This window comes from Dipodomys spectabilis, unplaced genomic scaffold (assembly GCF_019054845.1).
Source record: "Dipodomys spectabilis isolate Male_0828 unplaced genomic scaffold, ASM1905484v1 ptg000096l, whole genome shotgun sequence".
NCBI classification, from domain to species: domain Eukaryota; kingdom Metazoa; phylum Chordata; class Mammalia; order Rodentia; family Heteromyidae; genus Dipodomys; species Dipodomys spectabilis.
The window spans coordinates 8,808,501-9,039,999 of record NW_024870773.1 but is presented as its reverse complement, the minus strand read 5'-3'; the positions used below and the strand labels follow the sequence as shown (position 1 = coordinate 9,039,999).

Genomic DNA, 231,499 nt, shown 5'->3' with positions numbered 1-231,499 from the left:
TTTCTCTATCTCAGAGAAGAATGTCATTGGGATTTCGGTGGGTGTGACATTGAATTTGTAGGTTGCCTTTGGCCGTAGATTATTTTTATGAATGCAGGAGGGCTTTCCATTTCCAGATGTCTTCTTTGACTTTTCTTTAGAGTTTTATAGTTTTCATTGTAAAGGTAGGTCTTTCACTTCTTTGGTTATATTTATTTCTAGATACATATTTTTGAGGCTATTGCAAATGGAATTGTTTTCCTGATTTTCCTCTGTCGGCTCATTGTTGGTATACAGACAAGTTGGTTTTTGTGGGTTAATTTTGTATCCTGTTACTTTACCAAAGTTATTGATCAGCTCTAGAAGCTTGGGAGTCAAGTCTTGAGGGTCCTTTAGATACAGGATCATAACATTTGCAAATAGGACTAGTTTGTGTGTGTCCCTTTTATGGCTCTCTTGCCATTTGCTCCAGTTAGGAATTCCAGTATTATATTGAAAAGGAGTGGAGAAAGTGGACATCTTTGTCTTGGTTTTAGAGGAAAAGGTTTTAGATGTTTCACCGTTTAGTATAATGTTGGCTGTGTTTGTCATAGATAGCTCTTATGTTGAGGTGTGTTCTCTCTATTCCTAGTTTCTCCAGAGCTTTTTAAAAAATCATAGATGACGCTGGATTTTGTTCAAGGCTTTTTCTGCATCTATTGAGACAATTATGTGAATCTTGTCACTGGCTCTGTTAATGTGGTGCATTACATTTGATTCATGAGCCTTGTATGTCTTGAATGAAAACAACTTGATTGTAGTGAATAATTTTTAAAAATATTTTTATTATCTTTATTATACAAAAAGTTGCCATTCAACAAAGCAGTTTATGAAAACAATGTCACTCTGCTGAAAGTTTTTTTAAATCAGTTATATTCTTTTTTTTTGGGGGGGGGGGTCCAGTCACGGGGCCTGAACTCTGGGCCTGGGCGCTGTCCCTCAGCTCTTCAGCTTAAGGCTAGCGCTCTACCACTTGAGCCACAGCGCCACTTCCGGCTTTTTTCTTTTTTGCTTATGTGGTGCTGAGGAATCGAACCCAGGGCATCATGCATGCAAGGCAAGCGCTCTACCACTGAGCCACCTTCCCAGCCCCATCAGTTGTATTCTGTGAGCAAGTATTAAGGAGCTTTGTGTCTATGCTCATTAGAGAATGGCCTATGTCTCCACCTGGTTTAGGGATGAGTACAATGCTGGCTTCAGAGGATGAGTTTGGTAGTGATCCTCTCCTTTCTATTTCATGGAAAAGTTTGAGTACTAGTGTTCTTCTTTAAAGGTCTTATGATTTCAACTGTGAATCTATCAGGACCTGGGCTTTTCCAAATTGGGAGACTCTCCATTACTTCCTCAATCTCATTGCCTGTTATGGGTCTGTTTAAGTGGCTTGTATCAGCTTGCGTTAGCTTTGGCAGCTCGTACGCCTCTGGAAATGTGTGCATTTGTTCTAGACTTTCCAACCTATCTTAGTTTTATTTAGAGTCCTTTATAATCTTTTCAATTTCTTGGATATGGTTGTGATGTTTCCTTTTTCACCTTTTGCTGATTTGGGTCTCTTCCTTCCTTTTTTTGCAAATTAGCTAGGGATTTTTCTGTCTTAATTTTTTCAAAGAACCAGCTTTGTGTTTCATTGATTCTATGAATAGTGTTTCTAAGTCTCTAATTCATTGATCTTTATCCTTATTTTTACTATCTCTCTCCAGCTAGTAGTTTTGGATTCTGTTTGTTCCTGTGTTTCTAGCAGTGCGACCTGCATCATGAGGTTATTTACTCGAGAAATTTCTGTTCTTTTTACGCAGGCACTTAGAACTTTCCTTTCAACACTGCTTTTGCTGCATCCCAGAGGTTCTGGGATGAACCTCATTTTCATTAGTTTGTAGGAACTTTTTTATTTCTCCCTTTATTTCTTCAATGTGCAGTCCAGTCTTTGTGTGCTTTCAGTTTTTTTTTCTATAGTATCTTTTGCTGTTGAGTTATAGCTTGATTCCACTGTGATCAGATAGACAGCAAATGTTTAGCAGTTGTTTAGCTTCTTTTATATCCTAGGACATAATCTGTTTTAGAGAAGGTTCCATGGGCTGCTGAGAGTAACATGTATTACCTGTTGCCAAATGAAATACTTGGCAGCTGCTGACCTTTTATTTGATTTGTCTTTTGTTGAGTCTGGGATGTTAACATCTCCTAGTTGATTGTGCTGGAGTCCATTAGTTTTCGTAAGTCTAAGTGTGATGCTTAATGTATTTAAGTAGTCCGCTATTTGGTGCATATATATTGACCAGTGTAATTGTTTCTTCATGGATCATTTCCTTTATGAATATGCAGTGACCTTTATCTTTCTTTCTGATTTTAGCATGAAGTTTATTTTATCAGATAGTGGTGTGGCTGCTCCTGTCTTCTTGCAAAATGCATTTGCTTAGAAGTTCTTTTCCATCCCTTGTATTTATCTTTGGCAGTGAGGTGTGTTTCTTGGAGACAACAAATTGTTGGATCTTGTTGTTTGATCCAGGCTGCTGCTCTCTATCTTTTGGCAAGTTGAGCTTCTTATCATTTTATACTATTTTCTATTGAAAAGCATGCCATGTTTCCTGCTATTTTGTTGATTTTGTGGTACTTGTTTCCTCTTCCTGTTTTACTGTTCTAGTTCTCTGGTAGTATTTATTCATTGCTGTATCACATTCATTTTTATCATCTTCTGAGGCTATGATTTCTTCTTGTATCCTCTATAATGCTTGTTTAGTGTTCATGAATTCCTTTAATTTTCATTTATCAGAGAAGGGTTTTATTTCTCCTCCATTTCTGGATACAATAATCTAGGTTGGCAGAGCTTTCCAGGCTCTCTGTGCATTTTCAAGTTTGCACTGAGAAATCTGCAGTTATTCTAAGCTTCTTTCCATTGTAAGAAGGTTCCCTCTTTGCTTTTGCTGCCTTCAATATTTCTTATTATGTAAGTCCAGCACTTTAACAACAATAGGTCTAGGAGTGTTTCTTCTCTGACCTTGTCTGTTTGGAGTTCTGTTTGCCTCCATCTGATAGGTGAGACTCTCTTTCTTAAGAGTGGGGAAGTTTTCTGTTATTTGTTGATTAGGTTCTCAATTACTTCAGTTTTTAATTCTTTTCATCTGTTCCCATTATACATAGATTTGATCTTCTGATCAAGTCCACAAGTTCTTGAATGTCCCTTTGGTATCTTCTGAGTGTTGTTTTTTTTCCATTGCCTTTGACTGTTCTAATTCCTCTGATTTATCTTCAACCCTGATAACCTGTTTTCAACTTCTTTGTTCTATTGTATAGACTTTCAGCTTGGAATTAAAGATTTTTGAGGATGGTAAATCACCACCATCTTGAGTTTCTATTAGATTCAAACCATGAGGGATCACTGGTTCCAGTTCTGAATTTAATGACCAAGGTGTGTGTGTGTTTTCTAGGAGGCCTTCCTTTACTAGAGTAGGAGTAGTTCAGAGATTGGGGATATAGGCCTGTTGGGATAGTCCTGGGTATTTTATTATATAGGGAGAGGAAGAATGGAGTTACGCTTTGTAGAGGAGATTGATGGGAACATAGAGTGAGGTGCTCAGGAGAGGGGAAAATGTATATAAATTTGTATGGAGCTGGGGTGCTGTGAAGGTGAGGTTGGGAGAAAAGTATAAGTGCCCACATGGCTTGAGTGTGGGACAGGAAACACTGAGAGTCTAGAAGGATAAGGGAATAAAAAGGAAGAAAGAAGGATCCGCAAAGATAAAGTGAGTAATAGGAGATTCAGAAGCAGGAAGCAAAACATGGAAATGCAAACAGCCCCCCCCCCAATAAAAAAAGACCAACTATTATAAATTTGAGTAGTCCGGTTAGTTGGGTATTAAGGAGGATTATAAAATGAAGGTTCAGTGGTGAGAGATAACGTGGGTAAGAGAGATTTCATTAGCATGTGGGGGGGAGATAAAAAGGAGAGGAGGGAAGGGATGGTAGGGGAAAAACAAAGGAGGAGGCAACAATGCTTGATAGGAAATGTACTCATTACCTTGCTCATGTAACTATAACCCCTCTGTACAGTATTTTCTCAATTAAAAAATGTATAAAAAAAGGAGAAATGGCTATGAGGAAAGGATGAAGATATAATTTAAAAGAGGACTGAGGGCTAGAGACAATAGTTCGGATAAGATGGTTTAAATTTAAAAAGGAAAAAATAAAATGGAAGGAGAACAAAAAGGGGAGTTGTAGAAAACGGAAGAATCAAAGAGGGTTGGTTGAGTTGGAAATAAAGTCACCTTTTTAATGCATTTTAATTGTTATAAAGGTGATACAGGGAAGGGTTACAGTCATATGTCAGAAAAAGAGTACATTTTTTTTTCAACACTGTCACCCCTTCCCTTGATCTCTCCAAGTTTTAATTGGAGGTAAACTCTTGGATTTGTCTGCCCAGGCAGGCTACAGACCTAAGATTCTCAGATTCCAGCCTCTTGAGTAGCTAGGATTTGAAATGAGAGTCACTGATACCTGGTTCTACTCTTAGTTTTTTGAGGAACCTCCACCCATGCTGATTTCCACAGTGGCTGTACTAATTCATATATTCCCACCCACAATATGTGTTCCTTTGCTCACCTTCATCCCTTGTTAGTATTTTTTTGTTGTTGTTGTTGCTGCTGGTCCTGGGGCTTGAACTCAGGGCCTGGGTGCTATCCTTGAACCTCTTTGTGCTCAAGGGTAGTGCTCAACCACTTGCCACGGTGCCACTTCTAGCTTTTTTGAATAGTTTATTGGAGATCAGTCTCTTGGGGACTTTTCTGTGCGGGATGGCTTCAAACTGTGATCCTCAGATCTCAGTCTCCTGAGTAGCTAGGATTACAGGCATGAGCCACCGGTGCCTAGCTAACATATTTTCTTGATGGCCACTCTGACTGAGGAGGACTGGAAAATCTCAATAATTTCCATCATATTTACTGACATGGAATATTTCTTTATATATTTATTGACTATTTGTGCTTCTTTTGAAAACGTTGCAGTTTGTTTGCTTCTTAGTTTTTTGCTCTTTAGATGTTTAATTTTTGAGCTTTCTATTAATATTGTGGGGATTAATCCATTGTCAAATGAATAGCTGACGAAGATTATCTCCCATTTTGTAGGTTTACCATCACTCTAAAAATAGTTTCTTTTGTTAATCAGATGCAATGTCCTTTGTCAATTTTGGTCTTATTTTCTGAACTTCTGCAGTCCTATCCAGGAGGTCATTACCTATGGCCATATCCTGAGATGTTTTCCCTATGTTTTCCTCTAGGAGGTTTGAAGTTTCTGTTCTTATATTGAGGTCTTCAATCTTTTTAGAATTGATCTTTATACAGGGTAAAAGATAGCACTCTAGTTTTTCTTGTACAGGTGGATATCCATTTTTTTCCAACATCATTTGATGAAGAGGCAATTATTTCCTTTGGTGGCTTTTTCAAGATTCAGAAGGCTTTAGCAATATAGATTTTTTTCTGGTCTAATGTTTGATGCCCATAACATGGTGTTTATGTTACTATGACTTTGTAGTAGAATTTGAAGTCTTGTATTATCATACTTCCAGCACTATGTCTTGTTCAAGATTGCTTTGACTATTTAGGGTCTTTTGTTATTTTCTTTTTTAATTTTTTTGGTTGGCCATGAGGCTTGAACTCTGAGCCTGGGCTCTGTCCCTCAGCTCTTCAGCTCAAGGTTAGCACTCTACCACTTGAGCCACAGCACCACTTCTGGCTTTTTCTGTTTATGTGGTGCTGAGGACTCAAACTCAGGGCTTCATGCATGCAAGGCAAGCACTCTACCATCAAGCCACCTTCCCAGCCCTCTTTTGTTATTTTCATATGAAGTTTGGGATTACTTCTATTTCTGCAAAGACTGACATAGTATTTTGATAACAGTTTTGATATTGATTATTTTGGTAGTAGACCATTTTTATAATCTTTTGCCAAGCTATGAACAGAAGTCTTTTCATCTTCTAGTGTTTTCCTCCTATTTTTTAGTGTTTTCCAGTTTTTACTGTAGAGGTTTTTTACTTTCTGTGTGTGTGTGTGTGTGTGTGTGTGTGTGTGTGTGTGTGTGTGTGTGTGTGCGTGTGTGCGTGTGTGCGTGTGTGCGTGTGTGCGTGTGTGCGTGTGTGCGTGTGTGTGTGAATGTGAGTGGGTACATGCATATGCCCACGCGCACACAACTTTCTGGTTAGTTCAGTGTTTTTAAACATATCTTCAGTTTTGTTAGATAGTGTGCAACAAGGTAAAATATCTGTAGCCATAAATTATATGTAGAGTTTGAAGAAAACATTGTTCAGACAATGTAATCATTGCGTTTATAACTCTACAAGGAAGAACCACAAATTAGATCCTAAATCTTTTTTTTTTTTTGGGTCCGGTCGTGGGGCCTGAACTCTGGGCCTGGGCGCTGTCCCTCAGCTCTTCAGTTCAAGGCTAGCACTCTACCACTTGAGCCACAGCTCCACTTCTGGCTTTTTTCTTTTTTGCTTATGTGGTGCTGAGGAATCGAACCCAGGGTCTCAGGCATGCAAGGCAAGCGCTCTACCACTGAGCCACCTTCCCAGCCCCTAGATCCTAAATCTAACTTCTCACTACACTTTATTTGTGGAAAGGGACAGATATAGGTTGTGCAGTTTAATATAAAATGGCTGAATGTCATCTTCCAGAAAACTAAACCTGACCTCTAAACATGTCAACATAAACATCAAAATAAAACACATTCTACCCACCCGCAGGAAATAGTATAGTATCAGGAAAACAACAAGAATGACACAACCTAGCACACAAAGGTTTAAAACAATTCTGAAAATAAAGTTGGCTGTCTTGAACCAAGGGAATTAAACACAAAAGGTCAATATGGACCATATGAGATCTCTGACCTTTCCACCTTTGGGTTTTGTTTTTGTTTTTATTTTGCTGGTCCTGGGGCCTGAACTGTGGGCCTGGGTGCTGTCCCTCAGCTCTTCAGCTCAAGACTAGCACTCTACCACTTGAAGCCACAGGGTCACTTCTGGCTTTTTCTGCTTATGAGGTTCTGAGGAATCAAACCCAGGGCCTCATGCATGCAAGGTAAACGCTCTACCACTGAGCCACCTTCCCAGCCCCTTTTCGACAGTAAAATTCTGCTGTAGAGTAGCTACATACTGTACAGTTTGGGCACTTTGTTTTGACCCTTGGGTTCAGATTGTGAATTTGTTGCTCTGAGAGAAAATATGGAGGTAAACGTTAGCTATCTATTGGATAGCTTTACTGAGGTGCTCTGAATCTTAATGTTGGATTTCTCGGCACTACCAGTTGTGGCTCCAGGGCCCATTCTCTTCATAATCTCAGCTGAAAACCTTTCTACAGTTGTCACATTCATTCTTTGCACTGTTTTTCAAAAATGGGATTCCAAGGAATCAGCAAATTCCTTTGTTGTTGTGTAATCTACTTTGGGGGTGGGTCAGAGCACATTGGTTCCCTATTCACAAGTTGTTGATATTTTCACTGGCATAAGGACCTATTTCCTATAATCACTGCTTAACATTGTTGAAAGGACTCCTATACATTCATATCCGGCACAGTTAGGCTACCACAGTCTCCTTTGCAATCGCTGGAGATGGTTGTTCAAAATTTTTCTTGGCCTGCTATGTATTCCTCTCACATTTGAAGCGTGATTGTTTTCCCATCTAACTCTATAGTTCTTATTCTAAGACCCACATCAGTTGTGCTGGTGTAGCTTTCTGTGTGTCTATCATCTGCAAACCTAAGAAGGTGAAACGTTTCCAACTCTAGAGTCTCCAATTAGAACAACTTACCAAAGTCAGCATTCATGCTGGACATGTCCCTATCGCTGCCACTGTCACCATCCGTGCCACATAGGTTCTCCCAGTCAAAAGTAATTGGGAAAAAAGGAACAAGACAGGCTGTTCCATAGAACAAATATCTTCCTCCTCTGACCCTCTTAAAACACAATCAGCAGCTACCATCACTCAGCTATCTCTTCCACCCGAGATCTGTTACTAAAGATCTTCTTTTTTTTTTTTGGAATATTTTTATTTTCTTTAAGTAGTTATACAAAGAAGTTGCCATTCAACAGATTAGCTTATGAATACAATGCCTGTGGATCAATGCCACCCCTCTCAACAGTCACCTACCCCCCACCCTACCTGTTCCCTAATTTTTAGGTAATGTATTGAACTTTTTGCCATTTAAAAAGCCAGTGGCTCACGCCTATAAGCTAGCTACTCAGGAAGCTGAGATCTGAGGATAGCGATTCAAAGCCAGCCTGGGCAGGAAAGTCCATGAAACTCTTATCTCCAATAAACCACCAGAAAACCGGAAGTGGTGCTGTAGCTCAAGGGGTAGAGTGCTAGCCTTGAGCTGAAGAGCTGAGGGACAGTTCTCAGATTCAAGCTCCACAAACGACAAAAAAAAAAAAAAAAAAGCAGTTTATGTGTATAATGCATCTTGTTCTATATTGTCTCTTCAACAGCCTCACCCAACTTTGACCCACCACTTCCCTTATTCTTCTCAATTGTGGTATATACAATGTATTCTTGCCTGCATTCGACTCCTTTCCCCCATTCATTTTCCATCCCTCTTCCTTTGTCTGCCCCTGGTCCACTATCTTGGAATTACTTATTTCCTGGTACTTATTTTGTTGGACTTTGATTTAGTCTTTCTAAAGAATTATACTATTTGCACTCTCCATAGAGTATTATACTTCAATTAATTCATTTATAACTGCTGAATACACAATGTGTTTACTTATAGATTTATAGGCACATTCTAGTTCCCACTACTGAGGAATCATGCAACTTGTGTTTCTCTGGGTCTGGCTCACTTCACTTAATATAATTTTTTCCCAAGTCTTTCATTTCCTTATAAATGGTACAGTATCATTCTTGCTGATGAGTAGAATTCCATTATCTATACCACATACCAATATACCACATTTTCTTGATCCACTGAGGGGCATCTGGGCTGATTCCATACCTTGGCTATGGTAAACAATGCCACAATAAACATGGTTGTGCTGATGGCTTTAGTATATCTTTCTTAGTGTTCTATTGGAGAAATGCCCAGGAATGGAATTGCTGGGTCATGGGGTAATTCTATATGAATGAGATTGTTTTACTTATTTTCCAAGCAAGTTCACATTTATTTTTGATATGCAGAAAAGCTACTGAGTTTTGTCTACTGATTTTATATCTTGTTACTTTGCTGAAAGTGTTGAACAGATCTAGAGTTTTCTGGTGGAGCCTTTTAACTATAGGATAATATCATCTGAAAATATGAATGCCTTTTTCCTTTATGTTTATATCCATTATATTTATTTTGCTTGACTTATTGGTCTTGCACTGTACCACACTGAATAAGACATGGAAAACCTTGCCTCATTCCTGATTATAGAAGAAATATTTTCAGTTTTAACTATTTAATAAACTGTTGAGTATGAGCTTGTTGAATGTAGCCTTGTTATGATGAAGAAGTTTCCTTCTACTTTTAGTTAGTTCAGGGCTTTTTATCATAAAATAGTGTTGAATTTTGTCAAATGCACTTTTCTGCATTTGAGATGATCATGTGATTTTTTTTGTTCCTGTTCTTATTCAAATCAATAAATGAATTACAGAACATATGTTGAGCCATCCTTGCATTCTGAAAATGAAACCAACTGAATTATGGTGTCTAATCTTCTAAATGTATTGTGTAATTTGGTTTGCAAGGATTTTTGTGCTTATTTTCATCAAGAAAATTGGTCTATGCTTTTCATTGTCTCTATATCTGGTTTTGATTCCAAATAATACTAGCATCATTGAATGAATTTGGTTCCTTCCTTTTCTATTTTATAGACTATTCTGAGCAGTATTTTTGTTCTTCCTTAAATGTCTACTAGAATTTAGTAGTAAATCCATCTTGTTCTAGGGTCTGTTTTGTTGAGAGACTATTACTGCTTCGATCTCATTGTTAATTACAGACTTGTTTGACTTGTCTATACCCTCTTGTTTAACTTTTGGTAGGTCAAAGCATTTCTTCTAGATTTTCCAATTTATTGGAATATAAGTTTTCAAAATATTTCCTGATGACCCTCTGAATTTCATTGCTATCTGTTGTGATATCTCTTTTCATCTCTAATTTTGTTAATTTGTATATTTGTCAATCTCATTCATTTTTTTAAAGAACCAACTTGTCATTGATTTCTGTATTTCTTTTTTTTTTTGTCGGTTGTGGGACTTGAACTCTGGGCCTGGGCGCTGTCCCTCAGCTCTTCAGCTCAAGGCGAGCGCTCTACCACTTGAGCTACAGCGCCACTTCTGGTTTTCTGGTGGTTTATTGGAGATAGGAGTCTCACGGTCTCTCCTGCCCAGGCTGACTTTGAACCGCTATCCTCAGATCTCAGCCTCCTGAGTAGCTAGGATTACAGGCGTGAGCCACCAGCGCCCGGCTTGTCATTGATTTCTTTATACTGTTCTTTTGGTTTCCATTTCATTCATTTCTTCCCTGATCTTTATTATTTCATTTTGGTCTATTTCTTTTGGGTTTTAATTGTTAGTGTCTTCTTAAGACCTTGAGATTTTATCATTAGGCTACTTGCATTCTCTGACCTTTTAAATTTGTTTCTTATTATGAAGGTGATATCCAGAGGGAATAAAATTACATGAATCGGGTAATGAGTGTATTTGTTTTGGATGTTACTCCTTCCCTCACTTTCTCACAGTTTTTCCTTCCTATGCGCCCACAAGTTTTTGTAGAGTTCATTTTTAACATAATGTCTAGCGAGAACCGCTACTACATTTATTCACCCAGTCTCCCTCCATTTCTTTGCCTCCCCCTTCCCAATTTATCCTACCAAAGTCAGATAAATGAGAAAACAAGACAAAAAACAAAAACAACAAAGAAAAAAATCTTGTTTCCATTTCCTGGAGTTCATTTCAATAAATATTATATAATCAGATGCACATAGGTGTTGAGCCTTTGTGTTCCTCTTCCAATAGTGTCCTCCTTTGGTCTCACTGCATGTGAATGCCAAATGATTTTTTTTTTTAATGTAGGCACTCATAGCTGTAAACTTGTATCTTAGAACTTTCTTTTTTATATCCCACAGGTTCAAGTATATTGTATTTTCTCCTTCCTTGTTTCTCTCTGTCCTTCTTTCTCTCCTTCCTTCCTCCCTCCTGTCTTCCCTCTCTCCCTTTCTTATCCTCTTCCTCATTCTTTCTTGCTTTTTCTCTCTCCCTTTCTTTTTATATTTTTCCTGACACTACTGTAGTTTGAACTCAAGGTCTTGTACTTGCTAGGCATGTGTTCTATTTGAGTTATGCCCCCAGCCCAGAGATTCTTTGGATGCACCAGTATTTAGTGCATATTACTTTATAATTGTTATATTCGGTTGATGGATTGTTCCTAGTGACCTTCATTATCTCTTCTGATTAAATTTGTCTTAATATTTACTTTGTACCTATGAGCATTAGCTACTGCTTGCTTTTGGATTCAATTTACTTGGCATATGATTTCCTATTCTTTCACTCTCAGTCAGTGTGCATCGCTTGTAAACAACAAATAGTAGTTTAAGAGTTGTTTAATTAGCCAATCTGTATATTTAAATTTGGGAATTAGGATAATTTACATTTAGGGTTATTGACAAATGTTTAATTTCTATAATTTCATTTTTTTCCTTATTGGCTTGAGCACTGTTTTCCTTCTCCTCCTCTTCCTCCTTCATCTTTCCCCTTTCTTATTTCTCTTAGGAATTTTATGGTTCACAGAGTTGAGCATGTTCATATCTTCTTTTTTTTTTTTTTTTTTTTTACAATACATCTCCTTCTTATAGGAGTTGATATTTTAAATATTTTTTTATTGTAAAGATACTATACAGAGGGTTACAGTTACATGAGTGAGGTAATGAGTACACTTCCTCTTGAACATTGTTACCCCCTCCAGTGTTTTCCCTCTACCATCCCCTCCCTCCTTACCTTCCCCGAGGTTTGTTTTTTTTTTTTTTATTGTGATTAAGTGATTACATAATTTCTGGAATTTCACAGTATTGTGGAATAATGATGCTCATTTAAAGTTACAAGTTCATTCTAACTTTCCTGGAGCAAATTGTCTATCACAGTCTGTAACATATAATGGTGTTCACATGTTATACACCATACATGTGATCAGCAGCATGGGGATATTTAGTAGTGGTTCGACCAGATGAGTGGGAGTTCTTTGTTTTTTAAGTCTGTTAGTTTTGTTGTATCACCTAACATTTTAGATTTAGCATCCACTTATCAGGGAGACCATGTACCATTTGTCTCTTCACTCTTGGCTTACCTCGCTCAACATGATTCCTTCTAGCTCCATGCATTTCCCTGCAAATGCCATTATTTTGTTATTTCTAATGGCTGCATAATATTCCATTGTGTATAGATACCACAATTTTTGGATCCATTCATCTGTGGTGGGGCATCTGGGTTTGTTTCCATATACTAGCTATAGTGAACAGTGCTGCAATAAACATGGAGGTGCACGTGTCCTTGTATACTGGTTCCTGTTGTTCAGGGTAGATGCCTAGAAGTGGTATGACTGGGTCATAAGGGAGGTCAATCTTTAGCTTTCTAAGGACCCTCCAGACTGCTTTCCAAAGTGGTTGTATAAGTGTACATTCCCACCAGCAGTGTAATAGGGTTCCTCTTTCTCCACATCCCCTCCAGCATTTGTCGTTGGCTGATTTGTGGATGTGGGACATTCTGATTGGGGTAAGGTGGTATCTCAGGGTTGTCTTTATTTGCATTTCCTTCACCACCAGGGATGATGAACATTTCCTCATGTGTTTCTTTGCCATTTTTATTTCTTCATTTGAGAAGTCCCTCTTTAGTTCCCTTGCCCATTTAGTAATTGGTTTGTTAGGTTTGGGAGGGATTAGTTTCTTGAGTTCCCCTGTATATACAGGATGTTAACCCCTTGTCTGATATATTGCTGGTAAATATTTTTTCCCAATTAGTTGGTTGTCTTTCTAGCTTGGTTGCGATATATTTAGCTGTGCAGAAGCTTTTTATTTTAAGGTAGTCCCATTTGTCGTCTCTCTCCAACTTGTGACCTTGGTACTCTGTTCAGGAAGTTCCTTCCTGTGCCTATTAGTTCAAGTGTTTCTCCTACTCTGTCCTGCAGTAGTTTCAGAGATTCAGGTTTAATGTTAAGGTCTTTAATCCATTTTGAGTTGATGTTGGTGCATGGTGATAGGCTGGGGTCCACTTTTAGTTTTCTGCATGTGGCTGCCCAGTTTTCCCAGCACCAGCGGTTGAAGAGGCTGTGTTTCTTCCATTGTATGTCTTTGGCTCCTTTGTCGAATATCAGCTGGCTGTAGGCCTGTGGATTTATTTCTGGATCTTCTATTCTGTTCCATTGGTCTTTGGGTCTGTTTTTGTGCCAGTACCATGCTGTCTTTGTTATTATAGCTCTGTAGTAGAGTTTGAAGTTCGGCATGGAGAGCCCTCCCATATTGTCTTTATTCCCTAGAATTGTTTTGGCTATTCTAGGTCTTTTGTTGTTCCATATGAATTTTTGGACTGTTTTCTGTATTTCAGTGATGTACATCATTTAGATTTTAATAGAAATTGCATTGAATTTGTATATTAGTTTTGGAAGTATTACCATCTTTATTAAGTCGGCCTATCCAAGAGCATGGGAGGTCTTTCCATTTCCTAGTGTCTTCTACAATTTCTTTAACTTTTTATAGTTTTCATTGAATAGTTCTTTTACGTCTTTGGTTAGGTTAGTTCCTAAATATTTTATTTTTTGGGAGGTTATTGTGAATGGGGTTGCTCCCTTTATTTCCCTCTCTTCTTGTACATTGTCAGTGTACAGGAAGGCAACTGATTTTTGTGGGTTTATTTTGTATCCTGCTATTTTGCCAAAGTGATTTATGATTTCTAAGAGTTTGGGGATGGAGTTTTTGGGATCGTGAAGGATTAGTATCATGTCGTCTGCAAAAAGGGATAGTTTAACTTCTTCTTTCCCAATGCGGATACCTTTAATGTCTTTTTCTTGCCTTATTGCCCTGGCTAAGGGTTCCAGGACTATATTGAAGAGGAGTGGAGACAGTGGGCATCCTTGCCTTGTTCCTGATTTTAGGAGAATTGGTTGTAGGTTTTCCCCATTAAGTATAATATTGGCTATTGGTCTGTCATAAATGGCCTTTATTGTTTTTAGAAATGTTCCTTCTCCAGAACTTTTAGCATGAATGAATGTTGAATTTTATCAAAGGCCTTTTCTGCATCTGTGGCGATAATCATGTGATTCTTGACCTTGGCTCTGTTGATGTGTTGGATTACATTTATTGACTTACGTATGTTAAACCATCCCTGCGTCTCTGGGATGAAGCCTACCTGGTCATAGTGTATAATTTTTTTTATGTGTTTCTGGATTCTGTTAGCTAGAATCTTGTTAAGGATCTTTGCATCTGTGTTCATCAAGGAAATTGGCCTGTAATTCTCCTTTTTGGTTGGATCTTTGCCTGGTTTGGGGATGAGTGTGATATTGGCTTCGTAGAATGAGTTTGGGATAGCTCCCTCCTTCTCTGTTTCTCTGAAGAGCTTGAGGAGTATGGGTATTAGTTCTTCTTTAAATGTCTTATAGAATTCTGCTGTGAATCCATCTGGTCCTGGGCTTTTTTTGTTGGAAGACTTTTGATAGCTTCCTGTATCTTGTTATAGGATATTGGCTTATTTAATTGGTTTACTTCTTCTTTGCTCATTTTGGGCAACTTGTATTTCTCTAAAAATGCATCCATTTCTGCCAGATTTTCTTCCTTTAGAGAGTATAACTTTTGAAAGTAGTCTGTTAGAATTGTTTGGATATCTTGGGTACGTGTTGTGATATTTCCCGTGGCATCCCTAATCCTGTTAATATGGGTTTCCTCTCTTCTTTTTTTAATTAATCTTGCCAACGGGCCATCAATTTTGTTTATTTTTTCAAAGAACCAGCTTTTTGTTTGGTTTATTTTGGTTATGGTTTTCTGATTTTCTAATTGGTTAATCTCTGCTCTTAATTTGGTTATCTGGCTTCGTCTAGTAGCTTTAGGTCCCATTTTTTCTTGTTTTTCTAGCTGTTTTAGTTGCAACATGAGATTATTTACTTGGTCTGTCTCCATTCTCTTGATGTGGGCACTGAGGGCAATAAATTTGCCCTTCAGGACTGCTTTTGCTGTGTCCCACAAGTTTCTTTGTGAGGTGTTTTCATTTTCATTGAGTTGTAGGAAATGCTTTATTTCTTCTCTGATCTCTTCCATTACCCAGGCATTGCTAAGGAGTGTGCTGTTCAATTTCCATGTATTAGAGAAATTTCTCCGGTATGCTTTGTTATTGAGAGCTAGCTTGATTCCACTGTGGTCAGATAGGATACAGGGGATTATGTTGATCCCTTTGTATTTGCTTAAGCTCCTTGCATGAACTATGATATGGTCTATTTTGGAGAAAGTTCCATGAGCTGCTGAGAAGAATGTGTACTGTGTTGTTTTAGGGTGAAATACTCGGTAGATGTCAGTTAACTCCGCTTGAATTATGGCCTCACTAATTCGGTAGCTTCTTTTCCAATCCTCTGGTTGGTAGACCTGTCCTTTGGTGAGAGTGGCGTGTTAAAGTCTCCTAGTATTATCGTATTGGGATCTATTTTATTCTGTAAGTTTGAGAGCGTTCGTTTAACATATCTGGGTGCACCAATATTTGGGCATATAAGTTGATGATGGTAATATCCTCCTCTTGGATTGTTCCCTGTATTAATATGTAGTGTCCGTCCTTGTCTTTCTGTACTGATTTTAATGAAAAGTTTATTTTGTCAGATATCAGGATAGCTACACCTGCTTTCTTACTGGGGGCATTTGATTGGTAGATCCTTTTCCAACCCTTCACTCTGAGTTTGTTTTGTCTGTTTGGCTGAGGGGTGGGTCTCCTGAAGGCAACAGATGGATGGGACTTGTTTTCTGATCCAGTCCTCAGTTTGTTTTCTTTTAATTGGCGAATTCAGCCCATTTATATTAAGAGAAAGTATAGAAAGATGCATTGTTGTCCCTGCCATTCTGTTTTCCTAAGTTTCTCTTCTTTCCTTTCCTCCTGTGCTTGCTCAGTTAGACTTTGAGTAATGCCTGTCTGGGGCAGGTCCCAGTTCCTGGTTGCTTTCTTCAGGTTGTGTCCTCCCTCTTAGAATTCTTTGTAATGCTGGCTTAATGTTTATGTATTCATTTAGTTTTTCTTTGCTATTAAAAGTTTTCAGTTCTCCATCAAATGTGAATGCTAGCTTTGCCGGGTATATCAGTCTGGGTTGGCAGTTATTGGCTTTCAGGGCTCGTATGGTGCTTTCCCAGGCTTTTCTTGCATTCATTGTTTGTGTGGAGAGATCTGCAGTGATTCTAATTTTTTTCCCGTTGTAGTATAGCTCCTCCTTCATTTTTGCTGCATGCAGGATTGTTTCCTTATTATTCAGGTCTATTATTTTTACTATAATGTGTCTAGAGGTGTTTCTCCTGGGATCTTGCTTGTTGGGTGTTCTATACGCTTCTGTTATGTAGGTAAGATGTTCCTTTTTGAGGTGGGGAAATTTTTCACTCATTATCTTGTTGAATAGGTGTTGCATTCCCTTGCTCTGGAATTCCTCACCTACGTCCACTCCGATTATACGAAGGTTAAATTTCTTGGCATTATCTGCTTGCTCTTGAATTTCCCTTTGGTTTAATTTGAGTGATTTTTCCATACCTGTCACTTTTTGGTCCAGTTGGTGTATTCTGTCTTCTGTATCTGACACTCTACCTTCCATTTCATTCACTCTGTTGACCATGGCTTCTATTGTGGTTTGCATGGAGGAAATGGATCCCTTTATGGATTCAATGTTGGTTCTCATAGTACTGATCTCAGTATGTATTACCTCTAATTTGGTGTTTATCTCACTTCTTACTGAGGTTTGTGCAGCTTCTATTTTTGCATGCATCTCTTGTTTGATATCCTGTATCTCTTTTGATAGTTCATCCTTGTGCTCTTTCAATTTCTGATCAATTTCTCACTTTATTTCTTGAGTCATTGCCTCCAGCAACCCTTGGATGTAGCTTTTGTCTTCCATTCCTGCTTTGCTCCCACTGGGGCTTTCCCCTGCGTGGCTGCTGGCTATTGAGGTTAGCTTGCTGTCCTGGGTGGTGGTAAACCTTGTATTTTTTCTCTGTGATTTTAGCATGGGGGTTCAGGAGACTGATCTGCAATTTTGTTTTGGTGTGTCTGTCTTTGCTTGGTTGCTGAGTCTGTATTGGTAGAGAGAGGCTGTGCCTGATCTGGGTTCTGTTGGGAGCCTATTTCCAGCTGCTGTTCTCACCTACTTAGGATTCTCGGCTCTCTGCTGTAGATTGCTGGCAATTCCCGCCTTTGGAAGAGTTGAGCAGCCTAGACTGCTTGTGTTTGTTCCTATGGGTGCTCTTGGGAAGATCAGATGCTCTGGATGCACTCTCCCAAATACTGGAGTCTGCTATGGGCTCCTGATGTTTTTTTTTTTTTTTTTTGTCGGTCGTGGGGCTTGAACTCTGGGCCTGAGCGCTGTCCCTCAGCTCTTTAGCTCAAGGCGAGTGCTCTACCACTTGAGCTACAGCGCCACTTCCGGTTTTCTGGTGGTTTATTGGAGATAGGAGTCTCACGGTCTTTCCTGCCCAGGCTGGCTTTGAACCGCGATCCTCAGATCTCAGCCTCCTGAGTAGCTAGGATTACAGGCGTGAGCCACCAGCGCCCGGCTCCTGATGTGTTTTTGTTTGTTTGTTTTGGGCTAGTTGTGGGCTTGAACTCTAGGTTTGGGTGCTGTCCCTCAGCTCTTCAGCTCAAGGCTGGCACTCTACCATTTGAGCCATAGCACCACTTCTGACCATTTTTGCTTTTGTGATGCTGAGGAATCAGATCCAGGGCCTCATACATCCAAGACTATCACTCTACTGCTGAGCCGCCTTATCAGCCTGAGCTCCTGCTTACTATCAGGTGCTGGCAGCCTGTGTTGCCCAATTCCCAGCCTAGAGTATATGGGTGGAGTTTTGGTGGGGTTTGGGCTTCTCTTGTCCTGAGCCTCCAGGTCTTTTGTTGTCACAGGCGTGCTTCCCGGGGAGTGCTGTTTCCTGATTTTCTCCCTTCTGTTGAGGCGTATGCTCAGCTTTTGACTTCAGTTGGGAGGAGTTGGTTGTGTTGTTCAGGCGCCGGATCCCCAGACCTGGTTCCAGCTCCCGCCTGGAGCGTACTCGTTAGGCCTGTGCTGATGTGTATACCACCTAGGTTATGCAGCCTGGGTACACAGTTCAAATTTCTTCTACTGTTGGTAGTCTTGACCCAGGGGTGCTGTTCCTGGCTTGGGCATTTAAGCTCCCTTCCAGGGGCGCTCTTGCTCTAGCCTGGCCAGTGGAGTGTGCTCCACGGGCTGGTGGAGCTCTCGAACAGTTCCCAGTTTTAGTGGGTCCTGTGGTCCGGGTGTTGGGGTAGGGAGTCTAAGTCAGGGTCTGGGGATTCCCTCCAGCTCGTCTCCCTTGAGGGATACACTGTCCCCTGTGGGGTACTCACCCTGGAGCTAGTTGTTTCTGTGTGGTGTAGGTCGTCAGTTGCTGTTGCAATCCGAGTTCAATTGGGGTGGTTGTGGGCTGGGCTGGGCGGTGGTGGCGGTGGTGGGTGATTCTTTTCTGGCTCTGCCTCTATTGAAGCTGTCTGGTCCACAGTGTCCACGCTCAGCCGGCTTCTGCGCGGGTGATCTGCAGGCAGCCCCCTGTGTCTCTGGGACGCCGGGTTGTAGAGATCCGGTGGGTCTGACACGGGTGCCTCAGGCGGCTTCTGCCAGGGTGATCTGCAGGCAGCCCCCTGTGCCTCTGGGACCCAGGCAGCCCCCGCCGGGTCGTTGTGATCTCGATCTGGTGGGTCTGGTGCCTCAGGCAGCTTCTGCGCGGGTTGTCTGCAGACAGCTCCCTTTGTCGGGCTGCTGGTGCTGGGCGGCTTTGGCGGGATGGAGCCTCTCTGCTCAGGTGGAGAGTGAGGGGTAGGGATGGGATCTTCGTGGAGACTCCCGGCTGGTAGGTTTCTCTGTTTGTGGTGATCAGTTGTTCTGCAAACCGGTACCTCAGGTGGCTTCTGCGCGGGTGATCTGCAGGCGGCCCCCTGTGTCTCTGGGGCTCCGGCAGCCCCCACCGGGCCGGCTGGCCGGCGGCTTGGCGCACTGCCGCGTGGCCAGTAAAGGTTGGGGGAGGGGTCTTCTCTCTTCTCTGTTCTGAAATTCTTTTCCTCTCTTTCTTTTTTGTTATTTTCCACCTCCTGTTTTTCTGAGTGTTCATCTTTTCATTGTTGTCGGTCTCTTGGGGAGATTAAGCGTTGGAACTCGAACTCTCTTTTTGGTTGGAGAGAGCTGTGGCGTTTCCCTACTGCCCCGTCGCCATCTTGGTCCCCCCTATGTTCATATCTTCTTATGTATTCCTCTTATGAAATTATTTTTAACTTCTCGTTACTTTATTTTTCATTTGTGTATGAGAGTCCTTTAAATATCTTTAGCAATGCTGGATTAATCTTAGCATATCTAGTTGGGATTTTATATGCATTCTATAGTTGCATGTTCATTCTTCATTCATCTGCTTGATGCACACTGAACCACCCAAAACTGGTTGGAACCATATGGGAAATTGCATTGAATCATGATGCTTTAGAGGTGGAAAATCTGGCTTGGTGCTGACATCGGGGTTTACCTTAACATTTTCCAAGTCAGCTTAGTCCATTTACGAATGGTTGGGATTGACTAGAATTCTCTGCAAAGGAAACAAAAATTCACCCTCTTAACCTGTCTTCCCACTCTCGCTCATTAAGCAGTTAAGAGTATTTTATATAAGGGAATATTCATGATATGTTAGAGATCCTTAACTATTTGCTGGCTCATTATGTAGAGAATCTGGATTGCTTCACTGCCCACTGATTTTTAACTCAAATGAAACTATTGAATTCCATTGCAGCATTATGTAAAGGAATGTCTATTTGCACAGTGCAGATAAGAGTACTATTACCTGTAAGGAAACACCAGTAGAACTGCACAGTGAAGAGACAGCAAGGAAAGGCATGAAAAGGGTTTATAGCTTAGAAAGTACTTGGTCCCTTTCCTTTTTTTTCCCCCCCAAGAAATATATAATGCTGACTAGTCTATGTGATATTAGACTATATGGCATATGATTACCCTGTGTTTTGTTGCTGTTGTTTGGCTTATTCTGTTGGGAGATTTTCAGGACCACTATCTGTATTCTAGTTTCAGACAGTACATGAGTTTCTTGACATCTTGTTTTGTCTGGAAGAAAACGTGCAGAACCTCATGGGCAACAAACGGCCACCAATTCACAATAATTTCCCTTTGAAACTGTTCTAAGACAGGAAAGTTAGAGCATATATTTCTCAATATTCTCCTTGGCTGGATAAAGCTAAGCTTTCCTTGTATGTACCTCTCTATGTTCTCATAAGATGCTGTTGAATGGTCATTTGAACTTTCCTAGTAGGGCCACAGGAGGACCATGTAATAGGTGTTCTTCTGTGATACCAACTCCCTTCTGTCCTTCAGTCCTGAGCAACTCACCGATGCCTGTACTACAATCAACTCCCACTGTTGCCACACACAGAAACACTGGTTCAAGATACCTGCTGTTTCTCCATATGATTGGGAGGTGGGCGATGCATGAACATGGAGATGCTTGGGAGGTGGGCGATGCATGAACATGGAGATAATTTTTTTCTTCCTAAAAGAAAACCTAGTAGAAGAATTGGATTCATACAAAAGAGAACAGGAAAACAAAGGATTAATATGAACTCGTAATTCTTTAATTGGGATTGTGCATATGTGTGCCTGCAGTCTGGAAAGGGGTGATGCCTTCAATCTCACAAATCTTTCTGGGTGTTCTGTCTCCTTACACAAGAGTATTTACCAAACAGATTGTGTGCTGGTGCTCTCCAAATCACACTTAATTTGTGCTTTCAGTGAGCATTACCATTTGCTTCTTTGTATTGTTTGATTCTTAATTTTATGTACCTTAAAGTTTTATTTTAGATACATACCACATATAAATGTACTTACACAAATATATTCATGTGAACTACACAAACACTAATATTCATATACCATTTTCTCAAAAAAGATGCCTGTTATATAACTTCTAAGTTCTGTACAGTGCAGTGGCAAGTAGAGACATTATGTTTTCACATATAAGAATTCACGGATCTATGGGTCTGAGAAGGTAGATCAGTGGTAGAGTGCTTGCCTTGCATGCATGAGGCCCTGGGTTTGATTCCTCAGCACCACATAAGCAGAAAAAGCTGGAAGTGGGACTGAGGCTCAAGTGGTAGAGCGCTAGCCTTGAGCTGAAGAGCTGAGGGACAGCGCCCAGGCCCAGAGTTCAGGCTCCACGACCAGGGGGAAAAAATAATTCACGGATCTAGGTCAGGTGCAATGGATCAGACCTGTAATCTCAGCTACTCAAGCGGCAGACAGAGGGAGCTTGAGGGCAGCCTTGTTTTCTTTTGAGACTATCTGAATAAACACATTGGGCATGGAGGGTCACAATTGTAATCAGCTTTATAGAAGGCATAAGTAGGAGGATCATAATTCAAGCCAGTCTGGGGAAAAAAAAAAAAAAAGAGATAGAAGGGATGCTGAAATGGTAGAGCATTTGCTAGCAAGTGTGAGGCCCTGAACTCAAACCCCAGTACTGTGTCCCCCCAAATAAAATCTTGGTTCTGAAATTTTGTAACTCCACAGTGTGTGTGTTGCTGGTCCAACTTATTCACAAAATAAATTCCAGATATGTGAAAGCCATGCCTCATGTTTACTAATAACATACAATTTATGCCTGTGGATACTGAAGTATTTCTGATACCGAAGTATTTCTAAGCGAGTCTAAAGATAATAAACTGCTTAAGGTAAAGGAACATCTATGCGAAGAATTAAAGGTGGAAAAAAAAAAACCCAGTGAAAGTATTTGAAATCTGGATTAGTATCTAGCTGGTGCAAAGAAAGATCTCTGAGGAAAAGTCAAAGTTAACATAATTGAATCAGGATGTTATGCTATGGGATGGCCCCTGAATACCTGAAAATGCTCTTACTTAGCAAAGGTAGTTAAGTGCACAGTGAGGAATCCATTAATCTTAAGAGAAAACACAAAGCATCAGGTCTCAGAGGCTGTAAAGAGGTGAGACTCCTTACACAGCAGTGTATGTCAGATGCTGGATTGTTACAACCATAAAGACTCATCTGGCATAACCTCATAAAGCTGTCAACATCCATCTCACAACCCAGCGACACTATGATATGCTGTGCGCCTGCACGGAGGTAACCGCAGAGATGCTGCGTCAGTATCTGTGCCTGTGAAAATGGGATCATAATAGTTATTACTTTGGCTAAGTATAAAAGAAAAGTAAAATGTGGACTGGAAAGATAGGTTCATGAGTGACTACTGGGAGACAAAGAATGTGCCTGGAGTGACCACATGATGATCTCACATGTTAAGTATTTAAAAGGATCTGATGCCAGCTATGACAAAATGGTTGCTTTTATTAAGGTTGGGTGATGAGTCTGGAGATTACTGTAGGTCTGACTATCCTAATAGACGGGTTTGCCATGTCACAGGACAGAATTTGAGGAGTCACATGAATGGGAGGTGGCCAGGTCAGAGCCATTATCTTCCCTATCTGGTGTGGCATTGCAGGAGACTCAGGGTCAGGACTGAAATGAACACGATCTTGCATAACCTAAGGAATGTCTTTTACACCAACTCCTTCCTTCCCAGGGCAGAAACTGCAGTTTAGCAAGCCTTTCAAAGACCCAAAGAACGAACCCTAGATACAAGCTGCCTCCCTTTCTCAGTAATGCTATATAGTATTATTACCTCTACAATGAAAGCAAAAAATATCATCAAAGCATTTGAGTTGAAAGGGCCATAACCCCCCTCCCCCATATTGCAGGTTCAGTTACTGAGGTCAAACATGATGCCGAACTATCATGAGAAAAATCCAGGTTTTGAGGTATGGCTCAAGTGGTAGAACACCGGCCTGGAAAGAGGCTGAGTTCAGACCTGTGATACTTTATATACATATATATATACATACATACTCGTGTGTGTGTGTATATATATATATATATATACACACCAGTGACATAATGATCTAGTGCTATGTACTGCACATAATTGTACATGCTATACTTTTACATCACTGGAAGTACAGGCCTGTTTATACCAGCACCATCACAAACACTAGGCAAGGGGAACTTCTGCATCAGTGATGACATTGTGAGTTTATGTACTTGTAACATTTAACTATGTCACCACATATCTGTAATGGGGTGCCTGAGCACTTATATATTACAGAATCTAGTATAAATTACTTTTCCTTTTTTTCCCTCTGTACCATATATCAAAAATAAAATTTATGTGTAGATTATGAATTCATGATGATAAAACTTTCAAAAACTTTTAAACATAAAAATAGCAGGTATGACTATTGAGAATGTCTAACTTCAATGATAAGCTTTCTCAAGCCTTAACATTCTGAGAGTTCATATGGATGTAGGCATTATTTCTTCTAAGGACAGCAGAGCTGCTTTATTTGGAAAAGTAGGGTCAGATAAGTTGATATTAGGTGAAATGAACCCCAAGATAAAGGATCCAAATGTTTTTTCTTTCTTGTGATTGTTTCTAACATATTTATAAGATGATTTCTGTGTTTCTTTGTATGTCCCTCCCCCACAGTATAACCCCTGCTTTCAGTGTATTTGACGTTGGTATAATTTGTGGAGGGGAAGGGAAAAAACCCATTGCAACAATGAGATGTACAAGATATGTCTAAAAACGAACTTTACAACTTTGGGGGGGGGGGGTTATGGGAAGGGATGGGAAGGGGAAACAAAGGAGCAGGCAACAATACTTGATAAGAAATGTACCTTGCCCATATAGTTGTAACCCCTCTGTACGGTATTTTCACAATAAAAAAAAATAACAAACCTAATAAGCACCTTAGACCAGGTAGTAATATTGTCACTGCTGGTAAGAGGAAATACTTTTTAAAAAGTTAAGTTTGCCCAAGTGAACTGATCTAGGAGAGAAAGTCCCAAAGACTCCCAACTCGGTGCTTTCCACTGCCCCTAAAGGTAAGCAATATGTACTACTTTAACTAGCAAAGTGACGCATACTCACCTGTGAGTTTAGCCTATTGTGTCTGTAAGAGATCCTTGCCAGCCACAGCACAGAGGAGATGGAGGCTAATTAGTGGTATGAATGGGTCACCTTAAACAGAATGAGCTTCAAGCCATGCAAAATTCACCAAAACAATTTTTATTTCCAGTGTTTAATTGCGTGTGCACACAGGCATGACACAGGTTTGATTCATTACGTCCTCATGCAGAATTATATTCTCGGTAAGAGGCCAGTTCCATCCAGGACCCACTATCTACACACCTATGTTACAACATTTATATCAAATCTGGTATCTGAAGAAAAGATACACATAGAATATGTTCATTAAGTTACGTATTTTACAGAAAGATTAAAAATTCAAGTCACACAAAACTCAAAAAACTGTATTAAAAGTTTGAATATAAAACTCAGATCCACCAGGAATGACTAGAGAATGAAAGTTCTGTATCCACCTGTGTTAAAACTGGTCAATGGCATGAAATTCGTTACCGAGAAAGATGCATTTCTTTAAAATTCCAGGTAAGTGATAGAAGTTGTTTTTGTTTTGTGTTTTAACAATATGGCACCCTAAAAAAAAAATCAAATGTACTTTTATGATGAGGCACTTTTGTTAGTGATGAAAACCAAAAGAACTAATAATGCCGGCGATCTTCTTCAGTAATTTGGGGCGGGGCGTAGACACTATGTAGTAAGTTGTAACAAATATACAACTATCCAATATATTTTTAAATACACATGTGTGTTCTTCTGGCTGTAGTAATGCACTGTAAAGCTATTTCACAGTGCAAGATGATGAAACGAGCCCAATTGAAGGCTGCAATAATAACAATTCTGGTACAAGAAAATATTTACAGAGTGACAGGAAACATGTAACAGTAGCTTTTTATTTGCTAGGATGGACTGGAACCCTCTCACCCCCCACCCCCAAGCTTAAAGACAGGGATGAATCTGTGCTTTAGTGCCGGGGGCGTCGGCCAGTTTATGAGGACAGACAGCAGCTTCAGAACTGGCATGGTGACTCACGTTCTGGACGCTTTCTCCGTTTATTTGGTCAGGTGACTGTGGTGCGGTGGAAAGAGAAGGCCTGGGCCCTGGAGGGGAGCCCGAGGCGTGGGGCTGGTTGGAGGAAGGCGGGTCGGGGGTGGACGTCTCTAAGAGGCCGGGGTTCTCCGGGTCGCCCCGACTCAGGTCACCCGTGCTGGTGCGGAGGCGCTGCCTGGCAAGCCAGTCTGAGATGGACAGGTCTTGGGCTGGACATTTTGGTTTTAACCGATTCACAGCTGAAAGTTCCGGTTCTCTCTGCTCCCCTCCGCTGGGATCGTGCGTTTTCCAGAAGTTCAGAACACTGATTTCCGCGGCGTCCCGGTGGCCCCCGAGGGTGTGGCGGCGCTTGATGTTTTTCCGCTTGCCAGTCTCGGACTTGGGGTTTCCCACGGCAAACATGTCATCGGCGGCGGGCGCTCGGGGCCGGAGTTTGAGGCGATCGGCGATCTTGGTTCTCCAGGTGGGCTCGGCCTCGCCCCGGCTCGGGGTGAGCAGGAGGCTGCCGGTGGACTTCCCTTTCTTCATGACATCAAACACTTTGGCGACCGAGGGCGCGTCCCGCTCGGCCTTGGGCTCCCCGAGGCCGCCGCTGTCCGACTTGAACCGCGCCGACTTCTTCCTGGAGAGGGTGTCGCACTCGATCAGCTTGTGCGAGCTGAAGAGCTGGCGCCGGCTGTCCAGGCTCGGGGTCCAGCTGCCCTCCGTGCAGCTCGCCTCGCTTCCCTCCGAGTTCCTCCGGCCGCCCTTGGCCGGCTCCGGGGCGCGGCCTCGGGGCAGCAGCCGGTCGGGGGCCAGGGCCGAGGGGAAGACGGGGAAGTCGCTCTCGCTGTCCGTCTCCACCGGCCGCCCCTCGCTGACCAGCTCGCTCCGCTCGTCGTCCGCCTCGTCCCCCTTGCTCTCGGCCACCGACTGCACCTCGGGGCTCAGCCGGCTGGAGTCGAGGCTGGTCACGCCGGCGGCCGACGCCGGGGTGGAGTGATCCGAGGGCAGGGTGCCCACGTTGGCCAAAAGCTCACCGCGTCTGGCGTCGGGACTGGTGGGTTTCTTGGTGGCCAGTCTGGCCAGGGAAGCCTGGGAAGCGGCGCGGGGCAAGGTGCCGGCGTCGGACCCCGCGTCCTCACACGGGGAGGCCTTGGGGGGCGGCGGCGGTCCGGGCGGGCCGCCGGGCCTGGGGGTGCGCTCCTCGGAGGGCGCGCGCTCGGGGCGCACGGCCACCCTCCCCTCCCTGGCTGCCGGCTCCCTCCTCGCGCTCTGCTCTTTGGTACCCACGATCCGCTGCTTTCTGCCTGGGGTCTCGCTTTCTCTCGGGGGCTCTTCTTTACTCTCCTGGTGGCACGGGTCTGCATTTTCTTTCTTAAAAAAGACATTGTCCAGCTCGTCCTCGGAGCTGCTAGGCTGGGCTTTTTCTTTGGGCTTTTTCCTCTTGCGACTAGCAGCTGCAAAGATGGAGGAGACAAGGAGCTCCCGGCTGTACTGATCCTTTCCGGATCCCCAAGAACCCTGGAAGGCAAGCAGGGAAAGAACATTACTGACAACAACTCACAAGGTTCTCAAAGAACATGTCTAGAGAAGCCCTCACCAAGTGTAATACCTCTTTTTAATTTGTACCAAAGATCTTTTTCTTCTTCTTTTGTCGGTCATGGGGCTTGAACTCGGGGCCGGGTGCTGTCCCTGAGCTCTTTTGCTCAAGGCAAGCACTCTACCACTTTGAGCTCCACTTCACCGGGTTTGTTTTTTTTCAAATGGAGGTAAGAATCTTGCACTTTTCTGCCTGAGCTGGCTTTGAACCGCGATCCTCAGATCTCAGCCTCCTAAGTAGCTAGGATTACAGGCCTGAGCCATGGATGGCCAGCAAAATAATACTGTCTTTCTCTATTGTTGGTCATGGGGCTTGAACTCAGGGCCTGATTGCTGTCCCTGACTTCTCTTTGCTCAAGGCGCTATAGCACTCTACCACTCTGAGCCACAGCTCTGCTTCTAAAGATAAATTTTTATTTGACCATACATCTCAATTCTTGCTGGTAATAGCTGCCAAATCATAACTCATGTATAAGCTATGTGCAGTGGCATCTAACTTTCCAGTACAGACATTGCCATTTCCAGAGTTAAACAACAATATTCTGGCATGGACTCTTAATTGCAGATATAGATACTAGATCAGATGAGCTCATTCAGGTAAGGCACTTTAGGCTGCTTCTAGTTCAGCCAGGCTGGATCTGCTGGAATTTGTCTTAGGTTAATCAGGTTAGTACTGGCTTTATTTCAAGGTAATAACCGAGTAACAAAGTCAATCATGGGACCTTAACTTTACTACAAGTATGTTTCAGGATTTTATTATGTTGAGTTTGTTCATTTATGATGTCAGCATTCTTAGTAAATAAGTGGGGGTGGAATCAACAGGTGTTTTAGGGTACACTAAGATGGAAGGTTCAAACAAGTAGAAGGTATGCTGCATAATGGCTTAGACAACATACACAGAATCTAAATTGCTATGCTGAGGTCTTTAAACACAATATTTACATTAGAGTGTTTTCCTTTTCCCCCACTTTTTGCTGAAGGCAACAGGGATGATGTTTGTGACTGGGCCCTGAATTAGGAAACCTTGGGTTCCTTCCCTAGCTTGTGATGTAAGTCTTGCAGCAACTGGATGATTTATTCATTTGTTTTTTCTATTTGGTGGCACTGGGGTCCTGCTATCACCTGAACCATACCATCAGCCCTGCTTGCTGCCATCCTTTAGATTGTAGCCTCCTGTGTAACTAGGATTATAGGTGTGAGCCATTGGCACTCAGCTTTTGAACATCTCATATTCACTGGTTGAAAAGTAGCTGCCTTATATTTTCTCTATGACTGGGGCTTAAACTAATGGCCTGGGTGCTGTCCTTGAACTTTTTTGTTTCAAGGCTAGCACTCTTTACTACTTGAGCCACTACTCCATCTCAGGCTTTTTTGGTGCTTAACTAGAAATAAGTCTCACAAACTTTCCTGCCTGAGCTGGATGCAATCGCAGTCTCGGACCTCAGCTTTCTGAGTAGCTAGGATTACTGGCCTGACACACTGTCACTCTCTGACTTCAACATTCTTTCTGTGACTCCATCCTGTATGTGCTGGGGAAAATGACTTTCCTAAGTTGAGAAACGCATCCACCATTTGGGGTCCAACATAGTTAGTACAGGTATGGTACAAAACTGTGATGGAGAGAGAAGGCAAGGATTTCTAACACATCTTAAGGTTTCATCTTCTGAAGTTGGTATGGCAACACATTCCTGCAATCCCAGCCCATAGGAGACTGAAGCTAGAGGATATTAAGTTCTAGGGCCACCTGGGCTACTTACTTAGCAAGATCCTATCTCAAAAACAACAAAAATATACTAAAAAGTCTAACAAAAAAAGGTTTGGAAACTATTGTAGGTTTAAAAGTTTAAAGAAACAGGATAGTAAATGCATCAGAAAGCAGAAAAGAACATTATTGGGAAAATGGATACATTTGTGTAAACACTGTAATTATATCCTGTGCTTCTGTTAATATCCTGACTATAATAAATCTATTATCTAAATCTAAGAGAATGTACTTGGGAGATATATGCTGAAATTCTAGGGTACTATTATCTTGTCTATTGGTAACTCTCAAATGACTCAAATTCTAACAAACAGGATTTGAGTACTACTGTAGCAACTTTTCTGTAAGTTTACAATTTTTCAAATTAAGTTAAACATATCTTGCTACTGCCTCTATAAAGCAGTCTAGACAGAATGACTTAGAAAACAGACATATGCAACTTCAAGTAGTTTGTAGAAAGTTTTCTAATTTGATATTGCTATTAATAGAACACTATTAAAACTACTGGTCATAAACACAAATTAGCAATTTTGCTGAAAAGTAGAAAATGTATTTTCCATAACACTATATATTATGTCTACCCTAGTACTGAATGTTCACAGGTAAAATAGCATACTGTTCGGGATCTGCTCCCACACTGTAACAAAGAAGAGGTATGCAGAAGCAGGCCTGACTGGAGCTGAGCACTGTGGGTGGATAATGATGGGTGCATGTTCACCCCACTTCTGCATGTGTCAGACATTTGCCTACTTGCTTAGTTTATGCTCAGCCACCCTGAAACACTGAACTCTCCAACTCCCCGTTCAGTTGGCTACCACATTCTACCTTTTTTGTATTTGTCAGACAGGGATGCACATGTGTGTTATTCATAACAATCACCCACAAGCCACAGAAACCAATTTACCTTAGATTTTGTTGAATCACTAGTAGCTGAATCTGTGGAAAGTGAAAATAAGACAGGGTCAGTATTAGCCAAGCTTTATTGCTTGCAACAAACAATGCAAAACTCATGGAAGAAGACAGGCACAGAACAAAATGGAAAGCAAAACTCAAAACAAGAGAACACAGTGGATAGTCAGAGCTCACAAAGATGCAAGCTGCACCACAGAAAGCCACCGCCATGAAAGGATGCTGTGAATTGTAGGCAGAACCAGCTCAATGATAGGAATGGCAAAGGAGCCCTGTACTAAACAAAAACAGAAACACTAGTGTTTATTTCTAAATGTTACAACTAGCAATAAGAAGCTTGAAGACCTTTTTAATAATTGTATTAGGTACCACATCCTGTATCTGAAACCGATACACAATGTAGAACTCTGAAGATGGTTGGCCGCCCTTGCTACCAATTGAGACACTCATACTGGTGTATTGACATTGATTTTTGTCAGACTTCAATTTTATAAGCATGTGCTGTTGGCACATGGATACAGAAGAAGCATTAGGATAACCCTGCTAGCAGGTCACTTTGGTTTCATAATAGATAATGTGGGCATTTCAGACCCCAGTTTTACATCTGAGCAGGCAGGGATCCTTTTGACTACTTTGGTTAAATTGCTACCAGTTTTGTAATTTATCTGTTAACATATGCTATTATGGAAATGGAAAAAATGGAGACCATAATTTTACTGTCTGGCAAAAACTCAGATTATACAATTATAAAGAGGGTAGGAAGGGGCTAGCACTATTCAGAATAACAGCAATTTGAAATTTTTATCATCCAACTTTCGGGAAACTTGATTTTCAAAATGAATGAGCTGAGCCCCGTGCCACGCCCCTTTTAACACATGGCTAAATGCTTTATGACTTTTAAGAACTGGTAGACCATACCATGCTATTTCTCCTCCCGGTCTGCTTCAGAAATAACAAGAAACAGCAGAAAAACTTTTAAGAAAGTAGTATTGATCTGTCTACAATATTCTTAAGAGAAACGTTACACCACAGATCAACGATGTTTTGCATTTACAAGAATCGGGGGTTTCTGCAGACAAGGCAGCTACAGTGTGGACAGCAGTCCTCCTTCTTCCTACAGTTCCAGCTGTCCATCAGGGACATCACCGAATCCACTAGTGACATTACCGTGTGATAGACTCCTCCCACTTCGCCTGTGCAACATCAGTATACATTTGCCTGTGTCAGTTAGTGCTGAAAAAAATCCTTTAGGACTAAAACAAGAACTAGAGACAAAGGGAGAACATGGCATGGAACAGCATGCTAGATTAGTGCAAACAACCTGGCAGGAGACAATTTTCATCAGAAAGAGCCGCCTAGGAAAACTAATACTTAACCAAGCATTAGGGTGGCAATAGGAAACAGAAGAAAATAAAGGTCATATAGTGACTTTTGACTGTGACATCTCATCCACTGTACTTAATGAGAATGGTGTTCGTTAGCATTTCAACATAGGCAATTTGCGGCTCCAGGAATAAAAACTACGTAAACAGTCTACATCAATACTTTCTGCCATCACAGCAACCACATATTCAGTAGCATAGATCTGTTTTACCTTGTGATGACTATTACATGGAAACTGTGAATTAAAAAAAAACAAAACAAGAACAAAACAGTGGTTTGCATGCTCATTGCCCTCATACTTCATTCTGACAAACATTACAAGTCCATGCACTGTCAATGGCATATACAGATATTGGAAGATAATTGAGATCGATCAGAAAAGATTTAAGTTTATTAGTAGAAAAGAAAACCAAAAAAGGAGAAAAAGAAATAATCATAGTGAGTTGTTATGATTGACTTGCTCTTTAGCATTCTAAGAAGGTAGCTTATAACCTAGAGGTCAATACTGCCTAGGCAGCAGTTACCTGATACATCTCCCGGGGAGGCGCCTGTCCTTCCAATGTTGGTGAGTAAATGATCTATGTTTGGCACTGGCTGCGAGTCTACTGTGCTTTCCTCCTGCACTGTGGTCTACGGTTAACAAACAAAGATCTCTTCGTCATCTCTTCAAAGATTCTTTCTTTACAATTCAAAAAGACACATTAGTGTACAGAGCGCTTGTGTATATGTACTTGGTTTACACGGTTCCACAAAATTAACTGCAAATTAAGCACTGTACTTGTATTTTCATTAGATCAGATTGAGAGGCTAGCACCCAGCTCCCGGGGTGCAAAGCAGGCAGTGTACAAAGCCGAAAGTTGACACTGCTGGAACATCCAGAGCTTTTGTCCCCAATGAAAACTGAGTGGAAATGCTGACACAAGATACTTACAAGAGGCTCTTCAGCACCTTCTTCTGTGAAAAACCAGTCATGCTAAAATTTAAAATGGAAAAAGGTGAAAAGGAAAATTAAATAACCTCTTAAATATATGTTTTTATCTTGGAGGATACTCTAGAGAAACAAGGAAATTTTCTAAAGACAAAGCAGAACCAAATTCTTTCCTACCAAGAATGAGCTTCCAGTGGAAAGGAGCTGTGGGAAGGAAGGAAGGAAAGAGTGAAGGAAGGAAGGAAGGGGCATGGGTGGACTTACGTGCTGGATGAGTGTCTCCACGATCTTGTACTGGTCGGGCATATGCGTGACCATGTGTGTCATGTTGTCTTCTGAGGTCCGAACAAGTGTTGGCCCAAAAACTATCGCTAGGTTTCTTGGTTCCATCTGGAAGAATGATATGGGGAAAAAAAAATTTTTTTCATAAAAAGAATTAAATTTTTTGTGTCAGTTGTGGGGCTTGAACTCAGGGCTTGGGCACTGTCACTGAGTTTTTCTGCTCAAGGTTAGTGCTCTACCACTTTGAGCCACAGCTCTACATCCAGTTTTCTGGTAGTTAATTGGAGATAAGAGTCTCATGGCCTTTTCTGCCTTTGAACCATGACCCTCATATCTCAGCTAGGATTAAGGTGTGTAAGCCACTGGAACCCAGCCAAAAAGTTTTTTTTTTTTAATGTCAAAAAAATACAAAGCAAAAACAATGTTCTCTACAGTTAGGATTTTCCCCAGAAAATCTACTTCCCCAGAAAATCTACTTATAAAACTTTTTCCTGATTTAATGACAACACTCCATATGTAATTGACATCCATTTTTGTTGAAAAGTCTTTGATTTTAAAAAACTGATTTGGCTTAGAACTAGTTACAAGGTGCCAAAGGCTCACACCTATAATAATTCCAGCTACTTAGGAGGTAGAGATGGGGAGGACTGAGATTCAAGGCCAGCCTAGGCAAAATATTTGCAAGACCCTACCTCAAAAAATAACCACAACGGGCTGGGAAGGTGGCTCAGTGGTAGAGCCTTGCCTTGCATGCATGAGGCCCTGGGTTCGATTCCTCAGCACCACATAAGCAGAAAAAAAAAGCCAGAAGTGGCGCTGTGGCTCAAGTGGTAGAGTGCTAGCCTTGAGCTGAAGAGCTGAGGAACAGTGCCCAGGCCCAGAGTTCAGGCCCCATGACCGGACCCCCCCCCCCCCCAAAAAAAATAACCACAGTAAAAAATGCTAGGGGTATGACTCAAGTGCTAGAGCACCTGTCTAGCAAGTACAAAGCCCTGAATTCAAACCCTAGCATTAAAAAGTTACCAGAGATGGATTAACTGACAAATGCTTTTAAAATCAAAATAGAGAACCCCTACCTCCTGAGAATTGAAAATGGGCTTAAAGATACATAAATAAGGATCCAAGTCATTATCTTTTAAAATCTATTTATATAATATACACATATCTGTAGATATATACATATATATACACACACATTTTCAGATTTTGGAAATTTTAGCTGTTAGCTCTGTTTACCCTCGTTAGAAATATTAAAACAATTTGTAAGGTCTTATATATAATGGTTTAATTACAAAACTCAATGAAAAAAATTGTTAAAAACTTGGCAGCAAAGAGACCTGTTAAACTGAACTCCACACTTTCTAAGCTAATTAGACATTCTGCCCAGTTAATCCTACTAAAATCCAGCAAAATTGGTGAATGATGAGATATACACTAGTTGATTAATTATTTCAGAATTTTCTGAGGTAATACATAATGTGATATAGGTTTTTGGTTCCTGTTTTTTTCTCTCACCGTGAAGGACACGGTGACCAGATAATTACATGTGCAGGCATGCAGACCATGGGTAGCCACTGAGTTGACTAAGCATATTACTCTGCTTCAGGCAAGATTCACACTTAAAGGGGAAAAGGCTCACAGCATTCCTTTCTCTCGTATTTTCTGCTCTAGAAACTGTTTCAATACTTCAAGAAGTAATATTTAGAGTTAGAAATGGATCATTTTGTAACTTCTAATGAAATAACAAAATACCAAGCATGAATCCTCTTGCTTTGAATAATCCTCAGTCTTTGAATAATCAAAGACTGACACTGTACTGTTAGATAATACTGAGAGGAGAGCAGCACTTGTGGCTGGGCTGGGGGAGGAATCACATCTGTATTGTTTTCACTGTGGACTGGTGGTACTCTCTGGCTCTTCTAGCATAAAATATCTATTCAAAACTGCATGTATAGCTAAACATTCAAACAAGATTTCTAGGAACATTTCTGACATGAAATACCCTTTAAAAATGGCGACAACCGCCTTATGTGGGCATTTTGTTTAAGAGTGATAGAAGGACTCAACCAGTGAGGTGCATTTTTAGAGATAAATCTACAAACTAGATCTCACTATTTGGCATAACAGTGGAGTCAACCTTTTAAATGTTTGTTTCTTCACTATGTATTTTATATACCTTATTTTTTTCTGAATTTTCTGCCACTGTCTTCAGATGAGCCGAAAGAAACTTGAGGGTCTCATAATGATGTTCAGGCAGATCGTGAATCTGAAACATATTATTTTCATAGTGGATTTATATGCAGCGTTTAAATCCTACCTCCAAAAAAAACCCCAAACAAACAAGTACTTACTAGTCTTTTTAATGTTTTTAGTCGTTCTAGAGGATCTTCTTTACGATTGGCTTCAATAAAATCTGCATATTTATCTGACAAAGAGATTAGGACATTTTACCTTCAATTGTCTGGGTGATTTGTAATCTAGTTTTCTTTCTAGGTTCAGTAGCAAATAAGAGAGGATTACCCAAATACCTTTGAAAAGTTAAACTCTTAAGATGTACTTTTTTTTAAAAACAAGCTGAAGAGAATTCTGTGAATGTGACTTTTTCACCCTGTACCTGCCCAGCCTGTCCACTCTTCTCATACCTTATCTTGTACAATGTCTTATAACTGTTGTGACATTCAAATATGTGGTGTCATTGAAACAAAATTCAATAACAAAAAGTAGTAACTAAAAAAGTAGTAACTACTTTTTCGCGTAAATGAGAACTAAAAATTTCCTGCTTCCTTTGATAATGATGCACACCTACTTATATTTATGCATATAAATATTTACGTACTTGTATTTTTATTTGACATCCTGGGATTTGAATCAGGCCTTACACTTATCAGGCAAATGCTCTACCACATGAGCCACTTTGCTTCTACCTGACGCTGGACTTGGACTTTAATCCTTCTGTCTCTGCCTCCCAAGTATCTGGGATTACAGAAATAAGGCACCATACCTAGTCGGCAACAATATGTTTCCCCCAGTTCAACTTAATCTTCTGAGTTTACTCTTCTAAGGTTCTCCCCTGTTGTAAAGTGAACATTTTCTTCTGGCAGCTCTTCCATGTATTAACTCACTCACCATTTGTGAAGAGTGGCTCCGGGAGTTTTCTGAAGAAGGATTTTAGTAAACTGCTTATCACATTCAAGTCTCTCCATTTCTATGAATGCAAAAGAGAAATTCAGTATTTCTAAAAGGAAAAAATCTGGGTCAGTTATTCCAATAGAAATCAACTTACATCATCCTGTATATCGATATCAGCCATTCCCTTGTTGAGCTCCTCTTGCATACTTGAAATGGCGGCATTATTCCCAGGAACTCTGTAAATACCTGTGTATTCAAGACCTCGCTCTTCAACTAATTTGCAACATATGTCAACTATTAATGGTATGAACTGCAAGACAAGAAACAAACATTGTATTTAATATAGTCTGCAGGCTTATATTCAGTAGCTGCACGCCCTTTTCACCCAAAAAGAAACCTATCAATTGCTGTTAAATATGAGAGAAAACAAATATAGACAGTGTAAAACTGGAGATAGATACAACCAGCAGGAGGTGTTGGTGAGTGGAAAAGGAATGAATAGGCTAAGACAACAGAGGCTATCAGCACAAGAAGACAGGAGCAAGACAGGGAGAAGTAACTACACGTGATTAACGTGAAGTCAGGGCAGAGCACTGTCAACTCTCAGTATGAAAGCTAACATGGGTGCTGGAAATACACACATTTATTTGCATTTTATACTTTCCTAATGAGGTCTCTGGTTTCCTCTTGAAGATGCTAAAAGCAGCAAAAACATGATTTGAAATGAATTTTTACTTCTTAATGACCAAATCATTCTATTTAAGAGCCAAGAGAATGTGGGAAGAAAAAGCATTGTAAATCACAGACAGGACAGAAACCCTTAGGGGAACAGAAGAAAGCACCCAGGAGGTGAGTGATATCTGAAAGGCAGAGGCCTTGGGTCCCACAGTATCGCGGGCTGGGTGGGTCTCCTACCCGGTTCGTATGCGCTGGTGGGCAGTCATCCAGCCTGACCCCGAATGTTCCTGTGGCGGTAGGTTTTTTCTCGAATGTTTTTCTCATGATGCTTGGAATGCCTTTCCTCCATGTACCTTTGTCTTTTGGGGGACTGGTATCATCTTTTTATTGTTGAAAATGACATAATAAAAGTGTTTAAGTCACAACTTTAAAAACTCATTTGCCAGTGTTTACATTAAAAGCATCCTACATTTATCAGAAATTCTCTTCCTACTACAATATATAATTTCTTTTTGTGTGCCAGGCCTGGGCACTGTCCCTGAGCTTTTTTGTTCAATGCTAGTACTCTACCACTTGAGCCACAACTCCAATTCTGGTTGTTCTGGTGCTTAACTGGAGATGGGAATCTCATGGACTTTCCTGCCTGGGCTGGCTTTGAGCCATGATCCTCAGATCTCAGACTCCTTAGTGGCTAGGATTACAGGCGTGAGCCATTGGTGCCTAGAATAAAAACATTTTACTATAAAAATATTCTCTTCCTTTAGTCTTTTACATAACTTAATAGGTATCCATTACATTTCTTCATTCTTTAATGTTTACTATGATTTCCAAAAGAAAAACTAGAATAGGGGCTGGGAATATATAATGCCCGCAATTCCAGTTCTGTGAAGGTAAAAGTCTGAGACTTTACATGAAAAAAATGAAACTAAAACAAAAGCTGGGGATGAGGCTCAATGGGCAGAATGCTTGCCTAAGTGCAAGGCTGAGTTCCAATGAACATATCATCTTTCTAGTAAGATTTAGGAAAAAACCAACAACCCTGGGTCCTAAAGCCATTTAAAACTTGTAAGGTGAAATACTGAGTCTTCCTTCTATTATGCAGAAATTTAAGGTGAGTTGGGGCTCACTTAAGAGAAAAGGACTCCCTAACCTAGACCAGATCTTTATAAACTCTGATTAAGCCGACCCTTGGGTGTACTACATATCCCAAGATCCCATTGTAAATGTTAATTAGATTTACCCAAGAAAGCTAATATCAGTACCTTTACTGAGAAGTTTCCTTTCTGATTCTTCCTTGGGAGAGTGTGGGCTTTGACTCTTTTGCTCTGATTTAGCACCAAGCAAGGTCTGCCTGATGCTGAGAGTCTGGCGAGGTGTTTTTGGCAACTGTTCTGCTTTGCTGCTGAAAGAAATGAACATTTCTCAACAAGTTCCTACTTTACATCCACACTAACTTTGTAAACACAGTGGGATTCTCACCTCATCAGGCTGTTATATTCTTTTATTCTTCGACTGATTAGATCCCTGTTAGTAACTCCAGTGTCCTACAGAATGAATAGAAGGTCATATTAGAAAATCAATTCTAAACATAAATGTGTGAGCCCTATTCTTTTAAGGCTAATCTATTACTTTGCTTAAACACTGATTTATTCTCAACCTCTAGTCAATATCACCCTGTGCTATTGCCATTGCCAAATGAGTTCTGATTATATTCTTTGTTCATGTGATACCTAGAATAGTTCTAGCAAGTAACAAGGGTTCAAAACTAATTGACTGGATGTCATTTTAAATAAATGACTGGGCAACAGGGAGCCAGTTTTTTCACTAACATTAGAATGATCAACATTTAATAGTAATACTGTAAGCTAACAGAAGGAAAAATGCTACCAGGATTTACCAAGATTAATCTGCAGGAACAGTAAGACACTGAGGGTTACTTAGTAAGCAGAAGTGGCAAGTTATCAAAATGTTATTATTTACTTTCATGTCTGTAGGTTAATGTTGTATGGCTTGGTGCCAGGGCTTACACTCAGAGCTTCACACTTGCTCTGCTTTCCTGCTCACAGCTGTCATTACCTCTTGAACCATCCTTCAGCCTGACTTTTTGCTGGTTAAATTGGAGATGGAGTCTCATAAACTTTTCTATCTGGTTTGGCAGATCTCAGTCTCTTGAGAAGCTAGGATTACAGGCATGAACTACCAGCACCCGGGTAATGTTTAAACTATGTGGTAAACCCAGAGTTGGGCATAAATACACATTTACAGTTTATGTGTCTCATTTTTTAGTACAGTTCAGGTAAAGATATACAAACAAGAATACAGGCTTTGAAGTAAAACAATTCTTTTTTTTTTTTGGGAGGGGGGTCTGGTCGTGGGACCTGAACTCTGGGCCTGGGCGCTGTCCCTCAGATCTTCAGCTCAAGGCTAGCACTCTACCCCTTGAGCCACAGCGCCACTTCTGGCTTTTTTCTTTTTGCTTATGTGGTGCTGAGGAATCGAACCCAGGGCCTCAGGCATGCAAGGCAAGCGCTCTACCACTGAGCCACCTTCCCAGCCCCAACCATTCTTGATTAAAGTTAATTCTTCCAGTGAGCCAGCAGATCATAATATTAACATCCAGCATAATATTGCATGGATTTGGATCGTCATCCTGACACTTACTACAGGACTTTGGGAAATCACATGATGGCCATTCCCTTGGCCGGGGGGGGGGGGGGGGGGGGGGTGGGGGGGGGGTGGGGGGGGGGGGAGGGGGGCACGGGGGGCCGGGGGGTGTAAAGTGGTGGTGATATTGAATGTGATGTATTCGCAGGGTTGCTCATAGTAAAATGTTTAAACAGCACCTGCCATCTGATATGTAAGCAAAGTGAGTTACCCTTCAAGATACGACTCGGGGAACAAAAGAGCTATGCGTCTCAAGATTCTATGATGATGACGGCTGATGTTATTAACTCTCAAGCCAGCTCTATACTTTACAGACAAAATCATTCAAAAGAATTTTTACAATGACTCTCTATTTTACATAATTCAGGACTGATGCTCCTCTGAGTGAGTGCTTCTGAACTAAGATTGTATCGGTAAGATCCAGTGTCAACTCTGAATTATAAACAAGGGAGCAGGTTGATGACCAGAGTGTAAGGTTTTTTACAAGTTACACCAAAATGGTTACAGAAAACAACTGATAAGGTTTTATAGTAAATGTATGTGTTCCTGAGAAATGTGAGCAAGAAAAAGATCACTATGGCCCAAACTGATGCAAAAGGTGAGGAAGAGGAAAAAGTTCAAAATAAACTATTTTAAAACCTATCTGAGGCTGTACTCTTACTTAGGAGACTGAGATCTAAGGATCACTATTTGAAGCCAGCCCAGGCAGTAAAGTTCTGAGACTCTTACCTTCAATAAACTACTCAAAAAAGCCAGAGTAGAGCTGTGGCTCAAGTGGTAGAGCATTAGTGACAGTGCTTAAGCCCCAGGACTGGCACCAAAACAAAACAAAAAACACTACTGAAATTCCTGCTGTAAAGTTTCTTGTGTCTAAAACATTCTAAGAAAACCTTGCGTTTATCATGATTTTTGCTAGTGTATATATTTCATAGAAAGTGTGTATTAGATAGAAAGCAAATATTATACCAGAAAAGACTATAGGAGACTTGTGTCCAGCTAAGCCTTTTACATACTAGTAATTTTTTATTTGTTCCAGTAATGGAGCTTGAACTCGTGAGGACCTTTTACTCATTTGTCTGGTGTTCTACCTCTTGAACTATGCCTCCAGCTTTCAGTAATTTGTTCAGATAAATATCTTTCTATAACCTAAGCCCACATATCCTGTTTTTGAGATGAGGAAACAGGTCTACCCTAGTAATACAGTTCAAAAGCTTTGGTTAGCTTTTTCTGTCCTCAGGTCTCAAATATGAGGATTCAACCAACTGTGGATGGAAAATAGAAAAAAAAAACTGCATCATTTCAAACATGGCTGGACTCTTACTTGTTATTGCTGTGCCAATAGCATTGTTTAAGGAATAACTATTACAAGTAATCTAGAGATCAGATGTACAATAGATTACATACAAACACAATGGCATTTCATGTAGGAAACTTGAGTACCACAGGTTTTGGTATCTATGGAATGATGGGGACACAAAGGGACAACTAGAATGGTCAGGACTGGGAGCATGAGGCCGTTTGTATTCACTGCTTTTGGGAAGGTAAGTAGAGTATGACTGGTACACATTTGTCTAGCTCTGGCATGGTAACATTTCAATAAGTGAAAATAATGTTAAGTAGCAAACTTGAGTTTTTCTACTGCTTGACTATTTTTAAATAAAAATAGCTTTCTAAATTTTTTTAAGTAACCTTAATGTATCAGGGCTGGAATTGTGGCTCAAGTGGTAGAACGCCTGCCTAGCAAGCATGAGACCCTGATTTCAATCCCTAATAGTGGAAAAAAATCATATATTAGATTTTTTTTTCAGTCTTCATAAGGAAAATATCGTAAAAGTATAGATTCCACCCATATCCTTTAATATCCATACCTCTTCATTTAGGTTGCTACTTTCCTGGATAGTCTTGATCCAAGCTAACATATCGTCTCTGTCTTCAGCTTGAAACAGGCATTCACAGTCAGATGTGGTGAGTCGAAAAACATTTTTCCTCTTGGTGTCACTGTATGAGATGTCTATGAGGCAAGCATTGACGCTGATGGGCTGTTCCTCCTCAGCCGGGGGTAACTGCTCCCTTTTGTCCTTGTACAAGTAAAGCGAATGGCCCCGAAGTACTACATACATCTGTTTCCATGGCCGGATACTTCCACCAACTCGCTGGAAAACATGAATTGGTTCATGAATATGCAACACATGGCTATTTTTTTTTGTGACAGAATGGGCATATTAAGCAATACTCTGAATATATAAACACACATATTGCATGTTGTAGCAGATGCCTGACTGACCTCAATGTATACACACAGAATATATTAAGCATGCACAATATATCCTATATAACATGAATATATAAACATGCATTATACAATATGAATTACATATTAGACCTAATATATACAATATATTCTGGCACAAAGGATAAAATTGTAGCTTATTATCCAAGTTAGGAAATATATTCACATCACACAGCCAAGGACTAGTGGAACCTCAACTTCAGTTGGGAGGATAAAATGAGTAAAGTAATTCAAATAAAGTACATATTGCAAAAGATATTAATTTAAAATGCCAAAGAAGGGCTGGGAAGGTGGCTCAGTGGTAGAGCGCTTGCCTTGCATGCATGAAGCCCTGGGTTCGATTCCTCAGCACCACATAAGCAAAAAGAAAAAAGCCGGAAGTGGCGTTGTGGCTCAAGTGGTAGAGTGCTAGCCTTGAGCTGAAGAGCTGAGGGACAGCGCCCAGGCCCAGAGTTCAGGCTCCACAACCGGACCCAAAACAGACGATTTCAAATGGGAGATCAATAATACCCGTATGTGTTTTACAAAGCCAAGGCATCTGGAAAATATTTTGGCATTATTAAAAGTCTTTTTAAGTTGTTACTATATTGTATCTGCTGTTACTATATTGTAGTCTACTTAATGAAGCATACAATGATAATGTTATATTCAAAACCAGTATTTATAATTTTGCTTTTATTTATTTTTTTTGCCAGTCATGGGGCCTGAACTCTGGGCCTGGGCACTGTCCCTCAGCTCTTCAGCTCAAGACTAGCACTCTACCACTTGAGCCACAGCGCCACTTCCAGCTTTTTCTGCTTATGTAGTGCCAAAGAACTGAACCCAGGGCCTCATACATGCAAAGCAAGCACTCTACCACTGAACCACCTTCCCAGCCCCTGCTTTTATTTTTTATAAAGACAATTTACCTAACCAATCAAAAATTACTTAGAGAATTGTACATTCATATAGTAAAGGCCTACTCTGTGGTAACCTATGACTAGGAAGCTAATAAGCAAAGCAGCTGCTTCTTCTGTAAGTAGCAGCCATTCAACAAAGCAGTTTATCACTACAATGCATCTTAGTCAATGTCATTCCTTGAAACTGTCTCATCCTCTACTCCCAACCTCCTCCTTCCCTTTCCTTAATTTTTCAGAGTATATATTGAAATTTGGACTGCATTTTCCCCATACTTCAATTGCTTTTCACAATGCAAAATATAAAACAATATAGTCTACATGTAGACGAAAAGGCATAAAATCAGTGACTGGAATTTTCTTTAAAATATATTCTTTTCCTTACTGCAGAATATATTTCCAGATGATTTCCCCACTTTTTCATGTGGTGAGCACCTCACCATTTCCCACCTATACACAGTACTTCGTTTGGGATTAAGGATATCTTCTACCTTGCCCTTGTCAGTGATGAGTGGTCGAAACTGGAGCCACCCTTCCTTGGCAGCATCTGTGAAGACTTCAGAGGAAGAATCCTTTCTGGATTCAGAGTCTTCTGATGACTTCTGGCTGTCTAGGATCTACAGGAAAGAGCAAGAAAACACAGTGAAATGTCAATGTTCTCCCTATGAATAAATATTTGCACATTAAGATTGCCAAAAAGAAAGTCATTAAGAGCTAGTTTTTGGGAAAAAAAATTCTACCTTTTTTTTTAAAAAAAAAATCCCCATCCTGTTGAATGTAAATTGACTACCATTATTTTTAAAGTGTTATCTGAAGAAACTTTTGTTTTTTTTGGCCATTCCTGGGACTTAAACTTGGGCCTGGGCTCTATCTCTGAGCTTTTTTGGTAATTTACTGGAGATAAGAGTCTCCTAACTTTCCTATTTAGGCTGGCTTTGAACCACAATCCTCAGGTCTCAGCCTCCTAAAGATTAAAGGCATGAGCTACCGGGCACCAGGAACTTTTAATTTGTTTTTTAAAAAACCCACAGGAATAGTATGATTTTCCTGTTCTTTATATGTCAATTAAAAGGAGAAACAAGAAGCTGAATATGATGGTGGTTGCCTTCAATCCAGCACTCAGGTGATCAGCTATATGAGACCTTGTAAAAAGAGACAGAGGAAAAGAAAAACAAACCAGTTGAGATAGTGACTTGAGAATAAAAATAGGGAGGTGACAGAATGACTGCGTAGCAACTATGAGCTGGTATCAAGGCAAGGCTCATTGAAGAGATGATCTAGTTAACATGGGCAAGAAAAACTAGGAGCTAGCCAAAAAACAGTAGAGGGAGAAAAATTTCAGGGAGAATTTGTAGCTAACAAATGTAGATTCATGGTTCTACATCAATGACACAGCTGACAAACACTGTTTAGGCCAGGACTTGAAGTCATTTAGTGATGAATCGTGGAGTATTATTACCTAACCTCACAGTTCAAAGATCACATTACAGTGTGGAACAGAGATTCTGAAAGGCCAAGTATGAAAAGACATTAGTATAGGAATAAAGGTGAGGAATAATGAAGGCTTAGACTAATGTACCATGAGTGGAAACAGAGAAGAGTGAGTGTAAAAAAACTCAGGGTTTTCAGCCAGCTGGTGGTAAATACCTGACATCCTTACTATTCAAGAGGCGGCAATCAGAAGACTGAGGATTGAAGCCAGACCAGGTAGAAAAATCCTTGAGACTCCATGGCTCAAGTGGCAGAGTGCCAGAGGAACAAGCCCAAACGAGAAGGTTCAAAGCCCTGAGTTCCAACTGTGGTACTACCACAAATAAATACATAAATATATGACTTGGGGTTTTAGATACAGAGTGAAATAACATGGCTATTTTGTACAATTTGGCTTGAACAAGAGATCAACTGGTCTGGAGTAATGAAGGCCTACTGGCCATATGAATCTTGAATGCTTATTCAATATTCAAATGAAGATATCACATAGGCAGCAGCTTATATGACCTGCCATTTAGGGAAGGGGCTAAGGCTAGCAATACAGATTTTGGAGGTCTTTGTATAAGCTACTGAGGAAATTGGGGTAGATAAGATAGACAAACATTACGAGGGTCAGAACAAGCTCAGAGTACTCCAAACTTTAGATAACAAGCAGCAGCAGAAGACCTAGAAAAGGCGACTGAGAAGTGATCTTAGAGGCAGAAGGAAAAGTGAAAGGGATTGGCAAAATGGAAGCCAGCATCCCAAAGTATTTCAGGAAGAAGACAGAAATTGTGTTGGCTATTGCTGAAAGGTCAATTGAGTTGAAAAGCAAAGTAGCCACTACTTTTGGAATCAATGCCACTGGAAACTGTATCATGAGCACTGTCATTTTGATAAGTGTGGACTGGAAAGGTGACACTGTAAGGCATTTTTGCAAGGAGTGTTGCTATACAAGTCAAACAGAAAGCCAGAGTAGGAACTAGAGAAGGTGTCTGTAAGATGAAGGGAATAGTAGGGCATGACTGACTACAATAGTGAATGGGCCACTGGAAAGACAATGATTTTGCAGGAGGTTAAGAGAAACGAAAATGTGGCCAGGGATAAAACGCAAAGAAGTGTGGGTCCTGGTCAACAGTACACTGTATCAAGTAAAAGGGAACTAAGGAAGGCAGGAAGTTTGGCTATAACTGCAGGTGACAACTATTTTTGAGATGGCTAATGAAATTCCTGTGTAGCCATTCCTAATTTTTTTTCAGTGAAGTATGAGGACAGGTGAAGGAGAGAAAGAAGAACTGAGGTGCAAAGAGAAGGTAGAGGGAAAACATGAAATAGTAATTTTTAAGGATGCAAAAACAAGCATCTAACAAATAATGAACTGATAAAAGTGAGAAAAATCATCACAATGCATGTATAGTAGTATGTACTTGATGAATGCACATAAAGTACACATATTCAATGAATACCAACCTTGATTCCCTTCAGGCTAGATACATGCTTGAAGGATCTGTTGGAAAAGCATACACATGTGTTAATAAGTGGAAAAGACAGGGATGTAAAAAAATTGAATATTAACAAGTAACTTTTCATTGAGCTAACATTTCATCATTGTCATGTGATATGTTCACTGTTCAATGTAAGAAAAACAGCTAATTTTATTGATACTGTAGCTTCTTAGTCGATACTGCATATGAAAGCTTTCTGCTTAAGATGCTAAGCACTGGGTCGCTGATGTCTAGTTATGCACAGATGTAAAGCTCTGAATAGGCTTTCCGCCATGCTGGTCCTGGTGTGTTAATGGCCACCAACAGCAGTCAGCTAGAGCTAGCAGAGTGCCCCTGATGGTCCAATGGTAAGTGCTGCCCAACACTGCCCTTCCCCATAGCGCAAGTGCTGTCATGAAAAGGCATAGGGCTTCAAGAGAAGCTGGATGTAGCAATACTATGTTCAATCATAAATATGTGCACATAGTCAATGACGCATTGAGGAAGCCAACAGAATACAGAATACTGGTAAAAATATAGTACAGTACAACTATTCAATGGAAAATTAAGCAACCATGAAAAAGAATGTGGCACAAATATGAACTGAAGGATCTCATCTGTACAGAATGCACACAAAAGCACAAGTGTGTATAAATGATTTTATATGTAGACCAGCTTTAGAATTACCCTCAAAAAATAGTAACACAGCTACATTTGAGTAGTGCTGAGCAGCTGCAGGTCCAGGATAGACATATGTAACTGTACGTACACATATGTACTATTTTATGTCATGTTCAAAAACTTTAACTTCAGTATTTATATGCCAAATTTGTCCCAAATACCCACCACATACCAATATTTACAGTAATACACTGAGACTTACAATTTGGCATCTTCTCTATAATCATCCAGACCCTCATCATATGATTTTGATCTTTCTGTCTTTGAGGTGGGCTGGGCATCCAGGCTTGGGGGTCCCACAGACTCTGTAATGAAAACCCAACATTGCTACTTTTCAAGTGGTTTCCAGATTCTTTTACTGGTGAAAAAGACCAGTTTGTTACATGATTGAAAGGTAGGATTTGCTAACTGCTCCTTAATGTACCTTGGTCATGCGAGAGCTGGCGTCGGATCAAAGGGGCTGAGGTGGTCAGGCTGGGAGGAACTGTTGCTATAGAGGGGACCTGAGAGGTGGAGGCCGAGATAACAGCAGAGGCAGAGATGTGTGCAATGTCGTGGTCGATGCTAGGGCTAGTCGGTTCATCTGGAAGAAAAAGGAAGTGGTAAGGAAACTAATTACAAGCCAGGCGTTGAAGGCTCACACAGTAATCCTTGCTACTCAGGAGGTTGAGATCTGAGGATAATGGTTCAAAGCCAGCCCAGGCAGGAAAGTCCATGAGACTCCTATCTTCAATAAACTATTGAAAAAAGCCAAAGTGTCTCTGTGGCTCAAGTGGTAGAGGGCACACCTTGAGCAATAGAAGCTCAGGAACAGCGCCCAGGTCTAGAGTTCAAGCCCAGGACCAGCAAAAGAAAGAAACTAATTACTATCAATAAGTAATAATCATGGCAAAAAAGGGCCAGACTTTTAACACTCAACTATCTGTTGGTCTTACTTAACAGATACTACTCTAGGACCTCCTTTTTAAGAGCATTGTCTAAAAATGTTGTAAGAAGTTAAATGTGTTGTTTCTTCTACCACCAATAACTGATAATAATGCAAGTTCCAAAAGTTTGCGTTATCTAGAATCTAAACCTATCAAAGCAGAATCATATACCTTTTCAAGTTTTAATTGTGTTATAACAATCAATTCAGAAAGCTAATTAAGCAAGGTAAATTGGCTAAGGCTCTATCTTTTGATGTATCAAGGCCTCAAATCACCCCCTCTTCCATTCCACCACATCTACCTTTAAATTTTGTAGACAGGGAACGAAGCTCTGTGTATAGCTGCCAGTCTCTTACCGGGACCACTGCTAGTCTATTTGGCATTTTTGTGTAAATCACACAAAAATGAACGAGACAGATAGGGATCTTGGAGTTCCCCTGAGGGAACAGATTCAAAGGGCAGATGGGGACTTTTTGCATTCTTGGAGAAATAAGGAATGTTTTACATGGTATGAATTTTAAGCTTTTTGAAAGCCAATCACTGTCATAGAACAGCTGTCATGAACAGCACTCACTATATCTAGCACGTACTACCTCTTATAAAACACAGGATAGGTATGGTGATACTTTACAGATGAAGATAGCAGCTGACAAGGGGGCACAGCTACAGGGTCCTGCATTCAGTCCTGTGAATGCAGTGTGACACCTGAGGTCCCCTGCTCTTGTTCTCTAATTGGTAAATACCAGTTCAGTCCCCCCCCCCAAAAAATCTCACTTTAAATTTTGTTTTTTAAACTGTTATCATAAAGGTGATATATCGATGGGGTGACAGTTTTTTAAGGCAAGTAATGAGTAAATTTCTCTTTGGACAATGCCATCACTTAAAATCTTTTTAAAAAATATTAGTGATTTAAGCCGGGCGCCAGTGGCTCACACCTATAATTCTAGCTACTCAGGAGGTTGAGATCTGAGGACTGTGGTTCAGCCCGGGCAAGAAAGTCCGTGAAACTCTTATCTCCAGTAAACCACCAGAAAACCGGAAGTGGCACTGTGGCTCAAGTGATAGAGCGCTTGCCTTGAGCTGAAGAGCTGAGGGACAGCGCCCAGGCCCAGAGTTCAGCCCCACAAACGACCAAAAAAAAAAAAAAAAAATTAATGATTTAATTTCTAGTATTTGAGAGAAGAAAACTTTTAGAGGCACAACTATAAAGCCAGAGCTACTAAAAGTCAAAGTGTTTCTTAATGAGATCCTTTAAAGATTATAATGATGAAATAGGCTTTTCATTCCTTAATCTGTAAAGTAAAAACTACAATAATGTTGGCTAAATCTGAAGAAACTTCATTGTATTTAATGGTTAATATTTTAATAGAGAGAACTAATGTTTGCAAAGTTATAAAATTTCTATTTTATGGCTAAAAACCAATGAAGCTTATTTTCTGGTCTTAAGATTTATGTTAAAGGAAATATTTTAGAAGAAAATATTCTCAAAATGTCTCTATGAGCCACTCTAAGTATGTGCTAATTTACTGTTATGATGGCAGAATCCAATAATCCCTTTGCAAAACTTCGGAGATGTGAGGCATTTAAAATTAATTCAGTGAAGACAAAAAAAAAATCTAATTTTACTGGTTTGTAGAGTATTTGAATTTAGCATTAGGGTTTAAATTACCCCAAACTTAACGAAGTTTCTTCAAATGATATGGACAAAAGTTGGTTGGTTTTATGGAATCCGCCTAGTTCACAGTTCTATAATGATTAACAAATATTCATATGAACAGTGAAAAAGAATTCTTTAGAAATTATCTGTAGTATTAATGATCTAAGGAGATTTTTGTAGCAAAACCAGTTACCAGATGGCTCATATGAAATAATTGCAGAAATGAACAATTAGAAAATACATACTGCTGTGACTCAATTGGTAGAGCGCTTGCCTTGAGCTGAAGAGCTGAGGGACAGCGCCCAGGCCCAGAGTTCAAGCCCCACGACTGACAAAAAAATAAAATAACAAAATAACTTTAAAAAGTGAGTTTCTAAAAGAGAATCTTTCTTAAAGCTAAGCAACTACCCTGGGGTAGATGACTGCCTGCAGATGGTGTGGAAGAAGTCTTGCAGGGGAATGATTTCGTGCTTTGCAAGGTAATTTGAAACACTGATTTATTTAAAATTCAAAAAAAAAATCACGGAGCCGGGTGCCATTGGCTCACACCTGTAATCCTAACTACTCAGCAGGCTGAGATATGAGGATCCCGGATGAAAGCCAGCCCCGGCACAAAAGTCTATGGGACTCTGATCTCCAATAAACCACTCATGAAACCAGAAGTGGCCCTGTGGCTCAAGTGGTAGAGTGCTAGCCTTGAGCTGAAGAGCTGAGGGACAGCGCCCAGGCCCAGAGTTCAAGCCCCATGACTGCAAAAGAAAGAAAGGAAGGAAGGAAGGAAGGAAGCAAGGAAGGAAGGAAGGAAGCAAGGAAGGAAGGAAGCAAGGAAGGAAGGAAGGAAAGGATCAAAATTTAAAATGTGTGTGTGTGTGCATTACACACTAGGTAACATTTCAAAGGTAGTTTTGTTGTTGTTGTTTTTTTTTTCCACAAGCCTAGATTTCCTAGTGGTCTTCACTCAACCTCTTTTGAATTTGTGCATGCATGCATATGTGTGTGTGGTGTTGAACATTGAATTCAAGGCCTCACACATGCTAGTAAGCAGCATTCTGCCACTGAACTACCCCTCCCCAAGCTCATTCAATCTCTTTTTGACTTAAACATAAGAAAATCATTTCTAATTGATACACAATTGTACATATTTATGGAGTACGTATGATGTTTCAACACATGTACACACTGTATAATGATCAAATTAGGGTGGTTAGTCTATCTCCTCATTTATCATTTCTTTGGGTTAGTGCATTCAAAAGCTTTACCCACTTGAACTATACATTGCTATTAAATATAATTACTGTGCATCAGAGTATGAGGACTTAGCCTTCCAATCTACTTGTAACTTTGTACCCACAGACCAGCCTCTCACTGCTTCCCCATCCTCCACTCCCATTCTTCAGCTGCCCATAACCAGGATTTTACTATTTCTATAAACACAAGTCTTTTAGATTTCACATATGACACAAACCAGGTGGTATTTGTCTTGTAGAGTGGCTATAATCAAAAAGACAAGAGTATCATGCTGGCAAGCTTGGAAAGAAAAGTGACTTAACACTGTTGGTGGGAATGTAAATGAATACAGCTTTTATGGAACAGTATGGATGCTATTTCAAAAACCTAAAAATAGAATTACCATATGATTCAGCAGTCCCACTAGTGGTATATAGCCAATGGATAAGAAATTACTGTGTCAGAGAGACATCTGCATTCCTGTGTTTCCTGGAGTACTTTTCACAATAGGTAGAATTTAAAATCAGTCCAAATGCCAATAATGATGAAAGGATAAAGCAAGCTTGAAAAACACTTACAATGGAATACTATTCAGGCAGCCACACTAAATAATACAATCCTGTCATTTGTGATAACATAGATGGTCCTGGATGACAAGGCATTCTTTTTTCCAAAACAAGGAGACACAGGAAAGCAAATATCCTATGAAGGAAAATGTTGAAACTCACTGGAGTAAAATCATCTACATTACAAGTAGTACTTCCAAAAAGGCGGGGGAGGGGGAGAGACATCTAGAGAATGAAACTGACTGGAGGGGACTCACTGGAGAAGAGAGTATTGTTGCTTACTCATGTCAGTACTGTTTGTGGCTTTCTAGTACATTCCTTTTACTACTAGTATGTTAAAGAGACTAAAGGAAGAAGCTATTGAAATACATGTAATTACATTACCTCATATTTATTAATTACTTATAAATCTAATTTTTCATTCCCGGGGAAAATATGAAAACTTTTCTGTTGTGCTAGAAATGGTATTATAGTTGCAATTAGTCCAAAATTTTAAACTTTGATAGTTACACTTGAATATCACCAATGTATAGATTATATGTAAACAATAATTCAGAATTTCTTTTTTTCCAGGGTATGAAAATAGACATGTTCTTGAGGAAAAGCCACAATTTTCATTCTCATAGATAAATATATTCAAAACCATGAGTTCTCACATTTCCAACTAATTTCTACATTTTTAAATAATTAAATATCCAGTCACATGAAAATTAAAAAAAAAAATCACCTTTATGCCAGTCAGGGAGTCATACACAACACTTACTTATGAACTATTAGGGCCAGAAAGTTGCAACCTTTTTGCAAGTAGCATAATCTTTCATGTTATGCTAAATCACATAAAGAATGTGACTTAAGAAACAAACCTTTAATTTACTTCTTTTTCACTAAAAATCCCATAGCATTGTGTAAGAAAGAGAACAGGAAAGACATTGAAAACTTATTAAAATTCCACATCATCACTGTTTCTTGTGAAAAAAAAAAAGCCTAAAGGTCATTATTCCCCATCTTCTTGCTCTGACTTCAGTGTCTAGATCTAGCCACACGTGACACCAGCCAACCAGGTCTATGAAAGAAGAAATTGTAAGCTAATATGACTTTTCAGCATGAGCTAGTATTTTCTTTTTAATGGTCTCAAGCCCTTGTGTTTGCAAGTCAGGCACTCTACCACCTGAACCACACCTACAGCCCTGGTATGAGCTGATTTGAAATAATTGTTTTATTTGTTCGAGCACAAGTGGGAGCACTATCAAAATGAAGCACATAAAGCAAGATAGATGTCCACTCTTACCAATACTGTACTAGGATTCTTATCCAGAAAAGTTAGGGAAGAAAAAGAAATGAAGCATCCAAATTGGAAAGAAGTTAAATTATTTTTGTTTGCAGATCATGTGTACAAAACCCTAAAAACTCTACCAGAACACATTAGAAGTCAATTCAGTAAAATAGCAAGACACGAAATCAACATTTTTAAAAAAAAGTAGTCTTTCTGTATACTTACATGAATGTAAGTCAAGAAAAAGAAAATCTCATAATAGCTATCAAAGACTACAATCTCTCCACCCTCAAATCTAGCAACAAATAAAAAGTTTGAAAGGTCTCTACATTGAAACCATAACACTGATAAAAGAAGCTCAACACAAACACAAAGATACTCGGTGCTGGTGGATGATTAGAATAGTTTAAAATGTCCATACTCCACCAAAGCACTCTGAAGCTTCAATGCAACCCTTACCAAAATACCAATGATATGCTTCACAGAAAAAAATTGATATATGGCAAAGGTACTGAGAACACATGATGAGGAAGGACAGTTTCTTCAATAAGTATCACTGGGAAAACTGAGTAACAACACTCAATGTGCCAGAGCCAACTGAAATGAATGAGAGTAAAATGTAAGACCTCAAACTATGAAATGACTAGCTGAAAACATATGGAGAGTTCCATGACATTAGTTTGGGGCAAGAGGCTTTTAGTCTAGATTCCCAAACACAGGCAACAAACACAAATGAGATCACATTAAACTTGAATGCTTCTAACAAACTTAAGTCCTTCTGCTTTGTCAAAAGAGACATCAAGGAAGTAAAAAGACAATGTTCAAAATAAGGTATTTACAAGCTACACAGCTTTGTCAGCTGTGGTAACAAATATCCAAAAAACATAAGGAGCTCAAGAGCAGAAACAAATCAAGCAACCTTCCAAATTCCCAACTGAGCAAAAGATCTGAACTATTTCTCAAAGTATATATGAATTGCCAGCAGGTATATGAAAAAAAATAGTCAAAACTACTCATCAAAGAAGTGGAAATCAAAATTTCGGTGAGACACCACCTCCCTCTAATTAGAATGACTATTACAAAAAAGACAAAAATGCTGGTGGGATATGGAGAACAGGGAACCCTTCAACTGTTTGGTGGGAGCATAAATTACTATAGGCACTATGCAAAACAGTATGGAGATTACTCAATAAGCAAAATATAAAGTACCATCTGAGCTTGCAACCTCACTACTGGGTACATATGTATCAGAGGAGATGACGTCAGTATGTTGAAGAGGCACTTGCACTATCACGCTTAATGTAGCACTATCCACAAGAGCCAACCTTGGGAATAAATATTAAGTGTCTATCATGGAACAAAATGTGGCATGTGCACACATCAGAATATTGCACAACCATGAACATGATGATTCTGACATTTGCAACAATACAGATGAGATTGGACACATTGTATGTTTCAGAATATTTGAAAAAGGCTTTGATAGTACTTAATAAAGAAATGATGTGAATGAGCAGATGATAAGCTACATACTTGGATCTTCTCCTTACATAATCTAGACATGTGATCAAGCATCACAATGTATCCTATATTTATAACTGTTATGTCAATTAAAAATTAATGAAAACCAAGGTTTAAGACAATGAATTTCTAGTTCTCTATGATAGCCATGCCTGTTTCTTCTCAATACAGTGTCCAACACTGCAGGTTACAATGAAGGGGAAATAACCCTTCTGCAAGGAGCTGACGTATGTGCACACTGTATCTCCAGATGACATGATGATGACTTCAGTCATCATGTTGGAAGAAAGTTGGAAGGGTTAATAATATGAAATAATATATGCAGTTCCAAAAGAGTAACAGCGTGCATATATATGTACATATGTATACATATACACACATGTATATATGTGTGTACATTTACATAAGTATATGTATATATGTACATGTATATATATGTATATATGTATGTATATATGTGGAAATTGAATATACTGCTTCTATTCCAACTCCACAAGATACAATCTTTGCTTCATATACTTAACATCTTTAAGATTTTTTCTTGTCCTTAAAGGAAAAGAAAAATAAATGCCACTAACAGATTCATCTTACAAAAGAAATTCCAACGTGACAATCACCTTTTTTTTATTTGCCTTGAGAGTTTAAATCAAAGGTAAACACAATGGGGTCTGCTGTGCTGTCCAGGCTGGGCTCCAGAGATCCTCCTGACTCAGCCTCCCAAGTAACAGGGCCTACAGGCTCCTCAAGTCAGATTACTTATGAACAATTAGTCCTTTTGTATTTTTTTTTTTTTTTACTTGAAGGAACTGGAGTTTATTTTTAAGATTTATCAGCTTATTAGTGTTAATAATACTCTTCATTTAAAAGCAAAATGTTTATTTAAAAACTTTTCTGTCTTTGTGGCACAAGAGAAATATTAGAATCTATGTGGCTAAAGAGATTTCTCTTTCTAAAAGTCATGTAATTAACTCTGTATTACACATAACTAAATAAATGAATTGACTCCATTTTCTAATATTTTGGGACTAAAGCCAAGCCATTTAATTATTCTTCAATGTTCTTAAGTAACAAAAATTATTATTAAAATAGCAGATTATGAGTTTCTGAATGTGAGATTATAAAAACAGGCCTTAGTTTCTTTTAATTTAAAAATTATGTAAAAACAACAGGCTATAGACCAAGGTTCTGCTAATATGTCTTTTGTGATCCACTAATCCCATTAGATAACCTAAACAAAAGGATTGCTGCCAAATATTTCTGAGAAAATTCTAGACAATTCCTAACATGTATTAAAATTGTGATTCTGAAAAGTCTTACAGTATTGTATTCATACACAGCTTGCTGAAGGGCAACTTCTTGTACAACTACTTTTAAAACAAGACAAAAAATGAAAACCTGTTTGAACTAGCATTTTTTACCCTATTTGGTCACTAAGAACTTTTTCTTAGTACTACTTAACATGCAATGGGAAACACTGAAGATAGCCTCTTTATTTTAATACAAGTACGTGTCCTACTATCTCAAAAACATACTTACTCTAACTAGATTGGAAAGACCAAGTAACAAACATTGGGCTTTTCTGAATGAATAAACAATATGAAACTGGAACTTCTACCTAACGAAATGGTGGAAGTCACTTATGGATGGAGTGTTTATAGAGTAATTACCAAGTCTTTAGATTTTAATAGGTCACTATTTTATATTTTGGCCAAACATAACATAATTAAACATAACATTTGATAACATAATTAAGTCATTGCTCTATTCTTGTACCTCATAGTACTAAGGGAAAATAGTAAAAGATAATAAATAGCACAGTTTTTACTACTCCAATACCATGGGATTATGTTGTAATATGACACTACTGTCTTGGGAAGATCAAGGACCTATGAAGTACAGCTACAGGTGGAGGAATTAGCAGAGAATAATCACCAATCTATTGTTGCTTTCTGTAAGATATCTGCTAGAGATGATGTGCCAAACTCCATCTATTGTATGATTCTACTATTCATTGAGCCTGACCTTAAAGATGTTTATTGGAGTAAGAGATTCTCTAACCATGTTTACAACTTGAATATATATCTATATGTAAATATAAAGATATATAAAAATTCTAAGCTGAGCAGAACTTTCTAATCTGATCAGTGTCACATGACTAGTCTAAAGTCACACTCTTCTGCAGTTTATATTTTAGTTCCGCAGAGAAAAATGTAATAAAAAGTATGAAGTAGCCTCTGTGGATGTGGTGGGGATAGGGGGGCTAGACAGGAAAGCCTGCTTGAAGGAAGTAATAACCTGAGCAGAACTCCCAACAGAGAGAGGGACAGTGGCTTATGATCATCTATGGAATGTGTCCCAGGGCTGAGAAAGAGCAGCACTGGGCCTGCTGGGCATACCAGGTATGAGTGACAGATAGAGGCACATGGCAGATCCAACTGGGAGAGGAGAGGGGTGGGATGGCGCAGTGGGGCTGAAATTGGAGGGCCTCACAGACCATGGTGGAATCTTGGTCTGATTCCATTCTGGGTGAGATAGAAAGCAAGCCAAGGATTCTGATTGGAAGAGAGGTATGACATGACTAGTACTTTGAAAACACTACACTCATTGCTGTATGATGACTACAGCTCAGATGGGAGAGAACAGATGAAGAGTCAGTCAACAGGGTAGATGTTACAGGCTGGAGCATACACTTGTAATTTCCCAAATCTATTCTGTGATTTTTTTCCCTAAGACAATTTCACAAAGAAGTAATTTAATCTTAAATCTACCAAAAACTCAACTTAGAAAGTATAGAACACTAGCTAGGCATGGTTGTACACATCTGTAGTCCCAGCACTCAGAGAAACAGACAGGAAGATTGCCAGCTCAAGGCTAGTCTGGGTTATGCACTGAAACCTTGTCTTGGAAGGACAAAAGAAAGTGAAAGGCACTGTTTTAAATGAAAGGTTGGTTACTAATTACCACAGCAGTTCTATTTTGTTCTTGAATCAGGTGTATCAACTAGGTAGGATTTGTTTGCTGAGTCTCTTAGCCCTACACAGTGGGAAAGTTTTATCAAAATTAAAACATAAAAAAATGGGTATTAGCTATACCAAGTTTTTTCTTTTAAAAAGGAAATTAGAAACCAAAAATAATTTTAAGGAGGATAAAAAGCTAATGGGTTTGGTTAAAGTTCGACATGTAAAATTGAGAATAAGTGTCTAAAAACGGCAATGTAAGATAGCTGAGCTTGCAGAACAAGACCTTCTACTTTTCTGAAAAGATTTCTTTTCTTTTGATAGGGTGTGGGGCTTAAACTCAGGGCCTGGGTGATGTCCCTGAGCTCTTTTTCTCAAGACTAGCACTCTGTCACTTTGAGCCACAGCTCCACTTCTGGTTTTCAAAGCCAGACTGTCTTTGAACCACAATCCTCAGATCTCAGCCTCCTGAGTAGCTAGGATTATAGGGGTAAGCCACTGGGGCCTGGCTTTCTGAAAGATTTTTCAGTTCACCTATTAGTCAAGGACTCTAAATGAGCTCACCTATAAATGGGATAGAAGCCAAGGAATCACCAGGAGGACTGGTACTTGAGGCCTTCCTCTCCTCCATCCTTTTTATATGGACCTCTCTGCGAGCATCATTTGGCAACCAACAGGTGGTGTCTGACCCGGTCTCCTGGTCATTTACTGCCAAGATGTAAGACTGATGTCTTAAAGGCTGTGGTGTTTGGCGACCGGAGGGAGGCTTTTCTCTTAGGATGACAGGCTCTTTATTATCTAAAGCATTTGAGGGCTGACCCTCAACCTCTTGTAAATTTAAATCGTCATTTCTTTGACTGACAGATAATTCTAAGTCTGAAGTACCCAAGTGCTCCTTCATCTGAGGACCAGGCTTTGCAGAAGCTCCAGACACACAGAGGGATTTCCCTGTCTCCACTTGGTGATTGGGGGTGCTTTCAGTTCTGAACCACGTCTGCTGACCCAGCACACTGTTCTGATGCAAGTGGTTTACTGGTCTTTGGTCTTTGATAGAAACCAGTGAGTTCTGGCTGAATGAAAGCTTGGAGACATGGGTAGAAGGCGCTTTCAGAGAATTACTTCGGACTTTCATGAGAGGTGATCTGTCTTGTGAAATACCCCGAGCGAGTGACATTCCACTGGTAGTTTGAAAATTCCTGTTGGATTGCAGTGGTTTTAGATCTGGTGGAATCTTTCTAAACTGTGACACGGAGCCGACTCCTCTACCACTCACTCTCCTATTGTCAGAATTAACAATGCTTGGAGCCACTGTCAAATTCGAACCTCGGAAAGATTTATGAATTTCTTGCTGCCTGGGTCTTTCATAAATACCCCGTCTATCGTCCTGTTCAGTAAACCCACTCCAATTGTAAGTCTGTTTCCGCTCTCCATTGGAATCAGGTGTTTGACTTTCTGAATTGACATTTTCTAAGGCTTCACCCTGGCCCTCAATGTAATCCCAGGAACGAGTTCTGTGGTTACTAAAACTAACAGATGAGGATGTCAGAGCGCCTTGAGATGCACTTCTTGGACAATACTTCATCAGCACCGAGTCCTCCAGTCTCTCCTGGGACACGCTGCGCTGCCTGATCTGAACAGACTGGGGCACTCGATCGTGAGAGGTGCTTCGACGTCGTACCTGCAAAGTAGTGCGGGTTGGGACCACCTGGTTGTAATCTGTCGTGCTCTGAGATGCTGCTCTTAAACTATCCAATCTTTCCTGAATTGTCCGACAGCCTATGTGCAATCGTCTGTTATCAATATACTCTTTGTAAGTCTTATAGTTTTTCCAGTCTATGTGCTGATGGGAGTTTGGGGAATAATGATTGACAGGTACAGAAGGAGAGTCCACCATTTGAGATCTACTGCCTGACAGTCCTTCCGAATGTCCAGATTTAAGTAACATCCCAGAAGGTTCCAATGCTCTGGAGCCTGAAGTCTGATGAATCAGATGGGCAGTAGGAATTGATGATGGTGATGTGGTCCTGGATGCTGATTTTAAGGAGGTCTGCTCAGTTACGCCATACCTCACTTCTTCAGTTCTATGGGAAGGACCTGTATGGTTGTTTCTATTGGATAACAAGTCTACAGCCTTCTCAGAAGGCACAATGACAGTCCTTATACTTTCGTTGCAAACACACACTGCTGTGTTTGATTTTGCAACATCTGTTGGTGATGGAGGCACTTGTATTTCCATTCTATAGGCCCTGCCAGGTTGTGTCAGGACTGGTGTATTGGTTTGCTGTTTGCTCACTGATGAGTCTGGAGGAGATACTTCAACTGGTTGTGCCATGGCTGGAGGGGCAGATGGCAGCCAGGGGTAGCAAACTGGTGGAGGCTCAGGTATGTTACGGGCATTGCCACTGTAGGCTTCATTGCCTTTTAGGTAGGCATCTTGAGAATATGCCTGTATGGAAATAAGAGAAAAGAGTCACTTGAAATTCACTAAATTTTCTGTGTTTGTAGTATAACATTTTATTACTAAGCCCTAGGTGTTCCTGAATGATTCTGCAGCATGCACTCAAACACAACAGAGTACTTCACAAAGAAAATTTAAAAATTAAAAAAACTAGTGTCATAGAAATCAAATAAATCAAATAGAATTTGCAACAAATATATAGATTTTAATCATTTACTTTTTCAAAAGGTGTAAGACATATCAACATTCCCCCAACCAATTAGATATAGCCATGTTGCTTCTAAAATTCTCCTCATTCAAGCTTCTCAATTTTTCAGGAGTCGACAGGTTAAATGGCTGCCTAATAAATCCCTGCAAAAGAAGACTCTTCTGCCAGAGAAGGTAAAAATCTTAACCAAATACATTTTGAAGTACTAATACTATAATAAAAATTTATTGAAGTATACTGTCCATTAATCATTACAGATCTCCCAATAATAATTCATTTTTCACAAATCAAACTCTTACTAGCCATGCTAAATGTTTTAATATTTAAAATAAAAGAACATGCTTTTAATTAAGCACATAAACATTAAAGGCACAAACAGATAAAAAGGGTAATCTGTCTTACAGAATGCAAAATATACTTTTTTTCTTTTAAGCTAATGCAACAACAATAATGTACAAATCTATCTGGTCTCTTATTAGATGAGATTTCTATTATTAACAGGCAGGCATGCAGCTCAATTTTTGTCAACTATTTATGAAATTATCTAATAATATTTCTTAAAATTTAAGAACAACTAATTAATTACAGAGACTGCACAAAACAGAGCTTATGGATGCAACACAAGACCACATTTAGCATCTCAGACAGTCAGGTGTGGAAACATATCTTCCCTATCAAAACAAGCTTAATTCAACACTCTCATCACATCCTGTCTTTGCATACACAGCTTGCAAAGCCCAAGTGCAGCCACAAACATAAGAGGAGCAAAGTTCTAGGGAAAGGGAGAGGAAAGCGTGATACTTTCAAAAAATTGCAGATGCAGATAAATACTATGCTTTGACACCCATCATTTATTTCCAGGAGACAAAAGAAAACCAAATGTAAAGGTTAAGAAACAACGTAAACAATATTATCACAAACATTCTCTGCAAATTAGTAAGATTAAGACTATGGAGGGATTTTTTTAAGCAAACTTACAATTTTAATAAATCAGCTCGTTAAAAATCTCTACAACACATGACTTAAAAAGCAAGGAAATGGCTACTAAGCGTTTCTTACCAGTGCTGTGACATCCTTTGTAAACTGTAGCTAGCAGAAAATAGGGAAACACAGTAGAAAGCTGCTTACTGATATAAAGACAGAATCATGTTGTCATATTGATGCTAGAAACAGCCAGCTAAAAATACATCTACACTGATTTCTCTGGAAGGTACCAAGAGAGGTAAAGGGCAGTGAAGCATAAAGAATAACTTCAGTATCCCTCTAAACCACTTTTCCCCAGGCTTTTTTATCTAGTTCTTACTTTATTTGCTTGTGACTCTTGAAAGCAAAAATACATGTGGTGACACGCATGCCTGACAGATTATTTTTTTTTGCAGCTCACTGCTGTCTGGTAACGCGTTACAAAGCTTCCCTTCCTCACAAGCAACACTGATGTCTCTCATTTCCCCTGAGCTGCTTCCATCTCTGCTTGCACATGACGACATGAGTGCTCTGTTATGCATTTAAAATAGTACAACCTCCTCCCTCCCCGGTAAATCAGAGCACAACCACAAGCTGTCAGCTGACGGCAGCCGCTTTTACTCTATGATTTGGGGCTTGGGGGTGGAAGGGAAAACCATTTTGTTAAATAGATTTCACGCACAAATTCTGATTTTGTAACACCGTCTTTTTTATACTGCTTTATTAGTTTATGAAATAACTACTGAATGTACATAAAATATGACTTCCTGGACTCTTAGAACCTGGACTAGAAGGCAGTCAGAAATTAGACGTGCATATAGTAATATTTTTACAGTATAAACAGTATAAATAAATAGTCAAGCAGAACATGTACTTTGCATGTTGGATATGTGCACGAACCTAACAAGCCTGGCTTTTTTGTGCTCATTAGAGCCACACGGCTGCTCTTCTGTTTCAGGAGCCTGTCTGCACTGCCTGTGCAGTATTTCCTGCAGGGGGTCGGGAGATCTTGTTATGCACCAACTGAAAAGGAGGGCAGATCCCTACAGCTGGTGAGAGAGGGAAAGCTGTCCAGCTTCTGGACTTCTGAAAAACCTCTGTTATATTTTTGAACACTGGGAAACCTGAAGACAAATACAAACATTTGCCATGAAGCCTATTTTTTCCTCCACACATTAAAAAAAAGTGTCTGGGAAATGCTATTCTAGAATGAACAATTTAAGAATAACTTCTTTGTTCAAATTTGGGGAAGACTTATCTCTTAACAATGGAAGTATGTGGCTGGAACTATTAATTGCTTAAAATTTTATTATATGCATCAGATTATCTCTAAGAATTCCTACATAGCAATTCTGAATATTATAGTCACAGATGCCCACTTCTGAGTTAAGTTTTGACAAGGGGCTTTAAAATTCATACACATGAGACTGTCTAAGTAGACATGCTAACACCTAGAACTACAGTCTCATTTGAACTATAATTGAGACAATAAAAAATGAATTCACTGACTGGTGGCTCACACCTATAATCCTCACTACCCAGGAGGCTGAGATATGAGGATCATTGTTAGAAGCCAGCCTGGGCAGAAAAGTCCATGAGACTCTTATCTTCAATTAATCACACAAAAAAGCTGGAAGTGGAGCTGTGGCTCAAGTAGTAGAGCACTAGCCTTGAAACATCCCCTAGGCTCTGAGTTCAAGCTCCAGAACCAGCAAAAAAGAAAAAAGAAAATCATTCAAGAGTATTACTGAGATCCTCACATATTTTTAGCACATTAACCACTAAACAAGATAACTTTATTTCTATCAATTTACTTTCTTATTAAAATGTGACTCATTCTTATAAAATTTGGAACCGATACTATGTCTATCTGCCAGCCAGAGTGAAATATCAGTGCCTCCACAGTCACTGTGATTTGTTATGTACCACTTGGAGGACACGGACACACCTGTGGGTAAGTCGGGAACATGTATATATGGGAGGTTTTGAGAGGTGTGGTTCAAGGCACATTCTGGGAGGTAAAGTCAGGAATCAATAGTAAGCACTTTAAGAAATGATTTTTCTTCTGATACTTAATGGTGTTTCCTAGGAAACCAGTTGTGCATTAAACTCCTACACCTTCAACGACATGACTTCACAGGGGCTTGGCTAGCATGGGGTGTATCCCCTGGAATGGGTCAGAATATGTAGCTCTCTCAGATGAATATCAAGTGCAGACAGATGATTTTATATTCTGTGAATGGAGCTGAAAGTTCTGTAACTCACTCTTGGCTGTGACTGTGTTGGTTTTCTCTACTACACTTGCTTACCAGGTACCAAATCTTCCACTGAGTTGTAATGGTCTGACATGCCAATGTTTTTGACTTTCTACTGGGGAATCTTTGACTGGTGAGTGGGCACCAATGAAGTGGCACAAAATACCTCTTACAGGGATTATATTCTCATTCTTATATAAACATGTCAAAACCATCCAGTATTAGTCAAGTTTATCTGAAATGGTCATGAACTAGAAATGTTTTAAACCAATGTCAATCCGAATTGCATAGTTAACTATTAATCATTTCTATTTTGGTTTTAGGATCAAATGAATGCTTTACAACCTACACAGGTGGTTTCTGACAGATACAGACAATACTGTTTTTCCAAAATAAAAAATGGCAAAAAAAATTGCAATTGTTTAATTGCTCTCATTTAGCTTTTTTCACATCACTCCACAGTATTTCTTAAACTCCTTTTAAAGTTTTATATCTTTTTTTTTCTTTTTTGTCAGTCGTGGGCCTGAACTCTGGGCCTGGGCACTGTCCCTCAGTTCTTCAGCTCAGGGTTAGCACTCTACCACTTGAGCCACAACGCCACTTCCAGCTTTTTCTGCTTATGTGGTGCTGAGGAATTGAACCTGGGGCCCTCAAGCATGCAAGGCAAGCACTCTACCACTGAGTCACCTTCCCAGCCCCTAAAGTTTTATATCTTACAACAGTTTAAAAGCTATCTTAATATTGGCATGAATCCTACTCTGCCTATTACAGCTAACAAGCTCTTAAGCAAAAACAAGAGGTAGGGGCTGGGAAGGTGGCTCAGTGGTAGAGCGCTTGCCTTGCATGCATGAGGCCCTGTGTTCAATTCCTCAGCACCACATAAGCAAAAAGAAAAAAGCCAGAAGTGGCACTGTGGCTCAAGTGGTAGAGTGCTAGCCTTGAGCTGAAGAGCTGAGGGACATCGCCCAGGCCCAGAGTTCAGGCCCCACGACTGGACCCCCCCCCCCCAAAAAAAAAAACAAAAAACAAAAACAAGAGGTAAAATAAAGAAAAATGGATTACAGAATTTTTCACCTTATAAAAGGCAAATCAAACAAGCTTTACTATTAATAGTCTGGATCTTAAGGATAGGTACGATGTCTTACAGTAAATAATGCTAATTAACCTTTCAGTTTGGTTTCTAGTAGTTAAGTCAAAGTCATAATTACCATTATCTATACTATTAGTGATTAAACAAGCAAACAAACAATGCAGAATAAAATGCCCCACAGAACAAAGAAGCTAGTTCATATTTAACAGGCTAACTTGTTAATTTAATGTCATTCCTCATACAAAAAGCAAAAATATCTACATACCTGAACAGTGGAATATGCACTGACCTTGCTGGTGGGAGAATGGGAAAAGGGGATGGGAGGCATGGGGAGAGACTGGCACTTTTTATATATTTGTCTATAGTATTTGAAAAATGTCAACAAACATGAAGTATTCTTTTTTTTTTTTTGGGGGGGGGGGTCCGGTTGTGGGCCTGAACTCTGAGCCTGGGCGTTGTCCCTTAGCTCTTCAGCTCAAGGCTAGAGCTCTACCACTTGAGCCACAGCGCCACTTCCGGCTTTTTTCTTTTTGCTTATGTGGTGCTGAGGAATCGAACCCAGGGCCTCAGGCATGCAAGGCAAGTGCTCTACCACTGAGCCAACTTCCCAGCCCCAACATGAACTATTCTTACAATTCATTCAAGTCATATTTTAGAAAAGAATAACTGCCACTAAATTGGAAAACATGGAAAAAAAAAAAAAAAACCTCTGGAATTCCTACCCTTGCTTCCTTAATTTGATAGGACCATTTTAATTTATACTTGATAAGTGTGTACTTCATTTTAAATGGATTATTGTTTAAGCACAAGGCCCTTAAGAGTTCAAACCAGTACTACCAAAATAATTTGTTTTAATTAATAAAGTAATCCTAACAGGCCTAAAGAATAACTTAAATTAAGCTACAGTTTTCAACATATCACACATCAAGATTGGCAAACAGAACATAACAAGTAAGAGCAATAGCAGTGATGTTAACTAGTCGTGAGAGACTCAAAAGTAAACCATTAATATTCATTTGCCCTCAATGGTAGGCTGGCATTTTGGTTTAGAGCTGGGGCTTTGGTCTCGGATCTGAGTTCAAGTACTAACACTCTTCCCTACTGTACTAGACAAGCTGTTTAAAGTTGCTATAGTTAACACGCAACTGCATAGGGCAGGCTCAAAATGCTGGGGCTCAACAAAATGCATACCCAGGAATCTCTAATTATTGGAACTGATTAACCAGAAATGTAACTGAATTAACTAGAAATTTAACTAAATCACAAGCTTAACAAAGCAGCTTTTATTACACACTGAGGAATAAAAAGCCTAACGTAAAAGCTTTCCTAGTACTCATTCAAGGAGGGCTTGGCTTTCAGGCAGTACTGTGGTCTGACTGTGTGCCTTCCCTTGGTCACTTTTGGAAACCTTATCACAAAAGCCTTAGTGCTAGGCCTGGGGCCTTTCAGAGGTAACAGGTCGTGAATGGGGTTAGTTTTCTTATGAAAGAGGCCCCTCACCAAATGCCCAGTGAAGACACAGTGGGAAGGCACCACCCCTGGGGAAACATGCCCTGACTAGCTTCCAAATCTCAGTATCTGAGCCTGGAATTCGTTTCCCAACCTTCAGAAAGAAATTCTTGTTGTTTATATGCTATCCAGTCTCAGGCATTTCATTAGAGCAACCTGAACCAACTAAGGCAGTGAGCAGCCGGGCTTATATGAGCGATAGGTGATGGCTACTTCATGTCCCGACAATACTCAACAGATAAACTGTTTTGCAACTGTGGACCTAAGACACCATAGTGTAAAATACTACAAAACACAGTCCGATGACTAGAATACAATAGTATTCATACTGCTAAGAGTAAATTATGTTGGCTAAAAAAAATTAAGCTAGCTGAGCAATGATGGTTCACACCTGTGATCCTTTTTACTCAGGAGACAGCTCTGAGGACTGCAGTAGGCATGAAAGTCTGTAAGACTCTTCATCTCCAATTAGGCAACACACACACACACACACACACACACACACACACACACACACACACACACACACACACACACACACACACACACACACACACACACACACACACACACACACACACACACACACACACACACACACACACACACACACACACACACACACACACACACACACTGCACCAAAGTGAAGCTAGTTCAAATGGTGGAATGATAACCTTGAGCAAAAGAGATCAGGGATAGTGCCAAGGCCCTGAGTTCAACCTCTTAGTACAGGCACAAAATAAATATAAAAATTAAGAATGAGGGTTGGGAAGGTGCCTTGCATGCATGAGGCCCTGGGTTCAATTCCTCAGCATCACATAAGCAAAAAGAAAAAAGTCGGAAGTGGTGCTGTGGCTCAAGTGGTAGAGCGCTAGCCTTGAGCTGAAGAGCTGAGGGACAGCGCCCAAGTCCAGAGTTTAGGCCCCACGACCAGATCCCCCCCCCCAAAAAATTATGAATGAGGCTGCTAAGCACAGGAGTTCTACAACTACCTCTAATTTAAAAATGTAATAAATAATTCTTAATCTTAATTTGTGCCTTTCAACATTGTTATCGCTGTCATCCATAAATTTTTTCATTAAAGACCTGCCTTTATGACAAGTTTTAAGACAAGTTAAAATGTCTACCCTTTAAAGATGAGCTGAGCACTTCCTAACAATTTGGTCCAAGCATGGCTTCAGGAGATGAAGCCTCTACACACACATGGCCCAGTCCTGCCTTTCCACAGGGACATGATTTTTGGAGTGGTGACAAGAGTGTACTTCTTGTTTCTCTTTATACTGAATATCCAACTTCACAGACACACATTTATCTTTAAAAGCATGAGTAATAACTTACATAAACAAGACCAGTATAAGCACTTAAGTAACTTCTGAAGTACTCTTCAAGGACACTTTAGCTCTAGAATCTGTGCTAGAGACACAGGATTTCTATTTGTGGCTTAAAAAATAACCTCTCATTCTCTTTGTGTTATATAAAGGCTCTGAAAACGACACTGGTAAATCCAGTGAAAAACTGGATTTGGCAGAAAAGCTGCCATATCCTCTAATGTGCATATTGTTTTATATATGCTCCTCTGATTTCCTCATGATACATTAAAATGTGAATTAAGTCTAAGTATAAAAGGAGTTTTCTTTTTATCACTAAGGTCGTTATTTATTCAACATATTTTAAAAATGAATTTTATGTTTTAATATACCACAACCCTTAACTGAATAGTCTTCAAGATCTGTACGTCAATATCTTTGACTAAATGATATTGACAACACAGGAGAATAGTGTGGTTTTTCCCTTTATTCTAAATTTACTATAACTATAACAAGACACACTAACCAAATTTTCCACTCATCATATCATTAGAGGACTATTTCTTCCATGTAATAAGTGGCTTACTGCTCATCTGTCAGGCAACAGGCCACAGTAGAATTTGGTGTTTAGATCTTAGATATCCAGTGATGTGGCCATTCTATGCAATATACACTTTTCTTTATAAAGGCATCAAACCAGTGCCTTCACCTTGGTGAGAAGGAAAATATAGTCCTGGTCAGAGGACAATTTTACAAGTCAAGTCTCTCTTCAAGCCTTCAGATTCCAAGGAGCAACCAATGAATACGACATTTATACAATCACCTTCCGGTGTTCTGTGATGATAAGAAATGAAGAATGCCCTTTCCAGGCTAGTGATTCAGTCACTGGTTTCAATGGCTGCATTTGTAACTGGGTCACTAGAATGACTTACCAGGGTAGATATCTCTTAACTACTTCTCTATATATCTAAGAAAATTCCTGCATAACGTGGCACTGTCCTTCCTGAGCCCCTCCATTTAAGATAACTAATCAGAAATAAGCCTAGCTGAAGGAAAATCAACATGCCTTGAAAATACCAGGTTAATCTCCAAGGATTTCAGTTTCTTTTTCACATGTCTGTTAACAAGGTGAATCATTAGGCTCCCCTTTAGTGACTTTCTTGCAAAAAAAATGTATACAGGTTACTTAGGATGTTTATTGAGCTAAATTCAAATGCAGTTTCTTTTTTTCATGACTTTAGCCATATAAGTAGTAAGAAATACCTCAATTATTCGCTTAATTTAAAACAACAAAAACCTTCAGTGGACCACATTTTCTAGATCTGTTAGTGGTCAATGCTAGTCTGTTTTATCCCATTGAATTGCAAAGGCCATTGAAGAAAAGTATTTTGTTGAATGACATTTATATTTTCATCACCTGCTTTCTTTTACTTTTAATTGTATTTTAAGAGGGGGTTAGGCAGTCAATTAAATTTCTTTCTAAAAATCAGGAGATCAATTTAGACTATTCATGTTTAAGTTTTCACATATATGGCTTAATTTCCCCTAATGTATTTTCTCCTTGTAGACTGTTCATTCTGCATATTACTTCTAAGGGAATAAATTCATACCATTAACAAAATCTGTTATTTATTTATTTATTTTTGGTCAGTCATGGGGCTTGAACTCTGGGCCTGAGCGCTATCCCTCAGCTCTTTAGCTCAAGGCTAGCGCTCTACTACTTGAGCTACAGTGCCACTTCCTAAAATCTGTTCATTTAAAACAATAATTTTTATCAGAAAATTAGGCAATGGCTTTCCTAAAACATCCATCTTCATATATATATAAAACATCTATCCTCACACACACACACACACACACACACACACACACACACACACACACACACGTTATATAGAAAGGGGGGAGGGAGAGAGAGAAAAAGACTCTTAATTCCTAGAAATAGGCACTTGTACTCTAAGCTTTCATCATTTTTGAATCAAAGGACTACTTATAATATAACAGCCAAACTCTTGGGAAACTCATCTTATATGAAAATTCACTGTGGAGTCAGTAAAACCTGTCGCTCAGTCATAATTTGGCAATGCTAGGAAAGGAACCCATGGCCTTGTGTATGCCAGGTAAGCACAGAGCTGAGCTACCTCCCCCCCGCCCCCAGCCCAAATGCAAATAAAACAACTGTCCTTTCATGTTTGCTTTTATAAAATGTAGAGAATTCCAGATTCTACTTTAAATGAGCCAGGAGATTATTTTCTCTAAGACTCTTTAAAAAAATATAATCTACTATCATCTCAAAATGACTTTATGACTATAAAATAATTCATATTGGACTAAATAAAACTTACCACTTGGAGAATGTCTTCATCTTTTGGCATAACACTAAGTTCCAATGTGGTATCACTGAAATTGGAATATAAATACACTTTTTTAGTGGAGATGAAAGTATGTAAGAAAGATTAAAGGAAAAATAGTTAAAACTCAAATATTTTTAAGCTGTTTAAGAGTTGGTTCTTAAATCAGTATTTTTTATTAGAAAATCAGACAACTCACTAAAATGAAATCACTTTTATATGGGTAAGTTAATAATATACAAAAGAACCAGGAGCTGATGGCTTACACCTGTAATCCTACTACTTGGGAGGCTGAGATCTGAGGAATGCAGTTTGAAGTCAACCCAAACAGGCCATGAGACTCTTTCTAAAATAACCACCTAAAAACCAGAAGTGGAGCTGTAGGTCAAAGTGGTAGAGCACTAGTCTTTAAAAACAACAACAACAACAACTCAGGAACAGTGCTCAGGCCTTGAGTTGAAGCCCCTAAACCTACAATAAACAGTAACAACAACAACAATATACAAAAGAGAGCATCCAACCAATCATATGTCTGCACATCTAATAATGATTAGCCAAGTCTTCTTTGTAATGTGTGTGGTTAATTTAGAAATATAAAATATGTTACCTATACAAAATAATCCTAGGACAAAACTTAGAACAACATTAGTAACATTACTACACAATTATTTATTGATTTTCAAGTCATAAAACAAATACTTTGGGGAGAGGGAGTAACGGGGTCTAAATTTATGTACTTACTAAGCAACTGATTTGCCGCTTTACCCACACCTTCATCCCTCCCTTTTGGCTGGGATATGGTTATTGGGGAGGTAGGGTCTTGATTTTTGCCTGGGCTGATCAGGGTTGTTATCCTCCTAGTTAGACTTCCTTGTGTTAGCTGAGTTCACAGGCCGCAATGCTTTTATTGGTTGACATGAGTCTTGTGGAATTTCTCTTGGGCTTGCCTCAAACTGCAATCCTCCTGATCTCCAAACCCAAGTAGATAGGACTACAGGCATAAGCTACAAATTATAAATTCTTACCACATTCTCTGCTCATCAAATCTGAAACTTATTAATATAAATTAAGCAAAGAACCCTTAAATTGAAATTCTGGGGACTGAACTCATGTCCTTCACCTCACCTTCTCTCAAATTTAGCATGTTTACATTTTAAGCAACTTTATATACTTTTGAAATAGTTCCTCTTAGTCTTAGAAGTAAAGAAATACGTTTGCCATCATGACTACAAAAGTAATTTTTTTTTTGTCATGGGGCTTGAACTCTGGGCTTAGGTGCTGTCCTTGTGCTCTTCAGCTCAAGGCGAGCGCTCTACCGCTTGAGCCACAGCACCACTTCCAGTTTTCTAGCAGTTTATTGGAGGTAAGAGTCTCATGAACTTTCCTGCCAGGGCTGGCTTTGAACCTCCATCCTCAGATCTCAGCCTCCTGAGTAGCTAGGATTACAGGCGTGAGCCACCGGTGCCCGGCTAAAGTAATTTATTTTTAACACCTCTGACAATATCATTTCACATACTGTTTTCTTCCCTCTGATTTAATTTTAGAACTTTTATAAGAACAGCTCAAAGTGATTTTATTTTGGTGATACTAATTTTCTGTTAAATATAATAGAGAAGTTTCTCTAAGATTAAAAAGGTCAAAGGGAGATGGCAAGCATGCACAAGGGCTAGGTTCTATCCCCAGACTGAAAAGGAGGGAAAGAAAATAACCAAGAATTTAAATGGAATCCCATGATCTGAAATTACATTTAGATATAGCAAGGAGAGTACCACTATCTCCATTGAGGAGTTCAATAGTATCATATCTGACTATATCACAATCTAACAATATCATATCCCCTCAATATGCTCCAAAGATTAAGCAGTCATCAAACCCTATCAAAAAAAATCCACAACCAATAATTTATCTGTCTCTCATTTGATAGATCTGAACCATTATTTTTAGGTTCATAAATGTGGGGAAAATGGCAAAGCAGTGAGAACCATAAGTGCAAATAAATGAAACTAACAAAATATAGAGGTACTTGTATTTCATAGAACGCACACACACACACACACACACACACACACACACACTCACTCACTCACTCACTCACTCACTCACTCACTCACTCACTCACAGTTTAGAAGAATTCTTTAGCAAGGATCCAGTCTTACATTAGCTTACTGCACATTGTCAAGGGCTTTGTGCTACATTATATAGTTACTTCCAACCATAAATAAAGGGAACATAAGTTTTAAGATCATAAAGAAAAGTCAGTATTTCTCTCAGTTTTCAAGATGCTTTTTATTGGCTGAAAAATTAAGACTGCAATTCCGATGTTTTCTAGAATTATGTTGATTTTGAGGAGAACAAAGATTAAGTTGTGATTACTTGGAAAATTGTATATATATAGTGGTTGTTGGTTGTGGGGCCTGAACTCTGGGCCTGGGCGCTGTCCCTCAGCTCTTCAGCTCAAGGCTAGTGCTCTATCACTTGAGCCACAGCACCACTTCCAGCTTGTTTATGTGGTGCTGAGGAATCGAATCCAGGGCCTCACGCAGGCAAGGCAAGCACTCTACTACTGAGCCACCTTCCCAGCCCAGAAAATAATATTTTTAAAGACATTTTAAACAAACTAAAAATCCTGAAATTATAGGCTGACAAAACATATTGGTGTATTTATAATAGTCTCAAGTAGTGTTAGAAATCAAAAAACATAGGTAGATTCCCCACTACCTGAAGGGGTTTTCAATTCATTACCAACATTAGAGGCAAGATTTAAGAGTTATTTTCTCTAATGACTTCATTAAATATTAAAACACTAAGGAGAATACTGAGATCAATTAATCATGATTGTGTCATTTAATTGTAAAATAATGACAATATATTAGGCCATTAGTGTAAATAATTTAGATTACAGTACAAGCTGTTTTAGGACATAGCTAGAGAGATTGATAAAGCTCTTTAGAAAAACAAAAAATGCCAACTGAATTATAAACAGGTGAATGAAGCTAATAGGAACCATTAGATAATCCAAAAGTTATAATATTTGGATCTGGGAAGAATCTCTTCAATAGAAAGAGCTTCTGGAAATCAGACCTAGACTTATAATCCATTGAAATTCAATAGGGTGACCTCTGGTTTGTTTACTTGTAATCTAATAAATACGTGTTTACCTTTAGAACTCAAAATTCTATCCTTCTGCAGGTTATAGGCACATGCACTAAAAGAAAGTATCTTGCTTCCTTCATTAAAATAAATGAGTTTAAGCCAAGCAGATTATGATCACTGAATAATACATTAATGTTGTATTATCAAAAGATACTAGGTATGCATTTATTTCTATTCATTTTAAACAAATTATATATTTCTCACTTCAAATGAAAGTGGGGAAACTTACATGTGATCTGAAATGTGTGCCTCTCAGACCCTAAAGGATCTAAATCACAAATCTGACAAATCTGCCACAGCAAAGCCATCAACTCAGCTCTGCCAGACAGCGATTACTGGCAACTGTCAAATGCATTGTTCACTACATAGAACATTTTACATCTTCCTGTCACCCCAGTTCTTTACAGAAATACAAAACTGTACTGCATCTATTTCTTCTACTGATTTATAAACCATCTTGGCCCAAATTAGTATTGTTTAAAGAATCTTACCTGTTCTGAATTAGTGCAATTACTTGAGAATAGGTCTTTCCAATAACACTTTCTCCATTCACTTTTATAATTCGGTCACCTTTGAGGAAGAGTGGGAAGAAAACACATGAGGAAGTCCTAGAGAAAATCACTCTGGAATAATGTTGAAAATATTTCTTGAAGATGTCATTTTTTTCTTCTGTTTTTCAAATTCAGGGCCTTTCCACATGCCAGGCAGGCACTCTATATCTGAGTTACATTCCTAACCTAAGAATAATATGTTTATTATTTTTAAAAGTACATTTTACAAAAAAAATGAATTGAAATTTTGGTATATCAAACTTATCCGGAAACACAGCCATGTTCTCAGTAAGAGTTCTAGACATAGATGAGCTTAGCAATTTCAAAAAGTATAGCCTTCACATCTCTCTGATGAGTTATTTCTCCACTCGCCCTATCATTTCTGCCAGGGAACATTATTCAGCTGTTTGCATATCATCAGTGCCCTCTATCAATTGATAGTACGGTATCTTTGCTATGTACACATTTGGTTAGTTGATTAGTCTCTAAAACTTAAATATGGGAATGCATGTGCTTTTGACTTTGTACATACATGTATATTTTAATGGAGGAAAAGATATTGAAGTACTCCGAAAAGCTCAGAGACATAGAAAGTTAGAGAAATAAAGGACAGTAGAGAGGAATGAGAAAAGTAGTTTATGGGTGCTTGCTCTTCACAGCATCTCACTTCATCATCTCAGTCTTATGACTCAACATATGGCAGATGATACACTCTGTGTAAAGGACTCTAATATGTATGGTAATATGCACACCGTACATATTAATATTAAAACTGGGCTTATATTAAAGTGTGATGAAAAAGATAATTAATTCTGCTAGAAAATATTAGTGAATCTTAATAAATGTCAGCAATGATATTCATTACTTATTTTTAGCTCAAATGTTTTATTCAGAGAAGTCTTCATGGATTCCCATTTTAAATTATTTCATGTTTAAAAACAAGAAAAAAGAGTAACTATTTTACAGTGTTGAATAGTCTATGAAATCTTTAGTTTTTATTTTATATCCACCTAACTAGGGCACATTCACTGATGTCTGCAGGTGGAGGGGCTTAGGAGCACAGAAACTCAAGCCACAACTTGTGCTTGCCAATAATTCCTCTCTGGAACCTCTAGAACTTGGGAAGCTCCCAAATTTCTTGCAAATTGTGCCAAATAAAAAACATCTATCATTTTCCTATTTATTCAGTGTGTGAAAACTAGGTTTTTAAAGTCTGTTCCCTGTGTCCACAATTTATCACTTTACATAATTTGTTTCTGTCCAAAGCTACCCATGTAGGTATCAAGACACATACTACTCAGTCTCAAGAGCAGTAATAATATATGTGAAGGGAAAGGGATAGCATATAGAAGGATAGGAAAAGGGAAAAAAAATAGAGAACAAAAAAATAGAGAAGGAAGAGCTAAATGGAAAAAAAGTAAAAAGATACTGCTTAAAGAAGATCATCAGCACCTGTGCACAATCCAGCTTCAAAAGCAGGTCCTCCTTCTTTAACTTGCTTAACGAAGATGGTATCCATAGGTTCCAAGCGGTTTCTTTGTTTTCCTATGGAAGCAAAAAAGCCCAAGACATAATGTGACTTCACAGTATCCTATTAAAATATGAAAACATAAAATGATATCTAATGGAGATAATTAAGCAGAGATTGTTTTGGGGGTGGGGGGTCCAGTCATGGGGCCTGAACTCTGGGCCTGGGCGCTGTCCCTCAGCTCTTCAGCTCAAGGCTAGCACTCTACCACTTGAGCCACAGTGCTACTTCCGGCTTTTTTCTTTTTGCTTATGGGGTGCTGAGGAATCGAACCCAGGGTCTCATGTGTGCAAGGCAAGCGCTCTACCACTGAGCCACCTTCCAAGCCCATAACTGAGAATATTCTGTATGTCAATTAGTACATCACATACTATACATGAGTAGCTAGGATTACAGGCGTGAGCTGATACCCGGCGCTATTGACTTTTAGTACTGAGTCGTGCTAAGTTTTAAGATAGAGTAACAAGGGAGACTTTTCTTCCCATCAAAGATGCTGGTAGAAGAAAGACATACAAATAGGATGGCGTAAAAACAATCCGGGCTGGGAAGTTGGCTCAGTGGTAGAGCGCTTGCCTTGCATGCCTGAGGCCCTGGGTTCGATTCCTCAGCACCATATAAGCAAAAAGAAAAAAAAAGCAGGAAGTGGCGCTATGGCTCAAGTGGTAGAGCGCTAGCCTTGAGCTGAAGAGCTGAGGGACAGCGCCCAGGCTCAGAGTTCAGGCCCCACAACCGGACCCAATAAAAAAAAAAAAAAAAATCCAAGACAAGTACAGAATTCAGTCATTGCTATGAGGATGACATGATGAACACAGAAATAAATGTCACTCAAAATGCAAGCACTGTATTGCAATCAAGTTAGTAATCAGGTTGCATTCTAACATATTCACAATAGTTGCACTTAAAAATGCACATGATTATTAATGAATTCTACAAAATAATAAGAAGTTAGTTTGACAGTAGTAGTATAACTTTTGAAAACTCTAATAGAAAAGTTCACTTAAACAGAGTGGTTTAAGTTTCACTTAAACAGGTGGTTCAAAGTAATTTGGTGCTAATTTCTATAAAGGAAATATTAATTCTACAATGACTTCCTCTGTAAAGCTAGAGGTAGTCTGTCGTTGGCAAATCTATCAATAAATTATGCTTGAAAATATATGAAGATGAGAGATTAAGAGAATCCAGTCCTACAGGAAATACTATTATATGTGTTGAGAGTTATATAGCTGAATCTGTTTACTTTCCTTTCTATATTTTATCCTCAATACTAGCTACATATTAGTATCCAGTTCCTTTAGGCAAGGGGAAATTGTTCTAAAAATATCCCTTACATACAAGCAAGAAATAGCTCTCTCTTCAATTTCCATACTTCTTGACTTTAAGTCTTAAGTTAAACATTCAGAGGTGTGTGTGTGTGTGTGTCTGTGTCTGTGTGTGTCTGTGTGTGTGTTTGAACTTAGAGCCTGAGTGCTGTCCCTGAGCTTTTTGCTCAAGAGTAGCACACTACCACTTGAACTACAGCCCTACTTCTGACTTTTTGGTGGTTAATTGAAGGTAAGTGTCTCATAGCATTTTCTTGCTTGAGGTTGGCTTTGAACTACAATTCTCAGATCTCAGCCTCCTGAGAAGGATTATGAGTGTGAGTTCCTGGCAGCAATGAACTTTGTTCATTAATTTTCAGAGTATCATGTTCTCAACATGTAAGTCCTATAATCTGTAGGAACCAGAATTCAAAAATAGCACATCTAAAATGTGTGTTAGGCCAGGTACTATATATCTGCAATTTCAGGGAGATCATGTTTTAAAGGTATTAAGTACTACTATACTTAGATGTCATTCCCTTAACCTTACCAAAAAAAAAAGTCTTTTAGCATAAACATGTAATTAAATCTTTTGTATTTGCAAGAAAGTAAAAAGACATTGATCTCACATGCATGAGAAAATAAATCAGACTTAAGAACATATCAAAATCATCTTGAATTCACTTGAAGTTGAGTTTGAAATCAGAAAGAATGAGTATGCTTCTACATTACAGTAAAATAACTACTTGAGGGAAACCAACATGTCCAGTATAACTAAGTAGTTAAAACCAAGGTTCTTACAACCAGATTACATGGTTTTAAATTCTAGCTCTCTTGTTTATTCTCTAAGTGGACTCTTAGACTTTGTAGTATTTGATACATGTTTATAATAAGGATTATTGTTCATCTGAAATTCAAGACTAATGGGGCATTCTTTATTTGATTCAGCAAGTCTTTTCCCAAGTGATTCTATACAATTTATATGTGTCATATTTTTATATGTGTCACATATTAAAAAATGGGGATGTTGATAATTATACCTACCTGGCAAGACTGTAAGGATTACATGAGACAATTCATTAAGTGCTAATGTATCCAAGTAGATAGTTAATTGTTTATGCTAGTCTGATTATAAACTTTTAGAAGGTTTGCGTATAGACTGAGTATGAGGCTGGGTGCTATGGCTCATATCTATAATCTTAGCACTGCTGAAGAAGTGAACAGGAAGATTGCTATCCAGGTAGGCCATAGTAAAAACATGAGATCCTATATAAATACAGCAAAAAGAAACCCCAAAATCAGATCAGAGACTAACTAGGCTGGGGAATATAGCTTGTCACACTGCAAATCATCAATAAATACTTGTTGAAGTCTATAAAACTCAATTGTCGCCAGGCGCTGGTGGCTCACACCTGTAATCCTAGCTACTCAGGAGGCTGAGATCTGAGGATCGCGGTTCAAAGCCAGCCCGGGCAGGAGAGACCGTGAGACTCCTATCTCCAATAAACCGCCAGAAAACCAGAAGTGGCGCTGTAGCTCAAGTGGTAGAGCGCTCGCCTTGAGCTGAAGAGCTGAGGGACAGCGCCCAGGCCCAGAGTTCAAGCCCCACAACCAACAACAACAACAACAACAACAAAACAACAAAACAAAAACAAAAACAAAAATTCAATTGTCAGCTGAAAATACCAGCCAAAAAAAAAGGAACACACACACAAAATGTAGAAAGGTAAAAAGACCATACTGAAAGCAACTTCAGTATCTTTGATATTCACTCTATACTGTCTTCAAAAGAAACTGGGGGCTAAAAAAAAAAACTAGACTGCTGTATTGCTAGGGCACTGTGAATAAAGAGGCTGACTTCACTCCCTAATGATCTTTTTCTGAGAATGCTAAACTCAAAATCACATAACCACAGCATTTAATTTACTTGCAAATCTTAAGTATATAAAGCAAAAGGCTGAAAGTAAATAGATTACCAAAGAAATAAAATTTGAACTAGGCTACTTAGGAAAAAAGCCCCTGAAATGAAGATCCACAGAAACATAGATCATTATAGAGGGAACTCTATATAATTCTGGAAATGAGACCATTTTTCTGAACAGACTGAAAAAATATGTATAATTATATAAGAAAAATCAACCCATACTTAAGATACAGAAAAAAATATGCCTCTGCATATTACAGGACATTTATAAAGCAAACAGTTAACTGAACACGGAAAAGCTAAACATTTTCTCTTTAAGATCCAGAACAAGAAAAGAAAGCCCACTTTCACCACTGTTATTAAGTAAAGAACTAGAAGTCCTCATAGAGACATCCGACATGAGAAAATAGTGACTTCTAAATTGAAGGAGGTGGGGGGGAAGAAGAGGTGAAATCATTACTTCGTACCAATGACATGATCTTGTATACAGAAAATCCCTAACACTGTATCAAGAAACATTATTATAGCTGGGTGCTGGTGGCTCACGCCTGTGGCTACTCAGGAGGCTGAGATCTGAGGATCACAGTTCAAAGCCAGCCCAGGCAGGAAAGTCCGTGAGACTCTTTATCTCCAATAAACCACCCAAAAACTGAAGTGGCACTGTGGTTCAGGTGGTAGAGTGCTGGCCTTGAGGTGAAGAGCTGAGGGACAGTGCCCAGGCCCAGAGTTCAAGCCCCACGACTACCATCACCACCACCACCACCAACAACAACAACAAAAAACCCACAAAACAAATTCAGCCAAGTTGGAAGATTTTTTTTTTTTAAAGTAACATTACTATACACCAACATACACCAATTTCTGAAATAGAAATTAAGAAGCAAGTCAAATTTGTAATATCTACAAAACATGAATAAATTTAATCAGTGACAGATCTCTACAATGAAAAAATCCAAACTACTGATGAAAGAAACAGAAGAGGAGAAACAAAAACAAAAAGAAAGCATCCCATGTTCATGGATTGGGAGAGCATCCATTAAAAAGTCCACACTATCCAAAGCAATTCACAAATGCAATGCAATTGCTATCAAGGTACCATGGTTTTCTTAAAGAAGATAAATAACCCTAAAATTTTATAGTACTACAAAACTCCCAAATAGCCAAAGTCATTTTGACAAAAGGAACAAAGCAGAAATTACACTACCTGACTTCAAAATATACTACATAAAGTTGTAATATCCAATAACAATATGGCATTTGCATACAACAGATGAAGGACCAATGGAACAGAATAGAGAGACTAGAAATAAGCACACGCATCAATAGCCAAATGATTTTCCACAAAGGTCTGAGAAAGAACAGTGTTTAATGAGTGATACTGGGGAGTCTACGGCCATACCACCCTGAACGCGCCCGATCTCGTCTGAGTGATACTGGGGAAACTGGATCTCTATCACCTACCAAATGCCAACTCAACTTGGATTTAAGACCTAAATGTAAGACAACTATGAAACTGCCAAGAGAAAAGCTTCAGGATATTGGAAAATAGACCAAGTGGGAAAATAGATAAGTGGGTTTTTAAAAATCAAATTTAGAAGTTTCTGTACAGCAAAGGAAATAATGATCAGAGTGAAGAGACAACTAGTAGAGAGAAAATATCTTTAAAAATTTTAAATAGTTAATAGACTTAAGTAGACATTTCTCAAGACAGATGGCCAACACACACAGGGAAGAGGCTCAATATTACTATCTGAGAAGTGTCCATCAAAACCACAGTGAGGTTATTACCTGTAGCAGTGGTTATTTAAATAAAGGACTGAAGTTAGATAACTACTTGGCAAGGACAAGGAGGAAAGGAACCTTGGGCATACGGTTGGAGGATGGATAAAAAGAGGGGGAGGAAGGAAGGGAGAAAGGAGGGAAGGAGGGAAGGAGAGAAGGAAGGAAGAAAGGAAGGAAGGAAGAATAAATTAATTAATTACCATTGTGGCAAACAGCAAGAAGATTCTCAAGAAATCAGAAATAGTACTACCCTCTGATCCAGCAATCCAAGGTAGGTAGATATCCAAGAGAAATGAAATCAGTGGAAGAGACATCATGTGCACTGCAGTACTATTCGAAATAGCCAAGAAGTGGAAACAATATAAATTTCCATCTATTGAGGAATAGATAAAGAATATGTGGTACATATATACAATGGAGAACTATCCTGTCATTGAGAGCAACATGGCTAGAACTGGAAACCATGATGTTAAGTGAAATAAACTAGGCACAGGAAGAAAAGTACCACAAGAGATCACTTGTGAATTCTGCAAATATTGACCCTGCAATTAAGAGTACAGCAGTGATTACCAAAAGATGAGAGGAATATGGGGACCGGGAGGGATGGGAAGAAGCTGCTCAGTGGGTATGAAGTTATGTACAGAGAGCAGAAGTGTTCCAATGTGCTGTAGTTGCACAGTAGGGTGACTGTGGATAACATCCTGGTTTATATATTTCAAAAAGCTAGAGGAAAGGGTTTTCATTGTTTCTATCACAGAGAAATGATAACTGAGGAGATATATTTCATCATAATATATAAGTGTAAGAAAACATCACATAAAACACATTGTAATAAAAAGATTACAACTTTTATGTGATGTTTATGAATGGTACATAGTATATATTATATCATGGATGCACACAGGAAAAAAAACAGACATCCAAGTTTTATTTTGACTAGTTTTCTAATGTTAAATAAAACTATCCATTTTGTATATACATATTTCTAATTTGGGGAGGGGAAGAGAAAATGCTGAAACAGGATACAGGTTGGCCCATTCTAACACTGAGATGTACAAGACACTATGTTGAAAATGAACTTTACAATTTTGGGGGGTGGGAGGGAGGGGTTGGGGAGGTAGGGAGAGAAGGGATGATAAGGGGAAACAAAGGAGGGGGTAACAATGCTCCATAAGAAATGGACTCATTACCTTGCTCACGTAACTGTAACCCTTTACAATAAAAAATATTAAAAAGGAATAACAGATACATTATTTAAAATTAAAATCTGCATGTTTCTTATATTAACAATTAAGACTAGTAATGGCTGTAAAATCAATCACCCCTCTCCTTTTGGGTAAGGGCAGAAGTAAAGCAAAGAAAAATTTTGTTATTTTATCAAATCTAACTCAACATATTCTCACTGCCAGGATGATTTCTAGCACTTATAAATTCTCTCTCAAGTCTCCAATTTGCAGACCAAACAATTATTGACATCTCTGAACCCCACATTTTAATACTCCGTGTTGTCAGTAGGGTTGGTTTGAATCATATTCCATTTGCCTTAAGAAAAAAACTTGTACTTCTTATTCAATCTGCAACAGAGCAATATTAAGAAAAGTTTTTATAAATGAAAAGCCATGTTCTAATTTAATCATGTTAAATTTTTCAACCCACAGTCACTTAACATTTTCTTTTGTTGTTGTTGTTTCTTGCCAGTCCTGGGCCTTCAATTCAGGGCCTGGGCACTGTCCCTGAGCTTTTTGGCTCAGAGCTAGTGATCTACCACTTGAAGTACAGTTTTACTTCCTGCTTTTGATGGTTAATTGAAGGTTAGTGTCTCATACAATATCCTGCCCAGGCTGGCTTTGAACCCCGGTCATGAGAGCCCAGCTTCGCAAGTAGCTAGGATTATTGTGGAAAATGTTCTAAATAGTTCACAAAAGTAGAAGTGAAGTAGAGAATGAAGCCCCATGAATATGAAAACTCCACCAATCTTGTTTCACTTAAACACAACCATGTTTTACTAAAAAACTTTAAAACAAATCCCAGGTATTATAAATGCATATCCATGGATAAAAGACAGGAACTTTATCTTTTTCTTAATGAAACAGTAACAAATTGCTCCAATGGTTCATCATAGTATGTACTATTCTGTACAATGAAGGTTTCTAACATAAGCTGACCACGCGGCCAATATTTCTACTCTCAATCTTCTTAAATGTCTTCTTAATGTATCTTGAAAAGAAACAAATAAGAAGAAACAACAGGCCTAGAAGTTATGAATAAATGTAGAAAGGTCTCATGTAAAAAAAAAAATCACGGGGCTGGGAAGGTGGCTCAGTGGTAGAGCGCTTGCCTTGCATGCCTGAGGCCCTGGGTTCAATTCCCCAGCACCACATAAGCAAAAAGAAAAAAGCCGGAAGTGGCGCTGTGGCTCAAGTGGTAGAGCGTTAGCCTTGAGCTGAAGAGCTGAGGAACAGCGCCCAGGCCCAGAGTTCAGGCCCCACGACCGGACCCCCCCCCAAAAAAAATCACAATACAACCCTAAATGAAATGTCTAAACAAGCTGCCTGCTCCCAATGGAACTGTTCTGTCTATATATTCAAATTCGATGAGGTTATAAAGCTACACAAGGTCACAAAGTACACAGAACGGTGCCTGGACATAGGGAATACTCTATTAGTATTTGTTGACTGATTAAAATTATCATTCTAGAAAATGCCAATAGTAAAACTGCCAAAACTTTTCAGAGAGTTGTGCTTCAGGAAGGAAGCTACTGTACTAAGGCTGACCTTTTCCCTCAGGAGGCAGGGGTGAATGCTGCAATTCAATAGAAGTTTAGGTGAATCACCACTAGGTGTCAGACACGAATCAAGTTTTCCTGACTGTAAACTAGGCAGGAAAGACGGCAGAAGAGTATTATTCAACAAATATTTACTAAGCTCTTACAGGGTACCAAACACTAACGCTTCTACAATGAACAAAACAGTCCTGGGATTTGCTGTTAGGAGGATGTGACGTTCATTTAACTTTTTTTTTCCCTCTCTCTCTCTGTTTCAGGAATTTTATGAACTATGTACCTACCATATCTAGATTCATAGCCTTGTTATTCTTGTTATGCTGGATTTTAATTTCTCTGAAACTCCAGAAAGTTTTTTATTGTGTTCTAACCACAAGCAGCTATCTTTCCATCTCTGCCATTATTGCCTCTCAATCCCTTAATCGATTAAACTGGCTCCTCCACTCTGACAAGACCTTCCATTACTGTACCTTCTATTCTTGAGATTCTTGTAGAAATCACTTTCTTTTTTCTTACAAAGGTTACCCATGGATCCATGTGTCAGCAAAACTCAGGGCAATCTCCTTTCCTCCTTGACCTTTCAAGTCCTCTACTTGCCAATCTCTAGCTATGGAGAATGCCAGCCATGTTGGCTCAGTTCTTGTTCCTGGCCCAATAGAACTGAATGAAACTACATAGTGCTACTCAACCTGTTTCTAAGTCCAACTCCATTCCTGACACTGCTCCAAAACATTTCTTACTTGTATTTTAATTCCTGTTCCTTCAAGGTTGCAGTTACAAACTTTTAAAACTTTAACTTGTTGTTTCATTCTGATTCCTGTCCTTTACCTTTATATATTACTCTGTTTTCTCTCTCTCTCTCTTCCAAGTTCTGTTTTGCCCTAACTCAGATGAGCTTTTAGTTATCAGCAGCCTTCAGGGCCTTGTGGCCAGTTTTCTCATGTGTAAAACTTCATTCCTAAACCTTCTCTCCAAATCCCACAGACATACACAAAATTCCTAACTTAAAAAAACAGTTCTCAGCTCTCCACATGGTACTCTCTCTCTTTCTTCCTTTGTTTTCACACGTTGCACAAGTGCAGTCTTCCACTCATTTCATCTTCTTCTACACAGGCCTCTTCAGACAGGAACCAACACCACCCCATCCCACATCCCCAGGCATGTTCACTGTGGTAATTACCCTACCAGCCACTGGTACTGCCTTCCTCATCCTTTCTATCCATTCCACTCAACTGTTTTCGGCAATGTTACACCTAGTCTATCTTTCTTAGGTCTTTTCTAAGCATGTTTCTGGTCTCCACCCTAATGAATTCTCTGACAAGCAACAAGTTTTCCAAGGCCCCCTTAAAATGAACACCTCTTAATTAACAGACCACCAAGTCTCCTGGCTGTGCTCATACCTATCTATTTATTCTCAGATTTCCTTTCTGATTCTTCTTTCTCTGACAGTCTCTTACATGTTATCTTCCCTGGGGTCCTACCTTTATCCTGTGAACCTTCATGTTCTCTATGAATGGTCTCATTATGCCTAGAACCTAATTATAACATATCCAAGGATGGTTTCCAAATCTATTTTCAACCACCTCCCTCATCTCCCTCTAAGGCTTCAGATTCACACTTTCAACTAGGAACTGAATATTCTACAGACATCATAAATGCAATGAAATTCATATGGCATATGAGTCCTTCAGTTAATGGCACCAAAGACTATCCAGTCACTGAAGCTGGAAAACTGAGCACAGTCCTCCAGCACTTGTCTGTAATAGATGACATACAATCCATCCCCAAGTTCTTCCACCAAATCTGGGCAAAAATAACTGGAAGGTTTCTGAAATTTCTTCTGAGCTGCTGTTTCTCCTTCCTCTCGATAAAGACTCATTATCCATCAAGAATTCACCTGTAAGCTCCTCCCTTGCTAAGAAAATGATTTGTGCCACTGTCTCATAACAAGTGTATACACCCTATTTTTGCATTATTATTTTACATTTTCAACGTACACCAGCTTAGGAGCTTCATGAAGTCAGAGCCTGTAGTGTGTGTATTCATTAAATATATTCATGCCAACAAATGTTCTGAGTTTTAAAGTAAGTAAAACTAAGTACCTGCCCTACATTCCAGAGAAGTAAAAAACACATTGGGTAAGAAGTAAGTAGTGTGAGAGAGATGAAGAACTTATAGTAAGCTGGGGAAAAAGCAAAGAGAGTGAAAGGCAGAGATGTTTCACAAAAGGGTTGAGAAGTCCTTTTTGGCAGGTGACATTTGGACAACACTGAAGGAAGTAAGGTTAAAAGCCATGTCACTTCCCTCCTGACAATTACTTTAGGGGCTGGTTCATAGTAGTGACTCAACAGATGTTTGCTAAGTGAATGAATAAACAACAAGAAATGTATTTCCCAAGCTAATATATTCAGTATTTCTATACAAATATATCTTTGTTCATGGAGACTAGCTGGAATAATCAGGACACAGAGGGAACCACCTAGCTAGTGTGTGTCTGAGATCAAGGTCCCAAGTTACAGAGCTATTTTAAATCACCTAGTTACAGAGCTGCCTATACACATAAGGTATTGTCCAGAGATAGCAATGTTTTACAGAATATTACTACCCTAACCACAAATTTTTCTTGACTTTTATTAAAAAAAAATCTTTACAGGTCTATCTGTTGAACAGCACATGCGCGCACACACACACACACACACACACACACACACACACACACACACACACACACACAAGTACACACATAATGTTTTTATTGAGACAAGGTTTTGCTATGTAGTCCAAGCTAGCTTTGAACTCAATCCTCCTCCTTCTACCTCTCGAATGTTTGGATCACAGGAATATGCACTCAAATGCTGGGATTACAGGACTGTGCACTATGCCCAACTTAGTTTGCACAGTCTAAGGAACAATTTTTGCCATTATCAGTCTTGTGTTAATACTACCTCCCTGAAAAAGTAAATCAAGAGGCAGGATATGCTCAACTTACTGAAAACATATATGAACAATCATGCATGTCTCCAAAATATGAGCAGAGATGTTCCAGTGAGAGAACTGTATAACTGTCAATATATTTTACTAATTATGAAATGCTAATCTACTCCACTTTGTACAATACATCTCTTCAAACACTTGAAAACAGCTAGCAATTTTTTTTCCTCAATATCTTTTTTTTTCAAGCAAAACTATGAAAATTTAATACACCTTAACTAAAACCCGGGAAAAGAATAATTCACTAGAGTATAGATTATGGTAACAAGAGATCCCTGGTAACAATTTTATAGAATTGAAGGACATCTATCCATTGTCACAAGAAGTTTTATGAATCCCAGCAAAAAACACAAAGAATCACTCATCTAGATTCAATGGTGTAAAATGACACACACTAAGGACACAGAGAAAAATCTTTAAAGTAAAGGGCATTAAAAATGTTCACTTCCAGAGAAGGAATGAATCAAACTGACTTCTTACTAATAACAACAAAAAGCAAGAGAGTGGAATATTATCTAAGATTACTAAAGAGTTTTGTACACAGAACAGACCAAAAGAAAGACATTTCATTAAAAAACACATAGAGAGATGCCCGATGCCCATGGCTCACACCTATAATCCTAGCTATTCAGAAGGCTGAGATCTGAGAATCGAGGTTTAAAGCCAAGTGGAGCAGGAAAGTCTATGATACTTTTATCTCCAATTAAACACCAAAGCCAGAAGTGGAGCTATGGCTCAAGTGGTAGAGTGCTAGTCTGAGCAAAAAAAGCTTAGGGACAATCCCTAGATCCTGAGTTCAGGCATCAGGACTTACACAATAAAAAGACAAAAAAAAAAAAGCCAGGAGAAAAAATAGATCTAAACAAATAACTCTAAAAAAACTTGAAGATTAAACAATATATTATTAATTACATTAAAATAAATAGCTGAAAAATTCTTATATCTATCTACAGTGAACTGGTTTCAGAACCAACTCTCCTTAACATGAACAACAACCACAAAAGGCAGCCAGGAAGCAGAAACCAGAATGCATCCATCCAGCAGTCTCAACAGGCTGAGGAGAGAAAAGGGGAATACAGGACCAGCCCAGGAAGAAAGTCCTGGAAAACAATGCTTTCATGGGGCCCCAGAGTTATATCAGTGAGCAGGGGTAAAAGTTCAACTCTGTCAAGCACCCAAGGAATGCTCCTCAGATTTCCTTCCTGAGAAACTGATGCAGACAACCATGGAGGACAATAGCCCCCCATTTCACTCTCTACCTTCCAGACCCCCACTGTGTTCACACGGAGGTCATACTCCCCCACTGCTGCCCGAAGTTGGGGCTCCTTACTGGCTCAGCAGATGTCCTTACATCTGTACTGAGGTTGGAGGTCACAAAGTCCGCTCTAATTAGGGTGCTATCTATCCTTCTATCTAACTATAAATGTAAGGAAGTGAGACACACTTTTTTCATGTGGAGATTGGTTTAATTAAAATGATAAGATTATTATGCTTAAGCCCAGGGCACTGACTTATGCCTATAATCCTAGCTATTCAGGAGACTAAGATCTAAGGATCATGGTTCAAACCCAGTCCAGACAGGAAAGTCCGTGAGACTTTTATCTCCAATTAACCACCAGAAAACCGGAAATGGTGCTATTGCTCAAGTGGTAGGGCGCTCGCCTTGAGCTGAAGACAGCACCCAGGCCCAAAGTTCAAGACCCACAACTGACTATATATATGTTTAATCACAATTTCAAAACATATTGAATATACGCTGTAGTTACTACTGATTTTGTTCTATAAAAGTGTAACTATTTGGTAGAGGGATACTAAAGATAGAATTCATACCTTTGTGCTTAGTAGGCAGGAACTCTATGTATGACCTTGATTCTAGCCCTATGTTTACACTGGTTATTTTAAGACAAGGTCCTAATTTTTCGCCTGTATCTAGGCATGAACTGCAACCCTCCTATTTTATGCTTCCCACTGTAGCTAGAATGACAGGCACACCACTACAACACCTAGATTCTTCTGTTCAGATGGAAACTAGTGAATGTTATTGTCCAGGCTAGCCTTGAACCTCAATCCTCCTCATCTCAGCCTTCTGAATAGCTAGGATTACAGGTGCAAGCCACTGACTAGCCCCTGGCTTATTCTCTGGGTCTCATCTTTATAGGCTCCTGCTGTCAAATTATTTTTTTTAAGAGAATTATTTTTAAAACAAAATGAGAAAAAAAAAACAAGGAAGGAGATTTGAAAACAGGTGAGTAGAAATAGAAAAGGCACAGTTACAGACTTAAAGAGTTAGACACACTGATTTGAAATTCCAGCTTTGCCACGTACTAGCCATGCGCTTTGAGCAAGTTACTTTATCTCTTCTATGTACAACATGGGATTATCTCATACCTGACAAGATTATAGTAAGAGCTAAATAGAATATACTTTAATGTCAAATATATGTTACTGATACACCTGCCTTCTTTTCATTGAAAGTTCAAGCAGCTCTCCTTCCAAGTAGATTACAAGTATAAATCAAATCTACTTGCAAACCTTTTCATCCCAGCTGAGAAGCACCATAAGCTAAACTGCACTTGGGGTTGTCACTTCACCACACTGGTGACCCTCTGGGAAAAGAGGAACAGTACTGAGGACTACCAAGTGAACACTGCTCCTTTTCTACTACTGGGACTATGAGAGCATCTATCTCTGACCTCAGTACAAACAGGATGTTAATTTCTTAGGATACAACCATAACTAATCATATTCAACTAAACATGTTCAAATCTGAATTCACAGCCCATCTTTGATAGTGGTATAATATCTACTACATAAATCGGTGTAGATGGGACTGGGAAGGTGGTTCAGTGGTAGAGCACTTGCCTTGCATGCCTGAGGCCCTGGGTTTGATTCCTCAGCACCACATAAGCAAAAAGAAAAAAGCCAGAAGTGGCGCTGTAACTCAAGTGGTAGAGCGCTAGCCTTGAGCTGAAGAGCTGAGGGACAGTGCCCAGGCCCAGAGTTCAGGCCTCATGACCGGACCCAAAAAATAAATAAATAAATCTGTGTAGGATCAACTGGATAAATCTATGTATATTAAGTGTCCTGTTGTCCCTGAGCTTTTTTGCTCAAGCTATTAACACTCTACCATTTGAGTCATAGCGTCACTTCTGGCTGCTTAGTGATTCATTGGAAATAAGAATCTCATAGACTTTCTTGGCTGGAACCATGATCCTCAGATCTCAGCCTCCTAAATAGCTAGGAGTACAGGCATGAGCCATTGGCACCCAGCTCTGTCAATTCATTTTTATATCCTGAAGCTTTAACCGGATTTATCTTCCTATCTAATGTATGTGTTTCTCCATGTGAATAAAACTGTGTTCCAAATGATATTAGAAATACATTAACAAATAAAATAGGTAAGTTATGATTTTCCTTAGCAGATACATCCTCAATCCCATTTTATGATTCTTCTTCAAATCTCTCTGAAAGATACAGATCCTCTAGTTTTTGCTTACAGATGCTTAAGTTTACTATTCCCACTCAAGAGCATATAACTACATTCAATTACTTCAGGAAGCTTCCTATGTGCTGACCTGCACACACATTTAGGACTTTTTCTTCTACATTTATTGAACATATTTCCCTATGGCAGGCATACAACTGCAGACCCTATGTGTCTGCTATTGCCCAGGCACCAGCTAGAGGATGATGGGAGGAGAGACGGGGCACCTGTATTTCCCTTCTTCTCTGATGTAAATTACCCATTGAAGGCACTGAAGTCTATGTCTCAGCCATGCCAAAAATCATTTAGATCAAATCCTAAACCCTAGTGTGTAACACATGATGACAGAGGAGCTGTCACCTTCATAGGTGACAACTATAAACAGACCCTACCTAGCCCCATCCCCTCAGGTTATTTCTGATAGTGCTGAAAGAAACCATTTTCCTCTCATTTTAATCCTTAATATATAGCCTTACCAAGGCCTCACATCAGTCTGGTGAGATAAAGGACAATCACCAAATGAGTAAAAAAACAATCTGTAAAATATCCACGTAAATGAAACCACTCAGCAGACCTACACATACAAATCCTGATACCTAAATAATATTATGCCAGGCAAAAATCACAGAGAATGTACTGTATTGTTCCATTTATAAGAAATTCTAGAAGAGGCTAAACTAACCTACACTGACAGAAAATAGATCAGTGAATTGCTAACACCAGCAGAGTTAATAAAGGAAGGGTGGAAAGATAATCTTTTATGTCATACCTGTTTTGGGAGCATGGTTCAAGGAATAGAGAACTTGCTTAGTAGGTACAAGGCCTTCAGTTCAAATCTCAGTATTGCAAAAACAACAACAAACCACTCAAAAATGACCAACTGGTAAGACTTAAAAGAAATGCAAATAAATTTGCTAAAGATACATATATAAACTTCTACTAATGATGAGAAAACATTAGACAAACTCAAACTGAGGACATTCTACAAAAAAAAAACTAATGTTTTTCAAAAATGTCAAGGCCAGAAAATACAAACAAGAGAAAGGGGGAGGAGGGAAAGGAGGCAGGCAGGCAGGCAGGCAGAGACACAGAGAGGAACTGTTACAGACTAGAGGTGACCAAGGGACTAGAACAACTGAATCTAACATGGAATTCTGGAAGGACCAATAGAAAAATAGAAAAAGGCCCAGTGGAAAAAGCACTAAAATACAAATAAAGTATTCAGTTATAATTCAGGTAATAATCTACTAATCTTACTTTCTTAGTTTTGTTCATTGTTTCATGGTTACATATACTTTTAAAATCGGGGAAGTTGAATGAATACATAGAAATGTTCAGAAGTACTTTTTCAACTTTTTTAAGTCTAAAATTTGCTAAAAACATTTTTTGATAGGAACTTTTTTTGGGGGGGAAGGGGAGGGTGTCCGGTCGTGGGGCCTGAACTCTGGGCCTGGGCGCTGTTCCTCACCTCTTCAGCTCAAGGCTAGCGCTCTACCACTTGAGCCACAGTGCCACTTCCGGCTTTTTTCTTTTTGCTTATGTAGTGCTAAGGAATCGAACCCAGGGCTTCATGCATGCAAGGCAAGAGCTCTACCACTGAACCACCTTCCCAGCCCAGGAACTTTTTTTAATTACACATAAACTTTAACTCATTAAAGTTGATTTAAAAGTGAAATGGCTAAGAATGTGTCTTAGTGGTAGAGTGCTTGCCTAGCATGCATGAAGTCCTAGGTTCGATTCCTTAGTATCATATAAACAGAAAAGCCTGGAAGTGCTGTTGTGGCTCAAGTGGTAGAGTGCTAGCCTTGAGCAAAAGAAACTCAGGGACAGTGCCCAGGCCCTGACTGCAAGCCCCAGGACTGACCCCCCAAAAAAAGGTGAAAGAAAAATAAACCATAAAAATTCTATTTCAAGGTTTTTATTTTTAAGCTCTTTAAATAATTTAAATCAACAGAACCCAAATCCTGGTAAGATACAAAACATCCCTTACCTAAAACAATGACTAAATTTAGAAAAGTTAAATTGAAATCAAAATCTCAGACATGTTCCTTAAAATTATGATATAAATAACGAAGTTATTATATGAACAAGTTGTAATGAGGCTATGGAATTCATAAAACTGATGTCTAACGTTAAAAAAAACTATCTTTATGATTCTCACACTTAAGAATTGTTATCCAGTTGAACTTCAAAACTATTATCTCAGTTATTAAAGATCAGAAATATATGGGCAAGCTTTCAGAAAAAAGTAAGAATTTTTATAGCATACCTCCTCTGTTTCCATTTTCTTCATCCTACAAAATAAAACAAAATATGCACTAGTAAGTACATGTTATACACTCTTGTCAGATCAAAGCATGGCTCAATTTAATCTAAAGCGACCTCCCTAATATTTGCCAATTATAATTTCACTAATAGTGTCTTTTGCCAGAGGGTAGAGTTGTCACCAAAGAAGAAAAGTTTGTGGATGAAGCCAATTTGGGGGAAGGACATCAAGAGTTTGATTTTGACATGTAGACTGTGAAGTGTCTAGCAGAAAGATCAAGTAGAATTGCCAAATAAATAGTTGGATAGATGAAACTAGAATTTGGAAGCAAGGGCTGGCCAGCACTTATGGCTGTATAGTGCATCTAAATGTGCCAAATTCAACTGGACCAAGAACTCTATATAAAGAGACTGCTTCCAAATTGAACATATTTAAGTTCCTGTACTCAATGAGAAGTTTAGTCTCTTTGCCACAGTGTTATCTACAACTGAAAAGCAGCTTATAAAAACTATATAAAAATATCCTACCCAGGCACCGGTGGCTCATGCCTCAATCCTAGCTACTCAGAAGGCTGAGATCTGAGGATTAAAATTCAAAGCCAGCCCAGACAGTAAAGTCCGTGAGACTCTTATCTCTAATTAACCACCAGAAAACCGAAAGTGGTGCTATGGCTCAAGTGGTAGAGTGCTTGCCTTGAGCTGAAGAGCTCAGGGACAGAGTTCAAGCCCCATGACCAACAACAACAACAAAAATCCTCATTCAATTTAATGCATTTGGGAGGCAAAGACATTTGCTGAGCCTCTATCATATGGAAGCTTCTGTAGTAAGAAAAGCAGAGATTTGGCTACAGGCTGATTATTTATTACACAACTTTGACCTTTATTTTGGCTGCCCAAATGTTGTTTTCTTCTTCTGACTATAAGCTCTGTTCTGAGACTAGTAAGGCTGCCAGCTAAGTGGCATAATAAAGACATTGTTGTATTAATTACACATTTCCTAAAAGCTACAAAAATATTAAAAATTGTTTTAACTTCATCTGAGGCTGGATATGTAGCTGTAGCTTAGAGGTAGAGCACTTGCCTAACATGTAGCTTGTACAAGGCTCTGACTTCAATCCTCAGTATACTACAAAAAACATTCCTTGAAGTGTATTAACTAAATCTCAAAATAGAAAGAAGCTAGGCACTTGTGGCTTGTACCTAAAATCTTAACCACTTTAGAGGTAGAGATTTAAAGGATCATGGTAGTTCCAGGATAGCCCAGGCAAAAAGTTCACAAGACCCCATCTCATCAAGAAAAAAACTGATGTGATGGTATATTCTTGCCATCCCAGCTATGGCAGGAAGCATAAACAAGAGGATCATGGTCCAGGATGGTCTGGCAAAAAGACCTTAACTCAAAAATAACCAGAGCAAGCTGGGCACTAGTGACTCAGGCCTGTAATTCTAGCTACTTAGGAGGCTGAGATCTGAGGATGGAGAATCAAAGTCAACCCAGGTAGGCATATCTGAAAGACTTTGTCTCTAATTAAGCAGCAAAAATCTGATAATGGAGGCATTGCTCAAGTAAAAATGTATTTGTGAGTAAAAGCAAAAAAAAAAAGTGCACAAAGCCCCATTCTAGTCCCATTAACAACAGATACACACATAATTAGAGCAAACAGGGCCAGAGGCATAGCTCAAGCAGTAGAACACCTGCTTAATAACAGAAGCCCTGAGTTCAAAACCTCAGTAATACCACTGAAAAGAGTTTCAAGATATATTTTCCAGAAAAAAATTCACAAGAGTAAGGTCTTAATTCAAGAATATCTGTACTAAACAACAACATTCATAGCTAAAATTTACTGAGCAATTACTTTGCATCAACTTCTGTTCTAAGTGTCTCATATGCACTATAGCACATAACCAACACACAGCCTGTGAGGACAGAGCTTTTAAGGCCTGCTGGGGGCCTATTCAAGGTCACAAAGCTAACAAGGAGCAGAGATGGAGCTCAAACAGACACTTCCAACTCCAATACCTCTGCTGCTAATAATAGTACTGTTATTGAAATTTCCAGAAATATTTTACAGTAGGAAAATATTTTAATGTGTATTTGGTAAAATTATCTTAAAAAATAGATTACCGATATATTCACCATGACCCAAAACCCTTATTCAAAACATACAAAAAAAAGATCAAAAGTATTCTGCTCTAATACACAATTAGTAAGTGCTCCAATATGTGACCCAATATGTAAGTAATACTATTTCAAGACTTTTAAGATCAAATGGATTCTAAGGGCATCTAGCCAGTAGTTTTACTGTCATTTCAGGAAATCCAAACTGGCAAATCTTAATTCCAAAGCTAGCAATTATTCATAATCCTTAAAAGCTACTCAGTCCTTTTAAAAGATTACCCTATGAGACATTTTACTGGAAAGACATATTTAACAAAAATGCAGTAAAATGAATGTGGTTTCTAGCTACAACTAGACACTATTATTTTAAAGACAGCTATAGATTTATAAATATTGGCCAAGTTCAAATCCCAGATCCCTAGACTTAGGTATTACCTGACCACATCAGCATTCACATCTGTTATCTAGGATGAATAATTCCTCTTGCTCCATAGGCTACTGCTGTGGATACAGCGAGACAATACTCATAAAAAGTAGTAATGCATGGAAAGTGAGCACTTAGACCATCAACTGTAAATGTTCCAAGCCACCCCTGATAAAACATCGTCCTACAAGTAATAGACAAGCTGTGTTGACAATTTTAACTTGCCATCATGTTACATTATTTGAAAGTTAAGAACTATTCTAATTCTATTGATTTTTGCCTAACAGAATATTTTAATGAATAATTTCATTGTACATAGTCCACGCAGAAAATTCTCTACCTTTCTCGCTCTAGAAAGGCAGTTACATACGAGAAAAAGCAGAATGAACTATAGAAGTCCTTGAAGGGGCTGGGAAGGTGGCTCAGTGGTAGAGCGCTTGCCTTGCATGCCTGAGGCCCTGGGTTCGATTCCTCAGCACCACATAAGCAAAAAGAAAAAGCTGAAAGTGGCGCTGTGGCTCAAGTGGTAGAGCACTAACCTTGAGCTGAAGAGCTGAGGGACAGCGCCCAGGCCCAGAGTTCAAGCCCCACGACCAGACCCAAAAAAAAAAAAAAAAAAGAAGACCTTGAAAAACGGATGTAGTAAGATAGTTCAGAGAAGATTAAAAGATTTTGTTCTAAGAAGTGGACAAATGCCTAAGACAACAAAAATACAAATATAATAATCACTTTAAGATAGAAAACTGGCAGGTGGGAAGGGTGACAGAAGACCAGAATAGGACTGGAATTGCTTTATTTTTTTCAAGTTATTATATTTCTCTTACCTTACATGCAAATTGAATTGCAGACTCTGGAGGATAAACAATAAAATGCCTTAATGTAAAACCAAAGCCTTGAGATGTTCTCTTCAATAAAACTGTCTTGGGACCTGGCCAGGAAAATGGTTCATCTTCAGATGGTGATACAATTTCACTTTGTTCTTTTCCATCTTTATTTTTTGATGCCTAAAATGAAAAGATATTTAAAAGTTAACTACAAAACACAACGTATTTCTTCACTTAGAAAAAAATATGTGAAAACATAATATTGGAGTATAGATACAAACTTAATGGTGAAAAAAATAAATATAAAAATTATGCATTTTTATGTGTGGATTAGATATATCACAACAAACCATGCAATCACCCAAAACGAAAGTATTAAGCCAGGCAAGGTGCTATACAGCTGTAATCCTAGCACTTGAGGTAGGCTGAGACAGGAAAAGCCTAAGTTCAATACCAGCCTGGGCTACATAGTGAATTTACAGTCGATATAGCAAGACCCTATCTTAAAAAGCAAAGCAAAAGAAACAAAAAAAAAACTTTTTTTTCCCTAGAAAACTAAGAAAACTTAATCAGAAGCAAAACAGAATCCCTGGAAATTAAAAATCCAAAGGCTAAAATTAAGAATGTAATAGAAGGAGTGAGAGACGACACTAAAGAAATTTCTTAGTGTACACAAGTTTAACAAGCACAAATATGAGAGAGATGTGGAACTCTTACTAATAAACAAGATGCCTAAGCCTTATCATATAGCAACAAATATTCAAAAGTAACACAAAAGGCCTTGGTTTCTAAGCACAAATTCCATTCTAACACAGATAATCCTTCCTTGTAACACCTTGACCCTTCAAGTTTCCTGACCTCTCCTCCACACTTCAGTTTTTGCCTACCCAAGACTAAAAACCCTTTTACAAATTCAGAATAAGGAGACTATTTAGAGTCTGACTTTTTGGTTCATTCCCTTTAATATCCCAAGCCTTTGCAATTCTTCAGTATGGGTTGGACCCTTAACACTCCCCTTTGGTCCCTTCTCCCCAAACCCAAGCTCTCAGGACCCTCTTAAGTCAGTTTAAATTCACTCTTTTCCACAAAGTCATCTGACAAAACCTAATCATACCTATTATCTAGTCTCAGTGAACATAATGGAGAAAAATCATAAACTAAGCTGACTTCATTTTAAGGTCATGATTACTAATCTCAAGAGAGGTTAGTTAGTATTGTCCATCACTGATAATGTCTGGTCTACTCATCCAATAGCTATTTCATTCTTTCTCTCCTATCCTTGCTTGTAGCAGAAGACTCTGCTTTGCATTATATTAAGGAAACAGAATTTCATCTCCTGCTACCTTTACCTAACCTATTTGCAATTGTGCCAGTGTTCTCCTATCTTCCTTCCTTATAAAAGGGATGGAGTGTCCATTCTTACAAGGCCTACTCATACAATGGCTCCCCTCTTCTTACTATTAACATACAGTGCCAGCAATTCTCCCGTCTCTTTTTCACATCAGCTGTTTTTTACTGTACCACTCCAAATGGCATCCATACATTTTGTAATTTCTTTCCTCTTTACAACAAAATCCAATGGTGACTCTTTAGCTCTCTCTAGCTAGAGAGGGAGCTTGTTTGTTTCTCTTTCCAGCAAGGCTCCTTGAAGTTTATATTTATCATCTCCAGTTCTTTCCCTCCCATTTTGTCTTGCATGCCTTTAAAGCAAGCTTTGACCTCAATAACCCTAAACCTTGGCCTTGTCAGTGTTAGCAGTGATTTCTACACTGTCAAGCTGAATGGTAAATTCTCATGTCTAATCTTACGTAGTTGGCTCAGGAATCACTTCTTTGAAAAAATGTTTGTCCTTGACTTCCCACACTGATTTTGTCTCCTCAGCTATCTCTTCATCTACTAAATTTCTGAACCTGGAAGTACTCAGGACTCAACTCACACAGTCCGTGGACTTCTCTACTTGTGCTGATTTCATTCAGTCTCATGCCTTAAATACCATTATATGCATGTGACTCCCAAGTATTTATCTCTAGCTCAAATACTTCCCCAATCACCGAGGTATCACAAACTTGAAACATCTGCATTGCTGATAAGATTTTAATTTACAACCATAAGTTCATTCCAGCATTTTAAAAATGCCATATTTATCAAACTGCTTCACGCTACTGAATTTTTATTATCTTCTGCCAGTAAGTCTATTCCCAACGATTTGCTTTGTATGAAGGTGGGAAGATAGCTAGACAGTAACATTTCCAGCCAAACTTGCAGTAGGAGGCTATGTGATTGAGGAACTGGAACATGAAAATAATATACAATATACAAAATCTACAATAAGCAAACAGCAACAACCAACTGAAAATTTTAAAAGGTATATCATTTAAATAGCATTAAAATCTGAAATAGTTAGTAATAAGTCTGGCAAATAATTTCACTTACTCTGCAAACTGAAACTCTAAAATACTGTTGAACTATACTAAAGAATAGATAAACAGCCAGGCACCGGTGGCTCATGCCTGTAATCCTAGCTATTCAGGAGGCTGAGATCTGAGGATCATGGTTCAAAGCCAGCCCAGGCAGGAAACTCCATGAGACTCTTATCTCCAATAAACCACCAGAAAACCGGAAGTGGTGCTGTGGCTCAAGCGGTAGAGCACTCGCCTTGAGGTGAAGAGCACAGGGACAGCGCCCAGGCCCAGAGTTCAAGCCCCACGACCGACAAAAAAAAAAAAAAAGAATGGATACACTATGTTCATGGTTCAGAAGAATCAATATTATTAAAATGTTAACTATCTCAAATTTTTTGTATAGATTCAATGAAATCGCAATCAAAATCTCAGGACATTATTACGTAGAAGTTGCCATGTCATTTCTTAAAGTTCACTTTAAACTCTAAAATAGCCAAATAGAATGAAGTTGCAATATTACCAGTCTTCAAGATTCAGAACAGATAAAAAGTCCAGGTATCAAGTAACACCCATATAATGTACCAATTCTATTCCTAGGTATGTGAACATATGTCAATTTAGCACTGCTACAACACAAACACATAACCACAAATAGCCCTAGAAAAATTAACTATCCACATGCAGGAGAAAAATAAAAGTACTTTCATCTATAATTCCCATTATACATAAAATATATACATAAAATAAATATATATAAAAATATACATAAAATAAACTCAAATAATCACAAGCTTTTCAAAACTACTGGAAACAATACAGTGAAAATTGTTACAAACTCAAAGTTGGACTAAGATTTCTTGAATAGGACACCAAAGATTACAATCTAGTAGTTCTAAAAAGCTCCCCCTTCCAAAAAAAAAGTAGAACATCATCAAAAATAAACTCTGCTCTTTGAAAGAAAAGAGAATAAAAAAGTGAGCAATCAAGCGGGATGTGTATCTGTAAATGACATGTCTCAAACAGGGTTTATTATTTAGACTACAAAAAGGGCTCTCAAAACTAAATAAAAAACAAAACCCAAAGAGGGGAGAATAAAGAGTAAATCTGAGCATACCTTAACCAAAGGAGCCACATGAATGAAAATAAGCATATAAAGGGATAGAAGATGTAAACTAAAACAGGAGAAACCCTACATACCTGTTAAAAGTGCTAACATGATAAAGACTAATTATATCAATTGTTGGACAGGATGCAAAGCCACTAAAACTCACAAACACTGCTAGTGGGAACTAAAATGGTATGAACATTCAGAAAAAGTCTTGTAGTTAATTAAATTTATCTACCATATGACACAGTCATCCTGCTCTGAGGTAAACAGCCAAGAAAAACTGAAAGTATATGTGAATCTAAAAACTTAAAAAGTTTCAGAGCAGCTTCATCTGTTACAGCCATAAACTGAAAAGTATTCCAAATGTTTTATCAACAAATACATAAATAAACTGGATACAACCAAACCATACAAGCTTTCTTGCCAGTAAAATGAACTATTGATATATTTTAGCTATATATTAATTATCCTGAGGTAAAGAACCCAGGCCAAAAAGAGTACATGATGTATATTCTATTGACATACAATCCTAGAAAGTTTCCAAAGTTACCTGAAAGCTGATTAGTACTTGCTGGTAGGTAGAGGGAGGAACACTATCAGGAAATTTGGGGGCAGTGGTTAACTGTATTCTCTGCCTTTTTTTTTTTTTTGTCATGGATACATACACATGCAAAAACTCATCAATGTATATAGTTCAGAAAGGAATAGTTCTACAGCAAATATATACTTCAATGATGACATTTAAACAACAACAAAAAGAGGCAACAGAAGCAAGGTGAGTGAGAAGGCAAGAGGCAGAAATCTGGAAGAAAGCCAGGCTTCAACATCTTTGCTGACACAGTTGTGATTTATGGAGAGTTCCTAAGAGTACTTTTTTAACTACATCCATGGAAGGTCAATTCACACTAGCTTTATTGTTTCATATGAATCAAATATTATAAAGTAATTCTACACTTAACATTGCCAAAATAGTTTAATACCATTTTCCATCTACCCTCATCCCTCAGAAATAAAAGGTTCTATTTTGACTGTCTTTTTAATCTGACTTTTCAGTTTAGCACCAGGGTTAAGAACACAGGATGCAGAGATGGGGAATCAGGCACTAATCCTGGCTCTGTCACTGTCTGACCATCCATGTAATTACACCATCACTTAGCCCCTTAATGTTCTCATCTACATAGTAAGAATAAAAGCACTCTAAGAACTGTTGTGTATTAAATGAGAAATGCACATATAATAGAGCACAGAAACATTTATATTAACTCCTTGCTCCTTTTCTGCAAACACCACAAAAATGTGCCATCTTCTTCAATTCTCTTCAAATTTCACTTTCCTGGAAGTTCTTTTAGTCACAATATTTTAAAATACTCATGTGTCAGATGCAGTTGGAAAGATCCATCAGAGCAAATAATGGAACTCTGGAGAAAATCTGGGCTAATAATCAAAAGGATAAGAAGAAACTGGTCAGCTAACTTTCTTCCTTATTTTCAGCTCTTTGCTGGAAACAAAAACTCTGGAGTTCTTTCTGGAGGCTCTTTACATTGGAAACTAATTACTAGTTTATTCACATTCACTTAAATTCATCTTTTTTCAGAGCTTAAGATCTTCAAGTGCCTAACTGTATTTTATTTAATCACTAACCTGGTAAAGGACATGCAAGAACTGGGGGTTACAGCTCAGTGGTAGAGAAATTTGATTCCCAATTGTTTCTAATTTTTTTTTTATTGTTTTTATTTTTTTGCCTATTTTGAGTAAATGCACTTGTGAATACTCCTGTGCGGGTATTTATGTGAACATAGTTTCCATTTCTCTAGCACAATGTTCCAGAGTACAACTTGAACTATTTGGGCTTCTGTAACAAAATACCATAGAATATGTGGCTCACAGACAAGACACATTTATTTCCCACAGTTCTGAAGGCTGGTCAAGGTGCTGGCAGGTTTCGTGTCTGCTGAGGGCCCTCTTCTTTCTAGATGGCACCTTCTTGGTTTTTTGTGTGTCTTTAGAGAATGATGGGACAAGGTGAGATCTTAGAGGCCTTTTACAAAGTCACAAATCTCAAACAGAGTCCTCATCTTTTCAAACTCTTAGTGTCACTGTGGGGCTTAGGAGTTCAGCATATGAACTTGAGGACGATGCCTTCAAAGTATACAGTAATATTATTTTAGTTTTATAAGGAGTGGCCAAACCTTCTGAATAGCTGTGCATTCACATGCCCATCAGCAATGGAGGAGTGATACAGGTGCTCCACCATCCTTGAAACATTTGGAATTGCCTCTAGTTTTTAGTCATTGCAATATATGCAATTTTCTAGTGACTAATTATGAGACACATCTCTTTCCTTTCCTTTTTTGATAAACAGCTTTCAGATACTTAGAGGCCACTTCATTCTACAATTTTAAAATACAAAAATCTCTCAAATTTAATCTAAATAAATGAACCTTTTCATGTTAGACATGAAGGAACTAAGGTCCAGATTTGTTATATTACTTATCCAAGACTGTGGTTGACTAGAATCAGAGCAAGAATTTAAAATTATAGTTTCCTGAATTTGGAGACCTAGCATTTTTTTTTCTGTCACACTAATTTTTTAATCATTCTCACCAATTTTATAATCTAAATGGAATCACCCCTAAGAGCTCTTTGACCTAATTTAGTGTCTCTTTAAATATCTTTTATTTTCTGTAGTATTAACATTTTCACTTTTGTGTGTTTGTGTGGTACTTGAACTTATGGTCTGCATGCTGTCCCCTGGCTTTTTTGTTCAATAGTGCTCTACGACTTGTGCCACAGCTCCACTTCTGGCTTTTTAGTACCTGACTGGAGATAAGTCTCACAGACTTTCCTGATTAGACAGGCTTTGAACTACAATCCTCAGATCTCAGTGCTATTCATATATTCAATTCACTTGTAGTAAGTATATTATTATGACTTGGCTTCATAGCTCCAAAATATATTGAAGTTTGCTCTACTTTGCTTTTCAGTCATATAGAAAACTGTCTTGGCCCATGGTATCAGACTTCAAGTTTCTAAAAGGAGCTTATGTGCCTTGTTTCACCTAAATCTTTACATGAAAAGGAAGGATGGACTGATGAGTAAGCAATCTCACTTCTGCTCTCTTAAGATTTTTGGAAGGTACATGACAAAGTTGTCTGTAGTCCATTGCAAAACATCATACAGAAGCCCCTTCCACTCTCCTACTGGAGAGAAGGGAAGGTTACATTTTTTCATGGGCCTATCTACAAAGAGGAGATTAAAAAAAGAAACACACACATGTGCCTTCATTCATCTGCACCCACAGTGCCTTTGATCTGTTGGATTTTATCACAGGAACAAACTGGGCACACACAGAGAAAGAACCAGCAGGCACCATTTTCACCACTTAGTGAGATCTCTGAAACACACTCCTCCCCACACAACTCATTCCTCACCATGAGCACCAATTCATGTAACAGCAGCGTCATGTGTGCCAAAAGCCTAGACATGACTGGAATTGAAGTAGTTAAATTCTTCTGGTCTAAGAACTGTCATCTGATTCCCTTAAAAGACTTCATAACAAGGTCATTTGATTAAATAATAGCTCAAGGCTAAAAGAAACCAAAATAAAGGATAAAAACTAACTTCATAAAAGATATAACTAGACAAAGCAAACTATAAGGGTGAGAGAAAGTATAAGAGGAAAACATCTATCATAACAAAACAACTGCCAGGCACCAGTGGCTCACGCCTATAATCCTAGCTACTCAGTAGGCTGAGATCTGAGGATCACAGTTCAAAGCCAGACTGGATAAGGAAAGCCGCGAAACTCTTATCTCCAATAAACCACCAGAAAACCAGAAGTGGTGCTGTAGCTTGAGTGGTAGAGTGCTAGCCTTCAGCTGAAAAGCTGAAGGACAGCGCTCAGGCCCAGAGTTCAAGCCCCATAACTGACCAAAAGAAAATAATAATAACAACAACAAAACATCTAAAGTAGTGAGAACTTCACATAAGAAGATGTAACAGATAGGACCAAACTCTCTAGGATAATAGAAAATTTCAAGACTGTATCAGTTTGACACGAATCACTGAAATGTCCATTTGTAACTAGTGATATTTTTTTGCTTGTGAATAACAGCTCAAGAAAGTTAGGAGGCGGGGGATTAGCAGTACTGTGGTTTAAACTCAGGTCCTTGTACTTGCTTAGCTTGTTTGCTTGGCTGGTACTTGACACCTGAGCCATGCTTTAGCCCTACGCTTTGCTGATTATTTTGGCAATACAGTCTAGTGAATTTTTCTGCACCAGTTGGTCTCAAACAGAGAAAACAGATTTTCCAAATCTCAGCCTCCTAACTACCTAGGATTCTAAGAGTGGACCACTGGGGCCTGGCTGAAGGTATTTTAAAGAGAAGAAAAATGTATAGGTAAAAATGAAAAGTCTAAATTGTAGCAGAGGTGACAGAGATTGGATTTTAGCATAAGTAAATGTAATAGAGGCAGAAAAGAATACCGACATAGTTGGAATTACTTTATGCCTGTTGCACACGTGTGTCTGTGGTGGGTCCAATGCTTTCCCTTGGTATGCAAGTGCTCTATCACTTGAGCCACACCTCCAATTCAGCTCTTTTGTTGGTTAATTACAGATGGTGTGTAGCAGACTTTTCTGCCCAGGTTGGCTTGAACCATGATCCTCAGATCTCAGTCTCTTGAGTAGCTAGGATTACAGGCATGAACCAGCAGTGCCTTTCTTAGACTTAATTCATTAATAGACATTTTCAATTCTTATATTACATAGTTGGATATTTACCTACAATATCTTTTATATATCTGACTTCCATAAACTATTAGGTCCTTATTCTATTGCTTCTGTTTGATTTCATTTATGGATTATTTGAGTTACTGGTATTTTCAATATATGGTGTCTTTTCTTATTCAAGTTTCTGCTTTTTACTACCACTATAGAGAACTTTATTATTTGTAGAGACCTTTTCTCCTCTCTTTTTGTCTGGTTTATTTTGTTTTCAGATCTAAACATTTCACAAACAAGTTTTTAATCTTCACACTTAAAATTTCACATTCATGGAAGACAGCTATGTTTAAATCTGCAGCTATACAGGGAGACTGCCTCCAAAAACTGAAAAGGTTGGAAAGAATGCTGTAAACATCTAGAAATGTTTCACAGTTTAATTTTGTCTACTCTAGCATGATTCTACAAGTTATTTCTGATTTACTGATAATGTCTGTAATCTAGCCACAATATTCACAAAACAACAAAATGCTGGAAAAATAAATCTCAATATACTTCTCCCTTTAAAACCAATGAGCCATTCAGACCATCTCCTGGGCATGGTCCCAGAGTTCTTCAGCTGGAAGTGAGGCTGTATTATCTATCGAGTTCTCCCCATGTCCATGTGACTAACGATGCTTGTCTTTGCAAATCTATCTTCAATAATAATGAGAAAATTTGAGCTATCTTCCTAAAATAGAAAAACTGTTTTCAAAATTATACCTGGATTCATCTGATGTTTGTATTTCCCTCTTCCCCTTCCTTCTCCCTCCTTCCCCCAACCCCTCCCTCATAAGGTCTTTCTATATAACTCAGGCTTGCCAAATAACTCAAGATCTCTGGCTTCTGACACCTGAGTGCTGGAATTACAGGCAAATACAACTACATCCAGTTTAATTTCTCTTATAATTTTAGAGAATTTCTCTGTATTCCATTTATTCCAATAATAAGTATGCCTGAATCTAACATTTGTTGTGTTTATTTTTCTTCTTTAATTAATAATCTCACATTGTTTTCTAAATGTGTTATTTTAAAAACTCATTCAAACCTAATGGCATACTCCTATAATCCAAGCACTCCTGAGGCTGAGGCAGGAAGAGTCTGAGTTCTGAGGATAACCTGGGCTATTCTGCAAGATGGTGTCTCAAAAAAAAAAAAAAAAAAGTTCTGGAACATGTGAGATCTAGGTGCCTTTTGGAGGGGGGGAGGTCGCGGGGGGGGGGGGTGGGGAGGGGGCAGAGATAAAGGAAAGGGACTGATCAACAGGCAGCCACTGTATATAAGATTCTATTATGGATATATCATTTTATTTTTCTATTCTCCTATAAATGAAACTAGGGTTTCCCCCTCCAAGTTATTTGCTGTTAAAATTTTCAATGTTATTAAGAACATCTTGTAATTTATTTATCAATTTATTTGTTTTTTGGTGCTGATCTGGCCTGAACTCAAGACCTGGGCACTATCTACGAGCTTTTTTTTCCCCTCAAGGCTAGCACTCTGCTACCTGAGCCACAGTTCTACTTCAGGCTTTTTGGTGATTAATTAGAAATAAGAATCTCATGGAGATTTTTTTTTTTTTTGCAGGGACTGGCTTCAAACTGTGATCCTGAGATCTCAGCCTCCTGAGTAGCTAGGATTACAGGTGCCCTCTGCACCTGGTCAGTTTCTGATTTTAAAGACATACTTTTTGCCATAGCATTTCCATGGTTTCTTTGAAGGACTCAGCTGGAATAGCTTATGTCTTCATAGCAGATGTTCACACAGAGTGGGTTTGAAGTGTATGATGTGGACTGTGGCCCAAAGCAGCTACTAGCAGTCCCTGTCATTACAGCACCCACATACATAGGTTAAGAAATTACTTGTTCTTTAGACATTGAAGGCTTTGCTTAATATTTTACCACCAAAATTTCTCTCATATTCTTCAACACTGCCCCCAGAGAAACTAAGAACCATTTACCTCTTATTTTTAAATATGCTTTTCATGGTTTTGGCTTAAGGGGGATAAAAATCAAGTGCAAAATATTTTGCAAGGTATTTTGTATAGTCTGGCAAAATGTTGATTAAAATTGTTTCCTAAGAACAAGAAAGCCCAAATTCCACTTTGCAGTGGACAAATATTTCTAGGTGAAGTTTGATCTGCCACTGTTATAAAAATTCTTCAAATATCAACCATGATTAAATATGAGGACTCATGATCATAAAAGTTCAGTAACAACCACCTTGTTTAACTGTTTCTACAACTTTGTAAGGCACAGTTTTACATTAAAAAATAAGCCTCGGAGAAATGTGTTCTTTTGTGCATTTTCTTCTTCATTAGGGCTTAAGTGACTTACAAATAAAAATTCCAGGGACTGGGAAGTTGGCTCAGTGGTAGAGTGCTTGCCTTGCATGCATGAGGCCCTGGATTCAATTCCTCAGCACCACATAACCAGAAAAAAGCCAGAAGTGGCGCTGTGACTCAAGTGGTAGGGCACTAGCCTTGAGCTGAAGAGATGAGGGACAGCGCCCAGGCCCAGAGTTCAGGCCCCACAACCGACAAAAAAAAAAGAAAGAAAGAAAGAAAGAAGAAGAAGAAATAAAAATTCCAAACTCAGTATCTATCAAAAACAAAATTTTCAAAAATGATTCATATTTGTATTGCCACAATTATTTAAATCTGCTTTATGTAAACTTTCCTACTTTTTGATAAAGAAACAGTCTAAAATGACTATATCCAACATATGTTTAAAATGAAGAAAAATCTAATAACTGATTTTAGCCATGAACTTTCTGGCCAATTGATTTTTTTCTTTCCTCCTTTAATAAACATGTCACTTCCTAAAGGCAGGAAAACAGCTAAAGCTAAAAGGAAATACTTTGCGAAATACATATTTTTTAAAGTATAGTATCGGTCTATCACATTGAGCATATGCCAGAAAAAATAGTATGATATTAGCTCACTATTGAGATTTGTAGTATAATATAGTTTACACTGGCACAAGCATTTTGCCCTTCCTTTCAAGTTCTAACTAGCTCAATTGAGCATGCTTAATCAATTTCCTTTTAAGCATGTCCACCAAAATCAGGGAACATAACTTTAGTTGTATTCTGTATTTGCTGCTAATTTGCCAGAAAGCATCTATTAACTACAAAGATACAATGATGGAAAGACAGTACAATGAAATCACCTCTCCTTTTCCAAATACAATTCTGCAGTGTTTTTCTATCTTTTCCAACAATTGGAATTGTAGGGACTTTAAAATTAGGAAGGAAAAACATTGAATTTCCAACATATTTTTCTGCTAAGGATTTCTGCAGAAATTATTTCACTACCTAACGTTCAGCTGAAGTCTCTCATAACTAATGTTCTCCCCAAACAGAGATGACATTGAACAAGATACTGCAGTTTAAAAAAAATAATCATAAACGATGCCTAAGCTAGGAGCCAGTGCTTCATACCTGTAATCCTAGTTACTCAGGAGACTGAGATCTGAGGATAGTAGTTCAAAGTCAACCTCATCAGGAATGTTAGTGAGACTCTCATCTCCAATTAATCATAACCAAAAAAAAAAAAAAAAAGCCAGAAGTGTGGCTCAAGTGGTAGAGTTTGAGCAATTAAGCTCAGGGACAGCCACAGGCCCTGAGTTCAAGCCCTAAGGCCACCACACAAAGGATATTTTTAATGGGAAGAAAGTTTCACACATGTGCAAATATATAACTCAGAAATTCTGCTAAGATAATGCCTACCCCCATTATTAACTTATTCATTAGTTCTCAATGTATGCAAGCTGTGACAGTCTGAGACTTCCAGGAGAGCAAGAACATCCTAGAAGGTAAGCTCTGTCATTTGAGGAAGCTAGGGGAATAACACCAAACAGTCCGAGGTTTGCTAAATTTCTTTTTCTTTCCCTTCTCCTATCCCAAACCTATGAGAAATGGCTGAAAACAGAACCTCAACATATAAAATATCAACTATCCAGAGTTGCTTTGGCGAGTGGCAGGGGAATTTACATAGAAACCTGCCCCATCCTGCTAATTCCTTGAAAACTCTGTTCAGGAGTTTAAAAATCACAAACTGAACGAACAGCCAATTTATTTTACAAATACAGACACTGAGGCCCAGAGAGACTTGCTGATGGTCTCATAGCTAATTAGTGACATGGTTTGGATCACAACCAAAGTTTCCAGTCTCCTGATCTGAACTTTTCCACTACCCCACACCACTAATAGATTGTGTTAACAATTAGAAGGTAATAGCTAATAGGTAACATAGCATATTTTTTCTTTCATAATTTATATTTATGACAAACATAAAATGCATTCATTAAAGACAAATAGGAAAATAGAACTAAGCAAGCAAAGAGAAAATAATGTATCTACCATTCTCTTTCTAGAGAAAACTAGGTCAGTATATTAGAATATATGTATCCTGGCAGACATTTTTCATATGTAAATATGTACTAAATATATACTTTACAAAAATTTCTTCCAACCTAATATTAGTATTTTATAACTATATATAACCATATCATCATTCTTTAAAGATTATGGTATTTGGTTACATGAACAAATCACTGCAAGCAGGTATACATACTGTTCATTAGTACTTTCTATCATTCTGATTCTAGTATTACTATTGTAACATTGTATAACCCCTAATGTAAACCCCTAAGAATGGAGCTTCTAGTTCAAACAATTACTTTCTCCCAGCTTTTGTTTTAGACACAAAATTTCAAAGTGCCTTGAATACACTAGAGAAGAAAAATCCCATCTTAACAACACCACATGAAGCTCCATTTTCACACACAGATAAAATTAAAAATGCTTCCTAGTGTTTTGTTTCAATCATTACTAGTGAGGCTAAACAACTTTGCTAAACCCTAAACATAATTGTTAGAGATCTTTCTTTAATTTGAAAAAGTACACATGGTCTTCAGCTTCAGGAAGGTACCCTGATGTAGGGAAAAAGGAACCCTACTACACTGCTGGTGGGAATGTAAACTAGTACAACCACTCAGGAAAGCAGTGTGAAGGTTCCTCAAAAAAACTAAACATAGGGCTGAGAATGTGGCTTAGTGGTAGAGTGCTTGCCTAACATGCATGAAGCCCTGGATTTGATTCCTCAGTACTGTATAAACAGAAAAAAGCCAGAAGTGGTGCTGTGGCTCAAGTGGTAGAATGTTAGCCTTGAGCAAAAGCAGCTCAGGGACAGTGTCCAGGCCCTGAGTTCAGGCCCCAGGACTGGCAAAAATAAATAAATAATAATAATAACAATAATAAACGTAGACTTTCCCTATAACCCAGCCATACCACTCCTGGCATCTACCCTTAGCATCATGAGCCATGATAAGGACACCTGCACAACCATGTTCACTGCTTCACTATTCAAAATAACCAAGATAGGGAAACAACCCAAATGCCCCACAATAAATGAATGGATCCAAAAAATGTGGTACCTATATAAAATGGAGGGGTTTTTTGTTTTGTTTTGTTTGTCAGTCGTGGGGCTTGAACTCTGGGCCTGGGCACTGTCCCTCAGCTCTTGAACTCAAGGCGAGAGTTCTATCACTTGAACCACAGCACCACTTCCAGTTTTCTGGCAGTTTATTGGAGCTAAGAGTTTCATAGACTTTCCTGCCCCGGCTGGCTTTGAACCCAATCCTCAGATCTCAGCTTCCTGAGTAGCTAGTATTACAGGCATGTGCCACCGATGCCCAGCTTAAAATGGAGTTTCACACAGCCAGTAGAAAGGTTAAAATAATGGCACTCACAGGGAAATGGATGGAACTAGAACAAGTGAGATAAGCCAAGATCAGAGAGACAAAGGGCACATGTTCTCCTTGATATGCAGGAGTTAGATCTGAAACATACTAGGATATGACAAATTACACAGGATACTAGACACTCACATACAGTGAGACCAAAAGAAAATCACAAAGGTGCAATTCCCAAGCATCTCTTCATATATATATATAAAATAATATACATACTGAAACGAATTCTAAAGATATAGAAAAAAAGGACTTTTTTCTTAATTTGTTTTTTCTTTTTCTGATGACTGTTTTCTTTATCTTATATATGATGTAGTCACATGCACATCTGTGGGTGGGTGGGAGGATTCTGAGGAAAAGGAAAAAAGTGCAGCCGTGGAGCACACTGGACAGTGATGGGTGGCAATGGGAGGGAGGGAATGGGAGAGAATGAGGGAACAGATGACACTGTACAAAAGGAAATGTACTTATTATCTGGCACATGTATATATAAACCCTCTGTATATCACCTCTAAAATAACAATAAAGTAGATTTAAAAAAAAATAAGGTACCCTGTTGTGACTAGAATTCAGAACACAATTCTCATGCCCAGTTATGAGTGGGGATGGACAGGAATGTCTTAAATCATGGCAGCAGAAATCAAAGCAAAATCCCTGATGGCTGGAAAGGAGTCATAGAAACCCAGAGGTATCACCTGATAGGTAACAGACCCAAGACTGAGGGAGCATCTAACAAGCCTCCCAAAACAGGAGGATCAACAGTCATATAACCTGATTAGTTTTTAAGCCCTGAGATGTACCTTAACTTTCGGTGAGATCATCAGAGGAGATCCAGCTTTGAGTTATTAAACCTAGCAACAGCATATGACATGCTCTCTAGGAGCACGCACAGTCCCCTGGGAGGATAGGCTATGGAGACAGAACAGGAAGCTGCTATACAGTTCCAAAAGTGGAAATATGTAGCTCCTGGGGGCTTTGAACTTTCAGGTCAAAATCAGTTATGTTACATGTTCTTCAAAATTCCAGTAAGAAATTCCAAATGCAGGGAAGAATCTGATTTACAATTTGATCATGAAAGTTACCATTAAATAATCAAGAAAATATTTTAGACACAATTTTAGAGAATGGTCACAGCTTAATATTTAATGGAATTCCAATGTAAACCTTTTGGAAACATTTTACTCATTCCATGATTTATATCCTATAAATATGACTTTTCAAAATTAAAAAATAATTAAACTACATTATTAAATTGATTAACTTAATATTTTTATAAGCAAAAAAATGTTTTTACTTGCTAAAATCCAGAAAGGTCCCTACTATATTAAAGAAACAATGATTTAATGATTAGAAATCTCAAAAAAAAAATACAAGGTATGGTGGGCTGCATCGCCATCTCAACCAATAAAAGCTGGATGCACTGGTATATACCTGTTATTCTAGCTACATGGGAAGGATAAGTAAAAGGAATTGTAGTCCAGGCCTGCCCTAACAAAAACTGGGACTACATTAGGAAAAAATAATGAAAACAAACAGGACTCGAAGCACAACACATGCCTAGCAAGCACAAGTTCAAATCTCAATACTGCCAAAAAATAAGTATAATGAAACTTCAAAAACAATTTTTTTTCACAAGGACAAAGTACTATGATTTTTTTTCAAACCCAGTGCTTTGTGCATCCTGGACAAGTGCTCTAGCAGTAAGGTAAAATTCCCATTTGTGATTTTTAAATATATGTGAATATACAAGCTACATCAAGGAACATTTTAAAGTCTTATGAGGAACAGCAAATACTCCTCAAAAAGACAAATCAATATACGTTCAATTGTACTAAAAACAGGCTAGAAATAAGTAGTATTAATTATTCATGTGAGTTTAAACAGTGTGTTCCAAGAAGGGCAGTTACACTATTTCATTTTGGTCTCAGTGCAGGTGTTACGGTTGCGCTGGATGCCATGGAACATTTCTATAAACACTAGTTCATTACTACTAGTTCATGTTACTACTGCTGAACTGTGGTGCAAGACTAGGTGGCACTGAGAAGAAGATATAGTTTATAGAGTCTGTCTATAGGTCTAGAGCACCTGTAGAGAAGAGAGATACTACAGTTGTACAAATGAATCCAACTTCAGGACAGTGATGTGGACAATTAGGGATCATCAACTTATAATAGGACACCTAGAGTCAGGAAGTGGATATAAGCAGTCAACAGAACGGAATGCAGAATATGGGGAAATGGGTACAAAATTTTCTCATAGATTATATTAGTGTTAAACTCAAATTTTTGCTTAATTTCCACAACTAAAATCATTTCTAGCACTGCCTTCTTATAAATTAAGTCTCCATTTCAAAATTTTTTAATTTATTTTAATTTTTAAAACAGGAGGTAGTTCCATAAGTTAGGCAAAGACTATATTTCCTTTTGGATAATGTCACCCTCCTCAACTACTTTCTAATGTTCACTTTTAATAGTGCTAAATTGGCAATTTCATTCATTCCTTGGATCCACTCTTTAAAAAACACTTAATGTAAAAAACACTTAAGTATTTAGTTCTTGGAGGCTTCTGAAAACAATGAAGGCTTGAGATTGATCATGTTTACTCAAATAAGAGACCACTCAAAGAAACGGAAAATCATATAACGTTATTAATGTTTTATGGATTTTTAACACTGTATCAAAATAATTCAGTATATATATATATATATATATATATATATACATATACCATATATAATATACATATAACAAATATACTATATCATAATATGCTACATATAATATATATGATACATCATATATTATATATTGCATATAATATATTCTACTTATTTTATATATGATACAAAATATAAAAATATATTTAAAATAATACGGGGCTGGGAAGGTGGCTCAGCGGTAGAGTGTTGCCTTGCATGCATGAGGCCCTAGGTTCAATTCCTCAGCACCACATAAGCAGAAAAAGTCAGAAGTGGCACTGTGGCTCAAGTGGTAGAGTGCTGGCCTTGAGGTGAAGAGCTAAGGGACAGCACCCAGCCCCAGAGTTCAGGCCCCATGACCAGCAAAAAAAAAAAAGTATTTTATAATATATGTATCCTTACTATGTAGCCCAGGCTGGCCTCAAACTCAACAGTCCTCATGCCTCAACCTCCATGGTACTGGAATTAAAGGTAAAATTTGATAACTTAATTCAAGTTGCTATAGGTAGTGCATGATAGATAAAGTATCTGAATAAGTACAAAAGCAGAAATTTGACTAGCTTTATTAGTGGAGTAAGCAAGTGCAAATAAAAGCCATGACGACACATTCTCCAATAACTGAAAAGCATTTGTAATTGCTAACTGGCAAGAAGAGTTACAAAAATTATCAAATACTACTTATGGGTACAACCACACCAGAATTTTGCTGGTTGATTGGAGATAGAATCTCCAGAACTTTTCTGCCAAGACTAGCTTCCAACTATGATCCTCTGGCCTCAGCCTCCTGAGTAGCAGGGATTTACAGGTGTGAACTACTAGCAAACTTCAAAGCTAACACAGAGTAAAAAAAAAAAAAAAAAGAAAAGAAAAGCCAACCAGGAAAAGGCACAATGACATTGTGTTAATATTCAGACTATGAGCTAAAATCAGGACATAGTGACTCAAGTGTGGCAGAGGTCATGTCTTCTGAGGTCCATTGAGGTTCCCAATGAGCCTCAGGAGCAATGACTACCCAGACACATTCACCAAGCTATTTACAATTTGTGCAATTTATATACTCCTGTATTCCTAATCTAAATTGTTCAGGAACAATCATGAATGTGGTTGTCATCACCAAGCTAAAACTCCACAAAAGGCTTCCATTGCACTGGAAAGGAAACCCCTTCTTTCTCTTCTGAATCCTTGGGACCTGGTCCTGGATTGACACTGACCTCAGCCTCCTGCCACCTATTCTCCCAGCTGCCCCAAACTTACACCGCAGGCTGTGCCATTGTAGAAGCTTTCCCTTGGGAATTTCTCTACCTGGCTGAAAATAATTCATCCTTATTCTGTTTACTGACAAGTGACCTCAGTAGGCACTGGCGTATTTCTGTTGTTCAACTTTTTGACAGTACTAGAATTTGAATTCAGGACTTCCCACTTGCTGAATCCTACCACCTGATCTATGCCTTCAGCCCCACTACCTGGAAGGTCCATTCCTGGATAGCGAGCAGACCCCGCCCAGTACCTGCATTACCTAGGCAACTGGGACACCAGGAAGAGGTCACATCTGCATCCACTGAGGTCACATCTGGATCTGAGGTGGCCACACCTTTCTCCCACCTGGTCCCACCTCCTCTTACCTGGTCCCACTTCCCTTTACCTGGACACACCTTTCCCCGTGCCTAACCCAGGACCAGACACCCTCTTTGCCAGCTGCGTGGAGTGCCAACCTTGCCTGGTCCCAGCAGGTCTACTGAATACCACGTGCGTGGTGCTGTTCTTACTCAGCTACCTCTTTTTATAAACCTAACACTACCCTTTTTTGTGCCTGTACTAGGTAGGGCTTAAACTCAAGGACTCTCAAGCTCATTAAGATTTTTCACTCACGGTTGACATTCTACCACTTGAGCCACTCCTCCAGTTTTTTGCTTGGAGATAAAAGTTTCAGGGATCTGTCTGCCTGGCCTGGCTTTGAGCCACAATCCTCTAACCTCTTGTGCAGCTAGGATTACAGGCATGACCACCAGCACCCAGCCACCTTCATTCAGCTCTTTTTACGTTAGCTATTTTTTCACTTGTTCTCAGGCCCGCACGGAACTGAGACCCTCCTACCTATGCCTCCAGAGCAGCTAGGATCACAGGCACGTGTCATCACACCCTGCTTATTTGCTGAGATGAAGTTTGGCTACTTTTTGTTGATTTGCCTCATCTCTGCCTTCCAAGTAGCTGGACTGACAGGCATGAGTCCATGAGAAGAAGCCAGCGGGCCTTTATCTAAGCACCTTCTCCAAAGTAGTTGCCCTACCATTCCACCCTGCTTTAATTTTCCTCACAACACTTACATAGCCTGAAATAGCATGTATTTGTTATTTGTTTATTACTTCTTGTCTGGGCCTCCATTCAGCCCTACTGGAAATACAGGAGCCATCTGCTCATGACAGAAGAGCAAAAGCAAGTATATAGTTTTAAAAATGCATTAGATAGACAGAAAATGACTATTTTCCTTTCCTGTAAAGGCAACTTTGTATTTGCAACCACATATTTTGCATTTTACAACCACAGCTTTTTGTGATCATTTGCTTAATACCTTCTTCCCTCTCTAGACTGCCATCCTCAGGATGGAGACATACACGCTCGCCATTCTATAAGCCCATATCTAGCATGGCAGCCAGGTGCTGAGTAAATATTCAAACACCAGTGCATCAATGGAAACATTTTTTTTCCCTGAAGATCACTACATATACGCATTATAACATTCAAACTAGGATCTAAACGCTAGAATTACTGTCCAAGTTCTTTCGCTCTCCAGGCCCTAGAATATACCTTTCCCCCTACCCTTAAGCCTAGGCTCAGAATAAGAAATTTTAACACAAAAATTTTTTGGCCCAGGCTAGCCAGTAACAAAAGATACTGTTCCTTTTGCCTCCGGCTTGGATTCTGGGATTACAGGCTGGAATCGATCACTATTATTTGTGGTAAGATTAACATAAATTCACATTCCACCCGGTGCTTAGAAAAGAGTGCGCAAAACAGGCCTGGGTGCTAGGCTTCCAAGGTGGCCCTCTGTTGCTGTCATGCAATTGGGATTTAAGGAATGTTCCTGCTATTCCCTAACTGATAAAAGCAGCTTCTTTGGCTACAAAGTCTGAACAAAAGCCTGGTTTACTTGCTTCCTTCTGGGAATCTAGAATTTTCCTATGTGCTAGGAAGAAGGTACCCCGTGACTGACCAGGCCCAGCACCACTCTTCTGGCTGGAGCTTCCCTGGTATTCGGCCTTTCACGCTAGAAAGTAAGCTCACCCAGTGTGAGTCCTCTAGGAGGGGGCAGGGAACTCCAGGAGGCTGGCTGTGGTTTCCTCCTAACTCCGCCTTTCCCGTCTCACTTGGCTGGCTTTGCATTGGGTCTTTTCAGGGACCAGTACTATATGTTGAATTCAGCAACCCTCCTAGCAAACCAGTGAGTGAGCCAACTGACTCTTCCAACACAATTCTCAATTTGGAAATGAATTATAGTCAGTTACAACTACAGAAAAACAAAAGAGGGAAGAGGGAGAGATGTGTGCCTTAGGTTTTCCTGGCTACTTGCAATCCTCTCTCCTTGAGGGGAGGTGTGAGGTGCTCCCATGAATGGAATTCCAAGAAAGTGCTAGGATGAGGTTATTAGCTTTCAACACTGTGACCTTTGTCTAGCCCACACTCTCTCAGGCTCTTCTCCCTCATTACTTCTTATGAAAGGAAAGGCTCAGATGGCCAGAAGTTAAGGGTGGCCTCCACTCCAGGGCCAGCTGAAAAATGGAGGCCTTTGTCTCCAGAGCTTCTGAGGAGCCACATGGGTGGGCCTGGACACAAGAGCTTCCACAGGCAAGTCTTGAGCTGATAGAGGATCAGGTTGACCTTGATTACAACCTTGCAGGACCTCCCAGCCAGAGGACCCCAAAAAGTTCTGCTTGATCTTCTGGCCCACAGAGAAACTGAGAAAGTAAATGTTCTAGGCAATAAGTATGAGAGGCAATCAGCAATAGATAACTAACCCATTCTAGCAAAACATCTAGACAGTATCTGTGAAACAACAGCTTCGAGACACTGGCCCTGGACAGCAAAGGACAGTGAACCCTGAGAAAGGAGAAGTGAGCCCCATGATTCCCCCGGCTTACTGCACAGAATGTTTAAGGAAAAAAGACACCCAGGCAGGTCAGCTTGAGCCCACAGAGTCAAGCCTAGAGAATCAACAGGCCAGTCTTCAGCCCAGTACCAAGGATCTCATGGGAAACAGGCTGAGGAGAGAACCTCCTAGAAGGAGGAGGAAAACCATCCTCAGACTCACACTGGGTCAGGGAGAAACAGTCCATGTCCCCACAAGTGAGTGTGGGAAAGGCTCATGGATTCATAAAACACCAGGTAAAATATTCAGGGTACTAAGGAAGACCTCAGTGAGGGAAGCAAAATTAACACTAGACTCAAGTTGCTCTGGTCCCACCTGAAAACAAGGCCAAAACAGAAAAAGGAAAGGGCTTCTAGCCCAGAAGACATCATACTTCTCTGAGAATCACTTGCAAATGGAATTAAGAAGCCTTGGAAATCATCAAATCTGGTTTACACATTAGGAAAGCTACAATCCAAGGCAGGCATGTAAGTGTACTCCTGTAATACTAGCACTCATAACGTTGACAAGAGGATCATAAATTGAGAGGCCTGCTTGGGCGACATACCAAAAAACCTTGGTTTAAAAAACAAAGTAGCCGGACACCGGTGGCTCATGCCTGTAATCCTAGCTACTCAGGAGGCTGAGTTCTGAGGATCATAGTTCAAAGCCAGACCAGGTAGGAAAGTCCATGAGACTCTTACCTCGAATACACCACTCAGAAAACCAGAAGTGGCTCTGTGGTTCAAATGGTAGAGTGCTTGCCTTGAGCTGAAGAGCTGAGGGACAGTGCCCAGGCCCACAGTTCAAGCCCCATGACCAAGGGGGAAAAAAAAAAACATAAAGTACTAAACTCCCAAACTAAATTTATTCATAATTACACAGCAAGTAGTGCAGGAGGACTAGCATGCAAGAGTCCAAGGCCAGCTTCTCCTCTTGGACAAAGATCAGCAAAGCTAGGAGCAATGTGGTAGCTAGAGGCCATCCAGTGAACGCCATCGCTTTGAGATGGAAACTTCCCCTGCACCCCACAGGTTGCTTCCCTGTTGTTGGTCACCCTCCCATGGTCACTGTCCACACTACTGGCCAGACTACTGGTGTCTTCTGCTTGGATCTCTTATCCCCCTACTTCCTCTACATTTCCTGTTGGCCCATCAAGCTTCTCTCAAATGACAGATTCCCCCACAGGGTTCTCTAACCCCTCCTTCCTCCGCAGGGCTATTAAAGTGAGGTTCTCATGACATCTTTCGTGCTCCGGTCCGTAGCTCTTTACACCTGACTTTTCTCAAGGGTCTCAATATGTAACCCAGGCTGGCCTTGAACTGTTGATCTTAACTGCCTCAACTACAGAGTGCTGGGATTACAAATATGCACTATCAACACTCAGCTTCAAAGTTAATATTTTTAAATGATTTTCTTCATACTTTGTCCAACCATTAGCAAGAAGCTAAAACAGATGGGCCTGCCCTTCTTTTCATCTATACTCCATTTAGACTGTCCCCTTTAAAATCTAACTTTCTAAGGCTAGAGGTGTGGCTCAAGTGGTAGAGCTCCTGCCTAGCAATCACTAGGCCTAGAGTTCAAACCCTAGTAGTACTTTAAGATAATTATCATCTTCATCATTATTATCTAGCATCTTCATAGTCTCTCTTTATCTTTCTTATTCACTTAAACCTGATTTCACCCTTCCCAGCAAGAATTCACAGGCCAAATAAATACTCATTACAGATTTAGCCACTGGCTCCTGGCATTACAGATACAAAGGAAGCTGGTTGGTATTAAATATCAATATGAACTGGATACTTCAGCAAATTCCTTACAATTCACACGAAATCATTTTTCCGCTCAAAAGCAATTACACATATTGTTAGACAATATTCACAATGCCACTATAAAACTCACACTGATTTCTGCTCAGTCTCAATGTTATAATTACATTGCTTATATAACAAACTCAGAAACTCACAATATAATCAGATACACAATATATATTCACAATATTGAGTTTTAATATCAGAATAGAAATGAGCTAAGTAACCCATTAACAAATCAACTTTGCCAAAGGTGGCTAAAACTCAATGCTACTACTTACTGTTTTACCTCTTTTAACCCCATGTTGCCCCTTCACTCTCCTTTTCAGTACTGTACATGTGTCATTAAACAACACAGGTCTTTTTCCTTCTCTGTTCTTACTACTCTTTTAAAATCCACTTTCCTCCACTACTCCTGAACTGATCATCAGTCAGAAGAGGTATGTAACTATATAGACCACATATTTTATGGATACATTAATTTTCATTTTCTACCTTTTATTTTAAATACAGCTATGGCAGTACTAGACTTAAAAGCTGGCAAGTGAAAGAGCTCGAGATGTGACTCAAGTAGCAGAGTACCTACCTAGCAATTGGGGAATCTTGAATTTAAATCCCAGTATTCCCCCACCAAAGAAAAGAAAGAGAATACTAGAATACTATAGCTCACCCTTCCATAAAGGAACAGGAAGTTGAGGGCTTCCGAACTGCCAGCTCTGCAGTTTCTGAGCTGTGAGGCCCAAGCACAGTAAGAAAACCCATAGCCTCTCATAACACAGCACAGAGATGTCCTAAGAAGTGAAAGGAATCACTGATGGAAAAGTGCATGACATACAGTAAGTATGGGAAGAGTGGACTAAAGCTCCCTGTGACACTTTTCCTTGTCTTGGAGGCTTAGTTTGTATGCTGAGACAAATCACAGAGCAAAGAGGAGCTTTTCCTCCTATGCCTCAGGCCAATAGTTCTGATAGTTACAATTCTGAAGCCTTAGGCCAATGGTTTGCAAAGAGGAAAAACACTGGTGGTGTGTCTGCATTTTCTTGTAACACTAAATTGACCTTGGTCCTTAAATTCCCATGTCCCCTGACCTCACCTGCAGACCTTACCTATGGATAGAAAGATGTTTGTAGCAGGTTTGTCCAGCCCCCTAAGCAAGTTTTTTCCCAGTGTCACTTCTAGTTGTTGTAACCCATCCATCTCCAAAACAAGAGCATTTGTACAGAAGTGAATGGAGAGCACAGTCAGCAGAGAAGAGGGTGGAAGAAGCAAAGGCCACAAGCCTATTCAGCACATCCTAGCTTAGTTATCAAGTTAAGGCCTCATTCCTCTGGTGTTAGAAGCAGTAGAGTTGTATGTGAGCTGCTCAGTTTGTTCCTTACAATGAGGGGAAGAAAGAAGGGAGAAAAAGAAGAAACAAAGGAAAGCTCTGTGAAGAAACTGTCTTCCAACAGAGGAGGAGGAGGAGGAGAAAGATGAAGAAGAAGGAGAAGGAGGAGGAGGAAGAAGAGAAAGAGGAAGAAGGAGAAGGAGAAGAAGAGGAGGAGGAGGAGGAAAAGGAAGAAGAATCTATACATGGCTCCTAGTATGGCTGGTTATCTGCTGTGGTTTCCAAAGAAAATTGACTCTTCTATCCTAAAATGAACTTATACAGAGTGACCATTTCTGCTACATAATAAACATTTCCAATCAGGGGTGTGGTCCCTGACTTCTACATAAGTGACACAGGCCCTGAGGAGAGTAACATGCTCTGTTTTAGAGGGTCATGTTGGCTGCTAACCTGAAAAAGACTAAGGGCTGAATGCAGATTTATGCAAAGTGCCCTAACCCCAGTGTCTCCCACAAGGGAACTCCACGGAGCTATCTAGTCACTGATCAGGTATGACAGGGTCCCATCAAATACAAGAAAACTTAGTGCCCACCCCCTTGTATCTTATTACACGATCAACAACATTCCACATCTAGTTCTAATATTGCTAAGGACAGCTGAACTTTACTAACTAATAGGAGGGGGGGGGGAGCAAAAGTCTTCTCTTTCTAATAGGATTAATGATATCCTAACCTATGAACTTTAAAAAATCCATTTTTCACAACATCCAAGAAGAATCTCTTCTCTGAAATTTGTTAAATACAGAAATGTGTTGTTAACAAATGCTTTAAAATGATCACTCTGGCCAGGCACCAGTGGCTCACACCTATAATCCTAGCTACTCAGGAGGCTGAGATCTGAGGATCATAGTTCAAAGCCAGCCCAGGCAGGAAAGTCCGTGAGATTCTTATCTTGAATAAACCACCATAAAACCGGAAGTGGTGCTGTGGCTTAAGTGGTAGAGTGCTCGCCTTAAGCTGAAGAGCTGAGGGACAGTGTCCAAGCCCAGAGTTCAAGCCCCATGACCGACCAAAAAAAAAAAAAAAAGATCACTCTAACCCAGTAATTTCTCAGATGGTATCCTATAAAAGTAACTCTAAACAAGAAATTATTTCCATCTAAGATACTCAAAACTGTCTCTATAGTAGCAAAAACCTAGAAACAACTTAAAATGTCCAACGACACCATCAATCTAGCTAGAAGCCAGATGCTGATAGATCATAACTACAATCCTAGCTACTCAGGAGGCTGACATCTCAAACTCACAGTTCAAAGCCAGTGCCAGCAGAAAAATCCTCAAGACTCTTTATCTCCAATTATCCAGCAAATAAACCCAAACTGTAGCATGGCTCAAGTAGTAGAGCAAATGAAAAAGCTGAGGGAGAGAAAAAGGCCCTGAGTTTAATCCCCAGGTAACACATGCACACATGCAAGCATGTACGCACACACGCACACATGCTCACATGTGCGCGCGTGCACACACACACAATTTAGCAGAATACTATATAGCCACTAAAAATGATTCTTTGAAAATGGAGAAAGTACATTATACCAATTCAATTTTGCGAAACACTTGCACAACACAAAACACCAGGAAACATAAAAGCACTGGGGGAAAAATAGGCAATATATATACCAATGTTAATACTTAAATGACTGAAGTATGTAAATCATGTTAAACTCTTACTTTCCAATTTTTACAAGTGACTATGGATCTTATATGCAATTTTCAAAGTTAATCTTTTATTTGCAATATAAATATCATGTAACACTACTTCTATGCATATTGTATCTCAAATATAGTAACACTAATTGTAATTATGTATCAATCACTTAATGTGCCAAGGGGGGGCAGTATTCAGGGTCTTGTGCTCTTGCTTATCTTCTTCTCTCATGGTAAGTGCTCTACCACCTGAAGTATGCCTCAAGTTCCAGATTTTGGCTGCATGTTGCTCATTTAAGTCCTCTAGCACATGGGCCATGGCCCCAGTCCTTTCCTTTCAGTTGTTTTTCACACAGGATCTCTTGGTTTTACCCTGCACTGGCCTAGAACTATGATCCTCCTGTCTCCACCTCCTAAGCAGCTAGGACCAGAGCATGTGCCAGCATACTCAGCTTCTTTTCAAGACAGGGTCTCCCTAACTTTTGCTTGGGCTAATCTTGAACCAAGACCCTCCTGTCTCTATATCTCACAGTGAATAAGACAGCAGGATGTGCCACTACACCTGATAGCACTTTAATCATCACAGGATCCCTGATGTCCATATTACTAGAGATAAAAGGAAGTTAATGAGAAGTATCAGGTCATACTGTCAACTCTGGGCTTTAAATTCAGCTCCTCGGGGAGGCTGGGAATGTTGGCTTAGTGATGCATGCCTAGCATGCATGAAGCCCTGGGTTTCATTGCTCAGTACCACATGAACAGAAAAAGCCTCAAGTGGTGCTGTGGCTCAAGTAGTAGAGCACTAGCCTTGAGTAAAATAGAAGCTCAGGGACAATGCCCAGGCCCTGAGTTCAAGCCCCAGGACCAGCCAGATAAATTTCAGCTCCTGGACACAAAAACCTACATGCAACCACACATTATGCCCCGCTACAAGGGTGCAGAGATATTTGATAAATAATACAACCAAGTCAAATTCTCAGTGTGGTGGCACTCTCCTCACTTGCCATCACATCACCCATTTGTCTGACTCCTTCAGTCTGTGACCCCTTTCCCCAGCTGCCTTCTCATTTACTCCTTTTCTTGCTCTTGCACATTTCTTCCTCACCCACACCATGAGCTTTTATCCTGCAGCATCCTGAGCACTGCTTAGCTTCAATGGTGAAACTCAAACCAACCACTGTCCTGAGTCCTTCTATAAATCAGAAGTTACACACTGGAAGCTTGGAGCTACATCTGCCTACCAGATGTGTTTTCCTGCACTATTTTGAAAAATGTGAATTAGTCATCAACATTTAAAAATTAAGACAACTTCGCATAAAAATCCAAAATGTTTAGCTTCCCTTAAAATAAAAGAACATCTGACAGCGTGAGTCCAATATGACAACCATCTCCTAAAAGCCTAATTTCCCAGTACACACAGTAATTCTCTACCAGTTCTACTCCCTAACACTGGACTCTCTGCAAGTCTCTTCCCCTTTCCTGACTCCCCTCACTGCCTGGCCCCAAAGGCACGGAATCTGTGACCTCCACCAACTGCCTTAAGAAGTGACACGGAAGGGGCTGGGAAGGTGGCTCAGTGGTAGAGCGCTTGCTTTGCATGTATGAGGCCCAGGTTCAATTCCTCAACACCACATAAGCAAAAAGAAAAAAGCTGGAAGTGCTGTTGTGGTTCAAGTGGTAGAGTGCTAGCCTTGAGCTGAAGAGCTGAGGGACAACGCCCAGGCCCAGAGTTCAGGCCTCACGACCAGACCCAAAAAAAAAAAAAGAAGTGACATGGAAGTCACAGGAGATGTTGCCTCATGCCATTTTCACTTCATGCTAAATTCTGCAAACTCTTCTGAGAGATGCTATAGCTAAGTGGCCTATTGTTAGATTTCAACCACAAAAAGACAATCCTAGCCAAACCCCAGGCCAAAGCACATCCCAAAGCACTTGCTATTAGCAGGCTTAGCGGACCAGTTCCCCGCTAGAATTTACTGCATCTCAAACATTCCTTTGGGTGTAGCTACAATGAAGAAGGTTTCAGACCTCAAACTAAAAAGTTTTCTAATGATGAGACTAAGGAGTTTAGTCACAGCTAGCTGCAACACACTTACAAAGGAAAATTTTAAAATCAGCCTTATTAGGCCCAATAGCCTGGACTTCAAATATTAAGGTAACCGCAGTATCCATCTTCTTTTATTCTCTCAGCAACCACTCAAAATCCATATCTTTACGGTAATGTAAATCCATTAGAGAGAGCACTAGAAACGCAATGAAGAATCAATCCTACACTGGAAGAAACAAGAGACTAAATGACCTTCGCCATGTAGAATCTCTCTGATACATTAAGTCTATTGTGTCCAGACTAGACTATGAAACTATTTTCCAGAACAGAAAGAACAGGACATACAGAAAAGTACTGGGGATTCAAAGATCCATTTGCAACTAATTTCAAATCCCATAAACTAAGAAGTTCATGTTAGGTCTACTAAAGAACAGAGAAATGGCTGGGGGTGGGGAACTGGCTGGGGATGGGGAACAAATTTCTAGTTGGCACATGTCATTTTTCATTCACTTCCTCCAATAATAATTAAAAGTCAGTGCTTCTTCAGAATTTCAAACACATACGAAAAAAACTGCCACAACAAAGTTAATAACCACAAAGTAAATCCCAGGTTTTACACTCACTGATAACTAGAGCAAATACTATTTTAAAAAAGAAAAAAAGGTTTAGGTGTTTTGGGGGGGGGGGGGGGGTTGCCTTTATTTTCTATTTTTGTAAGGAAAGGCATTAGGCTGAATAAGCATAGTAGTATTTATGATTTACAATAGCTATCTGCACTTGCTAACAGTGTTGATTGACAGTTGAAAGGCCAAATAGGATTTTTGCTTCTCAGAGAAGAATACTCCAAAGCAAGTAACTATCATAAAGCATATACCCAGCAAATATTCTCTATTGAAAAATTATACTTTTCTCAGAAGCCTGGCTGCAAAGCGAACAGTAGTTCCTTTTTGAACTTCTATTTGAAAGAAATGAAGAGCCTTACTTCATTACAAATGGGAAACTAGCTAAAAGCAACTCCTCCTAACACCATTCCCCTAGGCCTTATAACACAGTATTGAATACCTCCAAAATACATACTTTTTACCTTATTCTTCATTGTTAATATATGCTAGTTTTTGTTTTTAAGTAATTCATTCTGACTTTCCCTCCCCCCCACAACTCAAGAATCTACAAAGCACCACATCTCTGCCATTTCAGCTAACGCCAATCTTATAGAGTAATTCAGATCATTAGATTTTACAATATGCCAAATTAAGCAAGTATATAAAGTCTAAGAGTACATTCTACGTAAGACGTTTTCCTATCCAGCATTTTCACTTTGCTCTACATTACAGTAAGGTTTTGAGCTAAAAAGCAAAAAAATAGGTATTTAATCAACAAACCTGACCACTCCATGCACAATACAGATTGCACAATAAGTTCCAATTGTGGTTGATCATGCAGTCCAGGAGCCTGAACTGGGCCATGACTGCCTTAGGGCACAGCCTTCCTGTCTTCTGACTCAGCTTTTGTCAGCTCTGTCTGAGCTGCAGTGCTGGGAGCAGCGCTGAGGATTTTCCCCTCCCTTTCCTGTCCGGGCAGCCATAGTTGCATCATCTTCCCAGGCTCTAACACATGATGACATCATAAAGTGAAGACTTGTTCAGGGTCTTATTTAGTATTTAACATGTTTTTAAAGAGTATTGCTTTTTTATTTTTGGAACCCTAGGCTAGAATTCATTTATTCACTGAAAACATTCATCTTGGGAATGTGGTTAAGAAACCAATAATGCTGGCTAAAATCGTACAACAAACCAATTCCAACACAAGATGGTGGAGCCAACCAATGACCCTTACTCTGACTCAACCCAAAGGGCACCAAAGTTTTCCGTCCTCTTCACCTCTTAGTGGTGTCTTACACTCCTAACTTCCTCCAAAGTTTCAGCCAGCAGCCCAGAGTATTCTTTTATACTTCTCTAACTCCTTTATTCTCTTCTTTGCAAGAATGAAACAAGAGGTGCTAAGGCAAAGTGAGAAAAGCCTAGGTGCTAATAAGACAGGCTCAGTTCCTTAATGCAACCCAGTGTGTGTACAACAAGAAACTTACTGGCTTAAACTTCAAATCATTCATTTATAAAAATAGGAATAGTAACACCTGCCCCATGTGGAGATTTTAATATGATATTTTAAAATATATCTAACATACTGTAAAACAGTATCTAACAGACACCTCATAAATTGTTCTTATAGCCTGGCATGGTGGCTCCAGCCTATAGTGCCAGCTACTTTGGGAGGCTAAGAACAGGGAACCACAGCTTTATGCTCAGCCTGAGCATAACGGCTCATGAGACTCCATCTCAATCAGTGGCTGAACACAGTGGCTGAACACAGTTATCACAGCTACTAGAAAGTACAATGGCTGGGCACAGCAGCCTGTCATGCCCAGTGATAAGGGGAAAAACAAGGAGAAAGATCACAGAGCTCAGGCTAACCCAGGTATAAAGCAAGACCCTACCTCAAAAATAACAAAACAAACGTAAAAACTATGGCAGAGGTAACACTTCAAAAATAAATGTACTCATTACCTGACTTAGGTAGCTGTAACCCCTCTGTACATCACCTTTACTATAAAAATACAAATAAAAAGACACCAAAAAAAAAAATAACAAGCATAAATAAAAATGGACTGAAAGCTTGGCACCCACTAGCAAATGTGAAGCCCGGAGTTCAATCTTCAATACCACTTAGAATATTCATAGACTGCTTTCCCTTCTTAAAATTAAAATGGACTCTTCACCCACTTTTTCCTTTCTTATACTATTCCTAGATGCCATCTACCAGATTCCTGATTTTAACTATGAATTACGACTTCCAAACCTCTCTCCCAGGCCACCCCTCTCCCAAGCTGCAAATCTTCATGACTAAACTCTTACAAAGCATGTACACCTAAACCTCTCAGCCCAGGTCCAAAAATGAGCTTATTACCTTCCTTCTTATAACTTCACACACCCCTGTAATCCCTTAATCTGCACTATGGCAGCACAACTCATCTCTTGGTTACCAAAACAGAAATCAGAGTCATCCTGGATTCCCACTTTCCTCACCTCTCATCCAGCTCCCAAATCCAGTCACTTTTACAATGTCCCCGGCCTCCGCTGAAATTCAGCTAGAGCATATTCAGAAACCCAGGCTGCTCCTTCAGCTGAGCAAGTATGTCCTGATGTGCTGGTACAGTTTTCCAAGGAAGGCTTTTCCTGAGTTCTCTACTAGGCTGGCTTACCTACTCAGATCTGCATGGTTTCCTGCTCTTCTAACTTCATAATTTCATATTCACGGCGCTCCTATTATTCAGCTCCTCTTATCCGTGTGTACCCAAGAAAGTGGGCAAGTGGCTCAGGCCAGGCTTTCTTCACTGCTAAATTCTCACTGCCTACCACTTGAGAAGAACCCAACAAATACATCTTTGTTGGAGAAGTTCTTAAGTGTGGGAGGACAATTCAAAAATATTAACAGGTCCTCCAAGTACCAAACTAGAATCATTTTGAGATAGGGTACGTTTTATCCTGGAACAAAAGGAGTCATTATATCACTAGTTGAAAGCAAAACACAAGTTGCTTTCTGTTTTCTTTTTCAACTAATTGTACTAAAGAAAAAGTTGCAGCAGTTGGGATTCTAACTAAATACCTACACTCACACTCTCTGTTCCATCCCCACTTCAAGTCACTCAGAATTTCTGAGAAAAGGGAAGATCTGATTTTCAAACGTTTTCAAGTTAATAGTCCTAGTACCAATTATGGACCAGTCCACAAAATCTTATGGCAAAAGGCAAAAAAGAAACCCTTGGATAGGCCCATGTAAATTAAGCTTTTATAATTCAGTCCTAAATATGGCCTAATGTTCATTTTTTTTCACGACCCACTGGAATCCCCCATCTATAAAATCCTTTTGGAACCAGTTTTACATGAAGGAAGCTATTTATTATAACTATTCATTGCTTTTACTTAAAAAAATCTGCATAGAAATCACCCTACATTCTTTTAGCTTCTACAAGAGACAGTGAAGGCACATCTCTCTCTCTCTCTCTCTCTCTCTCTCTCTCTCTCTCTCACACACACACACACACACACACACACACACACACACATACACATACCTCTCTCTCTCTCTCTCTCACATACACACACACACACACACACACACACACACATGCGCGTGTATACCCCAAAACTGGGTTTAACAAAGGAAGCCTACAAGCCCAAATAAGAGTAAAGCCATGCACCAGTGGCTCATGCCTGTCATCCTAGCTACTCAGGAGGCTAAGATTTGAGGATCTCAGGTCAAAGCCAGCCTAGGCAGTAAAGTATGTGAGTGAGACTCTTATCTCCAATTAATCACCAAAAAGCTGGAGACACAGTTGTGACTAAAGTGGTAGAACACTAGCCTTGAGCAAAAGTGCTCAGGGACAGAGCCCAGGTCCAGAGTTCAAGCCACAGAACTGGCATGGGGCGGGGGAGCAGTGCACAAAAAATAAGTACTAATGACTCCTAGCATTTAGCAGCATCAACATCAAGTGTAGGAAATGCAGTCCAGGGAAGCAGAGGGCATGAAACCAAGTAGAAGAACCTCTAATGTAGCCACACAAAAGATGTGACCCTGGAAGCTGTGAGTGTGACCTTATTGGGGGGGAAAAATAGTGCTTTTGTGGATATAATTAAATTAAGGACTTCAAAATGAGATCATCCTGAATTACCTAGATGGGCCCTAAATCCAATGAGACTCAGCCTTCCAAGGCTGGACAATAATACCTGTGTGCAAAGGCCAAGCAAGAGTGACACTGTCACAAGTGAGGAATGCTTGGAGCCTCCCTCACCTGTGAGAGAAAGCTATTTTGTTTTAAGCCAACAAGGTTGTGAGAATTTATAATGGCTGGCCCAAATAGCCAAGGTTCCTACTGGGAAGTACAACCATCGATGAGACAAACACCTAAAACCTAGGTAAATTTTACCTACTAGCACAGGAGTAGGTAAACAGGAATTGATACTAAGATCTGAAAAGGAAAAGAGTTGCCAAGAGCTCTGAACTCAAACTACAAAACTGACCAACAAAGTGCCCTTCCACAAAACAGCTGCGCACTGAGAAAAGTTTTTCAAACAAAACTCAGATTAAGACAACACCATGGGGCTGGGAAGGTGGCTCAGTGGTAGAGCACTTGCCTTGCATGCCTGAGGCCCTGGGTTTGATTCCTCAGCACCACATAAGCAAAAAGAAAAAAGCCGGAAGTGGCGCTGTGGCTCAAGTGGTAGAGCACTAGCCTTGAGCTGAAGAGCTGAGGGACAGCGCCCAGGCCCAGAGTTCAAGCCCCACGACCGGACCCCAAAAAAAAAAAAAAAAGACAACACCAACAACAGAGACAAGAAAATAGGTCTAGACAAAAAAAGAAGGGGAGGGGTTTACTGTGGGAACTTCTGAGCCTTGTCATATTTGTAAACTTTACGGCAAATCAACAAAGAGAAACCTATGCAAAATTAGAAAATCAATCTTAGACCACATTACTTTGTGAAAATTCAGAAAAACTGAGTTCATATAAAAATTAGCAGGATCAAACTCATACGCCATAGAAACTGGAGAGCTAGAGGGAAGAAGGGGAGGGAGGGAAAGGAGAGGGAAAAACCAGGGAAAGACAGAGAGAGAGGGGGGGGGGAGGGGAGAATCCCTACAAGCAATAAATACACAAAATATATAAACACTATAATCTGTTATTTCAAAGCACGTTAAAAGATACAAAGATAGGAAAGAATGATATAATTCAGAACTACACAAACTCAGAAATGAGCTGATGGAACAAAATGGAAGAAACAGAGAAATAAACTGAAAAATAAGGACAGAGCTAGAAGAAAATCAAGAAAATGTGACAAATACCCAAAATTGGCCAGATTCAAAGTAAAGGGCTGGGAAGGTAGCTCAGTGGTAGAGTGCTTGCCTTGCATGCCTGAGGCCCTGGGTTCGATTCCTCAGCACCACATAAGCAAAAAGAAAAAGCCAGAAGTGGCGCTGTGGCTCAAGTGGCAGAGCACTAGCCTTGAGCTGAAGAGCTGAGGGACAGCGCCCAGGCCCAGAGTTCAGGCCCCACGACTGGACTCCCCCCCCCCAAAAAAAAGAAGAAGAAGAAGAAAAGTAAAGCAAAGTAAAAGAACCCATAAAGGAAAAAAAAAATTAATTATGCTTTCCATAAACAAATATATTTGCAAGTATATCCTGAAAGGGGAACACCCTGAGACTGTCCACTTGTAAAATTGCTGAACTTGAAAGTCCAAAAAGAAAAAACAAAATTATGAACCGAAATACCCTGTTAGTGATTGATGATGGAAAATGAACATGAAATGCTCACCAGACTTTTTATGCCATATATAAGAAGGCCCAAGAAAATGTGAATTGAGAATTCAGTGCATGGCCAGCTTGCTAAAAGCACCAGCAATGATTACACAATCATGATTACACAAACATGAGCCTGAGAACTAGAGGTGACCACTCAACACAAAACTATTTTAGAACTAAAACTAAGTAAGGGTTAAACGGGAGAGAGAATTCCAGGCCTGGTGGCACACACCTGTAATCCCACCGCTCTGGAGAGTGAGGCAGAGTATAAGGACATAGAGGACCCCAATCTATCATTCTCCAGAAAGAAAAAAAAAAGAGTGGGGATTGGGGTTGCAGACATAATATCTAGTATTCTGACACAGCAGATGCAGTACAACTTTAAAAAAAAAAAAAAGGTAGCTGGGCAGTGGTGGCTCACCCTTTTAATTAATCCTAGATACTCAGGAGGCTGAGATCTGAGGATCACAGTTCAAAGCCAGCCGGCCTGGACAGAAAACTGCATGAGATTCTTACTTCCAATTATCCACCAGAAAATATGGTTATGGCTCAAAGTGGTAGAGCAAAAGAGCTCAGGGGCAGTGCCGGGGCCCCAAGTTCAAGCCCCATGACTGACTAAATAAATAAATAAATGTAGGATGAGGAGAGCACAGGGAAAAAACTAACTGTTTTCAGTGATCACAATGACAGGGTACTACTGCATTATTACTCTAAATTGTTGTGTGTATTATTTGGGATAAAGTTAAATTATCACTTTTGGAATACACCAATGTCCCTCTGTGTCTTTAAGAACCAACATTTTTAATATGGAAGAAAAAAAGAACCAGATATAATACCAAAGAGGCTATGAGCCTCCAGTTCTGAGCTCAGAAGGAAATTATCAGTGTAAGTCAGGAAGCATCATTATCAAAAAACACTGCTATAGTAAATAAGACCTAGGGCTTAACAATGTTTAAGGAATTATTAATTTCCTAGTTTCATAATTATAGTATGGCTATATATGCATGATGTTTATGTCAGGGAAATGCAGGACAAAAAAGGACTCAGTACTACTTTTTATCTTTTCTGTGAGTCTGAAATAATTTCAAAATAAAGGTCAAAGCATGTAAGGCAGGAGATTTTTTTTTTGCGGGGGGACAGGTTTGGGGGCTTTGGGAGGGGGACCTGGGCGCTGTCCCTCAGCTCTTCAGCTCAAGGCTAGCAGCGCTCTACCACTTGAGCCACAGCACCACTTCCTGTTTTCTGGTGGTTTATTGGAGATAAGCTTCTCACAGACTTTCCTGCCCGCGGTTGGCTTTGAACTATGATCCTCAGATCTCAGCCTCCTGAGTAGCTAGGATTACAGGCGTGAGCCACCAACGCTCAACTGGCGGAGGGGGCGGGGGGGGGGGGGGGTGCGGGGGGAAGGGGAGGAGGTAGGTTGAAAGCCTGTAGTGAGGTTCAACAGAAATGAACATCTTACAATATTGTTCATGCTAAAAGAAACTGGGACTTATTGAAAAAATGATTGATTCCAGATCTTAAGCTAGAAAAGTTTGGGAAAGATAAGCTAGAAAAATCACTACAGATAATAAGAAAATTACCAAAGACAAGTTCATGTCTAAAGAATTCAAGAGAAAACTTAAAGAGGCCAACACTAGTCAAAAATGGGACAAATCAAGTACAATAATCTCTAAAATTCATGCCAAACATTTTCATCTGCTAGTTAAGAATGACAAGATAGGTCAATTGATCACACACACATACACCACCCACATACATACCCCACAGAAGTCATTTTTGAAAGGTGGCAAAGGAATCAATTCTATAAATGAAAAGAAGTCAAAAGAAAATCACAAAGCATCATAGACATTAACTATTAGATATTTTTTCTGAAATAGTTTATTTTCCTAAAAGTCAATACGACTGAGTGCATCAGACTCATGCCTGTAATCCTACCTACTCAGGAAGCTGGGGATCACAGTTCAAAGCCAGCCCACGCAGGAAAGACTGTGAAACCCTTATCTCCAATCAACCACTAGAAAACCAGAAGTCCTACTGTGGCTCAAAGTGGTAGAGCACTGGCCTTGAGCAAAAAAGCTCAGGAACAGCACCCAGGCCCCAAGTCCAAGTCTCACTACTGACAAAAAAAAAATCTGTGTCTACAATTCTATTATTGAAAACCCTAAATTTCAACTAGCTCTGAAAGTGAAAACACTTCTTGTAACTCACTGAGAGCCAAACCTGACCTGAGCAGACCTATCAGTAAGCTCTTGCTAAGACTTCATTTATTCCCTGCGGTGGACATTCATATATTCCACAGCAGCTATTTCTGCTGTTCCATGCTGTCCCAGAACGTGCATCCTCTCACGCTTCTAAAATCTGGAAACTTCTAAAGTTTGAAATACCAAGGACTCTGACTCTGGAATATAAGACTACATTAAACAATACTGCAGGGGCTGGGAAGGTGGCTCAGTGGTAGAGCGCTTGCCTTGCATGCCTGAGGCTCTGGGTTCGATTCCCCAGCACCACATAAGCAAAAAGAAAAAAGCCGGAAGCGGCGCTGTGGCTCAAGTGGTAGAACCCTAGCCTTGAGCTGAAGAGCTGAGGGACAGTGCCCAGGCCCAGAGTTCAGGCCCCACGACCGGACCCAAAAAAAAAAAAACCAATACTGCAATCTAGTACTGGACAGCAAGCATCCAGAAGAGCAGACAGGGGAAAAAAAAAAAAACCACAGAGGGCAAAGCCATGTGCTCTGGCACTGGGTAAATAGGTTCTACCTAGGGTCACTGAGGTCAAAACAACTTTATAGGTCAGGTAAAACTTGAGGTGGGTTTTGAAGTAAGTATGAGATTTATACAAATGACAAGACATGGGAAAGACATTTCAAACTAAAAGATATGAATAGACACAAAAGGACTCCTTTTTACATAGGAACTATAGGTGTCCCATTTGCTGTGGGTGATCCTGGCAGGTACAGCCCTGGGTGACTGTCCTGATATAGTAGATCAAGTATAAACAAACCACAGGCTTTCTTCAGGAAAACATTTCTATGTATGGCCAATCAACCACTCTCAAGAAAAGACAGGCAGAAATAAGGTATCTATAGGTCTGTGTGATCCTGGTAAGTTCATCAAGCTCTCAGACCCCAAGTTTCCACATCTTAAAGGTGAATACACAGTCAGGCACCAGTGCCTCACATCTGTAATCCTAGCTACTTAGGAGGCTGAAATCTGAGGATCATGGTTCAAAGCCAGCCAGGGCAGGAATGTCTGTGAGACGCTTACACTGACTACTAAAAAGCCAGAGGGAGCTGTAGCTGAAGTGGGAGAATACTGGCTTTGAGGAAGAAAAAAAAAAGGCTCTCAGGGACAGTACACCAGCCCTGAGTTCAAATCCCAGGAGAAAGGGAAGGGGTGATAATGTCCAGTAAGAAATGCATTCATTATCTGACTTATAAAACTGTATCTCCTCTGTACATCACCATTATAATAAAAAAGAAAAACAGAATATGCACTTTGTAGGTGTGTAGATTAAACACAGCAAATAATGCCTCCTCTTAAGCCCTACAAATTTATCTAAAAATCTACTTTGTCTCCCTGTCTATTTCCAGGAACTAGACATTACAGTCTAGCACTTACAAAGAACTGAGCAGTACTTTAAGACTAAGTAAATATTACAGCTAATAAATGTCAATACCATAAATGCCTAAAGTACAACAGGAAGGAAAGATATTAAAAGGCTGTGAAATACTCAAAACAGAAGACAGATGCAGTTACACACTGCATGCTACAAATCAAGACTAGTACTGGTAGGTTTTTCTGACTTATATATGTGCCAACTGTATATATATTTCTATAAATATAATATATAAATATGTATATATAAAATGGCTCTTTAGTAGCTACCTTACCCTTTGCACAGGCCTTTGTACACGCTAACTTATTACTCTGATTTCTAGAGATGGGGAGTCTGTTTGCATCATCTTTATTTTTATCCTTAGAATAAATATTTCAAGCAGTCTCTTTTCCTATTAAAAGCTTAAGACTACCTCGGCAAATAGTCTTCTCAAGGTAAATGCAGCTAATATCATAGAAACAAATCCATTTTCTATGACTTAGAACTAAGCAGTACTGTCCCAATTATTCACAGAAAAGCCTAAGTGACCACCCTAAAATCCCCACCATTTTATAGGTTATAAAATGGTAGAGGAAAGAAATAAGTGAAAGGGTTGGTGGCATGGCTCAGGTGGTAGAGTGCCAATGAGCGAAAGTGGCAGATACCAAGTTTGAGTCCAGTTCTCAGACAACAGAAGAAAAGAAAAAGATGAAAGAAGAGAAAGAAAAGAGTCAAAATAAATGTATGTAAATTAAGCATACCAAACCAAGGTTTATTAAAGTAATCAAAATGAGGAATTCTGACTTAACTCCCTTAAAAAGGCAAACTAATGTTTGGAGGCTAAGACTTAGAAGATTGTGGTTTGAGGCTAGTCTGGGCAGAAAAGTCCTCATGACTCCATCTCCAACTTATCACCAAAACTCAGATTAGAGGCTTGGCTCAAGTGGTAAAGGGCCAGCCTTGAGAAAGAAATCTGAACAAGAGAGTAAGAGCATGGGCCCTGAGCTCAAGACACAAACAAACAAGAAATAAACAAACAACAACAAAAGTACAGAATATTTTTACCTAAAAAGTATCTGGTACTACAACATTTAAAAAGAATAATCAGCAAATCAATTATCATTATGTTACTAAAAATATTTGTAGAAGTTTACTTATCTGTGCTTCCAAAACTATCAAGGGTTACACAAAATTAAGCTGTTAATGCCAGTCCAGTCTCACTAAACTAAAATTTACATCAACTTTTTGCAAGCTACCAGTATGTATTTTTTTATTTTTTGTTTCATTATTTTTCAACGTGGTTGCTATGAAAAAAATAAATTTTAAGAACATTGCTGTAGAGAAAACCGAAATTATTACAATTTTCTGCCAAACTACTTAGGCTAAAATAAAAGTTGGTTGAGAGAAAAATTAATTGTAAAGCTTAAAAGTTTAAATTTCTGAAACAGTAATTCTCAACTATTTTTTAAGTTCTGAAATTAGATACTAAGAATTACAAAAGCTAGGGCTGGGAAGGTGACTCAGTGGTAGAGTGCTAGCCTTGCATGCATGAGGCCCTGGGTTCGATTCCTCAGCACCACATAAGCAAAAAGAAAAAAGCCAGAAGTGGCGCTGTGGCTCAAGTGGTAGAGCGCTAGCCTTGAGCTGAAGAGCTGAGGGACAGTGCCCAGGCCCAGAGTTCAGGCTCCATGACTGGACCAAAAAAAAAAAAAAAAAAAGAATTACAAAAGCTAAAGGTATTTTTCTTTCTTTCTTTTTAGAAAAATGTTTGGAGAGTATGAGAGTTAAAGAGAAAACATAGTATTTAGCATTCATTTAGCATTAAATGCCTTTTCCAATAGTTTAGTCTCTACCTCTTTATAGTCTCAGGTTTTTTATTTCATCTTTGTATGTTTTAATCAAAATAGAAATAGTTACTCGGGGCTGGGAGTGTGGCCTAGTGGTAGAGTGCTTGCCCAGCATGCATGAAGCCCTGTGTTTAATTCCCTATACTACATAAACAAAAAAGGCCAGAAGTGGCGCTGTGGCTCAAGTGGTAGAGCAAAAGAAGCTCAGGGAGGGGGCTGGGAACGTGGCTCAGTGGTAGAGTGCTTGCCTTGCACGCATGAGGCCATGGGTTCGATTCCCATATGCACCACATAAGCAAAAAGAAAAAAAGCCTGAAGTGGCGCTGTGGTGCTAGCCTTGAGTTGAAGAGCTGTGGGACAGCGCCCAGGCCCAGAGTTCAGCCTTGAGCTGAAGAGTTGTGGGACAGCGCCCAGGCCCAGAGTTCAGGCCTCACAACCGGACCCCCAAAAAAAAAAAAAAAAGCTAACATTTCAACACAGCATGGAGAAGTCAAACAGCATTCACAATCTAAGCCACATGGTTTGCAGTATCATTGTGCTCCCTGAATGTACAGGGACATTTTAAGTCTTTAAATAACTATGTACTTCTTTTGTACAGATCTCAATCAATCCAAACACAATGTCTGAATAATCTGCTTGAAAGACAAAGTTAAGACTAAAGATTATAGTGATCAAATAAAGACATTGAAGAGTAAGTAGGGAGGGTGGCAGTCAAAGTTAAGCAAAGAGAAATAATTCTTCTAGGCTCCTAACCTAAACTGGATCAAACCATATACCTAATGTTTCAGGCAGATGCATTTCTAGTAGACTTAAACTATGCTTCTCAATATCTTACCTAGAAGCTAGTTTGGCTTAACCATCCCAAAGATGACTTGATGGGTTCCCAGTCTCTCCCACTATGTCTACACCATGTTTTTATTTTATTTCAGTCAATTACACATTTGGTAAGGTATCAGTGGTAGTCTTATACAGCAAAAGATTCATGAGGGTCAGAAATAATAGCTCAAATTTCAGAACCACAGGACCATCTAAGAATGACTTACACACCATTTAAGACACGACCCCAGGAACAGTTTCATCTCCAAGTCAATTGGAAAGGTTAAGATTTTCTATTAGCTATATTGATAGCACTGCCTATAAGAAAATAAGAAATTTCCATTACCATTCCTTCTTTTACCTATACATCCATGTCCACTTATGTGGGCCAAGAATTTCTTGGCAATCAAGAGCTGCAAGTCTTAGGTCTAAACTAAACTTCACTTTTATAAGACAAGGAATACACTATATATGTAATCACATTCAAAGATAGCTATTTTCTCTAAAGCTTCTTCTAATCCTTGGAATTCTACACATTCACCTTCGAGATACCTATCAACCTCATTTACATTTTCTTCATTTGTTAACTTGTATCACTTGGTCAGATCCTTTGTCAAAGGATTTGCTTCTCCATCAGTTTCACTAACTTTAAGATATCCCTCTTCTCTTGTAGACCAGGACTTAGACAATGCATTTAAGATGCAATGTTTCTGCATCATATTACCCAATGCATGTCACAACCAGAGTATGAAAAACAAAGGATTCAATGGTCAGAGATAGAATATTATTAGTGATAAATAAGGAAGGAGATGCAGGGAAGATTGTTTTCCTAATGATCAATTTATCACTGAAGATTTATGTTAGATTGATTTCTGCAATCTCTCATAATGTAAATATAAAGAGTCTCTTGTGTGTTGCTCTGTGTGTGTGTGTGTATGTGTGTGTGTGTGTGTGTGTGTGTGTGTATGTGTGTGTGTCCTAGCTCTGCTTTTCATAGCCATACAAAATAAATCTAATTTCTTTTCTACATTACAACCTTTGAAAACAGCTTTGGCTTATCCTTATAGTTTTCTTTTCCTCCATTTACAAATTGAGCAAGTTCTACCTGTACAATCTATGGACCAAAAAAAGCATGTCTAGCCAGGTGCTGGTGGCTCATGCTTGTAATCCTAGCTACTCAGGAGAGGCTGAGAGCTGAGGATCACCGTTCAAAGCCAGCCCAGGCACAAAAGTTGGTGAGACTCTTATCTCCAATAAACCACCAGAAAACCGGAAGTGGCACTGTGGCTCAAGTGGTAGAACACTCGCCTTGAGCTGAAGAGCACAAGGACAGCGCCCAAGCCCAGAGTTCAAGCCCCACGACCGACCAAAAAAAAAAAGTCTATGATACTCTGTTAAATTCTTTTTTAAAAAGTAAACTGATCTGTAAAATATAATTCCTGTGAATGTTTGTCCAATCTGTTTTAGTGTAATAATTATCAGGTTGAAAAACATTTTTGTGTTTAAATTGGTTTGCTTATCTCAACATTCTTTATTAATGTTTCTCTGTGTCGAAGAAAAAAAAAGTAAACTGTAAGCTGGGCACCTGTCACTCATGCCTATAATCCTGGTTACTCAAGAGGCGGAGAGCTCAAGGATCATGGTTTGAAGCCAGATACAGCAAAAAAGTCTACTAGACTCTATCTCCAAAATAGCTAGCAAAAAGTGGTGGTAGAGGAATGGCTCAATGTGGTAAGCACTAGCCAAGTCAAGTGTGATGCTGAGTTCAAACCCCAGTAATGCAAAAATAATAATAATAATAAGCCTGAAAAACAACTTCCAAAAGGCATTATAATATAGTTCTAAACTACACTAGATACCCATCTACCAGTACCAACTATGTTACCTAATATAAGAAAGTAGATTTCACTGATGAAGCTTACATAGTCCTTTTAAATATGAAATCTTATTTGGAAGATACTGATTAAATGATGTCTATATTTCAAGGACTGAAAATGCTGTATTAAAATGATATCTAAGAGAGCAAGAAAGGGAAAGAGTGATATTGTTCAAAAATAAATGTGCTCTTTACCTGATTTAAGTGATAGTAACCCCTGTGTACATCACCTTTATAATAAAACAAAATAAAATGAAAAGTGTATCTAGTTAACTCCAGGCTAAAACAAATGTCTCCATTAGTCCAATATTATATCTACCCACATCCAGAAGAAACATCTAAATGTACCCTTAAATCCAGCTTTGTATCTACTGGTCTAAGGGAACCCTTTGCCTTATAAATATAGAAGACATTATTACAAATATAGGTTCTTTTAAGATCACAGAAGTAAACTTTTTTTAAAAGTAATCAAGAGACCATATCTTCATTAAGTTATGAGATGGATGAAGTATACTTGGCCCTACTTATAGCTATGCCAGATGTCTGTTTAAAACAGAGATAAGTAACAGGGGAAAAGGCAGCAGGTAACCACTTCTGAATCCAAAACACACCCGGTATCAAACAGAAGACTCGACAGCAGCTAGTCAATATGGGAAAGTAAATAAAGTCTTTAACTTGCCATTCCTTAGTAACAGATAAACAGTTTGCTCTCATCTGTCTAAATACTTTCCAAGCCGGGCACTGGTGGCTCACTCCTGTAATCCTAGCTACTCAGGAGACTGAGATCTGAGGATCACAGTTCAAAGCCAGCCTGGGCGGGAAAGTCCATAAGACTCTTATCTCCAATAAACCATCAGAAAACCAGAAGCGGTGCTGTGGCTCAAGCGGTAGAGCGCTTGCCTTGAGCTGAAGAGTGCAGGGACAGCGCCCAAGCCCAGAGTTCAAGCCCCACAACCAACCAAACCAAAAAAAAAATACTTTCCATCAAATAAATGAATATTCATGAAATATCAAATTTATATTCTATTTCTTTTGCTCACAACTCAAAACAGTGGAATTCCCTTGCCCATTAATAGATAACTAAAAGGAAGAATACATAAAAATTCTATAACATGAAGTTTTTAAACCTATAGTTCAGTATGTTTTAAAAGTACAAAATGTAGTGGCGCTGTAGCTCAAGTGGTAGAGCGCTCACCTTGAGTTGAAGAGCTGAGGGACCATGCCCAGGCCCAGAGTTCAAGCCCCACAACCGACAAAAAAAAAAACTAAAAGTACAAAATGTCACCTTCTACATTTTATTATGACACTCTGTATTTCATTTTATGAAAACATAACAACTCAAACAAATCTACTTTAGTGAAAGTAATCTAAAATTGAACTTTTACATGACATTCTCTTTCCAAAAACCAAAGAATCTATAGGCTTATATATTTAATTTGAAGTCCATTAAAATTAGATAAATACTAAGACAATCTTTAAGTACAATAACCTTTTATTTTAGTAATCTAATCACATCAACCAGAAAGAAAAACAAGTGCCTACCATATGGTCCTTCTGTAACAGAAAATAATTGCATTCAATAACAGCATCTGTGCATCTTATCAACATGAGCACTGCCCATACTTAAATCAGCATATTGTTAAATATAAGAAGATAAGGCCCTTCACAAAGCAAAGAACAAAAGAAACTGAATTTACTTCTGTTCAAGGTAGGAACTAAAAATAAAAAATAAAATAAAAACCCAAAAACATGAAATTACAGTAACAGCCTTCATGAAATGTTAAACTTCAAAGTGTAAAAGCTAAAGGACACTAACTTAAGGAAGTTTTCTTTAGATCTGGGTACCCCATTAGCTTTTATCTAGTGACAGTCCCATTTAATACATTCAAACCAGACTTGCACAATGTCAATTTACCACACCTGCTGCTACTACTACTATGTCACCATTCTCAATTCTGACAGGCTTCACCTTAAATTCTAAGTATAGCATAGCATAGAGCTTTCAGCAGGTAGTGGTATTCTGACATTTATATTCAGTATGCAAAGGAATACACAGGTAACATTAACCAACAATGCTATATTGTAACTAACCTTGAATGAATCCAAGACCTACAAAAAGAGCATATACTTCTTAAAAGTTGAAAAGGTACTGTTTTAAACAATGTAGTTTTGCTAAAATAAATAAAAAGCAGATTTACACAAGACTGGCTGCATGTAACCTATTAAAAATTTTGTTAACTGGGTCTTTTATTGTTTTGAAATTCAAACAAGAAGAAATAGGGGCTGGGAAGGTGGCTCAGTGGTAGAGAGCTTGCCTTGTATGCATGAGGCCCTGGGTTCGATGCCTCAGCCCCACATAAGCAAAAAAAAAAAAAGCTGGAAGTGGTGCTGTGGCTCAAGTGGTACAGTGCTAGCCTTGAGCTGAAGAGCTGAGGGACAGCGCCCAGGCTCAGAGTTCAGGCCCCACAACCGGACCCAAAAAAAAAAAAAAAAAAAGAAGAAGAAATAATATAACCCAACATTCATCCAGAACAACTGTTAACCTTTTTGCCACAGTCAATGTTATTTTTTAACTGAATATGAAATATTAAGGTAAAAATATCTAGTAAGGAAGAATTACATGCTAAATATTTGTTTCAAAAAACAAAACATTGTTAATATGAGCAATTACTTTTATTTCTCTATAAATGTATACAGATACATTGTATGTGTATTTTGCAGGGCAGAGACCAAACCCAAGGCCACAGATCTCTAAGTGAGCACTTGACCACTGAGCTAACATCCCCAACCTTCGACATACTAGCTTTGCAGTTTCTCCTAACACACCAGTCTGATTACCCACTCTACTCTGCTATTATCTCAACCTCAGTGCAAATTATTTGTATACACACACTGTCTTGGTTACTGTAACTTGGTAACCAGATCCCCAAAGGTAAAAAAGATGCAAAGAAAAATGGACTAAAATAACTTTAGAAGCAGTTCTAATGGAAATGAAATGGAAATTTAAGGTGGACACAAGGTCTAAGGGAAAAAAATGCTCCACATAATCCACATATTTTGCATTACCTAAAACAGTCATAGATTACATGTCTAAATAACAGTGCACAGTTTCTGAGTCTTTATTCATTAAAACTTTATTTATTAAGGGCCTATTGTACATGCTAGGCACTACAAGCACAAGAGATACAATATGAATGAAACAGAGACTGCAGCCACTGTCTACATTCTACATGCCTCAAAGAAACATGCAAAGAACAGATGGATAAGCATGTTGGAGGGAGAGGTGAGGAAGGAGGGCAGGGCATGAGGAACAGGCGAGGGACACTCACTCAACTGAGAAGTTGGCAAAGCTTCACTCAGAAGGAGACCTCTAAGCAAAAAAACTAGAATGCAATAAAAAATAAAAATAAAAAAAAAAAGCTATGTAAAGACCTGGAGGAAAAGCATTCCAAGAAGAGGGTTCAGCAAATGAGAGGCTCTGGGGATTACCATGCATGATATGTATGCAGAAGAGCTAAAGTCAAGACTGGCCAGTAGAGAGAGCAGCAGGAAGTGAGATCAGGGAGGTGGAAAAGTAAGGTTGCTTAAGGCTTTGCAATCAGTTTAAGAACTTTGCCCTTTAGTCTTCAGGGAAATGAGAAGCCATTAAAGTTGAATCTAAGCAAAGGAGTGGCATGATCTGATTTATGAATGGTTTGCTCAATATCTGTGTGGAGAACAGACTCAAGAATGGCAAAGGATTGAGGCTGAGAGGTCAGCTAACCAGACTGGCAAGTCGTACATGACCTGAAAGAGGGTATAAGACCACCCCCAAGATGCCTGACCTGGCAGGGTGTGATTGCTATTGCTGAGACAAAGACTAGAAACAATACACTTCCTCACAGCAAACACACATGGAGAGAATCTGGGATTTGGTTTGGAGTCTGCCTTTTTAATATCCAAGTGGCTATTCTCAGTGGTCAGGTCAGATGAATATAGGAATCTAAATCCAAAAGACAGAGGAATAAGGCAGGGGGGAGAAACTGCACATGTGTGCACATAACACATGTGTTTGTACAATGCAAATCTATATATATAAATAAACACGAGGTCAGATGCACTCAGGTGTAATGCCTACATGCCTCCGATCATATGAAATAATATTTATTGAAATGAACTCCAGGAAATAGGCACAAGAGGGTTTTTTTTCTTTTTCATTTCTTTTTTGTCTTATTAGTTCATTTTTCTGTCTTGAGAGAGTAAGAAGGACACAGAAATGGAAAGACAAAGGGCAGACAAATGTAGCAGTGGTACTCACTAAACACTATGTTGAAAATGAACTACACAACTTGTAGGAGGAGCGAGGAGGGACAAACTGGAAGAGATCAAGGGAAGGTGTGACACTGTCCAAAAAGAAATGTACTCATTACCTGATTTATGTCACTGTAACCCCACTGAACATTACCTTTATAATAACTATATATATACATATTTATAGTAACAATAATATATACCTGAACTATTGACATATATGTGGTATTTAAAATATAGCAGAAGAGGATCAAACTGAGTCCTGAGGTAAATTAAGATCAGAAATTTGAACAAATTTCAAAGAGACAGAAGAGGGGACAATGAAGTAGGGGAATAATGTGGAAGAAAAGACCAGACTGAGAAATGAAGGATGGAGACCAGTGGAGAGTGAAAGGACCCAAAGTTAGCAGACATTGCCTGTCTCTGCAGACCTCAAAATTCAGAATAGAAAGGAGAGATGAGACAGAAGAGCAACCCAAATTACTTGAGTCCTGCGAGACTTCTAAGGAGTTTAAACAAGGCAATGGGAAGCCAGAAGATTGTCTTCTCTGAGGGGATATAATGATCATCTTCCTATTTCAGAAGCATCGTTGACTAAGACAGGGACCAAGCTCTAGAAGGAGGCAGGCTGAGTTATTGGCAAGCTGTTTCTGCAAGCTCATTTGCAAGCTGACCTGAGCTCAGGGAGTGGCAGAAGGATTTAGGAATGTAGACTTGATAGGTCTTTGGCTGTCAGGATTGAAGAGAAAGGAGACTCAAGGACAATGACCTAATGTTTCACTCAGGACAAATGAGTGGATGACAATACTGCTCACAGGAGGAGGGGGTCAGGAAGAGGGGAAGGCAACTACTCCATGATCAACCAACAAATACTTTTTCCTCAGCCATACATTGCAGACATAGGGTAATCTCAGCCTAGGTGAAGAAGCAAATCACAAAAATGAACTAAATGAACTAGCAATTATACAGAAAAGGAAGAATAAATCATGTGATATAAAGCAATTTTTTACTTCTTTAGTTTAAAAACAAAGCAAGTTGAATCCTGGAGGATGAAAGTATGTGTTATAGAAGAAAGCACATCAGAAGATTCAAAGGAAGATTCTACATGAAGTAATAAAGTCAAGTTATTCAATGTTTGCTTTCATACTACTACGAATACCACACACTCACACACACACCCACACACACACCCCCCCCCCACACACACACAATCTTATATGGTTCTGACAGACACCAATTTAGAAAAGCACAGACATACACCAAGTATATAAATTTACATAAAGACAAACAGCTATTTTTAGTGCATAATACCAAGACATATTGTATTCTACTCCATATCACAATTCTTTATTTGAAAGGGACTAATGGTTGGTTATTTGTTTGGAGCCTTCCAATATGTTCTTAGGGGCAGGAGGCTAACTTAATTCATTTAGCCACAATTAGATTGTAATAATAAAGATAAATAAGAAATCTTGATTATTTTTAACAAAGGAGTACACCTTAGTCATAGAAGGTAGAGTGAACTAATTTAATTAGATAAGGCACAAAACATGGGCTGGGAAGGTGGCTCAGTGGTACAGCACTTGCCTTACATGCCTGAGGCCCTGGGTTCGATTCCTCAGCACCACAAAAGCAAAAAGAAAAAAGCTGAAGTGGAGCTTGGTTCAAGTGCAGAGTGCTAGCCTTGAGCTGAAGAGCTGAGGGACAGCGCCCAGGCCCAGAGTTCAGGCCTCACGACCGGGCACAAAACACAGACACCTATTAGTTTACTCTTGATTTCTTCTGTTCCACAAAGTTAATGTCTTTGGCTAATCAATAGCCCTACTATTAAGACATACATCTTGTGTTAATAGTAACCAATATCTTGTCTCTTGTTTTAAAAAGTTACTATCTAAACACACAAATTTATTATTAAACATTTAGGGGTCTACCTATTGGTTTTCAACATTTTTTAAACAGTAGCAGTACTACAGAATGTAATACTTCCAAGATTAAGCACCAAAAAATTAAGCAGTGTCCAAATACTATCAGCCCAATGGATTACAGTGTCAACTCTCTATTACAAAAAAAAAAAAAAAATTCACAAGATGTGAAGTTCATGAGAGGCAGAAATAAATCCATGCCATGACTAACTAAGCAGGCATTTCTGACAGCACAAAGAATCTTGACAAATAGCTATTCTTTAAAAAGCTAAACAATATTAGTCTAATACCAAATTCAAATATTGTTTATACTCTATAAATGAGCAAATTACAGTCAATATTGTTTCTTCCTTCCCACACTAAAAACAACAAAGCCAAACCAGCGGTAAGGTCCAAATGAAAATAACTTTCACAGCCTTTTTAAAAAAAATGCATAACTGTCACTGTTAATAAAAACCAAGTGTGCGACTAACTAGAAGCACATCTTTTGAGCAAAGGATAAGATTATATAAATTCTTGATTTGGGAATATTTTTAAATGACCAAAAAATAAACAGTAGTTCTTACAAATAGTATGCAAATAGCACGCTAATTAGAGTATTCACAGACAATGACAAATAAGGCTTTCGGTCTACAGTGCATATTATTATGTAACTACAATACATGTTAAGCAATCACTAGGTTGTAGGTAAGCATTCTGAAAGGAGTTATTATGGTTTACCATGATCAGAGGATTGTGGTGTTACATTTAATCATGCTTTACCTGCAAACAGGTGTTTACAGATGTCAAGACGTAAAATACTGATTCTAAGCATAAATCTGCCCCTGCCGTTCTGCCTAATAAACTGTGCACCAGCCACACACGTTGTACCTCCTAGTATTTCTGCACAGACTTTCTATTCTAACACAAACTAAGGTGCACGAAGCAAGTTTCTCTGAATTATTTTACGAATCAAAATTTCACTTCTGATTCATGTTCCTCAAAATGCCCAAACACACACACTCAGAACTAGATGTGTTTCAAGGGCCAGGAAGTTAAAATTTAACTGGAGAAGGAAAATAGTGAGACAGTGAAGGCTCATTTGGAAATGCTGTTGTTGCCATCTGTGACATTTCAATAAAAAGAGAGAAATCTCACCAGTAAAGTTTTCAAGATAACCACATTTAGTACATTTAACCAGTACAGTGCAAAAAACCATGCACAGCAAAGTAAACATGATATGTACCTTAAAGAAATAAGCTCCAAATACACCCATCTCCAAATTAAAGGAGAGAAAGAGAAAGAGAGAGGGGGGGGGGGGGGGAGGAGGAGGAGGAGGAGGAGGAGGAGGAGGAGGAGGAGGAGGAGGAGGAGGAGGAGGAGGAGGAGGAGGAGGAGGAGGAGGAGGAGGAGGAGGAGGAGGAGGAGGAGGAGGAGGAGGAGGAGGAGGAGGAGGAGGAGGAGGAGGAGAAGGCAACAAGGCATGTGAGTGTCATTAATCAGTAGATTTTCTATTGAAGAAACACAAAGTCAAGAAACCTGGAGGGAAATAAATCACCTGGGCCTTCTCAAGACGTCAATCTGACAGCAATGAAAACCCCCTGACATCACATACAGCCCACAGAGCTGGGAGCAGGGAAAGGGCGGGCCTAAGAAAAAAGTACAATAAAGGCAGGAGATCTGCAGGGATTTGGAATGACAACACATATGTCCACAGTGGAAGACTCTTTTTCCTTCTCAAAGCAGAGATCTGCACCTGAATTAGTCAGGATGCCCTGTCCACAGGGAAGATCCAGTTCCTGGTGCAACAAGCTGACCAGCTGCCTCCTCCACCTGGAGAGCAGACTCCCAAAAAACACTCCCAAAATGCATCAAGCCACCTCCAGCCTGCTCAACTCCGAAAATGCTGAAGGATAGATGGGGACTGACGAAAAGCGCCTCATTCTCAGGTTCACAGCCACTGGCGATGGGTGTATTCTGCACTCCCGGAAGGGGTCACCAAGAGGGGAACATTTCAAAGGCAGAGACACGTTCCTGCCAAAGAATCACTGCAAGTCCCTGGAAACCAAAGGCCAGGCTCCACCTTACTCCCCTCCGCTGGGGTGCTCCCAGCAACCAGCTCAAAGACCCAGAAAACCCCTAGTGAAGCCTTAGTGGCAGCTGATCCCCACTGCCAGACGGGGCTCTCAGACCCAAGCCACCGCCCAGCTGGCTTACCTCACAGGCCGAGGCCCCATGGGCCTTGAGTTTGTCACCATCTCCCTCAGGCAGCCCAGTCGGACGAGTGGCCATCATTTCATTTCAAATTGCAAAGAAGGGACAAATCCTTTGGAGCCCACATTGGGGGTGGGGGTGAAGGGGTGCCACCACACACCAAAAGGGGACCAATTCCACACCACGCTGGAAGTAGATGCCGGACTGGTGAAATTAAAACAAGGTGCAAGGAAATGAAGGTTCCCCCTTCAACTGACTTCGCCCTCTTCTTCCATTTTTTCCAGATTTGAAAAACAAAGGCGACAAGTCTCCTGGGCGAGCTAGTGTCCCCTTCCAGACAAGCGTTACTCCGAAGGCCAAGAAGAATCCGAATAATGGGTCATCCAGCAGCGTGAGCTTGCAAGGAGATCTTGCCTGGAAAAGGGAGAAGTTAAAGGGCATGAACTTTCTCCAGACACCCATCTTTCGCCTGGCCACACATCCACACCACGTCCACAATTTCTGACACTCGCAAGGATCCCTCGGTGCACGAGCGAGCCACACACAGGAAAAGAATTAGGAGACTTCGCGTGCAACAAATCAACAACAACAACAACAAAATAAAAGCCTAGACAGCTCAGTCTTCAGAAGGGGGGGGGGGGAACATGCGAAAACTCAGAACTGTCTGTCCACACTGGCTGGGCCCCACACTCGGCTGCCTTCAAGGAAAAAAAACAACAACATAACAACAACAACAAAACCCACTCTTCGCTCTCGTGCATTTTAATTCCCGTGTTTCCTGGGCAGAGCTGAGAGGGCGGGGAGCGGTTTTTCGGCATCACGCGGATGCGTCCACTTAAGGGAAGTTTTCTCCCCACCAGGTGAAGATGGGACAGTACTTGGGGGGGGGGTCCCCTCTCTGCCATCTCTCCCCCCCTCAACACACACACACACACACATTAAGAAGAAAACCCACACCACACCGACACAAAGCCGGCCAGCTGGGAGCGGGCTCGGCGGCGTCCCCGGCGGGCCGCCCTGCGCCCGGGCCCGCGTCCCCGAGGAGGCGGCTGTTTTCCTTGGCCCGCGGCGGGACTGGGTGGGGACTGGCGGGCCCGGCCCGGCCGGGGAGGCGTGGAGCAGCGGGTGGGACGCCGAGCCGCAGCGGCTCCGCACTCCGAGCCATTCCCCCGGAGCCCCCCAAAGACGAAGGAGCAGCCCAAGCAAACTTTTAGCTCGTGATTATTGCACCCCATCTCCACTCAGCTAGGCAAAAAAAAAAGGGGGGGGGGAGAGCACCACCACCCACCCACCCACCCACTACACTATCCTCCGCCCCTTCCAGAGGCGGGTCGGGGAGCTCGAGCTCCGCGGGAGAAGTGCAGGGGAGCTCCGGAGTAAAAACAAAACGAGCGGGCTTACCTTCTTCCTTCCTTCCCGCCCGTCCTCCCGCCCGCCGGCTGGCTGGCTGGCTGGCTCGGCCCAGCTGCCCCGCGCCGCGCGGCCACAGCAGACCGGGGGACGCGGGCCGGGCGCCGGGCCCCGCCGGGACGCGCTAGGCCGCAGCTCGGTTAATATTCATGAGCAGCCCGGGCCGCCCCTCCTCCACGGCCGGCCGGCCAGACCCCGGCGCCCGCCGCCGGCCTTTGTGCCCTTCCCTCCTCCGCCGGCCCTCCCTCGCTCCGCACACGCGGGCGCGGCCCTCGGCTGCCGGCGCCTCCGCCTCCGCTCGCGGCGGGCCCCGCGCCCAGCTCCAACGGGAGGTGGCGAGGAAGGGGAAAAGGGAGCCCCGCGGCGGAGCCCCGCGAACGCGCTGCGGTGACGGAAAAATAAACCAACCGGACCACGCACCGGAGGGAGCGGGCGGGAGGATCCGCGCGGTCCGGACGGCGCCCTCCGCACCCAGCGTGAGCCGGGACGAGCCGGCGGGCCGTGCGCTCCCAGGCCGCCGCCGCCCCCGGCACCGCTGCGACCTGCCCCGGCTGGCCCCGGGCGCTCGGCCGCCGCGGGAGGGCGTGGGGCGGGGCGGCGGCCGCCGGACTCTCCCCTCGCCTGGCCGGGCCGGGGCCCCTGCTCCGCGCGCGGCGCCCGCGATCGCCGAGTGACAGGAACGCCTGGCTCCGCGGCGGCGGCGGCGGCGGCGGCGCGCGGAGCTCGCTTCCCGGGGGCGGATTTCTCGCGTCTTCCTCCCTGGATCCACCTCCTCCCACTCCACCTCCTTCCCCTCCCCTCCCCAGGGGAGGCTCGGGGCTGAATATTTTCTGACTTGAATAATACCGTCCCTGAGAACCGACGCCGGAGCACAGGGATTAGCGAGGGCCGGGGAGGGGGGGGTGCTCGTCAGCTCCCCCCCCTCTTCCCAAGGTTGTCTGGGGATCTACACGCCCCTCAGTACCCCCAAGACCGGGCACACAAAACCCTCCCCGCCCTCTCCCACCTCCTGAGTCCTGCGTGGGACCGGCGAGAATGGGGGGAATTATCCCGGGGAAAGAGCTGGACGCAGAGCCTGGAGTTGGACGGAGCGGGGACTGTCATAGCCTAGACGGAGGGATCAAAGGTCCCAGACTGCGGGAGCAGGTCTAGACGACCTGGGGTCACACACACACACACACCCCGGCCGCGGGCGGAGCGCGAGGCTGCTGCGACGTGGGGCTCCCAGATAAGGGAGTGTCCTCTCCGCGACAGCAAAATACCTTCCCCGGGCGGGAAGCGCGGGTGGGAAGGGGGGGCAGGTAAGCAATGAGGTGTCGCTCATTCCCTTCTTTCCTTTACTACCAACACCAAAAACCTGCAGAGCCGCTGGACGAATTCCGTGCGGCTAGCGGAACCCCGGAGCGGGGCTGGCGCTTCTCACAGCGTCCAAGTCGCTGTGGCTCGGGATGCGGAGGACAGCCGCCGCCCCTCCATAACCCAACTCTGCGGCTCGTCTCAGACCTCCGGCGCCTAGCTCCGCCCTGCCGCGCCTCACAACATCTCCCGCTGCAAACTGTCCAATCCTGAGAGGCGAGGAGAGAACAGGAGCCAATCGGGAGCTGCTGACTCAGGCTTCCCTCCACCCTTTGCCCCGCCCCCGTGAAGAGAGCCCCGCCCCTCGGTCTTTCCACCCCGCCCTCCATCTCCCCCCCCCTCCCCTTCGAGAGGTGGCTCTCCAGCTGGGTTCCTGGTCTGGCTGAAGTTGGGACTCCCTGGCTCTTGCGGTGGCGGTGTTTGTCACCTTGTCACCCTCATCCTCTTCTCCTCCCCCATGCACACCCCCTCCTCCCGCTGGTGCTGTTGAGGGTCATTTTTATCCTCACTTCGGCAGGGGACTGCCAGCTATTGTCTGATCAGCTGCCACCTCCATCCAGAGGGAGAAAAGAAACAATACTGGAAAGCTGTGGGGTGTCTCACCCTCTCCTTCTTTCTTGCCACACTGTCTTTTAAAAATTCCCAAACATTTCTTCCCCATTTCTGGCCCACGGCCTAGGGTCCTCCTGTTTCTCGATGAAGAAAATAAAAGAAAATCCAAAATCACTCCCTAGAGTTGGAATACCTGTGCCTTGGGGAGCAAAAAGAAGTTACAATTAAATTCTTACACTCTCTCAGAGGAAAGACCTTGTTGGCATGTAAAAATGATCATGCAAAGATGATCCATCACTAGATCATCTTCATAGAGCCACGAAATATACAGGCTCCAAAGAATCCCTAACCTAACTAGTCAGCCAAGTAGCCAGGAATGAAATAAATAAATAAATAAACAAAAGAAAACACAGGCCCGGTGCCAGTGGCTCATGCCTGTAAGCCTAGCTACTCAGGAGGCTGAGATCTGAGGATTGTGGTTCAAAGCAAGGAAAGTCCATGAGACTCTTATGTCCAATAAACCACTAGAAAACCAGAAGTGGCACTGTGGCTCAAGTGGTAGAGCGCTGGCCTTGAGCTGAAGAGTGCAGAGACAGTGCCCAATCCCAGAGTTCAAGCCCCATGACCAACAAAATATATATATAAATAAATATTTTAAAAAAGAAAATAAAACACAGGGTGGGGCTTGGATAATCTGCTAAATAGCCAGCTGGTTTATAGCTTATCTAGTTTAGAACTGTTGGGTAAATTAACACAAAGTGAGCAAGATACTGGGGGCTCACACCTGTAATCCTTGATACTCAGGAGGCTGAGATCTGAGGATCAAGGTTCAAAGCCAGCTCCATGAAACTCTTACCTCCAATTAACCACCAAAAATCTAAAAGTGGAGGCATGGCTCCATAGAGCACTAGCCTTGAGTGAAAAAGCTAATGAAGACACCCAAGCCCTGAGTTCAAGCCCTAGTACACATACACACCACTCTCTCAACACACACACACACACACACACACACACACACACACACACACACAGCCAATAGTAACCAAGGTTCAAGTAGCTTTAGTCAGCTTAAAGAGTAGTTCTTGAAAGGAGGAACCACTCCTTACTAGCGCAAATGACTATTTTTGGCATAAACTGACTGCCTAACACCGAAGAGTATTTGGGTTCAAGTTTTCGTAACATAATTAATTTGGAGAAGATTTTCTGTTTTGTACAAGAGTAAAATACTGGCCACGAGAGGAAGGATTTTAGGAAATGTGGTGAAGAAATAGAGAGAGTGAAGTTAACATCCCTTTATGTCAGTAAGAGGAAACCAGCTTTCCCATTTGCCATGTAATTTAGGCCAAATCATTACTTATGTGTAAGTGCTAGAGCCATTAATTAATTAATAGTGACTGCCGTCTAGATCGCCCTGTCTCATGATAGATCTTCCTCTAAAAGTTTTACATAAAACTTAAGGAGAAAATCAGAAGACTGATCAGGAGGTTCAAAGTCAGCCATTATTTTGGAGACTTCATCTCCAGAATAGCAAAAGGCTAGGCTGAAGATATGGCTCAAGTGATCCAGTACTGGCCAACCAAACATGAATCCCTGAGTTCAAACTCTGATACACTGGCAAAACAAAATAAAAGCAAAAACAAAATGCTTAATGAGACTTAATGAGATAAGTATGTAGAGGAAAAAAGATTCAAGCCTGAGGAATCTAGCTCCAGAGCCTAATATTGTCCACAACACTATCCTATCTTTAAAAAATTATAAAACAATAAGCTGGGCACCAGTGGCTCAGGTCTATAATCCTCAGGAGGCTGAGACCTGAGGATCATGGTTTGAAGCCAGCCCAGGCAGAAAAGTCTGTGAGACTCTTATCTCCAATTAAGAACCCGAAAGCTGGATGTGGAACTGTGCCTCAAAGTGGTAGAGCAGTAGCATTGAGCAAAAGAGCTCAGGAAGCACCCAGGCCCTGAGTTCAAGCCCTACAACCACCACCACCAACAACAAAAAATTATGAAACAATAATATTAGCAAACATTTCACTATGTGCTACTTTATGAGGTCTATAAATACCTATTTAATCCTGGCCGAGGGATAGAGAGGAACATGATACTCCAGACTTTATGAATGCTTTTTATAATCAGTATAAGTTACATCATTTGTATCCACATATAGGCTACATATAGCATGAAGAATATATGACTAAGATTTGGAAACTTTTGAGTGTGCACAGCAGCTTGCTTGTCTTGTCTGGCTAAGAACATCAAATCTTCTTTTGCTCAAGGCTAGTACTGTACTACTTGAGCCACAGCAGCACTTCCAGCCTTTTCGGTTTATATGATACTGAGGAAAGGAACCCAGGACATCATGCACGGTAGGCAAGCACTCTACCACTAAACCACATTCTCAGTCCTAACCAAAACATTTTAATTACTAAAATATTAAGCTTTAAATTATTAAATATTAATGACCAAGCTAAGAAATTCTTATGAGGTAGTTTCTCTTGTTTTCCCCAACAAAACCCTGTTCATCCTAACTTCTTATAATAATTTTATTGATAGTTATTAGAAACAAATACATTATTATTAGATATTAGATCTATTCTTTATGGAAAGCATTTGCAGTGTGTGTGTGTGTGTGTGTGTGTGTGTGTGTGTGTGTGTGTGTGAGCGCGCGCTATAGAAACTGAGCTCAGGATCTAGGTGTTGTCCCTGAGCTTTTTAGCTCAAAGCTAGTGCTCTACCACTTGAGCCACAACTCCATTTGTGCCCTTTTGGTTGTTAATTACAGATAAAAGTCTCACAGACTATACTACCAGGGATGGCTTCAAACTGGGATACTCAGATCTCTGCTTCCTGAGTAGCTAGGATTATAGGTGTGAATCACCTGCACCCAACCCAATAATATTTTAATATTTGCTTGAGCTATTGATTATTAGATTCATTCTGAGTACACAAAAGTGAACCTCATGCCCTCTCATTATCTAGAAAGTGGAAACCATGGGCCATCCTTCTCCATCCCAAAGGCCAAGGTGTAACAGGTGTCAGATCAAGCCCTTGGCATGTTCCTCAGCTGTCCATCCTGGTGTTTCACTCATTAACACCTCCACCAGAGGGAGGGCAAGGGAAAGGAACAGGAGCCAAAATTAAATCCTCTAGCGGCTTGTTAACGCCTGTAAACGATTTAGAGAAACAAAATTTGAGAGCCATTGTAACTGAGAAGAGGTTGGAATTAACTATGGATTTCATGGTTAGTATCTTGGCAGTTTATCTCAAATATCATAGATAAGCAAGAGCTAACAGTAATTCTACCTCTGTTTGCCTCAAAAGGCTGATATTTTCTTTTTTAGATATAAGTAGAGAAAGCATAAATGTAAGCAAATGTGTGATCTTTTTAATCATTAATTTTTGTAGAGTGTCCCTTGAAATAGTCCCAGAATTCACCATAACTATATTAATAACAACAACTAGACAAACTTGAACACTATAATTCTTGCAACACAAGCAAGACATATTTAGAGATGGGAACTGAATCTTCAAAACATAAGTTTTGGCTTTGTTAATGACATAATAATACTGTTTGGGTGAACCATTATCAAGGAAAAATGTGAAAGCCAGAAATAGACTCACAGTGTCCCAGTCCCTGGTCTGAGGTCATTCTGTGATAATCTATGGGTGATTTCTACTCTGAATATAGAAGCTGGCAATTCTAAGAGGCACAAGTGTTTGCCAGTGAATTCCACAAGTGAAATTTGTAATTTGGGATGAAGCAATTACAAAGCTATGTGTCTGACATATTTAAGACCATTGGCTTTCAAAGGAATGTGAACCTTGTGGAATTTAAGAAAATACTACAGACTTCATTTCTTATTCATACAATTCCAAAAAATACACAGTCTATTAATATTTCTTTGAAAAATACTTCTGAACAGCTTCAAAAGTCCCACCATGCTTGCAAGTTACTTAGTTATTGTCATCAAGAGAAAAGAGTTGCAGGTATGGCTCACGTGGTAGAGTGCTTGCCCAACAATCACAAGGCCTGGAGTTCAAACCCCAGTACTGCAGCAAGAGTGATTCTTCACAGTAAACAAATTCTAAAATTCTTCTTCCCTCAGCTCCTATTTTGAGCAAATACTGGAAACGATTTATCAATTAAGTATTCTACATTTGCTAAACATGTGACTTGTTATTTCTGTCCAAATGATTGCTGCCTCTATTAATTTCTGCACTTGAGGGTAATGACGCAATTTTATTTCATATGTACAGTGCCTAGCAAAAATTCCACTGTATACAATGACATCAACTTCTTATATGCAGAAATATATAGAAAGGAATACTTTCTTTACTCTTAATTTATCATGTTCTTTCACATATCATGACTAGAGTATTAGTATTTATTTGGGGAGTTGGTTATAAATAAACACAATATTACTTCAGTGATTATTACTTCTTTCTCTGTATAGATTCTCTGGGGCTCATACTTCTTTTTGAATCTCCAGAATAGTTTCCACAGGTTTTACACACAGAAATCACTACAAAAGTATTCAAGAAATAAATGATCATGGCATATCACTATTAGTAGTAGTAATAGAGGTAGAGATAGAATCCAGAGCCTCACATGGTATTCTTAGGCTAGCACTGAACTTTGTTGTCAATCCTGGGTCACTATCATTGATAAATATTTATATCTTAAGAAATTCTTGGCTGACTACTAACTGGCTGGGACCACTAACATGCCTTTGTGAGCATGCCTAGACTGGAGAAGATAATAAATTATCAGAGGCATTCAGAGGGAAAAAATAGTAAGTATGCCCCGCAACTTCCAGAAATGTTATGTTTTATCTCTTTACCTAACTTCATCTCTGGTGATTGAGCTGTTTTGGGGCCACAACACTGTTATAAAAATTAATATCACCCTCATTGGGGCTGTAATTATACATTTTCAGTTCATTGATCCACCACCGTGTAGGCCACATTTTCTTCTAGATTCCAATTCTTTCTCAGTACCAGAAACTTTGTAATTAAAATGTAGTGCCCTAAGACATAGGCAGCAGCATGATTAAGAATATGTTTCCGTATTTTTTTTAAAAAGACAAAAAAAATCATGCACAACATTTATTTTATCCTAAGAATTTTAGGAATCGTGACTGTCATTTCTAATTTTTCTGAAAAATAGGAGACCAGTTTTTCAAATGTTTCTACCCACTCAACAGGAGCTGGAACATCTTGTGAAAACACTGTTCAATATGGGTAGAAACCCAGATTACAACCACAGAATTGAAGTACATGTTTATCATCTTGGAATAGGATGCTAAATTTCAACTATTTTAACTAGGAAACTGTGCTAGCAGTTGACCGCCAATATAGGAGGCCTAATCTAGAATAATCAAATAGTTTTCATCATTTTTTTTTAAGTTTTAACCTTTCCTTTCATCTTCATTGGGGAGAAATAGGAAAGACATCTCAAGACCTCTCCATTCCTTGAGTCAATGGAACTCTAGCTATCTTTCAATATCCCCATGTCCCCTAGCACTCTAGATAACATTCCACAGTTCTTGTAATCACTTCATTCCTCACTAATCCCCAATTCAACTAACCAAGGATTGTTCCTTCAGATAGGAAAACATTACAGAATAATACATGGTAATTCACATCTGGCCTTAAAAAGGATAGAGGGGCTGGGAAGGTGGCTCAGTGGTGAGCGCTTGCCTTGAATGCATGAGGCCCTGGGTTTGATTCCTCAGCACCACATAAGCAAAAAGAAAAAAGCCGGAAGTGGCCCTGTGGCTCAAGTGGTAGAGCGCTAGCCTTGAGCTGAAGAGCTGAGGGATAGCACCCAGGCCCAGAGTTCAGGCCCCACAACCAGACCCCCCCCCCCAAAAAAAAGGATAGATTCGAACTTACCTAACTCCCTCTGCCCAAAGATTATTTCAATTATATTTACTTTTTTCTAAAAAATTTCAACATTAAAAAAAAGCATTCAAACTATACAAGACCCCAGTGTCATATCACAGTTTATAAATCCTCTTTTTCTCCCTCTTGCAGTTTCCATGGAAAGTTCTTCATTGGTTGAATCCAAAAGGAAGTCCAAGGCATTCAAGGATAATTCTTCTACTGTTCACATTTAATTTATTTTTATGTACAAATAGGAAATTCAGCTAGCAAATCCTGATAAAAAATGAATGGCGCTCAGAGCTGGTGGCTCACGCCTGTAATCCTAGCTACTCAGGAGGCTGAGGTGAGGAGAGCAGTTTGAAGCCAGCCCACTTAACAACAACAACAAAAAGCAAAATAAAAAAGTTGGGGGAACAGGGGCATTAGTGCCAATACTAGTTTTAGGATAAATATAGTAAAGATTCTGTCAGTGTGTGTGTGTGTGTGTGCGCGCGCACACACACTTGCACACATGTGCCTAAGTGTATATACTGGTACTGAAGTCGGCCTGGACATTGTCCCTTAGCTTTTTCATTCAAGGCAGTCATTCTATCACTTGAGCCACAACTCTACTCCAGCTTTTAGCTGGTTAGTGGGAGATAAGAATCTCACAGACTTTCCTGCCTGGACTGACTTTGAGCCTTGATCCTCAGATCTCAGCCTCCTGAGTCGCTGAAGACTATAGGCATAAGCCACCAGCACCAGGCAAAATATCAGCTTCCAAAGAGAGAAAGGAAGGGTGCATTATGGAAGAAAACTGACTCCTGTAAACAGAAGAATGTTTTATAACAAATGTTTTATACATGGAATGTTTCCTATTCTTAGTGTATTAAATGTAAGCAAAAAAGGTATCAAATGAGTTAGAAGAACTAAGAGAAGGTATTGAAAGGGATAAGAAAGTGCATTCAAATCCAGCCCTGGTGGCTCACACCTGTTACCTTACCTACTGAGCAGGTTGAGAGCTGAGGATCACAGTTCAAAGACAGCCCAGGCAGAAAAGTACATGAAACTCTCATCTCCAATAAACTACTCAAAAAAAGCTGGAAGTGGGGCTGGGAAGGTGGCTTAGTGGTAGAGGGCTTGTCTTGTATGCATGAGGCCCTGGGTTTGATTCCTCAGCACCACATAAGCAGAAAAAGCAGGAAGTGGCACTGTGGCTCAAGTGGTAGGGAGCTAGCCTTGAACTGAAGAGCTGAGGTACAGCACCCAGGCCCAGAGTTCAGGCCCCCTGACCAACAAGAGATTGAGAGAGAGAGAGAGAGAGAGAAAGAGAGAGAGAATCTCAGGGACAACACCCAGGACCTGAATTTAAGCCACAGGGACTGGTACAAAAAAAGAAAGAAAGAAAGAAAGAAAAGGAGAGGCGATTAAAGTGATGATCAAAAATGAAAATATGAGGAACAAATAACAGAAATTTGATTTATTGAATTTAAAGTTTCTTTTTTTTTTTTTTTTTGGTCTAGTTGTGGGGCCTGAACTCTGGGCCTGGGCGCTGTCCCTCAGCTCTTCAGCTCAAGGCTAGCGCTCTACCACTTGAGCCACAGCACCACTTCCGGCTTTTTTCTTTTTGCTTATGTGGTGCTGAGGAATCGAACCCAGGGCCTCAGGCATGCAAGGCAAGCGCTCTACCACTAAGCCACCTTCCCAGCCCCTGAATTTAAAGTTTCTGACAAAGAATTTAGATCTAATAAAACCAAAGCAAAATTTACAGCTGGGTATTAGTGGTTTTCGCCTTGAGAGCCTTGAGGATCAATGTTCAAAGCCACCCAAGACATGAAAGTCCGTGCTATGCTTATCTCCAATTAACCACCAAAAAGCCAGAAGTGAAGGTGTGGCTCAAGTGGTAGAGTGCTAAGCCTTGAATGAAAATCCAAAGAGACCGAGCTTAGGCCTTGAGTTCAAGCCCCAGTATCACAAATAAATAAATAAATAGTTCACAGATAAAATGCAAACTGCTAAGTGTCCTCAATATCCATTTTCTCCTTTCATAATTATGGCATTTTATCTGAAGACCTGCTTAACAAGCTTTATTTTTCAGCCTTCCTTCTAACGAGGGGTGGTCATATGACTAAAATCCAGGCACTGAAATGTCAGAATGACAGCCAGCCATTCCAGAATTCTCCCCTTAAAAGGATTAGGTTTGTGCCTTCCAGGCCCTTCCCCTGCTTCACTGTGGCTGGCCCTGATAAGGTTGCCAGGTTTAGAAAATAAAAATAAGAGGGCTCTGTTCAGTTTGGATTTCAAATAAACCGCAAATTAACTTGTAGTATGTTTCTCCATAAATAATTTTTATAAATATAGGACATGTAATAACTGAGACATACTGCAACTTTGTTGGTGATCTGAAATTCAAATTGAACCGAGGTGCCCTCTGTTTTGTCTGGGAGCCCTACTAGAGACAGTGAGAATTAGAATATCTGCCTTTGACCCAGAAATGAAGCTACCTGTAGAAGAAAATGGAACTGTTATCCCAGATCTTTTTTTTTTCTTTTCTTTTCTTTTTTTTTTGCCAGTTCTGAGGCTTGAACTCAGGGCCTGGGCACTGTCCCTGAGCTTCTTTGCTCAAGGCTAGCACTCTACCACTTGAGCCACTGAGCTACTTCCAGCCTTTTCTGTTTATGTGGTACTGAGGAACCAAACCTAGGGTTTCATGCATGCTAGGCAAGCGCTCTACCACTAAGCCACGTTCCCAGACCCAAGACACAACTTTCTATGTAGCCACTTTTTAAAGTACCCTATTCTTAGCCTGGCGCTGGTGGCTCACGCCTGTAATCCTAGCTACTCAGGAGACTGAGATCTGAGGATCCCGGTTCAAAGCCAGCCCGGGCAGGAGAGACGGTGAGACTCCTATCTCCAATAAACCACCAGAAAACCGGAAGTGGCGCTGTAGCTCAAGTGGTAGAGCGCTCGCCTTGAGCTGAAGAGCTGAGGGACAGCGCCCATGCCCAGAGTTCAAGCCCCACGACCGACAGAAAATAAAATAAAGTACCGTATTCTTTTTTATATTTCTTCTGTACAGAAGTTTGGCCTTTTTCCTAATAGACTCATGTCTATAATCCTAGCTACTCAAGTGGCTGAGACCTGAGGATCTCAGACAAATCTCAGACTCTTATCTCCAATTGACCAGCAAAAAGTTGGAACTGAGACTTGAGTAAAGTAGTAGAGCGCTAGTTGTGAACAAAAATCCAAGGGAGAGAACCAAGCTCTGAATTCAAGCTCAGCACTCAGAAGGCTGAAGCTAAGGCTGAGACAAAAGGATTTTGAGTTCGATGCCAGCCTTGCCTACATATTGAGGTGATATCTTAAATGAGCAAATGTATGGGCACTGATGGTTTATGTCTGTAATCCTAGCTATTCAGGAGGCTAAGGTACAAGGATTGCTGTTCAAAGACAGCCCAGGCAAGAAAGTCTGTGAGGCTCTTATCTCCAATTAACTACCAGAAGACTAGCAGTGGTGCTGTGGCTCAAAGTGGTAGAGTGCTAGCCTTGAACAAAAGAAGCTCAGGGACAACACCCAGGCCCTGAGTGCAGGCCTCCTGATATAAAGAAAGAAAGAGAGAGAAAGAAAGAGAGAGAGAGAGGAAAAAAGGAAGAGAGAGAGAGAGAAAGAAAAAGAGAAAGAAAAAGGAAAAGAAAAGAAAGAAAGAGGGCTGAAAAGTTGGCTCAGTGGTAGAGTGCTTGCCTTGCATGCAGGAGGCCCTGGGTTCAATTCCTCAGCACTACATAAACAGAAAAGGCCAGAAGTGGTGCTGTGGCTCAAATGGTAGAGTGCTAGCCTTGAGCGGAAGAGCTGAGGGACAGTGCCCAGGCCCAGAGTTCAGGCCCCACAATCAAAAAACAAAACAAAACAAAAAACTCTTGAGAAAGGAAGGAAGGAAGGAAGGAAAAGAAAACAACAACAACAAAGGCAATCCTACAAGAGAATTAAAATGAACCACCTAAAATAGAGGTTGGCAAACTATAGCCCCCAGATCAAATGATATCTGCAATTTGTTTTTGTTATTAGAGCTTTTAAAGTGGAAGATGACCACATTCATTGTTTTAAAGTTGCATTAGCTCTGTGGTGGCAGAGTTGAGGCGTTCGAACAGAGCCTACAACCTGTAAAACCTAACAGCTTTACCACCTGCCCATCTGTAGAAAAGGATTGCTGACCCCTGACCAGAAGGAAAAATGTGACTGATTGCAGAATTTTTCCTAGTATTAAGAGTTTGAATGACAAAAGAAAAGGAAAATAATCTGATTTAAAAGATCAACCAAAAGTATGTGGGCACTCACATTTGAAAGCATCTGAAAGACATTTTTAAGTTTGTAAAGATTCAGGAAATAATCACCTATCTCCAAAGATTATCGTATAATCTCCTAGGACATGACTCTAAGTAAAATGTTTTTCAAAAAGAGATCGTAAGACTGAGGTTGTTATTATGATAATACAGAATGAAAATGTGTTATAAATGTTGAGAGAATAGCACTACAATGAAGGGTAATGATACTATTATTGCTATGGAGAACTAGAGAAAATCAATAACTGCGGTGGGAGAAGGAAATTAGGAAAATATTAATTGCTCTAATTTCTTCAATGGCTATGAGGAGTTAAGGAAATAATATTTTAAGTTATTTAAATTGCTTTCTATAATAGTAGAATAATAATATAATAGTAATTAGAAATGATAATTTAGAAATTAAGTGAGCCAGGGCCAGTGGCTCACGCCTGTAATCCTAGCTACTCAGGAGGCTGAGATCTGAGGATCTTGGTTCAAAGCCAGCCCGGGCAAGAAACTCTGTGAGACTCTTATCTCCAATAAACCATTATCTGGAAATGGCATTGTGGCTCAAGTGGTAGAGTGCTCACCTTGAGCTGAAGAGCTCAGGGATGCGTAGGCCCAGAGTTCCAAGCCCCATGACTGACAGAATAAAAAGAAAAGAAAGAAATTAAGTAAAAAGTCATGCAAAATACAAGACAAGAGAAAATACATATAAACTGATATAAACCCCAAGTATATATTGTTAGGCGTACCTAACGTGTGTGTGTGTGTGTGTGTGTGTGTGTGTGTGTGTGTGTGTGTGTGTGTGTAAAGAGAGGAAGTCTTATACTCCCATTTTCTGTGTGGGGAGCAGGAAATGTTTTTATCTCTATTACTATGTCTCCCCACTTTAATCCTGTGATGTTAAAAATAAATCCTTGCTAAAAACTTTTGAAAAAGAATCCCTATAAACCAATCAATAAAATAGAAAAGTAAACAGGCAATTCACCAAGAGAAAATACATCTGATCACTAAACATAATAGGAGATGCTCAATGGAGAAAAGAAAGGTGAGTAAATACAGTCATAATATTCAAGGTATATATGTGAAAATGTAACTCAAAAAATTGAGGGGATGGGTGGGTTTGATTAAGATGGTGAGAATGGTAAAAGGGGTGACATTGATCAAGATACACTGTGTTCATAAACTAGTGTTGAATTAAAACCCCTCTGTAAAACTACTTGAAAATAATAATAATAACTCTTTTTTTAAAAGTTAACTTTATTGCCAGGTGCTGGTGACTCATGCCACCTAACTATTCAGGACGGTAAGATCTGAGGATCACAGTTCAGAGCCAGCCTGGGCAGGGAAGTTTGTGAGACTCTTATCTCCAATTAACCATCAGAAAAGTGGAAGTGACACTGTGGCTCAAAGTGGTAGAGCACTAGCCTTGAGAGAAAAAGCTCAGGGACAGTGCCCAGGCCCTGAGTTCAAACCTCATGACTGACCTCCCCCCCCAAAAAAAGGTTAGCTTTATTGATTATTAATTGATATCAATAAAGAGATGCCACTTTAAAAGTATGGTCAATATCATTGGAATAAGGATAACACAAATTAAAATATAAGACTATTTCAAACCTACCAGATTGGAAAACATGTCTGATCACATTAAATATGGGTGCAAACTCAAGCTCTGATACTTAGCAAGATGGAAATTGAAATAAAATTACTGAATAGTATTTCCAACCCTAGTAGCTCAGGCTCCAGATTCTGGATTGGCTGCAAAATCTAAAATGACTATTTGATTTCTACGTCCACCTTCAAGAGGCATCTCAAGTTTCAAACGCCCTGATGATCTCTTCCCATTTTAAGTGACAATTCCATTCACACAGATGATCAAAACCCAAATATTTTGAGGCAGCCTTGACCCCTCTTCCTCTCACACCTCACATCCCCATCAGTCACCTCTGCCAGCTCTCACTTCAAATTACATCCCGAATCTATCACCTCCACAGCTGTCACCTAAATTCAAGCCAAGTCATCTATCATCTGGATGAAGACAATAGACTTAATTAGTCTCTGTCTTCTGCCATTCTCTTTACCAGGATCTGCTCCCTGTACAGGAGTTGGGGGCCCAGGTGGGGGGCGGGGGGCCCGCGGGAACCTTTTCTGAACTTTACCCAGATTGTATCACTTTGTTTAAACCCTTGTAATGGCTTCCCACTACACTCAGCTAAGAGGCCAACGCCTTTGCAATACTTTACCTTGGACCTATTTGGCTCACTCTCCAAGCTACACTATCTGCCGTTTCTTCTCAAACATCCCAGATTTGTTCCCTCCACACCTGCAGCACACCTACTTTTTCCGCTTGTGTTCCCTTCACTGGCCAAAACATGCATCCCTCCCCCGTCTACTGGTCCCCCCTTTATTCCATTTAGGCATTGGCTGAAAGGACATTTAATAAAACAGGACTTCCTTGATCACCCCAACTTCAAATAGCACTATATCCTCTCTCACAATCTCCTACCTCATCTCTCTCTCTTTCTCTCTCTCTCTCATAACTTACATTGCTATAACAATATCTGAGATAATCAGTGCAAAAGGAGGAGATGGTATATTTTACCTGAGAGAGAAATAGAGACAGAGACAGAGACAGAGACAGAGTACCAAGACTTTCTGTAAGGACACACTCATCCAGTGTCCTTACTTCCTTCTTCTAGGTACCACCCAACAGTTTCACCACCTCCCATCCTATTGCCAATAGCATATGGGGAACATTTAATATCAAAACCATAACAACATCCCTTATATTCTGATATTTCAAAGCTATGGCTCAAATGGGAAGTAAGCATTTAATCTTCTGTTTAAAGTAGAATCATGCTTTTAAAAACAACAACAACAACACTTTAAATAATGGTACTTCTTCATTCCCCTTCAACCCCAGCACCATGCCACAAACATGAATACTAATGATAGTTATGTGTTATAGAAATAGGTTCTGTACAGCGCAGTATATTGTGAATAAAATATGTAGAAATGGTAAAATGTATGCCTCTAAGTTTGAAATTTAAAGAACTAAAATATGACAGCTCTAACCCTATCCATCTGTTCCTTCTTTCTCCCTCCTGAAGTTGATTTGTACCATCCCTTGATTTTGATTTCTGTACTTTCAATGAATATGTAAGTATTGATAACAACATTACATCTATGGATACATGTGTTCATTATACAGGCCTTACCAAGATTTGATATGTACTACAGCAAGTTTGCTCACATTTTGACAGTTCACTTTTTTTACTCAGCATTAGTCTTTTGATATATGTTGACATATTCATTTATTTTTATCTTCTAAATAAACTTATGTTGCCTAAATAAAGCTAACGTCTATTCATCTATATAAGAATAGGTCATTTCTACTTTTCCATAAAAGGGTATTTCTATACATTATAGAAGTATATTGATTATAGAAGTATTTGGATAAAAGTACTATATTTTTACTATATTTTAAAATGTCCGGGGTTGGGAAGGTGGCTCAGTGGTAGAGTGCTTGCCTTGCATGCCTGAGGCCCTGAGTTCGATTCCTCAGCACCACATAAGCAAAAAAAAGAAAAAAGCCGGAAGTGGTGCTGTGGCTCAAGTGGTAGAGTGCTAGCCTTGAGCTGAAGAGCTGAGGGACAGCGCCCAGGCTCAGAGTTCAGATCCCACAACCGGACCCCCCCAAAAAATTTAAAAAAATAAAATAAAATGTCCTGCTCCATTTGTAGTACCAGGATTTGAACCAGGGGCTATATGCTTGTTAGGCTGGTACTCTACCAGTTGAGCTAAGCCTTTAGCCCTATTGCTTGGTAGTTTTTTTGTTGTTTTTTCCAGTTTTCTGGTGGTTAATTGGAGATAAGAGTCTCATAGACTTTCCTGCCAGGCTGGCTTTGAACCACAATTCTCAAATCTCAGCCTCCTAAGTAGCTAGGATTACAGGCATGGACCACCAACACCCAATTGCTTGGGAGTTTGAGGATTTGAATCTAGCTAACTTTTCTGCCCCAGATGGGCTCAAAGCTTGATCCTCTAGAGCTTACTTACGTGGCCAGCTAGGATTATAGGCATGAGCCATTTGTGCTCGTTCTGGGACAGAGGATCTGATTTACCTATCCAATGCAATGTGCCCACACCTTGCCAGACATGGATGGGGTGATATGGGGTGAATGAAATATTTTGATGCCTAGATTTCATATGAAAGTAGAGAAATCTCTTGTTCCAAAAAAGAGGGTGAGGTATGCCTAGCTACAAAAGAGGGAGGTATGCATTTAGAAAAAACAGAACTATATATATGCATATGTATATGTGTGTATATATACTTATATATGTACACATACATATATACAGAAAAGTTCTATATTTATAAATTTGTACTTTCTAAAGTACCTTTAACAATTCAGTTGTTGAAATTCAATCTTAGTTGATACTTTTTTACCAAAGTATTTCTCAAAGTTCAATTACATTTAGACTTTAATATCTCATACAACTCATCAATAAAGATAACCACTATAAGATTTGTTCAGTTTGTTTACAAGTATGAATTAATTCATTGTTTATTCAGTTGGTCAATTTATTTATTCAGCACACTTTTTAAGAGTCCTTCTGAAACCATAGGACTCTATTTATGGTACTAAACTGGCAAAAATGGGCAACAGAGGTTCCTTTTAATCAAATGTTTACTATATAATAGACTAAATCAGGAGCTTTGTAAGTGATGCTCTAGTGTGGCTGAAATTGCCTAGTAGCCTTTGTCAGAGAGTGGGTTGGACATCTGTTCCTTATTCCTCTGAGCCTTTACCTCTTCTAACCTGCCATTCCTCAGTACTGTCATTCTCCCACATGCCTTGGCCAATAGGGCCACAATACTATTTTGGACTTCTGAGCAAAATTTCCTTTTGTCAGAAAATGCTTTAAAACTTTGGAGTAAACAATCAGATGTCTGTAACTAATCCTAGCTACTCAGGAGGCTGAGATCTAAGGATCACAGTTCAGGTCACAGGTCAGGCAGCAAAGTCTGTGAGATTACTACCTCTAATTAAGCATCAAAAAGCTGGAAGTGGAGCTGTGGCTCAAGCGGTAGAGTGAGTGCTAGCCTTGAGTGAAAAAGCTTAGGAGAGTGCCCAGGCCCTAAATTCAAGCCCTAAAATATTTTTTTACTAAACAATAGGAATTATTTCAACCATTAGCCTACATGATAAGTATATATGTGTGTGTGTGTGTGTGTGTGTGTGTGTGTGTGTGTGTGTGTGTGTGTATCTTCTAATTAATTCTTTACCCCAAATAATAGGGATCTTATTTATACAGGCTCATCTTCTTGATAAAAAACACATTTGGATCACTTTGGAATAAACAAGTCAAGAATGCTTGCTTGAAAAATGTACATGGATGAAAACTGAACTAGGAAACTTGAAGAAATAGGCAGGATTGTAATAGAGGTGGGAAAGAATGATGGAATGGGTGATGACATTGATCAAGATGCACTGTCCTCATAAACTGACATGTTAAATTCAGATCCCTCTGTACAAGTATTTAAAGATTAAAAAAATAAATACGTATGGTAACAATTATATGATACTTGTAACATTTGATTCATTGCAGTTTACTAATATACATACAATATTCTCAGTGTTCCCAGCATTTAGGGTGGTTGATGGCTAATAATTCTAAACTCAGCCTCCTCCAAGAACTGTCCTCAACTGGAAGATCTATCTTACCTAAATCCATTTTCCTTTCCAGACTGATGAAGAGCAAGAGAAAAGGATGCCAGTGAAGAGCATTCACATGTCCATCTTCCATCTTATTTATCAGTAGTGGGTCTTGAACTTGGGACCTCAAGCTCTTTCTTGATTATCTTACTCATGATTGGCACTCCACCACTTGCACCATGACCCATTTCCAGCTTTTTGTTAGTTAATTGGAGATAAGAATGTCTCAGATTTGTCATGGTGACAAACCATTGTCCTCAAATGTCAGCCTCTTGTGTAACTAGGATTTTAGCATGAGCTCCTGGCTGAGCTATGATAAAAGAACTGTGAGCAGTGCCACACACCCTTTTACAATTTGCTATTTCCTTCTATTTATTGAGGTTGAACTTGTGTAAGTTAAGGTGATGCATGCTACAAGTACCTTTTTTTTTTTTTTTTTTCAGTCGTGGGGCTTGAACTCTGGGCCTGGGCACTGTCCCTGAGCTCTTCAGCTCAGGACTCTTCAGTTCTACCATTTTGAGCCACAGCACCACTTCCAGTTGTCTGGTGGTTAATTGGAAACAAGTCTCATGGATTTTCCTGTCCAGCCTGGCTTTGAACTGTGATCATCAGATCTCAACCTCCTGAGTTACTAGGATTACAGGCATGAGCCACTGGCGCCTGGCTAGCAACTACCTTTTGAAAAATGCACAATGACAGTTTTGGGTCCAGTGGGTGGCACTCGTCAGAGAAGGGAGTCATCTCAGAGAAAGGGAAAGATTTTTCTAGAATTGAAAGTTGGATTGGGTGGCTTTCTTCTGTAATCCTAGGTATCCAGGAGGCTGAGATCCAGAGGAGTGCAGTTCAAGACCAACCCAGGTAAAATAGTTTGTTCTAATCGTCTCTAAAAATCACCAGCACCAAGCTAAGCTGGAGGCATGGCTCAAGTGGAGCAAATAAACTGAGCAAACAAACTGAGCTAAGCTCTGTATTAAAATGCAGTATCTGAGCGAGAGCGAGAGAGAGAGAGAGAGAGAGAGAGAGAGAGAGAGAGAGAGAGGAGAGAGGTCTTTCTATAAGAAGAGCTATAGAGGTAGTTCTTAAGACAGAGATGTTAGGCTAGGCACTGGATTTTGCCAGGAGAAAGTCTTGTGAGAAGTGTTGAATCTGAGAACAGCTATATTTGTCTTTCTTTGCCTACATTCTAAATATTCTGAGGTAGTTGCAAACCTTCAGTGAATCTCCTACTGGGATTTTGTGAAGAACCAAATATGGAACAATACACAATGACAGTCCTCTTGCTAGCACACCTTTATCCAGCATGGCACTATAGCAGTGGGCCAAGGAAGGATGGTAGTCCCAAGAGTTCCACCTGCAATCTCAGCAAATTGGAAGAGCCAGATGGGTGTGGTGGCTCAGGCCTGTAATTCCAGTACTCAGGAGGCTGGGCAGGAGAATTGGGAGTTTGAGGACAGCCTGAACTGTAGGGTGAGACCCCCATCTCATAAAATAAAACAAAAACTTCAGGCCATCATGGAAGGAAGCAGGGATAAGAGAGACCCAATTACAGAGCTGGGCAATTTGGGAACAATTCAACAGTTGGCAGAAGGGCTAGAAGTGTAGTGCACCTGCCTTGGAAGCATGAGGCCCCGAGTTCAAATCACAGTATTACCAAGCAAATGGCAGAGATCATGCATAACCCAGGGTTAAAGGGAAAATGCTAGCAGTGGAATGTTTTTGATGTAAATCTTCATGGCATGGTAACTAATCTTTTCATTTTCATCAGTATTTTTAAACCAGAAGACAAAGGTGTTAAGAGGCAAAGGAGGAAGCTATAGAGCTCAGAGACACTAAGTCTAGAATTGGAGATTCTTGCTCACCAGCCTTGCAGCATATCTACATTGAATCTGTCCTCATGTCACATTACAACTTGCTACGTGATACAGGCCACAGGCTCCCATTTTGTTCATGGGAGCCCAACCTGTGTCATCTAGTCTATGCACTTAAAATTCAAACTAGACTATCTACTGGGTGCAGTAGTACATGCCTACTTCATCCTCCCCAGCTACTGGGTATGGTTCCTGAGCTAGCTCACAGCTAGAACTCTACCACTTGAGCCACAGTGCCACTTCCAGCTTTTTCTTTGGTACTGAGGAATTGAACTCAGGGCTTTATGCATCCTAGGCAAGCACTCTACCACTAATCCACCTTCCCAGCCAGGTAATAAGGTTTGAATCCAGTGTCTCATGCTTGGTGGGCAGGTAGTCTACCACTTTGAAATGATCCCACGCCTACGTCTTTTATTTATTTTGCTTTAGTTATTTTTCAGGTAGTATTTTCCATTGTTGCCCAGAGCCAGCCTCAGACTGTAATCCTCCTATTTATGCTTTTTGTGAGTCGTATATTTACTACCACACCTGTCTTATTAGTTAAAATGGGGGGTCTCGCTTTCAAAGTGTAATTTCTAAGAAAGGCAGGAAGCTGGTAGTCAAAGGGATTGGGTGGGGCCAAGTAGAAAGGGGTAGACCAAAGAAGAGAAGGGGGTGGGGGGAGACGCAGACACCAATCCAATGTGTATCCTACAAATTTAAGAGTGAGGGAAGGCCTGGGCAGGGGAGGGATGGGTGAGAATGTTGAAAGGGGTGACATTGATCAAGATAGACTGTATTTATCTATACACTGCTTGGTTAAATGACAACTCCTTTGTACGGCTACTTAAAGATAATTAAAAAAAACTCTCAACAAAAGGGGTCTGGCTAATTTTTTTTTGCCCAGCTTGGCTTCAAACTGTGTTCCTACCTTGATAGCTAGTTTTCTCTATTCTAGAGCATAGAAGAAGGCATTCAAGGAGTTCTTATTTAGTCCAGAAATGTAAGTCTTCTATTTAGACTTCATTAATGCACACGTGGGCGATGACACCATGAATATCTCTTTAGCCATCTGGTAATACAAGGGGAAGTTATTCTGGTTTTGTATGAAATAAAACCGGTGGAATGAAGTGGCAATTAAAGCTTATCTAAATAGCTTTTATTTCCAGTGTGATACAGGAAGGAAGAAAGTCAGCCTCTCCAAAGGGATGTTTTTCCTCCTACTCCTCCTTGTCCTCTTCCTCCTCCTCTTTCTCCTCCTCCTCCTCCTCTTTCTCCTCCTCCTCATCCTCTTCATCCTCCTCATCTTCATCCTCCTCCTTGTCCTCCTCTTCCTCCTTCTTCTTTCTATAGAAAATATTTCTAAAGCCAAGATATAATTGGGTCATTATTTTTTCTATTAAGAAATAAAGTTAATACTTCAAAGCTCTTTTGAACCCAGGCCCTGCACATATTAGGTAAGTGCTCTGCTCTATGCCCCCCTATACCCCTTATATTTTATTTTTTTGTGGTTATTTTTGAGTTAGACTCTTGCAAACTTTGCCTGGGCTGGCCTAGAACTCATGATCCTCCAGCCTCCACCGCCAGAGTAATTGAGATTACAAATGTGGATCACCACATCCAGCTTCAAAAGTTTTAATAAAAGGCTTTAATGAAAAGAAACATAAAAGCCCTTTAGCTCAAGGCCTGGTCACTGTCCCTGAGCTTTTTTGCTCAAGGTTGGCACCCTGCCACTTGAGCCACAGCTCCACTTCCAGCCTAGAGATAAAAGACTCATGAACTTTCCTGCCCAGGCTGGCTTTGAACCACAGTCTTCATATCTCAGCTTTCTGAGTAGCTAGAATTATAAGCATGAGCCACTGGCACCCAGTTTACTTAGCCTAATTTTTTATTATGGAAACTAGATTCACATGGAATTGTGAATCTGGTCCTACGCGTAAAACCTGGCAAAACTATAGTATAACCAGAATACTGGCATTGTTAAGATCATGAAGGACAACACATGTATCATCTAAAAACTCTCTGGAAGCCCTTCCTTTTCTTTCTTTTGTTTTGGTTGGTCATGGGGCTTGAACTCTGGGCCTGGGAGCTGTCACTGAGCTCTTCAGCTCAAAGCAAGCACTCTACTGCTTGAGCCACAGGACCACTTCCAGTTTTCTAGTGCTTTGTTGGAGATAAGAATCTCACAGACTTTCCTGCCCGGGCTGGCTTTGAATCACTATCCTCAGATCTCAGCCTCCTGAGTAGCTAGGATTACAGGTGTGAGCCACCTGAAGCCCTTTCTTTTATGGCTAATGTCACTTCTCTATTCTCCAATCTTTCCTTAGTGCTAATCATTAATTTGTTCTGTATTTCTATTCATTTGTCATTTCTAAAACATTATGTAAATGAACCACATAATCCTTTTGGGATTGTCTTTTCTTTTTCTCAGCATAATTCCCTAGAGAGTCATCCAGGTTATTATGTGTATTAATAGTTTGTTTTGTGGTATTGCTGACTAGAATTCTATGGTATGAGTATATCAGTTTGTTTACTCATCCACTCCCTTGAAGAACATCTATCTAGTTTGCTTCCAATTTTTGGCTGTTATGAATAAAAATAAAGACAAAACATGTATTTTCTCCTGAATGTATGGTTTCATTTCTCTGGGATAAATCACTAAGAACACAAATATTGGGTCTTAAAGTAGATATGGGATTTCAAAGAAACTCTTAGAGAGATTGGGCATGATGACTCATGCCTGTATTTCTAGCTATTCGTGAAGTCAAGATTGAGAGAAATGTAGTTTGAGGTTACCCCAGGCAAAAAGTTAGGGTAATAATTGGCCATGGTGGCTCACATCTGTCATCCTAGCATAAATAAGAAGACGAGAATCCAAACTGACTAGGCATAAATAGGAGCCCCCATTTAAAAATAACTGAAGCAAAAAGGCTTAGGGGAGTGGCTCAAGTGGTAGAGCATTTGCCTAAGCAGCACAAGGCCCTGAGTTCAATCCTTAGTATTGCCAAGCAAAACCAAACCAAAACACCAAAAAAACACCAAACTGAAGAAGAGATTGTGTATTTTATCTCCAGACCCAGAATGGGTAAACAAAGCAAATTCTCCACATCCTCACCAGTATTTGGTGTTACCATTGTTTATATTATAGCCATTGTAATTCAAATACAGTGATACTTCTCTCACTTGTGATTTTCCTTTCCTTTTCTTCATAGCTAGTAATGTAGAATGTCTTTTCATATACTCTTCTTAAGCATGTTTTTATGTAACATCCAAAGTTTTAGATTTGGGAAACAGCAAAAGGAACAAGTACCATCTCTTATAATGGGTCAACTTTATGTAGGGGTTAAGAGAATGTATTTTGCTCTGTCACTGCCAAGATCCAAGTGCTAGCATGGCCATGCCTGACTGTAAGCTTAGCTATCCTCTTCTTTTTCAATTCTCTAGTCTTCAAAACAAAAACAGCACCTATTTGTTTAGCTGAGTCAATGAACTAATCCAGGAAAACCTTTTAATAAATATACTTTATATTATTATCACAGAAAATTGTGCATTTCACAAAGCTGATTAGTGGAATTCTATATCTAACCCTTGATTTCCTGTCGGTATTTAATATTATAGAAAATAATTTTGATGTTACTTTATTTTTGCCTTTTAATCTGGGTGAATTGGTATGGCTGCTAATACTTCACTTTGTGTGTGTGTGTGTGTGTGTATGTGTGTGTGTGTGTGTGTGTATAAAATTGGTAGCTCTGTGCCTAGTCTATATCCAGAGGTAGTCCTCTTCACCCTCTATAGATGCCTGATATGCTCTCTAGTCTGAAACTTCAAATGATTTTTCAAACCACACTGGCAGGGGCAGGGGCAGATGTGATTCTGATCTCTTGAGTTTCTAAGATGTGCAAGACATGCTTTCCATTCCTGCCCATTAGTGCTTTTAATCATTTCAGGCAATGAGAAGAGATGGCCACATGGAGAGGCAAAACTTTTTTTTTTTTTTTGTCAGCCGTTCAGCCTGAACTCTGGGCCTGGGCATTGTCCTTCAGCTCTTCAGCTCAAGACTAGCACTCTACCACTTGAGCCACAGCGCCACTTCCTGCTTTTTCTGCTTATGTGGTGCTGAGGAATTGAACTCAGGGCCTCATGAGTGCAAGGCAAGCACTTTACCACTTTGCCACCTTCCCAGCCCAGGAAAAAACATTACCCTTCCAAGGTTCAAAGTATATAAATGTTTGGGTAGGTAACTATTTATAAACAAATATTTGAGTTTGTAAATATATATATTTTAAGGATAATATATACTTTTTTAGTATAAGATGAAAAACTTCTTTGTAAATGATAAGGAGAGGAAAAGCAAATCATTACTAATATAATCATTTTATAGTATTTCTCAACCATCATCTAACCTTTAAAAGATACCTACAGGGGCTGGGAAGGTGGCTCAGTGGTAGAGTGCTTGCCTTGAATGCATGAGGCCCTGGGTTTGACTCCTCAGCACCACATAAGCAAAAAGAAAAAAGCCGGGAGTGGTGCTGTGGCTCAAGTGGTAGAGCACTAGCCTTTAGCTGAAGAGCTGAGGGACAGCGCCCAAGCCCAGAGTTCAGGCCCCACAACCGGACCAAAAAACAAAAAATAAATAAATAAATAAAAAATAAAAAGATACCTTCAAATTATATGGCAGTAACTCTATAATTTTTTATATTTACTATATAACAAATAGGATGTGGAATTCTTAAATAGTTTTGACCAAATGCACAACGCTTTATCTATTGTAAGACTGATAAATAAATATATGGCAGTAACTCTATAATTTTTTATATTTACTATATAACAAATAGGATGTGGAATTCTTAAATAGTTTTGACCAAATGCACAACGCTTTATCTATTGTAAGACTGATAAATAAATAATATATGTATTGCAAATAAAATATGTGCTTGTTAAAGTGAATTTTTAAATTAATTTATTTTGGTGCCACTGAACTTGGCCTGAACATTGTTCCTGCACTTTTTTGCTTAAGGCTACCACTTGAGCCAGAGCTTCTGGCTTTTTGGTAGTTTATTGAGGGAAGAAGAGTATCATGGAGTTTCCTACCAGTTGGCTTCAAACCACAGTCCTCAGATCTCAGCTTCTTGAGTTGCTAGGATTACAGGCGTGAGCCAATATTACCCAGCTGAAAAATTTTAATGTTGCACATAACAATGAATTTTTAAAAAAGTAAATGCACCACTGCAGGAAATATAGATGTTTGAGTGTTGATGGAGAACATTCACTATTTCTAATAAATGAGAAAAATAGTAAGATCTGAGTGTTAGACCCTATATGATTACAGAACTGTATGAGGTGCCAAATTTTGTATATATTAACCATACTATGTTTTCTTTGTATCTCTTAAGAGCTATTACAAATAAATAACCAGAAAAAAGAAAGGAAAACCTTGGCTATTAATGCAATAGAAGATGAAACCCATACTGTCCTTAACATATTTACATAGCTATGCATGGATATTCTAATTGATGTTGATTTGTTTGGAGAAATGAATACGAGCCCTCCTTATTCATGGACTTATTACATGTGGTTTTTGACCAAGCATGATCTAAAATGAGTGAATGGATGGATGAATGAATGAATGAATAGCAGAAGAAACTTCAAAACCCCAAATGCTTAACTCCTATGCATGCGTCCCACAGGTCAGTGAATGTGGAAAAGCTCTCAGTCCTGCCTTCCCATCTGATGAGTTTAAATCTTGTACAATTTGCTGAGTGCTCCCTTGCCCTTAAGTTTGTGAAACTCTGCCTCCTCCCCAAAGCAAATGGTGTCTCCCAAACAGGGTAAAAGCAAATGTGCATAGTTGAAGTGCTAAATTACAACTTTTAGGTTAGTTAAAGCTGGCACGTGTTTAGTGGAAGTTGTATGCACTCGGAAAATGAATCTGAAGTACAGCATTGAACTCTGCATCCATCTGAGTGTGTGCAGGTTTGCCTTGGTAGTGCTCTTCTCGCAGCCACAAACTCAGAAATACTATGGATCTGTTATACATTAATTCCAGGTATAATGGTATATGCTTGTAATCCCATCTATTTGGGAGGTGGAGGTAGAATTGTGGGTTTAAGGCAAAAGTACATGACCTTATCTGAAAAAGCAAAACAAAACAAAAGGACTGAGGGTATAGTTTAAGTGGTAGGAAGCATGAGGCCCTGAGTTCAAGCCTCAGGAATTAAAATAAACTAATTAATGAACAGGAAAGATCCAGCAACAGAATGAAAATGAAGAAGAACAGGGAAGTCTTAAATGTTATAATACTCCAGAGAGGAGATTCTTGACCACCTCTCATAGGCAGAAAGCCATTGTACAAATCATGACAAGACACTACCAAGGCAGTAGGTAGGTTCTCTGTTGATATTATCATGTATTTTGTACTTAGGTTTGGGCTACCAGATTCTTGAGAATTTAAAAAATGTACACCCACAAGTGTTAGCATGTAGATCCAAATGTAGACTGGTTAATTTTCCTTTAACACGTAACATAAAATGTCATGTAGTAACACAGCTTTAGGGTGCAAGCACAGTTATATATTAAATTAAATGAAAACACAATTATTATATACATTATACTCATTTGGAAGGAATTTATGTGATCTTAATGTTGGCAAATGCTCTTATGCTTGTTTTTGTGAGCTATTTAGAGTAATGGATTCTATTCAGATGGTACAGAACATAATCCTTTAGTCTTTTTAGATGTCCCTTTATCATCATAATTATTGTTAGGTATAAACTGCAATATTAAATCTAAGCTTAGCCCAATTTTCATGGACATTAAAACCTCTTAAAGTTTTAATTCAGTAAGATGAGCATTTTGCAGCCAATACATTCTAGTTTTTAGAGCAAATAGTATCTTTAAATGGAAATACCAACATCACCACATAGCATAAGAATTAAGGGAAAAAATGATCAGTTACTAGAGACTGATTCTAAAGAATAAAAGCATTTGTAAAGTCTTTCTGTGCTAGGTAAATCTGTATAAATGAACGAATGAAAGAATAAATAAATAAATATTAAATATGAGGGCTGGGTGCCAGTGCCTTACAACTGTAATTCTAGGTACCCAGGAGGTTGAAATCTGAGGATTTCTGTTCAAAGCCAGCCTGGGCAGATAAACTATGAGACTTTTATCTCAACACACAAGCAGAAGGCTGGAAGTGGAGATATGTTTCAAGTAGTAGAACAACAGCCTTGAATGAAAAAGTTAATAGATAGCACCGAGGCTCTGAGTTCAAGCCCTGGTACTGAAACCAAAAACACAGAAATAAGCTACAAGTAACAATCCAGGTAGGAGTCATGATCTTCTCCTCATTCATTCCTCTAAAAAATCCAGTAAAGCTGCTCTAACTAAGAACAAACCTCATATAATTGCCAAAAAAAGAGGTGAATGTGAGATAAAGTGGAGAAGACAGGTGGGAGTAAAAATACAAGACCTTTTAAAATGCCAGACTAAAACTCCTGGATACAAAAGGCATTTATTTAGCTCCCAAGTTGGACTATATTTAGTAGAGCATTGGGTGTCATGAAAGGTTCTGGAACTTGTGATGGAAGGAATGGCATGTCCAGGGCCTCTTCATGGTGATTAATCACGTAGAAACCAGGTTGGAGGAGGGACTACTAGCCTGGGGCCTAAGTATGGAGAAGAGAAGAAAGTCCAGAAACCTGGAGTGAGGTAAGAAAATAGCTTGACAGGAGAAGCCTGCCCTAGGTGCCAGTGTTGGAAATGGAAGAAGAAATGTTGAACAGATTGTATCCAATTGACTTGTGAGAACAATGTGGGAAAGAAGTGTATTGGATATGTTCTAGATAGATTCAAGTTCCTAGACAATCAGAAAGTATGGTGCATGGATGAAGGTCAAGACACGATCAGAACTGAACTTTTGTTTCTTTGTTTTTAAACTTCATTAGTTAACTTCATCTGTTAAAGCAAGCTTCCTTTAAATAATATGATTCTAGGTTGATTCTTGGCTGTCCTTTGTTTAGTCATTTCAAATAATCCCATTAAAATTTTCATTGAAAGAGTATTAAGTGGATAAGTTAATTTGGAAAGAATTCCGTTTCAGAATAAAAAGATACTTTCTTACCTGTAAATTTACATTTTTTTTTTTTTTTTGGGTCTGGTCGTGGGGCCTGAACTCTGGACCTGGGCGCTGTCCCTCAGCTCTTCAGCTCAAGGCTAGCACTCTACCACTTGAGCCACAGTGCCACTTCCGGCTTTTTTCTTTTTGCTTATGTGGTGCAGAGGAATCGAACCCAGGGCCTCATGGATGCAAGGCAAGCACTCTACCACTGAGCCACCTTCCCAGCTCCTATATTTTTCTCTCTAGGTATTTTTCTTCTTTTATTACCTAGGTAAAGGTTTATAACTTTTTAATGTCAATTCTATTTGCTATTGGGCGTATTCTTACATATTTTATCATTTATAATGATAAAAATATTTGCCTTGTCCATTGTCACCTGCTTTCCTGACATACAGGAAAGTGATCAATCTTATTTGTCTATTTCACATATAACATTGAATTCTATAATTAGCTCTCCTACCTTCTGTTTCTTAGCTTGTTCTGCTTCCATTCTGATATGTGTCTATTGCTTTTCTAGTCTTTTCTCATGATTTGGATGTCAAGAGTAATTCTGAACAATAGCGATGACTAAGTGTAGAAACAGGATATTGTATTTTCCTAATGTTTGCATACGCAGGAAGTCATTATGTTGTGTCATAAATGATTTTAACTCTATTTCCTTGTACTTCTGTGTGTGTGTGTGTGTGTGTGTGTATGTGTGTGTGTGTGTGTGTGTGTGGTACTGGGAGAATTCTGGCATGCAACTCAAAGCCTCATGCTTGCTGGGTAAACATATTTATTACTCGAGCCACACCTCTATTCCTTTGGCTTTTAGCTGATTTGTCACATTTGGTTGTGGGGCTTGGACTCAGGGCCAGGATGTTGTCCTTATGCTTTTCTGCTCAAGGCGAGCGCTCAACCACCTTGAGCCACAGCTCCACTTCCATAGCTGATTTTTCAGATGGGGTCTCACACTAGTTTTTACTGAGCTGATCTCAAATGCAGATCTTTCTGTCTCCGCTCCCTGTGGTCTCAACAGGTCTGTACCACCACACCCTTTGCTTTTGATTTGCTTGTTTGTTTGTTTATTTTCAGTCCTGGGGCTTTAACTCCAGGTCTGAGTGCTGTCCCTGAATTTCTTTTGTTCAAGGTGAGTGCTCTACCACTAAGTCACAGGGTCACTTCCGGCTTTTTTGCATAGTTTATTGGAGATAGGGGTTTCACAGACTTTCCTGTCTGGACTGATTTCAAACCACAGTCCTTAGATCTCAGCCTTCTGACTAGCTATGAGTACAGGCGTGAGCCACTGGTTCTTGGCTTGCTTTTACTTTTTTTGATGTCCTTATTCCACACCCCCCCCCCCCTTTTCTTTTTTCAAATCATTCTTAAAAACAACCAAACAAAAACTCAACTATCATTATCTTCTCTTAACTTTCCTCTTTGGTCTTTCTTCTCCATTTTATTGAGAATGTTATTTTTTATTTTTATTTTATTGCTTTCAGTCTTTTGTGGGGCTAGGAATTAAAGCCAGGGCTTCAGGTATGCTAGGTAAATAATTGCTCTACCACTGAGCTACACCCAGCTTCTCATTGTTGAGTAAGTTGCAAGCTAGTCTACTTTATTTTATCAGTAGATGGGCTAGACTGCCCTAGATCCATACTGTACACTCATGGGAAAGCTGAATTCCATTCTCAGACAATGTTTGAGATCAGGTTAAAATGTTGCTAGTTCAGTCATCAGTTCTTTTTTTTAGGGTGTTTTTGATTAGTAAGGTTCTACTCTTGATTTCTTATATCGCTCTTTGTACTTCAAAACTGCAGAGTACATGAAAAATTAGTATATTCATTAGATTTCTGTGGTGGACAATTTTATCTGTTAGTTTGGATAGGTGGTGAGATACATGGATACTTGCTCAGATATTATTCTGAGTATGTCTGTGTGGGTATTTCTGGATGAGGTTAACTCTTGCAAGGCAAATTGAGTAAAGCAGAGGGCTCTCTGCTTTAACTATTTCATAGATGGAATTTGATGCTTAGAGGCAGAAATGGCAAAGAGGAATGTGATTTGGTGATGTGATATATATTCCCATTGTTCAGAGTCTCTTTCCTCATCTGAATCATGAAGAAAATTGTAGTGACTACAAGAGTAGTATCCCACCCATCCCTTCAATTTCCTTGGTTGCATTTTCACATATGTATTATGACTATAGTTGCCTGCCTTAAAAAACTCTATATATTTCTGAGCCTTTATTTAATCTAAGAGTTAAAAGTGCTAAGAGACTAAGAGTCCGGCTTAGTGGGATAGTGCTTGCCTAGCACACACAAAGCCCTGAGTTCGATACTTCACTACTACACACATAAAAATGAAAAACAGGAGAAAAAAAAAAGTGCTAAGAAACACAGAAAATTGCTGAGCCATCTGTAAAGATTCTGAGGAAATATCGAACACTGCTAAAACATCAGATGAGAATGAATGGCTTCAAGCCTGAAACCAAATTCTACACACAAAAAAAGATGAAGCTGACTGGCGAAGAGCAACATTACAAATTACAAGATGCAGAAGTAAGGGATGAAAGGCACCAAGGAGCCAAGGAGCCTGGTCTGCTGCTCAGGAAGCTCGCCGTGCAACTGTGCACCCTGCAATGGCCTTGGGTCCTGTTCTCATACCACGCATACCTCTCATTCCATCAGGCACAAATATGCCTTTCATATCTGAGGAGGGAGAGAAGGCTATTGCTATAATCTCAGCTCTTCTGTGGCCATCCCCATGCTTGGGGACAGACAGTGGAACAGAAGTTGCTTATGTTTTCCAAAACCTTTCTTTCCAGACAACTCTGTGTTATTCTCTGAAAGAGTATTCATTGATCTCACTTGTGCTGTCGTTGAGGACAATATTTTACCATGTGTTTATACAATAATACATCATTTGAGAACTAGGATGAGTTTGTCTATTTCATCCTTATCGAAATCTGCTAGAATGCCAGTATTCTGAAGGCAACAGATATTTGGTTGTGGTTTGCTTTGTGTTGTTTATTTCCTCTGTGCTCTAAGCTCCAGAGAAGCAGAGTTTGTGTCCCAGTTCCTGCAGAGCTGTGAGCACGCCTGGACTTTAGCAACTAGTTATTGTATTTAAGTTAAATTGAATTGTCTTTTACTTTTTATTCTGTCTTTCCAAGGGCTCCAGTGTTTCCCAGGGACAAGTTCGTTTTTGCTACTTGCTTCTTTAGTCTTTTTAATATGTTTTGTAGGTGGATCTTTTATACTTCATTCATCCATCTCTTACTAACTTTTTCTACTTGTCTAAGGACTTCAATTGCTAAATAGATGAAAATGTTTCCTGCCCTCTACAGTAGGAGTCCTGTTTTCTCTCCGTTTTCCTCCAAAAGAAAGAGCAATAAATAAAACAGAGCAAACATGAGCTGTGTCAACAAAGCAAAACACCTGCAGGACAACAATTTCAAGCTAATAGACTTATGCAACTGTTGAATAGCTTTTCCCACAGTAAGATTTTCATGACAGCAACTCTCTCCCTGCCATTCAAAGTTATGACCCTTGGATCTGGTAGAGAAACTGAATATAATACTGCATTGTTACTTCTGGAAATGACAGTAAAATATGGGACTGGAGTTAGTCACAGACAGATATTGTATGTTAATTATTACACATAGAAAAAAAAGGTAATAATGACAACAATACAAATATTACATATATATGATATACATAACATATATGTGTCATATATATATATGTCTCATTGAAATCATGTAGATCATGTATCATATATCATATATATATATGATATTGCTACTTGCCAAGCAGTTCTTTATATATTAATTCTCCCAACTCCTACACACACAGACACAGACACAGACACACAGACACAGACACAGACACAGACACAGACACACACACACACACACACACACACACACACACACACATATATACATTTTTTTTTGCCAGTTCTGGGACTAGAACTCAGGGCCTGGGTACTATTCTTGAGCTCCTTTTGCTTAAGGCTAGTACTCTACCACTTGAGCCATAGTGCCACTTCTGCCTTTTTCTCCGTATGTGGTACTGAGGAATCAAACGCAGAGCTTCATGCGTGCTAGGCAAGCACTCTACCACTAAGCCACATTCCCAGCCCTATATATAGTTTTTTTTAAAAAAAATTTTTTTTTTTTAATCCGGTTGTGAGGCCTGAACTCTGGGCCTGGGCACTGTCCCTCAGCTCTTCAGCTCAAGGCTAGCGCTCTACCACTTGAGCCACAGTGCCACTTCCGGCTTTTTTTTTTTTTTTGCTTATGTGGTGCTGAGGAGTCGAACTCAGGGCCTCATGCATGCAAGGCAAGCACTCTACCACTGAGCCACCTTCCCAGCCCCATTTTTTAAAATATTTTTTTCATTGTAAAGATACTGTACAGAGGGGTTACACTTACATGAATAAGGTAATGAGTTATATTCAGTTTTTTTTAAGGTGGGCAAATATAGTCATAATACATATGTGAAAATGCAACCAAGTAAGTTGAAGGGATGGTGGGATTGAGAGAGATGGGGGAGAATGGTGGGAGGGGTTGACTCCAGATCAAGACCCCTGGTTCTTGTAAACTTATATGTTGAACTGAAACCCCTTTATACAACTACTAATGTATACTATGTATTATATATTATATATAAAGTTAAAAAGAACTGCATTTTAAGTATGAATAGAAATGTTTCACAAAGCAGAATTTTTAAGCTTACTGCTAAAGTTTAAATATTTCTTGTGTATGGCTTATAAATAAGATCTACAAACTGTCATTTATTATCTATAACCTGAAAAGGTTCATAGTTTATTTAACTTTTTTGTTGCTGTTTTGAGTATGTGTCTGTGTGTGTGTGACTGTGTTGTATGTGTGTGTTTGAGACAGGGTCTTGCTATGTAGCCAAGGCTGGCCTTGAACTCACAATCCTGTCTTTGCCTTCCAAAGTATTAGGATTACAAGTGTGTACTGTTACTCCTGACTCATTCTTTGAGATAGGATCTCACTAAGTTATATATACTTTTTTCATACAGGTTGGCCTTGAACTATGATTTACCTATCTTCACCTTCTAAGTAGCTAACATTACAGACATGAACTACTGTGATCCACTGTACCTAGCTCCTCACCTCAATAGCACCCCCAGCTGGGGACTGAGCTCTCAACACAAAAACCTTCTGGGAGACACTTCGTATCCAAACCACAATAACTTTGTTCACTTAATATACTGTTTGGAGATTAAGTGATATGATTGTTGTGGTTATTTTTTAAGTCACTGAATAGTATTCCACTGTATGAATTACCATGATTTGTTAATCTATCCAATTGTCAATGGATATTTGGTTTTTCAGTTTGGAGGTATTATAAATAAAGCCAAGAATTGTTTGGACAAATGTTTTATGGAGATCTCTTATTTTTCATGGGTACCTAGGAGAAATATCAATGAATCAAAGAGTATACATTTGCTTGGCTTTTAAAAACTCTACATTTTCTTTCCAAATATATATACACACACACATTTCATTCCTAGTACTATGTTTGTGTCCTCCCGACATTTGATATTGTCTATCTTTTTCATCTGAATCATTCTTATGGTTGTAAATGCTATCACCTTGTGGTTTTAAATTGTATTTCTTTTTTTTTTTTGGTCCGGTCGTGGGGCCTGAACTCTGGGCCTAGGCGCTGTCCCTCAGCTCTTCAGCTCAAGGCTAGCGCTCTACCACTTGAGCCACAGCACCACTTCCGGCTTTTTTCTTTTTTCTTATGTGGTGCTGAGGAATCGAACCCAGGGCCTCAGGCATGCAAGGCAAGCGCTCTACCACTGAGCCACCTTCCCAGCCCCTAAATTGTATTTCTTTGTAACTAATAATGTGCTCACCATTGCATGATCTTACTTGCCATTCCTAGATCTCCCTTGTTAAAAGTTTGTGTCTGGTTTTTGCCTACTTTAAAAACTGAGTTACTATCTGGGTATCAGTGCCTCATGACTCATCTTCACTACTCGGGAGACTGAGACTGAGACCTGAGGATTGAAGTGCAAACCAGCCTGGGAAGGAAAGTTCATGAGACTCTTATCTCCAATTAACTACCAAAAAAGCCAGAAGTGGAGCTGTGGCTCAAGTAGTAGAGTGCTAGCCTGGAGCAAAAAAGCTCAGCAACAACACCTAAGCCCTGAGTTCAAGTCCCAGGACAGCACCAAAAAAAAAGGGTTATTTATCTTTAATATTTATTTGTAGATTTCTTTATCAATATAATGGCAAGCCCAGTTATTATACATATATTTTGATATGTATTTGTTAAATTTACCATATATACTATATGTACATATGTTGGCATAGTTGTTTATATGTGAATAGCTATATATTGATTTATATATATACATATATATATATATAAAATCTCAGTCTGTGACTTCCCTCTACCTATTCTTTTTTTTGGGGGGAGGGGGTCCTGGGGCTTGAACTCTGGGCCTGGGCGCTGTCCCTCAGCTCTTCAGCTCAGGCTAGCGCTCTACCACTTGAGCAACAGTGCCACTTCTGGCTTTTTCTGTTTATGTGGTGCTGAAGACTTGAACCCAGGGCCTCATGCATGCTAGGCAAGTGCTCTACCACTGAGCCACCTTCCCAGCCCTTCCTCTACCTATTTTAAATTTAGATTTCTCTGTGAACTGTCCCTTAGATTTTATTTTTTTTGTCAAGGCTGATGCTCTGTCACTTGAGCCACAGTTCTACTTCTGGCTTTTTGGTTAGTTGGAGATAAGCCAGCCTGGGCTGGCTTTGAGCTATGATCCTTAGATTTCAGCCTCCTGAGTATCTAGGATTATTGGTGTGAACCACTGGTGTCTGGCTTGGTTTCTTTTCTGATGAATGTGGATTTAAATAACTTAGAGCTTAACCAGTGCCCTATGTTTTCTAGTAAACATTTAGTTCTAGTTTTTAATTTTGTGTTTGTTGCTGGAGGCCACAAATTTAACTTTTTAAAACTAGCATTGGGCTTGTGCTTGCTATACAGGTGTTCTAGTACTTAAGTCACGTCCCTAGACCACAAAGTTACCTTTTTTTTGTATGCTTATCTTGATAGTCCAGAGTCATTTGCTGGAAACATTTTCTTTTTTCCATTGTATTGTACTGAGATTTGTGACTATCAACTTTCGGCCTGTGTTTGGACTTTTTTCTAGACTATTGTACTTTATAAATTCCATAGGATTTTCTACATAGACCATCAGATCATCTGTGAACAAAGCCAGGATTACTTGTTCCTGCCCAATCTGGATACTTTTCTCCTTTACACAGGTTATAAACTCTAGAACAATAGTGAGTAGTGTTGGAGTTCTGAAAGAAACACTTATTTCTAAACCACTTTACTAATAACTTATATGGATATAAAAAATATGTGTTTTCACTTACTTTAGCTAACTAGTGGTTCACTGTTCTTGACAGTCAGTCAAGAATTAATTTTTCTTTTGTGCTGGTCCTAGGACTTGAACTCAGGACCTTTTTGTTTTTTTCCCTCACAACTAGCAATCTACTGCTTGAGGCATAGTCTACCTTTGACTTATTTTTGGTGATTAATTGGCAATAAGACTCTCACAGACTTTCCTGCTTGGGCTGGCTTTGAACCACAATCCTCAAATCTTAGCCTCCTGAGTAGCTAGGGTTACAGGCATGAGCCACTGGCACTCAGCTTAATATTTTTATTAATAACACTTAATGATTATACTTTACTAGTGCAAAGGCCCATAAATGGATGCTTGTTGTCCCCAAATTGTCAAATATTTACCCAGAAGGACACAGGTTTGCAGTGAGGGGTACAGAAAAAACTCAGAAGAGTCTGTCTTATTGAATAATATTTACTTTCCTTGAGAAAGAACAAAGATGTTGGAAATGGTTCTGCTGGTAGACTTGATTATTGTCTTAAATCAAGAACTAAGATGTGTCAGTATGTGCTCTTGTCATCTTTAAAAACTTCTAGAATAAATAATCAAAGATACATAAGACTATGACTGCCTGAATTGTAGAGTTAATTATTGGGATCTGTGAATCATATCTTGTGTCTTGATTCCTCTCATGGGTAGTGTCTTCATATAAATAATTGACCTCATAATAATTAAGGGTCATTGAAATACAATTAGTCTGAGAGAGTGGTTACCTTAGCCCAGAGAAGTTGCAATAACTATCTGCCTAGTGTTTAGACCTCAGAGAGAGAGCAGCCACTTTGCAGGAGAGAAAGCTCTTTCTAATGTAGCTAGTCAAGCACGCATACTCAGTTGTCTAACACTCCATGCATAAGCCTAATAGCAAAGTTTTCGGTGGGTTAGTTCTTCCTGGAGAATCCCTGTTCTCTGAGTATATTGACACCTTCCACTAAGATCAAAAATGAGTTTATAAATTGATACCATTTTTTCCAGAAGAAAACAAGGACAATTTTAACAGCTTTCCCATGGACATTCACTATCCTTTCCTGCCAGAAAGGAATGAGAGAAGGCTACAGGCTCTGTTCCATTTTGGTCAAATTGCAAATATGTGACATTTTAGGAATCTTGGGCTGCTTTACTCTTCACACCCATTTAATCACAGCTTGGTGACTGGGGTTTGGTGGAATAAAGTAGATTCTCTGCAGTTCTGTTTCTGGGATTTTTGCAGCAATGAAGAGAATGGAAAAAATAAACACACTTTTGCAAGGCAAAGGTCAGCTGACTTGCAACTGGCTTGGACATGTTGGACTCATCACCATGACTTTGATTTTATTTTATCGGTTCTAAATTGTAAACAGATTTATGTGGGTTCTTCTTCAGTGCATTTATAATTGAGGGAGAACCAGGTTGGGGTATTTTTCATAGGGTCTAAATTTATAAAACCTTTAGAAATGAATATAAAAGCCGGATTTCATATTTATTGAAGTGAGAGGAAAGCATTGAAAGAAATGTCCTTGTTGACTCCTGACAATGGTTCCTTCCCATGTAAGTGCAACTGCATGCAAGTATTCCTCACCCAAGCAGCATCTCTTATCTAGAGGGCCAAAGGGTTCTAGAAACCATAAAAGTAGAACTAGAGGTCTTGATTTTGTGCACTGGCCATTGCATTGATTATCGCTGCAGGTATCAGAGGGAGATGTGGTATAAAAGCATCAACAGAGCGTGCCAGTGGCTCCTGCCTGTAATCCTACCTACTCAGGAGGCTGAGATCTGAGGATTGCAGTTCAAAACCAGCTCAGGCGGGAAAGTCTGTGAGACTTTTACCTTCAATAAACCACTAGAAAACCGGAAGTGGCGCTGAGGCTCAAGCAGTAGAGCGCTCTCTTGAGCTGAAGAGCGCAGGGACAGTGCCCAGCCCTAGAGTTGACTGAATTGCCCAAGTTCATTACAGAGATATGGCTGAAAAGTGATTCATTCATAGTCTTCTCTTTGGAACCAAAGCTCTCAAAAGAGAATTCTCATAACTGTGCTCAACCTGATCACTTTAAATCAATGGTATTTACCTGAAGAAGGGTGTGTGTGTGTGTGTGTGTGTGTGTGTGTGTGTGCGCGCTGGTCCTGGGGCATGTATGTGCCAGTTCTGGGGCTTCAAATCAGGGCTTGGGTGCTGTCCCTGAGTGTGTGTTTGTTTTATTTTTTTTTTCTCAAGGCTAGCATTGTGCCAGAAAAGAGTCTCATGGACTATCTTGCCTGGTCTGGCTTTAAACTATGATTCACAGATCTCAGCACCTGGCAAGTTAGATCTTTTTTCTTTCTTTCTTTCTTTTTTTTTTTTAAGTGCCAGTCCTGGGCTGGGAAGGTGGCTCAGTGGAAGAGTGCATGCCTTGCATGCATGAGGCCCTGGGTTCGATTCCTCAGCACCACATACACAGGAAAAAGCCAGAAGTGGTGTTGCAGCTCAAGTGGTAGAGCCCTAGCCTTGAGCTAAAGAGCTGAGGGACAGCACCCAGGCCCAGAGTTCAGGCACCAAGACTGACCAAAAAAAAAAAATTAAAAAAAAATTTAAAAAAATTAAATAAATAAATAAAGTGTCAGTCCTGGAGCTTGAACTCAGGGCCTGGGTATTGTCCCTGAGCTTTTTTTGCTCAAGACTAGCATTTTACCACTTGAATCACAGCTCTACTTCTGGGTGTTCTTTTTGGTTTGTTTGTTTGTTTGTTTGTAGTTTAGTGGAGATAAGAGACAGACTTTCCTGCCCACCTTGGCTTTGAATTGTGATCCTCAGATCTCAGCCTCCTGAGTAGCTAGGATTACAAGGTGTAAGCCACTGACACCTACACTCAAGATGTTTAGTCCTATGTTAACATAGTTCAGGTGATTGCTGCACTTCCCTGCTGCTCCACATGTTATTCGAATATGTTTCTAGACCCCATTTAGGAAAAACGCAAAAAAAAAAAAAAAAAAACTTGATAGGAAATGTACTCATTACCTTGCTCATGTAACTGTAATCCCTCTGTACAGTATTTTCACAATAAAAAACTTATTAAAAATAAAATTTAAAAAAACCTATGAAAAATGAAAGGTATGTTGGCTGTACTTTAAGATGCTAACCAGAATCTATCTTCCTTTCAGTTTTAAGAATGCTAAGATTTGGGAGAGAGGGAAATGTCCCTGCTAACTCATTAAATAATGGCCAGAAATTGTAATAATTACAATGAGATTAAACTAGGCCTGAGCTTGATCGTCTTAAGCCAATCAGAACATTCAATCTCTCTGGTGATAAAGATTACTGAGTGATGTTATGTCATCCAGTTTGGGTCAATGAAATGTAACGATATTTCTGCTGAGACTTTTAAGAAAAAAAACTTCCCTCACTTTTCCAATTATTTCAAAGAAAAATTATCTTTCTTTTTTGAGAAAATCATCCCACGTATAATTGATTTATGACTCCCCCAATGGTGTCAAGAGTAAACCCCAACCTAAGACCACAATTTTTAGGATTCTACTGAAGTTCAATATGATCAGAGGGGATTTAGGAATGACTTTCTTGACTGTTCCTTTCCATTTTTCAAAGGCTTATAAAGAAAAAGACTGCTGATATTAGAACAACATACTGATTTCCTAGATGTGTTCAATCCCATAAAAAATGTCAGGAATAAACGATGAGCTCTCTTTTCTTTCCTTTTTTTTTTTGTGAGGTTGTGGAAGAAATAAAAACCCTATGTTTGGAACTCCTCCTCCTCCTCCACCTCCTCCTCCTCCTCCTTCGTCTTCTTCTTCCTCATAGCGCTATTTTCTATTGTAAGTTAGCTTAATGGCCTTTATGACATTCTTGACAGTTCTTTATATCTAAAGGTATGTTATTTTATGCAAGTGTCTATATCTGAATTATTTTATCTAAGATAAGAGAAATTCTCTTTCTTTCAGATGGAGTGGGAAGGTCAAGGACTCCTGTAGCAATTGTTGCCACCATGAGTGGGGCTAGTATTCAGACAAGGCTGGAACATTGGGTAGACAGGAACTTGGGAGGAAGATAGAGGTGAGAAATAAGTAGACAACAAGAGTAGTAATATAGGCTGGGAAAGTGGCTCAGTGGTAGAGTGCTTGCCTTGCATGCCTGAGGCCCTGAGTTCCATTCTTCAGCACCACATAAGCAAAAAGAAAAAAGCCGGAAGTGGCGCTGTGGCTCAAGTGGTAGAGCGCTAACCTTGAGCTTAAGAGCTGAGGGACAGCACCCAGACCCAGAGTTCAGGCCCACGACTGGACCCCTCCAAAAAAAGAGTAGTAATATATTTGGCCTCAACAACCTCTGGGGCAAGTCCTGTGCTGTTCAATTACACAACTCAATCAAAGCCTCACGCTTTCATTCTTCAGTTAAGTCATTCCAGTCAGGTTTTCTCCCACTTACAACCAAACCCATTTTAATTGCTACAACTAAATTAAAATCTTGTCATTACAGCCACAGTAGTCATTAGAAATTTCTAGAATGATGGAAATTTTCTATATCTGTTCTGTCCAATATGGAAGTCACTAGTGCCAGATTGGGTATGGCTCATGATGGAGGAGGTAAGTCTTTAAGTAATTGAAATGACCAATAGTTACATATAGCTATGGCTAATATATTGGAAATTATATTAGCAAGTGGGCTTTAAGATCTCATATAGTTCTAATCGTGTATGGTTTTCTGAATGTACCTAGTTTACCTAATACCCACTAATGAATTTATATGTTACTAAAATGAAAATCTGACAACAGCCAGCATACACAGACATCTGCTTTCCAGTAAGAATGGATATATTTGATTTGAAATGAGTGTAGTGTTTAATTTCTAAACAGATGCTGAAAGATCAAAATTTACTACTCCTTTTCACAGTAGACATTTTATAGCTGAAAGGACTTGGGTAAATGATATAAAATCTTTAATGACTTTCTTTTATGATAGTGTGGGGGATTGAACCCAGAGCCTCACACATGATAAGCAAATGCTGTACCACTGAGCCACATCTCTAGCCCTATAATATGTTGGGCCAAATAAAATAATTCACATAAGGAATGCAATGTAGAATCTTACTTCCAGTTGAACCTTCCTCTACAAATGTTTTCCACCCTTTAGTATCTGGCAATGCCTATATCTAACCAAGTTGACCAGACTATAGAGATATTCAATATAATATAGTCATAGAGTGATAAATTACATCTCATCTTCAAAATGACCAGTAAATTAGTATAATAAAAATAAGACTAGTTTGTTCAAAATTCAGGTCTCTAATCTCCTACAGTCCTTTTTATTTTTTTCCTTTTTATTTTTTTCAGATTTAAAAAAAACTGCCTGGCATTCTCCACTCAGTTTAGCAAAAAGATTAATGATAGCAACATAGAGAAAACACCATTTGTTTTTTTAGGCAATTATGGTAACAGTAAGATCATTTAACTTCATGGTTGACTCTAGTTTGTTTCTTCAAGAACTAGTGGGAAAGTGGGGTGTGATGATGCACGCTTGTAATTCTAGCACTCAGAAGGCTGAGGCCAAGGGTCATGAGTTTGAGATCAGCTTGAACTACAAAGAAAGACCCGAGTTAAATAAAAATGTTTTGATCTCATTCTCCTATTCTTTTGTAAAACATTTTCTTGTTAAGGAAAAGTCTCCTTTTCCTTGAGTTTATAGTTGTGAATTATTATGATCAAATGCAGAATTGCACAAATTCCTTACTGGGCTATATATATAGATTGTTTTTGTTACTACTCTCTTATCCATAGACACCATTCTATAGCTTTCAAAATGGAGCAAACAACACTTGACAATAACATCCTTTCTGATTCAATGCTGAACTAGTGCATCATTGGGCAAAAGGGGTGAGATGCTAGCATCCTACAATGCTCAGTGACCCGTTAGATGCTATGTGTTCTCCATCTGCAAATGAAGAAGTCTCAAGATCATTTTAATCTGTCTTCACAAAGCACTGGTCAGAGGTGGTTTCTATAGGGCACCACTAAGCTGAAACCTCTTATTGGATTACTATCCCTATTAGACCAAGACTGATACTTTACAATTGGAAAAATCAGAATGTCAGATCCCATTTAACTTTTTGTTGTTGCTGTTGTTGTTTGTTATTTGTTGATTGTGGGGCTTGAACTCAGGGCTCGGCTGCTGTCCCTGACCTCTTTCGCTCAAAGCTAGCATTCTAACACTTTGAGCCACAGCACCATGTCTGGTTTTCTGGTGGTTAATTGGAGATAAGAGTCTCATGGACTTTCTTACGCAGGCTGGCTTTGAACCGTGATCCTCAGATTTCAGGCTTCTGAGTAGCTAGGATTAGAGGCGAGAGCCACCTGGTTTAAGTTAACTTTATATTATGAGTTATTTCCACATGTATCTCAAGTGTTCTTTAAGCTCTTGCATAAAATTAAGGTTGCATGTCTGATTGATAAAGTCCTTTTGGTCTCATTACCCATCTGAAGCAAGATCAGATATCCTAAGAAACTCACCAGAGCTACCTGAAGAGACTACTTTACATCCCCTGGTATCCTCCATCCTCTGTTTCCATGGCTCCAAGAGAGAAAACATGTTTCTAGGGATGCCTCAATTCTTCCCTTTTTATAAGATAATTTGGGAGATTACATATTTTTTCCAAATCAACATGTGCTATTTTTTTGATGCTAAAGGAATGGTTTCAACAAATACTATTCTAAGTGGTAATTAGATTTCCTTCCTTGATTCGTTTGTTCCTTCCTTCCTTCCTTCCTCTCTCTTTCTCTCTCTCTCTCTCTCTCTCTCTCTCTTTATTTCTATTCTTTTCTTTCTTTGCCGGTCCTGGGGCTTGAACTCAGGGCCTGGGCATTATCTCTGAGCCTCTTTGTGCTTAAGGCAAATGCTCTACCACTTGAACCATAGTGCCAGTTTCAACTTTTTCTGAGTATTTTATTGGAGATAAGAATCTCATGGACTTTCTTGCCAGTGCTGGCTTCCAACTGTGATCCTCAGATCTCAGCCTCCTGAATAGCTTGGATTACAGGAATAAACCACCTGCACCTGGCTTGGTGATTAGATTTCTAAGACAACTCACCAAAAATTTAAAAATTATGAAAGATTATATTTCAACAGTTTTAGAGGTTAACTTGGCTTTGAATGTCTAGAATGGGAAATAATGATGGATTCTAGAATAATTTCTGGGATATGTCACCCAAGCTCTAAAGAACAGATTATAAAACTTCAGAAAATAACCAATGTGGAGTTTGGGGACTTCCTATATTTCAATCAGTATTAAAGTCTGAATCCCTGATATCTACTCCAAGATTTTTAAACAAAATAACTCAACTTATAGCAACAGTGCAAAGTAAAATAACTAGTTCTCAAAATACAATATTGAAACCACAATATTTAAAAAAAAGCAAACAAAAAAACAAAAAACCTCAACCCTTTCAAATATAAAGTACTACAGTAAAAGAAAGACTATTCAGGAAGGCATTCGGATCCTGGTAGCCAGAAGTAGTATCTTACTGGAAAATAATACATATAAAAGATATGATGGGTCAAGATTAAGGTCAAACATATCATCCATTGTACTTCTTCACTTTGAAAGTACTTAGAGTTCCAGTAGTGAGTCATAACTGTTACTTCCAAACTAGATCAAGTTTGAAGGAAGCCTATTCTTGAGACTCGCTGATAAATGTCATGTGTAATGGGAAACATTTGCTTTCTGGCTAGTTGAGTGCATTTAGGTAGACAGTAATGAGATGCAGCTGAAGGGTGGAGCGCTTCTCAGAAGGAGTATATTTTCTCCTTGCCAAATGTAATGAAAAAAGTATGTATCCCAACTACTCTACTGTTGATAGTCACTCAGGAGAGATTTTTTGCAATGTGACTATTTCACAGAAAATAAAACCACTGGAAAATCAGAAGAGCAGATTATTAACAACTCAATAAAGAGTGTGGAGTTACAAAAAAAAGGATCCAGATTTATTCCTGTAGAAATAATGACACAAATTAGAACAAAGAACATCTATGGTTTAAGTATAAGAAAATAAATGTCTAATAACATATATTAGGTAGAAAGGATTAGCTAACATTTGAGTTATATATAAACCCCAAATCTTAGGTGCTTAAGACAAGAAAGGTTTATTTTTCACTATACAACGTTTCCAACATGGTCCTGCAAAGAAAATGTCTTATCTTGTAACCGGTGTTTCCTTAACATGGGAAGAAGAGAAGAACCCAGTACTGGAAAGGAAATAAGAATTACATGTCACTTTCAGTTTTATTTAATTGGCCAAAGAAAATCACATGGCCATCATCCACTTTAATAAGATAGAATCTGAGTCTACCCTATTTCTGGAGGCATACAGACAAAATATTTATGAACAAGTATGATCACCACCTCACCACATTTGACAAAAAGAAAATCTGGTTATAACCAAAGACCATTCCATGAAAAAACACCCATGGAAAACCATGAATAACCATTGGAAAGTTGTTGTCGATTGCAAAAGAAACCTTTAAAATGTACTACTAACCAACATGTTTATACTGAAATGTAAAAATAGATATTGTTTAGGTTGAACAGAGGGTACAAATAATCATAAGAAATGGTCCCAACGTTAATTACAGGTCAAACTTTATTGGTTTGATGATGTATTTTCTATATGCATACTTAGCAAATCAAAGACATTTTCTGATCAGTTATCTTTTTTTTTTTTTTTTTTTAATTTTATTTTATTTTATTTGAGAACATACTGTACAGAGGGGTTACAATTACATGGGCAGGATAATGCATACATTTCTTACCAAGCATTGCATCCTCCTCCTTTGTTTACCCTTCACCTCCCTTCCCAGCCTCCCCCCTCCCTCCCACCCAATCATACCCCCCCTCCCCCCCCCCCCCCCCACCGACATTGTAAAGCTGGTTTTGACATGACATTTTGTACTTCTCATTGTTGCAACAGGTCCACCTGAATCCTTAAACGACTTGTTTGTCCCCGTCTCCTCCACATGTTATACTGACATCAAATATAGTGAAAGCAGGGGTTACACTGTGGGGGAGGGACACACAAAGCAACAAAGAAATAATCTTATAAATGCATTAGAAACACATGCATTGATCAGTTATCTTAAGAATCATGATCTGGGCTGGGTGCCAGTGGCTCACGCCTGTAATCTTAGCTACTCAGGAGGCTGAGATCTGAGGATCGAGGTTCAAAGCCAGCCTGGGCAGGAAAGTTCGTGAGACTCTTATTGCCAATAAACCACCAGAAAACCGGAAGTGGCACTGTGTCTCAAGTGGTAGAGCACTAGCCTTGAGCTGAAGAGCTGAGGGACAGCACCTAGGCCCAGAGTTCAATATCCCACAATCGACCAAAAAAAAAAAAAAAAAAACCCAAACAAAAAAAAAATCATGATCTGGACTGGGAAGATGGCTTAGTAGTAGAATGCTTGCCTAGCATGCATGAAGCCCTGAGTTCGATTCCTCAGTACCACATACACAGAAAACCAGAAGTTGCGCTGTGGTTCAAGCGGTAGAGTGCTATCCTTTAGCAAAAGAAGCTCAAAGACAGTGCCCAGTCCCTGAGTTCAAGACCCTGGACTGACAGAAAAAAAAAAGAATCTTGATTTTTGTTAGTAGATTTCAATCTCTTGTTACTATTTTAATTTTTTTGTGTAGTTGTTAGGTATTTAACTCAGGGCCTGGGTGCTGTCTCTGAGCTTTTTTGATCAAGGCTAGTGCTCTACCACTTGAGCTACAGCTCCACTGCCAGCTTTTTGGTGGTTAATTAGAAGTAAAAGTCTCACAAACTTTCTTGCCCAGGCTGGATTAACTACAATTCTCAGATCTCAGCCTCCTGAGTTGCTATTCTCTTATTTTTTAAAAGTATGGGCTACTTCCTCCCACTAGGCCCTTAAATTTACTTCATAAGCACCATAACACACTGTTCATACTAGAGTAGTAGAATGGAGTTACTTGAATTGCGATTGGATGTCAGGAGGCCTGTAGCTCTGTAATATTCTAAATTTTTTAAAGAATTGTCTGACTGTTGAACAAGTCAAGGATTAGGGACTGGGTATGGTGGCTTAAATCATAATCCCAACTACTTAGAAGGCTCAGACCTTCTGAAATTTGTGTTGTGTGTTGTGTGACCATGTTGTTGCCTCCATGTAGATGTGTTACCTCCATGTAGGATTGCTTCTCTGACTCTGCTTCTGTTTGCTCTTACAGCCCTTGATGAGTCATTCAAAGTCTTCCAGTTCCAAATGTTATGCAAGGCTTGTTCTCAATCCCCTCTATACTTGAAATCACTGTCTTATTCTACTCCCCTACACAGAGCCAACATTCCAGGTAGTCTCATGTGTTTTCAGTTCTGTGGATGGATGGTGTTTTCTCATTACCTTCCCCAACCCTTCCCTATGAACACTCACTGTCCTCGCTTTTCTACTCATCCACATGACAACCATCTCCATCTATATCATGAGACCTAGGTCCTATTACTTCCCCTGGTCGGTCAGGGCTGCATGGTGCCCAGCATCACTCTGTTCTGGGTCCCAGCCCATAGTGATCACCTGCTCAGTTCTCAGCACCAAATAGAGCAGGCACACAATTGGTCCTCAAGTGTCTGTTGAGGTAGGATCACTCGAGTGGCTAAGGTGGCACCAATAGGATCTCTCAGAAGATTAAAAGGTCACCTTGAGATCATGAATCTAAAGAGAGGAATGTGACAGAAGTCCTTAGAAATGGATTCCTCTAAGGTCAAGGCCACTATTGGCTAAGAGGCAAGCTGGCCCTAAACAAGTGTGTGGCAGGAAGAGCTCCCTTAAACTCGCATCATGGAGACAGAGGAGATGATGGATTGTTGACAGTCACCCCCAGAAGGTCACAATACCAGGAACACCACATCCCTCCCTGTGCCAAGGCTGGCACTGTGCAGTTGGTGTGTCAGGCAGTCAAACAATCTCACATGAAAGGCAGCACGTTGTCGGCAGGCCGTGCCAGCCCAGAGAAACAAGCTGTCTTTGAAAGACACAAAGAGCCACTGTCCCTTTGGCCTTTCTTTCCTTTTTCTTTTTCTTTTTTTCTTCTCTCAAAAACTGTTAGCTTCCAAAACTCGCTGTGGAGATAACAAGGGCTCCTAGAAGACGGAGCCTAGAGCCTCCATCCTATCACCTGTGGAGTTTCGGGACACAGCCCACAGGAGGTGGGCAGCCAGATGGTAATCTGAAAGAAAAATAAGATCCACGGCAAACAGAATGTCCCTTTCCCTCCCGCCTCTGTGTGTTCCCAACTGCTCTGTCCTCACCGGGAGTGAATCAGGGCCTCTATGCCAAGATGTGTCCTTGGTAATGACTACTTATGTACTAGTCTTTTCCATGCTGCCCCCACCACACCCACCTGTTAGAAAAGCTTTAGTAATAATCTTAGCAGAGATGGAGGGACCATCTGTAAGGTGAGCTCTGTGCTACAGGGGATGTTGGACTGGCTCACCGCTAAGGTCCCTTCCTGGATCTGTAATCAGGAGTCTGGCAGAGGAAATGTGCTATTTGCCAATCTAGTGGTCACCTGGTGGTCACATAAATTCCTAAATGGCTTAAATGCGCACAGCACAGCCACAGGTTCAAGTCACAAAGGGGCAGGACTGAGTATACTAGGGTTAACCTGTTCCTGATGTTTCTTCTGCTCTAAGTTTCTCTAAGTGGAGAAGTGAATGAAAAGAAAGAAAAGCTTCTGGAAGGGCTATGTAATTGCTACAGCAAGGAGGGAGTCCAAGGCATTGGCTTACGAACAAGGCAACAAGACTATCAGCTGTGACAATGAACCTCTTGAACTACAGCGCCACTTCCAGTTTTCTAGTGGTTTATTGGAGTTAAGAGTCTCAGGGACTTTTCTGCCCGGGCTGGCTTTGAACTGTGATCCTCAGATCTTAGCCTTCTGAGCAGCTAAGATTACAGGCATGAGCCACCACCGGTGCCCAGAATCTCTTCTTTTCTTTCTCTTCTCTTCTTTCCTCTTTCTTTCCCTTTCCCCTTTTTTCCCTTCCTTTCTTTTCTTTCCTATTTTCCTTCCTTCCTGCCTGCCTGCCTTCCTGCCTTCCTGCCTGCCTGCCTCCCTGCCTCCCTCTCTCCCTTCCTCCCTCCTTCCCTCTCTCCTTTTTTCTTTGGTGGTTTGGAGTTTGAATTCAGGGCCTTATTTTTGTTAGGCAGTCATTCTACTACTTGAACCATACCCTAGCCCTTTTCACTCTGGTTATGTTTCAGATAGGGTCTCCTCTCACACTTTCTGCTCAGGCTAGCCTCAGGCTACAATCCCTTTACTTACGCCTGCCTCCCACATAGCTAGGATTACTGGTAAGAACTACCGCACCCAGCTCTCCTGCTTTTTTTTTTCCTGTCCTATTGTGTCTTCCCCCTCTTCTCCCCTTTCATTCCCTCCCCTCCCCCTCTTTCTTCCTCCTTCCTCCTCCTCTTCCTCCTCCTCCTCTTCCTTCTCCTCTTCTACTCTTCCTCCTTTTCCTTCTTACCTTCCTGCCTTCCTTCCTTTTTCTTCTTGAGCTAGGGTCTTAATAACTTTTTTTTTTTAACCCAGGCTAGCCTCAAACTGTGATTCTTCCATCTCTACCTCCCAAGCAGGTGGGATTAGGCTGTAAGCTACCATACCTAGACAATAAACCCGGCCAAGAGAGTTCCTAGTTCACTAAGTGCCAGGCACTCTCATCTGTATAAGCTGGTGTCATAATAGTAGTGAGAATACTGGGTGACAAGTGTATGTCTACTTGACAGGAGAGGAAATTGTGGATCAAGGAAGTCAAGCTCTTGCCAAGTCAAGAGGGCTGGAAATTGAAAGGGCCAAGATTCAAATCCAGTTTTTTCTTTTTGTCGGTCGTGGGGCTTGAACTCTGGGCCTGGGCGCTGTCTCTCAGCTCTTCAGCTCAAGGCAAGCGCTCTACCACTTGAGCTACAGCACCACTTCCGGTTTTCTGGTGGTTTTATTGGAGATAAGAGTCTCATGGTCTCTCCTGCCCGGGCTGGCTTTGAACCGCGATCCTCAGATCTCAGCCTCCTGAGTAGCTAAGATTACAGGCGTGAGCCACCAGCGCCCGGCTCAAATCTAGTTTTTTCTATAGCCAAACCCACTTATTTTGTCTTGTCTTCCTCTACCTCCACTCCTCATTAATGTCTTCACTACCCTCCCTCCTGGTTTGTCTTGCTAGCCAAAAATAGGGTGAGCAAACATTCCTCACCTCTACTACAATGGAGTGAAATAAGCAGGGCATTGGTAACTTAATTCCTATAATCTTAACTATTTAGGAAGCTGAGATATGAAGATAGTGGTTCGAAGCCAGCCCTGGCAGAGCAATCCGTGAGACTCTTGTCTCCAATTACCCAGCAAAATACTAGACTAGTGGCATGGCTCAAGAGGTAGAGCACATCTGTGAGCACAGGGCACCGAGTTCAAATCTCATATTGACATGCACACAAACACACCCACGTGGGATCCCGCCCCCCTCCCCCCCTACACACACACAGAATAAAATAGAGTGAAATAAATGTAAAGAATTCTCAGGATGATGTACAAGTTGTTATGTTGAAATCAAACTTTACAACTTTGGTGTGTGTGTGGGGGAGGATTGGGGGGGCGGGGTGGGGGGGAGGATGAGACGGGAAGGGGAAACAAAGGAGGAGGCTACAAATGCTTGATAAGAAATGTACTCATTATCTTGCCCATGTAATTGTAACCCCTCTGTACAGTATTTTCACAATAAAAAAAAAAGAATTCTCAGGATGTAGAGTAGTTCAGAATTAGGATTGTATCACAGAAAATGGCCCCATATTTAGTGGGGTCAAAGTGCACAGCATTTTAGTGTGTTCTATTACTAGAACAGGAGAGTTAGGAGACGAGAACACAGGCTGCGCTTCCCAGTGACTGTTTATGGGAGGAAAAAAAAAAAAATCCGTGGTGAGCTAATTTTGACCACGAGGAACTGTTTCTTTGTTGTCCAGCTGCTGCCTTTGAATCCTGTGTTTGTGTTACTGACAATTGCCACGGAAGTGGTTAATTTCATTTATTTATTATTCATATCCCTTCAGCTTCCAAACATCAATGCCAGGCGTAAAAGCACAGCTTTTAAAAATTTTTACATTCCAGATTCTTATCTCAACGACCTGGTTTTTGCTGATCTGTCCATTTAAAAATCACGGAGCTGATACACAACTACCAAGAGGGAGGGCCAGCTCAAAGCAGTTGACTTCGAAAATTCAAATATTTGGATTTGATGCAGAGATCTGATGCCAAGGACACGCTGATCTGGGACTGAGGAGCTCAAACATGAAAGCCCCAATCTGACTCCGTCCTGCATATGCTGCAGAGAGGTTCTGCTCATGCCATCTCTTTCCTCTGCTTTGCTGCTTGGGAAGTTAGTTACTTGGAAACTTTGCAAGGATGGGCCTCCTAGTGATGAAGAGCAGTTGGGGACCAGAGATCCAGGCGCACTCTGTTCAGGCAGCAAAGGATTCTCTTCATGGCCAGCTGAAGGCCTTTTCTTTGTGTTGTGATTGACAGACATGAATTAAATATCACCCTTCTGGAGTCTCTGATTGGTGAATGATGACATAATTCAAGAATGTCTTGGGAAATGGTGTGTTTCATGTTGTGTGTGTGTGTGTGTGTGTGTGTGTGTGTGTGGAACAAAACCAGAAAGGCAGGTGTTTTTGTTTTTGTTTTTCAGCTAATCTGAACTAAGCAAAATAGCAGAGACCTTGATTCTGGGTTTTTGTTTGTTTGTTTCTTATTTTTGACTAGATCTGCTTTGGGTGAGCCCTGATGAACTTGGAATAGCCTAAGAGAAGAGAAGATGAAGCCAAAGGAAGTAAAAATTTGGGAAAGAGAAGAAGAATGTTTTCTATTGAAATGACTGATGTGCTTGCAGTTGAGACAGCGAGTCTGTGAGACAGTGGGCCTGGCATTGTCCCTGAGGCTGTGTCCCCACCTCTCTATCAATTTATCAGTAAGACAATTAGTATTCCTTAGGGCAAAGCAGAGGAGGGAAGAGTCTGTGTTCTCCCAGCATTCCTCACACAGCCTTGGGAGGCAGCTGCTGTGAACACACAATACTTTCTGGCTTTGAACAGGAAGAAAGTGTGGGATAAGAAAATACAGAGAGGAGGGGCTGGGAAAGGTGGCTCAGTGGTAGAGCGCTTGCTTTGCATGCATGAGGCCCTGGGTTTGATTCCTCAGCACCACATATGCAAAAAGAAAAAAGCCGGAAGTGGCGCTGTAGCTCAAGTGGCAGAGCGCTAGCCTTGAGCTGAAGAGCTGAAGGACAGCGCCCAGGCCCAGAGTTCAGGCCCCACGACTGGACCCCCCCCAAAAAAAAATACAGAGAGGATAACATTGATTAAGATGCATTGAATTTATAAACTGATTTTTTGAATTTTTTTTTACCTTTTCAAAATTGTTTTTATAAAGGTGATGTACAGAGGGCTCACAGTTATATAAGTCAGATAATGCGGGTATTTCTTTTTGAACAATGTCACCCCATCCCTTACTCTCTCCCAATTTTTCTTTCCCGTCCCCACTCACAAGTTGTAGAGTTGATTTTCAACATAGTGTCTTGTGAGTTCCACTGCTGCATTTTTGAAATCCTTTGGTATGACCACTTAAAGACAATTTTTAAAATGTATTTAAAAAATACAGAAATAAATGGTAACAGGCACCCCAGATTTGTAAGTCATGCGGCATGTGTATGATAAACAAGAGGAAGAAGAAGGAAATAGGGTGTCAGAGGACCCCAACAGATATGTTATAGAGGTTAGGTGCCAGCGAGGGGTTTAGGCAAAGTAACATGATTGAGTTGATGTAGAGAGTGCAATGGTGCATACCTGTAATCCCAGTTGTTCAGGAGGCTGAGACAGGAGGATCACTTGAGCTCAGGAGTTTGACCCCATCATAAACATCTTTTGCCCAGCAGCTTTTAGTAAACACTATTGTCATTTGGCCATTGAGTAGAACACAGATTCCATCTACAAGATGAGAAGAAGGAAGAAATATTAACGTGCTAATTAGATGCTGGAGAGTAAAAAGGTGAATTGTGCAAAGGGTTTGGTTTAGCTGGAGACTTTTTCTTAGGTCTAGAGAGGTTGGTATTAGGCCAAGTGACCACTGATAGGCTCATAATCTCCAGTACGGACAACTTCTGTGGCTGGTTCAGGTGAGCATGTAAGAATTGGATGATGTTATCCAAGGCCACAGCAGGAGCAATAAACTAGGAAGAATTCAACATAGGCAAACCAGGTATGGAGGGGCGGTTAGAGTTAAGAGGGCTTAGGGAATTAGGGGGAAAACTTGGAAAACTGTGGACATCCTGGCAGTTCAAGCCCATAGGATCAGAAAGATGCATAAGCCAAAGAATTCATTGAACATTTGAGGCAGCAATGCTCCCCGAAGAGGCAAAAGTGAATCTTGGTCTGGTGCAGGCCTCAGGACTCTAACTTTAGTGAGTTGGGGTGATGGTGCAGGGAGACATACACAGGCTGACCTATAGGAAGGCAACACTGTGGTGCTAACCCATTCTATTTGCTAACTGCTGGAGATGACGTCTTTCTTTGATGACTGGAGTGTGAGATCTGTACGTTTGTAAACTAGGTGAGGTCCTTACTTAGTGGCTGTATAATCTGAGTAAAGTGCAGTGGTAAATAGATGCTGGCTGTTGGCATGAATGTAGCAATGTCTGCTCCTGGGAGCCTTCCCACACAGGAAGGAAATGTGAGGAATAACAAATATGCCTTTTTAGTAGGTCAAACAGCTTGCTGAGCTGTGGCATGGTACACCCCACCCCCTCTCCACCATATTTGTTTTCTTTCCTAAAGTACACTGTGTTGCTAGGAAGACTTCTGAGCTGTGGATTTCTTCAGTTCTCTCCTGAATCCAAGCAGTCCAGGCAGAGCATCTTGGATAATTATTTCTGTCTTGAAGTATTACAGGAGGGAATGTGGAGAAAGGAGGCTAGGAAGTAATGGGATGTGCTTGCTCTCTTAGGCCAATCTAACCCTCAACACAATGGCATTTCTAGGAGGTGCCGTGGTCTGGATATGATTTAAGTGTGTCGCCCAAGGGTTCATGTGGTAGACTCTTGACTTTTAGTGTGAGGAAGTGATGGAGCCTTGAAGAAATGGGTTTAGCGGGAGGAGCTTAGGTCATTGGGAGCAGTGCTGTAGGAAGGATTATGGGTCCTCAAGTTGGTCCTCATGAAAGAGTTGTTATTAAAAGAAAAGAAAGAAAATCCCTCTTCCTCTTCCCTGGGCTCCCTATTTGGCCATGTGACAGCTCTCTGTTCTGTGTGCTGTCACCTCTCTCTGTTCTGTGTGCTGTCACTTCATCAGCCCTGAGGTTCCAGAGCCCAGCCCATCATGCCCTTGAACCTCCAGAACCAGGAGCTGAAAAACCCCTTAATTCTTCATGAAAATTATTCAGCCTTGGGTATTTCATTACAATAGACTAATACAGGTATGATTGCATCATGAGGGTGGTCATTAGAGAGCCTATAAAAAATACTTACGACATATGAAGGCATAGCAAGATGGCACCATAGATGAACCAGAAAGTATGTCTTCCTGAGATTCTGACTCTGCTGGCACCTTGTCCTGGGACTTTCCAGCCACCACAACCATGAGGAATAAAATTTTATTGATTATAAGCTACCCAGTCTATGGTTCTTTGTTGTAGCATTCTCAATGGACTGAAACAATTACCTCTTTAATAAACTCATCTCCAAATATAGTCACATTCTAAAGTACTGGAGAAGGGGTGGTTAATAGTTTAACATATGAGGGCCGGGCGCTGGTGGCTCACGCCTGTAATCCTAGCTACTCAGGAGGCTGAGATCTGAGAATCGAGGTTCAAAGCCAGCCCCGGCAGGAGAGACCGTGAGACTCCTATCTCCAATAAACCACCAGAAAACCGGAAGTGGCACTGAAGTGGTAGAGCGCTCGCCTTGAGCTGAAGAGCTGAGGGACAGAGCCCAGGCCCAGAGTTCAAGCCCCACGACCAACAAAAAAAAAAAAAAAGTTTAACATATGAATTTGGGGCAGAGGGGGAGACATAATTTAGCCTATAAGGTAACTCATACCAGTAGGTGCCTCTTGAATTCCAAGAGAAAACTGCTTTACAGTCTGTAAGCTTCTGGTGTTCTAGTCATTAGATAAAGATAGTTAAGAACTTAAACTAGTCAAATTTGTTTTTTTGCTGCTCCTGGGGCTTGAACTTAGGGCCTGGGCTCTGTCCCTGAGCCTCTTTGTACTCAAGGCTAGCACTCTACCATTTGAGCCACAGTGCCACTCTGGCTTTTTCTGTTTATGCGGTACTGAGGAACTGAACCTAGGGCTTCATGCATGCTAGGCAAGCACTCTGCCACTAAACCATATTCTTGTCCTAACTAGTCAAATTTTTTTTTTTGGGGGGTCCGGTCGTGGGGCCTGAACTCTGAGCCTGGGCGCTGTCCCTCAGCTCTTCAGCTCAAGGCTAGCGTTCTACCACTTGAGCCCCAGCGCCACTTCCGGCTTTTTTTTTTTGTCTTATGTGATGCTGAGGAACCGAACCCAGGGCCTCATGCATGCAAGGCAAGCGCTCTACCACTGAGCCACCTTCCCAGCCCCTAACTAGTCAATTTTTATTCCAGCAATCACAGAACTATTTGTTATTATAGCCTTATTATTATTGTATAGCATGTGATTGTTATATCAATAAGTATTTATTGAATGATTAACTCTTCTCCCTTAAAAAGTTTACCTTCCAGCCAGGCACTGGTAGTTCATGCCTGCAATCTTAGCTACTCAAAGGCTGATATCTGAGTACTTCAGTTTGAATTTCCCTCTGCCCCAAATTCATACGTTAAAGTATTAACCATGCCTCCTCCAGTACTTTAGGGTGTGACAGTATTTGGAGATGGGTTTATTAAAGAGGTAATTAAGTGTTTTAGTCCATTGAGAATGCTACAACAAAGAACCATAGATTGTATAGCTTATAAACAACAAAATTTTATTTCTCATGGTTGTAGTAGCTGGAAAGTCCCAGGACAAGATGCCAGCAGAGTCAGAATCTCAGGAAGACACACTTTCTGGCTCATCTGTGATGGCCATCTTGCTATGCCTTTGTCATTAAGTCCCTAAAAGCCAAAAGTAGAACTGTAACTCAAGTGGTAGAATGCTAGCCTTGAGCACTAAAGCTCAGAAACTGTGAATTCAAGCTCCAGGACTGGCACATACACATTTAAAAAAGTATACTTTCAAGCTGGTCCCATTCCTATAATCCTAGCTACTATAAACGCTGAGATCTGGGGGCCTGGGAAGGTGGCTCAGTAGTAGAGCACTTGCCTTGCATGCATGAGGTCCTGGGTTCAATTCCTCAGCACCACATAAGCAGCAAAAGCCAGAACTGGAGCTGTGGCTCAAGTGGTAGAGTGCTAGCCTTGAGATGAAGAGCTGAGGGACAGCACCCAGGTCCTGAGTTCAGGCCCCATGACGAAAAGCAAACAAACAAACAAACAACAACAACAACAGAAAACCACTAAGATCTGAAATCCTTGGTCAGAGCCAGCCCATACAGAAAAGTAGGAGACAATCTATCTTTAGGTAACCAGCACAATACCAGAACTGGAGGTATGGCTCAAGTGGTAAGGTACCAGGTGTGAATGAAAAGGTCTCTTGAAAGTACAAGTTCAAGCCCTAATTCTGGCACAATTCTCACTTTCCTTGTACAAAGGATTTATAGAAGTAGGCCAAGTTCTTGGGTTACTCCAAGCCTTGCCTCTTATTGAATGGGTTGTGGACAGTCTCTAGTGAACTGTAAAGCATCATGAATAATTGAAATGAGACAGCCTTTGCCAGAATAAATTAATAAAATGCTCTGCATGGAATGATTACTTCAGTTTATTTAAGTCTGTGGCTCAGCCACTAACTTGAAAACTCCACCAAAGGCTGAGGCTACCCACCCAAAGTGTAAGATTATCTCCTGAGGATGGAAAAACTCAGGAGAAAGAGACTCCTTTCATCTTCAATATGAGCATCTGTGAAAATGGCAGATTGTCTGGGATGGGAATGAAGGTTTTCATTTCAAGTACAGTTTGACTGCCGCCAAACAAGACTCAAATTAGTGAGTTAGACCTTCGTTCCCCAAATGTCTATGGGAAGATGAACTCCTCAGTGCAATGTGAGTCTTATTCTGAAGGACTCTCCTATTCATTTGCTGGTATGGACCCTAAAATCAAGCTCTTGCTCTGGAAACGTGGCTTTTTCCTAGACTGATTTTCTTGTCACTGTGCTAGCAGCCATGAAACAGTCTTGTGTCAAGACTGACTCTAATTCAACACAGAACTGGAAAAGGAGGTTGTGGGTCAGAGCTAGTAAAAGGGGTAAGGAATTGAATTCTGGGACATCTAAAAGCCAAGAATGGGATGATGATTATTATTACTGTTATTATTATTATTATACAATATGCAGAACAGAAAAGTTACTGCTTTCTAGTTTTAAAATGTACAATTCTATGGCATTAAGTCCATTCACATTTTTGACAACTATAGTCACCATGCATGCATAGAAAATTTTCATCCTTCTCAAATAAAACGCTGAACCCAGTAAACAGTAATCCCCACTTACCCTACCCATCCCCTCATCCCAGATAATCACCCGCCATTCTACTTTCTGTCTCTGTAAGCAATGTGGAAGTGGAATCATGTTATACTAGTCTGTGGTGGCTTGTTCAGCATAATGTCTTCAAGGTTCATTCCTGTTGTAGTGTGTGGCTCAATTCCCTCCCTTCCTGAGACAGAACAATATTCCCTTGTATGGAGGACCATATTTTGTTTGCTCATTCATTTATCAATGGACACTTGGGTAGCTCCCACCTCTTGGCAGTTGTGAACAATGCTACTATGAATATGGATGTATAAATATCTGTTCAATTTACCAAGAAGTGGGACTGCCAAGCTTCTGGGTTCTTCTTCCAGCTGAGAAGAAGAAAAAGGAGGCGTAGAGGAGAAGGCTGTTGCAAAGATGGTTCACTACTAATGGGTTTCAGAGCAAGATGAAGGAGAAGAAGAGGAAGAGGAGGGGGAAGATGAAGAGGAAGAAGAAGAGGAAGAGGAAGAAGAGGAGGAGGAAGAGGAGGAGGAGGAGGAGGAGGAGGAGGAGGAGGACGACAACGACGACGACGACGACAAAGCCATTCACTGAAAAGGAAGCTGGGCCAGGCATTGGTGGCTCACGCCTATAATCCTAGCTACTCAGGAGGCTGAGATCTGAGGATCACTCTTCAAAGCCAGCCGAGGCGGGAGAGTCCATGAGACTCTTATCTCCAAATGAGACTCTTATCTCCGTGAGACTCTTTTTTTTGGCGGTCATGAGACCTGAACTCTGGGCCTGGGCACTGTCCCTCAGCTCTTCAGCTCAAGGCTAGCACTCTACCACTTGAGCCATAGTACCACTTCCGGCTTTTTCTGCTTATGTGGTACTGAGGAATTGAACCCAGGGCCTCATGCATATAAGGCAAGCGCTCTACCACTGAGCCACCTTCCCAGCCCTCCATGAGACTCAACCACCAAAAAGCCAGAAGTGAAGCTGTGGCTCAAGTGGTAGAGCACTAGCCTTGACCTGAAAAGCTGAGAGACAGAGCCTAGGCCCAGAGTTCAAGCCCACAACTGACAAAAAAAAAAAAAGGAAGCTGGGAAACAAAGTTCCAAATCTAAGGCAGGAATCTGGATACAGAATTCTGTCCCCAGACTTCTGGGGTATTATAGGAAGGACTTCTGCCTTTAGATTACATATTATCTATTAACCCCATAGCTCTAGCTGTTCTATTCCACCATCAGGAAGTACCCTGCAGAATGACTGGAGGTAATTTAAGCATCTTAAGTTTCCTAATAAGCTGTAAATTTCCTCAGGGCAACCTATTTCAGACTTCTTGACATCCCTGCTCCCCCCAGTACCTAGAAAAGTCTCTGGAGCATAGTTTGTAGTCAATAAATATTTACTAAATAGATGAACCTATTATTTAACATTAGAGAAACAGATGGGCTTACTCATTTCCTGGAGTTCTTCAAGGAAAGCAATGCACTTATGCCAGTTTAGATGCTATTCATAGTTGAGTAACCCAAGGAAGGAATAATACCAGTATGGAAAAATCAGACCAAACATCTGCACTAGTGTGATTCCAGGCCTGCTATGAGTGGTCTCTTAGATATTGGGAATAATCTAACAAGAGGTCACAGAGAAGCAGTTGAATGAGTGGAATACTTAGCTTGGAGACAAGAAGACTAAAGAGAAAGAAATCCCAAGTGTTGGCAAATATTTGAAAAGCTTTCTTGTAGGAGAGAAAGCTGACTTAATTTTCTTCCCAAGTTCATCCAGGACCAATGAGTTTCAGAGCAAGAAAACAAGGTTCAATAGGAAAGAACTGTTAAATTTTCAAAACTGACTTTCCCAGCAGTGGACCAGACTGATAAGATAGCGTCTCCTCTACACAGACAGTCAGGAATTCGGTACAAAGGGAAGCACAATCTAGATCTACCTGTTTTGCTCTGACAATCATAATTTCTAATTCTTAAGTTTCCCTTAAAAGAAAAAAAAACATCCCGGTCAGTTTCAAGGATGCAATATCCGGTTCTATCTCTCTGAGGATATTAACACAGTGTCCTCAGAACAAAAGACCTGTTTATTGAGTTTGATATCAACTGTGAAGATATGAATTATTCCTCAAATGGTTAGCCATTCTTGGCTGTGAGCTCCTATTCTTGCTGGCGTCTACTTGTAGCCTGATTGTAATTGCTTTCTCATCTTCCTAGCAGACTAAGGAGGGGCTGAGAGCTACCAAACATCAGTAGACTGTGCACATAGTTGTCTGTATATGAGGATTCTCCAATACTTCATATTTCTAGGGCATCTTTCCAATACTCATGTTCAATGCCTCTCTTTGAGGGTAGACACCTCTGTTTGGCAAGCAGGGGACACAGCTGGTCCTATTTCATGCTCCTGAGATAGCTTAGAATCTTTTCAGCCCCAGGTTTGTTTGGGGGGGCTGCATTCTTGCTCATAAATGCCATCTCCTAGCTTAGGGCTGGAGGCTCAGAGCCTTCTAGAATGATTTCTTCCTTCCATAGATAAATCTTAGAGTTTTGAAAAAGAGCTTCTGCTGTTGACCCAATCCTGTCTGCTTCTTTTATTGAAGAATTTCTTTCTTTTTTTTCCTGTTTCACCAAGAATACCTCTTCCTGTTTTCTAGTTGTATTATGGTTTTATTATTCAAAGCATGTATCTCTTTTCTGTCATCTTTAGACATCTGTGCTCAGTTAACTGTCTTAATCCAATCTCCTGTCCCTTCCAATTCTAAATACTATAACTTCAAAATGCCAAAGGAAAAGCAAACAGAAAAAACACAGTCCCTAGAAAAGAGCTTGCTTTAAAGATATATGCTTTCCATTCTTTGTTCCCCCCTAAGAACAGTATTCAATATTCCTTTCTAAAAAAAAGAATATATGAACAATAAAACACTGAAGGATTTATATAACTAAAATATTTATCTTTTTCCTACTATCTTTACATTTGACTAATACTCTAACTAGATAGAAAAATCTAAGGCTAAAAAACATATTTTCTGATACATCAAGGAATAGTCTATTGGTGCTTCTACTATTGTTATAAAATATCAATGATTACATATCAATTGTTATAAAGCCTCAATGTTATAAAATCTCAATGTCATTGATATAAAATATCAATGCCATTTTGGTTGTTGATATATATATATTTTTTTGGGGTCCAGTCGTGGGGCCTGAACACTCTGTGCCTGGGCACTGTCCCTCAGCTCTTCAGCTCAAGGCTGGCGCTCTACCACTTGAGCCACAGCGCCACTTCCGGCTTTTTTCTGTTTGCTTATGTGGTGCTGAGGAATCGAACCCAGGGCCTCAGGCATGCAAGGCAAGCGCTCTACCACTGAGCCACCTTCCCAGCCCCGGTTGTTGATATTTTTATGGGAAGTGTTTTTTTTTTCCTCTCCTCTCTAAAAAAATTTTAGGATCCTCTCTTCAATGTTTACATTGTGAGATATTCCTGGCTTGGGTTCTCTGCCATAGGAACGTGACATGCCCTTTTAAATCTAGAGTCTTGATGGAAAATAATTTTCTATGATCTGTGAGTATGGGTGCAGGGGTGAGGGTGGTAGGTACCATGGATGGCTACATGTGGAAAAAGAGAGACTCTACACTAAGTATGCAGATTCAATTCAGGAGACCTCTTCATCCATGGGCTCTGTCCCATGATATTCTGTAGATGTCTTCTAGTATTCTAGTACTATAGTATTTTGATACTATAGTGTTTTTTGGAATGCCAGGCTGCACAGCTGATGTGAAAGCATAATCACATGGCACTTCCTCTTCTAGGCACTGTGCTCTGAGTCTCCTCCTCCTCCTCCTCCTCCTCCTCCTCTTCTCCTTCTTCTCCTCCTCCTCCTTCTCCTCCTCCTCCCCTTTCCTCCTCCTCTCTTCCTCCTACTCCCCCTCCTCACCCTACCCCTTCTCCCCCTTCCCCCTTCCTCCTCCTCTCTCCTCCTCTCCCTCCTTTTCCTCCCGCTCCTCCTCTCCTTCTCCTCCTCCCCCTCCTTCTCCTCCTTCCCCCCCCCTCCTCCTTCTTCTCCTCCCCCTCTTCTTCCCCCTTTCCTCCCCCTCTTCCTCCTCCTCCTCCTTCTTCTTCTTCCTCTGTCTCTCTCTCTCTCTCTGTCTCTGTCTCTCTCACTCTGACAGCTTTAGCAAAGGCAAGAAGAAAAGAAATAGCTCAGTTGTGTCAGGTTTTGCATTTATTGTTCTTTCTATAATGAATCATCATTCCCAGCATGCTTGCATACTATAAAGTTTGATCATATTCACCCCTATCACCTCTCTTGTCTCCCTCCTTCTCCCTGGGGTTACCTTCCTCCCTACCTCCTAGTTTTTGTTCATGTACTTTTAGAAACATTCAGATTCTGCATATGAGAGAAATTATGAGGTACCTGTCTTTGTGAGTCTGGTTTATTTGACTGCACCTGATGATTTCCAGTTCCATCAATTTTGAAGCAAACGACATAATTTCATTTTTCTTTTTTTTATTGTGAACATACTGTACAGAGGGGTTACAATTACATGGGCAGGATAATGCATACATTTCTTACCAAGCATTGCAGCCTCCTCCTTTGTTTACCCTTCCCATCCCTTCACAACCTCCCCCCCCCAAGCCTCCCCCCTCCACCGCACCAAAGTTGTAAAGTTCGTTTTCGACATGACAACTTGTACTTCTCATTGTTGCAATGGGTCCACCTGTATCCTTAAATGACTTGTTTTTCCCCTTCTCCACAAATTATACCAACATCAAATATAGTGAAAGCAGGGGTTATACTGTGGAGGAGGGACATACAAAGCAACAAAGAAATAATCTTATAAATGCGTTAGAAACAAATGCATGAAAGAAAAAAAAAACATTTAAATACATATCTAAATAATTTCATTTTTCTTTATAGCTTAACAATACTCAGTTGTGTGTATAAATATCTATATGTATATGCCACATTTTCTTTTTATCCACTGGTGGATACCTAGCCTAATCTAGGTAGCCTAATGGCTACTATGAAAATTCCCACAATAACCATGGCTGAGGTATCAAGGTTGTATGTGACCTTGATTTCTTCAGGCATATACCCAGAAGTGGTATAGCAGGATCATATGGTACTGATTTCCTTAGTGGCTACACTAATTTACATTCCTATTAACATTGTATGAGTGTCCCTTTCCCCCTTGTATCCTCAACAACATTAGTTGTTTGTTTTCCTTTTTCTTTTTTTTTTTTTTTTTTTTTGTTGGTTGTGAGGCTTGAACTCTGGGCCTGGGAGCTGACTCTGAGCTCTTCAGCTCAAGGTGAGTTCTCTACCCCTCAAGCCACAGCGCCATTTCTGGTTTTCTGGTGGTTAATTGGAGATAAGAGTCTCATGGAGGCTGGGAAGGTGGCTCAGTGGTAGAGCACTTGCCTTGCATGCGTGAGGCCCTGGGTTCGATTCCTCAGCACCACATAAGCAGAAAAAGCTGGAAGTGCCGCTGTGGCTCAAGTGGTAGAGCGCTAGCCTTGAGCTGAAGAGCTGAGGGACAGCACTCAGGCCCAGAGTTCAGGCCCCAGGACTGACAAAAAAAAAAAAAAATTAGAGTCTCATGGACTTTCCTGGCCAGGCTGGCTTTGAACCACAATCCTCAAATCTCAGCTTTCTAAGTAGCTAAGATTAAAGGTGTTAGCCACTGGTACCCAGCAATTGTTTGTTTTCTTGATAATGACCATTCTGCCTGGGGTGAAATATGATGAATTTTTCTAATTAAGAGTAGTGTCTCTCTTTTATAGTTAGTAAGAGCCCAGGCTAGAGCCAAAATGTCTAGGCTTGAATCCTCATCCTACAGCTTATCAGTCTTGTGGTTTTGTATAAAGATATATTTTCTCATGCCTCAGTTTCCTCACTTGTGAAATGGGGATCCAAGAGAAGCCAGCTCCTAGGTATACCATGGAAATAAAATAATACATTTTCCATTTAAAACAATGTGTAAATTTTGCTATGATCATTGCTTTTGCTATTTGTATTGGGAATGTTACTTTGGTTTTCAAGTGACCCATGAGAGGAAAACCAAAACAGAACGTCTGGAATGATAGCTATCAATTAAATACAAGATGTGGAACAGTTTCTCCAGTCAAACCTCTAGTAATATATAAGGGACCCCCCTTTTTTAAGCTATATGATATTTCCTTTCTAAATTAGTCACTAGTATTTCCAAGGTGAAGTTCAAGTTTGTCTAATAAAGCCCCACATGTGAATAGAGTGGGGAAAGGAGAAATGTCATGCATACACACTATATCCCTCCCTTTCCTCTTTCCTTCCCTTCAGGAAGTCCCCTTTCCTATCTGTAGTATTATCCGGGTGCCTTTTCTATAAATGGATGCAATATGCTCGGATGCTCGGAAGGAAACAGTCTTAGGTTTGGATGGTAAGTTGATCTGCAGCATTGAACCCTGGACATGCACACTGGAGCCAGATGTCAGCAAACACCAGCAGACATACAATTGCTACTGTGCTAGAAAGAGAGCTGCGTTTCTAGTTGGATCCCTGATTAAGTATCTCACAGCTTTATGAACTTGCTATTTCCATGTGTAAAATGAATTGGATCCAGTATATTGTGGTGTACAGAAATGGATGTTGTTAGCAAAGGTAAAAATGCTTTGGCATATCTTAGAAATCCTTTGATTCTTTTTTTCCTCTTTCTCTCATTATGCACAATCATCAACTCATAAATTCATCTATTTGCATAACAAGATGGGAATATAGAACAAGATGGGAAGCTGTTCAGACATCACTAGAGTGCACATGGCCATGTTGAGATTCTACCATAGGACATTCACTTTGGGAGGAACTGAGGAGGCTACATTTTTCAGGCTTATCCTAAATTATCTCTGATAATGACTTGCTTTGCTCAGCAATTGAATTATGTATGGCTAATCAATTTAACAGGACTTCATACTCTAGGCCAAATCCAGGCTAGTACATAAAGCCAGATCCTGGCTAAGAGAACATAAGGGAAAAAGAAAAGAGCTTACAATTTTGTGAAAGAAACCAAACATCTAGATAAGTGATATAGAAGTAAACCAAACAATGGGCTGCATGTAAAATCTGGAGATGTGTTTAAATGTTTCTTAGCTTTGAAGAATTCATCTTGTTGAAATTCACTTAGGTTCCAAGGCCCCTTTTCCTCCAGCCTGTGCAATAATATAGTCTAAGGTTTGGCAGAAGTGTCTACACCTCTTGTCAAGCTGACTGAGGTTTGGGATGATAACCTAACAATGTAAGACTTGGACTGGGGGCTTTTGGGAATGTGTGCACATGCTCTGCTGTTTTCGGGAGCTGAAGTTGAATGGTGTTTCACTACAGAGTTATTTTCTGTTTCCTTAGGGGGAGGAGAACAATAGCATCAGCAAATCCAAGGGTCATGACAGTGAATTTACAGAGTTCTTTACAGAGCATGTTCTGTGCCAGGCTCAATTGTGGTTCTGATTTTTTTTGTGTGGGGGGGAAGGGGTTACAAGTTGGTCATGGGGTTTGAACTCAAAGCCTGGGGACTGTCCCTGAGATCTTTTGGTCAAGGCTAGTGCTCTACCACTTGGAGCCACAGCTCCACTTTCAGTTTTCTGATGGGTAATTGGAGACAAGACTCTCATAGACTTTTCTGACTCAGCTAGCTTTGAACTGTGATTCTCAGATCTCAGTCTCCTTGGTAGCAAGGATTACAGGCATGAGCCATCAGTGCCTGGCTTGGGAACTGGTTTTAATGATGACAATTTACTAGAAGTAGGGCCTCCATTTTAATGCACAAAGTCTTCTCAGAAGCATATTCTCTCCTTTCTTGAAACCTTTGGCTCAGAGAAGATGAAGAATTCTTATTCCAGGCCTTAGTAAAGTACTTGGCACATCTATATTATTTCTCATTCATATAACTTTAAATCCTCTGAAAATACAACTAAAAGCAGCACAAAGTGTCCTTGAGTCAAGGCTATGGTTCTTGGAATTGGAGGCTCATTGTCAGGCAAATGCCTCTTCCCTCTTCCACTTGCCTAATCATTGGTAGTTGGCTTTGCCACTGACTTTTGCTTTCCTTTACCATTTTTACCCTGTGTCCTGATTTGATCCACAGTAACAGTATTTCTCCTTAATTTGATTGGGCAGACACCCATACTGGAAAATTCCTACTTTATGTCTTAGAAATAAGTAACGACAGACCCATGTAGGAAAGCAATACTTTCTCAGATCTGGCTCATTTTTTTCTATTGCAGTACTTCTGGGACTCTTGAAAGTATATGCCAGTTTTTGGGGTTTTTTTTTTTTGAGAGATGCCTAGTGGTGTTTCCCATGAGTTTGATAGTAAGTATTTCTGGTTTCTGGTGTTGGCTAGTTATTTTCTTTACCATGTTGGCTCCTTTAGGGAACATGACCTTGAAAATTATGTCAAAACTCCTCCTGTGAGCAAAGATACCAATACTTGAGGCAAGATTGTTCTGGAGCTATCAGTGCTGCCAGGAGCTGAAGAAGCTACTGGCTGCCCCCGAAGGTCCTGATACAACCAGTCCATCCCAATGGTCCACCAATGAAGATGCTGCCCCAGATTCTGCTCTAGTACATCCAACATCATTCATGGGGCAGCCCTCAACAGAGTGAGGGCTGTTCTGGGGGTTGCCACTGTGGACCCTATAAACTTGCTTCCTGGGGCTGAAGTCACAGAGGGTCCGTGACTCCCCATGTAAAGATGGCCAAACAGAAGTAAAGATGAACTTTGCTGTAATCTTAATGGCATACTTTAGGCCAGTGTTGCCTTATGCTATCTCAAGGTTTTGTGTATGAACTGCCCTTTCTGTTTTTACTTCACCTCTTTCTCGTCTTCTCCTTTAGGGGAAGATTGTGATGTTTGTTTCTGGGGTGAACTAGTAGAAACAGCTTTCATCCCAGGTCCCATACTGCTGGCTTCTGTCACATTAAACATATTGTTCAATCAAGCTATTGAGTAATTTCCCAGGGGAGTTACAGTCCTCTCAAACCAACCTAACTCTAAGCCTCCTTCGAATTCCAGTCATAATCATGGTTTGGAAGCCTATTTTGTTGCAGAGAAGTGTGACTAACGAAGGGTTCTTGAGAGCAAAAATGAATTTTATTAGGCTAAATCTATGTGAAAAAGCAAAATGGTACAAATTCAAGGTGAAAAAGAAAGATACTTCAAAATATTAAACAACAGTTTTCACAGATACATTTTTTTTGTATATGAAAACAATTTACCAAGTGTTAAATCACGGAGATACTTACATTGGCTCTCACCTGTAATCCTGGTTACTCAGTAGTCTGGGATGATCTATGGATTATATATAGTTCAAGCCAATTCAGGTAGACAACTCTGAGAGACTCTCATCTCCAATTAACCAGCAAAAAGGTAGAGATTGCCGGGCGCTGGTGGCTCACGCTTATAATCCTAGCTACTCAGGAGGCTGCGAGCTAAGGATCACGGTTCAAAGCCAGCCTGGGCAGGAAAGTCTATGAGACTATTATCTCCAATAAACCACTAGAAAACCAGAAGTGGCGCTGTTGCTCAAGCGGTAGAGCACTCACCTTGAGCTGAAGAGCGCAGGGACAGCACCTAAGCTCAGAGTTCAAGCCCCACAACAGACCAAAAAAAAAAAAAAAAAAGGTAAAGATAGAGGCATGGCGCAAGTGGTAGAGTGTTACCCTTAAGCAAAAAAGCTAAGGGCGGGCACAGGACCCTGAGTTCAAGCCCCAGTACAGGTACCAAAAAAACCAACCAACAAACCTTTAGGGATATGCAGGCTTAGTTCCAAATATGAACATATCCTTGGCCACATTTTAAACTTTAGGTTGGAAATTTCTGTGTTATCCTTAAAGCAGGTGAGAAAGTACATTCTTTTTCAAATTCTTTTTGTGGATAGGTCAGCAGGAGCTATGAACAAAATGTTAAAAGGCTTCTAACTTAGAGTGAATGTAAATTTTTTTTAAGAACATTAAGTATGTTTTCCTCTGAAACCCTCAAAGGCAGTAAGTATAAGGTAAATTAATCCTTGAACATGGCTCAATTAGTACCAGCCAGACACATTCAGATGACCAGCTCCTGGATAAAGAAGCTTCTCCTACAGAGAATCACCTTAACACTTCTATTTTAAAGCTCAGTCTGAGTTTGTTCTCTGCTGTTACCTCCTCCTCTTCTTCTGTTCTGTTTTTTTAGTGCTTAAAAAAGTGGCAGAACCCAAGATTATTTGGCAAGGAGACTGGGTAGGAAGGAAACACAATTAGCCCTCTATGTGCAGTTATTTTTATTACCACTCCAAGCTTCAAATATCAGTTGGAAGAGAAGAATTGAGAATAGAAATGGAAGCTTGATTGTCAAAAGAACCCTTTCCTAATTGGAAAAAGAGTAACTGTCCAGGGAAAAAGTGGCTCATCATGACACATTTTTCCATGACCATCTTTGTACTCTGCTGGTTGTGAGGGAACAGGAATTCAAGAGCTGAAATGGAGAGAAGGTAAGGACTTCCTTTAGGAAAATGACTGGAGAAGATTTGAGTCTTCAGGATGAGTGGTTAAAGAGAACATTCTCTTGCTAGAGCAATTAAAGCCAGCAGAGGGTAAATTGGTGCCAGCAATACCGTTAATGACAAAGCTCCCATAACAGTTGAGCATAAGCCCTAGAACACTAAAGCCAAACTTGAGAGGGAAGTAAGTTCATTTCCTCCACCACCCTAGTAATGAATGCAAGAATCATATTTAATAGTAAAAAGTGGAAACTGAGCCAGTCGGGAATACTTGCGTCTATAAAGTTGAACCTAAAGTGATGTTGTAAATGTTGCCTAGCCCATATTAACCGGCAAATGTTGAACATATGTTAGATTTACCCTGTTAGTCTGTACATACAACTTTATATGCACATGCACATACACACACAAATCTTTATATTCTCTATCAAATGTCTGGCTAGGGTCTTTTCCTCTTCCTCCTCCTCCTCCTCCTCCTTCTCCTCTTCCTTCTTCTCCTCTTCTTCTTCTCTGGTTTGAGGGCTTGAACTCACGGCATGGGAACTGTCTCTAGGCTTTTTTTTCTCTCTCTCAAGGCTAGCTCTCTACTACTTGAGCCATAGTACAACTTCTGCCTTTTTGAGTAGTTAATTTGAGATAAGAGTCTCATGGACTTTCCTGGATGGGCTGGCTTTGGGCCACAATTCTCAGATCTCAATCTCTTGAGTGGCTAGGATTACAGGTGTGACCCACTGGCTAGCTATGGCTTCCTAAGTAAAAAAATTTTGTCCATCAACACTACAGTCCCAGGAAAATCCATATGCTTGATTCACCTCATAACGGTTGCTTTTCATTATGTTGGCAAAAATGTGTAAAGAAAACAACTTGAAAGGGAGAGGATTTATTTTCGCTCACAATTTCTTTCCTTCTTCTACAGCCACTTGGCTTCGTTGTGTTTGGGCTTGTGTGTGGTGAGGCCAAACACCATGGTAGGGAGCATGGAGTAGAATAAAATGGTTTATCTAAGAGTGTGTAAGAGGCAGAGAGAGAGAGGAGGAGCCAGGGACAAGATATACCCTTCAAAGACATACCCACAAAGGTCTGCTTCCTCCAACCATGCTTCACCTCCTAATAGCCCACTTAACATAAACTCATGGATGGACTAACCTATTGATGAAATTAGCACCCTCAATCAAATTACCTCTCAATAACACCAACAGTTGGGGACCACCCTCAATACATGAGCCTTTAGTGGAGACACTATATTCAAATGGAACAATCACTAAACCTTCAACACTATCGTTAACCAACCCAAACTGCAAACACTGCCTAAAGGGGATGTCCTGTGTTTCTATAACAGTCAGTTCAAGGCAAGGTGTCGTTTGCCATCCAGAGGTGATAGCTACAGTTGCTGATTTCCTGGAACAAAGATTGGTAGGTGAACTTACTGCTCATCTTCCCAGACACCCTCCCCCCCCCCCTTTTTTTTTTAAGCCTGGGAGCTTTGTATTTCCTGTTCTGATCATTTATCTTGAGTTCCCTGGTGGGTGGAGCCAAAGGCAACCTGAAAGGACCACATAGTTCCATAGAGTGACACTGAAGGCGTGGTTCACTGACTTGACACCCCCTTGAGGCTGTCTACAGCACCAACACCACTTGGATCAGAGATGCTGGCACTCATAGTGCTATATATTTTAGTCTCTGCTGCCAAAGCCACATGAGGACATGTGGGCAGCTCTATTCCTTGCTCTGGGTTAGAAATCTATGAATGGAGATTTCTTGTAGAGATTGAAAATTGTTACCCCAAAGTTTCACTTCTTCTCAGCCCAGGGGTTCATGCATCAAAGGAGGGGGGACTCGATTTGCTTGTTTGTCTTAGCCAAGTGGGAAGAGGAATGTTGGAAGGCACAGAACATTCTCAGAAAAAAAAAAATTTTTTTTTAAAGAGTGCAGGGCCTTACCATGGTATGTTGTTCCCAATTCTTTTCTGAGTGAATTCCACAGCCAAGAACCTGGCTCACGCACAACTGTTCACAGCTGCATGGAGGATGCTTCAGGGAACACAAAGGCTGCTGTGTGTCCTGCAATACAAGCGGTCCCACTCAGGCCCAAGCCTTGGGAAACAATGGGCCAACAAATAGCCTTCAACACAATGCCTTCATTTCCTGTAATCACATTGGGCTACATGAGCCCCAGAGGGTCAGCTCCACCTGACCAAGAAACCTTCCACTGATGACCGTCATTTAGAGGCCCACTGTTCATTAAGGACAAAAGATACACTCACGCCTATAATTTTGGCAACTCAGGAGGCTGACTTCTGAGGATCATAGTTTGAAGCTAGCCTGTGAGACTCTTTTTCTCCAATCAACCACTCAAAAGCCAGAAGCGGACCTTTAGTTCAAGTGGTAGAGTGCCAGATTTGAGCATAAAAGTCAAGGGACAGTGTCCAGGCCCTGAATTCAAGCCCTAGTACTAGCACACACACACACACACACACACACACACACACACACACACACACACACACACACAAAACACTTAGAAGAGAGATGGCAAGTGATTAATGGGCTCTGTTTTTTGCTTTTTCCCTGCAGAGCAAGATATAATTAAACCTATATGTTTTCTTATGCCCAGATAAAGCAGTGTGGTAAAAATACTGTGGAGACGTTAGAGGCTATTTCAATTTCAAGTCTTCCTGACACTAAATGTTCATGATTCACCATCATTGCTAAAAATACTGGCATGAAGAAGTACCCAAGTCTTCTCTGCTCCTCAGCAAGCCACTGGCTCTCGTGTGAGCTGGCCTCCCTACCCTGCCTGAACTTTCGCCCCATATTGGGGATTATTTAAGAGAGGCTTCTTGCTATAATGGTGCTAATTTGACAGTTACAGACTACTGAGCACTGGGTTTGTAGTTGGCCCATTTCTAACTGGTGAGACTCTTGCAATGACCCCAGGTGAGGGAATGGAGGCCTTTTTGCTAGAGTTATAACTCATGAGCATTTCAAATATACTCCCAGGATCTGCATGGAGGTACCATGCTCACCCCACATTTGTGATGAGACAGGACAGACAGATCTCCCACTAGGTCATTAGAAGACTTGTAGCATGGAGAGCATTTGGGGAGATTGAGCAGAGGAATAGAAAAGCAACTTCTGGTAGTTGGTTCCTACAAGGGACTCACTATGACTGCTGAGTGTGAGTGGGGTGGGGATGTTTAGAGTTGCAATCCTGACAGCAAGGCCATTCACTTCTAGGCATGACAAACATACAAGGGAATCTGCCAGGGTGGATATTGATGACTGGCCAGGGCATGAGAGGTTTTGTCACTGAGGCCAGATCATCTTTGGAGCACCTAATGTAGCTCAAAAATGTTCATAATGTAGGGAAAGTTTTGGAAGGGCCTTATAAAGATGAATGGCATCCAGAAGGAGAAGGCAGGCTGGGGAGACCATGCAAGTAAAAGAAGCAGCATATCTACGTACAGTGCATTGGAAGTAGAAGAGCCCCACATTTTATATAATTGAGGGTTAGGAGGTGTAACATCCCAGCTAGCACTACGTAGGTGGTTCAAGACAGAGCCAGAATTAAAACCAAGCTCCTGTGTTCTGCACCTGTAGAAAGGATAAACAGTTATGACTATGTATTATGTATAAACTGCAAACTGAAGACAGCCTTGGCAGGAAAGCAATGGGAAAGAAAGGGAAGACAAGATTCCTCCACCCCAATAGCAATTTCCATGGAACACACACATACAGTACATGGATGTAAGCACATAATGGAGATGTTTTACTCATTAAGCTGGCAAACTTATGAAAACAGAGGAAGCATTGGGGATTAGCTCAGAGGAAGAGCAGTTGCCTAGAAAGTTCAAGGCCCTGAGTTCAGTTTCCAACTCCACCAGCAACAAACACAAAACAGAAAATGTGACCTCAGGGCTAGTCTTTTTGAGATGGTGGTAATCCCAGAAGAGAGAGAGGCAAGGGATATGAAATAGGAGAGAAAAAGTAAAAAGCATTCAATGCGCTAAAACCTTCTGCTAGGCTGTACCTTTTTAAAAATATAATTTAAAAAATTAGTCTTAAGTAGTTGTACAAAGGAGCTTCAAGTCAAATGTTAGTTTATGAACGCAATGTATATTGATCAATGTCACGCCTTTCACCATTCTCCCTCACCTCCCTCAACTCCACCCACTGCCTCCATTTCTCACGTGTGTACATTGAATATTATGATTGTATTTGCTCGGCTTTCTTCTCTACCTTCATCCACTTCCACCCCTTCACCTTACGCTTTGACAATACAAGTTCCAGCTTCCTAGTATTCATTTTGTTAAACTGTTGTTCAAAGGAGTAACACCTTTGGAATCCTCCCTTGCATGCACCATACTTTAGTTAATATGTTTGTATATATGCAGATGGCCCCTTATATGTTAAATGTTTACACATATGTTTATAATTTAGATCTAACTTCCACATATGAGAGAAAACATGTCATCTCTCTGAGCCTGACTTCTTTCACTTGACATAATTTTTCCAGATTCATCTATTTTCCTGCAAATTATATAATATCATTCTTCCTGATATATAAGTAAAATTTCATTATATATACCACAGTGTTTTGGTTCCAATCATCTACTGAAGGGCATCTGGGCTGTTTCCTCTATCTATGAATAGTGTAGTAATGAGCATGGATGTACAAGTGTCTTTACTGTATCTTGACTTGTAATATTCTGCATAGAAGCCCAAGAGTGGTATTGCTGCATCATAAAGTTCTTTGTTTAGTTAGGCTCTACCTCTATTTTTTTTTTTCTGGTCCTGAGGCTTGAACTCAGGACCTGTTGTGCTTTCCCTGAGCTTTTTTGCTCAAGGCTAGCACTCTACTATTTGAGCCACATCTTCCATTTGTTTTTGTTTTTTGGGCAGCAGGGGGCTGGGGGAGTGTTAATTAGAACAAATAATCCTACAAACTTTCTTGCTCCGGCTGGCTTCAAACTGCAATCCTCAGATCTCAATCTCCTGACTTGCTAGGATTATAAGCATGTGCCACTGTCACCTGCCTAGGCCCTACTTCTTTAAGGCTTCCATAAATTTCCTTTAGCACTGAGCTAGGGTCCAAACCCTTTATACATGGGTCTTTGGATCCTTCAGACCCAAACTTTCACCCTTGAGAACAGGAATATTTTGTAATTATTTAAAATAAGTCATGAAATGCAAGGACTGTGATAAAGAGAATGTTCTTAGATAAATAACAGGAAAATGTCAACACTAAATATTTACATATGATCATACATGTGTCTAATTACTATAATAGTGTAAATTAACACTAATTGGCAAGATCCTTATATTATTTCACATTTGACTAATATATACCTTATGCTAAAGTATCTCATATATTACTCTTCATATCAACATGAGGATGTGGATATTACCTCCATTTAATTGAAGTTGAGAGAATGTAAACCACTTGTTATTCAATGGTATACTTAAATACAGGCCTCCCTATTCCCAAAGCCTTCCACCTTCTGCCTCCTACTCTGCCACCTGCTAGGAGAGACAGGACAGGGGGTTAGTTCAGCTCCTTCACTTTAAGTGGGAGTTCCAGAGAGGCAAATGACACAGATAGTGTGAGGCTAGATAAAATTGTCAAGTGATAGCTAGTAAGATTGCTACCATTTGTTTCAAAGGAAGATGAAGGAGGCTATTTTTTCTGTTCATTTTTAAAGAAATATGTATTTGAGAAAGTCAATGTACCATCAGGGTAGCTCTGAGGTTGCGGGGGTAGGAAGTGATGCCTTTGTTTGAGAAGGATGAGCCAGCATGAGACACATGGGCTGTGGCCTTGGAGCCAAAGAGATGACCTACCTTGATTAGTCACAGGTGTCAAGCTTGGACTTGAATAGCAGTGGGTTAGGAACACCCGGCAAGGCTGAAAGCCAGCCACAGGCAGGGAATACCAATGGAACTACTGCCTGGGGGCTAAACATTGGTCTGGAAGTCCAGAGAGCAGACAGAAGTCTTCATGGGCTATGGCAAAGGAGAATAAAGCCAGCTAAGAAGCCTTGACCTCATTCAGTCTCCGAGACACCAGTATCCAGCTGGCTAGTCAGGGGACCCCATACATGGCTCTTCAGTAGCCTGCCTTTTGGTGTTGTATATGAACACCCCAAACCAGATCTGGTCACACTTGTTTCCAAGGCCATCATAGATTCCTTGTGAGCAAACTTGTATAGACCTCCACGTGTATTTTTGAAAGTATCATACTTGCATGCATGATAGTTTATGTCTATAAATGAGGCAAAAGTTGATGTCATTTATTTATTTATTTATTTATATTGTTGGTTGTGGGGCTTGAATTCAAGGCCTGGGCTCTGTCCCTGAGCTCTTTTGCTCTTTGAGCCATAGCGCCACTTCACATTTTTAAATGGTTAATTGGAGATAAAAATCTCATGGTGACTTTTCTGGCTTCGAACCATGGTCCTCAGATCTCAGCCTTCTGAGTAGCTAGGATTATAGGTGTAAGTTACCAGAACCGGGCTTTGATGTTTTGTTTTCTTTTTTTTTGTTGGTAGTGGGGCTTGAACTCTGGACCTGGTTGCTGTCCCTCAGCTCTTCAGCTCAAGGCTAGCACTCTACCACTTGAGCCACAGTATCACTTCCAGTTTTCTGAGTGGTTTATTGGAGATAAAAGTCTCACAGACTTTCCTGCCCAGGCTGGCTTTGAACTGTGATCCTCAGATCTCAGCCTCCTGAATAGCTAGGATTACAGGCACAAGCCACCAGCCCTCATATCTTGATGTAATTTTTTTGTACGTTTTTATTGTAAAAATATTGCACAGAGGGGTTACCATTACATGAGCAAGGTAATGAGAACATTTCCTATCCAGGATTTGTTGTTGTTGTTTGTTTTTTTTTTAAAAAACATGCCTCAGGACATACCTAGGTTTGAGCTAGTGATCAAATCATTGTTATTCTTGAGACATGATATTGAAATTTTCAAAGTGCTAATATCAAGAGTATGAAAGGACTATTATACAAAGCCATGACTAGAAAGAACCAATGCCTCATATGTATCAAATAATGCATATTTTTCAGATGAATGAATGAGCCAGAAATGGCACAAAGAGAAGTTTCAGAGTTATACAAAACTCCTTTAACTTTCAGCTTTAGGAGGCCTACAATTCCACCCCCTCCCCCGCCCCCCCCCCCCCCCCAAGGAACTATGAAGCAATACATAGTGAAATACTTAACCTAATTGGGTAAAGAAGATGCCATAGCTTTCCTTCCTTGCACCAAGGACACTTTTAGAACTGGCAGTGGAGCTCATGGCAGATCACAGATCTTTACATGGGAATTTCTCCTTAGGTTCTACTTTCAACACCAAAAAGAAAAAAAGGAGAAGAAGGAAGGGGTAGGAGGAAGAATAAAAGAGGAAGAAAGGGAATAGAGGAGGAGGAGGAAGAGGAAGGGGAAAAGGAGAAAAGAAGGTGGAGAGAAGGGGAAGAAAGAGGAGGGAAAAAAAAGAAGAGAAAGAAGAGGAAGAGGAAAAGGAAAAGGAGGAGGACAGGAAGGAGAAAGCAGAGGAGGAGGAAAAAGAGGAGGAAGGGGAGGAGAAAGACTTAGAAAAGAGATTCAAGGAGGATCTCAAAAAGGAGGGAGGGAAGAAAATCTGCCACAAATGCCCCCTTGCAGTCCTCTTGCCTTGATCTCTGAGTGGATCTCTGTGTGGAAAGGGATTTCTGCAACTTTCTGAACTCTGTGTACATCAGTATCAGGTTAGGAAATGAGCTAAATGCCAGGCTCTTGAGTGCTGCACATGGGAGAGTGTGCAACTGAGATTTTAGTCATTTTGGACTCAGCCTTACACAGACACACACACACACACACACACACACACACACACACACACACACACACACACACATCAACAGACCCTGGTGTCCTGGTGTTAGGGAGAAGAGCAGAGAAGGTAGAACTCTTGCAGCAGGTAGTGGTTTCCAGCCCTACCTTCTCACAACCTTTCTCTCCATCTAAAAACCCGTCTCCTGCCTCACTTGCTGAGCCTCCACACTCCTCTAGAGGAAGATGACATGAGCTAGTCACGGTTTTCAATAGGTTTGAAGGACACACAGTGCTTAATTTCTTCTAGCATTCACCTAAGAGAATTTCCTGTCTGAAGTCTAGAAATCTGCAACACCTGATCAAGTTTTGAGAAGGTAAATTATTTGATAATGCTGGAATGTAAAGGAAAAAACAAAAACAAAAACAAGAACACATGCATGGGTTGGTGTCAGGGCAAGGAGCCAAAACCAGATTTCCATTTCTTCCTCATGACAATGGCACAATTTAAAGTAAAATAAACTTCAAGCACTAAAAACCATTCTGAGGAAGTGTTGGTGTATTACTTGTAATTGTGATAGCAAGCACCTAAGAGAAGTCACCATTTTCATCAGTGGAAGAAGTGCCACCTAACAGTATGAATTACATGGATACACCAATCTCTAGGACTTTTCTATCTGGTGAAACCAATCCCAATTTCCCTTCCTCTCTCAGGTCTCTTGACTATGAATTTATGTACACTTGAATTTACTTACACTTACACAATATGTTTAATGAATAGTATTTGTCCTTTTGTGGCTGGCTTTGTTTACTTAGTATAATATCTTTAGAATTGACCCTCTGTGCTGTAGAAGGCAACAATTATTTTTCCTTAAAAAATCATGCTGGGTATTAAAGTCAGGACTTTGTGCGTTTGCCTAGTATGTGCTATACCAACGAGGTCCATTTCCCGGCATGTACTTTTCCTTCCTTTTTAAGGCTGAGTAATATTCCATTGTGGACACATGCTACTATTTTACTTATTCATCCATGCCAAGATGGAAAATTGGGTTGTTTCCAGCACTTGGCTATTAAAAATAGTGATATGAACCGAGAGGTACAATGAAATGGTAATTTTTTTTGGTGAGGGGCAATATTAAGGTTTGAATTCAGGGCCTTAGACTTCCCAGACGTATTCTTCTACTTGAACCATGCCTCTAGACCTATTTGTTTATTTTTCAAATAGGGTCTTACCTTTTGACTGCATTGGCTTAGACTTCAATCTTCCTCTTCATGCTTCCTGCTGTAGCTGAGTTGACAGATGAATACCAGCACACCCAGTTTTTGTTTTTGTTTATAATTGGTTGGGCTAGGGTATTGTGTGCTTTTATTGACCTCGCTGGCCTCAAACCATGATCATTCTACTTTCAGCCTCCTAAGTAGCTGGATTTGGTAATGAGTCATGGCATCTAGTTTGGAAATAGCAATTTCTTAAGCTGTGAATATTGTTGCCTAGAGAAGGATGAGTGTATTAAAGCCTAACTATGGTGTGGTTATGGAGGAGTGAATATTCAGGACATATTACAGAATCATAGTCATTTGGAACTATACCAAGACCTTGAGATGCTGGATGCATCTCAAGTGTATTTATTAGTTTCCTTTAGAAATGAAACTAGCTAACAAGCCATGCCTTTGGTGACTCATGCCTGTTCTTCTAGCTACTTGAAGGCGGGTATCTGAGGCTTACAGTGAAAAGCCAGCCTGAGTAGGAAGATTTTTTTTTTCTCCAATTAACCAACAAAAAGGTGGAAGTAGAGCTGTAGCTCAAGTGGTAGAGCACTAGCCTTGAGCAAAAAAAGTTAAAAAACAGTACCCAGGCCCTGAGTTTAAGCTCCAGAACTGACCACATACACACATACAGTCACACACACACACACACACACACACACACACACACACACACAAATTACTTTAAATCAGATTGTTTCCTCAGTATATTTAGGCTTCATTGAGATAATGATTAAAAGAGGAAGTAGAAATTTTACATTCATTAAAGACTTCCATATCACCTAATATTTTTGTCATCATGCTTTTACTAGAAGGCTGAAATGGTTCCATGAAAAGTTAAGTACAACATAGTATTTATTGAATGCTTTATTTATCACCTGTATTTACTGATTGGTAACCATCCTTTATTGAGCATCAACTTCTAACATTCTTTTTGCAAGCCAGGCACTACTGATGCACTTACACCTGTAATCCTAGCTGCTCATGAGCCAGAGGGCCAAACAGTCTGTGAGACTCCTATCTCCAATTGATTACCAAAAACCAGGAAGTGGAATTGTGGCTCAAGTGGTAGAGCACGGCTTCTGAGTGACAAAGCCAAGTTAGAGTGTGAGGCACTGAGTTCAAGCTCCACTATTTAGCACTGGTACTAAATAAATAAATAACTCATTTGATGCTGTTAAGTAGCTGTAGCCAATTATGATCTCATTGTTAATCTAGTTTGATATATAGATCTTAGGGTGATTTTTCTCCCCAGTAAAGTGGAACTACAAGCATGTCAGGGATAAGATTTAGTGGGGTTTTTTTCCTGTCTAAAGTAAGAATGGTAGAAACAATTTTTAAAACTTTCTATGCATAGCCAGGCTCTGGTGGCTCACCTGTAATCCTAGCTACTCAGGAGGTTGAGATCTGAGGATCGACATTCAAAGCCAGCCCGGGCAGGAAAGTCCATGAGATTCTTTTTTTTTTTTTTTTTTTTGCCAGTCCTGGGGCTTGGACTCAGGGCCTGGTCATTGTCCTTGGCTTCTTTTTGCGCAAGGCTAGCACTCTATCACTGGAACCACAGTGCCACTTCTGGCTTTTTGTTTATATGGTACTAAGGAATCACTTCTGGCTTTTTCTGTTTCAAACCCAGGGCTTCATGCTTGCTAGGCAAGCACTCTACCACCAAGCCACATTCTTAGCTCCAATAAACCATTCAAAGTGGCACTGTGGCTCAAGTAGTAGAGTGCTAGCCTTGAGCTGAAGAGCTGAGGGACAGCGCCCAGGCCCAGAGTTCAAAACCCATGACCGACAAAAAAACAAATTCCTAAGTGCATACAATTCCTTTGCAGACAACACACTGCTATTCCTACTCCCATTTCGGAGACTAATATGAGTCTAGACTAAAACAAGAAACTAAAAGTGAAAAATTCCAGGAACATATTTCAAGCCCCTCTTGTACTGTGAATATCATGTATAGTTTGTTCCCATAAGAGGAACTGGAAGTCAAAAAGAGTGTGGAAAACATCTGGGCAGAAAAAAAAGAGATTTAATTTAGAGACGGTTTGCACAATCTGATCCTTAACTTCTTTCTAGTGGCTATCAGAAAGTCCACAAAGATTGTTTAAAATAAAATCCTCTAAAAGCAATCTTACTCTGCATGTGAGCAGGCAATACTGATGGTTTGTTTCTTTTAATTCATTCCCTGTTATTTGTAGTTTTCAAAGGAGGGCCAACTCAGAACAGATTATTGGAGAGATTAATTGGAGGATTTAGAAATCAAGCTTTGCTAAAATACATGCTACACTCTCTGATCAAGTTCCTGCTTGTGTTAATTTGAGGGGGGAAAACTAATGCCCCTGTTCGATTCCATGAAGAAAGCAAAGTTGAGAAAAATTGGAAGCTTGCCAATGGCAGAAACACACTGTCCAGAAAAATCCTTTGCTGTGAAGATCATCCTCTCTCCTTATATAAGCTGCCAGCCGTTGCACTGAATTTAAAAAGAAAAGGTTATGAGTCATAAGGTGCAACTACACTGGAGCAAAGTTTAGCAGCTTTGGTAAGTAAAGCACCTTATGCTGTGTGTTACAGTGTTACAGAATGAGGAACCTTGGACTCCATTCCAAACAGAATTCAAGTATCCAAAATATGGCTTAAGCCATAAAACATGAATGATACAAGATGCTATGTAAGGAAACAGTGCATATATATACAGTACCACACACTCAGGGTCTTGTACTACTAGGTAGGTGCTCTACCACTTGAGCTGTGACTCCAGCCCTTTTTGTTTTTGTTAGATTTCAAATAGTCTCATGTTTGTGTTTGGTCTAGCCTAGACTGTGATCCTTCTAGTTATATTTACCATGCATAGGAGTCCATCTCTTTATTTGTGGAGATGGATTCCGGGCTGGCCTCAAATTGCAGTCTTCCCATCCTCAGGCTAGGATTGCAGGCATGAGCCACCACACTTCCCATTCAGAAAACCTTGAGAGCTTTATGTAAAGCAAGCACTTTAGGAAGTAGACCATTGCATTTTACGATTTCCTTCTTACTCCTTTGAACCATGAGCATATTTCAGAGAAAGTTAGCTTCCTTTCAGTGTTGGGAATCAAACTTAGCACCTAGTACATGTTAGGCAAGCACTCTACCATTGAGCTATACCCCAAGTCCTGCATCTTACTTTTAAAATGTTGAATCTTAATGTCACAGTGTCTGATCAGAGAATTGAGAATAATGGGATTATGTCTATATCTATCTATCTATCTATCATCATCATCTATCTATCATCTCTATCTATCTATGATATATCTCTCTCTTTATGTATCTATATCTATATATCTATATGATCCAACTTATGGCTTCTCTTTCTTCCCGGTAGAGATCAGGAGCCCCTTTGCCTTTATTTAGAATGGAGTTTGAGCCTTCACCCTGTCACGTTGGAAATTAAACTGATACCTTAAATCTCTCCCAAGAAATGAGCTTTCCTCTCAGTTCTTTGTTTAGAGACCTAATTTCAGCTGTTTGAAGCATTTTTCTGTTCTCTCCTTATAAAAATTTCTTATTCGCAGAGGTAGTGGTGGTCTTCTAGAAAGTCAAATCCATTTTTAGGTCAACAGATCAAACTACTTTTGTTACTGATCAACAAGCATTTATTACATACCTCTGCATCCCCAACATTATTTGAGGCTCTGGGGACAAGGATGATCCTACATAGTTCCGGCTCTTTCCAGCATGGATACAAATGACCCATAGTGTTCTGTCTCAAAATAGATACATGTGATTTATGAGGGGGGGGATAAAATATTGACATTTCATTCATGTGTGCTACTGGACTTGAACTCAGAGCCTGGATGCCATCCCCCCCTTTTGTTTTGCCATAGTCTGGTGGTCTACCACTTGAGCCATAGATCCATTTATGGCTTTTTGGTGGCTACTGGAGGTAAGAGTCTCATGGGCTTTCCGGCCTAGACTGGCTTCCGGGGAATACGTACAACTTTCACTTCAGCTCTGAAAAGTCTCAAGTTCATCCTTAAGCACCGCCTATCTTGTCGGTGCTCTGGTAAATGATACCATTTACATATCAAAGTTGATGGTTATTTTGTTAGTATATACTCTTCTTTTCTGTGTGCCTCAATATTGAACCTTACCTCATGCTGGCTTCGTTCTACTAGATTTTTGGTTGTGCTCATTAGATTTTTCTATGTATGTGATCCTGGAATTGGAGTATAAACTTGTTTTATTTTTTTCTGTTCCAATCTGAACACTTTGTTTTGTTGTTGGTTTGATTACCTGATTGCACTGAACAGAAGAAGCCCTACTACAGTGTTGAGCAGAAAGAATCTTTGTCTTTCTATGGATCTCAGAGGGAGGGCCTCTAACCTCTCACTTTTAAGGGCAATGTTAGAAATGTTTTTGTTCTTTTTGTGTATGTGTGTTTTTTGTTGGTCATGGGGCCTGAACTCATCCTCAGCTCTTCAGCTCAAGGCTAGCACTTTACCACTCGAGTCACAGCGCCACTTCCAGACTTTTCTGTTTATGTGGTGCTGAGGAATTGAACCCAGGGCCTCATGCATGCAAGGCAAGCACTCTACCACTGAGCCACCATCCTAGCCCCAAATGTTTTGTTTTTTAAAATAGGTTTTTAAGTTTAGTTTTATTTATTTACTTTTTCATAGATGGCATATATCAAGTAGAAGGAATTCTTTTCTTAAGCTTACTGAAAGTTTAATTAGAAATGAATGTCAGATTTTGGCACAGAGTTGTCAAAATAAACTACCATGAAGGATTTGTTTGGGGAGGGATTTGTTTTGGGTGGTACTAGGACTTGAACTCAAGGTGAGGCAGGCCTCTGTCACGTGAGCCATATCCCCAGACCTTTTATGCTTTAGTTATTTTTCAGATAGTCTCCTTATTTTGCTCAAAGCTGACTAAAAATCAAACGTATAGCCATTCCCTTAGCTAGGATGACAGACTTGGGATCACCATTCCTGGTTGATTGGTTGACAGGAAATCTTGCTTACCTCACCTCCCTCCCCACCTGCCACTGGCAGGCCTCAAACTATGATCCTCCCAATCTCTACCTGCCAGTAGCTGGGATTGTAGGTGTAAGCCATTGTGTTCAGCTTGATCCTAAGGTTTTCAATTCTTACATTGTAACTATGATGATTTGTATTGGTTTTGAAAGTTAAATCAATATTGCAGTCTTGGGCTAAATCCCACTTGCTCATGACATGATTATTTTTTGTACATTGTTAAATTCAATTTGCGGAAGTTTTGGTTAGGCACTTTTTGTGCCTATCAGGGAAATCTATTCTTCAGGTTATTCTCTCTCCCTTTCCCTCTCCCTCCCCTCACCTCTCTCTCTCCCCCTCCCCGCATGGAGTTTGAACTCAGTGTTTGCTAGTCAGACACTAACTTGGGGCATATTCCCAATTCTATTTATTTATTTTTTCCCCTTCTCACCATTCCTCTTCTTTGCTAATACTGAGGTTTGAACTCAGAGTCCTGCATTTGCTTGGCTGCCATTCTATGATGCAAGTCATGCCTACAGACCAGCATTTTGCTAGTCAATTGGAAATAAACTTTTCTGCCTGGACTGCCCTTTGAACCGATATCCTCTAGATCTCAGCCTCAGCCTCTTGAGGAGCTAGGATTACAGATGTAAGTCACTGGTACCTGGTTCTTAACAATTTCTTTTTGATTAAGCTTTCTCTTTCAAGATATATCCATTTTATCTCAGCCATCAAAGTTTCTTATTATCTATCCTCTTACTATCTGCATAATCTGTCATAATGCCATACCTCTCATTTCTGATGTTAGTGATTTGTCTTATTAAAAGACTAAATTATAATAAATTTAGATTAAGAATCCTAATTGTCTGCATTTGTGATTCCACACTCCTACCTCAAAATTTTGTGCAGAGTATTGAGTTACTTCTAAGCCTTTGCACAGTGCATGAAACACAGTAGTTGAGCCAAATCAGTCATGAGATGTCCACAATCCAGCAGGCCTGGGCTCAAGTCTTCATGCTCTGCTTTGTTACACTCATGACAGATCTCCTAGAAGGACAGCCACGAGGACTGTGCAGTTACCAGTAGCCAGGCAATATAAGTCGTTTTCTCAGGCTCTTGATGGATATTCTTCACTCAGTGGAAGCAAAAGCCTTGTTACAATAAAGATAAGGACTATTACACTCATTTCTTTTTGCAGCCTACCGACTGTTGTCACTCAATACTAGAAGAACAGATAACCCAGAGCAATCCTCATTGCAAAACTCAATTGGCTAGAATTCACAAATCTGTTGTTTTAAAAATGGATTTGGTGGGGCTGGAAAGGTGGCTCAGTAGTAGAGCACTTGCCTTGCATGCTCGAGGCCCTGTGTTTGATTCCTCAGCACCACATAAGCAAAAAGAAAAAAGCCAGAAGTGGCGCTGTGGCTCAAGTGGTAGAGCACTAGCCTTGAGCTAAAGAGCTGAGGGACAGCGCCCAGGCCCAGAGATCAGGCCCCACTACCGGACCAAAAAAAAAAAAAAAGAAAAAAGAAAAAAAAATGGATTTGGTGATTACTGTTTGCAGGTTATTACTATCCATAAATATATAAATTATACATATCTTGTGTATATTTATAATCTCATTACTATGTATATATATAAATATACTATATATATATATACACACACATATATACTATATATGTATACATATGTGTAACTAGTTATTATGTTTTAAGGAATATCTGCCCTGGATTAGTTTCTTGGTTGAATTATCACATAATTTCTTCACATAAAATTAGAGCTAGTGAATTCTAGTATGAGTTTCTAGTCTGAGTTCAATTTATAGAGTACTTAATAAACAAAAACTATTCTACTATATTTCACATTACAGACAGCAACTTAGTATAAATAACACAATATAAACTTTCACCATATTCATAATTATATTCCAAACTATAGCTTTATCATGAAGATATACAGTCTGATCTTTTTATTATCTTGCCTGTTCTCATACATGGCTAGAAGTTATTCTTAAACATCTTTGTGAATAGCTATATTTTCTATTATATATTATGGCCACTGAGTTATCAGCCCTCTTCCTAATCTCATTAATAAGAAATGTATGAAGCATGAAAGACTTCTGTGAGGTTTTTCTTATGGTAGTCACAGAAGTGTTTCTTTACTGCTTGACCATTTGGTGACTTGCTTTCAGATCCTTACACTTATTAGGCAAGCAGGAAAGCACTCTACCACTTGCACCACACCCATCATTAACTTTTTTTTTTCTTTAGTTATTTTTCAGATCGGCTCTTAACTTTTGTCTGGAGTAGCTGAGGCTACAGGCATGTACCACCACACTCAGACCACTGGATCTTACAATCCAAAGTTGCTATTTTTCTATTAAGTGGTTATATTTATATAGGGAACACAATAAGTTCCCTCCCCCCGTAAGTACTTTAGTAAAATGTGGTAAGAGTGTCAGCCATGTTAAATATAATGTGGCTTCCCTTCTGTTTTCTTCTTTCTTCTTTTTCCATTTGCCTTTGGAACCTAGACATCATGTTGTGGTGTGGCCTGGGCCACGTGAAAAGGCCACATCTGAATTTCAACTGAAGCCTCTGCTAAGGTTCAGCTGATAGCCACATCCTTAGTCTTCTCTCTCTCTCTCTCTCTGTGTAAAACAAACCTTCAGGATAGAGCCATCATAGAAACTTTGATAAGGGAAAAGTCCTGTGCCTTCCCTGTCTAGTATGACAAAGCAATACTACAGGTTACTAATAAACTGTATCCTGGCTAGTGTGAAATTAAGGAGAGGCATTCTTCATTTAACACTCGTTTAAATAAGGATTTGCAGCTAATGGCTGCTCCAGTGGGGACTAGGGGAAAACCTTAGTCTTTGCATCTTAGCTGGAGGTAAGTATGTGTCCTCTTAGTGTTCCTAATCCATACCAATAATAATAAGTAATGCTGTGAGCTTAAGCTGCTCAGCTTTGCGCTGTTTCATCATAAGATGATCGATAATACATTCTTCTTATCTGGATCTTGTTATTTTCTAGCCCAAGTCTTTTTTGCCCCAGTGTGGTATCTCCTGTACCCTACTTTAGTGTTGGAGATTAAATACAGGGCCTTTTGCTTGCTAGGTATGTGCTCTAGCATTGAGCTACATCCCTGGATAGCCTTCCCATTCTTTCTTTCCTTTTTCTTTTCCTTCCTTCCTTCAGTCCTAAGGCTTGAACTCAGGGCCTGGGTGCTTTCCCTGAGCTTTTTGCTCAAGGCTAGCATTCTACCACTTGAGCCACAGCTCCACTTTTGGCTTTTTGGTGGTTAAGTAGACATGAAAGTGTTATGGACTTTCTTATCCTGGAGATCCTCAGATTTCAGCCCCCTGACTAGCTGAGATTATAGGCATGAGGCACAGATGCCTGGCTACAAAGGTTTCTAACCTTAGTTGGATGTCTCTTGGTGGCCAGGCTTTTCCAGTGAGCAGTCATTTACCTTCCTCAGTCACTGATGAGTCACCACTCAACACCCATCAGGCTCTGGTTATAAATGAGGTCACAGTGACACTTGTTCAGCTAATTTGTTCCACTTGGATTTCATGTTCCTCTTTATTTTTCAGGAAAATCTACTCTGAAAGGAAAAAACAACAAAACAAAAAACCAAAAACTACCACTCTTGGCTTGGAAACTGCAAGGAATATCAACAACCAATCAACCAACAACAACCCCTTTCTGCCCTTCCCCCCCAACACGCACATCTTTTCTGAGCAGAATAAGGAAAGACACTCTTTTGATAAGAAGGCAGTCCTCTGTAGGGCTGGTGCAGTGGTCAGCCGGGGTCTGTATTTGGCTATGATGGCATTGGGCCTCATGTCTCCTGAAATGCTCTCACCTAACAAGCTGCCATCCTTACACCCTATGTTGTGTTTGTAAGTTGCTCTGATTTTTGTCCAGGTATCCATCAACATTCCTCTCAAGTGGAGTCGTGTGGTCCTTGTGGATGTCTGTGGTATATGAAGCTTACAGAAGGTGATGTCTTGTGAAGCCTAGGGTGTAAACACTCTTTCTGAGTTTGCCCCAAACATCTGACTGTATAGGGTTTTAACACACAGCCAAGGATCTACTCCTCCCTACTCCTAAGCCTTGCCATGTTCTCCAATGAATTGTGGAGACTAGCCCATTGGGGCTATTCTATTGTGCAGCCAAAGCCCACCAGCACCAGAGCTCTTTCATCTGCTGTCTTGTTACTTCGCATAGTGCTCTGTGGAGTACAGATAGGACCGTAAAACCATACATCTCTCTCCTATCTCTGTGAATCTTCTGCACCACAGTACGGAACTCTTCCATAGTCACTTTACTCCCTTTCTGGGACTAGTCAGTCCAACTGTCCTCATGGGTCATCCTGGGACCCAAAGGAACTTCAAAACTCAAAGTAAACAAAAAACTCTCAAATGCTATGCTTGCCCAAATTAGCCAGACAATTGGGAGGAGAGTGTGGGTTAGGATTTCAATTTCTTAGAATGGGTTCCTTCTTACAAAAGGGAGGAATTAGTTCTATATTTCTCTGCACGTATGACAAGTTACTTCTCTCCATTGGGAAGACGTATGCGTATCCATACCACAGGACAGGATGCTGAGCAAGAACCTGTCTGTGCTCTGACAGGCTCTTTATAGTCTCAGAAGACCCGAAACACCAATTACCGTGTTCCAGTCACAGACAGCCAGAGATTATAACAGGCAAGTAAGAGAGATGACCATTTACAGTTCACACAGCTCAGTCTGTGATACATTCTTGCCAAGGTCCCAATTCATTTAGAGAATTCTAATGTCTTATAAATTACATTGATTATAACTGAATTCAAGTTTCCCAAGGAAACACACACACACACATACACACATACTCACTCAATGAATAAAATTTAGAGCACTCAATAAGTGGATTTGTGATGAAATAATCTTTTCCATTTTTGATTTGAGTGAATAAATGTAATGGTATTTAATAGTTGAGTTTTGAAAGACAAAAAGATACTCTATTTTTCCTAAGATGACATTCTTGGACATCACTGTCAAAACATTATTAAATATCCTTATATTTAGTGGGGTTTTTTTAGACTTAAATACACAAGTTCTTAAATACAAAAGTCTCATGAAGTGGGTCAATATTCTTTCTATATTGATGCTTACAAAAATTCATGATTTTAAGAGAATATTTTTATACCATATATTTTATAGATAATTTGTATTTTAAACCAAATGCGTGCCAAGACTTTTCTAGGTCATCTGACAGAAAGGTGACCTAGTGGAAAGTTTCGTTTAGAAAATTAATTTTCATATTTTAAGAAAGCAGCTAGTTGTACATATTATTAATCAGTAACTTGGGTATCAATTCTTCCACGGAACAAAGCTAGAAAGGATTCCTGTTGTGATTTCTCTCTTGGGATACCTGGGTGTGGTTTGTTTACTTCTAGGCTGGGACAAAGATATCAAGAAAAGCTTCTTTTGCAAGATTCCTTGTTCTCACAAAACAAGCCTGCAGAAGGAGAAAGGGGGGGGGGGGCGCAGGGCCGGCTTAATGTATGCTTCTACAGTGTATATTTTGGATTTTAATCCAGGTTCACAAAAATAAAATTATGGCTTAAATATATACTACAGTATGTTTAAGCTACTGGTATATTCACACTTCAATGGCTGAAACTATATAAAAAATATAAAAACAGAAGTAAAACAGACACAGGTTTTCTTAAATTTTTATTCGTTTAAAGGAAGTTAGAACATAATCACAATGTACCACATATGGTTCAGAAACAAAGGCTACCTAGTTATTTATTTTGAATTTGTTCCTTTTAGAAAGTGAGAGAGGGAAAAAAAAGAGCTCTAATGACACTCAAGTTGCTTCTCAATTAAATCCCCATAAATTAGAAAGTGTCGCATATAACAGTGATAATAGAAACAAAGGTGTGATTAAGAAAAAAATTCTGCATCCATGCTTTGTTCTTATAGCAATTTTCATTGTGCTAAGTCTTATAAGGACACTTGATGAAATAATTCTAATTCGGTAGTCATGCATAGGACAGCACTTACCAGGGTCTTAACATTTGTCTTTGCTTGGTTTTGAGCACTGGGAATACTCTCTCACTCAATCGTGCCATGTGCTTGGGTCCCACATGAATGAAAGGGTGACACTTACGAACAGGGCCTCACTGCCATTGTGTTTTTTCTAATTAAAATTCAGAGTATTAAACACAGTTGAGTACATCCATGCATACATGACTTACTGTCAACATAAGCCGGAAGCTCAGAGTGAGAGAACCAAGCAAAGATTCATTGCAGAACATCATTAACATTCA

The 231,499-nt window shown here is 40.0% G+C and overlaps 1 protein-coding gene, 1 non-coding gene and 1 pseudogene across 3 annotated transcripts; 1 reads left to right on the top strand and 2 right to left on the bottom strand.

The window, feature by feature from the left end:
- Positions 1–7,239: 7,239 nt before the first annotated feature.
- Positions 7,240–7,832, bottom strand: LOC122113231 (annotated as a pseudogene).
- A 16,913-nt stretch (positions 7,833–24,745) lies between these two features.
- On the bottom strand, positions 24,746–145,298 carry Arhgap21 (Rho GTPase activating protein 21). Of its 2 annotated transcripts, XM_042686075.1 has the most exons (25): positions 145,219–145,298; positions 143,392–143,802; positions 92,764–92,943; positions 89,401–89,425; positions 72,795–72,887; positions 71,283–71,361; positions 67,633–67,687; positions 56,059–57,940; positions 45,792–45,950; positions 45,570–45,672; positions 44,673–44,709; positions 42,224–42,349; positions 40,415–40,699; positions 37,362–37,426; positions 37,145–37,281; positions 36,120–36,262; positions 35,359–35,514; positions 35,202–35,280; positions 34,427–34,500; positions 34,252–34,341; positions 32,058–32,183; positions 31,797–31,838; positions 31,390–31,495; positions 29,478–29,509; positions 24,746–26,733 (listed from the first exon to the last, which is right to left on the bottom strand). In XM_042686075.1, exons 2-25 carry the CDS (start codon positions 143,467–143,469, stop codon positions 25,120–25,122), a joined length of 5,766 nt encoding a protein of 1,921 aa, XP_042542009.1. In that variant the 5' UTR covers positions 143,470–143,802; positions 145,219–145,298; the 3' UTR covers positions 24,746–25,119. The 2 variants fall into 2 exon arrangements, with proteins under 2 accessions (XP_042542009.1, XP_042542010.1); XM_042686076.1 differs by lacking the exons at positions 143,392–143,802; positions 145,219–145,298 and adding an exon at positions 121,876–121,933.
- Trnaa-ugc lies at positions 132,511–132,581 on the top strand. Its single transcript has one exon. It is a non-coding gene; the product is annotated as a tRNA-Ala (tRNA).
- Positions 145,299–231,499: the final 86,201 nt, after the last annotated feature.

What these genes read in the sequence shown, in the direction of transcription:
- Arhgap21 (XM_042686075.1), bottom strand. Translation starts at nt 143,469, where the DNA reads ATGATGGCCACTCGTCCGACTGGGCTGCCTGAGGGAGATGGTGACAAA. An exon ending in GGCTTCTATCCCATTTATAG is followed by an intron (nt 45,951 to 56,058) that starts GTGAGCTCATTT and finishes TTTTTCTTCCAG; the next exon opens with ATGAACCGACTAGCCCTAGC. An exon ending in TGGAGACACTCATCCAGCAC is followed by an intron (nt 31,839 to 32,057) that starts GTAAGTCCACCC and finishes TTTAAATTTTAG; the next exon opens with CATGACTGGTTTTTCACAGA.